Source organism: Denticeps clupeoides, chromosome 3 (genome assembly GCF_900700375.1).
Source record: "Denticeps clupeoides chromosome 3, fDenClu1.1, whole genome shotgun sequence".
NCBI classification, from domain to species: Eukaryota; Metazoa; Chordata; class Actinopteri; order Clupeiformes; family Denticipitidae; genus Denticeps; species Denticeps clupeoides.
This window is the reverse complement of record NC_041709.1, coordinates 8,847,542-9,135,899: the sequence shown is the minus strand read 5'-3', so window position 1 is coordinate 9,135,899 and position 288,358 is coordinate 8,847,542. Positions and strand designations below refer to the sequence as shown.

Below are 288,358 nucleotides of genomic sequence, written 5' to 3'. Positions count from 1 at the left end.
GATTTTTAAGAGACCAAATTTACACGTTTTTTTTTCACGAGGGCCTGAGTACCTTTAATTGTCATCACCTGTAGTTTGTTCTAAAGGTTCCTGAGTGTTTCTAGTCTGCGCTCCACCATTGTTTCGTCACCATGTGTTCTTGCCTTATTTTCGTGTCTTGTATATTAAACCTCTGTTTTTGTATCTGAGTCTTATGTGTCCAATCTGCCCAGCACTGGTCGTGACAGTAGGCTTGTATAAATATCTGTTTTGTTGATTGAAATACCCTATTTTTGTGTTTATTATAGTTTTGGTAACACGGTCATCTATCAGGAGTACTTTGAAACAAACCAGAATACTGGTCAATGCATAAACCTTATTGTGGCACTTCTGCAGCATGAAATGTAATCAGTAACTGGGACACTAATGATTACTTTGTATGATATGATATGAATAACCAGATAGGTTATACCCAAAATATGGCAAAATTGGGAAAAGCATCTTAAACAGGATACTGGACTTCTCACACATTTCTAACATTTATGTAAAAACAGATAAGTGTTGGTATTTAAATTTACGGCATTTATCAGGTGCCCTTTCAAGAGTGACTTAAATCAGTAGTTACAGGGACAGTCCCACTGGAGACACTCAGGGTTAAGTGTTTTGCTCAGGGACACAATGGTTGAAGTGTAGTTTGAACCCGGATCTTCTGGTTCATAGGCGAGTGTCTTACCCACTAGGCTATTGCCACCCTGCTTTGAGTGTGTTTGTGTGTGCGTATGTGTGTGTGCATCTGTGTAGGCTTAAAACTAACACACATGCAACTGAAGGTGACATGGATTGGGAGAACATACAAACCCTCCAAACACACACTATTTGCATATCATGGCCAACACCAGCATTTCTTGAAAGCCCCTGGGCCTCTGCAGAGGAAATCTTCATTCTCTGTAGCTTTCACACATCTGCAGTGAACAGAAATCTTGCAGTCCAGCAGTCAGAGTGGCTCTGGTCAGCACACCGCTCCTCAGAGAACCTGGAAAAAGACCAGCGGACAGCGGAGAGCTATCTGATTCTCTTATTCTACAGCAAAAAGTATGCATATGCATTTAACATCAATATGATAATACAGTAGCACCATTCTGACTGTCATTCTAATTCTTATAAGACGTGCCTATTTAACTAGTTTACACAGGAGGCAATTTATTTCTTAATTTTAATTATTTTATTTTTTTTGACTGTCATCCAAACAGTCAGCAAACACACAGCAAGAGGAGACCTTGAGATTGACTTTACTGCATTGAGGATATTCAGTACTTATAAACACACTGCACACACAGCAGCTGTGAAAATTAGTAATAATCTCCAGCCATTACATTTACATTTACCGCATTTAGAAGACAGGTGACCTAGCGAGTAAGGAAGCGGACCCATAATCTGAAGCAATTCAAATCCTGAAATGCCAAGATGCCACTGAGCAAAGCACCGTCCCCACACACTGGTCCCTGGGTGCCTCTCATGGCTGCCAACTGCTCACCAAGGGTGATGGTTAAAAGCAGAGGATGCAGTTCATTGTGTGCATCGTGTGCTGTGCTGCAGTGTTTCACATTACTTTCATTGTGGTACATCTACCACAGTTTCAGACCTAAGGCTCAGATTCTACAAAAAAAATGCCATAATGTCCATTAAAAAAGTTTTACAATTTTAAGGTTAAGGGAAAAACCCACATAATTACTTTTTGAAATAAACATTTTAATTCTGTGCAGCTTGCATTTGAATTATCTATTTGATTAAAAAAAAATTTTCTCCCAGGATATAATATGTTTCACCTCTACTCATCTTAATCCTGTGCTGTGTGTTAGTGATCACTTTGCTTTATGGCATTTAAGGTTGGTGCATTTATACATCATATCATATAAAACTGTATATAACATTGAGGAATTTCTGAATTCTTGCATCCAACTTGAATCCAACTCAATTGGACACTGACATGAAGTTGGTTGTGCAATGTCTTTTCATTTTAGACTTAAATATTATGAATATGTCTGAAAGAGATAAAAACTAAACATTTAATTGCTGACTTTTTACATATTTCAAGCTGTTATTCTCTAGGCAATACTAATTGTCGTATTTTTTTCTACAGACTTGTTTACCAACAGTGAGCAAATGCTTCCAGTAAATGGTGATGAAACTCTTGCAGGGACTTTGGAGTGGCCTAAAAGGCATGCTTCACTACAGATTCTACTCCCCTGCTGCTCCTCCTGTTAATGGTAAGGCTCCAGCTAACAAATAATGAATAATCAAATGGCTCTGTGAAACATTATCTTCTCAAGGTCCATAGAAGACTACAGGCTCCTCAACTGGTTAAAGATTACTTGGTTTCTTTTGTCTGCTCCTTGAAAACATAGAGGGACATAACCAAATGCATCCTCTTCCAGAAGCACGAACAGAGAAACACACAAAGCTGAATGTCCTGCTGTGCAATTCCAGCCCCGTAGCAAACATACACATTAACACCACAAATGGGACTATATATAGTTAAACCAGTACTTACAGGTCTAGATATAGCGCTGCTGCTATGGTCTTAAAATCTACATGGAGTTTAACATGTTGTTTTAACGTGTATTCTGTGAACACAAATAATTTGCACATGGTTGTTCTATCGATTATTTGTTTATTTATTTAAGAAAGACTGATTTCTAAAGCACATAATGTCTCAGTATGAAACACTAGCTTGTGACGAGAAGCTTTCTGCTGATTTTTAAGAACTGAGAAAAGCCATTTAATGATTGCTGCCACAGGAATAGGCATGAGTTTAGTTGTAGAAACACATTGGGGGTGGGGGGGGGGGGGGGGGGGGGGGGGTGTAGGATACGAGTACAGCACACTGGAAAGGGAGATAAGAAAGACAGTCAGAGGCTGGTGGAGGGAGTTGCAGTCAGCCCTAGTCTGTCCATATAAGGCTGGTCTGTTGGAGCGGGACTGAGTGTGGATGCCACGCTAGTTAAAGTGAGAGACTCAGAGAACAGAGAGGGACATGAGGGAACAGCTTGGCCCTGTTAAAGCACACCACACTCGCTGTACATGGTTCTGGGGTTCTGGCCATGGTGCCCGGGGTTGACAGATAACTTGAAATAAGGCATACTTGGTTAGGTGAAAATGCCCACGTGTGGAGTAGTGTATTAATTAAACATACCTACTCCCTAGCATGGCTAATTCAAGAGTTGATCTCCAGCTGCCTTAGGAGGTCATTGTGACTTGTGGATTGTTTAGCAGTTTTTGGAGGATAGTTCTAGGTTATGATTCCAGAGGAGCGCTAATGAATATCATGCAGATAACAATCCTTCTACATATGTTTACTAGTGAATTGGGCATGCACTATTGGGGCAGTGGTGGCCTAGCGGTTAAGGAAGCGGCCCCATAATCAGAAGGTTGCCGGTTTGAATCCCGATCCGCCAAGGTGCCACTGAGGTGCCACTGAGCAAAGCACCGTCCCCACACACTGCTCTGCCCATTACTCACTCAGGGTGATGGGTTAAATGCAGAGGACAAATTTCACTGTGTGCACCGTGTGCTGTGCTGCTCTGTATCACATGTGACAATCACTTCACTTTATTATTTATTTATTATTATATTAATCCTGAAATCTCATAAGACATGTTGGCTGGTCTAAACATCCATTTAGCAAGATATTTACATTAAGGACATATAGTCATTGAACAAAAAAACATATTCCTGTGGAGTTAAAGGGTTAATTTCAAAACCTTAATAGAATCATGTATGTAAAATGAAAATAAATGGTAGCCATAAAAGGTTGAACACAAAGCTCTACAAAGTCATAGCATGAAAGAAGAAGAGTGACACAAGGGCAGACATTTACATTTTCTCATACATCCGATCCAGATTGACCTACATTTATTAATTATATGTGTTGTACCCCTGGATCAACACAGGGCAGAGTGTCTTACACAGAGGCACAGGGGTAGTCTGTGGATTTAGTGGTTGATAACTGAGCTTGTTGCCCATTACGCTACTAAGACCACCTACACTGATCAGCTGTGACATGTCTAATATTGTGGAGATCACCTCCAAATCAGCTCTGGACTGCCAAAGCAAGGACCTCTGAAGGTCAAAAGGACTAAAGCAGCCTACTGCACATCCAAAACATGTTATTAGTAATATGTTCAACATGTCAACATGACCTCCAAATTAACCAGATCTCAACTGAGCTTCTGTGGCATGTGCTGGATAGATAAGATTATTTCAGCTTCATACAGGTTAGACAGTACATAGTGAAATGAAACAACATTTCTCCAGAACCAGATTCTACATATAACCTTTAGACAATGTTACAGAGTCATAAAGTGCTAGTGTGTGACAAACCAGGGACACAAGCACAGTTTTTGTTCAGAACAAAAACAGTGCAAGAAATTGCAGTGCAAATTTTACAATTATATTACAATGTAAACACAGAAGATGTAGTGTGTGTATTAGTATAGGTTTTGGTGTTCAGGTGATGGCCTGCGGAAATGTTTCGGTACCTTTTTCTGGATGGCAAGAGGGCAAAGAGTCCATGTGAGGGGTGTGTAAAGTCTTCACAATTCTGTTAATAAACTGCAAATGTCTTGCTGCCAGACCCCAGAGAAGACCTTGAGATGGTTTGTAGAGCCTATACCCTGTCAGACTGTTTTGGTGGCATTGGGTGGTTTTAATGTTGTGGCTGATTAGTGTCTGTGAAGGGTAAAAACCATCAATGTCAGAATTCCGATGCTCTCCACTGTTTTAGCATGGTGGTGTAGCTACAGCTGGCCAGACAGGTGTGGACTGGGCACCATGCACAGTGCTTGGCTGTGCCCAGCTGTTCTGAGCCCCCCGGAAACAAACAAATAAACAAAAGAGTGGGTCTTCTGCAGGCAGGCTGGAGGCTGAGGCTGTGTCTGGTAGCCTCTGGTACCTGGGAAAAGACATGAAGGACCTGTCTGTCTTCCTGGGAATGAGCATCGCTTCCCTCCAATTCTACTCCCCCTGCACAACCATTATGCAAATGTTCCTAACAGTCTCACACACACACACACACACCACACACACACACACACACACTCTCTCTCACACACACACGTTCCCTGCATCAGAAACATTTTTTAATTTGACGGATTTCAGTGCTGCAGCAGCGGCTGCCTCACACCTTGCCCAAGAGAAGAGGCAGGTCCTCACACACACTCTCTCTCACACACACACACACACACACAGACATGCATGCATACACTCACACACACACTGGCGTGGCCACTCACACGCTCTTACAACACATCACTCACACACACCGTCACTGTCGTACACAGGCTATAAGTTTTAAATCAACATTGGCTGAAAAAAAAAAAAAAAAAAGAGACTGTGCTTCCCCAAAAGCTGGGCCTCTTTTATTTCAAAATTAAAAACCATATCCGACTTGTTATAAAGACACCCCTCTTCCCGTTCCTTCAATAATGCCCTCCCTTCCCTTCCCCTCACCCCCCCCATCCCCACCCCTCCCTCTCTCTCTCCCCGACATCCTTCTTTCCGTTGCTCTCTCCCTTGCCTGCATTTGCATAATTTGCTGTGCCATATTCTGATGTATGCGTGTGAATAATGGAGCTGGTGGGCGCGGCGTGCCAGCCTGCCACTGTTCATTACCACAGCCTGCCACTAAAGCAGCCTCCGCGGGCTCCTCATTAGCTATTCTGCAGAGAAGAAAGCCTTCTCTCCCTCTCGCTCCCTCTCCCTCTATCTCTCTCTTTCTCCATCTCTGGTCAGATAGTAACCCAAGGGAGAAGCAGGAAAGACAGAGCAGCCAGTGAGTGTGTGTGTGTGTGTGTGTGTGTGTGTGTGCGTGCGAGTATGCATGCATGTGTTTTGGGGAGTCTTTTGGGGGTCTGAATTGGTGGGGGATGAGCTGTGTGATTTTGAGGTCACATCTATGGGTGGGACAGACAGAAGACGCATGTTTGTGATTCTCACTTTTTAGTGCAATTAATTTTATAAACATAAAATTATTTAATAATCTTTGTTTAACAATATTGTATATGAATTTAATCACCACATGTGTGCACTGTACGCATTGTTTTTTTAAATATCTGTTCACCAACCTTTAACATGAAGCCATGCATACCTTCCCAGAGCCCCACAACCAAAAATGCTTTCATTCCATCTCTCTTAATGAGCTTCTGGTGATGTTTCACCTGGCAGGTAAAAACCATTGAAGACCGGAATGATAAGACTGAACCCATGAGCTAATAATCAAACCCTCATTAACTGGAACTCTGCAGCCAGTCCAGTAGAATTCTGTAATGTTCAATTTGCTGGAACATTTGGTTCCTCACATTGCGGAGAAGGTGAAGATGATGCCAAGCTAGTAAATTTCATATTGTGGAAGAAGCACCATTCACAGTAACCTTGATTACTGCAAGTAAAATATTTAGGCTGCAAAGACTACTGACCCATCCCAAGCTATTTTCCACCTTGTAAACTTGCCTTACTGGCTACTGCTCTATCAAATATGTGCTCGATGTCATGTGATGAGATCTTTGTTTCCACCGCATCTTGTCTTATGATTGTTGAGATTTTAACAAAAATTTTATCATGACAGTGGGAGAAAGAAAACAAAACCTGAAACACAATGAATCATGGGAATACATCTCAACAGACTGCTGGCATTACTCAAAATGATATTTTCACCTTACATATTACCCCGAGTTAGGATGTGGTCTATGCAGTGTTTAATCTAAAATGCTTAGTTTGTTAAAGCAATTAAAAGCACTGCATCTTTCAGCTCAAGTTATTGTCCGCATTGTCATGCAATTATAATTATCTTGTCATTGCCTACAATATGTATACTACATGAAGCTCAGTTGTATAGCACCCGACTGTAATTTCCTAGCTTGATCAGTACCGTTTAGTCCTTCCAAATGCAGCAAAGAAAGGCCTATTTTATTCTAGATCACTTACGGCCCTTCTGAATCTCATTGGACATGAAGATCATCCATTTACCATACTTTTTTTTCCTCCAATCCTATCTTTTTTTTCTCAGGCTGGCAGGATGGCATGGCTGCTCTTTGCTGCTCTGAGGCTTGAACTGACCTCTCTGGGCTCCCCAGCCTCACCCCTGTCCCCTCGTGCAGCCTGCTTTACTCATTAACCAGTGTCCTTTTTAATTAACACATCGACTCAAAGCATTAACACAAGTAGTACAAGAGAATGGCAAGGGAACAGGGGAGATTGGAAAAGTGATATTATCATTTTCTTTTTTTTAAAAGGTGCCAATCCAAATCAATTATTTGATATTGAAAAAATGGACTGTCAAAATTGTACTTATGCTTTCAGTTGAAGGGGGTTACTGCTAACTGCAGTGTTAAGGTGTCTGTAAAAAAAAACTTTATTCAGACTCTGGGCAAATCACAAGAACCTAACAGATAATTGGATTAATGAGATCATATCATAGCTCTGAAAAAAATGTTTATAAAAAAGACATTTTACGAGCGTCTTTGTGTTTTTGAGAATATTTTATTCTCTGTACTTATCAAGTCTGTCCTTTTTTTTGGAGTAGGCTGAAGACATTATCCAGAGAACACTGGCCCAACTATTAGCATGATAGCCGCAACGCTGTGTTATGATGAGCTTTCCCGCCTCGGGGGCCGAGAAACTACAGAGGACAAAATGGACTGAGGCCAGTACTGAGTATGAGTTATATTTGGCATCGACGGCCAATTTAAAATCACAAACAACCATTAAGCGCATTAGACGCAGGTGTGCTTATCAACTGTATAAACTCACCACAATTCGTGGAAGAGCTGACCAGAGTCCCAGAGAGCATCTCCACATACAATCGATGTGGATTGTGATCTACAATCACAAAAACACAGTAACAAGTCCACTCTTCTTCTTGTTTTGGACGGTTGTTACTGCTTTGCTGTCCTTCTTGCCCTCCCGCACAGCTTCTGGTGACAGATGGCGTCAAAAGGAGTGCAGAGTCCATTGTCTTACAACACTTGCCGTTGCAGCACGGCGTCCAATGGGAGTAGCAGGGCAGTACAAAACCCGGTGTCCCCTGCCTCCAGACCAGAGCTGCTAACTTCGACCCTTGCCTGATGTGGGAGTCTGGAACAGATCTACAGTCTGTCCTACAACTAGTCTTGGAGGCAGAAAAATCATTGATATACTTTTGGAAGTCTAAAAAAGTAACTACAGACAGTATTGAGCGATTACATTTAGTAATTACACTTTACTAATGCTCTAGTTACATGGACTAAATGAACCGAACTCAACTTTGTCTTCCCCCTTAGTGTGGTTTGTTTTGTCTGGTGTGTCACACTCAAGTTCGCATCAGAACAACCGGTGGTATTGATTTGAATCAAATCGCGGACACTGGAGGGGTACGCTCGGTGAGAATGTGCACCGAACAAAAAAAACAGGACTAAATACGATCACATGTTTTGAGAAGAGTGAATAATGAGTAAACTTCAATGTCGTTTTCACAGTTATTTCAGTTAGTTAGTTCGGTACGATTAATGCACGCCACCTCCTGTGTTGTTTTGTTATGCACCTTCGGCAACAGCCAGCCACAGTCCACAATAGCAGATCCACTTCCTGTGTTTACTCTTGTTGTTCCCGTGGTGAAACATCTGACCAGTCAGCAGAGAGAAAGTTCTCGCTGGAATTGAAGCGACACTTTTTGGTTTGCTTTGATTTTTCAAGGGAACGAAACCAAGAGGAAAATGTCACAATGTTCAAAACTAACTTCTGATTCAGACCAAAGAAAACAAACTATGGTGTTTTCCACTAGGAATAAAATGTGCTAAATTCCATTGGTTTGAGAGGTTTGATTCAGCTATTGTACATATTATGGACAGTCGTATAACTGTCTTGCATAATGTATGTTATATAGTGATATTCTATCTTTACAAGTGGCTGAGCGATGATGAGCAGATGACTGAAACAGTCTAAAGTCATTACAGAAATTCAAATCTGGGCATTTGGGTGCATTGTGGGCCCTCAGTAATGTTTAATTGTCCATTATTAAGTCACTCCTACAGAGGCTGCCTCATGATGCATGCTGATTAAAAATTGAAGGCTTTGCCATGCAGCCTGTCTCTTCCTGTGTGTGTCTTTACAGCTATCTCTCTTTCGCTTGCCTTTTCCTTCTCTCCCTCTTTTATGTATCCATGTTGATTCCCCTCTTCCCTCTTCCCAGTTTTCCTCTTTCTCTCTCTCTCTCTTACATTCTCTCTCTCCACTGCTGTCAGCAAGTGCAGAGTGCTTGGAGACCGGTGGGAACATCACCATGGAAACGCCTGCCACTCAATCCCATCTCAGATGTAAATGACCTCGAATTTTATTAGCGCACAATTTCAAGATCCTCTCATTTCTTCTGCTTTCTCTCCAGCTCTCTCTCTCTCTCTCTCTCTCACTCAACCACACACTCACACACAACAATCTTTATAACACCCCCCACCATTACTATATTTCTAGATTTTACTTCTCAATTAATTGTAGAATCGTAAATATATATATTTTTTTGCACATTAGAACTTTCTGTCTTAATCAATAAAAAAAGAGTTCTGCAGATGTTAACAGTCATGTTAACATTATAATGAGTTTAATTGGAAGTGTTATTCAAAAAACATTGGACAGTATGTGCAAAATATTTAATTAAATTTATTTATTCATAGCTGAAATTATTGATTTGTAAATAGATATTATTAAGCATCAATTTTTGTAATTGTGAATTTTCCATATAATGAATGGCCACATAGTTTGTTTATCTAATATATAATGTTGTGCCAGTTTACCCTGAAAAAGAATGAATTCTCAGTTCAGTCCACAGACATGAAAATTAACTAGTTCATGTAATTCTTTTTTTAATAAATAGGCTGTTATTCTTCACTTGTTAAAATCAATTCAAATTCTCACACAAACTGGCTACATCAAGATGCATCAGCACTGGTAGCCATGCTGGGTGTCGGTGCATGAACCGTACACCAACGAATCAGTCATTCTGCCTCACTGGCTGATCTGTTCCAGATAATTTTTGTGTGTTCAAGCATGAGCAAGTGCTGGATCGGCAAAAGTTGCAGATCAGTATGGAGACATCATACAGGCTGTCATAAAACTCCTAAATGTTCATTATGTGTGAAATTATTTGTTCACTTTAGTGTCCTTGTTCACTTCAGCGGACCCATAACCAGAAGTTTGCAAGTTCAAATCCCACCAAGGTGCTACTGAGGTGCCACTGAGCAGAGTTCCGTCCACATACTTATGCTTCATATCACCAAGTACTTAAAACATATTCTACTTTTGATTCTAAACCAATGATAATTCATCATCTCTTTCTTTCTGTTTCTCCCAATTGATTTGGCAAAAGTTATATGCCTGATGCCCTTCCTGACGCAACCCTCCTCCTTTACTCAGGCTTGAGGCTGGCTTCAACACTTTCACCTGCGTCCACAGTGGCTGGGTTTCTTAACCAATGTTAATAATGTTACAAAACATTACTTTAGTCCTTTGATACATAATTTTACATGATTTTTTTTGTTCTTGTTTTGTTTGTTTGTTTGTTTTATTCAGTTATTTATTTATTATATCATTGCACCAAAATATACTGTTTTGTGCAAAGGTTTTAGTCAGGTGTGGAAAATGCTTTCAAAAATCTAAATAGTACTTATATATTTTTAACAATTTACAAAATGCAAAATGAACAAATGAAAACAAAAAAGAAAATCTAAATCAAATTATTATTTTGTGTTACTACCCTTTGGCTTCAAACCAGCATAATTTGTTATAGACACACTTTCACAAAGGCAGGGGTTTTGTATTTTGTAGGATATTGCTTAGTTATAACAGGAGCTAATGATCAACAATGTCACATATAAGTCTGTACAGCTATGTACAGGAACATGAACAACTATGTAGGAGACTCAAAACTCGGTGGGGAACGGCCAAACACTGAGGCTGAGGTTGTGGACACAGGTCATGGTAACACTGAACATAGCAATAAGACACAAGGTAGTTATATTTCATCAGCAAGGTCATTCCAGATAAAGATTTCAAAGCAGACTAGGTTTTGCTCTTCAAGCTCTTTTGAAGAAGCACAAAGAAACATAATGGACGGCCAAGGAAAAACAAATCAAGCTTATTTCCTTTCAGAAATGTAAGCTGTTCAACCGTGCCGTCAGCTTAGCACTGACAGAAACCAGTGCGACCCAGTTCACCCATTTATTTTCTGTCCAAAAGTGGAAGAGCTGCAACCAAAATGCTGTACCTCTGATATGGAACCAAGGCCAAGTGACTCAACTATGCATCAAAAACATAGGAACTGGGTGCAGAGAGCAAACCATGGCATCATGGTAGAAAGAACTCTGAATTGATGAGTCAGAATTTTAAATAATTGGCTGTAGCTGAAGACAGCTTTTTCACTGAAGGCATGTCTGTCTGCAGGCAACAGTGAAGCAGGGTGGAGGTTCCTTGCAAGTTTGGAACTGCATTTCTGCAGTTCAAGTTGAATTGGAGATCCAATCATTAATGGTGTCCTCAATGCTGAAAGATACAGGCAGATGCATATCCATCAGACAATAGCATAAGGTTGGTGGTGTGGAAGGAATTTGAGGAAAACGTCAGATATAGAAGATATGTGGTTAGTTCTCCAAGATGTTTGTAAAAATCTCAAACAACTGTGTGTACCAAGGACAATTGATTCTATTTTTAAATTCAAACAGTGGCCACACATAATACTGATTTGATTTTTATTCTGTTCATTCACTTCATTTTGATAATTGATAATTGAATAAAATAATTTACATTTTGAAAACGTTCTTAGTTTATAGCATTTTTTCAAGATGTATATACTTTTAGTTGTGTACATCATAGGTTTTGCATCAGCTTTGCAAGCCCCTTTGTCATTGCACAAAAGCATAAGATCACAAGTGTGAAACATTGCATGGTTTCCAAAGCCCCATGGACCCCATGACAACAGAAACTGCAGGAATGATAAAGAATTTACCTGAACTGCACCTTTTCACTCATGTCACTTGTGAGCTTATCTTAAAATTTAGGTTGATCAAAACAAAGAAGAAAAAGCTCCTCTTCAGGATAAACTGTACTGTATATGTGAAATTTACTACTGATTTTATTAGAGTAATATGCAGAGCATTGCTGCAGGGCAACTGTTCAACCCATGTTTTAAAGCTTGTAAACCCCTGAGCAGTGGGAGTGGGAGCATTCTGGAACATATATAGATGCACAAATGAAGCACATAAAATTTGAGTCAACCTGTGCAGAGACTGGGGATGATGTCTGTTTACCATCAGCATGCATGGTGTTCTAATTCACTTCATTTGCTTAGGTGTTTCCAAGTAGCATAATGTAACAGATAGAAAGATGGATAGCATATCTGTCTTGTCATAACCTGATGAGGTTCCTCCAATAGGACAACTAACACTCAAACACACTGACAGATAGATGTCCCAGAACTGGAGAGGATCTGCAATGAGGAATGGCAGAAGGTCCCCAAATACAGGCCTGAAAAACCTGCATCTGACACGTGAACCGGGACCAGAATGAGAGAGTCGTGTAGGAGGAGACAAGAGACCTCGGTGCGGTGGGACGCACGGAGGCAGGTAAGCTCCTCCGCGTTACTCTGCGAACGCTGGCGGCGCGAGCCGCAACACCACGCTGATGTTGTCGTTCGCGTCTAAAACACAAAGACAGGACAGGACAGAACAGGGCGACAGGACGGAGATCAGGTGTCGGGGTTACAGATAAACTGGAACGAGCTTACTTGGTTCGAGGAGTGTGGAGCCGGGTCTGACGACGGGGCAGGACAGGACAGAACAGGGCGACAGGACAGAGATCGGGTTTAAGGATTAATTACTAACTAGAACAAGCTTATTTGGCTTGAGGGGTGCGGAGCCGGTTCTGACAACTAGTGTCAATCAATGACCGAGCAGCCGGCAGCTGCTCTCTCGTCAATTTATAGGGCACACGTTACCTCGTTTCCGTGTTGCTCCTAGTCACATGATTGAATCATGTGACAGTACCCCCCCCCTCCAGGGCCGACCCCCGACGGCCCCGAAGTGGAGGCGGTACGCTGCCGGTACTCAGTCACCAGAGAGGGGTCCCGGACGAAATGACTAGGGATCCAGGAACGTTCCTCAGGTCCATAGCCGGTCCAATGTACCAGAAACTGGACCCCCCGACCCCTGCGCCAAGAGGCAATAATGCGTTCCACAGAGTATGCCGGTCCCCCGTCGACGATGCGTGGCGGTGGCGGATCCGGAGCCGGAGGATGAAGGGAGGATCGGACAAAGGGCTTAAGTTTATTGACATGGAAGACCGGATGGACACGGATGGCAGGAGGGAGTTGGAGACAGTACGTGAGGGGTTTGATCTGACTGAGGATCCGGAACGGTCCGATGTATCGAGGGGACAGTTTGTGTGATTCGGTCCTGAGACGTAGGTCTTTGGTGGACAGCCACACCCTCTGTCCCACTCGGAAGTGCAGTCGACGAGGGTGCCGGCGATCGTGCTGGGTGGACATCCTTCGGGAGGCATCCAGGAGGGCCGACCGCGCAGATCTCCAGGCCCTTCGGCAACCCCGAATTAGCTGACGGACCGAAGGAACCCCGCCTGCGGGCACCGGGTGAGAGAAGATGGTGGGTTGATATCCATGACAGATTTCAAAGGGTTTATGACCGGTGGCGGAGGAGACTTGCAGGTTGTTGGCCAGCTCCGCCCAAAGGAGAAAGCCGGGCCAGGTGCGTTGATGTTCCGATGCAAAACACCTCAGGTATCATCCCAGCTGTTGGTTGGCCCTCTCCACCTGGCCATTGGTCTGGGGATGGTAGCCAGAGGAGAGGCTGCAGGTTGATCCAATAAGGCGACAGAACGCCTTCCACACAGCTGAGACGAATTGGGGTCCCCGATCGGAGACAATGTCTTGGGGGAACCCATGAAGGCAGATCACATGTTGGAGCACGAGGTCAGCGGTTGTGGCAGAGGATGGTAGGCCGGGCAGGGCGACCAAGTCGACCACCTTGGAGAAGCGATCCACTATGGTCAGGATGGCGGTCATACCATTGGCTTCTGGGAGACCGGTGATGAAGTCCAAGGCGAGGTGGGTCCAGGGGCGACGAGGAATGGGAAGAGGACGTAGGGGCCCAGCAGTCGGAGTGTTGGGAGTCTTGGCCCGGGCACAGACGTCACAGGCATCCACGTAGGCCTGTACCTCCCGCCGTACTGAGGGCCACCAGAACGCCCGGCGAATAAAAGAGAGGGTTCGTTGGCGTCCTGGATGGCCGGAGAGCACGGAGGAATGGCCCCACTGCAGTACATCGGGCCGGCAGGTCTTTGGGACATACAGGCACCCGGGTGGGGTGTTGGTCGGGCCCGGGTCAGACGCCTGGGCGGCCCGGACCTTGGTCTCCAGTGACCACCGGAGAGGTCCCAGGATGCGGTGAGGAGGAAGGATGGGCTCGGGGTCAGATGGTTGGGAGGTTGCAGCTCGAAAATTAATGAGAGTGTGGTGAGGAGCGCCTCGCCGCTCCCCTCGGTCCCGTTCCAGCGCTCTGGGAGCGCCAAACTAGGTTCGGGAGCCGCGGGGGGGCGGCTTTCCCAAAAAAGACTCATGTCTCATGCTGAGCAAAGGGTCTGAATACTTAGGACCATGTAATATTTCAGTTTTTCGTTGTTAATAAACTGTCAACAATTGAACATTTGTATTTAGCAAATGGCTGCAATGTAACAAAGAGTGAAAAATTTAAAGGGGTCTGAATACTTTCTGTACCCACTCTATATGTCTCATCATATGATAGTCATGTTGGGTACCAACGACATAACTTTCCTAGATTACTTTTTCAAGCAGATAAAACTAGATGATCATTGTGTGAGTGAAGTCAGAGAGCATATGAATACACCTACTAATAATAGAACAATTCAACCTCTTAACACTATAAAGATACATTGGCAACCTTATATCTTCCATATAGTTGCTACACACTGATATGGTGCTGGAGTGTTAAGGAGTTAACTGTAGTTTTGAAGAAACATGTGTAGATGTTACATTGACTTGCTTATAGCAAACACAAACAATTATACAAATAATTTTAGAATTTTTGTGTATGTGTTCTTCAATAATTTTTAAGTAGGTGGTACCTGTTCAATCATTCCACAGAACTACATCTTGTAGAACATGACAGTGCCTCAGCTGACGTGATTTTGACTGCTCTACATCTCAAGAGCCCCATAGACAGTCATGTACTGTGTGTTGTGACACCTTTCTCTTGTGGTAATTTGAGAAGCTTTTTTATGGAATCAGACCAGAGGAAGCCTACCATTACTCCTCACGATCATTGATGTCTATATCCATAACTTGTTCACCAGTTAATTAGTTAGGATTATTGAATAATTAGTTAATTGTTGAGAGTATCTTTTGATTGATATTTACCATTGCATACCAAGAACACCACCTAACAAGACCTGCCATTTCAGAGATGTTCTGATCTATTCATATACAACTCCCCACCCCCCAAAACAATGTCTGGACAAAAATGTCAATAATTTTTGAATCACATTAATATTTTGTTCACAATAGAATAAATACAAATTGTAAGAAAAGAACAGAAAACATGGCCATTGTCACTATTGTGTTGCACCCCCTTTTCTTTTAATAAATACTGGGAACTGAGACCAGTAGCTCTAGTTCTGATGGGGGAATTCTATTCCTTTCTTGTTTTGAGTCATCTACTACAAAGTATTATTATTGGAATAGATTCAGGATGCAATTTAGAAATGTTTTGATAAATTCATCGTTAATTGTCTTTTCCAGATGTTCATGGGCACTAATACATGTTCATACCATCATAGATGCAAGCTTTTGAACTTGGACCTTCTCTTTTTTATTCTTCAGGATGCAGCATCCATGATTTCTAAAAATAATTTCAAACTTCAATTTTTCAGATTGACCACAGAACAGTTTCCACTTTGCCTCAGTTGATTTTGAATGAAGTTTGGCCCAGAAAAAGCTTTGTTGGATCGTGTTCACATAGGCCTTCTTTGCGTGGTAGACCTCATGCATGTTTTAAATTAAATGCCTGAGAGCCCAAAGATCATGGTATCCAGCGCTGTTTTTTTGACCTTGTCTCTAGCATACAGAAATTGATGATATAATGTACTGTCAATGATGTTGAAGATCTTCACAATTTTGTGTTGGATAATTATTTCATAATTGATGACCCTCTTCCCATGTTTACTTCACAGTCCATGGCATTTGACTGACCCATTGTCAGTTCACCTACAGTTGTTCCTCTAGCTGTTTCTTTTAGTACCACCAACTTTTTTTCAGTGTGTCGCTGCCATCAAATTCAAAATGAGCAAATACTTTTTAATAAAATGTTTTCATTATATGTGTACTATATTTTCTGTTATTAAAATTAAATATGTGTTCATTATGTTTCTTACACTGGACCCAACTCTTTATTTGCTGATTGATATATCCCAAGCCATTGTAATGAATGTTATTGACTTCACATTTCAGTGGTTAAATCTTGTGAATTATTGATATGAGCATTAGAAGAGCTAAAGACATGAGAGTTGAAGTCCTTATGTAGGCTGTGCTTGATCTACTGCAAGTATTCTGTGTTTATGATGGTTCATGGCACACATTTCTCTATGAATTACTGTCAAATTAAAGTCATGTCTGATGTAGGTGTTAAGCTAAGCTGGTATAACTGTTAAATTTGATTTATGAGAACCCAGGCACATCTCCAAATAAAAGATTTTAGAGACTAACAATGCACAACAAGTTAGAGTCATGCACATGCACAGTCATGGCAAAAGTATATTAGCAGTGTGCACTTCACAATGATGTGCTTCAAAGCATGGACCCCAGAACATGTTTTCTATTGCTTCTCATCAGTCTCCGATTAATCCCATCAGATGTCATGATCTAGAACTAGAGGAAAGCGTGGATAAATGTGGGACGAGTTTCTCATTGTTCTGCAAGATTTTGAATTTAGTGAATGACTCCTTCACGGTGCACGGTCGCCCTATTTGTCCATACTAAATCCAATGATGTCAACTGAATTTATAGAAAATGAGTTCTAAAGAGCTTTTTTCATAACTCTGATAAAGGCATGACTGGCTTGCGCCTCTCTGCCTCCAGTCAATGGATCCATAAATCACTGCAATATGAAAGATTTGGATACCGATGGATTTGTTTGATGCTCAAAAGGAGGTAGGGCCTGGTCCCCACTGGCTCTACAGCTTTCACTCTAAATTCTTTAAAGCCTCAAGGTTACAGCAGATTCACGTGTGTTCACATTTAACCATTTGAGTCAACACCAGATGGATCAACCCATACCAAGAACTTAATTTCAAACTGTATTTATATAATAAATATTTATTTATATCTTTCAGAATGTAATTTTTCTTCACAAAGATAATTTGAAACTTGATTTACGAAGTTAATGAACTCTGCTTACATGATTATGAATAATATTTTGTCTCTACAGTATTGCTGTAATAAAAGATAATAATTAAAAAATCTTATTAAAATATTGTTAATATACATTGTGTTAAATTATAAAGATATTTAATATTATTAAAATGTTTAAACTTGATGAAGAAAGAAAGAAAATAGTTGTTTTCAATCTTCACAGATCAGTGTGCTCATTGTAAATGTTATACTCAAAGCAGCCAAGGAGAAGCAATAGACTGCTCATGAAAAATTAATGTCTGAGATATTTACTTCTTTCCACCCTCCTCTCAAACTGAAAAGGAAAAGAGGCGAGTCCCAAATCATAAATTATTAATCTAACTTCACTCCTCACCTCCCTGTATTCATGACTGGAATCATCTTCTTCATTATCTGATGAGTTTGGTAACCAAAAGTAGGTCAATGATTGATTACAGAAAGGAACATCAAAACAACAACACAATGGCACTTACAAAAATTTCACTCTATCTCACTGGTGACTACAAATTGGAATAAATGTTGGTTGATGTGGCCTAAATTAATGCATATTTTTTATGACTTTCATTTACATTACATTTACAGAATTTATCAGGCGCCCTTATCCAGAGCGACTTACAATCAGTATTTACAGGGACAGTCCCCCCTGGAGCTACATGTCTTGCTCAGGGACACAATGGTAAGTGGGGTTTGAACCTGTGACTTTGTGGCTTCTGGTGTTACCTTTGCCACTGTTACATTCTCCTCTTTTGTAACATTTGTACATTCATCTACACTGGATTTCTCTGAAATCCACAATGTTCCTTTGAAATACTGCAATGTTCCATTGATGTTACAATTTAAAAAACAAGAAATCTGTAATTTCTGAAGAGTCCATGAGCTCAGGCCCATTACGTGACAAAATAGGCAAAATAGAATGATTTGTTCAAACATTTGTTCGCCTGCAACTGACCAGCCTCCACTGTGCCAAATATAAATGCAGACAATGAATATAAACTGAGTGCAGAACATCATAATCACAAACATAAATTACAACTATGGATACTATCACAGATGTTGACTTGAATGACATGTGGTGGCCTCTGAGAGAAGGTTACATCACTATCAGCCCGTTGCCAGTGACTTGCGGCCTGTGTACAAATTGGAAGAACATGTTATGTGAGGCAGAATGACAAAGACAGAGAAAATGAAGGACATCAAGGTAAAGTGGGATAATGCAGAGGGAAGAGAAATAAAAAAATATAAAATGGGGAGGAAAAAGTGAACTAAATCCTGTCGTGACTGAGCTGGACCATGGTCCAGATGGCTGTGAGATTTACCCAGTATATCAGATTAACCCAAGAGATGGACTAACTCCCTCAATCCTCATCCCTCCTCTCTTTCTGCATTTCTCTTTTCATTTCTTTATTTCTCATTTGTTTCTATCTATTTATCATCTTTGGGGAGTCAGACATGGATGACCTGCTCTGTTTTTTTTTATGACCATTTTATAGGTGATGACGGTCATAATTATTATTTTAATTTTGCAGCACAGTCATGGCGCAACATGACATTTTCTAAGGCCAAACCACTGATGATGTAGAGAGGAAATCATTAAACACTTCATATAAACTCATATTATCTGGGCATATTGTTCATTTAGGCATTATATCATTCACATGCGCTCTCTTGCAGGAGGAAATTGTAGGCAGAGACCGGTTGTAATTAAAAGGCAAAAGTCTTCAGATATGTTTTGCAAGGGGAAAGTAGAAAGTGGAATTAAACATAGCAAGGTAGAGTTAAAAAAAAATCTCTAAAGCTAGGCCAGTTCAGTAGTGACGAGGTGAATGTGCGGTGTGTGGGTGTGTGTGTGTGTATAAACTTATTAAAATGCTGTGTTTGTGTATGTGCACGCATACTCACTGTGCATGTGTAATTATCTGTGTGGTAAGTATATGCCTCCGACGTATATGAAATGTGTGTGTGTGTGTGTGTGTTTTTGCATATGTATTTCTGCACATGGGGAGTGTGTGCTTTTCTGCACCCTGTGCATGTACACTGTGCTCATTAAGTGTTTCGCTGCACAGGTTCCCTTGCTTACATGCACACTTCCCACTAATCCCAATTCGTACCAAAAGGTGGAGGGAAAGACTACAGAGAGAGAGAAAAATCCATCCATCCGTCCACCCTCCCTCTCCGCCTCTCCACTTCTCTCTCTCTGTGCCTCCCTCGTTCCCTCCCCTGTTTTTTTTCTTCTTTATAGCACCCGCTGATACTCTCCCAGGCCATTAGGGGTGTGCTATACTGACAGTTTATAGTCTATCTGATATAAATAGATTCCGCGGTGCACTCTCTGGAGTTTTCTTTTTCTTCTGCCATACGGATAGGTTGTCAAAGCGTATAGAAGTAGAAGCAATAGAGTGTTCAAGGACTCGTGCATTTTCATCCCAATTTGTATTTTTACCCCTCAAAGGCATCTTAGCAAGCACACTCGGACCAGAAGAGGTGTGGATCCGTCAAATCATTACACTCCCAGGCTTTTGCCTGTCAGGCTAGCGGAATTACTGCACTGGGCGTGAAACTCTGGTCATTATATTTCTATGGTCACAGGAATTCGGCTCGGCAAACGGTGCAAAAGGGGCAAGCTAGCAGCATCTAGTGAGAGAATGAGACAAAAGCAGACACTGCAAAATGCATTTCCCCACCTATCTTCCAACACACACACACACACACACACACACACCCTCCCCTTCCTCTCCTTCTCTCGTGTTCGCTTTCATTTCTCGCTAATGTTATTCTCTCTGACTAATGTGCAGAGCTACAGGAGAGGCTGCTAACTTTTCTGCCTTTGCCCTTCCACTCGCCCGACCGTTTCAGTGCGAGAAAAACACGAGAACGAAGCCTCGCAGAGAGCGCGATAAACAGCAGAGGGGAGAGAAAAGATGCGAAAACTTCTCGCACGGCTACGTCGAGGTCGTCTTCGGCTGCGTGAAGGAAATTGCAATCCGTTCGGTCATAATGACAAACTTTTGACTGGCTTTCATGAGGGCTGTTTAAAAGGTTGTTCTCATTAGGAGCCTGTATTCAGATTGAGCTCGGGCATGAAACAAAGATAAGAAAAGATGGTGTGAAGTATCGCATTAATTATTTTTTCCGATTTAAAAAGTTCCTTGTAACAATTTTATTCATTATAAGAGAAGCCTTGGCTGTGTCAACATGTTTTCTATCAACATGTTGAATTCGTTCTGTGAAGTTATCGACAGAACAGCAGATGTTCCCTCTCAGTACATTTACACAACAGGGGAATTCACCCATCTAGCATGGAAATGAAATGCCGATATTTGCAGCACTTTGACATATATCGTGCATAACTTTGCTAATATAACTGTGAACACAAATAGCTATAAAGCGGCAATGATGCAGACCAGTTTCTATATTCTGCACCGTTGCTCACTTTTAGTCACCCTTTACCATCGTGTTTTGGATGTACCGAAAAGGAAAAATATAAAATAATGAATACACCTAAAAGCAAAGACTGACTGTTATAATGCCACCTCACAAATAATTAAGTGTTTTCTTCAAATTAAGGGCCTGTAATAACAGGCCCTTGATATTAACTATTTGTTGATAGCTATAATTGATCATGAAATACAGTTCTGTGCATAATTTGATAATACATTTGAGATTATAGTGCGGAGGAGTCCAAGGTTTAGATGGTGTGCATCAAGACAACGATCCTTGAGAATTTTCTAAATCAAAATCAGGCATGGGAGTTTTACAGAGTACTCTGACCTTAGTAAATGTTAGAGAAACTGTGAAAATGTTGTCTGGTAACTAGCTCATAAATGTTGAAAAAAACTAGAATCTTTTTTTTCTAAACTTCAGGGTATGTCCAGTTTTAGCCTGGAATGTTTTGCCATTTTGCTAGCTCAACTTGTACCAAAAGAACATTTTAATACGATTTATCAGGGGCATAATATGTAATAACATGCTACATTCACTTATTATAAGTGTAAGTAACATGTAGTAATGTTAAAATCATGGATGGCCTATTTTGACTTCAACACAGACCTCCCTAGATCCTCTTTATTTCTGTTGATAGCTCATGGATTAATTAATTGAACCAATTCATGTGGGTGATAAGGGGCTAATTCAGGAAAATATACATGTGAGGTAATGGTTGCATATTATGAGCAAAGTATTGACAATAGCATAACATAACATACATGTTCTAGCTCCTTCTCCCAGGCTCTCTATTAAATCCAAGATTGATTTTAGAGCTAATCTCACTAACACACAAGGCTTTATATGAGCATGTCCCTATATACCTGGAGAAATGGCTCATTCCTGTCTAAACCAGACACTATGTTAAGCTTATTCTGCAATTCCAAGCATTGCGGCAAGGGCTAGCACAGTCTTTTCCTATGGTGCTGTGCAAATTATCTTTGGTGCACAATGGTGCAGAACTTAATACACATTCAGATGCTGAGGCCCACAAGTCCTGTGTCTGATTTCCTGAATAACATTAAGTCAAAGAGAATATCCTTTTGTGATATCCTAACTTGCTTCTGTGCTTCATGTTGTCATTTTGTCCTTTTTTTCCAGGCTTAATGTATTTGTATCATATTTGCTCCTTTTTGCACATTGTCTGGGAAGCTAAAATGTGCAGAGAACTCAAATTATTGTGACCAGGCACCTGGAAAATGAGTGAAGGGTGCAGGATGTCAGTTCTCATGGTCACTTAAATATTCATCTGTATTAGTAAAGAAGAATAGACTAGCAACATATTTTTGATGGAAAAATGTGGTCTAATAGACAAAAATCAATGTCTGTCTTTCTACTGTCACACTGATAAGAAAGCCAGATGCACCTTCCAGACATCCTCATCCTACTTTCACCCACCTGATGCTGTTCCACCAGCACCTTCTAGTCTGATCCACCCTAAGCACAGCAACAGATGCCTGTCTCCTGGGAGACACGGTCAGTCTGATCAATACCCTTTTTTTTATAAAAAAAAAAAAAACACAACAACAATAATAATAAAGCCCAATCACCAAGGAGACAGACACATGGTACAAAATGGCACAGCCCACCCTAAATGACTGGACCTGCTGATCAACACATCTTTCACTTTCTTTTTTTCCCCTGGCAACTTGCTGACAGCTTACTGATCACACATGACTGGTAGCATACTGCAATTAAGGAGGTCCCTTCCAAAGCACCAGTGGTTTGTTGAGTGTTCAGCTGTGCCTTGAATTTCAGTCATTCAACATAGATACTGAAATTCCATGACGAGTTGAGAAGGGAAAGGAGGAAACACTAGACATGGTGAGAAAAGGAGGGATTTTAATGAACAAAAAGAAAAGGCATAATTCCAGAAAGGAATATAACTCCAAATAAACATATTATGTCGGAAACAACATTGTCGTGAGCTTACTTTGTGTGGTACTCCGTCCCTGAGTTTGCCATTGACTGTGTGTGTTCCTGATTTCCAGATTGTGTCTATCTGTGTTGCTAAGTGAAAGTGAAGTGATTTGTGATACACAGCAGCACAGCACACAGTCCACACAGTGAAGTGTGTCCTCTGCTTTTAATCCTTTTAATGCTTTCCATCATCCTTAGTGAGTAGCGTGCAGCCATGAATGGTGCCCAGGGAGCATTGTGTGGGAATGATGCTTTGCTCAGTGGCACCATGGTGGTTCAGAATTCAAACCCACAACCTTCCAATTATGGATCTGCTTCCTTTCCCCCTAGGCCACCACTGCATAAATCTATCCTGGTTGTGTCTTGTCCCTGTTGGGTCATTGTACCCTGCCCAATGTGCTATGTGTTTTGTAGTGGAATTGTCACGGGTCCCGATTGTCCACCACAGAGACAGGGAGCATTGGGGTGGCCAGGGGAGCGACCAACAACCAACAACAACAGTTATTTCTTATATAGCCCAAAATCACATACAGTATGTCTCAATGGGCTCTGAAGAAGCCCAATGGCAGCCAACCATCCGGCTGTGCTGGTTCATTGTACGTACATTGTAATTGTACATTGCTACCTGCTGTTTTCGTTAAACTCTCTTTGGCCCTTGACTCACACTTCATGGATTACCCTTGCTGTCTGACTTGTCCTTGCTGTGATTGACCCTTACCTGTTCCATGCTCACGTTTCCTTCTCTGTGATTCTGTCTGACTGATCTCGTTGTTGCTGAACCCTTGCTGCCTCATTATGTCTCCCATTCCCACTGGGTAACATCTCTTGTGCCATGCCCCCAATCTCCACAGCTTCGATCCCCACGTCCGTTACCACCCTGGCTCCACCCCTTTCTGTTCAATGGTATTTCTCACACCTGCCGTGGTTTCCTGACCCAGTGTCAGCTGATCCTGTGCCTTCAGGCAAGTCAGTTCCCCAATGAGGAGGCAGGGGTGAAGTTTACCATCCCCACCTATTTGAACATGCTCTGGACTGCCTCTATTGAATAACCACAACCCTGTCTGGAGTTTGGTGGTGGATTTCATGTCCCTGATTCAAGAGGTGTTTTAGGTGCCCACACCGCCTCAATTCTTCTGCATGGGTTCAATATCTGGATGGACATCCTGGACATGTTTACTTTCAGACCATTCCGGTCCAACTGATGACCAACCATGACCATTTTGAGGAGATCGCTTCTCGCTTCATCACCCCATGACCCTGTGATCTTGGAGTACACCTGGCTGTGCACAACCCACACATCAATGGGAGGTGCAGGACCCTGGAAAGACCCATGCCAGGTACCATGGTAAAGGCCAAGCCTCCTACCAAACAACACTCATCACCAAGCACCATGACCCTTGACAAGACACACCCATCATCAAGCACCCTGCCAAGCCATGCCCATTGTCAAGTGCCACACCATCCCCCATACCAAGCCACGCCCATCATCAAGCACCTTGCCAAGCCACCTCCCTTGCCAAGTACCACACCCCTTGCCAAGCCACGCACGTTGCACGTTGCACGTTGCCAGGTGTCACCCCCTCTTGCCACACTCATGATCAAGTGCCACACCCCTTGGCAAACCTCGACAGTTGTCATAAGCATCACCCCTTATCAAGCCACGCCTACCACCATGGGCCACGCCCTAGTCAAGGACTGCAGAATCCTGCCTTGCTCCATGTGGCCTGCCCAGCAACTTTCATCACCCCATTCCTTGGTCTGAAGCAAGCTCCCCTTTGATTCCCATTCCAGCTGAGTACCAGGATCTGGCTGGGGGGTTGGACAAGGATCAAGCAACATCATTGCCCCCGCATCGGCCCTTCAACCTGGCCATCAACCTTCTGCCTGTAACCACGCCACACAGGAGCCATTTATACTCCCTGTCACAAGCTGAACATCAGGCCAAGTAGGTGCCACTGAGGTGCTACTGAGCAAAAGCACCATCCCCACACACTGCTCACCAAGGGTTATGGGGTAAAAGATAATGACACATTTTGTAGCGTGCTGTGCCGCAATGTTTCACAATGTCAGTCACTTCACTTTCAAAAACTGCTATCCTGCATGAATATGAGTTGCAAGCGCTTCTATGGTCTTAGAAAGAGTAAGCGCTTATATGTGGAGTTGCTTTGATCGATGGTGTTTGTCACAAGGAGTTAATTTTGTTGAAAGAGTTCATGAACTGTGTCCTTAGCTCTGTCACCACCTATTTCAGTGACCAAAATGTGACCACTCTAGCACAAGCTACTGTATATTGAGTGAGTTCTGATGGCTTAGGTTGAGATTGTGCTGATGGGTAAGGTTGATGGTTTAAATGCAGAGGACACATTTCTTTGTGTGCACCATGTGTGCTGCAGTGTTTCACAGTGACCATCACTTCACTTTCACTTATGCACAAGAATGTGTTTGTTTCACTTGTTACAGTGATCCATCTGCTCTGATTCACTCAAAGATCCACTCATGACCCAACATTGTCACCAAATTACACTCATGAGTGTTTTTACTGCCATGAGGTTGGTCACCTTAATGCTGTGTGTAAGGGTGAATTGGGGAAAAACAACAGCCAAAAAGAGTTGGTTTCGAGAACAGTAATGTGGATTCCGTTGTTGATTCAAGTTATAAACCATTCCTGTTTGACAGGACCAACTTCTCATTGTGGTTCGGATGTGCATGTGCAAGGCATTGATTTAAATCATTTAAAAAGTGCTGTTACACAGCGTAGACCTAGACTGTGGTTTAGTGTCAGGGGTGGTTCTGTGGGCTGCATGCGCAGATATGTTGCTGTAGTGGGTAGCGGGAGAGAGAGTTTAATTTTGTACCATGCAAGTGGTGCGAAGAGGGGATCTGGAGCAGTGGGGACCAGATGCAGTTTACAATGGGTGAAGGGTTATAGTTGTGCTAGTGTCAGAGCTGTGGGAAAAGTGCAGTTTAGAATTGCCAAGAGCTGGGCTGAGGTCAAGTTTGAGAAGATCCGTCAGACCGAAGGGGCATGCAGGAAGAGGAGTTGAGATGAATCCACTATTGAAAGGCTATCCACAGATTCAGGCCAGGTCACAATATACAAATAAACAATACAACCATCACCATGAGGATCAATGAATGAGCAATGCTCACATAGGCACAACTGTTTTTATTTCTCCTCTTCTTTTTTGCCTTCATGGTGATTTGTGGAGTGTGACAAATGTGACAGTTCACCCTACAAAGACCTCTCTCTTAATTGTGTGGTAACACAAGCTCAAGCACAGAATTACGGATATGTGATAGGTTTTTCTGATGTGTTTATGTCATTAGATCCCCACGTAGTTCCAGCACATACCACACTGAGTCACAAGGTGCTTTAGAGCGGTTTCACCCAATGCTTAAATCCATACCTATTGTCAAGATCCAGCAAAGGAGTGGGATGAAGGTCTCCCCCTTTTGCTGTTCACAGAATGTGAAATGACACAGGAATCTGTAGGTTTCTGTCCGGCTGTCTTAGTATTTGGACATTTGGTCCCTGAAGGTGCTGCATGACCAGTGGCATTCCGAAAATTTGGTTCCACTTCCTAACATCTTAGATTATGTGAGTTTGCTCATCTTCGATCCAAACGAAGATTAAACTTTTTTATGATTTTAAGTCTGTGGCTCACTCATTTCAGCAAGGGTAAAGTTAATTACGTATCATTGGGTCTACTCAAAAACTCTCAGGCTCTTAAGAAGAGGAAGACTAAACTGAATGATACTGGTTATATTATCCATATACCTGATAAGAGACGTAAAACTCATGCGAGTCGTATTGATATGTTGAAAACTTACGTGGTTAACAGTAAGGAGAGCTTGATTATTTCTGCTGTGCTGGTTGCCATGGTGGTGGCTGGTGGTAATCATTTTCCCCTGATAAAGATGATCTCCATCTACATGACGTCCCTATTTCAAGGACTAATTTTCTGAACTTTGAGATTCTGACCTAGACTGATGCTGACAGGTGAGTGGATCATCAGGAGGTACAAGAGTTAATTGCAGAATTGTCTGTGTTGTTTTCTGATATACCTACTTATACTAATGTGATCAGTCATGATATTGTTGCAGGAAATCATGCCCAATTAATCAGCATGCATATTGACCCCAAGCAGCAGTGATTGGAGCTCACCCCTGTATCCTGCTAGTGCATTTTTGTAGGGTCCTGATCACCCTAGATTAGTGAGCGGCACCGGTCAGTGGTCAGGACCCAATACTCGTGTAAATGGGTGTCACCTGGTTGAGCCCTAGGCATCACAGACACTGGACTTTAGAGAGCTGATATAATATAATCAGGCAGTCTTTTTGAAATGTAAAACTGATGCAAAATACAACATTAATTTTACCATTGACCACATCATCATTATAGTAAAGACAATTCTTTATGTATGCAGAAACAGTAGAATTGCTGGTACTCTCTAGTGGTTACAGGCATCAAATACCCCTGTAGCACCCTCTCAGTACTGTAGCCATTTAGTACTCAAATGAAGGCACACATAAACACAATGGGGGGAAATAATTATTTGATCCCCATCTGAATTCGTAGGTTTGCATTTTGCAATAAAATAATTTGCATTTTTATGAATCAAATAAGCATTTGATCCCTTTTACAAAATGTGTTTTAGCACTTGGTGGCAAAACCTTTGTTGGCAATTATAGAGGTCAGAGGTATCTTGTAGTTTGCCAGAAGGTTTGCAAATATCTCATGGGGGATTTAGTCCCACTCCTCTTCGCAGATCCTCTCCAAGCCTTTTTCTGTGCCCTAGTTCATCCATTTTATGCGGTGCAGTTGTCCTGTCAATTTTGCGGAAAAAAACCCACAAAGCATAATGTTTCCACCTCTATGTTTGATGGTGGAGATGGTGTTCTTGGAATTATAGGTAGCATTCCTCCTACTCCTCCAAATACAGCAAGCTGAGTTGATGCAAAAGAGCTTGATTGTGGTCTTATCCGACCCAAAGACTTTCACCCAGTCCTTCTCTGAATCATTTAGATGTTCAGTGGCAAAGCTGTACATGTGCATTCTTGAGCAGGGGGACCTGGTGGGCTGCAGGATTTCAGTCCTTCATAGCATAATGTGTTAACTGTTTACTTGGTGGTTATGGTCCAAGCTGCCTTGATATCATTCACGAGTTGCTCCTGAGTAGTTCTGGGCTGTTTCAACACAATCACTGAACTGAAACTGTGTTTTATGATTCTTCCATTTGCAAATAATTGCCTCAATACCTGGTTCAATACCAGAACCTGGAGCACTGATGTAGGTACACTTACATAGGGATGATGTCCCTTGCAATCAGTGCTCCACCATCGTCAGGTGTGCGTGGTCTAAATGGGATCCACTGTGACAGCCATAAATTATGCTAATTGATGGGAGATCAAATATATGTTTCATTCATGAAAATGCAAATGAATTTAAAAAATGTATGCAATGCTTTGTTTTTTTTTTGTTGTTCTGTCTCTCAATGTAAACCCACCATTGAACGACTGATGATTTATTTGTAAGAAGGCAAATAATTATAAACCTTTTGCAAATGATGTAATGATCAATACTTTAATAAAAATGAAGGGTAGGTCAAATACCTACAAGAATTACAGCCACTTTTATCCAGTCACAGTTGTCATTTCAGAATGTGTATCTTTAAATGCAAATGAGGATGAGAGAGGTGGAAAAAGGAGGAGAGTGGCCTATAGAAGAACATTTGGGGAAATTACATCATCTAGACTTCCAGTTTACAGCAAACAGGAAGTCGTGTTTGCGTCTTTTCAGAAAAAAAAATTATCCCACTGATTCTTCAGAGACAAAAACAATTGTGTTCATTTTTACATCCAATCACTGAGCAATTGCAATGGTTTGCACGTTTTCAAGCCAGCTCGGTGGAGTTCTTCTCAGTGAAGCACTCAATCCTGAAGAGGCTTAAAATTCGGGGCTCAGCATGGCAGTGGTTTGCTTCCTACCTTGATGAGCGATCTTACCAAGTGACTTGGAAAGGATCCACCTCTACCTCACGTAGACTCTCCACTGGTGTCCCTCAAGGCTCGGTGCATGGTCCTCTCCTTTTCTCCCTCTACACGAGATCACTTGGTGAGGTCATTTCCTCACATGGATTATCCTACCACTGCTATGCTTATGACACACAACACCTCTTCTCCTTTCCTCCCTCTGACCTACATGTAGCTTCCAAAATCTCTGCATGTCTAACAGACATCTCGTCTTGGATGGCAGCCCATCACCTCCAACTCAATCCCACCAAAACTGAACTAATATTCATTCCAGCAGATTCTTCACCACATCAGGATCTTGCTAATTACCTGGACAACTCGCAGCTCTCTCCTTCTGCAACAGCCCGCAACCTTGGCGTAACATTAGACAACCAACTCTCCTTCTCAACTCACATCAGCAATCTTTCCCGCTCGTGTAGATTCCTTCTCTACAATATCAGACGAATCTGCCCTTATCTGTCAACCCAGGCCACCCAACTACTGGTTCAGTCCATAGTAATCTCAAGACTGGACTACTGTAACTCCCTTCTAGCTGGTCTACCACTATGTACCATGGTAACTTAAGCATGTTGTAAGTCGCTCTGGATAAGGGCGTCTGCCAAATGCCGTAAATCTAAATGTAAATGTAAATGTAAATGTAGGGGAGGGGTAGGAAATTCTCTTGTTGGACAAAGCTTGAGAAAGGGGATGTAACCTTTCCACTTATGATGACATAAGGGGAGACGTTCCAGATCCGACTGTATGAGCTGCCGCTCTCTGAATGACAAAGCAGAATGGCCAAAGAACTCTTTACATCTGTCACCATTTCTAGCCACTGCAGGATGATAGACAGGATAGGGGAACTCATATTAATGTTAAATAATCTCACAAAGTGAAAATTTCAGAATTGGGGACCTTCAAGTGTCTTGCACAGGGACACAATGGCAGTAAGTGGGCTTTCTTCAGGTCCATAGGTGAGCATGTAACCCAAGTTATTATCACCCTAATACTAACACTGCATGGAAGTTCTGGTGATTTGCAATACAGCTGTAGTTCTAGGATATTATATGTCTGTGCCTCCTTTAATGGTTTTGTGGGTTGCTATATCATTGAGTATTGTATACTAATTGTATACAATACTCATAATTTCTATTACAATTAAAATACTCAAAATGTCTGAAAGTGAAGTGACTGTCATTGTTAAACACTGCAGCACAGAACATGGTGCACATAGCAAAATGTGTCCTCTGCATTTAATCAATCACCCTTTGCAAGCAGTGGGGAGCCATAAACCTCAGTGGCATTGTGGCGGTTCAGGATTCGATACTGCAACCTTCTGATTATTAATCTGCTTCATTACTCACTAGGCCACCACTGCCCCTGTTAAAGGCTACAACAATTCTCATCTGGTTGGCCAAAGGCAACACAAAGGAGATATACAATGCAAAGACAATGCAGTGATGGTGATGTTTCTCTCAAGACGTTTGCAGCATTTTCACATCCCAAATGGACTGAGCAGAATCTGCACATTCACAGACTCATGACTTAGCATTGAATACAAAGCTGGTTAAATGCCTGAAATGGCCCCTGTGTTCTGTCTGTTCAATAGCCCACAGGAATCCATCAGAGTATTGGGCACATTCAATGCAATAGAACCCAAACACTCATAAAGTCTCAAGGATTCATGAGTGACTGTAACATATTTACTTGCTGGATGTAGTAAATTTCCACTGCACAATAGGTGGTGAGACAAATTCTTTGGCCAAAGGCTTTGATGGTTTCAGCATGATAATAATTTTTATTAGTGTGTTTGAGTTGCTACTGGACATGACATTAAATGCTGAACATTAATTACAATATCTTATACAAATGGTGGCATAACAATGACAAAACCTGCCAGAATGAAACTTTTCTGGAGGAAAACCTATGGACCTGTTCTCACTTTAAAGACTATAAAATGTATTTTCTGTCTCCAAGTAAGAAGACCCTAAGAAATCATTCTTCTTGTATTGTAACACATTTTAAAAAGCTTTGTATTAAAGACAGATTACACATCGAGACTTCCTTGTCGTATATATAAGAAATGTCCATGTTTAAGCATTTGTCAGTCACGTGTTGTTTGTTGAAAAAATGATCTAATCCTCCTTTTTTTCATTAAAAATTCTTAGGAAAAAAGTCACCATTGTAATAAAACAATGGCAGACAATTCTCTAAAAATTGTGTTTTTTTCCTAAAATGCACTTTGTTTCACAAAAGTTATGCATCACCTGTCAAAGACTGATGCATCTAGTAGGAATATTCTGCACCCTGGATATAAAATAACATTGCATACCTGTCAAAGACTGATGCATCTAGTAGGAATATTCTGCACCCTGGACATAAAATAACATTGCATAGTGCATTGCATATCCTATGTACAGTATTAGTGACCCTAGTAATGTGGCACTATGGTCGTGCTGCATATTCCTTTGTTACTGAAACTGGAATGAGGCAGAAAAATACAGGTTTAAGGGAACTGCCTCAGCTAAAACCTTGACCTGATCCACAAGTATGAAGAAACCCAATAAAGAGTTCCATGATGTATACAACTACATATTGAAAAAAGCGGCCTTTAACATTCAAACTGAAACAGAACATTTCAATTCAAATTTACGCACCAGTTAACCTATCTATTTGCGAGCAATCCGATTTTGTCTTTCTTTAAACGCACATAGATTTTTCTCTCTTGCTCGCTCTCTCCCTGAAATATTTTGTTTAATCGTGTGAAATAATGCAAAGCTCCATTCTAGCATTACGCCTGCAGAATAGCTCGCTCAACAGCACATTTTTTGCCTAACATCAATGGTTCATTAATCATCACGTACATAAACAGAACTGAAAGCTCCTCTGCCGGCACAGCCAATCAACGAGCCGTTGCCAAGGAAACAACCTCTACCCTTGAGAGGCTTTTCATAGATTTTTTTTTTTTTCTTTTAGTTGATGTTCCCCTTCATTCCCGGAATAGTCTGGCTGTGGTTTGATAAAGGGAGAGATGCTGCGGCTGCGACAAACGGCGGCGAGTGCTTGTCTTTCAGATGCACACGCGTCGGTGTAAATAGTCTGACCAGAAGCGGGTGCTGCGGGTGCGACAGGGCTTCACGCAAACCAATCATGTGCTTCTGAACAGGGGGGAAAGGGTCTTTAATAAAGGGGTAGAGGAGCAGAGCTAATTTGCTAGCCTGTCTGCTTGGTTGGAGGTGGGGGTGAAGAGGGAAGATCGGAGGTTTGGTAAAGTTTGGCTTTTGACTGAAAAGTCCAGTTGACCAATTTTTTCCACATCTAATCTATAGGTTCCTGGGTTTTATTCTGGAATTTAGATGGATTGTGTGTTTTGTTGTGTCATATTTGTTGCTTACAAAAATCAAAGTCTTAATATTATGACTCAATGATTATGACTACTACATAGCAACACTAATACAAATAAATTCAAGCAAATTCCTGCCTAGGGTATTTATGGCTGGTGTAATTTGCTGTTCGGACACGCTAATTACTGGTCAGTGTTTCATCGCAACAAATTTTCAAATAAAGGCAGGCTGTCATGTCTTCAGGTGCTTGGGTGAAGGAGTTTTTTTATGAAACAGAAAGAAAAACAAGGCACTAGAGCCTTGTGACAGAACAAGAACAAACTGAAACCAACTTGTAGGCGTGTGTCTGGACGTCAGGAAAGAACACAAAAGTAACATTCAGTCCACATTAATGCTGCCGCAGCCACTGGGTGCTGAATTCCCTCTTTTAATGGGTCCTTATCACTCCTGTTTAATTAGCGTCAGCTGGGAGTGATCAGGACACATCCTCCTGAGTTCCAGACATGTCATAGCATGCACGGTGGGACCCTGCGTCATGCTCCCACAATTTAGCCTCGTTGCTGCTGACTTATTACTCCAGCTTGTCCTCTCGACCACTCACCCATGGTCTTGCCCACTTCCAGGTTTTGCAGTCTTCGTTGGGCCCACACACTCGCCATGGCTCGATTTGCCGCTGCATGACCCCCTCATATGGGTGGCACCACTCTCTCTGATTGTAGGGGTCGTCCCCTACCACAGCTCGCAACAGCATGACCCGCTCCCAAGGCCTGCACTCCTGGGCTCCTCACTGAAGTCAGCGCGACTCGGGGTCCTCTTCTGTGTTTTTCGCCGTCTTTGCTCAGAAGCTTCACATTTTTATTAAACACAAAGTAAAACAAAAACAAGAGGGCCAAAAAACAGAACAGAACATGAGCAAACTAATTGTTTTTAAATATGTGAAAAAACTAGTAGATTCTTTAAAAGTACTTTAAAAGTGTCAACGGCAGTCATGAAATTAAACATAAACGTAATCATAAAACATAAAAAAATTCTTACAATTACAAAGAAGATGTGTAGTCATTTACATTCTTCTTTTTAGAAAAAGACCCATTATGAATCAAATTCTTACTGATAAAATACTTGGCTATAAAAATGGTCATAGCAGGAACTGATAATTTTGGAAGAACCCTTGACTGGACACCCTGGCCTAATTATCCTCTTATGATCTTTATGAAAGTGATTGTTTTTTGTCATTGAGATACACAGCATAGCACAGCACAGGGTGCACACAACGGAAAGTATCCTCTGCATTTAACCCATGACCCTAAGTGAGCATTAGGCAGCTATGAAATGCCCCCAGGAAGAGGTGTGCCTCAATTGTACTTTGATGGTTCGGGATTTGAACCAAAACATTCAAATCAAAACTTTGATTACGAGGCCACCACTACCCTGTGATTTATGCGAAGTTTTGCTTTGCTTGGAAAATTATTTTAATGTGCAGCAAAGGTGCTGTGATAAAAAGTGCTTTATAAATAAATATGGTATGGTATGGTATATAGTTACTTGCTAATAGCTGTATAAAAAGTTTTGAAGTACTTCTGTATAATGTAAATAAGGTTGCAGAATGCCTGCCTCAAGATGCTGTACTGTATTTAAGACACGTTTAATATGCCACAATTTCAAAACAAGCAAAACAAACCAGTTTCTGTGCTATTGGTTTTACAGGTTATACTTAGAGGTTACACTGATTACGTGGCACATCACAAACTGGTTCATAGAATTGAATTTAAATTCATTATAATTGCATCACTACATTTTCCCTTTACTTTATGTGTATTTGGTATTGTTAATGTCTATCTAATCTATTCTGACATTCATTTATCTGTGATTTCATGTCGCAAATGTTTTTACACCACCAACACTTTATGCGGTGGGCTCCTCCATTTTAGCCCAGCAGTGTGGGCTGTGCTGAGCGCTGCAGTTAAACAGAGATGCTGGTCCAGAATGATCCAGAACAGAGTCATAAATGGCCACTGAGGCATGATTTTACAGAAATTGACAATGTGACCTTCCAGCAAAGCAGATGACAGAACATTTGTGATGTTTTGTCTAACAGTTTTTGGGCATGCTTAAATATATGTCCTCAGATAAATCTAATTTGAGAAAGATAATCACAACAATTCTTTTGCATAAATTTCAAGGTTAGCTTGTGTCGTAAAGGCATATGCCCTGGCAGAGTGCAGGGAGGGCATTTGCGAGGGTATCTTTGGATTTGGAAAGGACGGGTGAGAGGTACAGGGTGTGGTGGCAGCACACAAGCGATTTTCAGCTCCACCTAGCCGTGCCTATCAGGAGGCAGCCATGGCACATCCCCTGTGCCGTGATTTTAGCCACGGTGTGGGTGCATCAGATCTGGCAGAGGTTGGCTCTGGGAGCCAAAGCGCTGCAAACACAAACACTTTTTGCAGACACACACTCGCATGCACACACACACACACACACACACACACACCGACTGCTGGAAGCCAGACAATTAAGGGGATAGAAGACGGCGCATTTGCATACATATTAAAGTGAGACCGTTATAGAAGAGAAAGGGAGAGTGAGTGAAAGTAAGAGAGCGAGCAAGGGAGAGAAGGAGAGAGGGAGTGACTAGCTTGTATGAGCCCTTCTCATAGATCTCTTTCATCAAAACATACAGGGCCCCGCCTTTCCCTGTGCATAAATCTGCATCTCCTTACTGAAACACACACCCAGGGTGTGGGCACCAGAGGGAAACAAGAGGCCAGAGAATGGCACCTCAAAGAGAGCCGACGTGCCTTCACAGCACTGCGTTCAACAGCCGCAGTAACATTGCTTCGCTTATGGACTTTGGTACTAATGTAATATTATTTCAATAGTGACCACAGTGGTAGTGTTCAAGAGGCTTAAGCCCATCCTGCTACTTATAAATCATTGTACAGGTATTAGTTCATTAATGAGTAATATCCATTAAGTCATATAATTAGCTGGAAAAATCTGTTAATAATCCCTTTTTATAAAGATACATTATTAGTAGTAGTAGTAGCAGTAGCAGCATTACTATGGTTTAGTTTTCTTAATCAGGTAATTGAAAACAATAGTTTGAATAAATATTCTGCCTGACAGTGTTTACCAATGCCTTTACATTTTTGTGGCTTACAATCAGTAGTTACAGGGACAGTCCCCCCGGAGACACTCAGGGTTAAGTGTTTTGCTCAGGGACACAATGGTATTAAGTGACATTGTGATCTGGTTCTTAGACGAGTGTGTTACCCACTAGCTACTACCACCTTCTCCTATGTGTGTTTTCCGATACGAAATACAATTTAAACTTTCAGAAATGTACAAACACCCTGCACAAATTCCATAGTTCTAAATAAAACAATGCCACCGAATCATGAAGAAACAAATGTGTAGGTTAATTAGTTATAAATTGTAGTACTATAGTACAAAGGCCATAATGAGTGCAGAATCCTTGTGAATCATTGAGAGAGACAGAGGAAATTGTGTTACTTTTTGGTGGTGGGGGGTTAAATATATGATGGCAATAATTGTGAAACAACCTTACTACAACATGCTAGAAGAACACATTTTTTCTAAAATTAAATGAAGTAAGAGTGGAAGGTAAGGGCAGAAACGGTAAGAGTTGCAGCATGACAAGTCCCTCTGCAGTTTTGTCAGTGTTGGTGACGGCAGTGCTATGTACTGGCCTTGTCCGTCACAGCAACCGTTGCCGTGGAGGCTGCAATTGATGGCTGTAACAGCAGCTGTCGCTGCACAGCACTGAGCGTAAGAAAAAGAAGCAGACGAAGAAGAAGAATAGTTGCCCTGAAACGGAGAGGGAGGGAGCTTGAGACAGTGGGAGAGTGAGCAAATAAATAAATAAATATAAAACAGTGGAGGGAGAGCGAGTGAGTGAGCAAGGAAGAGAGTGTGGTCGAGGGAGGGTGCGAGGGAGCACAGGGGAAGGGAATGCAGAGGAAAGCTGGTTTTGATTGTAATAAGAGAGGCCCAGCTCTGTTCTGTCAGGCTCAACTTGCTCTGCAATTGCCGCCACCACGTCCATTCTCCCCGCTCACGCATTGCACACATTCCTGCCTAACCTCAGAGACAGAGAGGGGGAACACCAACAGAGAGAGAGAGAGAGTTAAACATATAAAAACCAAAATATGTACAGTGAAATGTGTATTAGTAGGTGAAATGTGCGTAGAGGCACACATACTGAAAAAGAGACGCCGTTAAGAGAGAGAGTTAAGATCTAGGCTAGACATTATTCAGGGCACACTTTAACCAGTGCAAAGGTAAACCAGACAAGAACGACACAATAGCACCAGCAGTCCTAAATATCAGAGCAGTTTGAAATGTTTTTTCTTTTTGTTTTTTCGCCCTTCAAGCAAACAGAGGAATGAAGCCGACTGACGTAAACATGAGTAACAATGCAAACATTGAAGAAATAGACTTACAGAGATCATGGACAAACAACCACACAGAGATATAAGTCAACAAATAAATACATGCAATTTTTGATATTTTACAATAATGGACAATTTTCATTCCTGCAATTCAATCTAATGGCACCTACAGACATAGAGAATAACTCTATAACACACACACACATACACAGACACACTTAAAGCAAGGAAGGGAGTCAGGGAGCATTTCCTGCCACAGGATTTGAAACTGGAGATCCTTCAGCTGTGGTCTCCCGTCTCCTCCCTGGATCTCCAACGCTGAATGTGTGTGCATATGTGTATTCATGCTTGCGTCTGCAAGTGTGTGTGTGTGTGATGGATAGGATACCATGTTCAAATGAAAAGGCTACTCTTCAAGTTGTCCACTGTGTGCAGCTTTTAGGGCCTTTAGGGCTGTATTTATATGATTTCATGAATGAAGGAGTCTCAAGGGGCTTGAGTGAAAACTCAAAATATTGATCCAGACTGAACCAGCTCTTATCCTTGAATCGAGAGTATGGGCACAGTCTGAAAAATACTGAGAAAATGTGAATCTATACTTGAATAATATGCAGGTACATGAATCACATGACCATTTTTGATGCTTTGACGACTTTAGCGAGCAACACTGTGTTACTGTGTTTGGTTCACTAGTGAGACTTCCAGTGGGTGGCAAATGTCCACCATTTAATTTGTCCTTTTGGATTGTGGAGCATTGAGGAAATCCAATGTGGTAAAATCCACCAAGCCGTTCCACCAGTTAGCCATTGAGGTCTCATCCCAGCAAAGCTCACATACCCCTTCCAGCAAGACAAGTTAGTATGGATGCCAAATAGCTGAGACATTACCAGGCCTTTTGTTCATTTTGTGCTAGAAATAACCAGCAGCATATGATGTCTGTGATTATTTCACATAAATCAATAACTTGTTTGATTTAGTTGTGTTCCTCCAGAGCCCAAAAATGTTCACTACTCCCTGAACAGTTAATATTTGCATGGCAGTGGTGTAGTGGGAACTTGCTGATTCACAACAAGTAGATCTGGGTTCAAATTTTAGCCTGACTGCTCTTTGTGTGGAGTTTGCTTGTTCCAACAGTTTCTTTCCACAGTCAAGTGAAATGCATGTTAGGCGAAATGCATGTTAGCAATGGTTACCTGGAACTAGAGTGTGTTTTAGTGTTCCTTCTCAGTTAGCAGAGGTCTTCAAGGCAAGGTGGAATGGGTGGTAGTAGCCTAGTGGGTAACACACTTGCCTATTAACCAGAAGACCCAGGTTCGAATCCCACTTACTACCATTGTGTCCCTGAGCAAGACACTTAACCCTAAGTTGCTCCAGGGAGACTGTCCCTGTAACTACTGATTGTAAGTCGCTCTGGATAAGGGCGTCTGATAAATGCTGTAAATGTAAATGGAATGGTGGTATGAATGGCTGATGCTGATGTGAGAAGTAAGAGATGTAAGAGAATAGATCCATAGACTCTGATGTGGTTCTTCTCTCAGCTCCTGTAGCCTGACATCTGGAGACACTCCAGTCTACTTTTTTCAACCCAACCAGTCTCCACCCTCCCCCAGTACCACTTCCCTCCGACACTTCCTAATCACATCCATCTCTCCTTCACTCTCCAGCTGTGGTGTTTCTGGAGTGTTAGTGCTACAGCAAGTTTACATTTTACATATATTGATAATAAACCTGACAAATATAAATCAATAGATATAATCTACTGTATATTAAAAAAGAAATTTGATCTGCATTGAAGCAGAAATTAGTCCATAAAAGTTTAGCAGAGTTGATAATATCAGTGTAATTCTTTTGTTGTGGATATTTGTGTCAGTCCTTATTACTTAGTCCTTATTGCATTTTAGGCAAAAATGACTCCACCACAAAATATGCATTTGTCCTGTCTTGCAACACCATAATCCATACACAACACTTAGCAGAGCCAGTTATATTTTGTTATATTTCCACTTTATTTGTTGCAAGCTTGTAACAAATATTTCAACTACTAATATCCCCCAAACCCAAACTGAGACCTCAAACTGACTTTATACTCTCAACAATTCTTCAAAGCATTTGGGAAACTGGACCCGGGTCACTACTAGTCTATATTATAAGATATAAGTTAATGTGGTTTCACAGTGTTTTCATTTAGTTTTATTCCAATAGTCTAGCAAACAATGACATTATTTAACATTACATTATGTAACAGCGCAGATGTTACCAATATTCAATCTTGTATTTCAATTTACTTATTTCTTATTTATTCCATTTTCAAAATTGTACTTTATTAATGTAACAATTCAGGAACCATTAACACATGGCAATGTGTATAACTGGCCCAGTCTACTCTGTTATTGTACCCTCATGTCAGACATACACACACAAACACACACACACACTCAAAAAATACTTTTAATATCAATGCAGTTCCAAATGCAGTTCCCTTGATCTTAGATCAAGGAATTACAAACATCAATGCAGTTTAATAGCACTGTTGACTGTACAATCTGCATCAATATGTAAGGATCAAGTTCACATTCATAAATCAAGGTAATTTGTTGTTTTTTAAACGAACTGTGTGTTTGTTTAAACACTGCCTGATCTGCACAAATAGAAATTGCTGTGAATATGTTGAATGAACGGTATTCATTTGAATGAACAACAAATAACATGCACAACTCTACTGAATGCATCTCTCTAACACTGTGCAATTCAATGATGCTACATTTCGGACCCCTACAGACCAAATTAATGTGTTTATCCATTGTTTTTGGTTGGATTTGGTTAGTTGGAGTCACATCACTTCCACGATGTGACTCTTTCAAACTGTGACTGGTTTCTGATAAATCTCTAGCAATCCCCCACCGGATAAGCAAAGGACACCCTTTTCAAGGAAAAAAATTCATATATAGCTTCCGTTTCTGCCTTTTTGGTGGGTTTCTTCTCATACTGGAGACAATGTAACCCACAAGGCCCAGGCCTCACACTGTCTTCTGCAGTGTTCCCATCCACTGAGTGAGACAGTTCCACAGGTGGCTGCTGTTTTAAGCATGCACTGTCCTCCGGTCTGTAGGCGCGAGATAAGAGGAGCAGCTAATGCACAGGGCAGGACTCAGCTGTAAATAGCACATCCACAGCATTTAAATATTCTTTCAGGGGGCCCAGAATTCTTAGCCTTGACCCTCACATACTACACAGACTGTTTTAGGGAAAACAGATTGTAAGTTTGTAAGTGTGTTTTCTCCACATTTTATGGCAAGAAATAAAGCAGAGAGAGAGAGAGAGAAAATCCAATCAGCCATAGACAATCATATGCCTCGCAGTCCTGGGAGACACAGTAGGGCTTTTGTGAGGCAGGCATTACTGTACGGCAAATGTCTTCAAAGGTCAGTGGTCACCTTCAGTTCAGCCATGTTCCAACTGTGGAGGAGAGATGTTCCTTGGGCATAAGACATGCCAAAATTAGATTAGACATGCTAAATATATAGTTGTCCTTGGGCAGCTATGCCTTGCTCTTGAACATTTTGATCTAGGATCATTCTCTTTTCTTCTAGAAGAACGAAAATGGTTTTGCTACGCCCACTATTGGTTTTGACTATCCCTGCTACTCTTCCATGTGTTCTAATGAGTTTCAAATGAGCATTATCTGGCAGATGAAACTAAGAATTAAGAATGGGGTTGTCCTTGACACCCTGGCTTCCCACCACAAACCTCAGCTAATAGCTCCAGTCAGACCAGACCTCAACCATGTGGGAGGCCTCTTCTATTTTTCCTGTTTGCGCCCAGAACAGGAAAGACCAGGGCCCCTCCACACCATCAGGAACCTTAATCCAGAACCACTTCCAGCAAAGAACAGGAAAAAGGCAGGAGATGGAAACAGCATGCGCCTCCAACCTAATGCTGACAGTGAAGCTGTTGAAATGAATGGCTCATTCTATGCAAGTCACAGGGTGGCACTGGAGAGGAGCCAATAGGAACCGATGGTACTTGGGGAGATTAGGAGACTTTAGGTACTGGACTGAAGGACAAGACACCATCACTTCTACATTTGTAGAATCAAATGTTCCAGTAGTTGTTATGTCCTTGAAATGGCTGAGTATGCTTTAGAGAGGGTGTAGCTCAAGTATCTTGGAGGCCATGGCAGTCCACCAGAGACAAATTCAGATCTCATTGTGTCTCCCTGCCAAAGCAGTCTTGACTTGTCTGAATTCTCCTCTACATGTGTGTCCCATTAAATGTATGAATTTTCTGTTTTCAGGATCTCCGTTACATACATCTGCAAAACACATGACAAGAGAAGGACCCACGTATGGCCAAACTGGGTCTCTCTGGCGACAAAAACAAGCATGCTACAAACGTGGCCCTTCGCTGACTGATTTAAGAATGTGAGGAATCACTCCTGCACGAAGGAGGTTTGTGAAATTACTCTTGAGTGTTAATCTGCTTAATTGAAATTAATGGATGTTTCGATTCATGAGCCCGTTGTAAGTGAAAATGAAGCTTTGGGCATTCTGTATTTGCAAATTCTGTATCTGCAGGGCTCTGTTGGACGCTGCTCTACACCACATTCAGGAGTGATGCCTTCACCACTGGGATTTTTGGGTTTGTTGTATGATGAAAGGGCCAGGTTTCAGGATGTGTTCTGCATGTGATGCACGTACACTCCCGTTGATTGAGTTTTTCTCATTTGCCGTAAGCCTGGATAAAGAGCCAATGTAGAACTCAATGGCTCTGCAAATCCATTTGAAGACAAAAAGTGTCTGTGCTGTCAAATAAAAACCAACCAACAAACAAATAAATGCTCTTCCTCTGTGTGTGTTTTTTTTTTTAAATCTTTAGGATAATATAAAAATATATTCAAACACAGAGCCAACATTTTACTTAAAATAGACTGGCACTTTCATTACAGTACATTTATATATAATAAGGAATGTGTAAAGATAAAAAATGCCTCAAATTTAGAGAACAAAAGGATGTTATTGACAGCTCTGACTGCGATCGGTATCATCATGAAACTTTTGATTAAATGTTGGCCAACAATTTGATGCTTCTTTGTCCTCCTCTTTTTTTATTCAGGATTCTTAATTCTGCCCTCCCGCTGTCTGTAATAAATCTGCATGTTGAGTGTTTAAAGATTAATACCCCCCCCCTCTGCATTTCCTTCCCGCTCACTCCCGTCCTCCCTCCCTCTCCCTTCTTCTTCCTTTTTTTTTCGGCACCCAGGCAGTGCTCTCACGTATGCATATGTAAATGCTTCCTCTGCTGAGCCCAGTGGAAGTAATTGTATGCATTTTTAACTGGCCAATCAACTGACAGGCATATTCTCTCTCTCTCTCTCTCTCTCTCTCACACTTTTTCTCTCTCTTCTTTACCCTGCTTCCCCCCACCTCTCTACTACAAACAGGCACACACACGCATGCACACATTCTCTCTTTTTTATTTTTAGCTCTGTGCTTCCCCCTCCAGATGCACAAGAATCATTATAAGGTGCTGGTCTGCTATGGGGTGATTAGAATGAAGAAATAACTCTACGAAGCAATACACCCTTCCTTCCCCTCCACACCCTTCTCTCCTTCTTTTTGGTGGTGTGTGTATTCTCTCTTACTTCTGTTTTTTTTTCAGATCTATTGCAGGAGATCTTGTGTTTCATTGCAGTTTATTCTTTTGCATTGAGCTGTCCCATTCTCAGCTGGAGAGGCTGTCTGAGGGGATCTGAAAGGGACATCGGCAGAATGGTCAGTGGATGTGAATGCTGCAGCACTATAGCGTCCCTCCAGTTAACAATTAAAAGAATTCATCAAACTAATTTATGTTGTGGGATATAGAATGATTATAAAACATTAGAGTATTGATTTAGTTTAACTGAGCGGTCAAAAATGACTAATAGTGAGGTCACCTTTATTCTGCTAGCCACATATAGTATTGTAGCACTTGAAAGTTAAAGTGAAGTGATTGTCATTGTGAAACACTGCAGTGCACTGCATTACAATGAAATGTGTCCTCTGCTTTTAACCAATCACCTGAGTGTGTGGAGACAGGGTCGAGATTCAAACCGGCAACCTTCCGACTATGGGTCCATTTCCTTTCCTGCTAGGCCAACTGCTGCCCAACCACTTCACTTAATGCAACTGGCCAACCTCTTGACTGGAGTTGTGGAAATGTAAAATTCTTCCAAAACAATCCAAGACTGAATAATCATCTGAAAAACTGCTCTACAGCACCTACTGTGGCACCGGATATGTTAACAGATAGCTGTATATATGTAGCTTTATTCTCTTGTTTGCATGTTCTGTTATTTTCTGTGTGTTTTATTATTTTATTACCAATTTATATTCAAATAAATTAGTTCAAAAGTTATTAGCATTGACTGAAAATCTATTCTTTTATATTAGAATCATCGCAGAACACCATTCAGAATTTCAAAAAGTATCCTAAGCATTACAAAAGATAATATTTTTTCTATACTTTCCAACTTGTACGGTTTAAACACTTTTTTTTTAAAACAAATTTAATATAATTTTATGTCATATCTGTTATGTTGGGTGTTCAGTTACTGGTTGTCCCTACTTTGGTTTTATTACTATATCACCCTTTAAACCTTTAAAATGTATGTATGGCTGTTCTAAAGACTTTAAGAAACCATACAGAGAACTTTTGCATTTTGTTTCTCCTCCTCAATCCTGTTGTTCCTAAGCAACATAATTCAGACAGCAGCTTGTCACAAGGCATTGCAATTTAATAATCTAATAAAGTATGAGTTAAGTTTAAGTATAACTGTCCCTCCCAGGGTTCCTTTCAACATCAAGTCAAAACTAACTATGGTATAATGCACCATATTAATCACATGATCTCAATGAAAATAAATCGTTATTGCATAGGACTACTTAGGCTCTGCAATGTTATTTAACAATGCAACTCTATCAGTGAAGTTCTTTTACACTAAAAAATTTGGTTATTGAGCTAAGTATTAAGTGTTTAAGGCTAAACATTTCAAATGTAGATGTTACACTGCAACAAAGTATATGCATGTATGTGTTACAGTTTGCATTATGTGGGCAGTTTGAATATTGTGTAATTCAAATGGTACAGTATCACTGCAATGAAGCTGTCCTTATTGGGCATTTGTTTTACTAGCAGCTATTTAAATACATACAGTAAAAAATGCAGATGCTGGAATGGCAATCATGGGACATGCTCCATACCTGAATCATCTAAACCATGCCACTGTATATCAAACATGTCTGTAATATAATCTGGAGATGTTTCGTGTTTAACATGTAGCTACGGTGTAATGCAGATGCCAAAAACATCTGTTCCCAGATGTGGAAGAGTCCCAGACTGCATACTGTGTTTTGGGCCTGCATATTCATGACCTCAACAGGCAATGTACTGTCACACCTGGTACTGCACACATACAAAATTGCAAATACACAATAACACAGTAGTTCACTATTCAATTACTTGGTTACAAGGCATAAAATAATGTTAAGAAAGAAATGTCAATGCATTCACGAATGCCTGCAAGACATTATTTTGTCGATATGAAAAGTATTAGAGCACAATCAGAACAATGGAGCAATGCAGAATTTAGCTACAATCTCAGCTATTTACATAGCCATGACAGCAGCCTTTTCCTTTTTAAATAACACAATTATTTTTTCTTATTCAGTTGACCTCATGGACCCATAAGTCTTTCCTAATGTATTTGCCAGTAAGTAGACCAACAACAAAAGTCCACAGAGTATCTCAAAATTGCATTGAAATTTGGAATTATTCATTCCGAAGATAAATCATTTTGTGTTTTTCTTTTAATCTCATGTCTTCAGGTGTAATAGTTTTATTAGGAATACATTTTATTGCATGATGTCACAATGTCATGATGATATAGTGTGATTTACACAAAACATTCTGAACTAAGGTACCAGACTTGTGACTGGAGGATCCCAGGTTTAACTCCACCAACTGCCAAGGTGCCACTGAAGTCCTCTTGAGCAAAATACCGTCCTCACACACTGCTCATGGCTGCCCACTGCTCCTTCAGGAGATGGGTGAAATGCACAGGGCACATTTTGTTATGAGCACTGTGTGCTGTGCACTCACTTTCATTTAATTTCTTCAGCTTTTGTATTATTTGAAGTATTTTTCAGAATTGAGGTGCAAAGTGTCTCAGAGATTTTGTGGTGAACTTTGTATTTCCATCCATGGCTAGTAAGTTTTAGAATTCACAAAAAAATTAAATAAAATAAAAATAACTTTTTAAAAATCAGTCCATACCACACTGCTTTGTTGTATTACTTTTAAGTTTATAACTGGTGTCTGACTACAGCAGTTAATAACCATAACATTACTGTCACTATGCCACTATCCAAGATTCTATGAATAACACCTTGAATTACATTAATAAAATAAAGTCATAGTGTGCTCAGTTTGGAACACTGACACATTTGAGCCATGGTACACATGGTTTCAGGTCTCAAACAACAAACCTGGAGAAATTATTGATTAAGCATGATAGAAAGACTAAAACTGCTCCCAAACTATGCCCAAAGCTGCAAAGTCCTAACTGAAAAAATCTTGCTACAGCACGTCTACAAATGGAAAGCATGAAATGAGACTCCCTTCTCTCCTGCAGTCTGTCCCTCTAATAGAATGTGGATGAAGGTATAAATTAAAGTAAATGAAATTTAGTAACTAAATGGCATTATGACATTTATATAAGAGTTTGCCTAAATAAACCTATAACTTTATTGCACAAGACAATCTACAAAACTAAGTAAAGAACAATTGCACATACATCAATGCAAATTTTTTGATGATTTCTAATTACGTTACATTCCTTTATTTTAAAAAGTTGTTATTAAAATAGTCATATCATGAGGGCTTTGAATTGCATTTAATGGCATTAATCAATTAAATCTCAATATTGACATGACGCATTTGATGTCCTTCACATAGTGTATGAAATGAAATTAGAAATTGCTGATGAAATGTTTTGTTGCTTCTAGGAATCGTCTGAACCACCCTCTGTCCCAGTTAAATTTCTGTGACCAGCCCAACACTTCCCTCACAGATATGTGGGCTGAATAGACAAGCCATTTGGTTACACATAAAAAAAAAGATTGTGTCTAAATATTTCCCGTGAATATGATGTGTTTTAGCCTGTGCAGTTTTGCATTTGCACTGTGACAGTTTTAGGGTTAAATGAACAGTGTAAAAAGTTCAAAAATCTGTCTCATTCTGAGCTTTTAATATTTGAACAGAGCCTATAAAAGGCTATAAACATTTCAGACTGATGGGGGACCGGAAGCGAGACTAAATGCACGCGTTCATCGGACGCAGATGCATTTCTCCTCCTTCTCCTCTGCACTGCTGTAGAAGTGCAGGAAAGGGGAGAGAGTATTTTCCTGCCTCTGTAATGTACAGACACCAGTGACACACAAGGTGTCATCACGACCACAAATCACTTCCCTGTGTGCCTCTCTCTCTTTCCCTCTCACACTCACCCCCAACCCCCTGTATCCCAATTCCCCCTCCCTCTCTTTCACTCCTCCCTCTCTCTCTCTTCCTTCCCCTTTCCTCGCTCTCTAGTGCGTCGTATAGGCCAGTGCTGGGTATACATCTCAATTAGAGCACATGTGAGCAGGGCATGCTGGCCTGCCTTCCTCCTCCTCCTCCTCCTCCCCTGGCGCTGCCGCCGCTCCTCCTGCTCCTGCGATCCATCCCTCTTAAAGCTGAAGGAGCAGGGAAGCATGCGGTGGCCCTGTCTGCAGCCTCGCCTGGCCTCCGCCTCGGGGCCCTTTATGCAAATGCCTGTCGGAGGGGCTGGGTGGGACATGTCTGGATCTGTTTGTCGTCTGTTAAGCCTTCCCCCTTTCATTCTTACTTCCCTTCATCATGCACCAGAGCATACGCACTGGCACGCACACGCACGTCCTCTCAGCAGCACACTCCTCCTGCGCGCTCCTCTTCCGTTTTCGGGCTATTCCTCTATTTTGCTCTCCCTCCGACAATGCGAAGGCTAGTCCGTCTTTCTCTTCTCTGCCGCTCTCTCTCTGTGGCCTATAACCTGCCCACACAGCCGCCCTTACGATGAGGATTTGTGGCACGGTTGTGGGATGATACATGGAGTGCTACCGGGCAGGCCTTGGAAAGTGGGTCGCAGGGAGAGCAGGAGATAGACAGGGGAGAGAGAGAGAGCGAGCACACGCCTGTGTGATTCCGTTAGCGCGTGTGTGTGTGTGTGTGTGTGTGTGTGAGTGTGTGTGTGGCAGACAAAAACAATAGACAGACAGTTGACACGTAAGAGTAACGTTTTTTTTTAAAAATCATGAAACCCATGTCATTTTTTGTGTGGTAATTCATGAACTGGTGGAGACAAACACATGACAATCGCTTTTGAAGAGGAATCTTTGATCAAATTGATACTTTTAGCGATGTAAAAATATCCGGTGCCTTTTGAAAATACCAAACTTCAGCTTGCGTACATAAATATTTACTTGGGGGACTTTTTTTGATGAGCACCGAGCAATGGCGGGGATGGGGTGCACTTTTACTTTGCCCTCCCATGGTTTCTTCCTTCATGATGGAAGAGAATCTTCTTTTGATGCAAGAACATTCTCATCTGAAACGGGATATGGTGTCGTATCTCCCACTGGAATACTTCCTGTAGTGAAAGTGTGGCACGGGCTGGATGGGGAGGGCTAGACTAATGAGGCGTGCGCCAGGGATGGTCGCTGGAAACACCGTTGACCAGCGTCCACAACACACCGGACAGGCAGCATTTGCCAAAAGTTCTCCGGTTCCGAGAGCTGTCAGTTCTCGTTGCGCCGAATAGCGGCCTCGATCTGCAAATCGGCGTTGTTTGGGATGGTCTAGGAAAATGACAGTCAACAAACTACAAGTGGGGGGGAAAGTGACGGCATCCATCACACCGTGACAGGAGGAAGAGTCGGGGACAGCGAGGCGGCGTGGAGTGTGAGACTGGCTCGTGCGAGACTGCCTGTGTGTTCAGTTCGTTCTGTGATGAAAGCAGCCACGCAGTAACCGAGAGATGCTGAAGTGCTGGTGGAGTTGGAGTCCATCCTGTCGCAACTCGACATGCGAAGAGCAGCACAGCAACACACAAATTCCCCCAAAGTCTACAAAACTTTTGCTTATAATGTCGGAAACTGAATGACTGGTGACAGGCAAGAGTAGCTACGGGGCGTCATTGACTTTCAGCATGTTTCTTCCTTGCGAACGCCTCACGTTTTTACAAAAAAAAAAATCACTGTGATCATCTTATAAAGTAAATATGTAAGTAAATAAAGTAAGTGATAACTTATTACTGCATGGTAACATCTCTACTTGACTTTAACATCTCTACTTGACTTTGACTTTTGACAGCTCAGAGCACAAGGTGTTGCTGTTGAGTTGCCATCACAGCAGGTAAACTTTACCTTGAGGCAGAAAAGGAGGCAGTGAGCCTGAGCCATTTGGTCGGGAAAGGGGGGACACAGGTTAAAAAACGTTTTGTCATCTATCCATGCACATCACACGGTGACACAGCGAAATGTGTCCTCTGCTTTTAACCATCACCCTTGGTGAGCAGTGGGCAGCCATGACAGGCGCCCGGGGAGCAGTGTGTGGGGACGGTACTTTGCTCAGTGGCACCTCAGTGGCAACCTTCTGAATATGTGGTCACTTCCTTAACTGCTAGGCCACCACTGCACCATGCTTGTGACGTCCCATGGTGGATGTTGTGTCTTCCGCTCTCTCTTTTATTTCTCTCTCTGTATATATGAAGTGAAGTGATTGTCACACGTGATACACAGCAGCACAGCACACAGTGCACACAGTGAAATTTGTCCTCTGCATTTAACCCATCACCCTGAGTGAGCTGTGGGCAGCCATGACAGGCGCCCGGGGAGCAGTGTGTGGGGACGGTGCTTTGCTCAGTGGCACCTCAGTGGTACCTTGGCAGATCGGGATTCGAACCAGCAACCTTCTGATTACGGGGCCGCTTCCTTAACCACTAGGCCACCACTGCCCCATATATTGTTGCAGGATGTCAACTCAGAAGCCCTCCTCCTTCTTGCTGTGATTGGTGGCCCGTAATAGGACAGAGGACACAACATGGTGGCTGTTTAGAACAGACGTGGGAGGCATACGTGAAAAGACAAGAACAAAGATCAGAAACCCAACCCAACAGACCAGAGCAACTGTGTGAGAGGAAAGGAGAAAGCAAGGAGAGTGTAGTGGCTGCTTGTCCCTTGATGTTAACAGCTTGACCTCTTTGGTGGTTTACCCTGTGTGTGTGTGTGTGTGTGTGTGTGTGTGTGTGTGTGTGTTTGTCTATTGTAATAAACTGTTAAACCTATACGCCTTTGTGTCGTTTTAGAGCCTGTACTCCCCTTTCTTATGTCCCTGACCCTAGACCGGGGCTGTAACAATGCAACACATATGACCGCAGAATCACAAGTCATCTACAAGTACACATACGAGAACAATGGAGAATACCACAGCTTTTCATATTAAAAATGTATTTCACATAGTATTTCACTTGCACTGTTTATAACATTTTAATCATTGTGTTGCTCATCCGTGTGCCTTTTTTGACCTTATTGGATCTGCAGGCCTTTCCTGCGTTAGTATGACAATGAATCTGTCTCATGGTGAATGGTGTTGCAGATTGTGTCTGACAGGCTTTGCATGAAATTTAATGAAATGAAACACCATCTTTTTTTTATTTTTAGATATTTACTTTTTGTAAGTAAGATGGCAGCAAATCACTTGAAATTTTCTTTGTAACAGTTATGGTGAAAACATTTCAGAAGTTTCAGGAGACACACCTTCATTAAATGAACTAATGAATTGTTTGATGTACTTGATATGTATGACTATATATGTGAGGAATGTAAGATCTTTTAGCAAAGTGAATGAAATGCTTTATAATGTGTCGATGTCAAATAAGAAGACAGGCGTGAGAACAGATCTGGATTCAGATATTCTGCCAACATGTTGTAACTAGAAATGCAGCAAGAAGACTTAGTGGGTGTATGAATGAGGATAACAGAGCAACCTGTAGAGGCCTGTCTTCAGGAAACACAGAGATGAACACACACACACAGACACACATTCCCAGTGTCTTACCATCAACATAAATACCTTCTTAATATACCATTGTATTGTCTACGTAATTATGGAGCGTTGGCTGGCATCCCAGCTTTTCAGTAAACGTTATATTTTCAGTAAGGCCTCATTTTAAAGAGACAAATTTAAGTTGATGTAGTTATTTTCAAGTCCTGATATTTGATATTTAAATGGAACAGTAGACAGTCTAAATTAATATATAGGCCCAGTGTCCAGAGACTATAGTGAGCACTGGGTAGTTGATATGTCATTTTCAGTGTGACGTGTCACACAACATATTGTGGACTATGACTAATATGACTTGAAATGTTTCATCACTCCTGACTGCTTTGAACTTAAAATTCGTTATAAGTGGAAGTTGTCACATGATTCCATCCATGTGACTGGGAGCAACACGGAAACGAGGCAACGTGACTCCTATAAATTGGCAAGATGGCCACTGCCAGCCACTCAGTCATTGATTGACACATCAATGAGACTCGCCTCCACTCCTTCATCTAAAAGCAGGACCGTTCCTGACCCTCATATCCTCTCACCTGAACTCCTTCCTCTCGTCCCTAAATTGTACTCTAACAACATCCGTGTGGTGTTGTGGCTTACGCCTGTTCACGTTCTCATATTAAGTGAACTCCTTGCGTCCCACCGCACAGAGGTTCCTCGTCTCCTCCTACACATGCTCACGTTCTGGTTCCGTGGGCCGTGACAGAGGTGGGTGCTGGCGCTGTCCTCTCAACGCAGTCCGGACCAGGAATTGCACCCGTGTTGCATCTTCTCATGGAGAAGCAATCCACTATGGTCAGTATGGTGGTCATTCCAATGACCTCAGGGAGACCGGTGATGAAGTCCAAGGCGAGGTGGGTCCAGGAATGGGAAGAAAAGGGCCCTGCCCAGCCTACCATCCTCTACCACAACTGCTGACCTCGTGCTTCAACATGTCGTCCGCTTCCATGGGTTGCCCTAGGACATCGTCTCCGATCGGGGACCCTAGTTTGTCTCAGCTGTGTGCCACCTCATTGGTTCCAGCTGCAGTTTCTCCTCCGACTCTGTTCAGTTCAGATCATCCGCCGACTCCGGATCCGACGCCGCCACGTATCGTCGACGGGGGACCGGCTTACACGGTCGAACACATCATCGACTCTCGCCGCAGGGGTCGGGGTGTCCAGTATTTGGTGCACTGAACCGGCTACGGACTGGAGGAGTGGTCCTGGATCCCGAGTCGTTTCATCCTGGACCCTTCCTTGGTGACTGAGTACCGGCAGCGTACCGCTTCCGCGGAGGGGGGGTACTGTCACATGATTCCATCCATCTGACTGGGAGCAACACGGAAACGAGGTAACGTGACTCCTATAAATTGGCAAGATGGCCAATACCAGCAGCTCAGTCATTGATTGACATACGTCAACGAGACTCGCCTCCACTCCTTCATCTAAAAGTTCCTGACCTTATCATATCCTCGCTCTTGAACTCATTTACATTTACAGCATTTATCAGACGCCTTTATCCAGAGCGACTTACAATCAGTAGTTACAGGGACAGTCTCCCTGGAGCAACTTAGGGTTAAGTGTCAATGGTAGTAAGTGGGATTTGAACCCGGGTCTTCTGGTTCATAGGCGAGTGTGTTACCCACTAGGCTACTACCACCCAAATCCTTCCTCTCGTCCTGTCCCGTCCTAAATTGTACTCTAACACGAACGACAACATACGTGTGTTGTTGCGGCTTACGCCGGTTCGCATTCGCATATTAAGTCGGAGGGAACTTACCTGCCTCCTTGCGTCCCACCGCACCGAGGTTCCTCGTCTCCTCCTACAAACGCTCATGTTCTGGTTCCGTGGACCGTGACAGAAGTGAAGTGAAGTGACAGAAGTGAAGCATACAGTGCACACAACAAAATGTGTCCTCTGCATTTAATTCAGCAGCAGTGTGTGGGGAATGTGCTTTTGCTGAGTTGCACCTTGGCAGTGATTTGTACTTGCAATCTTTCAATTATTATTACAAAGTGACAGGTTAGACACTGTACTTGAATCCTTACAATGTACACTAATCCCAGTGTGGCTACGGAGTGACTGTTCCTGTAAGCAACAGCTAAAGAAAACAAAAAGTCAACAACATTCTGGATTCAGTTTTCTTATTGCCTCTTGGCTATCAGATTGTTGTTATTAATGATTGTATTATCTCACATAAAGTACTACCGCAACAAGCATTGAGGCCCTGAGGTAATATTTTATCACAATTTAAATGGATGTGATGGCTCAAATATATTGAACACAATTAATTTATTTCATAATAATAAAAACAATAAATTAATATCTTAAGGAATTATGTTAAAAACATATTTTAGTATCGTAGCATATGACTCTCTCAGTTATACCTACAGGCCTTTAGAAAGCAGGAGGAAAATATTTATTTTGTAGAAATGTATCACGTTCACACATTCTTTATACTTAATGTTTTTTGGGCTCAAATTTAATGGGTTAATTTGTGTGTGTGTGTGTCTGTGTGACCTCACAAACATTGTAGCACATTTAATTTGAGAGAAATAGAAAATACCGATCCTCCAGCACTGCATGGCTGGTAGAGGAATGAACTTCCACTAGAAGTCTGAACAGCTGGATCACTAAAGATCTTCAAACGCAAACTGAGAACCTTCCTGTTTGGAAAATGTTTTGACTAAGTGCTCTTACAGACTCTTTCTATATTCAATATTTTAAAAAATGTGAATGTTGTGTTATGCAAATGGTATCTACAGATCGGGTCCTAGTGAACCAAACAAAGGTTCTCAATGATGGATATTTAAAGCACTTATGTAAGAGCATCTGCCAAATGCTGTAAATGTAAATGTAAAATACAGTTTGAAAAAGAATCAAACTTTACTGAATCTTACTACCATTGCCACAGATTTGAGAGTGAGGTATTATGGGATTTGTAGTCTTGAGAAATGAGAATGTGCAACATGACTTTTCCCATTATAATACTACACAGTATTTACACTGAAATAGATTTGACAAAAGGTAGAAACTGTGTTCTATAGCACTATAAATTAATATAGTGATCTGTTGAATGACTGTAGTTAACCATTAAATAAATAGAAAACTGAACATTGGGGCAGTGGTGGCCTAGTGGTTAAGAAGCAGCCCCGTAATCAGAGGGTTGCTGGATCAAATCCCGATCTGCCAAGGTACCACTGAGGTGCCACTGAGCAAAGCACCGTCCCCACACACTGCTGCCCGGGCGCCTGTCATGGCTGCCCACTGCTCACTCAGGGCGATGGGTTAAATGCAGAGGACAAATTTCACTGTGTACACTGTGTGCTGTGCTGCTGTGTAACACTTTCAATTCTATTATAGATATGATTGTCATTTCTTTAGTTCTGCTGAATTGTGAAGTTGTATTGTAAAAAAGTAGTACTTTTGACAGCAAAAAATGTATGTGTGGATTCTTCTTTCTCTCTCCCCCTCCCTCTGTTTCCTTGGATACTTAACTATTTAGTATCTGACTTGGCAAAATCATCCAGAATGTTCATGTGTCTACTTCACCGTCTGACTTGTTAGCTCCGGGCCCATCTCTGTGCCTTCCTGTCAGTTCTCCATGAGAGAATTTAAATGCAGGAATGGAAATGCTGTTGTGATGCTGCTCAACATCTCACTAACGCCCCCCAACACGCTCATATATACAAGAGCTACAGTCACCATGGAAACACAGGCCAATTGGAGCACACCGAGTGCACGATAGGGGCGGGAAAAGTGCCTCACAGATAGAAATACACGGAGCACAACACAAGAGGAGGATGCCCACAAGCCTCCCTCCGTACACTCTTCAGCGCACATACCGACACATGCAGCAATCCAGGCAGTGGTTGAAGTTACATCAGTTGGAAAGAAGAGTACATTTCAAGAAAGATGTGCTGTAACACTGTGAGTCACTCAGCAAATGATGTCTTGTGCTTCTTTCGGTAAATTCATGCTCATCTGTTGAGCCTGCTTTGCAGTTCCTTGCCAGACTCCTTCAGGTGTATGTGTGTGTGTGTGTGTGTGTGTGTGTATGTGTGTGCGCGCACACACTGTCTTTTGTACTATGCTACATGTGAATAGAATATATTTCCTCATGTTCCTTGATGCAGCCTGTGAAGGGCATACTAAGAGTTAATATTAGTTGTGAAAGACTAATGCTTGCCAGTTTCTCTCATATTTGTGCATATTAATCTTAATTTCCCTAGCAGATCTGGGACACGTCCTCTTACTATGGGAATCCTTGAGCCAGACTTTATCCTCTCAGAAACAGGATTGCTCTACAATAAAGTTATATAGTCAGTATGGTCAATAAGCAATTTTGTTTTGTGTGTGTGCAAAATAATCTTTATAGGTCTTCATCTGCCAATGCAATTTACCATACAAGCCACTATAAATGAACCAATATTTAATACTTTTTAATAAATGTTTTGTAATGCATTCATTATCTATTCAATAATATAATCAATTATTATAATTATAATGACAACTACTCATAACAAATGTAAATGTAAAAGTATTGTAAGTATTCCTGGTTGGCCTAGTGGGTAAGGAAACAGGTCCATAATTGGAAGGTTCAAATCCAATATATATATGGGATATATATATATATATACACACACACACACACACACACATGTATATATATATATATACACACACACACACACACACACACACTTTATTTAAACAACAAATGATCGTACTGACAATGAAAGGTACTTCTGTGTGAGATGGGATGTAATTATATGAACCTAGCATATAATTACATGCTTATAGTTAGATTAATGAAATGAACTGTTCACACAGTAATACTTCCTGAACTGTTTGATGCTTTATAATTTTCCTATTTTGGAAAAGAATTTGCTGAATTCCTGAAGTTGTCATGACAAAACAAGATTCAAACTAGTTATTATATTACAGCATTGTGCCCAATCAGCATATAGCATCTGGCACCAAAACGTTTAACTCATTTAAATCCAAAAACAATTTAAGAACTCTTCCTCAACATGGCTCAAGGAGGCATTGCATTAAGCAAATACAAAAGGAGGCCAATAATTTAACCTCTCTGTGGGTTAGGTTTGGAAGTTGAATTTGCTATACCACCAAAAATCCAGTTTTAGCTTGAAAGCACAGTTGCTTTATTTCTATATATATTACCCCAACCTAATTTATGAAGTAAACAAACTCATTATTCTACTGATGAATTTTTCAGTGATTTACTCTTGTGTGTTTTGTAGCCGTTCTATAATAGTAGTCCTAGTATCCTGGGGTCAGGATACAAGAAAAAGGAGAACAGGCAGAGATTCAAGAACAGAGTTGGAGTAGAAATCTCTGCTACAGGGTCTGCAGTTGTCCCAGTGTTCCTGGAGCACACAGCATGCCGAGCTCCATGCCTTGTAAACAGAATTGCAATTCTTCCTCCCAAGACTTTGTGCCGCACCAAATATAGCTGACTATTTCAAGCCTCCTAGTTTTAACGCGTATCCTCCGCCTCAGCTGTCTCGCAAAGCGGCATCTAATCTGCACATGGCTCTCCTCTCCTCGTTTTATTGTAAACCGATCCAAGAAAACGTTCAAGGAGACGGCGAAAATGAACAGTGAGAAGGAACGATAGAAAAGAGAGTGAGAGAGTAATGTGACCTAATTAAAGATGCCCACAGTGTGAGCCACGTCTCTTTGAAGCACATGAAAATTGCAATAAGACAGGAGACACCAGACTGGCTGGGTCTGTGAACTGCACACAGCAACAAACGTTCAACTTGCATGCAAGAGATGAATGGGCTTTCATTGTTTGTGATATGCATCTCATATTTTGACATACATGCTCAAGCAGTATTGGGAAAAAATGACAAAACATAATGCACTCTGATATTTACTTAGTTTTCTTATTAGAAAATATTGCAGGTTTGACACAAAGCCTGAGCTGAAATTGACAGTAGGATAAATGTGAATAAAGCCCACGTTGAACAGCCAGACAGAATGTTTGTATGTCTTCGAACGTAGATGCTGACATCCAATACATCCAATATTAAGAGAAATAATTAGAGAATGCACCATGATTTAAAAAAAAGCGAGAGCACACCAAATATACTTTCTGACACACACATACACACACGCACATATATATCAATATAGATAGATAGATAGATAGATAGATAGATAGATAGATAGATAGATAGATAGATAGATAGATAGATAGATAGATAGATAGATAGATAGATAGATAGATAGATAGATCTGTACACATTGTAAACTCTACTGTATTTGTTAATAGAATTCTAAATGTGCTATTAGCAGGAAATTGTAATGTATGTATTCATGTAAATATATACACTGAGCAATTTACAACAAATAGAAACAATGAGAACTGAAGAACTGAAGTTTAAAAAAAAAATTACTTGCATGTACATGATTTATTCTCAGCATGAATTTTATATTTCTGCAACACAGATATGCTCCAATGAGTTGACACACACGGATTATGGGGGCAAATACCCCGTGGACATCTTCACCAGTCCTAATCCCTAACCAGACAGGGATTCATGTGTGTTGGGATAAGAACATGTATGGCACTGGCTGCATCTGTAGAACAATTCCAACCAAAATAATTGCTGCAATTATGAAAGCGAGCTCCTAATTACCATGCATCCTGAGAAATATGTCCCTTGTGAGTAATACCACACACCTCACACATCCCCTTATATCACTATTTTGACTGTTATATAACATCAGCACCCATCTGCCATGTTTGTACTGTCCCTCCATGCAGGGGTGGTGTGAGGTCATATTGATCCGTGCCTCTCATCTGAGGCCTGGACAAGAGCCTGACTCACTATGTGATCACACTCTGCTCCAATTCATCATGAATATTATTCTAAATCCTTAGCCATGTACAGTTTTGAATAGACAGGGACTGGGGCTTAAAGAAGATAAACTGATAAACCACAACATTAAAACCACTGACAGGTGACACTGACAATGGCACATGTCTAGGGGTCGATATAGGAGGCAGCAAGTGAACAGTCAGTTCTTGAAGGTTGTGAGCAACAAGGACCTCAGACTAAACTGTCAATCTATGCATTTCCATGTCAGCAAGATGTTCCTGATAGGCAAAGGTTAGAACATTTAAATGAAGGTCAGGGAAGGACAACTGGTGACAAGGCAATGGGCAAAGAAGACCCACTGAAGTGAATAGTTACTTGCTGGAGTGCCTCAGGAGGCCAGTTCCCATAATTGGGAAAAAGAGTTTAGCTGTGCATGGTTGGTGCCTACAGGAGACCCCTGGCAATGTTCTGCTGGGAAACCTTGGGTGCTGCACTCAGGTGGATTTTACGTTACACCTATCAGCGGCCATTGTCATTGTGAAACACAGCACAGCACATGAAGCACACAACAAAATGTGTCGTCTGCTTTTGAAAGGCGCCCGGGGAGCAGTGTGTGAGGACGGTGCTTTGCTCAGTGGCACCTCAGTGGCACCTTGGCGGTTCGGAATTCAAACCAGCAACCTTCTGATTATGGGTCCTCTTCCTCACCCACTAGGACACCACTCTTACAGAAGGATGATGTCCCTATGATAGATAGTTTAAGGCATTGTCTTGACCCCCAAAGTTCATGCATCTGTGGTTTATGCTGGAAGCTCCACCTCAAAACATGTAGGATCTTTTGTGTTACATGCACACAATCAGGAACTCAGGAACAGAAGGCAAAACACAAAATTCTGGTCTGGAGTACTAGAATGGGGCACTTGTGGAGTCCATGTCTCCACTGGTTAGGTAGCCTGTGTTTTTGTAGTTTTGATGCTCTGGCTGATCCGCCTGTTAGTGATTGTAGGTCAGCTTCTAAAGAAAGCGGCAAAGATCCTGCTTTTATACTCCTGCTTTCCCTTCAAATGCCATTGTAAACTGGTACATTGTCATTTGAAAAACCAAACTATGATATATAGTTTCTCTATCGGCACAGCATATGTGCCGCTGATGCTGTACAGTGCTGGAAATAGCCAATAATCACTATACAAGCTTATGTAAGAGCCGGCAGCAACCAGCAGTAAAAAAAAACAGACATAGTAAAAAAAAAAAAAACTGACACTGAGCGTACCCGCTCTGCAACAGCAGTCTTATCGGTTTAGCGGCTCCCATCCCATTTCCCGCTCTTGTGGCTGATTCACACCCTGCTGGACGGGCGAGCTCTCCCTACAGCCAGAGAAGAGGAAGAGAGAGCGAGGCGCATCAACAAGGGACTGTGGAGAAAGAGGGTAAACAGGACGCTCTCCTGTCTACAACCCTCTTCGCAGCACAGAGGGTGACGAAAAAAACGGAACAAGCTTCCCTCCCAGTGCAGGTTTTTGTGCTGCTCTCATTAAAAAAAAAGTGCTTTTGCTTACATCAGGCATCAGCATCTTGCTTTAAATGTTTTTTTGTGTGTGAAAACATGATGGCTGCAGTGTTTGTGCGTGTGTGCCAATGACTGGAGGAATAGATGGGCAGAGAAAATGAATGCGGCAGATAGGGAGATGTGTGGAGTGTCACCTACACACATACACACACACACAAACAGAAACAACACTCTTACAGTATAATCTTGGCCACCAGCTACTCGCAGGCTACCTTCATTAGCAGTAGCGTCACGCTCGCTGTATTTACTGTGAGCATTAACGAAGGAGGGGCAGAAATGGCTGTGTCCATGCCGGTTCCCCCAAGAGGACCTGCAGCACCAGAGGGAAGAGAAGAACAAGGGAGATAAGAGCAAGTTTGGGGGAGAAGAGGCGCCGCTGGCTCCTCCAGCCCCTCGACCTCTCTACTGGATGGAGTCACACATCCTCACCCTCAGTTTGCTTATTTTGTTTTTTGCCTTGTGTGGATGTGCTCACCATTTGCTCTTTATGGACAAACATGGTCGGTGTGTCAGGGTTTGTGAAATGATTTCCAGCGGTGCTCAGGGCTGTCTCGGGCTGGTGGGATGTGGTTAGTTATGGGCAGCATCCATGATATTAAATGCATGGGAAGCTTTATGGCTAAGTCTGCTTCTGCTGATCCAATTGAAATGAGCGCAGCAGATGGAGATGGGGTTTGTTTAAAAATAAGACACGTTAAGACCGGGTCCCATCAAGAAGTGGTGCATTGCCTACTGTCCAAAATCAACTCTATGGATGCCCTCGCTTCCATAGTCTGAGTATTTCAGAGGTATGTGGACAGGATGGTGAGAAATCTACGATTGTGTCAATATGTCCCCTCCCCTTTTATCTCCAATAGGGTGTGATCTGTGTATAAAAGCACCAGTGCATTTCTGTGTGAAATGCGACTGTATATTTGATTTTGGGTGTGTGTATATGGATATGGTGACAGTGTCTGCATTAGTGTTAGTCAAAAATTATCACATACATGTAATCACATTATTTAGACATTTTACTTCAAAATATGCTTTTTGATTGCTTTTGCTTTTATTTGACTAATTTGGTGCTGTGTTTTCCCCTTGCCATACCAGCAGGAAAATTATAATTATTAATCAAATGAATGCAATAAACAACAAAGCAAGAATTTTTTTAATTAAAACCAATTTTTTTCCATAATTGTACATAATATGATGTCCATAACATCATAAAACATGAGGTCATGCCATGCTTTAAAAGCAATAAACAATTTTCTGTTACATGATTTTATGTAAGGTTGGGTTTCTGCATGCACACAGAGCACATTTAGAATCTTTTTTTTGTATTTAGTTTTGAGATTCTCCAGTGTTCATGTAGCCTTAAGTCCTTTTATATCTCAGCAGTTCGAATTGACAGCAGTTCGAATGACAGTCACGTTTGCTTTCCAGAGACATTTGCTCAAAATAAAATGATGATACCGAGACCAAACGAAAACTATAAATAGCACTTAGCTCTGTTACATGAAAGGTCATGAGTAATTTAAAATGTTAGTGAATTGGAAAATCTGTCACCAAATTTTCTTTTTTTAGCTAATTTCCAAACATGCTGAAAGCAGTGTATTTATTGCTGTTTTATCATAATGCTATTGTGTGGGAATGGGAGCAAAACGGTAAAGGTTGACCCATTAATCCTTCCCCTTCCAAACTACTACCATCCCTTTTAATCATTCTACAAGGCTGATTCATATGTCTTATCACATTATACATGGCACCCAGTACTTTACCAGTATGGAACCTTGACGGTTTCTACCTGGTACATTAACAGGGGCCAAGTGTCTAATCAAAGAACAAGCTGCAAGACTGGACGCTCATACTTCTCCAATGTTTCTCATCATATTATGAGGCCAGATGTATGTTTAAAAAGTTTAAATTGTGCAAAAAATACTTTTATTCAAAAAAATTAAAGATGTTGCCTCTGTGGGTAGACTTGTTCTTCGAGGTGGTTAATCTGCTCAAGATGTTACATAACAAAAGAAAATGTTCAAGGCCTGTTCTTCTTATAACTGCTGTGTGTGTGTGTGTGTGTGTGTGTGTGTGTGTGTGTGTGTGTGGCTGGAGAGATTTACCTGCACTGGGGAGGGTGAGCATATTTTATCATTTACTGAAGCACACTGGCCATAAATCTGCAACTTTGCAGCATCCTCCCTCATCTCTGTGCTGTAAAGCAAATTAATGAGCACTATCCCCTCTTCTGTGTGTGGTGTACAGACACACTGAGAGCATTTGCCTGGTGTTCCTCCACTTCTCTTATGCATGATGTAAGCCCCCTACAGGATATGTTATTACAGCAATCATTCTTACCATTCACACTGATCCGAGCTGTAAATGTTGTAGGAGCCCCCTGCATCAACCCACTAGTGCATTTCTCAAGGAATCTCAAATGTTGCTAAGGGAGAATAGCACACTGGAGAAAGCAGTGGCACCCTCAGCTTTGCTGGAGAGTCTGAGTCTGACTCACTGAGAGGGGGGAACGCAGTGCCAATGAAAGGTAATTTAGCCAAACAATCTATTTTCTCCATAAGAACATGCCATCACATACGCACCTGACAAAGGATGTCTCAAGGTTATCTGAAGGACACCGATGATGCTAGTATCAGAGTGAACAGACTTATTGTATAGTGCACTAGCAACACAGTGTGTGCTCACAGAAATGCAAGTGCAGAAATCACAGTTAAATAGATTTCATGCTGTTCTTTCAGTTTTTGTTCCATGAAAACATCAGAAATGTAGACAATTTAGAATTTAAAACAAATACCTGTCTGGTTTTAACATGTAATATTACAATAAAAACTCTTATTCATGAGTTTCATAAAATAACCCCCCATTGTCTTTATCACAGTAGCACAGATTCACCGCATCCTTTCCAACAATTTCTGGAAATAACTTGTGTCCAAACCCTCCCCGAACCTTTTTATGCATGTTAAGTGAATGTCAATGTAGTAAACACACACCAGATATGTTTTGTTCCACCACAATGCTTTGAGGCTGTCGGGCTAAATAAAGTGTTAATACAGATTATGAAACAGTCACTTGTGTTCTTCCTTTTAAAGGTGGGTGCAAACGTCCGGTCTGTAGTGTAGATTGATTACCTAGAAATTATTTCCTGTCATTTTCCGATTTTCAGAGAGTGTTTCAGGTTTAATTTGAAACTTTATGGAAGGTTAAGCAGGATGCAGCACTTTTGCTAATTGCACCACTCTTCTTGATGGCAAGAAATATATTTTTCACTTTCATGCACGTACCAACAAACACATAGATAAATCATATACACGCTCACTGTTCACACTTGTGCATTACACTTGTATGCTCTGTACAACAGCATGCACACAGAAAGACACAAATCTCAAAACATTTGGCCTAAATTTCTGCACACACACACTCATCCACACACGCAGAAACTCTCTTACTTTCCATAGCTCCCTCATTCCCTTACTCGGTTGCTTAGTGCAGATCCATTGGTAAATGTCAGCCTTATCATGAAGCTCCAAAAGCTGAATGATTTTTCCCTCCTGCATTTCTGCACCATGCACACTTACCAGGAAATTTCACACCATAGCCCCTGGGCTGAAGGAGAAAGAAACCCAATATCAACACTTCCTACATTATACATTCACAATATTTTCATTATTATTTTCATCTGCTGCAAACACAACATTTCATACCCATACAATGACACGGTTGTGAGGCACCCAGACGAGCACATACATAAACTCACGCTCTCAGTTTTAAAGGTCATTGACCTTATCCCTATGCCAAATGGGAACAAAAGGTTACCCCAGTTGGTGTTGACTCTCTTGTTTGCGCAGTTGCTAAAGCCATTCTCTTGGTGAGCAGAGACAAAGGGGGTTGGGGCTGTTTGTAGGTGTAGTGACCTCCTGACCTCTCTCCAACATTTACCATTTGCCGCTGTAAGACAGAACACCTATCAAAGTGAATTAGGCCAAGCTGTGGTAAAAGCATCTGATTTAGGTCCCTGCACATGTGTACTTTCAATGGTTTGTGACATTGCAGAAGGGAAGGCAAAAATAAAGCTTTTCAGTTCCCATTATAAATTCTTATTTACACATTGTCTACACATGGAAAACATTTAGATTTTAGCATAGGCGAACCAGGGAGACTAAAATAATGCTACGGTGTCTATACTTGGATTCTTTGGCCTAACTTTATTTCGGATGTTTCCAAACTTAGTGCCAGGCCTGCTGTCTGGCCGTGGCTGGCCTAATGAAGGGCTTCCCGACAGCTCGTCATGGCTGACTCACTGAGGGAGCCATGCTCAACACTCCCTGCAACACAACACTTGTACACAGGTGGTTAGGTCACCAGCTCAGACACTCACTGTCTCGTATTACTTTACCTGTGAACAACAGATGTCATAAACAGGGACGGTTTAAACTGGAATTAAAGTTTAACTGTTCACACAATTGCAATTAAGCATTTAACCGTTTTCTTAAACAGTCCAGCAGTGTTCAGTCTACTTTGCAATGAAGTATCGCCACTTCCTTTCAACCACAGTGTGTATGGGTGGTAAAACACTTGCCTATGAACCAGAAGACCCAGGTTCAAATCCCACCTACTACCATTGTCTCCTTGAGCAAGACCCTTAACCCTGAGTGTCTCCACAGGTACTGTCCCTGTAATTACGAGTTGGAAGTCACTCTGGATAAATGGTAAATGTTATCTGGAAAGACTTTTTAATGGTTACTTCTAAAATTCTTGCTTCTAAAAGGTCTATATAACTAGAACATGAATTACAAATAAAATGTTTTTTTTCCATATTTCTCTCTAACAAAGGGTGTCTCCTAGTCAGGTTGTAATCCCACGTGGGTGCAAAAGTGATGAGGTGCAAACACCTTATTAAATAAAGGTCTTAGGTAAAGGTTTTAATTAACAGAAAAGAAAAAGGGCACAATGGCCAAAACACAAAAGATCGTTCAAAAAGAAAACATGCATAAAAAGGATATTCTCAACCTACAACGCACAACTACTTTGACTGAGATCAGCAAAAGATGCTCCCAGTCTTGCTTATGAACAGTTCTAATCAGCCTTGCCAAACGAGCTGCTTGGCAGCTGAGGGTGATTAGAACCCATTAGAACCCGTTCACACCAGTGATTGGGTGCCAGGGGTACCTAAGCATCACATAGGTGTTGTTTTTTGCTCAAAGATGGTACAGGCTGTATACTTCATGTTGTTGAGACACATTTCCTATCTGTGGGCGCAGTCACTTTGGATTCAGATAGGAAGATATTTCAAAATGGCTGTGTCACATGACCATGGGTAATTAAGCTACTTTCTTGAAGTGTAGCATTGTGGCCTTCTGTCAATAAATCATATTCCTAAATATTACATAAAGCACATGACTCTAAAATGCAAACAGTGGAAGACAGGTCAACCTGACAAACCCCTTCCTGGTGCACACAGCATCAAAACAGATTTTTTTTTGGGACAGTGGTGGCCTAGTGGTTAAGGAAGTGGCCCCGTAATCAGAAGGTTGCTGGTTCGAATCCCGATCTGCCAAGGTACCACTGAGGTGCCACTGAGCAAACCACCGTCCCCACACACTGCTCCCCAGGCGCCTGTCATGGCTGCCCACTGCTCACTCAGGGTGATGGGATAAATGCAGAGGACAAATTTCACTGTGTGCACTGTGTGCTGTGCTGCTGTGTATCACGTGTGACAATCACTTCACTTTCTTTCCTTTCATTTCATGGAAATTAATCCTGTCCTATACCCTCTTCAACTTATGTCAACTATGTGCTAGTTCTGGGCATCCAGACCTTGCAAAACAAGGTTGTTATCCTCTAGAATTACCTCCTCCTTGTTTTCCCAGCAAAACAAGCAGACATTCATGTCTCCAAGCTTTGTACCTTATTCTTTAGACATGGACCTTGAAAAAAAATCAATAAATCAAGAAAACAAGGTATATTCTGAGTGCAAATTCTGAAAATATGAAATATACAAAATTACTGGTAAGTAATTGTTGGTCGCAGACACCCCCTTCCCCAAAACAGAAGGTACACAAATAAGTAGATTGTACAAAACAGATTTTTATTGTAGTGTTTTATACCAAGAACAGTACTTGCGATGTTAATGAATATTACCAGATTTATTTTGCCTTTTTTGTGCAAAATGATGTTGTTTACACATACATATAAAGGCCTGATCAGCCACTTTAAATAAAAATACAGTACACACACATTCTGTGTGTGTGTGTGTGTGTGTGTGTGTGTGTGTGTGTACCGAGAAGCTCTGTATATTGGCTGTTCTCTCTGCTGCTCTCTGATCTGCAGCCCTTGCTCGTTGTCTGCGAGCAGAGCGCAGTAAGGACAGTCAGAGATAGAGTCATAAATCTGCCACTGGAGGCACTAAAGCGGCTTCCTCCTCTGTGTAAATAAACGCCTGACAGCCTGCCTTCTACAGGCCATACAGATCAGTGAACCAGGCCTGAAGCTTAGGGTCCACAGTCTCCACCGCTGCATCACAGGCACTCGTCCTCAACTGCACCAACAGAGGCTTCAGGTAGAGGGATGTGATGTCCTCTACTATTACTTTCAGTTTGTATGAATACAAGTCAATATGTGTAATGGATTACAAAGTGGAACAGAATAGGCATCAGTGGGCACATAAGCTTGCTGAGATTCAGAGAAAACTGGCTGTAGAAAGCCTGTTTATGACACCGCCATCCACCCAGCAGAGAAACAAAGACAGGGGACAGCCAGAGGGAAAGGGAGCGACAGACAGACACAGAGGAAGGGAGGGGGCAGCTCTATCAGACAGACGGAAACAGCAGAATGCACTTAGCACTACAAAACCCCAGCAAGTCCCTCACACTCGGACCACTCCTCTATTTAATTCACAGTGTCCGATCGAGTCTGACTGTAGGGTAAGGAGTTCAGACACTCCCCTGGGGTCCCTTAGAGACGGACCAATCCTGTTTTTTAAAAGGATTTCTAAAAAGCATCACCCCACAGGCTGATAGACAGAGACACTCATAAACATATTCATACACATTTACCAAAACACAAAAGGTTCATGAAGACACAACTTCATGAGCTTCAAGACATACTGGGATCCTGCACAGGGAAAAACAAAACACAAAAAATGTTGCTTTATTAAATACACTTGAATTACTACACAAATCACCTTTTGATAATCACTGACCACTACAGTCAGGGTATTTATATAAGGAATTGGGTTGGTAGTAGCCTATTGTGTAACACACACCTATGAACCAGAAGACCACAAAGTCACAGGTTCAAACCCTGTCACTGTAACCACTGCACACACATAAGGACATGTATAAAATTATGAAATAAAACAGTTATCCAGTACATTTCAGTGATGTGCCCGCCTCCTGGGTCACCATATGAGAGCACCTTTCTCATGGAAAACCTCTGCTTTACCTGGAGAGGAGTGGCCTGTTTTGTTCTTGAAGACAATAGACCTTTAGCCAGTGAGGCACAGGGGCATTGTCTTCCTTTTCTGGGATGCTAACCTACAATCTTGGGCAAGGGTGTGGCACTTTTAATGCTTAATCGTTACCATGTTTCACTGTGAAGCAACTACTTAGTTGACAAAAAGTGGTCATCTGGTTGATCATCATTAAAAAAGTTATTTCATGGAAACTTGTAACAAGTGTAAATTGTAACAAGTAAAATGACTTTTAAGTATTTTACAGTTACATTCTCCTGCAGTTCTGGAGAAAGTCGTTATGCGCTCTGTGCAAATACTTGCATGTTATTAACGTACTACTAAAATATTTACCGTATGCTGGTCTGAGATTCTTCGTATATTTAAAGTCTGTTTCATCATACCCATGCCTCCTCGTGCCACTTCCTTTAGGCCAGTGGCGAATTTAGTAACAATGGCCCTTATCTTCTTTGTGATGCTTGATATGTTACTTCACCAGAAAGATGTAAGAACAAATGTCTATGTGTGTGGTTTCTGATAAGCTAATTTCAGCACTGATCCAATCCCATCTAACTGGTCTGAGCAACAGAAAGCAGACAGACCATGCTGACAGGCAGGCAGGCAGGCAAGTCAGCAGAGAGAGATAATCAAGAAAGAGTGCAAAGAGACAAGCTTGAGAGAGCCAGACAGGCCGGGCAGAGCAAACAGCGATGGAGAGCAGCAGATTGGGGAGCGGGGCAGGGCCTCAGACAGGCCCAGGAGAGCGTGTTAGCACAGAGACCTCCCCCGACCTGTCAGCATGTCCCAGAGGGGCCTGTCCGTACCCATCCCATCCTGGCCCACCCCCAGCCCGACTCTACACCTGGGGCACTTCTCCTTTGAGGTGGCTCTGAGGCACGACGTAGCATGCCAGTGTTTTGTGTATATGTCTGAGTGATAGCGAGAGGGAAGGAGACTGAGTGAGCGAGGAGGCGAGTGGCAGAGGAAATATTTCGAACAAGTGGGAGGTCTTCAGGTTACGTGGTAACCTACTTTAAGAAGGGAGTTTCCTCAGTATTTTGTTCTCTGTCTTGACAGACACTCACAGGAACACACAGGCATTACAGGGAAAGCACTCTGACACACACACACACACATGCACATACACACACAGTGAAGGCAACACAAGACAAGTGTTTCTTTCAGCAACACTTCAGTAAGTCCTGTTTATGTTTGCCTTTCTTCAGAAACTGCACATCAGTTTCTTGACATCAGCTGATGGTCATGGTCATACATTTTGCAGAATATCGTGCTTAAAACGAGGGTATCAAGCTGAACATTTGCAATGTACTGAAAAAAAGTAAATCATAGCTGTCATTTGTGTTGTGTGTGTGAATTGCTTCTAATGATATAATGCTAACCGATATGTGGTTTATTTGCTTTATTTACATTACGGCAATGTTTTTACGTTGAGCCTGTGTTTTTTGCTGTTAGATGAGTGAACTGAAAGTCAGATAGCCTATGTGGAAATTATTTAATAATAACCAGATCAGAGGAAAAAATAGGATGATTAATAATACCACAATTATATGTATTTTACCTTCATATTAATATTTTTTTTCTATTTAAGCATCATAATTGGCAAATATGATTCGAATTTGCATTTGGAATCAGTTTGTAAACTTAACTGAAAAGGTATCTATGTATATAACAGTAAAATATATAGCTGTAACAATAGTCCCCAAATATCGTTTGGGGACTAATGTTCTCTACTGTAAGGGTGAAGTAAGAGAGAAGAGCTAGTATTCAAGTGATGATTAAATAATAAATATAAACGCTGAAAGTTTGGTCTGCTCTCCTTCCTTTTCTTTTGCCTTCTCTCTCCCTCTCTTTCTGCCCCAGCCCTGAATTGTGGGAGGGGTAAACCCCCTGTGTCAAACTTCAAAGGCGGGTATGAGCTCCCCCTGCATTCATCTGAGTCTAACAGCTTAACCACAGAGTTCAAAAGGCACAGAGCACCCACGCCCATACTCACACACACACACACACACACACACACACACACACACACACACACACACACACACACACACACAAGTAGATACACGAAAGACACACATCCGCACACACACACGCACACACTCAATCACAATACAACAATGCACAATACAACAAAGCACAATTAGTAATTAAGCATGCAAACATGCAAAGATGCACATGCAGCTTAACACTCAAAAATACACAATAATACAATGAACACAGCATCATAAAGCATCATTAACAAAGCTAATATATGTATATCTTAGCTTATCACTCATCACCAAAAAACACTTAATAACACCAACTTGCAGTGCGATGATCTGGGTGCTTGAAATTTTTTATAAAAATATTGCATTTTAGATGGGTCCAATGTTTGATACATTTCCAAGGAAACACCAAGAAACATTCAAAAGAGATCCAAGACAAGGATCTTGACATATTCAAGTCAGGACAAGGATATAAGAACATTTCCAAAGCACTGAACATTCCTTGAAGTAATAAAGTCCATCATTTAAAGGCTGGAAAATCTGCCCAGAACGTATGGCTAAATGTTTAATGTACTGAATACCATAATGACTTTTGTAAAAGAGCTACCAGGATACATCCCTTATATGGATACAAACTTGTCGGTTCACTGCAGCACGGATTAAATAACTCAGATACCATTCAACAACCATTATGTAGAGCAAAACAATAAAACAATAATTTGAGAGTTCTTGAACTTAGATTTTGTTGTGATTTAGAACTGACTGGTTAGTCCGTAATCCAAAAAAAGAATCTGTTTGACGTTGCTCAAATTATTGTGTCTGGATATGCCATGCAGGTAATTAACACAGCCATCATGGCACTGTAAAACATTTAGCAGGATTGATACAGGACATATAGTAATAAATAGATACCGACAAGAAAGAACTGCTTGCTGGTTATCTATACCTTAAAACAGAGGGACTAGCTAACCCACCCACCCACCCACCTTTTTTGTTTAAGTGCAATTATTTCAGACACATAAAAAGATGTGCTTTAATTTTTGTTAGAATGGGAGGAACTATGGATGTTTGACAGCTCTCATGCACACCACTTCCTCTCTCTGGATGATTTAAATCCCCTGCTGTCAATATGTCATGCAGTGCAGGGTCCCATGTATGTTCCTCCCAAACAAGCAGACAGATTATCAACTCTTTCATTCAGGAAAATGACATTCATGTTCTATATGGCACCTCACAATTATCCCTATAGATCATTAAATGTGATGAGTGGCAAAATATATCATTAACATCCATCATGATGCCAGGTTTTATAATAAAATGTGAAACTATTTAATACTTTTTGTTGTGAGTGTAACTTGCTAACCTAAACTATCTAAAACAATGCATGAAAACTGACAGATGACAGAATCATAGTAAGCATGCAAATACTCATGCTAACAAATATACACATAAATGCATATACATATACTACAAAAAGACTTACTGCATCATTCTCTCTTTGATTTGTTTTAACTCATAAAGTTCCCAAAATCTTCAGTTGATCTGTTTGTCAGTTTATCATGTTTAATGTTAAAGAAATATTTTCAAACATTTATTCAACTGCGCTAAATTTCATTGTGAAAGTTTTTAAATCATGGAATGCACTGTAATAATCAGGAAACAGAGCATTAATTAACAACCACTATCATCAATCTGATGTGAGCATTAAGTAACACAGTCCGTGCACCCGTAATTTACATGGACACAAAATTATTTGTGTTGACTTCCTTTGTTAGTTATGGGTATGTGTGTTCCACAATGGTGAATTAAAATGGATTCACATTTTGAGGAACATGAACATTACACTAAAATTGGAGATAAATCTACCACGTCCTAAAGCCCATTCTGAATGGTGAAACTTGCAAACTCAGGGATATTTCTTTAAAGGAACACGGAAAATACCTCGCCTCCGCCCCTCTCCACCCCTCGTTCCCCTTTCGTGAGTGAGACCATGTGTGTTTCATTAACATTTGTCGGAGTATTTGTTTATGGAGAGCTCTCTATTGCTCAGGCTCCTCCTCTGGAATTGTGGGTGTTCCAGATTTCCCAAACATGGCTTCAAAAAGTCTATGACATGGTCCTTCAAATGTTCAACTCTGAACATCACACCGTTGTTAACATTTTTCCAATTTAAAAATGAAGTAGAATGTGAAATTTCTTTAAACTGTTGCTTTTAAAAGGATTTTAGCCACACCAGACTCTTGGAAACGTTTAAAACTTATATATTTTGAATGTGTTGCCATTAGCATGCCACAAGACAGAACCCTTGAATCCAAGAAAAATTCACCCTTGGTAACAAACGTGTACACCTCTCTCTACTGCGCCACCCCTGCGAATAAACAGTTCACTGGTCCCATCCCAACCACAGCAGATCATGTCAAACAATAAGCAGCCAGTTTGATGCTGCGTACAGAGGGCAGTGGTGAGCTTGTAACATTTGGATATGGAGGTTCAGCTCGAAAACACCAGCACGCTGATTTTCCGGTTAATTTGCTGCTCAGGGAATATGTTCCTTATTCTCCTGGGTAGCACTGCTTGGTAGGCAGGATGGCAGCATAATAATCAATCATTGCTTTATCATAGAACAGCTTCAAAATGTAAAAGTTGGAACAACATTGGGTACCAAGGTACATAGCTGGTAAATTGTGAGTGCGTTTCTGTGCAGTGTTGCACAAGGGTTACATCATAGTGTGTGTGTGTGTGTGTGTGCGCTTGTGTGCTGCTGTCAACAGTACCTTTCATGTTCCAAATTTCATTGGGTTATTGTTTTTAATAGATGTGGGACATTTTTTTTCACCCTTTATGTCTTTTTTGTCTGTTTTGTTAATCTGGGTTGAGCAGAGGCAGCAGCACATGATTTCTGGACATATGCAACTTCCTGAGTGTTACACAACATGCATTTTGTGTAAAACGTTTAATATAAAGTTATTTAGTTTGAAGTGGAACTGGCAAAGGCCACCAGAAATGCACACGCAATGTTTATTATTCCTAATATAAATTACTGATAATAAATTGATCAAAGAAACTGTGCTTCAATAGAATGTGACTGAACAGGTTTTCAATGAACTATGCATAAGAATGCACTACGAAAGAAGACATGGGAGCATTTAAAACTATTGTAATTAACTGTTTTTTTTTTTTAAATGCTTTGCTTCACTCATTTTCAGAATCTTCATTTAACTACATGATAACAGATATTTGGAATTAACACAGATTTTTAAATTAACAAGCAAAAAAAAAACTTTCAGTTGCTGTGGGACTGCATTTTTCATTGTTTTATACAAAAATGCATGTCAGGTTTCACATTCACATTCTTCCACACATCCCCGTAGAAAATGGTTCTGTGATTCGGATTTATTCCAGTCCCCCGCTTTGACCACTTGTGGGCACCTTTGGCACTCTCACGTCTCCCTCCACGGCTCACAGTTGTCTTTTACTGATGAAACGCCTTTGCACTTTGCTTGCACAAGGGCCCTCTATAGGGAAGCAACAGTATGCAAACATCCAGGAGCGCTAGGCGCGTACAGCGAACCGCGCACCGAAAAACGTACGGCGTGAGCAAAACACGCGGTTTTTAGCACATATTTTAAAACGCGTTTGTAAATGTTTTTTTTTTCGGTTTCGTCTCTCTCTCTCCTCGGCTCGGTCTCGCTGTGCGCTTCACCGTGAGCAGAGCCAGTGCGCCTTGTTGCCAGATCCCGATAGAAGAGGGTCTAGCAAGCAGGTCTCAGGTAAAAAAAAAGACCCGAAGAAGCTATATACTGCGCACCTCTTCCCCGAATCCACGCACTTATTTGGTTTAATCGATTTTAGATTTATTAACCGCGGATTTCCTTGTCGTATATGCGTGCATGATCACGAAAGGGTCAACATAATCAGTTCTTTATGGCGAGTTGATACTTGTCTGTTTTTTTTTTTGTTTTATTTTGCGGGGAAAAAAAACTCCCAAACCCATTACCTGGCTGGCATTATTTGCGTGGCTTTTTAAGACGCTTATAGTAAGCGGATTTGGCAACACAGCCCCATGCGCGCCGTCTCTCCAGCTCTGGGTAACGCATGTGGGCGAGCTTCTCACGTCCGGGGGAAAACACGCACGCATAGGGCTATATGGAATTCTTTTTTCGTGTTGTCTTCCGTGGTTGTGGCGTACAATGCGCACAATGCGTTTAATTAAGGGAGGCGTGAAGTCCGCACTTCGCCCTCTCTCTGATCGGCGTGTGCGCGCGTTTGCACGCGTGCGTGAGCGCGCACGCGCCAGTGTGGGTCATTTTCTCCACCGTCGGAAACAGAAAGTATCGACTGAGAGAGCTGGTTGAGATTCAGCCTGTTAATACTCGCCCCAGAACGACCATGTCCAAACTGGGAGCAGGCTACTGTGACGATGAGGGAATCGCACGCGTTATATACCCAGTATACGTAAAGCACGTAAACACCCACCAACCCGTGTTCTGCTGTGATGCAACAGGACAGGTGTCTCTTCTGCATTCAACGATCAGGGAAAACGCGAACTTGTGTGATGAAGGCCAGAGAGTGCAGGAGGAGGAATGACTAATGTAACGTGTCCTCTGCTGGAATGAGAGGCTGCGTGCGTGTTTGCGCATGCGCGCGCGTCTCTGTGTGTGTGTGTGTGTGTGTGTGTGTGTGCGCGCGCCCTGGGGGTAGGGGGTGTGGTGGTTTTGTGAGACAGCTCCCCCTCTCTTCCATGCCCCGAATCTCCGGCTCCTCTCCGCCGCGCCGCAGTGACACGGGTCTTCCTCCACGCTGCCGACGGTGTGGGCGGCCCTGCGATGAGCGCACCCTCCATTCGAGTCTGAACAGGTCGCAGGAAGTTAAAATACCAGTCGAGCTGGAAAGGAGCGCGGCTCTGAAATGCAGTCAAGCACGCAAGCACCTACATGCACCACATGGCCACGAAACGCTCTCTCTGTGCGCATATTCATACATGCCAAAATCAGAAAACAGTTCACTGAAATTATGGTTTATATATGATACTGAACCACGGTTGCGGTTAATAGCACTACATGCATCAGATTCACTACTTTAAGCAGAAACTGAACATTTCAATGTCAGTAAGTCTTTACAGTGCCAATGACCTACATTGTTTACCCGGCATTAAAAAAGAAATCACGGCGTGCGCTGCTTTCTATCTGCGTGAAAATCAGTTCTTTTTCTTTTCTTTCGTTTATTAAATCAACATTAAAACTCTTGCTGCTTTTTTTTTTTTTGCGCTGCCATTTTCCGACACACTCCGGCCAGCCCAAAACTACTTTCCGACCGTTCCCTCAGCACACTTTACGGGAACTGGAACATGCAGGGAGACACAATCATCGCCATGGCAACCAATCTCCTGCCCGAGGAGGATGGGGAGGTCAGGACAAGTGGTTTCCGTAGAAACCGCACACGTCGCTCTCTCTCTCTCTCTCTCTCCCTCCCTGGATGGCGCGGCGATGGGGGTCGGCGACTTTAATTGGCTGAAGCTCCGCCGCCGGGCGCGACGCCTCCCGACGCGGAGCGGGCACGCGCTTAAAGGGGAAAGCGACGCGCCCGTCCCGCGTTAGCGGCTACGAACCGCGTTAGCATTTGCGCGCTTTTGCTCACGGACCTCGACCGAGGCGCACGCAACACCATTAAAATAAAACCCCGCCCGACGCGTTAAAATACGGATTCGGCGACTTGTGTCGTAAAAGCAGCCCCCGATATCCGCCCGATTTAATGATATTCAGATATTGATCGCATCCTATAGCCTTCACGTGCGCCTTTCCCGTCCGGCCGGGGCTTTAAATCCATCCCCCGCGGCGGTGCTGCGGACTCGGTTGTTTGGCAGGAACGCACGTCGTGGTCAAGAGTGTGTCCGGCTGCGATGGAAAACCTTACCTTGCAAACCATCGCCAGTAACCCGGGCGCGAATTTATTTAGCCCGCCCGACCAGAAAGAAAACGATAGATCTGTCGCGCAATGAACTAGAGGCTAATCGCCCGCCCCGCCCCGCCAAAAAAAAAAAAAAAAAAAAAACACGTCGCCAAGAGCCGCGAGTTGACGCCACGTCGGTCGCGACAGCCCGTTCCCCGCGTTGGCGCCGCGGGTGCGCGCACGTCTCCGCCCGGCCGCGCCATTTACGTTTAAAGTTGATTACTTTGCCTTTAAGTTCACGGAGCGTCCGTCTGCCAAGCAGGGGAGGCTCCGCCCCGATATTTTACCTACAGGTCCTCCTGCCACCACAATGCCTGCGAGTGTCCCGGGCAACGCAAATCACACAACTTCAATTCCCACAATGCTCCCATGACGAGCTCCTTTGACATTCCCTGTGATGCGGAACTTGTAGTTTTTGGGAATCCTAATTACGGCTCCGCGCGTCTCTGTTTGATTAAAGTACTTTCAGACTGAATTACAGTTCGTAGTTACTTGTTCATGTGTGCCAGCTAATAAAACCATATTTATTCGGAGGTGTTATTTACTCTTAAAAAGTAATCCCGGGCGTCTTATTGCAAATTCGAACGTGAATAATAAAAAAAACCCCATTAAAACCAATGCCAATTAATGAATGTAAAAATAATTATTATTCAAATCCCGGTACTATTTGCTTTTCAAAAGAAGAAAGCTGGTTCTCCTAAAGTACCAGAACGCTATCTACTAAAATCTAATTGGACAGAACGGAATTGTGGAAAATGGGCATTTCTGCATATAGAAGTGGAATTGTGACTCGTCGTCTGTATGGAGTTCTATGACCTATCCAGTTTGGGTGTGTGCCTTGATTCCAGATCCAGCTATTGATTTCTTCCCCTCAATGCATGGCTAAGAGAGGGCTGTTCCGTTCCCAGGCATTGTTAAGATGCAGAGGTGGTACACATCTTCTCTGAAGCCTCGTAGATCTGAAGCAGCCCTGCTCCGTCGGATCTGCTGCATCTGCACGATTCACTTACCGCCGCTCGCTACGCAACTTTCCAAGGAATGGAGAGAAGGTGGAGGACTGTGGATGGGACTGGAATTTATAAATGCGTGACACCTACACACATGCACACGGACAAAACGCAAATGGTCAGACTATGCACAGAATTAGAACACAATGTTTGCCATGTCATCAATTAAAAAGTATTCCACTTTGCGTGCGTATTGTATACAGGCCTGTCATCTACAGATAGTACAAAAAGCATGAAAACACTGGAACCTTAAAACTGATACAAATTCTGCTATTACGTGTTTTGTTAGTCTCTACTGTTAATACGATTCCAGCGAATAAGCTCGGAACCAGGAAGGTCTCAGTTTTTAAACTGTAAAGAACACATTAAATGGGACCGAATTGGTTTGTGTATTTATTTGTACAGATTCTGGTGATGACCACTCCTAAACAACATAAGAAAATAAGAAAAGGTGCTAGCAAATGGCATTTGACAGTAAAAAAAAAAAACACCTTCCACTCTTTATAGAGTTTTCCGAACTAGCGAAAGCTCGTTCTGAGAAATAAAATATAGATTTTTTTAAAAAGTCACCGGGCTTCTTTTTTTTTTGGTCCACTTTACACCAAAAGCCCGCGTCTCGGTGTGTGACTTTCCCGTGTGCATCACAGACGTCGACTTACTTCCACACGTGTGCAGGAGCCTCGGCGGCGCGCCGTGTGCGCCCGATGAGAACATTCCAGTTAGGTAAAGTCAGTTTGGAATTTGAATAGCACAGAAGAACCGCCTCCCTCCGATTGGACGGACACGCGGCGTGTGGGCGGGGCCTCCGCGTCAGTCATTCGCGGGGTCGGCAGCCGATTGGCCCAGGGCGAGGTGGGCAGACACCCCGTCGAAATATATATACCATGGCGGCGCGTTACAAGCAAATGATTGCTCGCGCGCACTCACAGGATACGCATCAACCGTGTTCAATGTTTCTCCACAGAGCTGACTTAAGCCTTCGCCCCCGAACGAAATATCGTGTTTGCCACTGAGGAAAAGTCGGTTTGGTCCGTCGGAGAGGGGGGGAGACAACAAAACGACAGCGATGATCAACACCATGGAGTGTGCGGTGGATGCACAAAGTCTAATTTCGATTTCCTTACGGAAGATCCACAACTCCAGGACGCAAAGGGGAGGCATCAAGCTGCACAAGAACCTCCTGGTGTCCTACGTCCTGAGGAACGCCAGACAGGTCTACATGAACGAGAAGTACGCGGAGATCTACAGGATGCAGCAGTACGAAGAGGTGATGACCGTCTGCAACGAGATCCAGGAGCTAAACCCCCTGGACCTGGCCGAGGACTGCGAGGAGCCGAGCGCCGAGTGCTGCGGCGGCGAGCCGGCGAGCCTCTGCGGCGCGCTGCTGCCCGTCGGCCACCCGGCGGCGGCGGCGGCGGCGCAGTCCCCGCACATGCACGCGTCCGGCGCCTGCTCCGCTCCCCTGGCTCTCCACGGCGAGGAGGCGTGCAAGGAGCCCGACGCGCCGTTCTACCGCAGCTGCTGCGCGGAAGCCTACCCGGCGTCGACGTGCGACTTCTCCCCGGCGGCGGGCAGCATGCACTGCAACAAGACGACGGTGCTGGACCTGGACACGCACGTCGTCACCACGGTGGAGAACGGCTACTTGCACCAGGACTGCTGCGCGTCGCTCCAGCAGTGCTGCCAGGGCGCGCAGAGCCCGGCCAAGAAGCGCAAGGTTGACTTTGGCTACTACGTGTCAGAAATCGAGGAGGCGCCGGATTTTACGCCGTGCAAGAGAGCTAAGTTCGAGGACTGCTCGTACGCCAACTCGGAGCACTTGGACACATCGAACATCTCCAATCTGATCTCGATCTTCGGCTCGGGGTTTACGGGGCTGGTGAGCAGACAGACGGACTTTGAGCAAGCCTTAAACGGACAGTTCTGTAGCAAACAAGCCCTGGCGAGCCTCGGGGCATGGACTAGAGCTATTGTAGCTTTTTGACTCTGTGGTCGTTTAGAATTAAATACTTTATGAAATTGTACAAAGTCTAAAAGAAGTTGACTTTATTTTTGCAACAAAAAATGTTATTTAAGCATTGAGGTTTTCTTTTCTTTCTTTTTTTTGGTTTCTTTCTTTGAATGGGGAGTAATGTTGTACCACCATGTGACACATCCTTTTAATAAGAAAAATGTCTTACGTTCTACGAGCATTTTGAAATGGTTGTGAAATTATCTAACGAAGTTCAATTTCGTTGCCTTAAACCCAACACAGAAACTGCTAGCTATCACCACACATATTGAAAGTCGTTGAATGTCTCTGACCCCCCCCCCCCTCCCCATAATCAGTTTTAATACACACACACACACACACACACACGTCTTTTCAGTGGCACAACCGCGATTTTTATTTTTTTATTTTTTTGATAGCCTACGGTTAACAACGCATGCTCCGAACGTCGTCACGTATTCTAGCTTGGGCCACCAAAAGCCAATACAGCGGCACCAGAACTGGACTCGCGCAACTGGCGAGGTACTTTTTTTTCCCCCTCCCACTTCACGCACAGCGCCGGGTGGATGCGAGTCGGTTCGGAAACCGACTCGCAGCATCGTCCCGGTGTTTGTAGTGCGCTGGAGCCCGACGCCTCGTCGCAGTGCGCGGCGTCGCCGTTAATTAACACTACAACTCCCACAATGCACGCCGCGATCGAACCGAGCCAGGTGTGTTTGGCGTGGCCAGTTTCCCTCCCCGTTAAGTGTTAGTTGTTGATTAAGCCTTCACAATTAATTCATGATGCCAACATTGCTTGGTTTTGTGAGTTTTTGTTTTATTTTCTAAAACCTTTAGACCTTTTGTTCTAAAAAGGCAAGCTCATAATTTAGCCATATGTCCTCACATTATATAAGCACTATGTGTACTGAAATAAAGACGTTTCCAAACGTTCTCTCCATATTTTGTTGGTATTCTTGTATTTTTGTGTATATTAAAATTGTATATCACCGGGTAAAACTGTTTAAGAAAATATTTGTTTAAAGTTTATAATCTTAATAAAAAATGAAACTCACTCCACCGCTTTGTTTCCTCTTTACATTGGCAGTGTTAACCAGTGCAAGTTGCTGTAGCTTCGTGAAACCAGGCATTTCAGTTAGTTATTAACAGCCTATTAACACACTTCTGCTGTGCACCAAGACTCACAGAAAGTTCTCCCCTTTCCACATGTTCAGTGTTCCTTGTAGCAATGTGACAATAATAAGGGGGTGAAAATCAAGGTGCCTATAGGCCGATGATTAATTACAAGTGGTAGTGTCAGTGTCCTAACTAAATGCTGCCAGGGTTGTCTAAACAGAACACACTTTCTGGTTTCTGGTTGCAGCAATGCAGCAGTTGGTCCGTTCAGCTGAAAACGTTCCACCACGGAACCTCTTTTCTACGTGCAGCTTAAACATCCTGCTGCGTTCACTATCCATGCGTCTTCTGTTGAAATAAGGAGTCTCCTGGACCGGCACCGGCCTGTTCCCAGTCCTCTGCCACAGTGCTGTGCTCTAGATCTGTTGGGTTGTTAGTTCCCCCCCCCCCCCCCCCCCCCTAAACTCGCAGGCCGTGTTATCTCTGCTCTGTGCCACTTGGTGGTGTTCTTCAAAATCAATGAATGAAGGTATTAGAAAGCCTGTGTAGCGGCACCTCGGGCTGACCTCGGCTCCGCCGCTCGGCCCCCCCCCCCTCCCCATCCAATGAGTTCGCTTCCCTCCTCCTCTCCCGTCTCTGTCGTTCCCACCCGAAACCTCTTGACTCCCACAATTTGAGATACCGCAGCACGTCCGGCACATCGTCACCCTCCGTCACGCAGCGTCTTTCATGTCGCGCTATGAAACCGCTCGGGTGTCGGTCGCCGCTGGAAACTCGGGGCGCCTGCATTTATCTCGAACTAAAACGGGCACCGCGCGTCCTCCGGCTGGGCAAAAAAAAAAATGTAAGCTGCATCTTCACACGTTCGTGCTTTCAAAAATGTGCTTTTAATGGGCGCGTCATCGTGTGAGGTTTGCGCTTCGCGTTTTTTTTTTTTTTTTTTTTTTACATCGCCTGCGCGTAGCTTCTTATTTATATCTTTTAAATTGTAATTCTGTTCGGCGTTTCGAATTACGAATAGGTGATTTGACGAATTTGCCCCGATTGGAAAGACGGTGTAGGGCGAGCGCCTCCGCGCGGCGCCGGCGGGAACTACACGGCTGCAGAGATTTAATGACGATACGTCATTAAAAAAATTAAAATGCCAAATGTTCGTGAACACGAGTCGCTGTGAATGCCGAAAGCGACGTTCATTTATTTCATGTTGGTGGCTGGCTCACAAATTGGTTGAAATTTCAGTTCACCCGAACCCCCCTTTTTGATGGAGCCCCCGTTTTAAAAGAAGTTTTATCGCCGCGGCAGGACTCCGGGAGTGGTGGGCAACGTCGCCCTTTCGGCACCGCCCCGGCTGCGGGTTCATTTGAATAGTAAAAGCCTGGGCCTAGCAGGTCCGAGATAAGCGGCGTCAACAAGCAGGCGGGAACGGACCTTATCGTGACCCCTTTCAAAAAGCCACATGGACCGGTGTGGATTTCTCCTGAAACAAGCTCGCCACCTGCTTTACTGAACCGTTTTTATTTTTTTTTCAATAAATCATTTTTTAAAAAAACTTAACTAGGCCACAGGGATTGAATACAGGCCTTAAATGAAGTGATTGATTCGTAACTGTGACACACAGCACATTACAGCACACGGTGACACAATGAAATGTGTCCTCAGCTTCTAACCCATCGCCCTTGGTGAGCGGTGGGCAGCCATGACAGGCGCCCGGGGAGCAGCGTGTGGGGACGGTGATTTGCTCTAGGGGACCCTAGCGGCACCTTGACGGTTCACGTTTTGAACCCGCAACCCTTTGGGTCCACTTGCCTCACCCGCCAATTCCCAAGTGACCCTTTAAGACTTCTACTTGAGCAATAAAAAGTTGCGAGAGTTGTGTGCATTTATGGAAGGCGCTCCCTTCTATATGTACCTTCTATATCCCCCATCTCACCTGGTGCTGGCATCACTGTAACCAGTTGGAATTACTGGATGGATGAATGATTTATACTGGTTTGGCAAAGATTAATATATAACAGTTTTTTTGCAAATGCCTGAAAATATATAGGCAATTTGCACTTCATCTGAGCAAGCTAATTTCACAATTAGTAACGTTTTATAATACAACTACATACAGATTTACTCGTTTGGATGTTTTATATGTTTAGCCGGGACCTTCGCTATTAGGAATGCTGGGACAAGGCCAAAACACAACAACTATCACTTTTTATCCTAAAATAGGTGGCTTGTCAGCCTCTGAACAAATTCACACATTTCTGTTGTTTTTACTGCACACAAAAGTGTCAAACCTTTTTCTTGTGTTGCAAAATCTTGCCTTGCGGAACAAACGTAAATAAAATATTTTGTAGACAAAATAACTTCCTACTAAAATGATAATAGAAGACAGTCAATGCTGATATAAAGAGGAAACTCATTTAAAAAGAGGGTTAGGGTTTTACCTCATGAATAACATCCCCGACTGTGTCCTCAGAAAAACCTTTTGGTCATATTGTGAAATTCTTAAAAAAAAAAAAAAAAGCAAGGATTCTCAAATGATAAAAGAACATTTTATTCTATACATGTGGACAACTTTTCTGGGGGACACAGTGGGGAAACAGCTCAATCAGATTTATTTCAATCATTATGTGGAAAAATTCCTCTTTAACAGCATCTAGGCCTATCTCTGTTTAAATTAGAGCACCACAGTGGTCCACTACAAAAAGAAACACACTGGGACGCCGTTCTTATCTGACTAGCTAACAAATTAGAGACTTCTTGTTATCATATAATGAAAAAGTAACACTCCTTGTGATAATGTACGAATCTCTGTTTTTGAATGGTTCAGCTACTCTTAGCAGCCTTCTGTTCCAGCACTAATCACTTTCATTCTGCATAGAGCAGGTGTAACTGACCTGGATAATATTGATAGATCTGAACATATTAAATGTTTTGATCAGAACTGAACTGAATCTGTATGTTTAAAAGAAACCTATATGCTGTCTAGACATGCAAAATAAAAAGTATATTGCACTCCCAGTAATAGTTCAGCCTTTGTGTAACCCAACAAGGATTAATGAAAGCAGAGCAGACATTAGGTGTGGGCCAACTACAACTTAAAACAGTAAAATAAGGTCAAACTTGTATTGGTGCAGTCATATAAATAAACAGACAAAAAATGGTAAGATGTACACAAATTATTGCGCAACTGTCAGGCTTCTTCAGACACAGCACACACAAACATACAAATGAATGACTGCACAGCTCCAATTTCAAGCCTCAGGGAAAATAAATACAATATCCAGAAATGGGCCAGCGACTAGTGATGTTGAGGTTGGCGCAAAAATAAAAAATAAAAATAAAGGAGGTGGCTGAAGAGGCATAGCTATCGGGCTCGGGGTTCAGCTACTACGATTGATCGTGAGGATGGAATCAGAGTCTTCCTCACAGGGAGTTCTGAACAGGCTGTCTCCACTGACGTGGGCACCTGAAGCTGCTCAAGGCTTCACAGGCTGGATGGAGAGCAGGCTGCCAAACTTGAAGTGCTGAATGACGGGAAACTTCTCCAGACACTGTGGGAGGGAAGAAAGAGAGGAGTGGAGGAGTACAGAGTCAGCAGACTGCAAGGGACTTTAAACTAACAGCATAACGTAATTTCTCTGATTGACCCTAACATTTACATTTTCAGCATTTATCAGACACCCTTATCCAGAGTGACTTACAATCAGTAGTTACAGGGACAGTCCCCCTGGAGCAGCTTAGGGTTAAGCGTTTTGCTCAGGGACACAATGGTAGTAAGTGGTAGTTCATAGGTAGTTCTGGTTCATAGGCAAGTGTGTTAACCACTAGGCTACTACCACCCCTTCTTGTGTAGAACCTTTTGTAGAAGATTGCATTTGTTTGGATGTGTGGATCTAGTGCCATGCCATAGTGTTATAGGATGTGTGCATTGTGGAACAGTGGGTTTAATCTCTTTAACATGGTTTAAACAGAAAGGACTCTAGCTCCACACACTGTGGTGGCAGTAGAGAAAGAAACACAGAGACTGGATACATAAGAAGTGGGAATGTAGATTGTGAAAGACTGAGACAGACGAGGCCAGGAAGGGAAGTTGAGCCTCACACGCACCATGCAACCAGACTGGGCCAGGAGTGCTGAAGAAGTATGTGTGTGAACAACGAGGGCGAAAAAGAAGCAAAAGCGCTAGAGAGACAGAAGAGGGAAAGCCAAGAGCAGGGCTTGTGCGGGCAGATATTCCAGACTGTAGAAGAAGAGAGGAGGAGGGAGCAAAGGAAAGGAGGGGTGGAGGGAGGTGTGGGGGAGGGGGGCAGACAGGCTGGCCCCTCAGTGTTCCTCTCGGCTGAAGGAAGGGGGAAGGCTCACAAGCCTCTCTCAACAACACAGGATGTGGGCTGAGGAGAAGGGGGTGGGGCTCACTGCTCTTCCCCTCTCCCTTGCTCTGTCATTAACACACACACACACACACACACACACACACTCTCCTTCTGTTACACTTCCTTAACCCTTTCAAGCATTAAGCCTACCAAATCACAACATCTGCAAGTTGATCAACTTCTTAAAACCTACAATGAACATTTTTAAAAATAGTAAATACAATTCATACAAGTAGCTTGTGCTCTTTTTTGAGTAAATATTACTCAATAAATAAATAAATAAATAAACAAACAAATAAATACAATGCACGATAGCACAATAAATTAAATGTCTTAGTAAATATGGGGGGGCGGGCACTCAAAAAGCCATGCGCTTTGACAAGTGTTGATGTGGGGCAGTACAAACCTCAGCCTTGTACATTCGGATGAGGCCTTGGTTGACTTTGGACCAGGTGGGTACAGCACTAATGTTCCAGAGCTGGTTTGAATGTTCAGCAAAAGGACCAGTTTTCATCTGCAGGCAAAGAAATGACACAAAAGTCAGTCAAAAAAAAAAATAATAATAATAATAAAATAATTCTCAAGTAATTCTCAAATTCACTTTCATGCAACTTTCTCTTTTGATCTAATCAGGTACAGAGAATTTAAATGCAATAAAAAGAGGTCCTTCCAATGCCCGTTGCGCTTCATACTACTGAGCAACAGGTAGGGTGGCTGGTGGGGCTTAAAGACTACATGACCTTTCTGCCTCACCTGGTTTGTTGGGGCTCCAAAGCAACACTGTTGTGAAAAGACTCTCTCATGAAACAGTTTTAAAAAGCTAACAAAAACAGAGCTGGACCATGGTGAAGGTGGCCTGGTCTGGTAAAACGACATATTCCCCATATTACCTGGGGGAGAAATGGAAGTGGGATGCACTATATCAAGTTGATGGAGGCAGTGCCATGCCTTGGGTCCTGCATTTATGTGACTATCAATTGGGCACATGCTACATACACAGAGATCATGGCTGACCAAGTACACCCCTTCACACAAAACAGTTCACTCATGGAAGAAAGATAAGCCCTGACACACGATTGAGAATCTGTGGGATATTCTGGAAAAACATAGATCTATAGAGGTACCAGATCACAATGTGTAGGACTTCCAATACTTGCTACTACTATCTGTGTCTGATTCTACAGGAGTTCATGCCTCGACAGGTCACATCTGACTCTTCTGCTATGAATTTCTGAAGGATCGTACACTGCACTATGTGAAGTGGAATATTAGGTTTTAGTGAATGGAAGTTCTGTTTGGTGGTCCTCCACCTCACCCTGGTTCCCAGCCATGCTTCCCCAGAGGGCAGCCTCTGACCCGGATTGTAATGTTCAGAGGATGGCCCTCCTCCAGCCGGACTTTCCACAGGACGCCACGGGCCAGAGCGGGGAATGGGAGGGGAAGGAAGGCGCAAGCGAGCAGAGTGAGGGATGGGGGAGGGGGGTCCCTTGGGAAAGGAGTGATTCACAACAGCATGTGGGGAAGGAAATGACTCATGTGAGCAGAGCGTTCCACACATAACCTCCCAGCGAACAGAGAGCGAGCGAGAGACCATGTGTGTTCATGTGAGAGAGGCAGCAAAAGACCTATACTGTGCAAAGAAACTGTAGAGAGAAGAAGGCGTGAAGGCTAATGTCTGAAATGGATGAGAGTGGTAATAAAAGGAAGAACAGAGAGAAAGTAAACCCTGACCTTCAAAATAGGTAAGTGACAAACTCATACAAACACTCCAGCTAGACAGAGGAGTGTTTAGCAATAAACGGAAAGCCCTTTTCCACACACCTACAAATGAGAGCGAAATATCAGGAGAAAGGATGTTTGGTCCAACACTAGCCACTGCAACCTCTGCGTCTGCAGTCTACCCACAATTCCCCTCTTCCCGCTCAACAGTGAGTCGGGCAGAGACAGCGTGGACGCAGCTGCAGTATCCTCTACTGGCCCTTTGCTAGGGGTAGGGGCCGGACGGACGCCACAGCACCTCCTTCCCTCTTGCCTCCACCTCCCTTTCCTCTGATTCACCCACAAACCACGTACACATAGTCAGCGTCCTCATCACGCACTGCTCAGCTGACCGGATGTTGCAAATCTGTGGGTCTCAGCCCAGTCCTCATGGTTCATCAGCCAGTCAGTGTTTTTGTTTAATTCCAGATAGCAAGTCCGGAACTACAGAGCTGAAGCATGGGATTAGTTTAATATTTAATAAAACAGGCCTGTCATGAGTTGCATGGGTGACTATGAAAGTGCATAAGTGAGAGGATTCTGCAGAATCTGATGTTTATAACCGTAATAATAAATGTAAGGGAATAGATGGAAAGCATAGGTAACCTCAAGCACCTTTATGTTCTAGTGTTCTGTATTTTAGCTGCAACAAAACTACGATAGTAGTTTTTTTATTTAGAACAACAAGACTAGTGATATCAACATATCACTATATCTTAATATAGGTTAATATATTAGGAATAAATCACTACAGTAAATAAATGCTGCCATTGTATGTCAACCAAACATTTGATGGTCTACCCTAAATATCACTTAATAAGAAATTTTAAAAAATGCTTTATCTTCCATGTTATTCCACAGACTTACTTCATTAATAAACTTGATGCACTCTAGAAACATGTAGTCCTGGTGGTGTTCATTTACAGCCTTCTCATCCACAAAGTGCCTTGGTTCCAGCGTTGGGTGATCTAGAACAGAGAGCACAGCCTTGAATGACATATAAAATGAATGCACTAGATGTCACAATTTCACCATTCATGTGCAATCCTGGATTCTCCACAGACCAAAGTACTCCAGAGAACTAATAAGAATATTTAACCACCAATCAACCAAAATCATTGCTTACCTATGAGCTGAGAGCTTCCCCATATAAAGGGCAGAAACTGGAAGTCGTCCAGTCCCCAGACACCCTGACTGCCAGCTGGCTCCATCCTGTAGGTTTTCTGTAGTTTACGCATCACCCTAAGATACCTAGTCCACAAAAAGCCATTTATGTATTAAAGAGTCTAGAGGTTCAATAAAAGCCTTTGTGGCAAAACAAATTTTGGTCATTTGGGGCTCTGGCTCAGAAACAAACCGGTCAAACACTTTAAAAATAATGGCCAGCTGGTCTTCAACACGTAGTGCACCAATCTTACAGAGGCAGCAGAGGAAGGCTGCAAAGGCTGCTTCGTGGCCTGTGTAAAAAAAAAAAAAAAAAAAAAAAAAAACGTACAAAGTTCATAAGCATTTAGAAATATAATGAGCACGGCCATTAATAAGTTCATCAGTTCAAAAATTGAAACTGATGGTTCACTCCATAATACAAATTCAGTCACTGTCTAATCCAGTGCTTTCCAACCCTGGTCCTGAAGGAACATCTGCCAGGAAATTTTAATTCCAATATCTTCACAATCCGCCCCACTCATTATTAGGCCATTAATAGATGTTCCTCCAGGGCCAGGGTTAGGAAACAATCCCTCTAAACAACCCCTTGCTGCTATAAGTTGGTTTTACACAATCGGACAAAGAACTTCAGAAGCTCTTTGTCGTGTTGAGGGAATGATAATATCCATTTAAGACTATTTCAGTTCTAGGTCAGGACACACATAAAAGCAGATGAACATCATGTGATGCAACAGCGACCCCTAGTGACCAAAAAAAAAAACACTCATATTTGAGTGTGCAGGTACAGATGGCACAAGTTGTAAGCCTCACCTGTTCCATAGTCTATCCTGGTGGAGTTCCCCACAGACTCTTTCAGATATACGGCTATCTCTGGGACAGCTGCATGCTTGTCTGCAGGGATCACAGTGGATACCAGAGCCTCTGCTTCCTATATGGAGAAAAACCCAGTGCACATTTTATAAAAGGCAGCAATTATTAATTGGGAAGACATAAAATTGCAGATATACATAATTTCACTACTAAATATGCAAAACATCATATCTACAGTTGAAAGAAGCATACCTGCTCCAATTTGCCATACCAGGTCCTATAGGCCTTGTTGCCAAACCGAGATGGTTGGTCAACTGGTGGGGTCTCATCTATCCAACGATCCAACGTGCCCAGCAGAGATAGAAGGTTGTCGATAGTCTGTAATTTTATTTTTTTTTTGTGTGTCGAATGAAGATGAAAAATAATTGCTTTCTCCGTGAATAGCATAGGTATACCACAAAAAGACTTCGGATTGCTGCGTGACAGACCACTTCCACAGTCATGCACTCATTAGCTTATGAGGCGTTTCATACCTCTGAGACGTTGAATTCGCATGTAAGCTTCTTCCCTTTTACTGCTTCGTTCAGGGTTAGAACGAATCCCATGTAATCAGAATATGCCTTCCCATTAACACAAACAAAACGTGCTATTAGACAGTTTACTTTACATTTAGCTCTACAGCAGCAAATGTCTGTAACAGCAGAAAGCGTGATCACTGCGTTTTCCTACCTGAGACCGTTTCCATTTCCCCATATCAGGCACCATACTGATTTCCTTCTTTGGCACAACGAAGTTGAGGTTAAGTGGGATGGTGGGCCTGTCATCTTCAGGAGAGGAGCCTGAAAGTGACAGGTGATGCGATCACACATATCTAGCGCAGCCCCGAATGCAGCGTACATCAATGTAGCTCATACTACTACGCGTTAATTAAACATAATAGTAAAATCAACTGAGACCAAACATTTACATTTTCACTGAAAATTCCAGTTCGTACAATATAAAGACAAAGATTATACATAATGCAGAAATTAAAACAGATCTATTAGAGACTAATAGTAAAGACAAACGTAACTAACACGTGCCGTGACTGGCTTTTAAATAAATGCAGGCATAACGTCCCACTAACACACATGTAGATTCGATTTCACTGGACACTGTACTGACAATAAATGCTGTTGCTGAACATTATCGATCATTTTAAAGCCCGAGCAGCTGGTCGAGCCAGTCGGAATCTGATGACCTGGTTTTCATGGGCAAAGCGAACCAGCTCAAACTGTGAAACCCACATGCAGTTTTTTTTTTTTTTTTTAACATTACAGATATAGTTTCTTTTGATTTTAGTTTGCATCTGTGCTCATCTAACTAGGTACTGTTCAGACGTCTTCTCTGCAACTTCTTCAGGTACATGTTCGACGTTCTGGACAAATATATGCTCCTTGTCGAAAAAAAATCAGTAAATGGATAAAAGAAAACCAAATGGACCAGCAGCTGAGCTGAAAATGGAAGAATATTCAGTAACGTGCCGGAAACATCCATGCTAGACTAGATTCAGTCGCGTCCTGCGTGTGTGAGGCAGATATACCGCTGCTGCAGGCGAGGTTTTGCTACAGCTCCACGACATAATATCTGAGCAAACGCGGGAAAGTTCGCCTGCTAACACTCTCCGGTCGAAAGATTGAATGAAGTCGAGCGGCCCAAACAATAACTGCATTTCACCCCCCCCGTTTTTTTTACATGGGCATATAGCTACACGTCAAGCTACTGCGAGAAAGTTATAAACACGCGAACGCCAAAATTCGCTACAGAAGCGCGTAGACAGCTACCTGCCTGCTGCTCGCTCTCCGCCATGTTTATCGGGATACGAGGCGTTTTGGCAACATCACCTTTCACCCTTCACCTTTCACCCCCCCCTCGATGGTTTGGGGAAGAGAAAACAAGTTTGACCACCACGGCAGTTAACACACACCGTGCACGACAACGTTCGCACAAGTAAATTTCTATTTTAATTAAAACGCGGGTGCACTTGAGCGCTGGTACGCTCAATCCGGCTCAGTGCTGTTTGCGGTCATTTATAAAAAAAATAAAAACGCGTCCCTCCATGTAGCGTCCCGCTGGTGAGAGAGACTATATGCAGTGAAATGTATGCAGTGAATGTGCAGAGTTCAGACAGAAGAGTGTTTTTAATCAGACAAGCCCATACACTCTCCCTATTAAAGCTCTATGAGGTTCAGTTCTAACTGGCCGCTAGGGTTCAAAAAAATAGATAAAAAAAAGACTGAAACCATATTCTACAAAAACCTAAATTCACTCGTTACTATCCACGGACAAAGCCTTCCTTATACGTATAATAATACGTTAATTATTTTAATTTACGAGCGATAATGAACTATCCCTGCATGTACAGGCTTAAAATGAATGGCACTGTGCTTGTAAAAGGAGAATTACGTCGCCTCTAAACATAGATTTGAGTAACATTTAAAAAGAAAAGACTAGGCCAGTGTTCTACTGTTGTCAAGTTGTCATACAAACGCAGTATTTTACTTCTTATAATTCAAATTCTAAATTTTATATAACATTATTCTATTATTTATAAATTCTATATTAAAATCCACACTGGTTCAGGTTTGTTGGTTTCCAGCACGTGACCTGGTGCAGTGAGTCGTCGATCTTACAAAATACGCTCGAAATACACTCTTGACGCCACGGAACACGGGCATGGCGCCACAGCGCCCCTGGCGTCCGTCCCCGGCGTCGCCTTCATTATCGCCAGCGAAGCGGGCCGTGAAAAGGGGGGGTGTTCCTTCAGAAAGCAGCCTTCGTCCTCGGCTCCGTTCGGGTCGCTCGGTGGCAACGAATCGGCGAATGGGCGGCCGATTGATCTGATCACGTAACGGATTTAGGGGCGTTCGTGGGAAAACAGCTATGCTGGGTATTCTGGCCAGGACGATGGTGAGTAGGAACCCTCGCGAAGCCGCTCACTAGCCGCACAGCTAACGCTGGAACCAGCGGTCGCGCTCTTGTGACCTTTTCTCTCGCGTTTTGAACGGCCGGGTCAATGGACGACTGTAAATAACATTTAGAAATAACATTTATTATGAGTAATTGTTATTTGAAAACGTTTAGCGTTGTTGCTTTTTTTTATTATTTTTTTATTCAGCTTTAATTGCAAGTGTATGCTCGGTACATTTTCGCGTTTAAAATGTCACGTTTTCCCCACCGACGTGCCAGGTGAAGACCGGCGTGGTGAAGCCCTCCCGCCTGGTGAGGCCGGTGTCGGCGGCGCGCATCGCCGGCCGCTACCTGTCGCACCAGGGCGGCCTGCCCCCGCTGCCCGTGCCGCCTCTCCAGCAGACGTGCGAGCGCTACCTGTCCGCCCTGGAGCCCATCGTGGAGGAGACGGAGCTGGAGCACACGCGTCAGGTGGTGGCCGAGTTCGCCCGGCCCGGCGGGGTGGGGGAGAGGCTGCAGACGGGTCTGGAGAGGCGGGTTCGCAAGACGGAGAACTGGGTGAGTTGTGCGAGGCAGAGAAATCACCAGTTCGGCGGCACCTTTCATTAACCTTACTTCGCAAAAGGCATTGTTCTGTCTATAAAGTATAACAGAGCCAAGTGCAATGTTCGAGGCACCTGGGTCAAAGGTCAAAATATCAGGAAGGCAGAGAATGTCACTAATAATCTCCCTCAGTGGCAGTTTTGATGTGGATCTGTCACTGTCCAATTCATGCAAAAAAAAATGTGTGTGTCTATATATAAATTTGCATGAATTGGACAGTGACCGATATACCAGGATGGTAGCAGAGTGTATGGTTATTTTGTTATTTTTGAACCTTTTTATTCTTTTTTTTTTTTTACATTTTTTTTTCAACCTGATTTAAACCACTTTTAAAGTGCCCATGATGTGGTTTTCTTTGTCTCATTATTCAGTCGAAGGTCCATGCTGAACAGAAACAAACTGTGCGTTAATTTGTGTACTTCTCTCTCAGCTCTCGGACTGGTGGTTGCAGACTGCGTATCTGGACTACAGGATGCCCGTGGTTGTGCACTCGAGTCCTGGGGTTGTCCTGCCTCGCCTCGAGTTCAGTGATCGACAGGGCCAGATGAGGTATGGCCTGTGCAGGACCCAGAGCCGAATGTGGTTCGAATCTGAGAAGGAAACTGTTCGTGTGAAAGGAGGGGGAAAAAATATATATATATATATATATGTTTTTTTTTTTTTTTTTTTTTATAACGTTACATAAGCCGAGTCAGTCTTTGACCCGTTGACTTTTTCATGAAATTCACCATGACTGTCCCAGCAAGCTGTTTACCTTGACTCACCCAGTGTTCACCTTTGTACAGACTGCCCTGTCTGCTGAGGTACAGTTATGTAGTGAGCGTTCGCACAGAGCGCACTTCCTCTCGAGTCACGGGCCATGTGACATCTGATCACGTCACAGAGCTTCTTTGGCAGAAGCTCCAGTCAGATTGGCTGAAGTGTTGCTAAATCGGATGGGTGTATTTTGGTTTAATGTGATGCTTGCTGCTTTGAATTTGCTCACTATCAACCATGAAATTAGCCAAGACCTTCTGATCCTATGGGGTGAGATTTGAAAAGGACTTGATGTTATGCATCTGACTATGCAAATAAACCAAAAGTTTTCTATGGATATATATAAAAAAATACTGAAGTTAACCATGTACAATTTTTTTTTTTTGGTGTTTCTGTTTATTTGGACAATGTAGTGTAATATTAAGATTTTGCTTTTTTCAGATATGCTGCTAAACTGATTGCTGGAGTCCTGGATTTCAAGACCATGATTGACAAGTAAGTGACTTTAAGTACACTAAAATGTCTGCAGCAACTGAAATCACTGCAATGGCTCCATTTTATACATATTTGTTCAGCCAGATGTGACCCATGTGGTCTGTCACAGACTATCGATAAAAGACTTTCGGATGCACATGGTGGCCCATCACCAATATCTAACTGTACAATGTACACTACCATTCAAAAGTTTGGATGCACCTTCTCTGTGACTGGTATGGAGACTAAGATGGAGGCAAAGTGGAGCAATGCAAAAATCATTGTTTTGTAGCAGGAGAAAGCACAGTATGTTTTGAATCTGTTTTTTTTTTTTTTTTTTTTTTAATGAATCTGTTCCATCTTTTTGCCTTCATGACCGCTTTGTTCAGCTGGTTTAGAGAAGCCAAAATTGTGAATAGCTGCCATCACAGCGAAAGCTCACTGCTGTGGAGAGCTTCAAATGTTTAACCTCATGTCATAGTCATGTGTCGTCAGTTTTGTTCAATAATGTGGTTTATTAGTGTACAATCTGTGGCATCTAAAAGCATTAGAAGTCTTTAAGTCTGAGCTGAAATGAAATCTGATGTATTCACACAATTTAGTGATTCATTGGATTAATATCATGCTGTAGCATTACTGAAATTAGCCTGAATATAAATGGGTTTAATAAAATGTGTGCTTCTCTGTTACTTAAGACAGAGAAATACTGTTCAGAGACCACAAGAGGGCAGCATAAAATGACTGGGCTGTGAACATTCCCTGTTCCAGTGAGACGTTGCCTGTGGAGTACCTGGGGGGGCAGCCTCTGTGTATGAACCAGTACTATCAGATCCTTTCGTCCTGCCGCATCCCTGGAACCAAGCGAGACTCTGTGGTGAACTATGCTCTGGGAAAGAGGCCGCCCACGCACATCACCGTGGTCCACAACTACCAGGTCTATAATTGTACTACCAGTTACAGTCATTGTTTATGTGGCCTGATGTAGCCTTCATCACACTCAAGATCATTTGGTTAACAATTTCAGCTTTAATAACTGGCTGATGTTCAGTGTAACTGATGCTTCTCAATATCCTGTTTTATACTTTATAGTTTTTCATACTGGACGTGTACAATAGTGATGGCTCCCCATTGACCGTGGATCAGATCTATATTCAACTAGAGAAGATCTGGAGCTCCTCGCTTCAGACCAACAAAGAGCCTGTTGGAATTCTGACATCGCAGCATCGTAACACATGGGCGAAGGCCTACAACAACCTCATTAAAGGTGAGAAAAGCATCCTGCACCAGGTCTGGCATGTCAGTTTTTAGCTGGGATCGCATGTTGAGCAGATGAAATGAATGAACAGTGTGAACTGTTTAATAAAATACATTTTTAGTCAAATCTCTTTTGTTCACACTAATACATAATTGAAATCTATTTATAGCACTTGTGCCACATGACCAGGATTTGGATTTGTCCTTGAAAACAAACTCTCTGAGCAATTTCAACATGCTTTTTGTACAGATAAGACCAATAAGGAGTCTGTACGTGCCATACAGAAGAGCATCTTCACCGTCTGCCTAGACGCTCCCATGCCACGAGCCTCAGATGAGATGTACCGAAGCCGTGCTGCAGTGCAGATGCTCCATGGAGGGGGTAGTCGATGGAACAGTGGAAACCGCTGGTTTGACAAAACTCTGCAGGTGAGAACTAAGTACTGAAACACTGCACAGAACACTGTGCACACAACAAAATGTGTCCTAATTACCCATCACCCTTAGTGAACAGTGTGCAGCCATGATGGGCGCCCAGGGAGCAGTTTGTGGGGAAGGTTCTTTGGTCAGCACTTTCTATACTCTTAACTCCTGTTAACCCAGGGTTAACAGTAACACTGCAGTGATGCCCATTGCACACTTTTGCTAGCCTGGAAGGGGGAATTACTCCTTCACAAGGTTTCTTCCTTTTTTTGTACCTTGTGTCCAGGATGTCATCTGTAGCGGTTGATAAGCCCACTGAGACATTAAAAATAAATGATCTTCAGTCAAATATTATGTCAATCTTACTCTGACAATATAGTGCAATTGAGCAAATACACGTAGCTCCATCCACATTCTAATCACTAGAAACAATTTACAATAGACCTCTAATTAAAATGACTCTGACTGTTTTTGATGTATTTTTGTGAGCTGAACCAAAATGTTGGTTGGTCTTTTAGTAACAGAAGAAACAATGGCATTTGCAATGTCAAGTGGGTGATTTTTGTCTCACTTCACCTGCATGTTAACATTTACATTTTGTGATTTGATGTGATTATTTTTTTTTCCATAGTTTATAATTGGAGAAGATGGGTCCTGTGGTCTCATATATGAGCATGCGCCAGCTGAAGGCCCACCAATCGTGTCAATCATTGACCATGTAGTTGAATACACGTAAGAACACGTTTTAAAAAAAAAAATAAAATAAATAAATCAAAATGTTATGTTTATAATGTGCTTTTTTTTTTTATTATAAATAGGAAGAAGCCTGATGAAGTGCGTACACCCATGGTGCCCTTACCCATGCCTCAGAAACTGCGCTTCAATATTACACCTGAAGTAAAGAGTGACATTGAAGAAGCCAAGCAGAATATGAACATGTAAGCCAAATGTGCCAAATATATCGTTCATTTAAACTATAAATAAATACACATTGTTGCTGTTTCCAATGTTAACATCAGTGAGTGAATATTTCTGAAGTGTTTTGGTTCTGTGCCTCCAGATTTTTGCAAGACATTGCTTGAAGACAGTGTTTTTGTTTCAGTTAGTATCATGAAAAGATTATTTGATTTCTGATTATTGTTCTCTCAACAGAATGGTTCATGACCTTGATGTGAAGGTCAATGTTTTTTCACATTTTGGGAAAAATGTCCCAAAAGCTCACAAGATGAGTCCCGATGCCTTCATCCAGATAGCCCTTCAGCTGGCTTATTACAGGTTTGTGGTTTTGTAGCTTTATTTGGGTTTTTGTAGTTGTGGTGTGCTTGTTTTAGTATTATTATTATTCTAGACAAGGGTGGAGTGTAACTTTTATTCGTTCTCATTCTGCAGGACCTATCAGAAGTGCTGTGCCACATATGAGAGTGCCTCTCTACGAATGTTCAGGCTGGGCCGAACAGAAACCATACGCTCTGCCTCAATTGCCTCTGCTAAATTTGTGAAAGCCATGGATGATCCTAGCAAACAGGTACAACATTACTCCAGCATTTGCATCTCTTTACAGAAGAGTGGTGGCCACGCAGAATGTCAGCTTGTGCTTTTGCTTTTGGCAGAGCACTGAGAAAGTGGCTCTGATGGAGAAAGCAGTGAAGGCACACAGAGCATACACTGATATGGTGAGTGTGCTGCTCTTTTACATGCAATATGGGGCAGTGGATGCCTAGCGGTTAAGGAAGTGGACCCATAAACAGAAGATTGCCGGTTCGAATCCCAAACCGCCGAGGTGCCACTGAGAAAAGTACCGTCCCCACACACTGCTCCCCGGGCGCCTTTCATGGCTGCCCACTGCTCACCAAGGGTGATGGGTTAAAAGCAGAGGACACATTTCGTTATGTCACCGTGTGCTGTGCTCTGTATCACATTGACAATGAGAATTTCACTACAATACATCTTGTAATGTTTCAGTTTGGTTTCATGCCCTGTTTATTTGTGTTATAATTTGTGTTTAATAACAGCAATTAAAATGAAGAAAAAATTGGTGGCAAATAGGTACCATGTGGAGTGGTGACCTAGACTGCTTCTGACCAGTACATGCTGTATACTTTCCTTATCTTGCAAATTATATGCATGCTGATTCTTCTGTTACATCACAAAGAGGGAATTGTGGAGCATGCAAAGAGCACCTTGTCCAATTGAATGTATAATGCACATGCAGGAATAGATAAACGACCAGTTGCATTATCTGTACTAACTGAATTGTTTATTTACTCGACTGAGGTAGGCAATCCGAGGTCAGGCCATTGATCGACACCTGCTGGGTCTCAAGCTTCAGGCCATTGAGGACCTTGCCTCACTGCCCCAGATCTTCATGGACACGTCCTACGCTGTTGCACTGCACTACAACCTCTCCACTAGCCAGGTACTGGGTTTTAAGGGCCACACTTGATCTTTTTCCAGACAAAGACTTGCAGTTGCCTTGCTCTGGTATTCACTGAATCCTCTTTCAGGTCCCAGCGAAGACAGATTGTGTAATGTGCTTTGGACCTGTGGTACCAGATGGATACGGGGTCTGCTACAACCCTATGGAGGGACACATAAACTTTGCTGTATCTGCTTTCAACAGCTGTGAGGACACCAATGCTGGCAATATGGCCCAGAGCCTCGAAAAAGCACTTTTGGACATAAGGAGTCTGCTAGAGCACACACCAAAGGCCAAGCTGTGAGAGAGACTCCTTACTCGGGCCCAGAACCGAGCATGTCATGAAACGCTTTGCTTTTTGTAAATGTAGTTTTGTTTTTTTTGTTTTTTTGAACGACTAATGTTTAAACCTTCAGAATACCTCTCAAAATCAAACCATTTAAAATTTTCAGGTATACTCATTTGAATTTTTTTGGATTTTTGTAATGGGTTTGTTTTGCTGGGGAAAGGTTGTGAATGTTAAATACCAGTAGTGAGATTTATTTGGAATTTAAACATCATTGAATGTCAAATGTGCGACTTTTAACTTATTAACTGATTCATTGAAGCCAGTTTTTTTTTTGACTGAATTATTTAAAATATGACATGATCTTTTCTAGATCATACCCCTTGCTTAAATTACAACATTGAGATGAAATAAAATTCATAGTTAAATGCAAATCATACAGGTGAAAAAATCTAATCTGCTCCTCTTTATTTAACAAAGTTTTCTGTAATAAGCTACCACATTACATTTAGTTTTTTTTTTTTTTTTTACAAATAAAAATAATTTATTTTGTTTTAAATGAGATTAAGCTTGAACCATTTGAAGTTGAACAGTTTAAACTGCTTAGTAGTAAGGTATTTGCTACTACAAATCAGTTGAAAGTATCATATCAAAGTTTACATACAATGATATTTGCTAATAAAGATCATGTTTACTACATCGTGTTTCCTTAATGCCCTTTTTTCAGTCCAAACCAATTGGCATTAATGAACGTGGGATTAGTAGTAGTTGTATTATTCAGACGAGTTTGGCAAACACATAAAGGTTCATTCTCCTTCTCGACTCACATCAGCAATCTTTCCTGCTCATGTAATTTCTTTCTCTACAATATCAGACGAATCAGTCCTTTTCACCCAGATACTGGTTCAGTCCTTAGTAATCTCACAACTGGACTACTGTAACTCCCTTCTAGCTGGTCTACCTCTATGTACCATCCAACCTCTACAACTACTACAAAATGCAGCAGCATGACTGATCTTCAACTTTCACAAATTCTCCCACACCACCCCTCTGCTACGTTCCCTCCACTGGCTCCCAGTAGCTGCACGCATCAGGTTCGAAATACTGATGCTGGCCTACAAAGCCAAACATGGAGCAGCACCATCCTACCTCACAGCCCTTATTACACCTCGCACTGCACCTCGTTTACTCCGAGCCTCCAGTACTGCTCGCCTGGCCCCCCCATCTCCGAAGGTACGAGGAAGGCATTCATCTAGACTCTTCTCCATCTTGGCCCCTCGGTGGTGGAATGAACTTCCCCTCGAGGTCAGAACAGCTCAGTCACTGAACACTTTCAAACGGCAGCTCAAGACCTTCCTCTTTAGAGAATAGTTAGATTAACTTGTAACCTTCATATTGTCTGTCTTATGTATAGAAAGTACAACAGAGGGAATAAAAAGATTATATTCATAGTTGGGGGTCCTAGTGAACCAGATGTAAATTCTCTATTGGACCAGACCTTTTAGGATCCAGTCACCAACAAGCAACAACAATTCCACTGCTATTAATAAAAACCTATTTTTAATTTGTACAATTGTTCAAGCAACATCTGTACTATTACTACTTGTAACAACGTTATTTATGGTGTGATGACATTATTATGATGGGGGCGGGGTCTGCGTCGGTTACGTCGCGTGAACTGTGACGCTGCCGGGCAGAGTGTCTCTTTAAAAATGGCGTCCGGCAGCAGCGGCGTACTTGCTGGCGCCTTCGTGCTTGTGGCGTTGTACCTCGGCGGAGCCCGCAGTCGGCTCCATCACCTGGTTCTGAAGGTGACAGTCAGTCGGCGCCCGTGTCCGGAGACGTGGTCGTGTTCCTGTGCAATAGGGTGTCGTTTCGGCGCCGAGCGTCACGCCGACGAGTTTGAGATTCGTGATTAGCCGCGTTCTCTCCGTACTAACGGAACGCGAATAATTACACGATTATGCGTGCAAGATGGAATTTTAATATGGACTGACGTGTGTGTGTGTGTGTTATTTTAGGATGACATCAGACAGAAGGTCCACCTGAACACCTTCGGCTTTTACAAGAACGGTTACATGACCGTGAACATGAACAGTCTGATGGTGAACGAGGTTCCCATCAGCGACGTTGACGGCACCACGGTGATTAAACCACTTTTCTTCCCGCCTTCCTAATCTTCTGCATCTGCATGGTGTCCCTGTCTCGGTAATGGAGGGTTTGCGCTGCTCTGTTTCAGCTGGGATTTATTTTGGACAAAACAAACAGCAACGGCTTCGCATCATACCTGGTAAGTGTTGTCTTAACGCATTTCACTACATTTACGTCATTTATCAGACACTTACAGTCAGTAGTTACAGGGACAGTCCCCCTGGTGAAACTCAGGGTTAAGTGTCTTGGTCAGGGACACACTCAGGGCCGGATCGAGACAGGCGTAGTGGGTACGCGGTGGCAGTGGAGGTGTGAAATGGGTGGGGTGTAACTGGATCGCACGTTGTCAGGCCTCTACCCAATGACCTGAGGCACACCATCACCCCAGACCACAACAAGGCGGAAGTTCCTCAGAGGGTAAATAAAAATAAAACAGAAAATAACCCTCAAATATTCCTCATCAGATTATAACTAATAACATGATGTTTACCTTATTTGGATATATGAAATATATTCGAACCCAACGATAACGCTTCACACTATTGCCAATATACAAGTTCAAGTTGAGCTTTATTGTCATGTCAGCTACATACATGTAAGACGGAACAACGTTTCTCCGGAACCTGATGCTACGTGTAACACTTAAACAAAGTTACGTACTGACAAAGTACAAGTGTGCGACACAGAAACCGGGCAACATAAAGTGCAGACATGGGACACGGGCAGTGCAAGGACAACGAGAATAACAATCCAGGCAGCGCAAGTCATGAAGGTGCAGAATAACAATATGCAAATGCTGCTGTAACAGAGACGTGCGGCTAAGTGGTCACACATTAGAAAGTTGCATAAAAAATATTCGTTTGAATATTTTGAAAAAACAACTTTTTCCCCTGTGAGTTCCAGTCATGATAAGTAGGCGAGACCACATGAAAACGGTTTGCTTGTGTGATTCCGTGTGCTGCTCCGTGATGCGATTTGGCTGGTGTATTGCACAGTGTATGCCCAGCTGAGAAACTTGACACCGGCTTATTTGCATACCAACAGTGAACCGGTCATCTAATTTGTGCTGTTTCCAGTGGATTTTTCAGCTTTTTTTCAGAATTTGTGGGTAATTTAATATTTTCTTTCTCAACTTTTTATTTAAGGGGGCATTGCCCCCTCTTGCCTCAGTGTAGCGCCAGACACTGTGGTAGTAATTGGGGCTTGAACCTGTGACTTTTTGATAATCTGAGTGGAATTCAAGTGTAATTGGTCAAGCACCATTTTTTTTTTCTTCCCCCTTCTCTGTACAGGATGATGACTTGGGTTTCTGTGTTTTGAAGAAGACTCCCAACAGTGATGCTGTTGTGTTATTGCTGCTGGACTTTGACTCTAATGAGTAAGTGTCTTAAAATGTTTACAGAGGTTAATAATATTAATGATCCAAAACACCAATCATCTTTATCTGTGTGACAACAAGCACATGCTTTTCTGTCCAGAGTGACTGTAAGGACATCAGCAGAACCAGGTCTCTTCCCCAAAATTATCCCTGTTCTGAATGAGGAAGTGGAAGTGCAAGAGAAAAAAAATATTCAAGAGAACAGAGAAGAAAAGACTTTGCACAAAGGTACAGCCTTCTTATTCACTCACCTTAGGCATCGAATTCTTTCTCGTGATATTTCAGTATGTGAATACGCTGATCAGAGACTCATAAGCTCCTGGTGGCTCTAATGGCCAAAATGGTGCCATTAAGCTTTAAGCATTTTTTGTTTGTTTTGTATTGATTTTTATTGCAGAAATGTACAGATATGTAAATATATTGACATGTAAAATTTCCTATAAATGCACAAAACACATGGATCAGCAGTCTCGTTGGTCAGGTCCTTCCGATGCTGTTTCATGAAAATTATGAAGCACAGAAATGTTTTTAGGTTTTTGTTTTAGGATTTTAGTTTTCTATACTCCCAATAGCTATAATGTACAAATATAAAAATGTATTAAGATGTGTTCTTTTAAATGTTATAGTTTATGACTACTTTCCTCTATGACCAATATTATTGATTTGAAGTCTTGAGTACATTTTATTGTAAATTCCTTTATACTTACATATACTATACTTTTCTTCTGTATTCTGTATTTTGTGGGGGTGTAGATCATGCCAGACGGGATGCACCAGTGGTGAGCCTCTCCCTTACATGATGTTTGCATTTAAAAGAAATGAACAACGATTTTATGATTCTTCTGAATTCCAACAATGTAATTCTTCGTCCATAAGTCCCCAAACACAGCCTTCAAATATCCACTGGAGCAGCGAGGTGACAGCTACTCGTTCCAGGTGGGGAAATGCCTTGAACTGGAGCACCAAGTTTCATGATGATCTTTTAAAGTGTGTGTGTGATCTGTGCTCCATGGTTCCTTTTTTGTTTTCGCTTTGCTATAGTTTCACTTCAAAGTCACCACGGATGACCAGCAAGGCTTGTATAACTTCTACTTCTACAACTGCTACAGCAAGGATGTGCAGACCAACCTGCTCAAGTTCAGCATCGATGTGAGCATCTCCTTCTCATTTTTTTTACATTTACCACATTTATCAGACGCCCTCATGCAGAGCGACTTACAATCAGTAGTTACAGGGACAGTCCCCCCCCCTGGAGCAACTTAGGGTAAAGTGTCTTGCTCAGGGACACAATGGTAGTATGTGGAATTTGAACCTGGGCCTTCTGTTTTTTTAAAATGGACATTTTATTAGGTGGCACTCTAACTCATTGTCTTCTTTTCAGATTGTCATTGAAGAGAAAAATCCTGACAGCTTCTTGTCTGCTGGAGAAATTCCTCTGCCCAAACTTTACATTGTCATGTCCATGTTTTTTTTCCTCATTGGAATATTGTGGGTCCATGTTCTCCGATCTCGAAGGTAAGTTTTGGGAAAACAGAATCTTTTCTGAACAAACCAGAGACTGAAAAATGAATGGTCAGTTTAAGGGAACATTTTATGTTATTAGCATTATTTAGGCTTCCTGATAATGAATGTTTGATGAATATTTCCATTTTGAAAATAACATTTTGGTCTAAATTTCCACTAATTGTGATTCCTTTTTTCCACTGACACTGAATATCCTTTCTAAACCTGAATTATTGTCAAATGAATTGCATAGCTAATCATTTATATGGTTCATTTGAATGGATGGGTCAAAGCATCTTTGAATCTTCAGGTATTGTACAGTATATATAATATACATTTTTCTAGGCTGATTTGTTTTAATGTATGACAGATGGGAGAATAAAACCAAAGACTTAAATAGAAGACATAATTTTGGCTTCTTATAGTGGATGTGCTTACACACAACTACCAGAAGAGGGCATCGAAGGGCTTTTTTCCACTTGCACACATTTTTAATATATTAACTGCTCAGTCAAATGAATAGATCCCAAGACAATAATGTTATTGCACTTGTTCTTTCTTTCTTGAGTATCTGTATAATAAATGTTCTAATAAAAATATAATGTATGTATGTTACTTTACTTTCCTCCTCCTTTTAGTGCGGACGTGTATAAAATCCACTGGCTCATGGCAGCTCTGCCGTTCACCAAGTCGCTTTCACTGGTCTTCCATGCTGTAAGTTCACTCACTGTATGTGTTGTCACTATTGCTTGTAGGTCTAGGATTTTGAGCTTGTCTGGTCTATAACGGTCCATTAATAATCATTTTTTATGATTCTTTCAGATTGACTACTACTACATTTCAAATCAAGGGTTTCCTATTGAAGGCTGGGCTGTTGTCTATTACATAACACACTTGTGAGTAATATGTAGAAGGTCTGTAAAGTAACATTTATGCTGGAAGAACAGAAAGCTGTGTTAGTGGTAGTAGTCTGAAGGTAGTAAAACTGAAGACCCATGTTCAAACCCCATTTACTACCATCATGTTTCTGAGCAAGACTCACAACCCTGAGTGTCTCCAATGGGACTGTCCTTGTGAATGTGGTGCATGAGCACACTCCAATTTGTTTAGAAAAATTAAAATAAAACAATTTTTTCCATCTTTTTGTACAGTTGCAATATATATAATAATTGCATGCAGTCCCTGAGGTCTGTTTTGATCTTTAAATTACTTTGTCCATTTAGACTGAAGGGGGCACTCTTGTTCATCACCATAGCACTGATAGGGACAGGCTGGGCCTTTGTCAAGCACATCCTGTCAGACAAAGACAAGAAGATCTTCATGATAGTCATCCCTCTTCAGGTAATAGTATCATCACTCTCTGTTCATGTAGTCATTTCTACAGCCCACTGCACAGCAACAGACTGACATTGAGGAAACTTACTCCCACACATGGAATTGAAACCACATAAAAGCTGCATCTGAGATAATTCATTGGCCTCATGGTTTCCCGGTCTTATATGATAAATTTTACTTGACTTGTCTCTGGCAAGTGCACAGCAATGTAGTACATGTTCTCTATGGACTAGGTTCTGGCCAATGTGGCCTACATCATCATCGAGTCAACTGAGGAGGGCAGCTCAGAATACGGGCTTTGGATGGAGATCCTCTTCCTTGTGGACCTGTTGTGCTGTGGGGCCATCCTTTTCCCTGTTGTCTGGTATGTACTCCTCATATTCACTGTGGCCCTAACAGAACTCCAGGCAAGAGGCTGTCATCTTATATGTAGCCACCACACCAAGCAAATTGTGCTTTTCATTTCAGCCTGGTGTGGAGACTGGTATATTTTTTACTATATATCTACTTTTTTCTTCTGTATGCAGGTCTATCAGACATCTTCAAGAAGCCTCAGCAACAGATGGGAAAGGTATGTTGCTGCTGTCTCGAATAAACCATATCCGTATGTCTTTTATGTGCAAAATATAAGCAATTGTTCCTAGAACAAATATTCACAATTTCAATGCAGTTTGAATGAATGCAACTAACATATTTAATATATTTATGATTTGGCATTTTTGTTTGAAATATATGTACCAGAAGTTTAAAACCTTTCTGTCTTATACTGGCAACAAGTGAATAAATGCTTCAATGGATTTTAGCTTGCATGTGTACAGCATAGCTGTATGTCAACACAAAGCTGTTTGACACAATCAAAATTTACATCATATCTGAAAACAATGACACTGACCGAAAGCACAGTATGTATTAGACTAATAATTGATTCCAGATGTACACTAAACATTATATTACACCAGTTCCCAACCTTTTTTTCATGATGCCCCCCCCAATTCCTTCCTGCATACAAACATTAATAGAGTAAAAAGATTTATTACAAACTTTTATTTGCAAAAAATATTAGAGCTGTAATTGTATATTAGAGCTGTAATTGTCCCTAAAAAGTTTGTCCCAACCTGAGCCGATTGTTATATTGTGTGGTGCATTTAAATAAATAACATTCTCACATTCAGTGTATTTACATTTCTATACAGCCATAACCCTGTGAGCTCTTGCAATGTTCAGCTTTTAAAACCCTAGCCTTCTTTGCATGCTACGGGCACGAGACCAAGAGGGAAAGGACATGTGCGGGTTTAAAATATAATGACCGGTTGCTTGCCTCTGCATCTCTCTTGTGAGAATTAAAATGAATCACCTAACAACGGTGGCCAAGAATTGCAAATCAATTGAACATTGATTTGAACAACTTTACTTCGTGTGAAACACTTTCTCACCAATGTAAATGTTAGCGTGTGGAATAGCAGCAGCAGTGTCTATATTAAACAGACAGATTGCCTGCTCATAGCCTAAAACATCCTGCCCAAGAAGAATTGGTTGATTGCGTTAGACACAGATCTGCTGGGACCGTTTGGCATTCGGCAGAATGCTTTTGGACTGCTCAAAATCACAGCTAGGCATGTTCTCCCCTCGCATCTAACTAATCCAACAGATGTTAGGGCACCGTTGCATTTTTGCATACTTTAAACCAGCAGTGCCTCTGGTGCTCCCTCAAAATGACATGCTTAAAACAAGCCTCGGTGGAAGCTGATGCATTCATTCATCAGTTTCCCTTCAGGGCTGAAAGGAGGACGGCCCTGTTACATAACAATCCGGGGAGGTTTGGGTTAAAGCATGCTTCAGGTATACCCAGGGGAATTGACCTCCCTCCTGCAGATGAAGGCTGCAGGCTTCCTCTCAACTCACCCCACCCTGACTCATGTTCTGCTGCCTCTGCAGGCCCTTGCTCAGTGTGAGCTAAATGATTTCAGCGTGGAGCCCATTACTGCGGCTCCCCACCTCCACTTTGTCCTGTGGAGGGGGAGAAGGGAGGGCAGGCCATTTCAGAAGCCACTGATGTTCTGTGGGTTTTTCTTTGAGTAACATGTAATCATTTTATATTGGATTTTCTGTTTCCTCCTGTTGTCCCTGTCAAGTTCAAGGTCTAGTTAGTTAGGGATCATGTTATTAGCCTTAACAATAAAAAAAAAAACAAAACAACATAATACGTTATCATTTTCCCAAGTACTCTGCTGTAAAAGCAGCTCAATCACACATATTGAGTTCATCCATAGATTTTAGCATTAAAGTGCAGAACTAGAGAAACAGACAGAAACCTGTAATTTTGTATAAACATCTTACTATGTTTTACAGGAATACAAATTATTCAGATGACCAACAGGTTTGTGCTAACTAACCAGGTTTGCTTGGTCTTTATCTAGCTGCAATCAACCTTGCCCAGCTGAAGCTGTTCAGACACTACTATGTGATGGTAAGTATACTTTGTACACACACACACACACACCAAATTTAGATGTCAGATTTTTTTCTCTCCTGTTTTTTTTTCTGTATGACTGTAAACACTGACAGTCTATTTAAATTCAAATGCTTTTGACCAACTGTGTATGCAATCCTTTCTCCTGTGTAATATTATTCTTACTCAGCAGCATGCTGATGGCATTCCTTCAACTGAAATTGACCATTTTATGATTTATGTGACATTGTCTGGCTTTTAAATTTTTGTCTCTCTCATTCTGATTCGGCATCTCAATTTTGCAGCCCTTCTTTCATGCATGATTATACCTGGTTCCATAATATGTTGGATCAGCGGTGCAAAATGTGCATTTATTCCACTCAGTCCTCCCTCAGGCAGCTCTGACCCCCTACCTGCTCTTTTCTGTATTAAAGGGCTTGGTTAATGCCCCTCTCTGAGCTCCACTCAGAGCTGCAGAGCTCAGCCTTTAACAATTGGAGAACAATGGGGGGGCCTACAGCACAGCTGCATTTGTGCCACATTTTGTAATGGTCCTAGTCATTAGGTGCATAGTTTCTGCTAACATGTTTTCTTTTATATATTTCAGTAACCTGATTAGAATCTGATTAGAACTAGCCACATTGATGTAACATTAATGTAGCATATACAGTAGTCCTCTTCTTCCTACAATTGACACGGCAAAGGTTTTACACAGGATGCACCTCCTGGCGCAACCCTCTCTATTTACATGGGCTTGGGACCAGCACCAAGAAATACATTGTCACCTGCATCCCCTAGTGGCTGGGTTAGTGTAGCACATACAGTAAACATCATTTTAACTGTTTTCTGCCTGATCACAACAGGGTGCAGTTGTTATGATCATGACATTTCCCATGGAACATAATGGTGTAATGCTTACTCTCTCTGTTTCCTTCAGATTGTATGCTATATCTATTTTACCCGCATAATCGCCATTCTTATTAAAATCATAGTGCCGTTCCAGTGGAAATGGCTGTACCAGGTATGTTAAGAGGCTCCTAGTGCATTCCACAAAATGTTAATCATAATTTATGTAAATGTATCTATATATATGTGATATCTCAAAAATAAATAAAATTTTGCTATTAACAAAGAATGTGTGCGTGCCAAATAGATAATTTCTGTTTTGTTTCTTTTGGGGGGACTGGGGGGTTTTAGCTGCTGGATGAGTTGGCCACATTGACATTCTTCTTCCTTACGGGGCACAAGTTTCGTCCAGCTTCCTACAACCCATATCTGCTGCTTTCAGTGGAGGATGAAGAAGACCTTGAGATGGATGATGTGTAAGATTTCCATTTCTTTTTCTCCAAGTTAGCAGTTTGGTGCAGAGGGGCTTATTTAATCAATACATTACTTGTGTAGAGATGGACTTTATATCTCATGCTCTACATGAGATATAAAGTTTGTCATTTAAAATTTTCATGGCCTCACATAAGAGAGGCTGTTAGGTCAGTCTATGGAGAAAGTGTAGTTTCAAAATTCCCGAATAAATATCATAACATTCACAAATACTGTGTATTTCTTGATTCAGCAACAAATGTAACAAGATTCACAAATATAATTTATTTACTTGCATATGATTGTAACACCATTCACAAATAAATAAATCAAATTACATCAGTGCAGTTACACGCATTAACAAAACGATAAACCTGCATTTACGAATCACCGTATATATTTGTGCATACCTTTACATTTATTTGTGGATTTTTAAAACTTCCCTGACTGCGCTCGATTCACAAATGTTTCACAAATTCACACAATATTGTGCTACTTTTGCACATTTTCATAATTTCTTGGAAAAAGTGAATTGGGACAAAAGTTGTAAATACAACGCAAATCCTCACGTGTTTTGCTTTAAAGTTTAAAAGTGAAGTGATTGTCACATGTGATACACAGCAGCACAGCACACGATGCACACAGTGAAATTTGTCCTCTGCATTTAACCCATCACCCTGAGTGAGCAGTGGGCAGCCATGACAAGCGCCCGGGGAGCAGTGTGTGGGGACGGTGCTTTGCTCAGTGGCACCTCAGTGGCACCTTGGCGGATCGGGAATCGAACCTGCAACCCTCTGATTACAGAGCCGCTTCCTTAACCGCTAGGCCACCACTGCCCCTGCTGTGGTAGTAACTGTGTTTCGGCTGAATTTAAATGAAAGTTTCCCCACTCACTCATGTCAAGTGGTGTCAGTCAGTCACATGTCAACACAGATAGCCTGGTGTCTGGACAAACCCTGGATACAAGAATACAATTCGAAATTCTCTGAACAGGTTAAATGCAAAATCCTTACAACCCAATGAAAAGAGAAGTTCAAGTGCAGATGTCCACTATGAGTGTCCATCACCAGAGCATTTTATATCGCATGTATTCACATCTGTATGGGCAGGGTGACCTGACACAAGTTAACACAGGCATGTTCCAATAGACCATAACCAGCAGATAAATGTACAGCAGGAACACCATGCAGACTTGCTTTTTACTTTTCGGTGAGTGTGGCACAGCGTGATCAGTTGCAGCATTTTAGACCTTAACTATCTTCATACAGTCAGTGCAGCTCCATTACCAGCTGTGCCCTGGTTCCCTCCAACCCTTGTGTGGTGCCCAGAGGACCTTTACCCTGGCAGGAGAGCCCAGAATCTACCCCAATTACAGGAAGTGACACGCCCGTACACCTGCTCTGAGCTTTCGCCATTGCCAGAGAAGCGTTCCTGCTAATCCCCATCTTGCGCTGTTTTTTCCTGAGACACTTAATCACTGTCGATGCCGCATGTTTTACTCTGTACTTTTCCTTTTTTGGGCATCACAGTTGAGTGCATCTCTGCATGTTACCCCAATCCAGTTCCTACCTTGACACAACCCACCCACCTGCTCCTCTTGCCGCATGCCTCATCCCCTCAGGCGCTGCACTCATTTCTCCCCCCTTTTCTTGTGTCCGAGGTCTTCCAGAAATAGACTACTGGAACCTTGTGTCCTTGTTCCTTTTCCACCTTTTCTTCCTTCCCAGTTTCCCCCCAGTGTGTTTCTTCCACTTGTCCCCGGTAGGCAATTTATTCATCCTCCAAACTGAATGGGGCCAAATTTGTGCTATTTTCTTAACCTATTTTCTTTCCCATTTTGGCTGTGTGTGTGTAGCCAAGGCTGACTCAGGTGTCCCATTTGTGTCTGAGCATTAAAAATCAAAGTGAGTAGTTAAAGGTAGATGAAACAAGAACCGGAGCTGGAGTGGGCCTGGTTGACTGACCCTGGTACAGTTCTCCGGTCAGGCTGAGGATCGATTTTAATCAGACACTAGTGCCTCTGAAAGAACCTGTTAATTCTAAAAGAATCTGGGGTACCGAGTGCTACCCGATGCCACCTTCAGTGACTGAAGGTGTGCTTTGTCCTCACTTCATACTCAAGCACCATGTTGTAAGGGACATGGCAGCCAGCTGTTGCTATCAGGCTGTAGTAGGTGCTGCCCCCTCTGTTAGGCCTGAATAGCCAAGGAACCAGTCCAGCCTGCCTCGGGCTTCTCTCTGCAAGAGAATCTGCACAAGTGGGTCACCCGCCTGGAGAGCTGGCAACAGGTTTCAAGCCGTGGGAGTAGCAGTCGGACTCCCTGTGTAGTCTTGCTGATACATTTAGCAGTGCTAATACAGGTAGAAACAGTGCTAGATCTGTTTTTGTTTTTAAATGATTGCCAAGCCCCTTTTAGCTCACTGTTGTCCAAATAGGATGAAAGAGGCTTAGTACAGTGTGAAGGTAAACATGTACGACTTATCCAACTGATGAATTAAAAATAGTTACCTTTATTCAGATAATCTGGGTCCTGTTCTGCCTGGACAAGTGACCTCCGAAGAGGCCATATCACAGTTTTTACATCTCCAGACATTTTACATGTTTACGGTGTGGACATTTATGCCCACCTGCATAATACCATCTCAACCCGACTCTACTCGACTCACCAGCATAAGAAGTCCAACTTGCATAAGGTTTTCATTTTATCCAAATTACCTCAGCAGCATAAAGCATTCTTTATGGCACTACAATAGTATGTGATTCCTAAATATTTAAGTGCAAATTAGAGAGCAGCTCTTTTTGACTGTTAAATGATAAAAAAGTAACACATTTAAATGATTGTACCCTCCCAAAAGTTCAATGTGAATTGTGGCATTAGATCTGCAAATACTGTGTTACTTCCATTCTTTGCACCTCTCACCAGACCAAATGCTTTAACTTGCATTTGCACAAATATAAACTATTTTACCCAAACTATTTTGTTCTCTTAACTACACACTGTGAAAAGAAGTTCTTTTTCAGATCTGAATGGTTTCACAAAAGAACAGCATCTTCAGTACCATATTCATGCCAGTATGAGTCTTGACCAGAGCTGTTGAAGCATTAAGTACACATTTGTGTTTGTGGAATGACCTTAGGGATGTTCTTATATCAATATTTCATACTGCAATTTTTTGCCATTACCCACACAAAGAAAAACATGCTTTTCCTTAAAGATTATTCTAACATATGTTTCCAGGGTCACCACATCAACAGCAATGGGAGAAGGCGTGAAGAAGGTGAAGAAGATTTCAAATGGGCCCTCAGAGGAGCGAGAGAGTATGGCATGATGGGATATGCAGTCCCTTTTCTCTGGACTCGCATGGAAAAAGGAGTGTTGAACATCCATGCCCATCTCCTTGAACTGTTTTTTCTTTTTTTTCTGGATTTTTCAGAAACCTCCACAGATCACTGGTCACTGTAGTTATGAAGTACTTGCTTTGGTTCTGTGCTTTACACTTATTTTTTTTTTACCAGTTGTGTTTTGTTGTTTTTTTTATTTTTATTTTTTTATTATTAAGTTATTGGCAGTGTATGGTACATAGTCCAGCAGCCATGGCGATTTTACCAGGAACACATAAAAAGATGAGTTAATATAAAAGTTGTGTTGCTGGTTAACAGCCTGGAATACAGCCACCGTATAGCCATTAATAAATAACATGCTTGACTCAATCTCTTACAAGTAACAGGGACAAGCTGAATAAAACCAAATTTTGCACCGGATTCAAGAACACTTTTTGTTCAGGGCTATTTAGTCAGGCCTAATCTTACTGGACAGTGTGAAGTGAATTTAGAAGCTTGACCATGTTTTCTTTTCATATTCTGTTTTTTTTTTGTTGAATGTATAATGGCTAGTAATGGGAAAGTATAAGGTGGCTGAAAATACTGTAATATTTTGTGATTAATCTAGACTGTGAATTTTGGATGATCAAATGCTATATTTGAGAACACACCTTCAGGGAATCTTGTATAGGCTAAACATATTTACTACTGAAATAATTTTAAAAAAGCCTTCAAAACATATTGGCCAAGTGCAGTTCTGGATCCTGTCACACCCATTTTTTCAAAACCATGAAAAAAATTGGAGAACCTGCAACCCTCCAGAACTGAACTTAATCACTCCTGTCCTAGCATTGCATTGTTTTCCTATGGCTGTTTTGATTGGTATTTCAACGTTTGATGTAATTGTGGCCAAAGCATAATAATGGTGGCTTAAACTTTTATTTCTATGACTCAACAATGGTCCATGGAAGAATATTTTGCACGGTACTTGGTCAGATATACTTTATAAATTGATTGTGAGCAGTGGGGATTACGTTCTATACCACTTTTTGCGCTTTATTTAAACATTGTACAGTAAACAATGGTTTTCTTTTGTTTGTTTCATGATTTAAAGGGCATTGTAAAGAGGATCCTATACAAAAATTCTGGGAGGTTCACATAAAGATTAAGCTGCCGATTTATTATGCTGTCTATTAAACAACTGACTAATTTATTTACTTGGGCATTTGAACAGGAATTGAAATGCATAATTATTATAATGTATGTTTTGGTATTGAAGCCTATGGCCTGCACCACTTTAATGGCACCTTACTTCTATGAGTAGAACATGCTCACCCACATGGTACATGTATTGGCCCGAATGTTTATGATGGCTGAGTCTCATTTTATCTCACTGTTAAGGAGTTAAGGAGTTAAGGAGTAACTAGTTGCAGAAGTATGAAGTTAAGCATTGTTTTTTTTATACCTATTATGTCCTACAATTTCCCATTATTAACAACTAGATGCTGATCTTGTGTTTAAGTTAAAATAATCTGCTTTTAGTGTATTTTTTTAATTCAGAAATTATTGATTAAATCACTTGTTTCTGCACGTCACTGCTCTTATTTGTGGCCATTATGGGGCATTTGATGTTGTAGTGCTCTAGTCACACAAATGGATGGGTTAACTGATGGGTTAGCAAACCTGGGCATGACCAGCACATCTAAATAAGAAGACTCTATTTTATTCACTCTGTTGTAGATTCTGTTGTAGAGACTTAAGCACGCCTCTATTGTTTGACACATTAATTTAGCGGGTTCAGGACACCTTTCTTACACTTTGTGTAAGAACCTCGAATTCTGAACATTTGTAAAGAAATTAGCACCTAAGTCTACAAGCCAAGCGCTTAAGGTCATACCAAATTAGCTGTTTTCCGTCGAGATCTGGCAACGCCAGAATTGATCACTTCATCCATGGTAACATGGCAGCTCTGGACAAGGGCGCCTGCCACATGCCTTAAATGTAAATGTACCGCGTACAGCCGCAGGCCCCCGCTTTAGCCGGGAGACTGGTGTCGACGTCCGGATGCGTGCAGGTACTTTTCACTTCTGTGTGTCAACTTTATTTCAGCAACACGGACCCTCAATCGTGTTGACATTTCATGCATTATTTTCAATGTTTTGCTATAGTGGGTGACGGAAGTAAAAAACATATACATCATCATCCTTATATTAATGTACATTAATATATACATTAATGTATATATCCTTAATGTATCAATATATCATCCTTGTACATTATAGTATATAGTAATATAGTATGTACATTAATAATGTACATTAATACTGTTATTTGTGCAATCCGTATAGTCTATGTGGATATAGAGCTGGAGTCCAAAACAAGAAACACATTTAATATTTTTTTGTAGCAGGAGAAAGTGAAGTACGTTTGTTGAACAAGGTACCTTTCTCCCTTCATGGCTACTTTAACATGAGTGAAGGATAAGAAAGTGTTCAGCATAAACCTTCAGGACTGTTGGAGAACCATCCCGTTGTCTAACTTAAGGTGGTGGAGAGAAGCCAAGAGTGAGCAATGCTGCCATCACAGCAAAAAATTCCCTGATTTGGATCGAGACTCTACCGTTTTTTTGGTTTGTTACCTAACCTCATATGTGTTATTTCATAGTCCAGTGTCTTCAGTTTTGTTCCATAATGTGAAAAGGTGCAGTTTTCTATTTAAGTGCCCATAATCACCCCGCAGTCTGCATTAAGACTGGGTGAGCTGCATTAACGGATTAGCCTAAATTTCCCCCATCCCCCCTAAAACGTGCTCCCCTGTAAAATAGTTTTCTTTGTAAGGTGCTTATTCCAGCCTGCCCTGCCCCGAGGGGTTCAGCAGTGACCTGCGGCAAGGGCAGGATGGTGCTAGAGCTGCACACTGTATCAGTGGGTAACACTGAACACAGCTTCCGTTACAGGCTCTTTCCAGTCAATGATAATTGTCACCTTTATAGGGTAAGTTATAAGGTTCGGCAGTGGTGGCCTTGCCGTTAAGGAAGCGGCCCCGTAATCAGAAGGTTGCTGGTTCGAATCCCGATCTGCCAAGGTGCCACTGAGGTGACACTGAGCAAAGCACCTTCCCCACACACTGCTCCCCGGGCGCCTGTCACGGCTGCCCACTGTTCACTCAGGGTGATGGGTTAAATGCAGAGGACAAATTTCACTGTGTGCACCGTGTGCTGTACTGCCGTGTGTCACATGTGACAATCACTACACTTTAAACTTTAGGTTCAAAAGTTGAAGTTCATATAGAATTGTCCTTTTTTTCCGAAAAAAACTCTAAATGGGTTTTGAATAGAATAACAAATACCAATCGACAAAGTTTGACATAATGATGTAGCTTTTAACACACTTGGTTTTACAAACACAATTCAATTGGACGTTTTCACCCATTTGATGTCTTTTGAAATGCACCAAATAATTGTTTCCCATCCAAAAAAGACATTTCTAAATGATTTTTAATGTACAGTGGTGTAAAACTTCTTAAATCATCTCAATACACCTCAACTAGTTTGGAGTTTTATTTTCACTATATCACTGGTTTGGTTTGGTTTGGTTGCTCTGTTTTTCAGGAGGGTGGATTATCCAGCATGCTACAGAGACAGAGACAGATTGCACTGCAGACTCGGCGTATAGATACGGTTATTTTTGTGTCAGAGCATAATAAATATTTAAAGGCATTTCACTCTTGGGAAAGAATAGTGTACTTCTGAATACCATGTTATGCTGCTTTATTTGTGGTCCAGATATGTACTTACATTGCCACAGCCTGACTGAACACTCAATACTCAAAAAAGTCTACCTTTTAAAAAATGAAAAATTGGATAATGCAATCAGTTCAAAACCCCAAGCTGAGAGAGGTAAGCAATGTAAATGGTGCTTTAGTATGTTACATTTTAGTAGTGGGACCATAAAACAATAAAGAAATACGTATACCATTGATACAGTTGTATTTAGTATTTGTGAGAAATGCACAGGAAAAAAAGATGCTGTGAAGGCTGCTAGAATGGCTGATATTCTGATAGAATAATTCTTAATGGAACAAATTGATTCCCACCCTTATTAGATCCCTCATCAGAATCAATTAGAGAGTCTTTTCTCATGGAGTTTTAGACATGGACTGCCCTGGAGGCACGTTTATCGCTGGTTGCTGGTGCTTCCTAATGCGTGGTAATTCATGCAGAGTTGCTCCAAGCTTGTTGCCATATTTCATTTTTATCCAGAAAACATGTTTTATGAACATCAATAGTCCATATGGATGGACTGAGGAAAGGCAGTCTGCAGTGCAAATGAATGCAGTACAAACAGCTTGCACTGTTTTGTCTTAACAAATCTGTTGCCAGAGGGCTAAAACAACCTGTTTAAAACCTGTTTGAGGCAGGATTGTCCAGTGCAACGAAGACCTGAGATCCTTTCACTCCCTTTTTAGTTGCTAGGAGCCACCTCCACTCTTTAGTTTGTTCATGAAAAAAAATCCCATATAATAATGCAAGGGCCAATAAGCAGAAAGTGCAGCCTGAGGACCTCAGGCTGATTGAAAAATTGCAGCCGCAAACAAACGCAGCCCACACAGACCTCAGCGGGTTCACTGCACTGCGTCTAAAGGGCTGAGGAGGAACATGTACGCTTATCTCAGCAGTCGCTGCCTTCAGAAGATGGTTTACAGCTTGTTTGCGTTGTTGTTTTACATTTACATTTACAGCATTTATCAGACGCCCTTATCCAGAGCGACTTACAATCAGTAGTTACAGGGACAGTCCCCCCCTGGAGCAACTTAGGGTTAAGTGTCTTGCTCAGGGACACAATGGTAGTAAGTGGGATTTTAACCCGGGTCTTCTGGTTCATAGGCGAGTGTGTTATCCACTAGTCTACTACCATCCCATTCATCACATAGACATTTTGTGTGTTTTTTGTCGCTTTGTGAAGCATTTGTAATAATAAAGCAGTTAATAAAAAAAACACTTAAAGGAGGGGAAAAATGAAAACTATTTTGTAGTCTTGAGATGAGGGGGAGAGAGAGAGAGAGAGAACAGGAGGAGGAGTGGCTTCTGTCGCTAGGGGCAACGGTATCAACGCGTCGCATGGTCACAACACACACGCATGAACACACGCAGTGGGGCTCACAGTCTCGCTCATCCAGCAGCCCGCGCCTCTCAACTCCCAACCCCCAACTCCGCCTTCCCTCCGGGGTTTTACCCAGCCTGCACCCCTCCTCAGAGGATCTCCTTGCCGGGGTCTCGGCCGCTGACCAGATCTACTGTCCTCCCCCGCGGGCTGCGTGGCACCAGGGCTGAGGAGGAAGGGCTCGGCGGATTACAGCCTCCTCTTCAGTCCCTGCCTGCGGAGAGGGACCCGGCGCATCCCGTAATCACATTTCTCCGCTCCCGCTCCCCTCCCTGCCCGGAATACGAGGGCACTGCAGCCAGGCATTGGCGGGACTCTCTCTTTCCCTGACCCAGTCAATGGTCCTGAAGGTGGCAGAGCGAGGAGGGGTGTAGGGGGGGGGAATGCAACGTGGTCTTCACCACCAGAAGCCATGGGGAAGTCCAACAGCAAACTCAAGCCTGAGGTGGTGGAGGAGCTGACCAGAAAAACCTACTGTGAGTAACGGCGTCGCGCCCTTCCATGCCCCCTCGCCATCCTCCTGTCCTCTCCTTCGCTCTCATGCTTCTCCCAGCCTTTGTCTTCTTCCGCCACCTCCCACTCTATCGCTCTCTTTCTCACTCTCCTCCTCCTGCTTCTTTGTTTCCAGCTTTAACACCATGTGGTACTTTTGGTTTATTCCCCTGCCTGTTCAAAGCCCTGGAACAAATGATTAGAATCTGATCGGTCTGAATTTCTGATTATAAGGCTGTTGGTTGTCTGATGTCTGACGGTCACGTTTCTGTGTTGTTTTGGACTTTGTTGTCGACATGTTGTGCAGTTACTTTGTCAGGGTACAAAAATGATGGTGCTGAGTGTATAGGTTTCTTGTCTGGCTTTTCAATTCAGGGTCATGGGCTGTTAATTCAGATGCTCGGAAAGTACAGCAGCTTGGCAGCTGACAGGAGCCACCGGCAGTCAATAACTGGCAGGTAGCCGTGGCCTCGGTAATTGTTTCAAAACGAGGGGATCGTTTTACCCTGAAGCCCCATGGGGGACGCGATGCAGATGGTGTGTAGTGGGCCAGTGAAAAACACACGTACACACATGAAATCAGCGTAATGTCTAGGGCACTGAGGTGTGTGTGTGTGCTTTGGCTTATTTGGAGGATTGTAATCGATTAGACCCTCGTCTAGTCTCTGCATGGGTCAGTCCCAGGGCCTACCGTCCAACCAGCTGCTGCTTCACCGGCACCTCTCCACATGACCACACCTCCCTGTCCCAGGAAAACAACCGCCGTCAGCCATTCAGCCTCCCACGTGGCGATGATTCCTGTCAATGCGGAGCATGTGACTGATAATGGTGTTTTTAAGGGGAGCCGAGGGGGGTCTGTTGTATCAGCGGGAGATGCGTGCTGACATGAATGAACAAGCCTGCTGTTGGTGGCCGGCGCCCCTCTCAGCGTGTCTCAGGCGAGGCTTATTAAAATTCATCGGAGGCTGAGAAGGAAGATGGGGCTTATTTGGAGAGGCTCCTCTGGAGTGAGGGAGGGAGGGAAGGAGGGTGCGCTGCCAGTGACGGGAGCGAGGCTGTCACACGGGCGACTCGTTGACCATGTCTTAATTGTGAATGTGTGCATGTTATGCGTACAGACTACTTAAGAAACTAACCTCTGTTCAGATTTTAATAGGTCTGTGCCGAGAACTGACTTCATAAAGGGTTCTTTTTAATTCCTGCTTGAACCACAACATGCCAATATTTACATTTATTAATACATTTGCTTAGAATTTAGCATTGAATCCTACATTGGCGTAAACATAAAACATTGGAATTGGATTTCCCATTGTCACCCATAACAGTAATGTAACATGGCTCAAATATATTTAAAGCCATTTATTATAATTTTCATTTGTAATAATGGTCTACATAAGACCTCAAAGACACAGGTTCAAACCCACTACCATTGTGTCCATGAGCAAGACACTTAACCCTAAATTGCTCCAGGGGGACTGTCTGATAGTACTGATTGTAAGTCGCTCTGGATAAGGGTGTCTGATAAGTTATATGGTGATTATGTGAATAAACACCATAGTCAGATTCATACTTTTTCAGTATTCTCCATTGCAGAACTTACACAGATTGTTCTAATCAATGGGTGTGTGGGTTAACTAAGGAGTTAATCATGGAGCTCAAATATTATAATAATTAAAAAACAATTGAATGTCAATGTCAATGGTTCTCTTTGATTTTTATTCCATTAATAATAAATAAAATAATTAATATAGTCAATGATGAATGAAATAATTAATTAAGTTAACAATCTTTCTTTAGGCTTCAGTCTTTTTGGTCCAATTTTTCATGGTATAGCTCGCTGGTATAGCTCGCTTGTGTGTGTGTGTGAGCAGAGGGGACGTGTCTGATGTAACCCTGTGCATCTGGGCAGAACCCACTCCCTAGGGGCTTTGGTGCTGGGAGCTCTGAAATGACGGCACTTCCGAGGCGAGGGCTCTGGGAACAGCCGCTGTGTTGTCAGAAGCGTGGCTCTCAACCCATCAAAGAGCGTGTGCTGCTGTCACGCCTGTCTTCAGCCCAGCCTCGCATTTCTCCTCCTTCCTGTATAACTAATGTGCCGCTTATTCTTGTCACTGCAGGCGCAGGAAAGGGCAAAGCAGGGAATTAGCATCTGATTGGTGTAGGTCAGTGGACAGCCGAGCTGGCAGTCATCCACCACTCCCGTTCGCAACAAATTGCCATTAACCCCCCCCAATTAGTCTAATAATACAGATTTGTTAATGAACTAGGATTCTGTGCAGCTGTGGGTAGTACCCGAAAATGAAATCATATCTTTAAACACATGATCCTGCAAATGAGGGTGATTCTTGTAGCAGGGATGCAGATTGTGGCACAATATGCCTTTCCAGAGCATATGTAGGCTTTGTTATGCGTCTCCAATACAAGCATTAGAAAGTTTTACAGACAGATCTTAATCACACACTTTTGTTTTACAGCTTAATGAGGACCTGTTATAGTAAACATGTAACTTGTGTATAATACATCTAATAAATGTGTAACTAGCACTGTTTAATGCAATGTTCAATTCAATAAGCATTTTCATTGTCAGGGCCACCCACTGTACCCACTTTTTCCTCCATTTTCATGCTTTATAGAATTTTTAGAGAACACTTGGTCCCCACAAAGTACAGTGCATGAACACACACACTCACACACTCAGACATGCTGTTGCCAGCTGCTTGGTAGCCTTGTATTCTCTCTCTCTCTCTCTCCCTCTCCCTTTCTCTCTCAGCATCTCCCTCCTTCTCTGGTTGCTTCCCTCTTTGTTCTTCTGTTCTCCTCCTCCTCCTCCACCTCCTCATCCTGTCAGTTTGATTGCAGCTTGTCTGTTCCTTTTCCTCATTATCTCTCTGCCCCCTATCTGTTCTCCCTTTTAAGTGTCTCCCCTTTGCTTTGTTTTCCTATCCGCACAACCCTCCCTGCTGGGTGTCCGAACTTTGGGATCGATCCACTTATCTCATGGCAGGGCGACGGATGCCTATGCCAGGGGGGGAGGAAGGGGATGCCATTCTTGTTTTATATTCCATGTCTTATATTAACCATCTCTTTTTGTCTCTCCATTTTACACACACACACAACACACACACACACACACACACACGCACAGCTCTGATACCCCTCTATAGAGATAAATCACACAGACTCGATTGCTCTACAACTTGACACTCTATCAGTGTGCTGTATCCATGGAGATGAAATGTATCCATATTGCTATATTAGATTTGTGTTTTTGCAAAAAGAATTGCATTTTTTTGTTTGTCAGCTTTTGTTGAGAAATTAGGAAATTGAGAGGGGGAGCGAGAGAGAGAGAGAGAGAGAGAGAGGAGGTAGGATGACTCTGAAGTGTTTCCTGCTTCTTATCAAAGTTGGCTTTCCTCGCTCTTCATTATCTTCATGGTACAAAGCTTTGCTGTGAAGCAGGCAGTGATGTAAGACACTAGCATAATACTCTGCTTAAGAGAGGACGAGATGAGCCCATACAAGTCGGAATGCCTTTTGATCATTGGTCAATTGCTGGGCTGTTGGCGTGAGTGTGGTGTGTGGAGGTAGCTGAGGCAGATGAAAGCGGGCTGTAGTGAATCAGAGCTGAGGGTCTCCATCACAGGTGGGGACTCAGCACACCATGTACAGACAGCTGGGGGCAGGGATCTTCTCTCTCACTGTCATCACTTCTCTTGTCCCGGGCTGTGTGATCACTCTGACATGACATCCATCTAATTCAGCATTGTGAGGTGACATTTGCTTTGTGCTTTGGTTATTGTTCCTTAGTTTATTGTGTATGTGTCTGTGTGTGTCAGTTGGATGGAGAGGTGAATGCAGGTGCAAGTTTAATATAAAGAGTTAACGCTGCAACTCCAAAAGTATAGGGGACGTGGCCTCAGATACACAGAATACAGACCAACTGAACAAGGAAACAAGAAGGTTGTAATCACATAAAAAGGACGAGACGAAGTTAACACACAAGGGACTGGGAGCTATGTAAAGGGTGTGAGGGAGTGAGACAGAGGTGAGACAAGTTACAGAGAATCAACACAAAGGCTGTCCATGGTCCTGAGTCCTTTAGCAAACCAGTAGTTGGCAAATTCTGCCTGGGCCGGAACATGATAGAATGTTTAATGTGTGGCCAGTGTGTGCGGTATTTTTTCACTTGTTGGAGTGTATAGTGTCATGCAGTAAAATGACAAAGCTGCAGTGCTTTTAACACAATCTCTTCAGGGACTGTTATTAATAAATGCTTCTGAAATATTAATTTCTCAGCATACTCATATCCCATTTATTGTAGTTTATATACTGATGTCCTACAATATTATTATTGGTTATATAATGATATCATCTCCATTTCCTTTATTTCTTCTGCTCACCCGTCCCTGCCTCTGATGATGTGGATCAGTGATCTTTCCTCTCTTTATTCTCTCTGCCTCACTTGCCATATCGCTCTTACATCATTTCTCCTGTTGCCTCCGCTTTATCCGTCTCTCCCTGCTGCTCTCCCTCCCTCCGCATGTCCTCTCCACCTTCTCTCTGCCTGGATGCCCTCCGCTGGGTGTGGTAATGGCATAAAATTCTGTGACAAAAGCTGTGTGTGGGTGTGTGTGTGTGTGGGCATGTGAGTATGCAGGTGAACAGACCGGGAGTAGGAATGAGAGAGACAAACTTTCATCCAGCGCCACTGTCACAAGACACACACACACACACACACACTCAGGGAACCTACTCAACCCAGTTAAGGCATTGAGGCAGAGTGGGAATGAAGTTGGTCTGTCTGCCCCCCTGGGAGGCGGGTGTCAGGGGAGGGATGTCAGGCTCAGCTGGAGGTGTACTGTGACATTAACATGCCTGTCACAGGGAAGCCAGTGTGGTGTGTGTAGCAGCAGCAGGGTTTGATGGAGTTTGGCATGGACCTGAATGAGAGAGATGCAGCTTCTTGCTTTCACATGGTTATAGCTTCAAACATAAAACCAGGCAACTTGCAACATTCATAGATCAAATATTAACTGCGATACTGATTTGGTACAATTTACTCATTTTTGAACATCGAAAAGTATTCAAAACTAATATTTATTAGCATTTTATAACAAAAAAAGATTGATATGGGGTCAGTCTGACCTCCCTCACCGCAACGTCCATCTTTTCCGTGAAGTATGCATGCTGGTTTCCCTGTGCCACCATTGTAGAAGTATTGTATTCTGCTTTCTGCTAATGCCTTGTCCCTTTCTCTTTCTCTGCAGTCACAGAAAAAGAGGTGCAGCAGTGGTGAGTGCGCTACTCCATTTCTCTTTTTTCCTCAGTGCCTGTCTGTCAAGCACCTAGAATTTAAAGTGCTAAACAAGGGGTAGTTGTGTTATCTACAGTAAATGAGCTATGAACAGAAGGTATTATTTATTATATATGCTTTTTTTCCCTTGATGAGCTGATATTTCATGAATTGATGTTAACGTAATGCTTAAGAATCCTATAGGGCCCTGTTTTCCTAATATAAAACTAATCAGATACAAACAACAAAGGACTGCTTCCTATTTGTCTATTGTCTAAAATGGGACAATCACACATTCTAATTCGGGACAATTTAAACTGCTCGATGTTCTGTATCCCCGAGTTCACAGGACATGTCAGAGGACATCACCCATAGAGTCAGAGTCCAGCTGTTGTCCTTACATGCTGAAGGAGCTACAGGGGAAAAGCTTCATTATTTGTCTGTCTGACTCCACCATGTTTCGATGATGTGTGTTCTTTTGTCTGTCATATATAAACTCTTGCTGATGGCCTGATGTTAGCCAGGGCCTGAGCATTATCTGAGTGTATGATGGTTGTGAAGTGTCCTTGTACCAACCCCAGAAATGACCCTCCAGCTGACCCCCCTCCTGCCTCACTGACTGATGCTGCAGAGTCTTCCCGCAACGAATCCTTTTCCAGGGTCTGATAACCGCCATTTTATCTGGCCATTTTTTTCCCCCCTTAGTGAAGACGTGGTCAGGTGGGGCCGCTTCTCTGACCTCCTCCTGTGTGCTCTGGTTCTGTCCCATCCTCTTCGCTTGTCTACAAAATTCCCCGCTCTGGGCGCCAAGTGCGGTGTTCAGCTCTCCTGCAGCACTCCACAGATGGAGAGCTGTTGACACTGGGCAATGTGCCTGGGCAGAAGTGGGGCAGTGAAGGGAGGGGAGAGAAATAAAGAGGGAGGCCGAGACAGTGTAATTGAATGTTGCAGAGGACACAAATTATTGAGGGCGAACTGAAAGAAAATTGAAGCAGTCAAATTGTCGTGTGGTAATATTTGCTACAAAGCGAAATTATAAGATTTGCTCTGAGTAAGCAGTGAGAGTAAACACCTGAAGACTGTACAACTGGCTGTACTGCTTTTGTTTGCATCTGAAGATGTTTTTTTCTCAGCCTGTTTATACAGAGACTCTGGGAGCTTTCACTGTCTGACACGCGTCGCGAGGAGACATTTTCGAGAGAGTGTCTGTCACCTTCAGACAGTGCAGGCGACGCCCAAATACCAATTTCTGAAGCGAACTGCCTCGCTGAGCTGCTCTGAAGCACTTCTCATGCCTGTGAGCGTTGACACGATACTAGAGGGAAAATGCTTCCCTTGTAGTTGTGCCCCTCTCACCTGTTGTCTGAGTGGGGAGAGATGGCTACACACACGCACTGCTTCAGCTCCTACTCAAGATACACAAGGGATTTTTTTTTTTTGGTTGTTGTCTTTGTTGAAGACCAGAAGACCCATCATATGTACATATGTAGATACGTACAAGGCCGCATCACGCACACATACACACACAGTCTTTATACTGACAGCTGCCACTGCTGCATTATGCGGTGATGTGTTTGTGATGGCTTTGCAGCATATTTGTTTGTATGCTAGGTCAGTTTTGTTCTGTAGGAGCCTCCATTGGCTGGTCATTGATCAAATACAATGACTTTGTATTGTCACATCACTTTTCACTAATACACGTGAAACATTCAACAAGTCTACTTATATGCTGAATATACATGCATTTTAAGTTAAATTTGCCTAGTGCAAAGTGTGATGAGTGGGTAAGGGCCAACGTCTGTTAATCATCAGTATTCGTGCAGTCATCGGAAACACTGAAACGAAAATGCAATGGACTTTAAGCATAACTAGTACTTAATATTCTCAATCATTATGTAGTCACTGAGGGCTTTTATTGGAGGAACCTCTGGAGTCCTTTCAAAATCAAAAGCATTGCCCTCCTACAATGAAAACTGCACCCATTACAGACTTTCATTAGCATGCTGACAATGGCTCAGGGGCTGTGAAAAGTGTTTTTAATACCAGGATTTGAAAATATCAAATTGCTATCTTTAAAGACTGCTAGAATTTTGAAGTCAGACATTGTTTGGACCAGATGTGCATGTACTTGGATTATTGTCTATCAAGGAACTATTCTTTCTGTCATCTGGCAGCAGGTTTTCCTCCAGTGTTTTTGCTTTTCTGCTCCATGCAATTTTATTTGTAATAGATATTTCTTGTCCCTGTAGAGATATATGATAATGGTGCCAACAATTTTCTGCACAGTAGGAATGCTGTGTTTTCATTACCAAGTGCTTAGGCACTGAAGCCAAAAATATTATTGTAGTGTCTTTCTCAAAAATGATTGAGTGTGTTATTGAGGGCAAAATTTTTCCCCGCTCAGTATGAGCCACATTTAATGTGTGATTTATTTTTATTTTATAAGTGTCCAGTTTCTGTCATGTGTGACTGTAATTTGGTTCATTCATAACAAGGCAACATCTTTAGAGAACATCCACCTCTTGTTCCATATTTTGGAAATTGAAGCATGGTTAAAGAGCAGTTGAATGCATAGATCATGGTCTTGCATGATGATCACCTGCATGAAAACAGGGCTCATAGATTGATGGAGGACTGCATTTCAAATGACATTTCTTCTTTTATCACAGCTTTACCACCGCTTAGGTTGACAGTTGAGAAGTGGGGCAACATGTCTCACCTGATGCACCATCTACAGGCACATGAGCAGCACTAAATGCCTAGAAAATGGTTTAAATTATATTGTGCCCTTCTGTCACCCAACTAAACCTCTACAGAATCCCCTGCGTAGAATTGAATTGAATCAGATAAAACAAACCAAAACTGTAGTGACCAGACCCCACATCACAAAGTTCTAAAGCATCAAGTAGACTGACTGAACCCTATTAGTGTCCCTGTTGACCCGTGTGTTGTCTCTGTCTGCCCACACCTTCTGTGGCCCTGGACTCACTGATGGCTTATTTATTAATGTTTTGACTGGACAGGCTGCAGGCAATGATTTATTTTTCACCTTGGCCTTAAAGATAATTGCTGCCTGAGTGAGTAATTCACTCGAAGCATTTTCTAATTTTCACATTTAATGCCACACACTTCCACCACAAAGGTCACTCTGAAAGTGTGCCGGGTGGCTAATTAGCTCTCAACACCACATTTCTGTTTTTTTAGTGCCGTTTTTAAGGCTAATATAATTCATAATTGAAGACATTGTGGAATGACTCAGAGACATACACATTTTTTTTTTTTGTTACATTTCATTTGTTTTTTTAGTGCCAGATGCCACAAGTGTGAATAATGATCTTTTCCTGTTGAAAAGGCTGTATGAATTTGTTTGAACTGGATTTTAAGATCCACCTTAGGATCTTAAAATCCTGTGATTTTAAGATTCGAAACAAGCGTTCAGTACCGATGGTCAACCAGGGTCAAGGTTGCGTCTTCATTGTGTTTTCTTCTGTTTGGCTCTGATGATATTTCCCATCATCCACAGGTATAAGGGCTTCATTAAAGATTGCCCCAGTGGGCAGCTGGACGCTGCTGGCTTCCAGAAGATCTACAAGCAGTTCTTCCCATTTGGTGACCCAACAAAGTTTGCCACCTTTGTCTTCAATGTTTTTGACGAGAATAAGGTACCTAGAAGGGATTACCCTTGTGTGGTCACAAAATATTTGACCTTTCACCTACAAAAAAGATTTGAAGTTTTATGCAATGCCCACAATTTTCTAGCAAATTAATATTTCAGAGGAATTTTCTCTTCTACTCCCACTAGTCAAGGCTTTTTAATGTATACCTTTGCACTGCCATTCATGTCCAAAATCTATATTCGCCTCAGCATTTTACAAATATAAACCATTTATATTTACAGCAGTTGGTAGACATGCTTACTAAAATGTCATTCTAATCCCTTATTTGCTTCACCTAGCTGACTGTCTAAGAAGACCATTATTCTATGAGTCTGCTATTACATCAGGCAGTTCTTTTAAGAAAGACTGCATGGCAGAGGTGCATTAGCTTGTGAGCAGGGAAGGGTGTCTGCCAGAGCATGTGTTAAAAATGCCTTTCGTGGGTGTTATCAGTGTGTTTAATTGTGTGATTATGCAAATGTGATTAATGCAAAATAATTCAAATATCACTTGTGTGCATCAGTGCACGTGTGTACACTAGTATGTGTTTTTGTGAGTGTATTTTGCACCTTATAGAAGGTAGCGCGACAAGATCTTTCTGTAGTAGAGTGGCCACAAGCAATGTGGTCAAAACATCTATTTTCATCTGAGGTCACGCCACTTTGGTGAGGCCTGTTTAAAAACTGTGAAGGTCTCGGTGAGATGTTTGGATTATGACCTTTTTCTGCATTTAATATCAAAGGCTCTGCTACTTATACAGCCTTCTGGCTTTAAAAGAAGGTGCTCCCAGGTCTCTCTTCGTCCTTCTGAATCCATTTGTGAAATTACATTTTGAAGTATCTTTTCTCAGTCCCTGCAATGCCAGAGTCCCTGTCCTCTGCTCTTTTTGTGAGGCAGACATAAATTCTCTAGAGCCATTACTTTCCTGTGTGTGTGTGTGTGTGTGTGTGTGTGTGTGTGTGTGTGTGTGTGTCATTTTGCCTTGTCATCCATCTCTCTCTCTAATGTAAATAAATGTCCCCTTTCTCCTTATTGTTTTCAACCCAGGATGGCCGTATTGAGTTCTCCGAATTTATCCAGGCTTTGTCTGTCACCTCCAGAGGGACGCTAGATGAAAAGCTCAGATGTAAGGCTTTTGACCCACACAACGGCTCTAATAAGAAAAAACAGAACCAATATGTGCTCAAAACACACACACTCTGTAGCAAAGGTAGACAAACGGAAGAGCAAAGACAAGACACTTGGGAGAAGCTTATTTACATGTAAACACGTCAAAAGTTAATGAGACGGGAGGGTGTGGCATGTCACACTCATGCCGAAGTGCCCATCAGGCATGTCAAACTCATGCCTGATGGGCACTTCAGGCAAATGCCTGGGTAAACTAGCCACACCCTCCAGTGTCATGCTCTTATACATACACAATTTATACACACACACACACACACACACACACACACCAGCATAACTAGCTAACCATAAATATATTTATTCTTTTCATTCAAGTCCAGACTCACGTTTGTTTTTATTGCTGTTTTAGGGGCTTTTAAACTTTACGATCTCGACAATGATGGCTACATAACTCGGGACGAGATGCTGAACATTGTGGATGCCATTTACCAGATGGTGGTGAGTCATGGGCTTCCCGTCCCAACATGGATGGCTGCCGAACAATATGGCAGCGTAATGAGAGGCAGTGAGAGACTATGGGAGGCAGCATGCACTTGTCAGTTTTTTATTTTTGCTCGGAGACATTCCATCGTGTATAATTAAGGAATTTCACAGCTGACAATTTTCAGATATATGAAGGTGCCCGTCACTACTGTCAGTTTTCACCAGCCAGTGCACTCTGGTATGTCATCCTTTGTTCCTTTGGTTGTAGGGGAACACAGTGGAATTACCTGAGGAGGAAAACACACCCGAGAAAAGAGTGGATCGCATCTTTGCCATGATGGACAAGGTAGCCCAATAACCTTGTCAATGGAACTGTGATATTTGTGACTAAGCCCAACCCTTTCAAAATATATTTTAAAGATGTCCATATCCATCAAGCATAAATCCTGCAAGCTTGAACCAGAATTCACAGCATTCGTTAGTTTGAATTAATTCACCACATAATTCACCACATGAGCCAACATCATTCCAAGCTTCATAAGATGTTCCTCCATTCTACCATCTTTCCACCCACTGCCCTCAAGACACCCGAGTGAAGTAGAGTGATTATTCCTGACCTGACCTGACCCGAGCTCTGTCCTCAACTGTGCTCTTGGAGTAATTGTCCGCTGAACAGCCAGTTTGGGAGGGGCGTGGTCACAGCACTGCTGGAGGGTCATCTGAGTCTTTGAGTTCAGATGACTGAACGCAATTAATATGAGCCATCATGCCCAGTCATGCCTGGCACCTTATCAGGTACTGGCCAACTAGCTGTGGTGAATTTCATGGGAAAAGTATTATCTGCACACAAAGAATACAGCAGAGTTGAGAGGAATGCGTCCCTTGCTTCTGGGTATTTTTCCCCTTCTATGAATCCCATTAAATGATACAGGAAGCGTTGTCTGGAACAGATGTCGGACGTTTTTCAGCCATTGTGCCTTTGTTAACAGAATGCAGATGGGATGCTGACCCTGCAGGAGTTCCAGGAGGGCTCCAAAGCAGACCCCTCCATAGTCCAGGCTCTATCCTTATATGATGGCCTTGTTTAGAGCCCTATACCATGGTGAGTACTGCAACCCTGCAATCAATATTGTTTGTGATCATTGTAAGTTGAAAACTGAGATCCTTTCCCAGCTCATCAGTCATAATCAACAGAGAACGTCAGGCACTCAATACACCCCAGAGTCAGCTCTTCAAAAAAGGAGAAAATTCTTTTTACTTATATTTGACACCGCCAACCCTAAAATAAAATTGAAATGTACTGTTGTCAATGAAATTTGAATGGATAGCCTGCAATATATTTTGTAAAAGTTGAAATTTTATGTTTTGAGTGGCTCTTGCTATAAATGCATTAAAAGCACAAATGGCAAAATTTTCAGAAAATTTAGTCCAAATTATTCTTTTACATTTTACACATTAACTTGGGTTACATTGTCACTCCCCTGGAATTTATTGGCAATCCCCAAAAATGTTAGCGCATGTGTGCAAACATCCTGGGACCGAGCTTCTTGCTGTAATATATATCAATTTTCGAACCAGCGCGCCCTTCTCATATGGAGCTGGCATTAAGCTTGTTTATTTTCCTCCCCACCATCCACTCCACAGGTGGCCACTATAATCGATCCTCCGTCATCTTGCTTGTGCTCTGAGAGGGAGACGGGAGGCTGCCTTGGCTTTCATGGTCAGCAGGGAGTTTGGCTCCATTGCAGCAGCTGGAGAGGGTGTGGACCTCTGCTGTCAATAACTCGTCTCCACGGCTTGTAGAAATTACAGACTGATTACAGCATTTCTGCTTCCCTCTGTCTTTCTATCTGGAAGATATTGGCTATGGAACTGGGGACTTTTTAGCCTGAGTTGGCGTGCTTCTGAACATGACAGAGGCCCACAAAATCTCTCCTGGTAAAACTCATAATTTTTTCTTTTTCACTTCATTACCATCACCTACATTTTAGTATTTGGACAGTCCCAAAGGGAGCTGTTCTGAGTTGGGTAAGCTCTTTATATCAGGACAGAAAAAAAAAATTGTTGTGCAAGAACCCATCCTCATGAAGCACAACTGACAACACCAGTTCATCACAGGATCACAAGGAGCTTCTGAGCAACGTGACATGCAGTATTTACCAAGGAACTGACGCTACCCTTTTACTGGTTAATTACTGGAAATATACCGTATTCCGTCGTTATAGATAAATGCTGATGATATCTGGCCTCAGTGAAGATTCCTTTTTAATGTATTCACTTATTTATTTTACATAGCCATGGTTGCTCTAAAGTGAATCTATGAACTAGTTGAAAAAGCACTGCATTGCTGTAGCATCCTGCTTCACAGTGACACAATGATGTTTTTCTCATGTAAGTTATTTTTCTATCAAGACATTGTTCCAGCTGTAAAATGGCCCCGGTGTTCGTGTGTTGTTGTGAGCCTGTCATTTTAATGAGCGCTCTGTTAAATAGCGGCCTTTTGTGTACTCCAGATGATGCGCCTGTATTTGTGACCTTTTTTTATTTTTGGTCTTTGTGTGTTGCACATTTGCTTGTACCAATGAAGAAGTTGCACACATTCTGCCTTTGCCTCCTGAATGTATTAATTGACCTTTAAAAAATGGAAATGCTGGAGTGTTTCAATCTGATATACTTTGATGAATATAACTGGTAGGCCACCTCAACTCAAAAAACAAAATATATACGCAAACTATGAATTTACCATAAACCATATTCAAGATGAACCAATGGAAGGGAATGTCCTTCATATGTTTTACTTTTGCTCCAGAGTATGTCAGAACTCCACAATCTTAGAATGTTCCACAATCTTAAAAAATGTACAGTGTTTCTTATAATACCATATATCCAATATTTGAACCATATATATACCATATATCCAGTGCAGTAGCTCCCTCTGCAGGTTTACTTTGGGTCACACACTTCAGAATATTTAGCCTGTCTGATACTGGTCCTATGGTAACTGGCACCAAGATGTCACCAACAGGCGTCCACTTCCTATGGTCTGCATTTGTGGAGATGTATTTTTTTTATTAAAATGTATCAGCATCATTATTTCATTATTTGTATTTAAATTTGAGTCCCTTCTGTCATTTGTTTCAATACAATTTTACTAAAAACGTTCCCTAAGAATAACCACTGCTGGGCAGTGGACCTGTAATCAGAAGGTTGCCGGTTTGAATCCTGGCCTGCCAAGGTCCCACTGAGGTGCCACTGAGCAAAGCACTGTCCCCACACACTGCTCCCCGGGCACCTTTCATGGCTGCCCACCATTTTGTTGTGTGCACCGTGTGCTGTGCTGCAGTGCTTCACAATGACAATAACTTCACTTTCACTGAAGCTTGTTTCACGTGATCAGAAGACTGTAAAAGCGAGGACGATTAGTGAATTACATCATTGTAATGTAATGAATTCCTCATGTGTTCTTGGGTTTTGTTTGCTCACTTATTCTGGCAAGAAGCTCCCTTGAAGAAACACAGCATGAAAACATTTCAGTAAATGTTCGAAAAAAAGATTTTCACCTGAACATCCAATGTCAAAGGAACAGGGTGGTCTTTAATCAGTTTGAAATCTTGGTTAATTAAGTGGTTTAAAAGCATTCTAAAAAGCAGTCGTCTGTGTACAGGAACATCAGGCATCTAGTCAGTCATTTTGTTACATTTTACCAGCTGGTTTTACCAGCATATCTACATACAATGAGTGAAGAAATATGCTACAATATTTATGCAAATTGGCCAAAAAAGAAGCACATTTGGTTTAGAATGCATGGTTATTAGTTGCAACATACAGTTCTTTTTGTTTTCATTTCTATGTTTCTGAAAAAAATTCTTCAAAAACTGAAAAATTGAAGGTGGTACGTGTATTGTCTTGAGGTTGCACTACATTTCTAATTTGTCCCAGTTCATGACTTAGTAATTTAACAAAATAAGTCATCTTCTGCCCTTTTCCAGCTACGGCTAATGGATATCTGAATCACGGCAATGTGGGAGAGGCTGTCTGTGACATGATTACACCCCACTCTCCTGACTCTCCTTAAACTCAATTGATTTTTTCCCTAACACTCCATTTTCACCACATAAAGACCAGCACAATGGACACACAATGAAGTTGCATTCTGACCTTGGTGCATTAATGTCTACTGAAAACAGTGTTGTGCTCTGCAGGTTCTCTGCAAATAAAGAGTGTATACCAATGGGGTATTTTTTTACATCCAATGTCTGTTCTTTTCCCAGTTGCTGAGTTAAAACACTGAAATCTGCATAATGGAATTGATATAAATATAACAAATGCTATTAAAATGTTATTATCAGACCAAAACAGGTCTTACATAATAAAAAATACTGAAATGGATGTCAGCACACGATCTGTCATCTGGCTGTTAAGGGTGATTCGTCTGGCAAGGCTTTTAAGCAATGTACATTTTTTAGCAATGTACGATGCAAACGTCATAGGCACCAATACAAACCAGTAAAACAGAATTTTCATAAAATATTGGTATCGTATGTGTAGAGAAAGAGACTGTGTTATCCTATTGTTCTCTGAGCAGCAATACAATATTGTTTTCTATCTGGAGACTTTGTGCTTATAGATCTTTCATTGGTTGTGAGGGATCAACATGCAGTTCTTGTAGCAGATTTCTAAATAGTTTTTCTCAAATTAATTTATTGACACTTTGATGTTTTAATAATTATTATTTGTGTGTCTCACACTTTTAGATTGTCCCTTCCTGAACAATTGGTATAATTGTAGTAGCCTAGTGGATAAGAAACTTGCCTATGAATCAGAAGACAAAGTCACAGGTTCAAACCCCACTTACTACCATTGTGTCCCCGAGCAAGATAGCTGCTGACTGTCCCTGAGACTACTTTTTGGTCACTCTGGATAAGAGTGTCTGATAAATGTCATAAACGTAAATTTTGTTACTATTGGCGAGATAAAAACCCTTAATTAGTTTGAGTACTGCCTAAACTTTTGCACACTACTGTATTTATATTTAATAAAAGTATTGTGTTTTTATATAGAGATTAATGGTTCTCATTCTTTTTATTTGTGTCAACCATAAAGCATCTGTCAACCATAAAACATCTGTGGTGTTCTCCCTGAAAGTTGTTGGCGGCTGTGATGTTGTTCTGACGCTCACCTGACCTCAAACACACGCTCGGAGACCCTCATTCCTTGTCTAGTGGGTGGCTGATTAAACAACACATCTGTTTGACACACACTCTATATCTGCCTGGTCCTGTCTTGCTATCATTTTTAATGGTGTATATCTGTCAAGCAGCACAGAGCGGCCTCCAGATGACTCCCACTGTCACACGAAGCTGTCTGATCCTGGGCATCCCCATGTCCCCACAAGGAATCAACTTTTATTTTTAGAAGGGAAATATGCATGATTGTGATTCAGTTGAAGTGAGGAGTGAAGACAGGCTGTTAGCACTCTTTGTGTCACTCAACATGAACAACATGCTGGCAAGAAGGAAACTGTTGATGATTGAACATCAGAATTCAGCAAGAATTAGCAAGAAGTTCTTAAATACTGAGATTCAACAAAGCAAAAGACAAAACAAAAAGGAAGCATTCTGCACATCACCCCAGTAACACCAGCCTGAGACAAAAGCATGCTGGGGACTGTGCTGCTTATAAAGACTAAATGAACAAGGTGCCCCCCAACACACACACACACGCACACAAAAGAGAGGATATAACAGTTTAATTTTTATTGAGCATTTTTCAAAAATTTAGAACATCATATTTATTATTTTTAATCAGATAATGAAAATCATTTAGTGATGTATCTCATTATGCTGGTCTTTGATGGGCCATGGGCAAATCTGTGCATTGAATGAATAATTTCACATTATTTCATTTCACAATTCAAATGTACATTGCTTTATATTTCCGTAAAGTGAAAATATAAGAATTTGGTGTTTATTTCTATTGATTTCCCCCTGCATATATACACTGCTAAAAAAATAAAAAACAACATTTAAACAACACAATAAAACTCCAAGTGAATCACACTTCTGTGAAATCAAATTTATGAAGCAACACTGACAATCAATTTCATGTGCTGTTGTGCAAATGGAATAGAAAAATTACAGACTACAACCCACACAAGTGGCTCAGGTAGTGCAGCTCATCCAGGATGGAACTTCAATGCGAGCTATAGCAAGAAGGTTTGCTGTGTCTTTCAGCGTAGTGTCTAGAGCAAGGACGCGTTACCAGGAGACAGGTCAGCACATCAGGAGACATGGAGGAGGCCGTAGGAGGGCAACATCCGAGCAGCAGGACCACTACCTCCGCCTTTGTGTAAGGAGGAACACTGCCAGAGCATTGCAAAATGACCCCCAGCAGGCCACAAATGTGCATGTGTCTGTTAAAAAAAAAGTGTCTCTCAGAAACAGACTCCATGATGGTGCTATCATGGCCCAATGTCCACAGGCGGGGGTTGTGCTTACAGCCCTACACCATGCAGCAGGTTTGGCATTTGCCAGAGAACACCAAGGCTCCATGGCACCCTGTGCTCTTCACAGATGAAAGCAGGTTCAGATTGAGCACAGATGTGACAGAGTCTGGAGACGCCATGGAAAATGTTGTGCTGCCTGAAACGTCCTCCAGTATGACTGGTTTAGCAGTGGGTCAGTAATGGTGAATGGGTCGCACAGCCATCCATGTGCTCGCCAGAGGTAGCCTGACTGTCATTAGGTACCGAGATGAGATCCACAGATCCACAGAGATCGTATGCTGGTGCGGTTGGCCCTGGATTCCTCCTAATGCAAGACAATGCTAGACATCATGTTGCTGGAGTGTGTCAGCAGTTCCTGCAAGACGAAGGCATTGATGCTAAGGACTGTCCCGCCCATTCCCCAGACCTGAATCCAATTGAGCACTTCTGGGACGTCATGTCTCACTCCATCCACCAAAGTCACATTGCACCACTGACTGTCCAGGAGTTGGCGGATGCTTTAGTCCAGTTCTGGGAGGAGATCCCTCAGGAGACCATCCGACACCTCATCAGGAGCACGTCCATGCATTGTAGGGAGGTCATACAGGCATATGGAGGCCACACACCCTACTGAGCCTCATTTCGACTTGTTTTAAGGACATTACATCAAAGTTGGATCAGCCTGTAGTATGTTTTTTTTACTTTAATTTTGAGTGTGACTCCAACTCCAGACCTCCATGGGTTGATAAATTTGATTTTTCAATATTTTTGTTTGATTTTGTTGTCAGCACATTAAAGTATGTAAAAACAAAGTATTTGTAAGAATTTCATTCATTCAGACGTAAGATGTCTTGTTTTGTGTTCCCTTTATTTATTGATTGATTTATTTTAGCAGTCCATATAAATACATATATGAGAGACGAAAAAAGAGATGCATGTCTGGCAACACACACTACCACGCCCACACACCACATACAACTTCCTGTTCCGAACTTCCTGCCGCTGTAGTTCTAGAGGACTTGCGAGGGAAGCTCCGCCGAAGCTCTCAGGCTGCGTAGCGGCAGTGCGCCTGCAGGTTTACCCGGTTAACGTATGCGCCTACGTTAAAACGCGACATAATGGCCGCAGCGCGTCCCGGTATGAGTTTGTTAATGTAGGGCCGGGCTTCCAGTTCCCCACCACCGGCAGCGGCGGCAGGAGCAGCAGCAGCAGCAGCAGCACAGACAGCCGCTCGGGCTAACAGGTTCCCGGCGGGGAGGGTGTCCACTCCTGCTTCTGCTGCCCCGTTCTCCCTAAATGCACGGCGGTATGTCCACCGCCCGGTTTGGCGGCCTTACGCGCACTTAGACTTTTGCAGCGCATCGTTTTTCTTTCTTTTTTTGTTGTTGTTGCGCGACTGCGCTGCTCCGGTGTTCTGGTTAGTTAGCCAGCCGGGCTGTTAGCCGTCATCGTTTCTGTCACCGACACGGGTTCTGCTGGAAATGGTGAGTAGCCGAGTCCGGCCTTTCTAATTCTCCCGACCGCTCAGTCGTGTTGGGAGGCAGTTGTTCGTGTCGCTCGTTCTTTGTGTCATTTTTGTGTCTGCACGCATGAAACAACACGTAGCTTATGTTAGCCATGCTAACGAGAGTAAGCAGCTGTTTTGGCGGTCTGCTCTGGAATGTTCTGTTGTGACAGCTGACCCTTTACTGACGTGAAATAAAATGTTAAAAAAAAGTAAATGCTGCTTTACCTTGGTTGTTGCTGGTGAGTATAATTTACTTACACGCCGCCTAAACATCATGTCGCCAGTAGGGGTGCGACCGAAAAAAAAAGTAGCTTTGAGCTTTGCAGGTATCTAGTCTCGATGTGTTGGAGTTAAAGGAACCGTGTATATTGGGCCAGTCGTGGGCCGAGCGGGTGAGGAAGCGGCTCACCAGGGGTAAAAAGCAGGGGACTCACTTCACCGTGTGCACAGGGTGCTGCGCTGTGGTGTCACGCGTGACAGCTGATGTGACACTTTCACTGATGTAGCCATTTTTAAAGAGACAGTAGTAATATTTACACACTCACAGACTCTATATTGTTTCATGAATTGCAGTGATTTGCATTGTTTTTTTTTTCGGATACAGTTTTTCATGTCATGATTGTGTCCAAGTGAACTGTCCTCCAGTCTATCATAAAATTATATCATCGCTATTCTGGACAAAATGTCACATCCTGTTCCCACTCCTGCTTGCCAGCATGAAAAACAAAAACCTAATTATATTGCACTTTTGCTCTACTTTACTATTCCTCTGTCATCTTCTATCACTGTAAAAATACCTAATAGTCTTTAACAGGTTATGGTTTGTGTTCATGTAGAATGAGGTGTGCGATTATGTATTACGGTATGGTTATGAGCATTGGCGTAGAGTTGTATTACTTTGCAATATTTGTTTACAAATAAAAATAAAAACACCTGGCAACCCACATCTTACATTCAATTTCCTGATGCAATAGTTTTGTGACAAAATGACAAGCGAGATCCAATAAAAATTAATTTCATGTCAGTTGCGAATAGCTTGCTGTCATTTTAAATCTCCAGTTGAAAGTGAAGTGATTGTCATTGTGAAGCACAGCACAAAATGTGTCCTCTGCTTTTAACCATCACCCTTGGTGAGCAGTGGGCAGCCGTGACAGGCGCCCAGGGAGCAGTGTGGGGGGACGGTGCTTTGCTCAGTGGAACCTCAGTGGCACCTTGGCGGCTCGGGATCCTTAACCGCTAGGCCACCACTGGCCCTGATCTAGATTCATGTTTCCTGGTGATTTTATTGTTTGGGTCATCCTTTCACAGGTAGACGCTCTCATGTGCTCATGGAGAAGGTGGCCTTTGAGGGGTGGCTGGAATCAGTCTCTGCCTCCTTCCTCATGCTGAACGACCAGCAGAGGAATCAGTCGCTTGACCGCCTGATCTCCATAAGCGGCGCAGTCCAGCTGAGGCACCTGTCCAATGGCCTGGAGACTCTGCTGAAGCGAGACTTCCTGCGGCTGCTGCCTCTGGAGCTGGCCTTCTACCTGCTTCGCTGGCTGGACCCCGATACCTTGCTCACCTGCTGCCTGGTATGTAAGCAGTGGAACAAGGTGATCAGCGCTTGCACAGAGGTGTGGCAGGGCGTGTGCAAAGACCTGGGCTGGCGGATTGATGAGTCCATCCAGGATGCTGTGCACTGGAAGAACATGTACTTGAAGGCCAAGCTGCGAATGAAGCAGTTGAGGGAAGAGGATGCCTTTGAGACGTCCTCTTTGATAGGGCACAGTGCCCGGGTCTATGCCCTCTACTACAGGGATGGTCTTCTGTGCACAGGTAGGTCTTCCTAAGCCAGGTTCTTCTTATATTCAGTTATGTATTTATCAGAACTAGAAATGTAATATCCTGGCTGGAAATCTTGTAGTTCTGTACCATCAACAATGTTGGTTTTGCTCCTTGATAGTTTGGCAGAAAAATATCTTGATTGCATTTTCATTTTCCCTGAATGCACAGACACTATAAAAAGTGTCTGTGTTGTGTATTCAAACAAGATATTATATTTAAAATGACTACCTTGTGATGTGATTCCATAAAAAATTCCTTTCTATCTATTTGAGAGGATCTTGCATCTGTGAAGTGCAGCATCCATCTTTCTTAACATAACTGAATTGCATTTTACTCATTTTTTTGTAGTTCTTTGTCTGTGTGTGTCTAGTGTAGCAGAATAAATTCTTAATCTGTCTGAGGTTTGTGTTCTCACCTGAGGGCGGTACTTGTTCCACAGGCTCAGATGACCTCTCTGCCAAATTATGGGATGTTCGGACCGGGCAGTGTATTTATGGAATCCAGACACACACCTGTGCTACTGTCAAGTTTGATGAACAGAAGCTGGTGACCGGCTCCTTTGACAACACCATTGCATGCTGGGAGTGGAGCACAGGTGCCAAAATTCAGCAGTTTCGTGGACACACAGGAGCAGGTGGGTTTTCAACAAAAAAAAAAAAAAGGAGAGGTATCAGGTTCATCAGAGGCTCACTGATTTCAGTTCATTCAGCACAGCAGACCTTGTTTGTAGCTACAGCTGTGCAGGATGCTCAAACATTTAAAAAAAAAAAAAATATATATATATATATATATATATATATATGTGTGTGTGTGTATATATATATATATATATATATATTTTTTTTTTCCCCTGTCTGAAATGCATCTTGGTGTTTTTAGAATCGCAGGAATGTTTTTGTAATAGCATCATAAAGTAAATGTAGAGTGTTGTACCGATAATTGTCTGGAGAGATGAACCCATTCTGCAAACATGTTTTGAAATGTTTACCCCTCAAGACTAATAACTGCTTTTGTGTGATGTATTAAATGGTGTTCCTAGTGTTGCATGACTGTTGTGTTTGCATTTGCCTTGATCGTTTAATGTCTGCTTACATTTTTCTTCGTTTTTGCAGTGTTCAGCGTGGACTACAACGATGAGCTGGACACACTGGTGAGTGGCTCAGCAGACTTCACGGTGAAGGTATGGGCTCTGTCTGCGGGGAACTGCCTCAACACTCTAACTGGGCACACTGAATGGGTCACTAAGGTTGGTTTTCTCCTAAAAATTCGCTCTTTGTCTAATCCTTCATAGAGATACAGGGAAGCAGGTTAAATATGAAACAAAGGGGAATAATGTTTTTTGTCATTTGAAGGTTCTTCTCCAGAAGAGCCAGGTGGAATCCATGATGCACAGTCCTGGAGATTACATTCTCCTGAGTGCTGATAAATATGAAATCAAGGTAAGGTATTGAAAGCACATATGATTTACTAGTTTAATGTGTGTGTAGCAAATCAATATTTTCCAGCTGGCAATACACAAAATGTCCACAAGGGGTCCTTAATGCCGCACTTCACTGCTGAACCTGCGGCTTCAGCAGTGTTTACCATTCACTGAAAACGGCTGAACTCATTTCTGTTGTTTCAACAGGTCTGGCCTATCGGCAGGGAGATCAACTGTAAGTGCTTGAAGACGCTGACCGTGTCAGAAGACCGCAGCGTCTGCTTGCAGCCACGCCTACAGTTTGATGGACGCTACATTGTCTGTAGCTCAGACCTGGGCGTGTATCTGTGGGACTTTGCTAGCTTTGACATTCTCAGGTAACAGTAAATACTCTGTACAGCATCAAGCACAATGCATTCACTAATCCTTGACACTCTTGGTCTAAATGCAGTTTTACATCCACTGTACGTTTCTCCATTTTCCTTTTGTGTGAGGAGAACTTTACATCATTATGTTCAGCAGAATCTCTTATCCAGAGAAATCTAGGATCAGTCAAGTGTCTTGATCAATGGTAGTCACATGTGCCACAGTCTCGCTGATCATGTCAGGGTCTTTTCATTGAGTTTGACTGATTTATGAAAAATATTTTTTTATACCTTGTTACACTAAGTACCATCCCACACAAGATGTAATTCTCTCACAAATGTTATTAAAATGACATTTTATTTGACCTGTTTTCACTCATACTGCACCAGGATCCTGTTTATTCTGACCCACTTTGAGTTGAGTTGAGGTGAGGTTTACAATGCACATTATAACAGTGCTCAATGCCTCTAGTGAGCAGCCAAATACGAGAGTGGAGAGGAAGAAATCTTGAGAGAAACCAAGGCTGCAAGGGGAAGCCATCCTCCTCTGGTCAGCACAAAATCACCCGGGGATGACCCATGTCAGGTCACATATGTAGTGCAGTGTAAGCTGCATCCAGGGGAAGTCAAGGTAGCAGTGTCCAGTTTTAAAGTCCGTTAATGTAGTAAACAAGAGAGATCTTAACCGGTGTCAACATATGACTTGAGGAGACCATGCACATGCAAACAGAATGATTCTGTAAACTGTAAAATTTGTACATTGGTTTGGGTTTGTGGGTAAGAGCCGACATGCTTTAGAAGTGTTATTCTTACATGAAACCTGAATTGTATTTTCTTCTTCTCTCTTTCCTTTCATCTATCGGTCGTGGACCCATTTAGAGTGATCAAAACACAAGATCCCTCCAGCCTCTCCCTGCTGAGTTTCGGGGAGGTGTTCTCCCTGCTGTTTGACAACAGCTTCCTGTACGTTATGGACCTGAGGACTGAAACCATTACAGGCCGCTGGCCCCTGCCGGCCTATCGCAAGTCCAAGCGGGGCTCTAGCTTCCTCCCCGGCGTCACCACCTGGCTGAACGGACTGGACGGGAAGAATGACTCAGGCCTGGTGTTCGCCACCAGCATGCCTGACCATAGCATTCATTTAGTTCTCTGGAAGGAGAACGGATAGAGCTTATGGAACACAGACGGAGGTGGTAAATGGGTGCTTTCTTCTTGAAACCTGCAGCCAACCAACTTCGATATTGCATGGACCAAAGTGGGTTTTTTTTTCCCTCCCCCCTCTCCAATTCACTTGCTCTTGTATACACATACATCTTGCATCCTTTTCTTCTGGGTATTGTAAGTAGACATGCTGATGCAGCAGAGGCTTCGCTGAAGACCGGGTGGAGAGGCGCAGGATGCCAGCTACAGTGCTTTGGCTTACAAGCCCTGTGACTGCAGCCATCAAAGCTAAGTCTGTGACAGCAGTGGTTGCTCTGTGTCGTCACATTATGCTTCTGTCCCTCGGCTGATGTCAGCACTGCTTTTTTTTTTTTTTTTTTTTTTTTTAAACCTGGACTCAAGAGGGGAAATGTAGCCTTAAAGTACCTGTCTAACTTTTCTTCAATCTCTACCACAGAGGTCAATAGGTCATCCATGGTAATAGCTGTTGGATAAAGCTATTGATATCTTAAGATGCTAATTAACAAATTACCACATTGTTTGGAAAAATTAACATTTTGCATGTCTACATGCTTCCTTTCATATCCCTTTATTTCTCTAATGCTGAGAGAGCAATGGTGCACATTTTTACAGTTCAACAGCTTGTTTGAGTTAGGACGTTTTTCTTTTCTTTCTGGAAAAATGTATAATTAGTTTTGTGCCTTTTTATTTGAATATATTGTTACCTGCAATATAGGCAAATCCATACAATTCTAAAATGAAACCCATTTGCAATAAGACATATGAATAAGGGTATGTGTTTTAATCTAAATTTTAAAACAGTCATAGCCACTATAATCATTTTTTAGTAAAATAATCCAAAATCGATTTTTTTTTTTTCTTTTTTCTTTCCACTGGTATGTAATAGTATTACATGTCCTGGAATATAGGCTGATTGGCCAGTGTAAGCAACTTAGTCTTAACCTGTGTGTGGCTCTCATCTAGAAAAATCTCTGCTGTTCATGTCTTCCACAGGCCAGGAAACATCTGTGTCTGACGCATCAGTCTCTTTATTTTCAGTACATGAGATGCTCTCTGCATACAGTCCATGCCTCACAACACGGGAAAACCAGTATATATCCTTACTATAACACTCACTCATTTTGCCATAGCCAATGACACCATACATCTAGGCTTCAGGTTTGTTGGTTGTATAACATACTGACTTTCAAATAAATGAAAGTAGCTAACTGGTCTGGTTGAGTGTGTGGGAGGTTGTGGGCATGACTGAAAATGTTCACCAGGAACTGGACCAACAACCCTGGAATCTGTAACTTAGCGGTATTCCTTTGTCACAATGTTACACATTTACATTTTGGGTGTTTTTCTGTTGACTTGTGAAGCAAACTGAATGACTGGTTTGGGTTATTTTTAAAATAATCATAAGATTTCTACCTCACTGTGTGTAAAACAAAAAACAGCAGGATGAGAGAATGAGGTAGGCCACTCAAAATCTTAGTCCTGTAGGGTGCCAGAGATTATCAGTGAGATCAAATCAGGCTATAATCAGATTTCAGATTATTTTGATTTGATTTGAAAAGATTAACACAAAGCACCTTGTAGCCTAGTGACTTTTAATACACAATCCAGTGTCATCATTTTAAGCTGATAAAATACAGCAACGCACATCAATGCAGAGGTAAGAAATAATATTGGAAAATATTCACAGGGCATTACCATCAAGGTGTAACTTTTTCACAGTCACAAACCAGACACCAGAAAACCTAGAAACACAAAAATTACATGCAGTGTCAAGTTATTACATTGTCATGTATTTAATAAAATAAAAATACAAAAAAAAAAAACATAAATAAATGATTACGTGACACGTACGTTCATAAGTCAACAGCGTGAGCTGAAAGCAGCTCACATTTTTGTCAAAAATAAAAATATGTACAGAAGCACTTGTCATACCGGCCGTAAAAACAAATTCAAAATGACAATGATCAACTTAAAACTGTACAAAGGTAACAGCAATTTAATAATAATACTCTTCTTGGTGGGAAGATACAGACATTCACATGATAAAAGAAGTACTCACAGTACTAACAGACATCTGGAAGTGAACAGCGGACGGGCGAGTAAAGCTGCGGTTCACAGCCAGTCCTCCACACCCCCATGACTGCGAACCATGCAGAACCGCGCACCTTCCGCAGGCACCAATACGAACATCAGCAGTACAATAATGATTCTTCGCTTTATTTCACATCCTGAACACGACATCAGAACAGCCCTCAGCTTCATCGGAACCTTACTTCAGACGTAATGCTGCGGAGAACCATTTCTTTTAAGAAAAAAAAAAAGAAATGGTTTCACACGTACCTTTATTAAATGAAATGTTATCAGAAGGTAATCAGAGTCAGTGACTCTGCATGTGACGTGATTGTCAAATCATTTGTGATGGGCCCCATTTTATATATATATAAAACAAAATAATAAAAAATCACAACGGCAAAACTTTAACCTTCCAATCAGTCTTGCCATTAATTATTTCAGGGATGTACCTGTTTGGTCAGATTTAAGGTCCCCGCATTTTCAGACCATGCACTTTTAAAGCAAAACATAAAACCAAAAATAAAATTAAATAAAAACGTAGAGAAGTAAACAAATTTCCTTTTAAAATCTGATCATCTCTACCCACCAAATGCTCGCGTGTATTTACATGATCGTACTCCCAGCATCCTCACAGCTACATGCCAGTGATATGGACAAACATCTTGCTAATGCAGCTACAGATTATGTTACAAATAAGTACAAAAGTTCCAGGTTCACTTAACTTTGGAGTCCTTGTGAAGAGGTTTTTGAAAACACCATTCTGGTTTGATAAAATCCCAGCAATGTACGTGGGCTATTTTTATTCTTGTTCTTTTGCCCTCAGTGTTTCTGAGATATTTTGATCAAATCTGACCTCCTACCAAATTCAAACAAGCTGCTTTTCAGGTGAATCACTAAGTCCAGCTGGCATCTGGCTGAAGGTCATCCTGATGGCACGCAGCTCTTGTTTAATGATGTGACTTGGAATATTTGTGTCATGTGATGCCTGCTGTCATGCTCTGTCACTTGTCATGAACTGGGCACCATGTTCGGAGGCTAAATTTTCTGTTCTGAATGTTTGTTCTGGTGCACTTAATGAAACCGTTCTGAGCCAGACATCATCCAGAACCTCAGCGTCTGCTCAGAGATCCTGAGTCTCTGGACTGATGCAGCATTTCTTCTACATTAACAGTTTACCAGTGGTGGTGACTCACTTATTTCTAGAGTGTAAAGGATTGACAGTTTCCTGTTCACTAACACTTTACCTTTTTTTCACCTGTGTGTATCACTTTATATGCGATTCATTTTTAGAGAACCCAACATGGGCTGTAGGATGTGCTCACTCACATATTTACAGACACACATAGGCTTGCATGCACGCACACACACACACACACACACACACACACACACAAAAAGCTTCCACATAAGGCAGGGTGTGGAGGGGCTGCTCTTTCCTCCCCCTAAAGTCCTCTGTGATCCACTCAAAATTTTGAAATACATCTTCCTGGGGGATTTCCCAGCAGCACAGGTGCTGAAGTGAAGTGATGTAAAGAGAAGTGAAGTGAGTGACACGTCACGTCTGTTCATGTTCTTCACTCAGCCGCCTACACACATCTAAGCGTGTTCCTCTTCCATGTGAAAGGGCTTTGGCACTGGCGCACCGCATACAGCTGGAGTGTTTGGGCGTCCCTTTATTCAAATGACATGAGATTGGCTGGTATCTGGTGGGAAGATGAAGAGTAGGGGAACGTTAATGTTTAGCACTCTCCGGGTGGAGCTGATCGGTTGGTGTCAGACCCCACCTTAGGCCGGTTGCTCCTGCAGGCCTCCTCCAGGTGCTTGTGCCAGAGGATCGCTGAGAACCTGGAACCCGTCTGAAACTTGTAAACATTTCCTGAAACGAACAGAGACTTCACTGACTCCATATCGGGCGGACTCAACAGATTCTTTATAAATTTAACAAACACTGCACTGACTAATTTCAATACTCTGAACCTCACCCTTGTCTGGGTTGTTCAGCTGGAACATGTTGGGCCGCGCCGGGTCGTCCGGTAGAACCACCATCCAGCCCATCACCGAGACCTTCTTACACGGGGTGGATTTGTACTGCAGAGCAGAGTCAGCAAGTCAGGTTTTCATCACAGCAGAACAATAACAACACAGAAACATGTTTTTCTACTTTACACTGCAAAGTTATGCATTTATACAGATGTATACCAGTCAAAATTTCTGGCACCAAATTTATTCTTCCATTATCTGACTTTGACAGTGCAGAACATCACTATCACATAACACACGGGAGGCTATATAGTAAAACAAAATATTATAGTAAAAGAATGTATAGTCAACTAAATAAACTGTTTAATATTCCAGTCTCTTCAAAGTGGTGGACATTTGTTGTGGTGGCAGCATTACACACACTTGGTTTCTCTCATCTACCCTCATCATCTCTAATGAATCTCTAATGAATATTTCTCAGTCCTGAAAGAAAGAGAGTCTATGTTGAAGACTTGTCAGTGCTTTTCCAACACTCACGTTAAGAAGAGTCTCATGACAATAGCGCACAAACATTTGTCTGGTCAAGTAAAATCAAAAGCAGAGCATGTGCACTACTGCAGTGCCTGTGTGTAGCGGGATTATTAATCCTGGTGTTCCAGTAAAAGGACTGACAGCGGCGAACATGCTCACATGTTTCCTCTCGGAGCCCCTCAGCGCTTTGGCCCCGTAAAAGGTCAGGGTTGAGCCCGACAAAGAGATCCAGAACCGCGTCCATGACGAGAGCTGAACAAAAAGCACAGAACAAAAGGCGGTTACTCCACCAGAATCATTTTACCTGATAGGATCGCTCCTTTGAACAAGAGGAGCCAATCAGCACCGATCACACAGCAGTGAGAATAAATATTATTTCCCGGAGTTTGGAAAGGAGGTGAGAATGTCAGGATTTACCTTTGGTTTCCTGCCCTCCTTCAGCAAGGTCTTCCTCCGCAGAGGACCCTCAATAATGATGTTCCCTGCTTCAGAGCACCCATGTCCCTGCTCAGCTCCTGATGGACTGTGAAGGGATGAAGAGGCAAGGGAGAACGTAAAAATAGATTTTTTTCTACTACACTATTAAAGGCCAACCAGCAGTCACTATTACTTCCTGTTTTTTTTCCAACCAGTTTTCATGACATGACCGCGTGATTAAATGAACACAGGAGGTAAGAACAAGTGTCTAGTTGGCCTCTGACCCCCAGCTGACCCAGACAACCCATCCCAACATAGGTGAAGTGGGCTCATAATCCCTTTTCTGCACTGACAGTCAGAACGGCTGGTGGTCGGTAATCATCTAACAGAATAAAGACCAATGTGAGTGAAGAACTGGTGGGTTTAAAGAAAATAATAAGAAACGAACCAACAAACAAACAAACAAATAAATAACTAAAATCCACCGGTGCTGCACAACTACAAATCAAAGTGGTGCCAGACAGTAATCTTAGCAAGTAATGAGGTGAAAGTTCAGAGTTAAAATGAGTCCTGGGTGAATGTCTGCTTTTGGTGAAGTGCTGGTATAGGATCTGTGCCCCCCCCCTCCCCTCACTGAACATGGCTCAGATTCACACTCATATTTACAGTAATATCTCAATGTCAATCAGTTCCCTACACAGTGTGAGCTGCATGAGGCAGCTGAAGCACTTTTCCACAACACAAACACCACAGAGATCTAAAACCATCGGGGTCCGGAGGGAGAGGACCCCACCAAGAGGTGACTGTGAGAGAGACGGTCACTGGACCACTGGAGAAGGGTGGGGGGGGCGGAGGACGCCTCGAAGTCGGAGGTGGACAGAATGACAGAGACAGAAAGAAAGAAAAGCGAGACACCGCATGCAGAGGCATGAGACCCCCGGGGATGAATGACACATGGTGTGACCTTTGACCCTCCACCTTTAAGAGCACTGTACCTGTAGACATAGCTGCGGCTCCGGGGGGAACTGCGGAGGGGGACCCTCCAGTTGGGGCCCAGTGTGGCGTACATGCGCCCCCTGTTTGCACATTTGCCACAGTCAGTTAGACCCCCAAAATCAGCCTCCGCTCCATGATGGAGCACCAAGAGAGTTAATCAGCATTACCCTTATACTACTCCACCATGATCTGGTCTGTGCAAATAAATACAGGGTTGGGGGCAAGATGGAGATGCTGGGGTACACTACTTCAGTTCAGCACATTTCAACGTCAATACAGTCACAGCGCAGTTACTACAGTAAAACATGGACATGAAGCAACGCACACACTGACAGTAAGCTGTAGTCAGAAAAATCAATAAAGCACCGGCAGTCAACTCTCACCTTTCCACTCCGGGTGAGAGATCTTCACAGAACGAACTTTCACTGCTCCCTGTACACAGTAAAACCACTGGATATGTGAAGCACTGCACTAACTGGCTGGTGTGGTTTTCTCTACACATTTCAAGGCAAATGTATGAAATAATAATACAGACCTAGAGACAGACCATTGGAAACGGAAGAGTTGGGAACGTTGTTCCGGGCGGGGCTCTGAAACTCGAGGAAGCTGTCGTCCAGCAGATGCCGAGGTTTCTCAATGGGGAAAGTGGCACTTTTGCTTTCCACAACTCCAAACTGGCACATCATGCTACAAGAGAGGGACACCCGGAAAGCATGAACACCAATTAGAAATCTGAAAGCGACGCGAAACAGCAGGACTTAGTAGGTGCAAGACGTACTTATTGCCCAGGCTGTGACTCTTACGGTGTCGCGAGGGAGGAGGGGTGGGTATGTGAACCCCCACCGAGGCATCGGGGCAGGTGGGCCGGCGGTTAAACCTCACAGAGGTCGCCACTTCAGATGGACCTGGGACCGAAAGAGAGCAAGAGAGGGAGGTTATTCTTCCCACCTCTAGAGGGAGACAAATTCACTGACATCAGCCCAAAGCCAGAGAATGTGCTTCACACTTACAATTACATTTACAGTCACAGTTACATCAGTTCTGATTCGTGGATCTGGCAGATGTGACCAGACAAAATCTTTATTTACATTCACTGTGCAAAGTATAGTTTAAGCATAGTGTACGCCTTGTACATCGGAAGGTTGTAGGTTCAAATCCCGAATCCCCACTGAGCAAAGCACCGTCCCCACACACTGTTCCCCGGGCACCTGTCGTGGCTGCCCACTGCTCACTAAGGGTGTACATAATCTGCACTTTGTGTATTGTTTGAACTTATTTTTTTGCATAATCCATTTATCTAGGTAAAAAATAAAAAAAATCAATTTAATGAATTAATTCAATTAAATATTCATATAAATATAAATATTATGAGATCCTTGTTACCATTATGCTCATTAAGACAATGTGGTCAACAAAAGCTGTGGTCTCAAAAAAGTATTGGAAAATTGTTTTGTATTCATCCCAACACAAACACACAATTCATATTATCAGAATTCTTCTAGCTCCTTTTTTTGCATATTGTGTTCACTTTGCCCATCATGATGTCCACAATCACTCCACAAATCCACAATATAAACAGCTCATTCACACCAGGAAGTGTGGGAAGAGCCGGTGAATGTCCACTGTAGGCACAGCAACAGTTTTATAAGGCTGTTCTCATTAGCAACTGCAGTTTGTGGTAAGCCCTGTTAATTCTGCAATTTCATTTTTATGTGTGCTGCAGAAAAATAGGCTGCTTTCTTGCTTCCTGTGTCGGTGTTATGCAAACATGTGCTTCACCGTGGCTTGTTAAAAAGAGAGCCTCTTAATCTGCAATATGTTCATGCAGTCTGCATGAAGCTGCTCAGTACTACAAACACGTCCGTTGTTTCTTTAAACCACGTTGATATCTACCAGACAGGAGAAGAAAGTTCTGTTTCACTGTTTCAAAAGTCACTCCTCACTTGGGTGACATTCCTTATCTTACAAAAACAGCAATTTCATTCATTTAAAAAAGATACAGAACAGACCTCTGCACATTATTCATGTTGGTGTGTATTGACTGTCGTTCTGATCGCATGTTGGACGTATCAGTGTGTCAATGATTGGGCATGACTCAAGCGACGGCAGCAAGCCATTCACTGTTCCATTGCAGCTTCTGAGGAACATCCACACGATGTAAAAACCAGTTCATCATGGAATGGCATGGCTTTCCTCCCGAATTAAGGTTTGAATCTGAAGGGACACTTCAAATCGACTACTGCTAGCATTTGGGACCCAAAAACCATAACGCTCCCTCACTCACTGCTTTAAGTTTCTTTCATAAAGGCAAGAGCAACATTCAAAAACAGTGGGGTGTAAAAGTTGCTCAAAATGTTTATTACTGTAAATAGTGGTGCAGATGATGATCACCAAAATATATGATCACCAAATTTCCTTAATTTTTTTAAGAAAGATTACATTGCCCTTCTGCCCTAATTTATAGGTACAAAATACAAAATTTTGGGCAAAATGCTTCTGCAAGATTCTTAGGTCGTCTTGCATGTGCTGCTCTTTTGATATCGGACAAGCAGAGTTCAAACATTCACAGGGCAGACATCAAATCAGTCCAATATACACTGCACAATTACAGCAAGGAAATGTGTTTAGGGTTAATGGCAAGATTTATGGTCCTCTGGTAGCAGTTAGTTGATTGCTGTAATTCAGTGTTATGGTGTGCAGATGCTTTGGGTTTGGTAACGAACTCTACGCATTGGCAGGAAGCACATCCTGGTGTGGAAAGTTCCTGCTACTTGGGTACACAAAGAAAAGAGGTTGTTCTGTAGACATGACATGACCTGTAAATCACAACCTTTTGGCCTTCAAATCGGTCCTCTTTGTATGGATAGGAAGTGCCTGGATAAAAACAGATGCCACAGGAATAAATGAAAATCTGTACATTAAAAGACCTGAAGAGACTTGTATAAGATGCGGGAAAAGAAAGCATATCCTGATCTGTACAACACGTCTGGGTGTTGAAGTCAGCAGGCGCCGAACACATAAACGTTTCACCGAATCCCAGAGTCGCTGGATTTTTACAACGGCCAACCCAACACTAAACCGTACGTTGTAAAACAGAGAGGAAGATTTAGAGTGGGCCACGCTCACTCTCAAGGGAAGACATACTGCAGATCTTGCAGAAGTGCTGAAGTTCAGCAACCCACCACAGCAGACGGCCTGCAGCCAGGAGATGTTACTTGTTCTGGAAGAGTCAAGTCTTTGCTATGACCTGGTAATCCCACATGATCATCAGGGCTGGGATTTCTTGCACCGCTTTGTGTCCTTGCAACCAAACATTGACATGTGGTATTGTGGAAAGTCACTATAGCAGATTAAAGCATGATGGTTGCTTTGGTTTTGACGAATGTGAGGTTGAACTGCAAGACTGACCAAGACTGCAAGACTGATGTGTATTAGCAACAAAACACTTTCTGACAATTGACATTTTACTGGTTTCACTGGCGTCTTGTATTGAACTAATATTATTAAATGAAAACACCAGGACTCTAAGGAAGCTGCCACACAATCTTTATAAAGACGAGGGCCACCTCACCACTCTGGAAGGGCCCTGCGGTCCACGTCATTGGTTAGTTGCATGCAACTGGGCGGGCCAAGTTTTGCTTGTTTCTGGCCACCCCTTCTCTGGCATATTTCATCTCTGGAAAACACCACTGCCTGTTTGTCATTAGCAAACACACGTTGGTCTCTGAAAAATGGCCTTGTGTCAAACACGAGAGCCCAGCAGAGCCAACTCCTGATAGTTTCCCAGTGAGGTATTCGGAATAATGGAGCGTGTCTGCACGCCTGTGTCAAAAAGTCATAGGAACGCACCAACGTATGTTTTTGCGCTTGTTTTTACAAGATTTTTTTTTTACAGTCTGTGTTATGGATTCTTTTGCCAGAGGCTCAGTGTTTAATGCACGCTTGTGTTTGTTTTCTAACTTTAAGGACTTGTGTTCTGGGTTCCCTCATCTGTCATCCAGTGCTAGACCCAGTTGCATGGAGAGTCTGAGTAAAGCTAATCTCATCACTGTGACTCAGCCTCAAATCTGCCAGGTTTGGTTACAGTATCGTCCTGTACAGTCGAAACATGTTATATAACAGAGGAGGACCTCTGGGGTTTAGGAATATCCATGTGGTACCTGGTTAACTCTAACTGGGTGCTGGGCTCCATTATGGAGCTTGTGGTACGTACAGCAACACTTACCAACAAAGAATAAGTTCTTCTTAGCAGCGAAATTATGACGTTCAATAATGAACTGAGCCAGTATAAGGGGCTAATGTCTCTATCTCTTTTTTTTTTTACTTATAATCATTAGTCACAGGAAGAGTCTTCCTGGAGACACTCATGGATAAGTGTTTTACTCAAGGATACAATGGTAATAAGTGGGATTTGAACCTGTGACTTTGTGCTCGTCTGGTTCATAGGTGGGTGAGTATCCCACCAGGCTACTACCCCCCTCTATATAACATTATTATTATTAAATGTTCACAGTATGACATTTGAGCAGACCTGACAATGGCTGGTAGGAAAACTATTTTTGGGGAGGACATTACATTACGGTGCTTCTCAGTCCAGAACCCATAGGGCAATTACACAGAAAACAAGTTGTCTGAAACATTTCCTTTTGGCCCTGTAATGGGAATAAAATGTGCAGTAAAACGCAGTAGAAAGAGGCTGTGGTTGATGATAACCATGGCAACACTTGTTTCAAACAACACACACAACAGAGGCACTTTGAGAGATGGCTGGGGACTTGTTTTTTGGTTATTTTTGGACCACTATGAGCTTCTATTCTCAGGAGTACCATTCAGACTGATGGAGACATTAAGGCACATTAGACTAATGGTGATATCATTAATGAAAGTTAAGCTCAATCAGCACTTTGCGTGACTGCAACCTCTTTTGCCTAGTTGGATATGGTTTTACTAGAAACACGACCAAAATTAGTTGCACGATCCTTTCAAGTGCCGAGCAGCAGTGCCACCGTTGTAGCGCAAAGCCAAGGGTGAGTGAATGGAAAGTGTAAGTGATCTCTGTGCTTAACAGAGAGAAGGTTTCCTGTTTTAACTATGAGGCGAGGCCAGCTGATCCACAGTATAACCCTACTGCCATGCGTTAAGGGTGCAGGGCTCCAGGGTGCATATTACAATCAAAACGACCATTGGTTAAATATAATATTTTATTGGAGATAATTATAGATATTTATTTATTTATTTGGAATAAATAAAAAAATAAATGTTCACTGGCAAAGATCAATAACAAACCAATAAAAAGAAACAAAAACCCTGTCTGCAGGTAACTCAATCACTGAGCTTTGCCTGCTGACATCCACTCACACTCACAAATAGATCTGCGCTAATGGCTACTTAAGGTAATGAATTGCAGATGGGTCAAAGGTGGATAACGAATGGCTGTAATGGGCGTAGAGGAGAAGACGAGGCTATATGTGTTTTAAGACACGGTTAATCTAATCTACCTCCTACTAGCACTGATGTGAGGGTTTTTTCTTTTCAAGTTCACTCCAGAGCCAGAACACGTTTCTTCCCCTTACAAGTGTAATGATGCAAACAGAGCCTGTCTGTAATGGTCCTGTGGGACTGTCTTATTCCTGTCCAGCTGTCTGCTGGGATAGGTAGCTGGTGACTTCACATTGTTGTGGTGAAGCACTCAGAGTACGGGATCTACTGACCCTGTTGCCCCCAAAGGATGATGGGAGAGGAAGTTCTTTCAACTCAAGGGTCACCGGTGGGTAACAAATCCACCTTAAAGGACTCTGGGAAATATTCCACAGATTTAATGGGCTGCCTTGAGGGAACTTTTCTTTATGTAATGTTTTGTTCTCAATGGTCTGGTTTTGGACCACTCACATGTACAGAGGACCCAAAGGACCCAAAGTGGCTAAAGGAAAACAGAAGGTCAGAGTGTGGTTTAAAAAACAAAAACCAGAAAAAAAAACAAATATGAAATTTGAATAGACTATTAAAAAATGCACCCTACAACTGTGTACATTTATAAAAAAAAAAACAAAAAAAAAAAACACACAATATACCTGCCAGGTCTTCCTTAGAGGAAGCCATGCGTGGGGAGACATTCCCTGGCTCGATCTTCAGAGACAACCTGCAAAAAAAATACACCATTAGTAATCAAAGAAAGGATATTGCAAGTGATTGGTCTTTTATATTTACGGCATTTATCACACGCCCTTATCCAGAGAAACTTACAATCAGTAGTTAAAGGACAGTCCCCCCCTGGAGACACTCAGGGTTAAGTGTCTTGCTCAGGGATACAATGGTAGTAAGTGGAATTTGAACATGGGTCTTCTGGTTCATAGGCGAGTGTCTCATGCTACCACTAGAGTGAAAGCACTGCCAGCATTCAAGAGATTAGGAACTGAGAAGTGGTCTACAGAACCAAGCCTTTATTAGGGCAGTCTTGCTAATTGCCTACTTCTACATGTTGTCTATTCCATTTGAACAACAGCATGTGAAACTGATTGTCATTGTTGCTTCCTAAGTGGACAGTTTGATTTCACAGAAGTGTGATTGACTTGGAGCTACATTGAGTTGTTTAAGTGTTCCCTCTATTTTTGTTGAGCAGTGTATATTCATCAACCTTCTCCAACTTTGTCAATTGAAATGTCTCTTATCAAAGTACCTACTGGCCCTCGTTTGGAGATGTACAGAAAGTGAGGTGGCTTTGCTCTGAACACCCTCAAGACTATGGAGATGACAGTGAACTTCAGGAGACATCCCTCAACATTGCTCCCCCTCACCATACCAGACAGCCCGGTGTCTATTGTGGAGACCTTCAAGTTCCTGGGCACCACCATTTCCCAGGACCTGAAGTGGGAGACCAACATCTCATCCATCCTCAAAAAGACCCAGCAGAGGATTTACATCTTGGGGAAACTGGGGAAGTACAGTCTTCCACATGAGCTGCTGATCCAGTTCTACACTGCGGTCATTGAGTCTGTCCTGGCATTGAGTCTGTTCTGGTCCATCACCGCCTGGTATGGAGCGGCCACTAAAAGAGACTGCAGTGGACTGTACGGACAGCAGAAAGGATCACCGGTGCCCCCCTGCCCTCCATCCAGGACCTGTACCTCTCCAGATCCAGGAAAAGTGCAGGGAAAATCATCTCAGACCCTTCACACCCTGGTCACAGACTTTTTGACTTGCTGCCCTCTGGCAGACATTAAAGAAGCCTGCAGACCAGGACCAGCCATCACAGGAACAGCTTCTTCCCCCTCACCATCTCCCTCCTAAACAGCTGAAACTGCAAATCACCTTCAACATTGCACACTGTACTCTATGGTTTTTGCCTATTTATTCATAGACCTATGTATATTCGTACATATATTTATTTATACTCAGTAGATATAGTTATTTATAAACAGTACAAACAAATTCCACAACTTGTACACACACACACACACACACACATCCTTGCACATTGTTGTTGTTTTTTGCTGTTGTTTTTTCCTACACTGTACTTGAGAGACACCATCTACCGGAATCAAATTCCTTGTATGTGCTTGCACTTACTTGGCCAATAAATACGATTCTGATTCTGACTCTAGTTTGATGGAATGTGACATGGTTTAGTCACCAAGAGTCAGTTATTCCTGCAAAGTCCTTTTTAAAATGGCCAGAGGCAACAACTCCACTGAGAGCTGGAGCCTTCAATGCAAGTGTTTTAAAGTCAATGAAAAATTACTTTAATGGCATGTCAGTATGAATAAGACACCATACAACACACACACATACACACACACAGAGGACCTTTTATAGCCAATGGCTTAAACTATTGGCCATTGTAAAAAGTCATAAAAAAAAGCATTTCTCTAAAGAAAAAATAACAAAAATCTACATTTGATAACAGACTGGGCTCAGAGCTGGGACAACAATAAATGACATTTGGAAAATAAAAAGAAAAGAACCCAGCTGCAGTAAATCCAGACATTGTCTTCATGCATGCTCCTCTGAATTCATTACTGGTGCTGTTTTTCAGCCATGAGGCAGAACCAATTAATGAGATTATGTACCTGGCTAGGCCAGCAGTTTACTTACCGGAACACTAAATAAACCACAGAAAGCATTAAACATCCGTGGTGAACAGCTACTCAGTTCAACTGTGGAAAAACAGAGAGCTGACTGGATATTTTCCACTTTTGTACAAAAGATTATGATTCATGTCAAAGCAAGAATTTTACATTGAGGACGTTTGAGGTTATGAGGAGGAAGATTATGAGCATCTGTTTCTGGGGAGAAAGACAGACTGGTGGACACTGGATTTTTCATCTTGAGCAAAATAAATTATTGTGTCCCTCTTCATGCTAAAGGTTGAATTTAGAACAAAGGTAAAGACAATCATGGAGCCAGAGGTTAGAATCCCAGCCAGTGCCATCTTCATACAGACCAGTGGTTGAAGGGGTATAATAGCAGTGGGCTTCTAATAAAGCCCACCACTGAGGAGACTTCAGAACATCACAATGTGCAGGATCACCCGCGCTGCTCTGCCTACCCACGTCTCTCACACAATTTCTGTTGTGGCATGAGACAAAAGCTAAATGCCACTGCTTCAATTTGCACATCACTAAGAGTGACAAGAAATATTTTTTAAGGGTAGACTTGTGCGACTAACTCACTGTGGACACACGTGACAGCGTATTACTTGGTGCCATCAGGACCAGGTGAATTGTGTGGACAACCAGATCGGTTAATCCGCTGTGGCATCCCCAAATATGTGCAGCCAAATAAAGCTGATACTGGTGCATCTAAAATTAGAATACTGTGAAAAAGTTTGTTTTCAAAATTTCATTTAAAAAGGAAATGCTTAATCAATGCTACCAATGAAACACTTGTGTTTGAATATTGAAGGGTTTTAATGATATTGCATTAAAAACGACTGGATGGAGAAGATGCGAAAGGAAGTGCAAATGACAAAACAAGAAATACAAAAACTGTTGCTGCTTCAGCAAGTAGGAAAACATGTTTCACAGGATTAAAACCTCTCAGAGGCTGGAGTAAAATCCTCAAGAACATAATCGCATGAAGGCACAAGCAGGTTCTTCCTTCTAGCAGGGCAAATAATAAATTAAAGAATACTCAATTATTTCCACAAAACCGTGATGCCATTTGAGATTTATTAGTCCCCATAGAAAGCAATATTTCATTCTACCTCTATAGCTTATGGCAATTACCAAAGTTTACAGGCCAGCTTGGTGGTCATGCAGAGGCTGAAGTTGTTTAATATGGCAGAAGAATAGGGCTGTTCCCGTCATAGTATTTCTGTCACTGAACGAAATTTGGAGCTGAGAAAGTTGTGAGCATGTGCTTTTGATTTTCCCCACAAAACATCACACTTGACACACACATATAGAGCAGTGTGTTGGCCAACGCTAACAAATGCTGTCACTTGCAGGGGAGGAGATATTTTTATGGGCCATTACTTCTCCACCAACATATACATTGAGACTCGGCAATGTGGAGGGTTTTAATCACTGTCCTCTTCCATAAAACAGAAAACAAGACCATGTCTTTGATGTCTGAGAATTCTCCTGTTTAGTGATGACAACATTTGGTTACCACACACGGCTCACTTATACATCCACATCAAACCACTGTTGGAAGTTTAGACTGAAGCTGAATAGAGTTTAATAGCTTTTCACGTGGCACCAGAGAAGTGAACTACTGTTTGTATGTATTTAAGAAAAACGAAGAACCCGCTTTTAGAGAGTATTGAATAGGCTGGACAATAAAACTATGGTGAATCATTTACAGTATGCTGGTACTCACTATTGGTGTTTCAATGTTTCTGTTGAATGCTTAAAACTGTAAAGACCAAACAGAGGTTCCAAATTTGCACTATAAAAAAATGTATTAGATAGTTACAAAATATAATGAAGTGTGATTATTTTCTACAGTTAATATGATTACAATGTTGGAAAACAATGCTGCAATTTGTTATGTCCAATAGTACTGTGAGGAGTCTAAAAAAAAAAAAAAAAAAAGATTAAAGTGCCCATCATGCTCTTTCTACAGTCATGGTTACTCCCATTGGAAACCGTCTTTCTCAGACATACCACAGAGGCTCCAGGTGAAACATTTACTCAAACTTACTTGAAGTTGTCATCCTCTACAAACTTCTGAAGCTCTTCAATGTAGCGGACAGACATCAAGTACTTCTGCACGTGGGGGAGGGTTACAAGGTGATCTGTGATGGAGGAGGAGAAAAAAAAAGAGAGAGAAGGGAAAGTCTTAAAGAGTCCTTGGTCCCTGGTACCTCAAATGCACTTCCAGTCAACGGTGGGTTTTGTCTCAGTTTGAGGTGCACCTACAATTAAAGGCAATTAGCTGAGGATATGTCTGCGTAATCTCCATTCTTTCACTCCAGTTTTGGTCATTGTGGCCGTTGCATGTAGTGCCTCTTGGGTCTCTCGTGGTTTGGTTTGCTTGTGGGATTGTTCCACAGATGGGATAATGTGGTTTGTCTCCTGCATCCTGATGACTCCTCAACACAGCTTGACACTGGCATCGGCTAAGCCACAGCAAGGGATCGCTTCTTAAACAAATGGATGCAACGGTTGCGACACAAACAAGTGCTTAAGTTCATTACAGCAAGAAACCAATGTTTGCTTTCTGCTCCATTTTCTTTGGTTTTTGTAGTAATCTCTGGGTAGACATTAGAGGGGTAATGAACTTTCTGAACATTTTTGCAACACTTGAGGGTTTTGGGGATTTTTGCCTGCCTTTTGGCCATGCCGACTGAATGTTTTTTCACAGTGTGTGGAGCATAAGGAAACAGAACAGTGACTAGGAAGTGATTCAAACTCAGATATCATCAAATAACGTCCCAGAGAATAACATGATGAATGTTATTATATATTCCACAAAATGCAATGTCAATTCACAAAAAAAAAACACTTTGACTGCACACTCTTGTTACACTCTGATTTGCTTAAGAAGAGAAAAAGAAGGACTGACCATATTTGTAGGACATCTGGAGGTCAGAGATCACTCTCAAAAGATTGTTCATCTGATTGGTCCTCTGTTCAGTCTCTATGATGCTGTCAGAGGCAGGGTAGGCTGAGTCAATGTAGATCATATCCAGCAAGTAGATTCCTGTGTAGAAAGCAAAGGAAGACACTTTACTTGCATATTAAGAGAATAAGTCTATTGACATGAATCATTTTTTCCTATGGAGGAACTTTAAAATAATCAACATTATTTAAATGGACTTAAAAAAATGCAGGACAAATTTATATATTTTGAAAGAAAGGTATCAAGGTACACAAGTAAAACACACTGACAACCTCACAAGGGCCACAGGAAAATCATAAAAAAATGCTATCCATGAACCACCAATTGTTGTAATTGTTTAGTTTTAATTAATTATTTATTTTTTTAAAACAATCATATAAATCTCTAAATGTGTGTGAAGGGCTTCATGCAGAAATATGTATTCATTTTATTCAGGCTGACTAGGGTAGACGTTAACACTTTGACTCTTCAATCTAGTCCATAAAGATCTTTTAATTCACTTATATACATGGTAAACTAAAACAATGTTTGCCAATGAAACAATTAAACTCAGAAATCCTTGCACAGGAAGTCAGCTATGATCTATTGATATTAATTAATCCCAAAATACTCCCAAATACTTGAGCAATTTCTTGGACATTCGCATGCACTGGGTTGTAGACTTTATGCAGTCCACACCTTGGTATGACTAACTGTGAACAGGAAACAGCTGAACAGTAATGTGTAGAAGATAAAGATACCTAAAGGATCAACCCTTAAGGATCATAGCAATCAATGTTAGTTGTCAAAATGAATGCACACATGAAAGCAGAGCGCCAACAACTCCAAAGCACAATCTTCAGTGTATTATTGTGGTTCTAGAACAATTGACAACATACTTACTGTATATTCTACTAAATAATTGACTACATATATAACAATACCACTCATCAACCAATATATAGATGTACTTAATTTTGATCTTTATATTGAAAAATGTTTTTTCCTGCTGATCCTAAGCAACATTCCGTTTACATTGATTTAACCGTAAACAATTTCTTCCTCAACTAATAAATGCAAAATATCTCTCTCTCTCTGCTATATTTAAAGATGTGCAACAAGTATTTTGTTATGAAGAACTTATATGGAAAAAAAACACACACGCCTCAGTCAGACACACACTTCAACACTTAATTAAACTTTTATCAATTACTTCCCGGTCACCCTCCAAAGCCTCTGTTCTTCTGAAGGCAGTGTCTCTTCAAAAGTGGTAAAGATAGGACCTCTATAGGACATTTACATTTACAGCATTTATCAGACGCACTTATCCAGAGCGACTTACAATCAGTAGTTACAGGGACAGTCACCCTGGAGCAATTTAGGGTTAAGTGTCTTGCTCAGGGACACAATGGTAGTAAATGGGATTTGAACCTGGGTCTTCTGGTTCATAAGCGAGTGTCTAACCCACTAGGCCACTACCACCCTGTCCTAGGACAGATAGGACAGTAAAGAGCATGTGGGAGGGGTGATGTCTGGACATCAAGGTTTCCTGGATCATGCTGAAAAGCAGGGTCTGGCAGAAACGGTACGGCATTTGGACCTGTTTACTATAAAGGGACAAGCTGTCTAAACGGTTCCCTGGGCCTGCTACTTGCCAAAATGTCAGAGTGCTAAAACCAGCCTTGAGCCTGTATGAACTATTTTAGACTATTTTTGAATGTGTAGCACTAAGCACTAATCAAATCTGTCCTCAGGATTTACATTTCCGCCTTGATTATCTATTCATTTTATAAAGCCTTTGACCTTAGATACATAGATATGTGCTTAAAAAGTGCCCTCAGTTTGGTCTTTATGATACCAGCTTCTTCAGACAATCTTGGACTGAACAGCATCATTTAGCATTCCTTGACGTGTCAGGTCAGGTCAGATCAAGCTCTGGATTTGGATTTGCAGAGCCTTGATGTAGTTTAATATTTCCTGATATTATTAACATGCAGTACAGAACATATTATGAGTGTATGACATTGTGTGTGAGAATACAAAACGGTGTTCCATGATCCATCAGAGGGACTGATCAGTATGCATCATGATGGAAAACTGTACAATAAGACAAATTGGCTTGAGCATCAGCCAAACTGGATCTGGATGAGAGGAAGTCATTCCAGTTACACGCGTTCACTAGAATAATGATAAAAGACAGTGATATATAGCCCAGACTCAGCCTATGACGTCTTGTTCTCAAAGTTAAATGTGAAGATTACCTACTATATAGGTAATCAGGTCCTGATTACCTATATAGTATTGGCAAATGAAAGAGTGCCGTGCTATACATTGAGCTCTTTACAGCTCCATAAATGAGAGCCTTTCCCTGGACATTTTTATTTTACGTTGCATATGGAGCCAATTTCCATTGGAACAGAGCACGATGCCCTCAACCATATTCACCAACTCTAAGCTGAAACCTTATCCAGGTTCTGCAGCACACACACACACACACACACACACTGATCCTGAGGAAACTAACGTGGAGGGGAATGTGTCAAGATATCTGATGCAGTTCAAAGATAAAACGCATAAAGCAAAGATAAATGGAATTGTGCAGTTATGCGTAATTTAGTATCAAAGTGAGTTAGCATCCATCTTTTTGACACAGTCCGCACTGTGGTCTGCAGTGAGGCAGACGTTATTCACTCCTGCCACTCACTCACTCACTCACTCACTCACTCCAAAGCCTCATCCGAAGCAATCAGTCACCCGCTGTGACCATTTACCATGAACTACTGAGGGGAAATTTAACAGGACGTTAAAAGTAATGCTTTTCCTCATTAATGTATTAACCACATGACACACAGACACAAAGAAGATTCAGAGAATACATGGTGAGTGCAATGCCATGGCGTCCGGGAGAAAAGGCAGCCATGTCACTCAGGGTGAGCCATTAATAATCAGTACAGAGTAGTACTAATGACCAAAGATGAGTGTGAATCCCAGTTCTTATAGCAGCTTTCTGAAAAATCTTAATTTTTTCGACTGGTAGCTTTGAACTCCCAAATGTGTATTATTTACATAAGACATGACCCTAAATAAAAAAACTTGCTATTCATGTACCTGTATTCAATTTACACAACGCTACAATATTTCTATGCATCAGTATTTTATTACATTTCATACAGCTTGTAATCCAGAACAGGCCTAGGGCATCTGCCAACAACAATTCTGACCGAGCGCAGTGATCTCAGCTCCGAGTCCGAGCACACGCTTCCCTCCAAATGCTCAGGCCAGCTGAGCACAGAAACAGATGAGTTATTGCATCAGACGGTGGTCTAAAGTGTTTAATATTCGAACACCTCTGGCTGACCTGCATGACTCGCAAACACCCCACAGATGCATCAGTCATGGTGCCATTTGCACACATATCACTGCGATGGAAAATGACCAGTCATCTGCACAATCCCTGGGATTACCCCCTTATCTGATTGGTCAGGGTCCTGAGAATGAGACAAGCGCGTGAGCTCTTATGGGAAGATGAGAACTGGACACAGTCTGTCGTAGGCATGCTCTTTATCCTCCTTTATCAACAACACAATACATGGTCTTCTTTCAGCATAGAACAGTCAGTCCATAATAAACCATGGCAGCCGTTGAATTTCACCACCAACATGAGCTACTGATCAGTGCAATCAGTACAACAAAATCTCACCTAAGATTTGAGAAGCACTGTTCTGGATTTAACCCTCCTTTTTCATCCGGTTTTGAATGTTGAACAGGTCCTGGGCATTATTTTTTATGATATCATTTAATATTTTCCAGACCCCTACCCCCCCAGCATTTGTACATAGTATAACTTAAATTAACAAACTGAATCAAAGTTTAAGTAATTTAATTTTTTTTTTACTTAAGTGGTGACTCGAGGTCTCACAATAAATAATCACAATCAACAAATCTTTTTAATTGAATGTGCTATATTTAAACAGACACCGATTTTATGGCTTAATAAGTATATGGTCTAATGGCATGTTAATAATATGGTGAATAGTTTCACCCCCCTAGTGTGAGGAAAAATCTGCCACTCTGTGGGTCAGGACACAGTTAGAAAATGCCTAAGCACTTAAACACTGCAGGGAAAGCACGGAATACAGACCCTCAGCACGGACCATATGTCATCCACTGTTTACAGCCACGCATAAAGTCTGGAGTCGCTCAGCAGGTGGACCTGACCACAATTTGCTCCCCCAGAGTCCGCAACATAGCTGCAAGTTAAACATCTGGAAGCACAGCAGGGGGATTTACTGTGAAGAGGACTGGGCACTGACCAAAAGTTTTATTGCCTTTTACAGTTTACCTGCAAGGTATTTACCTTGAATGGAAAGACTATAAATAATACTAATATAGACTTACTATGCCAGTTTCAGGGTGAATTACATTTGTGAACATTGTGAATAACGTGGCGCACTGCTGAGGTGCTGCTGTTTTTGTGGAGGCATGGCTAACCATCCATTAAACACTTTGCCATAATGTGTGCATATTAATATTAAAGATGCCTTGCCTCCACATTTGCACATTTTTGGCACTTACACAATAATCCGAGACAAGAATGATGCTCAGAAATAACCGATCAATAATTCAACCATCATCACACAAACTCCTACATGCGGGAAGACGCCATGCGCAGACATGCCAGGTTGGCTGGAGACAGATAGTGAGTGAGAGACTGGAGCACTGATAACCCCCCTGGGGTGTTGGGGAGCCGGGCAGAATAGAGGCAGTGGCAGCGTGGTGGGGAGAACGGGACCAGGTGATTGGTGAATGCAGCCAAATGGGCAGTGCGCGGGCAGACGGCGCCCGCCTGGTGTACACGGGGAGAGTGAGTTCAGAAGGAATACGTCTGAGGTGGCGTCCAGCAGAGTAAAACAAACTTCGGTCCTCTTCATGGTACTTCGCGGCACATCGCCAGTCGCAAGGCCGCATGTGCCCCCACTGCGGGCAGGGCAAGAGCATCTGGCTGCAGCCAGAGTGACGTGTGGAGCTCCAGAGAAGGCCAGATACAGTTAATTACATTGCGTGTGATAAACATAGTACACATAGTATAGTGAATACAATATGCTACACATAGTACACATAGTATAGTGAATACTATATGCTACACATAGTACACATAGTATAGTGAATACTGAAAAATACTAAAATACTAAAATCATTCAGCCTAAGTCCCAGAGCAAGTCTGTCAAGTCTACATTGATCCTGAATCTGTAATTAGTCTGGTTAACAGCATAAGATAAATATTAAGAGGTCATTTCTGTCTTTTTGTATAGAGTGTTCCTTGTTCCCTCCCTAAACCTCCGGAGTTTCAAATTCCGGTCACTGACTGATGTAATGGCTTTATTAGGCAAGCGGATCCTTGAAAAGCTTCTAGCCCACATGCTCAAGGCTGGGTGGAACGGATCCCACAGTAGAAGGTACGAAGCACGACCCAGTGCGCAGTTCCAGCAGTGGCTCTGATGAACATGAAGGAAATGCAACTTCTTCGTAACTCCACAAGGAAGATGAGGATTAGGATAGGCTTTCGCTGATCCAACAGGGATGAGTGATGAGCGAGGAGAATGTCGGGAGCCAGATGAAAGCCTGTGGCAGACGCTCAGTGTTTTGGGGTAGAAGGATGTGATGTTGTGGTCCGAACAAGTTCTGTCGGTCCAACTTTAAGGTTTTGTTATAGCTGGCAGAGTCAAGACAGAGCAACTACTAGAGTAAAAACAACTAATGGAATTTATATAAATGGTTCCTCAAACCACTACAATGTATTTATATAAGGACAAAACTACAGAAAAGTGCAGACACACACAGACACACAAATAAAACAATTATATGATAAAGACCAACAATTAGCATTGTTGTGGTTTGAGGAAACCTTAATTTTAATAAAAGTGGGCATATAAAATATATGAAATATAAGATAAGATCAACCTTTATTAGTCCCACAAGTAGGAAAATGCATATGGGCATATAAAACACCCTAACAAATGCTGAGGTGCTTTTCCTGTCTTGTGGACATATTTCTTCTGAAGTGCTTATTTAAAAGCCACACCATAAATGTCTCACTACAATGTCCCTTTGTAATTTAGTATGGTGATGTTTTCTGTTCTTGCATGTCTTAAAATAAATCTCTGAGAATGTGAAAATGCAGTGTGTGAGTTTATATAGGTTTTTCCCCTTTGCTTGTTTTTTTTTTTTTGCCATATAGCAAGTGTTTATTTATATGTTGAATAAATTTATGGCCTTGCTCCTAGACAAAAGCAAATCAATTAATGCATCTAATTATGTAATAATAATAATTATACAATTTGGTTAGACTGTGTGATAAGATTAGCTGTCATCAGACTCCAGACTGCTTTTCCCTGTGACCAGTACCGAATGATCTGATTCGGTCCTGTGGTTTTTCGGATCTGTGCTGAGCCAGGAACATAGTTTTTAGCAAACTCGTCTCCCCTTAGTTGGGACATGCTTAACCTAGGGTAGCATTGGCATGATCAAAGAGTCAGAGGGAATGGAAACACACAGGGAATGAAAAGCAGGGAAAGCAGCCTTATGCTGGAGCTGACACAAGAGGACAAGCGGTACTGACTGAGTAGATTTTATAGCTAACATGAGATACGGCACCAGACACCCCTAACAGCCTCCCCAAAGCCCCTATACAACCCCCACTGTGCTCAGCACGAACATGAATTACGGATTTGCTTGTAATTTACTTACAGTGGATGATCCAAGAACTTGCTTTAAGGAATGCAAATGTACACAACTCGAGGATGGAAAAATAATGAATTAATACAGAGTAAGGGAAATAAAAGCTAATCCAAAGTTCTACAGAAATGGACAAATAGAAAGGAATCTGCCACTTAAACAGATGTGAAGCATACATATCCTTCTTAATTTCCTTCAGGAATTAACTTGTTTTGTGGATTCCGGTAACATCTGTGTCATGGTCATTCAGAGTGCTAAGAGCTATGAGTCAGTGTTCAGCTATTAACAAATCATCAGCAGTACTTCTGACTGAGACCTTATGGATATGAAAATGAGATTTCTCTCTCTCTCTCTTTGTTGATAGATGAAATATAACTACAAGAACATACTGCAGTGGCATAAATATATTCCAATATAAGATGAAAATATAAGATTTCTGGCAAACTGCTCACTATACACTAAGAAGATATTTAGCATTTAAGTAGAGCTATATATATATATATATATATGGTATCGTGATATATATTTAGGCCTTATCATATAGTCCTAGGTCTGACTTTGGAACGAGAAGATGCTCGTTAAGCCATCAGAGCTGACAGTGCAATATAAGTAAATGAGAGGAGATGCTGGATTTCACTCTCAGCAGATAATCAGGTAGACCATGACCATTCAGCATGCAAGCCTCCTATCTGGTTTCCTCGTCCTGTTGGTCAGGACAAAGTGGTGTAACAAGGAGGAAACATGCTTGTATCGGAGGAGAACATGATCAGGCCTCTGGTTGCCAAGATGCTGTAAATCCCCCCGCAATAAACACGTTCTTTCCAGGTTCTGACTGGTTTGCATGTTCGTGGTGACTGGACCCAAATTTGTCTGGAAGTCTAAGCAGACAATACCAGGTTCCCCAAAGGGCTGTTCAAGACCTTAGGTGACTCTAAATACCATTCCAGACTCCAGTCTAACTTCAGCTGTATTTCTAAGGACTGTAGCAAGCACAGGTTAAACCTCAAGGCAATTTAAAGGAGAACTATTAAGTCACAGTTTTTCAGTCAGCCAGTAATTGTGGTTTTCACATTGTGCTTGTCTGACAGGATGCAATTGCCATCCAGGCATCTGGTGAGCGGAGGAAACCAGCAGGAGTCACACATGAGCCTACATCCCAACAGTGGAAAGTGATGTCTACTGTCTGGTTTATAACAAGTTTTTTTCCCAGGCAAATGGATTAAATAAATACATAAGTTCACCACATACTACCAAACTAGACAGATCAGATTGGCAAATGTCCCTTACACGTTACAGGGCCAATAAGCACATACCTGACAATACTGTAAAGCTCACCTTTGACAGAGAGATGATTAAAATTAAGTGAAATGTGCAAGTTTGAAAACAACATGCAGCATTAGAGAGAGGAAAAAAATTTTGAACATTTGTAAAGAGACACTAGGATAAAAATTATTTGGCAGATTATTTTATTACAATCAGTCAGTCAGACATCCCTTACTCCTTACTCCATTGTGGCCAGAGGGTGGTAGTAGTCTAGTGGATAATACACTTGCCTATGAACCAGACGACCCAGGTTCAAATCCCACTTACTACCATTGTGTCCCTGAGTAAGACACTGAACCCTAAATTGCTCCAGGGGGACTGTCCAGTAACTACTGATTGTAAGTTGCTTTGGATAAGGGCGTCTGATAAATGCCGTAAATGTAAATGTAATCTCCCAAGCATTTCCGGGACCTTCCATACAGTTGGATGTGCCCAAAAGAAATGCAACAGCAACTTTATGACATGCCCACCTCACCTGACTCTCATAGTCATCCTGTGATGATGGTTGTTGCGATCCATCATCTGGTTCCTCACAGTTCATCATTATAGGTGAAGATAGGGACATTAATTGGCTGGTAGACAGACAGCCTTGATTTTACATTTAGCTCCCTCTTCACCACTAAAACCACTTCAGTGCACATCGAAGGTTATGGTCAATTGCAGCCATGAGGACAACATCCTCACCTGAGATGTCATCTCCAGGTGCCCAACCAGACTCCCTTCCATTTCGTGGCTTTTAGGATACATTAATGTGTGTCAGTCACTAAAGCAATATGCTGTCAGATGTTAAAAATGAGTAAGCACCATGTATATTTGACTGAAAATACCCAGTTATAATATTCAAATATGAAGTAATAAGAATGGCAAAAATGTAAACAAAAATGTGAACACTCATCCCCTCTCAGACAGTCTAGATTCAAGGTTTTGAATTTTTTCCACATAGATTTTGCAGTAGAACATGCAGTGAAATGCATCCATTGGAAATGCAACCATTTGTCAACATGTCAAGATGTACAGGTGGTCTTGTAAGCCTATCAGCACCATTTAGAACTACAGCTTCCTGAACATACCCAAGGAGACTCTAAATGAACACAGCTTTCGAGCATCGCACTGCGTCGGCCTCCCTGTGGCGCAATCCCAGCTGACAGCTGGGCTGGTTTATGACACAAAGCAGCGCAGCTCGGGGGAAGGTATCAAATCACACACAGACAGACACACAACACAATGGGATTTTAATTAGCGAGTCTGCTACTTGCATTGAGTGCAATAAAAATACTGAGACATGTAAAGAGGCAAAGCAAATTATATCGGGGTGGGAGTCACAACACAAAAAACCTGACTGACAGACAGACAACAAAGGTCAGAGCAGAGAACTGAGGGACACATTTGTTAATGTGTCTGGCGTCTGATTATGAATACTGGAATCCTTTCTACTCATATGCAAGAGTGCACAGTAAATCATATGAAAATCATACTCATTTCACATTTGCATTTTCATCCTGACGCTTAGACTGAATGAAGAACTATGATTTTTCTATTCTATTCAGCAGCATCTGTAACATTAAAATACACATTATTAATGGTTGGGTAAGATCGTCTGTGAAAATGACCCAAAAAAATATTTATTCGTTCTAAAAAGTAATTCGTTGAAGTCAAAAGACTCACAGCCAGAACATTACACACAGAGAACACCGTGGCAGTGGGGTCTGCACCAACAGTGATCAGGCAGAGCAGACAGGTGAGCTGAATGATGGGAAACATAGCAGCTTGGCTGTTAGCTGAGGAACACTGGGGTGCCATCACATCCAAATCCTATTAAGATAAGGACATCGGGACAGCCAATGCTGCCTTTCGTACCAGGAACCAGGAAGCTGCCAAAACTCATACAGGGATGGAAACTCAAGATGGAAATGGTCCAGAAGTGCAGAGTTGTTTAAGGTCAGCTCGCCCAATTGACTTTATGTGCATTAGAAAGATGCTGATAGGGTAATAGCAGGATTTGTGTACTGGTTTAAACCCAGTTGAAATTCCACAAGGGACATAATGGTGAGACTGTTTGGGCTCCAGCCTTGTAATGAGTTTACATCATGGATGGATTGTTTTCTCACCATTAAGGAAGGGTTGATTAGGGGATACCGGTGTTTCCACCAGCAGTTAGCAGAAAATAACCATGTTCATTTCAGAGCGAGACCCTCCCTGATTCTGTGCTGGATTACAGTGAACATTTTGCTGCTGTTTTCCAAGTAACACAATCCTTCTGTCCTCCCCACCTTTTCGATAGATTTTAATGGACAATTTTAACTCTACATGCCAAGCCTCAGGGCAAGGGAGCCTGGTGCTCCATAGGAAGGCTAATAAAACAATTCCATGATAAACAGACACAGTGCTTTCCAGACCCCACAGAGCTCTGAAAATGTGGCAGGTCAATGATGTCAGGGAGCCATGAAAGTGTGTGCAATTACCTCACAACCTTTGATTTTAAATAATAAAATAAATAAATAAGCAGGTGAGGGGAAAAAAAATCATAAAACATGTTTAAGTGTATGTACATCACATGTGTCTGGAAGAGTGGAAAAAAAAATCCCTTAAACTTGCATTTTCTGTCTTGCAATAAAGTGCAATAAAAGCTCCAGGCGCAGCAGAATTTTGTCTCGTCGTCTAGAGTACAAGCCAATGCAGGAAATATTCCGAACTACAATGCAACATGATGAGCAGTGAATGTGAAACAGGAACAGACACATTTTGCAAACTGAAGATGGTTATAAATAGAGAAAAAAACCATGAAGGACACATGTACACATCCTTGAAATTCCTCCCGATGAAGGCTGCATTTCTCGACTGTGTGTGAAGGAGTCTTGACACTGGGACAGCCTTGATGATGCTGCATCTGAGAAATGCAGCTTGCCCAGGCCCTGAGCTCTGCAGGATTCCTGAGTTATCCATTGCATGTAATACTTGGCCTTAGCAAAGGACATTTCAACATTTTGGTGCATTTCATTTGTGATTACTATTTGGATGGGGGGACAAACATTTATGAATAAAACAAACATTTATGTATAAGAAACCTTTTCTAAGGCAGTGATATAATTCCAGCATTGCAGAAAATAATTATTGCTTTCCTTTTAATAGTTAACCAAAACCTAAATGCATTATAATGTTAACCATGTGGCACGTCCTACATATTTTTCATTCCTCGCTACCATGTTAATTCCGTCAGAAACATAAAACAGAACGTGCAGCAAAAACTTTCTGCACAAGGTGCATGGCACTAATTCTGTACGAATGACGTCAATCCACTGCTTTTATCACTGAACATGGTCATACAGAGGACCAAAAAGGCGGGGCAGTCCAGTCGAACTCTGGAGAGATTACGAGACGTCAGGTGAACCCCCCCCAGCCCAGCTGCCTACAGCTGCACACCTGTAAATCGCCGTGGAGGCCTGCGGCTCTGGCAGGCTGCAAATCCAGGCTATCATGTTGTCAATAAAAGTCACAGACTGTGGGAAGACCATAGCATGACTACATGGAAACGGTCCAGACAACATTGTCTGCTGGGAAAATGCACCAAAACTGTGAATGAAGGGAGGAGCTTAAGGCCCAACTGGGGGAATTATGAGACCCTATACGATGGTGAGTCAGACTGGCCAGTTGAGACTACACAAGGCTCTCGTACCTCCACATACCACCCAGTGCTTTTAAAGGCCGTACAGATGACAGGCAACTGGCACACGACTGACTGTGTAAAAGGTGTCAACTGCAGTAAAACATGAGCAAATGACTGTCAGGAGGAGGTGCATTTTAAAGCAACTCCATCCTCTGAACAGATTTTGAGATTTTGGTGATGACACGGGATGCGCACGGGTCTTGTCCAACACTGCAGGTAGTTCCCTGTCACATTCAATCACTGTTCAGATTTAACAGGCCTGACATCATATACCAAAACAATCTACACTACCATAGTAACATAATGAATGAGCTGCCAGCTCAGCACTATAATAGCCAATTTCATGGTGATAACATTAAAAAACTAAGTTTTGAGAAGTGCCGGTTACCAAGCAACCAGTGTCTGCTTTAGTTGTAGCTTGCTTTATTTCAATCCAATGTTTGATTCAGTACATTTATGTTTCTTGGTGATATTCCCCTCACACACATAACAGGGTTACAGTTCCCCTGGTATGTTACAGATGTGTTAAATGTCAGGGATGTGTTCAATGTCCAGGCATTCTCAGGAGAGGGCCAGTCAGCTGAGTGGTACTGTTTTGGGGTTTTTAGGTATGTGGGAGGGAACCAAAACCGAGATGACATTTTGCAACCAAATGGCAATGAGCTCTGATTTTATTTTGTGAAAATGCTAGAGGCTGGGATTAGTTAAGTGAAGGCAATGTGCAGTTCTTTATCACCTACAAGTGAGATGTAGGGATGAAACGATTTTTTCGACACTATTTATAACTTTACCTCCCGCAGACCACCTTCGTGGTCTTGCGGTAAGATGACACAGTTGAATTAATTCGCTATAATCAACCTCTCCTCCAACCTCTCTTCTGGGGCAGTGGTGGCCTAGTGGTTAAGGAAGAGGCCCTGTAATCAGAAGGTTGCCGGTTCGAATCCTGATCCGCCAAGGCACCGTCCCCACACACTGCTCCCCGGGCGCCTGTCATGGCTGCCCACTGCTCACTCAGGGTGATGGATTAAATGCAGAGGACAAATTTCACTGTGTGCATCGTGTGCTGTGCTGCTGTGTATCACATGTGACAATCACTTCACTTTACCTTTATCTTGGTTTGTGAGCCTGGCTATGCTTTTGTTTAGTTTGAGGAGAAATTAGTTATATCAAGATGCTCTTTGTCTAGCACGGGCTGCATGAACAGGCAACACACACAGTGATAAACACATACACATGTTCTGCGCGCTTCTCTCCAGAGCGCGATGCACATGCTACGGTCTTGCCTGCATGCTCTTATTTGCAGGAGACTTGGGATGTCTGCAATACAGCACTCTTGTGAGACAGTTAGAAGAATGGCAGCCACAAATCAGGCATCATTGCATATTAAACACTCTTGGACCATGTCACCCCAGAAAAGGCAAAGAAGAAAAAAAACTTGTTTGCAACATTAAAATGGTGAGAAAAAAAAAGTTAAGATGTTCTTCACATCGCCAGCAATATCCATAAAGGGTCACCTGAGATATTAGAAGGAAAATGAAGGGTGTTTTCCACACTTCTGTCCAACATGGCATGGTCTTTTCTGTGCATTCCAGCAACATCTACACCATCAGAGCAAATAGTCTCTGCAGCAAGGAATACCTGCTCTCAGAATAGAGCAAGCCAGACCCAAGACCATATTGAAATGCTGACATTCCTTAGTATGAATAAACTGTGATTTCTGCTGCTAATCTGCCTGTCCTGGGCAAAAACAATTAAAATATGTGTTTGAATGAAGTCTTTCGTGAAGTCTTTAGAATTGAAAAAACCTTATGTACAAAGCCTTTTTTTTTAAATTGACAATTGGTGTAATATAATTGGATTATAATATACAATTTAAAATCCAATTGGTCAATTATTCATCGATTATAGGTGATATTCGACTACCAAAATAGTTATTAGTTGCAGCCCTAGCAAGGAGACAGACATTTGAAACAAGAGATATGTTTCTGTAAGGCGACATACAGCACAGTTCATCTCAACTTTTCATACTGTTCAAAGTTAAAAAGGTATGGCAGCACATTGCATTTAACTCATTTATCAGCACAACATTGGAAAAAAAAATAGGTTAGCTAACTGGAGGCAGAACTATAAAAAAAACAATGTCAAATAACTTTTAAAGGCAATTGTAATGTCAGAAAAATCAGATAAGAATTTGACCTTTTTTCAAATGTGACTCTTTCCAATAAACAGAAAATCTGTTGCTGGTAACTATAAGCCAAACCACTCCTAGCAAATGCAATTACACTAAAGCCCCATTTGCCTTCCAAAGAACAAATGGAATACTATTACTTGGGGCAATTTGTCTGATGTTTATGACTCTTCTGATTTGCACATCTAAACATTCTCAGAATTAAATAGTACATATTTACTTTTTTCCACATTACTCTCTGGAAAAAAGCATTATTCATCTCTGTTCAGGATTCATTTAGAGGAATCACAGCTGCCAGTGTTTAAAGAGCTGCTCAACTCAATCTTGAACTGAACACTTGATTGTGAACAATAGACCATCAATACGCCTTATGAGCACCATACAAGAGGTAATGTTTCATCCGCATATCTCATGTGTAGAGGGTTTCAGGGTTTACACATAGTTGGTTTAGTCAGGATTGCCCAGCAAGTGCTGTTGAGATTTGATGGCTGTCCACACATGGTAATTCCATTAAGTGCCTGCAGAGAGGGAGCAAGCTGGAAATGGGCCGAGATAGGGAATACCCTACACAGAATGGAACCCTTCCAGAACTGAGACCTTGTGGTCAAATGGTAAGAAAAGTTGTGGCAGCAACACCCATGATGCACCTGTTCAACCAGGATTTGAGATGAGTCAGGCTCATTCAGATCATATTTCATTCACATCCTGGCTGGGAACTGAAAGAGCCTGCTCTTTTTTATACTAGGTAAGGGCATAATGGGGTGAAATAATACCAGTATGCAGACAAATACAAAAAGTGAAAATAAATGACTGAACATTTCAAACTGCTCAAACTCAAAAATACATACAGCTATAGAGTTGTTGAACAACATAATATTGAATAATATAGATATTATTACTTTCATAAATGTACTTTTCCATCTATTAGGAGACTAAATTCTACCCTTTTTAGAAACTATATTGGTGTGGTGCTTTAAATCATGGGAAAGCTTTTTGTTCAACCTTCATGTGCACTACAAAATGCTAGTGGATTTTTACGCAGCAGGAAACTGAGATGATACAGGCTGTTGCTTTACAGGCCTCTCCGATCAAAGGCAGCTCTTAGAGGGTCCTATTGCTAAAATAAAGACTCAGGCACCCCGCAGTCTTAAAGACATTCTCGCCAACAGACGTCTTTCGTTCAGTACTTCTCTGTATTGAGAACGGCGGTGACAGGCCAGCCTCATAGTTTATTTAATGCTGCTGACCTCATAAACTACAGTTCAGGGGACAACGCTTATACACAGTGGCTAACTAAACATTCTGAAAGAGGTCCTTTTAAATCACTCCTGTCCATCACCTTATGGTTTCCATCATAGATGAAAAACATCTACATAGACCCATACACAATCGCTTCACACACAAATGAAAAAAATCTGCTGATTACTTCTAATACAATTCCCTGTAAATATTTGGTCAGTAGAATCTAAAACCATACAATTTGCTTGTCTGATGTGACCACTGTAAATAGTTCAAAGGGTTAATTTAGCATCTTATTATATAGAAAATAATAAGATTTTAAATGTACAGAAATACAAATGCACAAGAAACACAATTACACCAATAGCATTGTTATTATTGTTGTTAGAAAATACCATTGTTAGAATTAAGAGATTCCTACAGCATACATTATTTGATTGTTAACAACAATCTGTTTCTGATTGAGCAAAGGTTTGGACAAAAGCCTTTGGTTACCATTCCTGTCAAAATCCTCTGAGCAATTGCCGATCTAGAGCCAGCTCTTTTTTTTGCTAAAATACAAATTTCATTATTCTGGTGCTGTTCTGATGTTCTGATTCACTTTTGGACCACCTAAGACCAGCTCACTTAACAGCTAGAAGACGATTTCTCAGCCAACAATGCCTCAGAGATGTTATCACATCAAAGTCAAGGTTCAAAAATAGCTTTATTAGGGGGAAAAAGTGTGGCAACAGAAGAGGGCTGTTTTATTAACTGACCCACGTGTACCTCCTGATTTCAGCCAAAGCTTGGAAAGATAGCTGACAGGGCTTTTCTGGGGACACGTGGCTCCATCTGTCCATGTGTGTTACTTTGCCACACTCCAAGGTGGGAAGCATGAGTGTGGGGGCACCGGTCTGCTTATCAGGCTACACAACAGTACAATTCATACACGTACAGATATACTTTCTTTGTATTTTGACTCTTGGCTTTTATAATCATTCTCTATGACAGGCTTTGGGGAAAAAATATATAACAAAACATTTAAAATATTTTCTCTATTTATATCATAGCCATTAATCTGTGAAGGGTTCCATATAGAAGTATTTATTTATTACTGTTAAGCACCACAAACGGATGTTATCAGGTTAACATTTGCCTTCGATCTGAGGGCAACAGGTGAGCCAGGTGTGTGTCCTCAATCATTCTGTCGAACACCGCAGGGTGCCACTTTCCATTCAACCCTCATTCTGACCTCTGACCCTCAATTTGACCTCTGACCTCTCACTAAGCCACTTAAATGCCTCACCTCCCAGTGCTCTGCACCAGAATGCATAGTTGTGTGCTTAGCATGTGTGTGTGTACTGTGTTAATGTGCCTAAGTGGAATTGGGTGAAACAGCATTGTGTTACACCCCGCCGCAGCTCAGGGCTTTTTCCAGGCCGATGTGCCCGGGCTTAGCTGATTTCCACTCCACCATTTGCCTGCCAGTCACATGGGCCTCTCTCATGGCCAACACTGGGAAATAATCCAGGGCTGGGCAGTGATTCCCTGTGGAGGGATGCAAGAATGCAGGATTGCGAGAATAGCCTATGGATGCTGACCAGAAAGTTCGTCCGCAAGTCATGCAGGATGACTCTGCAATGTAGAAATGTAATCAGCGTAAAAAGTAGGATGTATGAATTTACCTGCATCTCTGCTTGTGAATGTCTGCATGCATCAGGGCAGCAGAGCGAGTGGATGGGGGAGTCACAGCGCTGTAGCGCGCTCAGACCTGCCCCGTCAGTACTCCTCCACCATCATCCATCTCATTAACGTAAAACCACTATCATGATACCAATATGGTGGAGGAAGGTTCAAGATCCTTCTCTACACTCTTTACGGCTCCAGAACAACACCAACAACTATTGCCACATTTAAGCGGGTAAGATGCTGCCCAGAATAATTTGGACCACCATTAGGAAGCAAGAAAAAAAAAACAACAAAAAAACAACTAGAAGCACATGTTGACCAATGTTATGCTGCCAGTGAGTCTAAAACAAAAGGTGGAAATATGCCAAATTATTATGACGTAGTGGGGAATTACGGGATGCGAGCCAGGGTCAATACACTACCTCGTAAACAGGATGGGGCTGAGGAGACTACACAGAAGAGCTCCGGCAGAAAGTGCAGCGCTGTACGGTGGCTACAGGACGGAGACAAGTTGCTCCTCAGGGCTCAGAAAACAACACTGTGTAACGAGAGAAGCGAACGTGAGGCCAACTGGAAACACTGGTATAAACAGTGGTATTAAAAGCGGGTTTTCGTACCTTAAAACTACTCAGAATGAATTAGAATTCACCCCCTGTACAACACTTTAGACAAAACTTCAGACATAAGGTCATTGTTTGGGTCAGTCTCGCTTATAATAATTATGGGTGCACCCTAGCAGCTATTTGTCCATTAGCCTACTAAAATACAGATGTATGAAAAGGTATGCCCTCGCTATAGGGATACATCATGTTTGACTGGTCAAAATTGATGATTGGGGAGCTTAATGCCATTTTAGGCTGCTACAGTGACAAAACTGCTGTTGTTTTGGGGAGTGGGGACAAAAGGTATCTCTGTAAAAGGTATGAGGTTTGTCTGTGGAGAATTCTGATGTCAGCAGCCTCGCACCTCACTCAACACCACACGTAACCCTTAACTTACATCAGTCGCCACAGAGAGAAAGAGAGAGAGAGGGACTGGCAAAGGAGGGGGCTTATGGGGTACAAGGGTTTGGGTGGGGGGAGCTGGAACCCTGCGCTGCCGCTGTGTTTGGGCTTCATTCCTGCTGTACCACAGGGAGGGGAAAGGGGAGGATCAGACTCACCCTGCAACTGCTGCCCCAGCAGAGCACCACACTGAGGGAGGGACAGCGGGAGAAAGTGGTAGTGAGAGAGAAGGCGGGGGGGAACTTTTGCTCTGGGAAGCAGAAGTGATGGATTGAGTCTGCACAAAGAGAGAGACAGAAGAGCAGATGGACTGGTCCTGACGAGACAACGGAGGAGGATACTTTCTGCCAACCTTGCAATAGTCTGAGGTTGTGCGTTTCAGTTGCTCCCCATATGGACAAGGACTGGGGAGAGATGACCACATCAAGTGTCTCTTGATGGACATCATCTGACCACCTCTGGGGCCACATTTACAACAGCAAGGTAACCAGACTGGAAAGGACTCAAGGAAGAGAGAAGGATCCCTGAAATTGTGATAAACTCACCTTCAGCAACAACTCAGGTCAACCTGCCGGAGAGGCAAGGAATTTAAAAGAAGTGAGGACAACCCATAAAGCTACCCGGTAAGGGAGATGAAACTTTTCAGATGGTTAATCATGCTGTTGTTAAAGAGAAATCTGCCCTCCTGGGTAAACGTTCCAGTAACAGCTTGCGTGTTTGGGCTGGGATCCAGCCGAGGTTGGGTTATGATTAGTCTTTTAGGGGATGGACTTTTAAACAAATCTCCAGTAGCACGGTCAAGAAATAAAGCTTGCCGATTTGCACTTTAAATCAAGCAACCCTTTAAACGGATTTTAAAAATCATCTGCGAATCAAAGTCGCTATTCAATTTGGCGCGTTTTTGTTGCATTCACTGTGGCAATGCAACTCATCAACAAACAGTGTGCTAAAGTGTCTTGTCTCTTAATAATCCAGAGTGTGCATAATGGCTGAAGGAGAGGTGGTTTAAGACCACTCCCGACTCTGGCCACAATTGTCCTTTTCGCAGTAAATTCTCTGGAGCCGGCACAGCCTGAAACAGTCAGACTGGGATTAGATAAGGAAGTAAAACTGAGCTGGCAGCAATTCATTCATTCAGGACACTTTATAGGCTTTAAAGGTAAAAAGGTTCAATAAAACAGAAAAAATGTAAAAAAAAGAGAGACAAATGAGGGACTGTAAACGAGACACAATGGAGAAGAACAATTACAGTTATTTAGGAATGACCTTTCAGATGGGGGGGGCAACCCTAAATGACCCGTCTAAAAACAGAACAGAAGAAACATCCGAGTCAGCATCGGGTGTCTGTCAGACAGGGAGGGGGTCTTTGCATGCTGGTTTTACGCTCTCGTTATTGTCGTAGTCTCCACATGTCCCAGTGATCCCTGCTCTGATAAGGAATCCGTTGTGATGGATCAGGAAAACGGCCACTTGTTCCCAAAGGGGACGCATTCAGATGAGGGATCTGGCGTCTAAGCTTCACCTCCGCTGCTGGTTGTTGTGTTTGGATAGAGGGTGCTGAGTGAGTTCCATCACGCAAGTGTGCGTTTAGTCACGAATAGATACACACACACACACACACACTGTTGGCTGATTGCGGGGGTTCACAGTAACAATGAACCCCACAGCGAAGCCCCGCATCGAAAACCACAGACACGGTGAACTCAGGAGGGGCATCGAGTTTCGCTGTCCAACAGAAACACATTACACATCTGAGCACAAACACCACGCACGCGATCGGATCTTACATCATCATGGCTTGTTTTTGAGGAAAACTCCCTGGAATAAATTCCATCGGCTTTCACTTGGCTCTCTTCTGGTACTTGTGGTGAAATTGTTGCGTACAGGGAACTTATCACAGGAGAGAAAATCCGTACAATGTTCTATCATATCTCAACTCAGTGAGGCAGCAGGGGTGATTTTAAATAAAATGTTATTTAATTACGTTATTTATATTTTTGAAATTCTGTATAGCAGCGTGGCTGGAATCTTTGCAAATTACCAAATTTCCATTTTATCCCATAAGAAAGCAACATAACCTTGACCTTTTTAAAAGAAGCAACCCAGCAACTGATTCTTGCCATGCCAAGGTAACATGACATAGAAAAGCAGATGCTGAACGGCTCCAGTCATTTAAGCAGCCTGTTGGTAAGGGATCTATTGCTGCCACTTATCTTAATAAGGCCCTTTGACATGTCAAATGCATTCGACACAATAACTGACACAAACCAAAGCATGAAGACATATAAAACGCAGAAGTGTTTGTCTCTTGTTAAAACACTCGAGACCAGGGGAGATAGATGATCTTATCGCAGAGCATCTGGCAACAACCCCCCCCACAGTCTGTTCCTTAATGCCAAACAGTCGGGAGCAGATGCCTGTTATCTGTGTGGATCTCCATCAGAAAGGAATTAGATTAATGACTCACCACCTACAACAATGGAAAAAGAGACAAAATTCCTTGACACCAGAGAAAATGCTGCTTGTGATCTGCACTTTAATTGGCAGAGCTGAACATTCCGATCATGGGCTGTCATTCCTTCCCCTGACCCATTGCATCATACTGTCTTCAGTCGCATGAAATCGCATTAGGTTGATTTTTTTAATCAGTGGAGGGAGCCGGGTTTGGAGATAAAACACCAAATTGAATATGTCTGTGCTATAGTCTTTGTGCATAGTTTATAAATTACTGCTTGTTACTTGTTAAAGTTCACAGGTAGAGGCAGGTACCTGAGATAATGGGAGCAGACATGCATTCTGGGGAAATGCCACCAAAACCACAAACCAAACACAAAAACACTACAGCGTTTAAAATCCCCCTTTTAAATTTTCCTTTAATTGTCTAATTAAGGACGATCTGATCCCAGAAGGTAGATAAGACCAACAAGACCAGAGTGAAGGCATTACAGACATTTTTCTGCAGACTTCTGTTTAGATGGAGCAGTCTGTATTAGGCTGCGCTGCATTAGGCACTGGCCTTTCTTAACAGAGAGACCAATGCAACCAGTCAGTGTTTCCAGGCCAATGTCTGCAACGGCGCTCAGCAAGGGACTCTTCATGATCATGAGTCTCAGAATTATTTACATAGGGATAAAAGAGAGCCACTCTTGGGTTGATTTATGGCTCTATGTGTGATTGTTTCGCTTCCACTTGTCTTTCCAAAATACAGAACGTTCTGGACAGAGGCCTGCGCTCACAGACAACCCTCGTAAGACTATGAAGCTCCCTCTTGTGGTTCTCCTGGCCATCTCCCTGGCAGCGATAACAGGTTCTGAAGTCACAAGGGGGGCACAGGAGTTTGAGAGCCGAGATGAGGTGCTGGAGAGAGAGTTCTTATATGCTGGGCGACAGAAGCGCTCAGTGGACACCTTGCAGCCCGACAAATGCTCCTACACCTTCATCGTCCCGCAGCAGAAGGCCACCGGCGCCATCTGTGTCAACTCCAAAGCGCCAGACTCGCTGCTGGAGAACCGGGTGAACAAGCAGGAGCTGGAGCTGCTGAACAGCGAGCTGCAGAAGCAGCGGCGGCAGATCGAGGCTCTGCAGCTGCTGGTGGAGGTGGACGGCGGCGTGGTGAACGAGGTGAAGCTGCTGCGCAAGGAGAGCCGCAACATGAACGCCCGCGTCACGCAGCTCTACATGCAGCTGCTGCACGAGATCATCCGCAAGCGAGACAACGCCCTGGAGGTCTCGCAGCTGGAGAACCGCGTGCTCAACCACACGTCGGAGATGCAGCAGCTGGCTGCGCGCTACCGCGACCTGGAGCACAAGTACCAGCACCTCTCCCTGCTCGCCAACAACCAGAGCGCCCTCATCGTCCAGCTGGAGGAGCAGTGTAGACGGGCGACTGGGTCTGGCCTTCCAGAGAGGACAGTGCGGCCGGCCCGCCCCCAGCCCCCAGTAATGCCCCAGCAGCCCCCACATCGTCCTCAGGTCCCTCAGGCACCGAAGCCTTACCACCCACCCACGTACACGCGCCACCACAACAGCAACAACCAGATCACCAACGAGATACAGAGCGACCAGAACTCCAAGGCAGTGCCACCGACACTACCCACAATGCCCTCTGACGTCGACAGCCCGTCCACCACCAACAAACCTTCTGGTGAGTGGCATTTTGCACATCCATTACAGATTTGAATCAGTCTGACATACCAACAACTAAATTCCTTAAATCAACAGCTAATTGTCTTTCAAAGTCACACACCTTCTGATCCTCAAAGAATTGATTCATACATCTTATAACATTGTGAATCATTTGCCAGGAAATTGTTTAAATCAGGCCACTTCAGACACAGTACCTGACACGCCACACTTAATCCCCCTACACTTTTCACCTGAAATCATTTCTACCAACACTTGCCTCAAATTCAGCTTCAGAGTCAGCCAACCCTGAACTGTATGCTGTTAATTACAGGATATAACGAAACAGAGAGAACACTAACCCCCACCCCCCAGCCATTCCTCTTTCAGGTGACTCAATTAAGATTATTCCTAGTCGAGAGCTAAATTACCTTCATTCAGTGTTACAGTGCAAAGCCTTCCACAATGTGAGAAAACCGCCAAATTCTCCAGATATAGAACAGAAATGGCATGTACAAACAGGAAAGTGAAAGTGAAGTGATTGTCATTGTGATACACAGCACAGCACACGGTGCACATAGTGAAATGTGTCCTCTGCATTTAACCAATCACCCTTGGTGATTGGTTAAATGCAGTGTCCTTTTCTCAGTGGCAGCTTGGTGGTTTGGAGTTCAAACCAGCAACCTTCTGATAACGGGTCCGTTTCCTTACCTGTTAGGCCCCCACTGCCCCAGGAGATGTCCACACAAGGACACTCTGAAAGTTGTCCCACATAACATTTTCATTTTCTGTAATGACGTGCAAAAAAGAAACCCCTACTAGGAGAATGTGTTTTTTAGCACTTGCACTATGTTGTAAAAATGAAAGTTGTTTTTTTTTCCAGTATGGAGTACTGACACTGCCAATCCCTGTTCTGATCGCCTGTAATCATTTATCATTCATGTTATCATTTAGCCTCATGCAAACACACACACACACACACACACAGTGCACAGCTTGAGGCACAATTTGATGTTGCATATCCATTTTCCTACACGGGTCTTAACCTTGGAAGAAGTCTGCCAAAAGATTAGTTTTCAGTGTTTTAAAATGATCCAGAAACCCCATGTACGTGTGGACAGGGCCTCAGCTGGTAACTAGCTGAGCGATAAGTCAGTTCATTAGAATGCACATGAAGGAATATAAGAATAGTTTTTCCAATGCCAGGTATAAACAAGGTATGTACAACAGACATGTACAACAGAAGGAAAATGTACAGAAATCTTGTAAAAGTTATTTTTCAATACATTCAGGCTGCTCAACAAAGTAAGTAAATTCAAAAGTAATTCAGTGTCATTATAGAAAATAAGACAATGTCAAAGCTATCACACGACTGCCACACATAACCCTTCACTTTCAATAGCCATTCAGCACAATCCTCAAGGTCACACCATGAAGGTGCAAACAGAAAAGTGCGAAGTGACATCCCATAAAAACAATAATCTGAAAAGAAGCCTCTAAAACCGCATTGCCTTCATTTGTTGAGACTTGCCTGTACACTGATAATAACGGCCATATAATTCATTAGTTGATAATGGTTCGATTCAAAGCAGTGTCATGAAATCAGACAAAAAGAATTGCAGATTAGCAGTCATAATCCAACGAGCAAGTAGTCACGAAAGCCACACTAAGCAGTCAAGGCATCCAATATGACTGCAATACATATTCATTATTAATATTCAGGGGATTACCTATGAGTCCCAGAGCCCACTAACACTAATCTTTGACATGTGATGCTGAGCATGGGTGTTGTGCCTGCCAGCCTCCAAAAAGTGCTGGAATTCTTGAAGGGAGCCAAAACAATTATAAAAGAGCCCAGACAGACTGGATGTGTACACTAGAATTTGTATTTCTAGAAATATCAGACAGTAAGGACACATTTCGTTGTGTACACATGTGCTGTGCTGCAGTGTTTCAACATGACAATCACTTCGTTTCATAACTTACAATTTCTCCCTATACAACTGATGCCGATTACAACAGCCATGTTTGAGTGGAGGCATGCTGTTAGCAGCATCGGTGAGAGAACATGAAGCCTGATTTGGGACTGACTGACAGACAAGGGCTGCAGGCCAGAATAAATAAATAAAATGAGAAAGAAATCACATGCGAATACCTGCTGATACATGCAAGGAGGATTCAAACCCTGTGGCCATGGAACCAACAATGCCTCCCATAACACATAAGTGCAAAAGAAAATAAATAAATAAATAAAAGTTCCACAAAGAGCATGTGGATTTTTCTGTATGCAATGATGCGACTCATTATTTGTAATGAATGATACTTGGAAGATGAATGAAGAGGCAAAGTCAATTAGTCCAAACCGATTCAGTCTTATCAGATAACAGCGAGGGCATGTGCCCACATGCACGCACTGGCAGCCATCACTCGATTTGCATAAACTGAAAAGTAATGACGCAAAAGGGAAAATGAGAAACAGAAGCTGGCTGATGAAACTTATCACAAAAGCACATATCTTTCAGGCGTGACAGGGAAGCAAAGCTGAAACAAATTCAACATGTCATTGGCAGTTCATGACCATGTACATCTGGAAAGAACTGGGAAAACCTCAGATTCTTTGTTTGCACTGGTTAAAGTTATTTCCTTAAATTTCTCCAAACTTCAACAGGGGAACAGGAAAAAAAAAGAGAAAAACATTCATTGAGGTAGACAGAATGTGTGGTCTGACTCACCCCTCCTCAATTCGGTCTGATAGGTCTGACACATAGGAGGATGTGAGTGGTGGGAAACCTGCGAAAATCCACAGCTATCATACCGTTCTATGTGTGAGCATCCATTTCATTTAGACTACACTCTTTCCACATTGAACTCTATGACCCCCAGAATGTCCAGTATGCTGTTGTACTCTATTACTAAAGGGCAAATTGTGTGGCAAAAAATACATTCTTCATACAGGATCTAGCCCATTTACATCAACAGACACAAACCATAACCAACCCAGGGAACCAGAGATAAAATAAGATTACCAGTCTCATGAGGACAGAGATATTTCATTCCAAAGGTCATCAGAACAAATACAGCATTACCACTGGGTATTCTCATATGGCAATGCTTTCCAGGGGTTATGGGGCCAACTTGAGCTTCATTAATCTGGGAAGTTAAATGTTCTCACAGTTTCGAGCAGTGTCAGAACCATTATTTGTCATTGTCATCACCGCAATCATCAGTAAGAGTTGTTCTCCAAGCCAAAGTAATGAAACAGAGGAAACAAGGCATAAAGGATTAATCCATTAAAACCCATCATTTTGCAGACTTGAGTACTTTGTAAACACCTCACATGGTGAAATGAAAAAGAACGTGTTGCTGTAATGACATCCACAGCTGCTGTAGCGCTGCAAGGCGTTTTACACTAAGTGCTAGCTATAGCCTGCAGCTACACAGCACTCTCTTCCCTCACCTCATGCCAGTGTTGTTCTTGGCCCCACAGCAGACCAGTGGCAATCCCCTCCTTTGCATGACGGCAGCCAAAGTCAATTCTGGGCTATAGAACTAAGCAAGTTCTCCAGGAGACGGGAAAAAAAAAGAAAAAGAAAAATAATAATAGGGAGTCCCTGCAATAGCGGAATCCAACACAGCACCCAACGGGAGGAAGGGAGAGCTGATTAGAAGGTTCCTTTTGGGTTTAGGGGTTTAGAGTGATTACTGCGAGATGCCGCTGTGGTCACCACACATAAGTCCTCCAGCTGTATAGGGGAGGAGTGTGAACAGGATTCATAATTCACTTCAGATCAAGGTCCCTTGTGCTTTTTAGATTATAATCACGTAATCTACATTTGCATTACATTTATGGAATTTATCAGATGCCCTTATCCAGAGTGACTTACAATCGGTTGTTATAGGGACAGTGCTCTTGATGACCATGTGTCTTTCTCAAGGACACAATGGTAGTAATGGGGTTTCAACCGGCCTTACACTTTAGGCTACCACAACCCACTTAATCGTCTTCCCATCATTAACACAAATGGTTTCATATTCCTCCATATTTCCTATTTGCAATCTAAAAAATATAACTGCCAAAATGCTTTATTTACCCCATAAATGCTTTATTTACCCGTGTATCCCTGTACACGGTTCAGGACCATTCAAGGACTGCCTCCAGGCCCTGGAGGACGGCCACAGCACCAGCGGCATGTATTTGGTGAAGCCTGAGAATGCCAACCGACTAATGCAGGTGTGGTGTGACCAGAGGCACGACCCTGGTGGCTGGACAGTAATCCAGAGAAGACAAGATGGCTCTGTGAACTTCTTCAGGAACTGGGAAACATACAAGGTGCCTTTAACACAATTTCAATGCTTTAGGACTTTCAATGATCCTAATGTGTGATGCTGGATAACCTGCATGTGCTCCATTTTAAAAACACACCATTTTATAGTGTGTGCGTTCACAAAAAAAACAGAGGGCTGGGATAAACTTTTGATTTAAGATAAGAGAGCTAGCATCGTTCACATAAAATTTTTTTTGTGTGTATTTATTATGCATATCTGGCATTAAGAAACCCCCTGGTGGGATATACTGCCATGACAATAATATAATGAACAATGTTTTGGACTAGGCAGAGACAATTCCATTTCCTTTTTCCTGGGAAAACGTTAGAAGAAAGACTAGACACCATCTAATAGTTTAATATCCTCTTCAAATTACAACCTCTCAGGTTATATCATACTATGTTAAGCCATGTTGTTTTTTATGAAAAGGCTTCTTTACTGTTAGATCTAACATCTACAGTTCCATCTTCCTGCTGCTACATGGAATCAAAAACCAAAACAAAGAATGAACTATTAGCAGGATTCAAGATTTACATGCTCGGCACTGGAGGAGGACAGGCAAATTACTATCATGCCTCCATTCCATAAATCTGTAGCTGAAGGCTCCACCCCTATAAGGAGAGGGATGATCCCCAATCCCAAGGGACAGGAAAATGACATGGTCTCAGTGATTACAAACAGACATCTCCCATGATTCAACCAATATGTGAGGTAAAAGAAATAAAGATGTGTCCTGCAAATAAGGACAAAATAGAAAGAACATTTAAAAACACATCCTGCTATCAATGCAGACAGCCATCTTCAGATGACGCTGTCATTTGTGGCACTACACTTGTGGACATGGCTCCCAAATGGCAAAAGTGAACTCCTTTAAACATCTACAGATGCGTGCATGAGAGCTTTGGGCAAGTGTATGCTTACAACAGTATACAGAGGTGACTGAAGACTGAAACATAAGACATATCAAGTCATGAAATCCTGGCTCACTGATTAACGAGTCAACAAGACTTTTATGAGGCTTTCAAAAAATATTAGCAGAGTTCACTTTCAGTTTTGCACAGTCAGACAGAAATATAATCTTAGAAGCACGGCTAGATTGGGTTGGAGCCATGACTATGTCTCCTTTTTCCTCTGAACACACTTATAGCAAGGCTTTGGAAACATCGATGGAGAATACTGGCTGGGACTGGAGAACATCTACTGGTTGACCAATCAGGCCAACTACAAACTGCTGGTGACCTTGGAAGACTGGTCTGGCAGGAAGACGTTTGCAGAGTATGCCAGCTTCCGTCTGGAGCCAGAGTCAGACTTCTATAAACTGAGGGTAGGCCGTTACCATGGCAATGCAGGGGACTCTCTAACCTGGCACAATGGCAAGCAGTTCACCACCCTGGACCGTGATCATGATGCATACACAGGTATGTTCCGGACAAAAATTCAGGGTAGAAATACCTGCTGACTTCTAGTGCATACTTCATTTAGTCTGGTTTGACCTTCTGTACCCTGGTTTTCACAATGAACATCTCAACACGTCAAAGCATTCAAACAAAGAGGGGTTCTGTTCATTAACGAATGACCAACTGGACCACAGCCTCCCACAATCCCAAACAAAGACAGCCTACACAGGTTCCCACAAGCTGCAGAGTCCATGTGGAGCAGGGTCAGGCACACTCTTCTCTAACAATGGATGCTGTGGAAGTTGCCATGGCACAACAAAAGCAATTAAGAGCTGCAGATAAAGAGGAGAAAATATTAAATGCCCACCAAGGAGGCCTTCTCACGGGAGAGCTGTGGCCTGGAGGCAGGCTTGTACAACTAGTTGTGACACACTGTACTGATTATGCACAAAACCACAGCCAGTTGGAGGTCCAATTGGAATCTGCTATGTGATAGAGTTGGCAAATGCCTTTGTGAGGAACATTTCTAGACATCTAACTTTCCTTAATCTTACTCAAAACTTGACACAGTTTTATAAAAGCACAATATAAAGGCCATCTCCCACATTCCTAACTGAATTTGTTGTTGTCCATATTGGTGATATAGGTGATGCCTCATAAAGTTTTGGTAAAATAATGAGTCTTTCCATGATGCCTCCTTTTTCTGATTCAGGTAACTGTGCACATTATCAGAAGGGAGGCTGGTGGTATAATGCCTGTGCCCACTCTAATCTCAACGGCGTGTGGTACCGAGGTGGACACTACCGCAGCCGCTACCAAGACGGCGTGTACTGGGCAGAATTCCGTGGTGGAGCTTACTCCCTGAAGAAGGTTACCATGATGATTCGACCCAACCCCAACACTTTCCACTAGAAGAGGAAGAATTCTCCAGAGGGGGAGGATCAGAAAATCTGTGATTTTGGGCTCTGTGAAGCCCAGATTACTCAAACGAGCGCAACTCATTATTTTAAGTATTTTCTTTTTTTTTTTTAGTTTACTGCTTTCACAAATATACACTCATGAATATTAAAATGGGGTAGCTTGACCCTGAATTGACAGTCCCTGATGGAGGTGGACTGCTCTGGCAAAGGGACACTTTACGTTCTCAGGACTTCATTTGATTTTACTTTATTTTATTCGAGAACTGCTTCAGCAAGAGTACACAACCTGCTCAGCAGCACTCACTTAGTGGTACCAAAGCTCAGAGGGGGACAAACTGTGTGACAAACGGCTTACAACTGGTTTACACTTTGTAAACATGTCTGCTCTCAATCTGAATTCAATCTCCAAGTTGCTTTCGGTGAGAGATATGTTTTAGATTTAAAAAAAATAAAAAAAGGTAAATAGTTAAATATTACAAGCAATATTTAAAATCAAGACTTTTAATATTCTGTATGAGAGAACAATGCAGGAATTCATATCCCTTTATACTTCATGTGGTTTTCTGCTAAGGATGAATGTACATAAGTGTAGTGCAGACAGATGAAGCCGATTTCTTGTGCGTCTCCCACTGGACATCAAACCACAATTCAACCAACAAAAGGAATCCAAACGACTTGCATTTATACGGCATGTATAATGAGCATAATTAGCTCTTGTCATGCAGCAAAAGCTGGAAGCAGAGAAGTAAGAGGCTATGAAATCATACCACAGTAAGCAGACACTTGAGAGCACACAGCCAAATTCACATCAAAACGAAAACCTTCATGCACACACACACACACACACACACACACAAAAGCCCTGAATTCTAACACTTCATTGTTCCTGTCACCAGGAAGCAATGGGTTTAGCTTTTTCAACATTACTGTGTATGGCATGATGTTTTCCTCTGTAAATATGTTTCTTCCTTTAAATATATTTTTTTGTAATTTAAGGTATAAATTCAATAAACAATGTACAGCCACTCTGTCATTCTGTCTGCTTCTGCTAGCTCGGAAGTAATGAAGAAATAAAGACTACATGAGCAGAGAGATTGACTGAGTGAGAAAAAAAAAGAACAGGATTAAATAACCAGTATGTGGGCGTCCGTCACCCTCAGGGCCAAAGGGCTGGAAGGATCCAAAGGGACCTGAGAAACTTTCCATTCAAAGAGGGTCAGACGAGATCCCACAGGTCAGCCCTGCTGTCACTCACAGCCCTCCAGTTAAACTTCTGACTTTTTTTTCCAGTCCAGTTCTCAGCTGTCACGAACAGCTATGTTTCCTAAACTCTTTCCATTGTAAATTCCTGGAAAAGTCATTAAAGGTGGGTGGGGGGTGGGGCTCAGGAAACCAGCTTGAGATAAAGGACAGGAGGAGCCAGATCGGCTCCAGGCAAATCCTAAAGCTTTATGCTCTGTAACACGTGCAATCGATTGCACTATACATAGTACGCCCCATAAGAGAAAGCGGTCACGCAAAACAAATCATCTTCTTCAACCACAGTGCTCTGTGAGGTCAACCAAAAGCAGTATCCATATTGACAGTGTTTACTGTAAACATTGGGTCATCTCCATCCAGTCTGATGAGGACAGACAGAGTCATGAAGATGAACTGGAGAGGAACAATAGTCAGATTGTTATACCAGCCTGGAGCTCTGTGAGGTGATGCACCGGCCATACTTTTTGTCCTGTGACTGTAGTTGCGAAACACAGACATCAGGTGATGAGTGAATGGACCCAAACAATCAGAAAATAAAGACATACACATACACGGGCTCAGACGTTCTGGCGCGTGCTCCTCATTACTCTGGTGTTGATACTGTCCCCTAGTGCTGTAATCTTCCTGTCAGCAGGCCGATTCGATGAAAGCTGACTGAACAAAGCAGTCCATAGAGCCCTTAATAAATACAAAAATACAGATGCTCTGCTTTCATTAAGAGGACAGTAGGTCTTCCGCTGTTCGACACATCTATAACTCTAGAGTGGTATTCATGAACACCACAGAATACTCCTGCAGTGATGAACAAGTGTTTTTTTTTCACTCAATAAAAATGTACTTTGGTGGTGATCAAAGAATCAACAATACTAATTTCCATTTAAATGTATACATCCCTGTTTATTTGCTAATAATCCAGCTCTATGGTCTGTCTCTAAAATTTTGGAGTCGCAGGACATGTGGCTGATTATATGGAAACCTACTGCATGTTGGAACCGCTCCCTGCCAACCTGTGCACCTAAACAGGACCATATTTCTAAGGACCAGACTCCCATATGCACCAGCTGCTGCTGCCCCTCTGTATGGAATACCGATCCAAACAGACCAACTGTAAATGGGTGGTAGGGGACTAGTGGGTAAGACACTCGCTTATGATCCAGAAGACCTCAAAAATCACAGCAATAACAAGCAATGACAACTCAAAGAATTATTGCTTTATCATGACACTTTTTTTCAAATGGAAGGGGAAAAGTGTCTGCTTTTGCAGCATTTCCTCACCAGACAACTCCCTGCAGAGATAACAGCTTGTGGGCAGGAGTACACTGACAGTGCAACAAATATTCTGAGCTCGATTCTCTGACAGAGACATCATTTTGTCATGTGCAATTTTTTTTTTGTAAAGCGCACCCTGCCAACTGAAAGGAACACCACAGTTATGAATAACATGTGCAGCTGCATTAAGCAGCCTATTAAAAACAAAAGGCCTTGTCAGTGTCTTGCATGTGAGTTTATTGCGATGGAGGGAACACATCAGAGAGTCAAATATGGATCTTAAACACAAGCTCAAAACACCGACTGCCTGTGATTCTGCTAATCACTGTCCTGACATCACAGCCACAACACAACGAAAATAAATGGACCATGAGGAAAACAGACACAGTGATGCTGGCAGGGGGTGAGCCATGATGTGATGAGATAGATATTTAGAGCAGATTTAAGTAATACCTTCTGTCAGTGGCGGTGACATAATTACAAAACTTGCATATCCACTAAATACGGTACTCACCCAGGTAAGGGATGCATGGCACCATCTTCAGGGACTGGATGTACTCCCTCAGGCGAGTGTAATTCTCCTCTTTGGATGTCAGGTAGTCCAACTTCTCAAATGTGGCCTTGTCTTTCCTGCTGATCAGCTGTTTGTGAGTGAGGAGAGAAGAGAGACGTCACTTGCAATAAAAAATAAATCCCCTGACAACATAAGGGGACAAATTCCAGATCCAGCCATCTGAGCTGCCACTCTCTGAAAGGCGAAGCAGAATGGGCAAAGCACTCTTTATACATATCACCATTTCTAGCCATTGCAGGACGAGATACAGCCTAGGGGAACCCTCATTCATGTTAAATAATCTCAAAAAATTAAATTTTCATTTCAGGAGACCTTTAAAGACTAAATATGGATAACAAAAGACAAAAACAGAAAGCTTTCAAAGAAATCAATATTTCCCCATGGTCTTCCCCCCCCCCCTCTTCCTCAGGTCTGCAGGGGAACTATGATCAACAGCACAGTTGTTTGATTGGTCAGCTATACTGGACCTATGTTGCACACTAAATACAGCAGCGAGGTGGCAGGACTGGTTACCAAAACCCACATTTAAACCCACTTGGCTCACAGCCAAGAACAGCTGGTTGACTCTGTGCACTATGGATGTTATCCAAACAGGATGGAGGAATGGTTGGATTTATTGTACGGTTCTGAAACTCCAGACTGTACAGAGGATTGGCCTTGAAAGAGTTTCCAACAAACACACTGGCACATGCTGTGGATTAGAGAAACCAGTGGGAGTTCCAGAACAGCTTGTGACCTGTGACTTTCTAGACCAGGAAACTCGCCCAAAACCTGGCCATGCTCCATGCCTGCTGGGCCCTGGGTAACACACACACACTATAATCAGTAGCCCTTTCACACACCACATGGTATACAGCAAGACATTCTGCCAAAAGAATCAACGTCTGGATCAGGAAATAAGATCTGAGTCGTGCAGGAAACACAGAATCTTACCACTGATCAACACAATAGTGATGATTGATTAGAACAGACTCAGATCCACTTTGTTAACCTGAATAACATGTAACAACCTTCAAAGCCCAAGGCAGCAAATCCACAAGGACTCAAGGTAGAACGTATTTGGTATTTTTAGATTTATCTTAAGTCCCCAAATTAAGCTAAATTCCAAACATAGACATTCTGTGACATTGATTGTTATGAGAATAATGGCACATGCATTACATCTGCGCCAGTTTTTTTGTGATGTTTGGATGAAATTTTTAATACTCAATTGTTATAGGTGCTAAAATGAAGCATATAAAAATAATTTCCTCAGGCATCTTAATGATATGTCCATTATGCATTGGAAGAATGTTTTCACTTGAGCCATGGACACTGTATCACACATGACCACAACTCATTACCATAAACTGAACAATGATTTACTGTCAAATACATCCAAGGTAGTGATTTTTAACCATCATTAACCAAGACATACTGACATACATACTCACTCAGCTCCTCATAATTGTGCATTTACTCCAAAAGCTGCTGCCACCACTGTACAATATTTGTATACCCATGAGCTCATGGGAATTCATGGGTCTATAGTGTCTTCAAATTTCCAGTGGCCAAGACTCAAGGCAACATTACGCATTATTATACAGAAATGAAGAAAAAAGAAAATAATTTTCTTTGACACAACAGTGTGATCATCAAGGCTGCAACATGCACAGTCATCGTCCACAGTAGTTCTCAGGGACTATGCCTTGTATACATCTGGAGAATAACTAATATGAATATACCACCCTCATATATTTAAATATGACATTTAATTACATTTGTGGAATTTGGCAGGCTCCCTTATCCAGAGCGATTTACAAAATAAAACGCACGGTCACATGCTGCCTCCTCCTCCTGGGTTGGATAAGAGTGTCTGGTAAATGCTATGAATGTAAAATGTAAATGTAACTACCGGTAGATGATGAATACTTGGTTCGCTGGACAACATGAGTTACCCCACCCTTTAGTTAGCATCTTCTGTGCTCAATCAATACATAAATTATGGAAAAATTACATGAGGCTATGGAGAAACCAGTAGACACATTGTATTTATATTACTGAAGTCAACAAGGATAGAGTCCAATAGACTAGGAGATCACAACTTTTCAGGCCCACAGGTCAGATATTTTCATCCAGCGATTGCTTAATCAGGATGAGGTGATCATGAACAACTTGATATGCACGTGGCAGTTTGGAAGCACCAAACTGGTTCAAATAAAAACTAGGCCTAAGAACAAGTCTAGAATTCCTTCTCTGGACAAACTAATGTGTGTCTGTATTTTTATTAAATCATTCTGTTATGGGACCTGGAAATGATATTTTACAATGGGTATAATGAGAGAGCAGCTGCAACATGTCACTCAACGCTGACACAGACGTTTCCAAAGACGTAATCGAGTGTATGTCCTTTAAAGATTCAAATGAAACTTTTACAGCAGTCTTTCAAACGAGGCGAAGAACAAACATCAGCAATGCTTGATCACATGCAAGTCAGACATCTTAATAATGGAAAGATGGAATAAGGCCGTCAACATCTTTATGTTGTTGCTGGCACAGCGGTGAACATTGCAGTGCAGGCAAATCCCTGGGCGGTGTCATTTTCAGAGCAATGGAAACTACGTCTGTACTATTGGCCCTGGATGCGTGTGATACGGTAGCCACTGTGCGCCGGTGTGTAATAGTAGGTGGAAGAGGCAGCAGTAGTAGGAAACACACACAATATTGCCAAGTCACGGGTCAGAGCTGACAGAGGCATTTACCCTGCTTACGAACAAAAGAAAGAGCAGAACAAATGACTTATCCAGACCAAACCGCAGCAAAGCATACATTTAACTTGTCATAGACAGGGAGTCAGGACTGTAGGGGGCTATTGTTTTACAGAGCATGTTTGTGGTTTTGTCACAAATACAAGTGCCATGTGCAGGATGATCATCTATAATAATCTGCTTCGTAATGTAAAAATAAATGCACCGTGCACCTGAACACTTATCTTATTCTCTAAGGCATCCAAATGTCCGGGAGCTGCCAAGATATTCTTGCTGTTATAACAGTTAGAGGCTTCAATATACCCTGGAACATTTGAGCATTTGAAATAGGGCTGAAAATTGCTGATGTTCATTTAATGGACCAAAAACATAATTTACACTGTTTAACAGTTCACCATCCTTCACTGCAATTTCACAAAATAATAATAACAGTACATTACCCACAAGAAGTCAGGAAATGGCTTCATCATTACCAAAAGACTCATCAGGACAGAAAATGAAAAAGAACTCTTGTTAGCTCTAGCTCTAGTGAAGTGATTGTCATTGTCATTGTGCAGCACAGCACACAGTGACAATGAAATGTGTCCTCTGCTTTTAACCTTCACCCTTAGTGTGTAGTGAGCAGCCATGACAGGCGCCCGGGGAGCAGTGTGTGGCGACGGTGCTTTGCTCAGTGGCACCTTGGCGGAATTGGATTAGAACCGGCAACCTTCTGATTACGGGGCCGCTTCCTTAACCGCAACCACCAATGCCCCCATAGGTGTATGGTGAGTCCTGGAAAAACAGAGGGTCTAATCCCACTGCCATAAACTTCCATGTTCTTTGTAGCCAGCCTGGGCTCATTCGCCTGGTGGGCCTTCTGGCAAAAAAAAAAAAAAAAAAACTGGCAGAGGGAGACAGTAACTACTGCAGTGGAATAAAACACTTGCTACTGTACTCTCAACGATCGTTAAGAACCACGTCACCTCATCCTGGAAAACATGATTAATAATTCTCTACTCTGTGACGACACAGCATGAAGTCTGAGGAGTGTTGACATGAGAATCATTTCCACCTCATCAAAACAGTCCTAACCAGCATCTCTTTAGTTCTAAAAGCTGCATTAAATTAATTTGGTTGTGATTCTATCAAACATGCTTTGTCCCTGGTATTTCTTACGATCTGGGCATTTTGACAGCCCTACATGGACACTGTGCTCCAAACAAATCTCCATAACTAATGTGCAGGATGAAAACAAGGTTCTGGGATAGGTTGTCCAGACAGTACAAAGACAATTCCTGGTGCTGAGGACAGGAGCAGAGATCTGCTCTTCCACATTTCAGTGACCTCAGTCAGGTCTGAAGACATTTTCATCAGCATTAATTAATAAAAGAAAAGCCTCACATTCTCAGGTAAAATATGAGGGAAAAAAAATAAACTGAAATCTTGATTTTCAAATAAGCTCAATAAAATACATCAAACAGAAATATAAAATTACAACATGCATCGATCTGTTCACCTTTACTGATCATGAAATAATCAAAATTTCACAAAAAAATAGAACACGACAAGGGTAGGTCAATGCTCTCAAAGGCTGACAGATCAGCAGACCCAAATTCACCAATCTTCATTCTCCTGGCGTCACAGTCCATTCAACTCGAATCACAGTCATAAGACTATCCTCTCTATACTGGCTTTTCAGATGCAGATCCACTCAGCATTTTCAAAGGCCTGTGAAGTGCCAGAAAACCTCTGGCAGGCACACAGGGTGTTTTTCAGTGCTTAGAAAGTGCTTCTGAAATTCCATTTAAATATGCCTTTAATGATGGCAGTGCTGTGCGACTATGTCATTAAGTGGTGTCCAGGGAACACATCCGAAAAAGTCTTTAGCGAACGAAACATGGCACAGAGACTAGCTACAAGATCTTGCTCATAGCAGCATTAAAACTGATATTCATCTGCTTTGCTTTATCTCATCACATCACAACCTTCTTGAACTCACTTGATTCACATATTAATACATCAATCTTTAATAATACTTATACCAGGGTGACTTATGTGTATTATGTGTGTCAAACAAGAATTGAATCACTGTAAATTATGTACAGCAGGGCTATTTTGGCCAAATTCTCTGAAATGTACTCTTAGAGGGTGCATGGTTATTGTGGTTGGAGGTTCGTTCAGACTGTACTTTATATATGACCGCTCAGGTTAAGTGAGAAACTGCATTTGGATGCATTCACTTTTCACAAAGATGGATACACAAGGCAAAATTATGAGAATTCAACTCGAAGAGTTGTGCTTCTTTGTAATCCTTGAAATTGGAAATGAAGACAGACAATTACCAGAATACAAAGGTCTGCTGAACAAAATGAATCTAAATGGGGCAGGGTGGCCCAGCGGTTAAGGAAGCGGCCCCATAAGGTTGCCGGTTCAGGGCTGCCCACTGCTCACTAAGGGTGATGGTTAAAAGCAGAAGACACATTACGTTGTGTGCACCGTGTGCTGTCTCATCACAATGACAATTACTTCATTTTCGAAATGCATTATTATATTACATCTTATTACATGTTAGCATATTCAAATGAAGTGCCTTACCGCCCACGTTTTGCTCAGTCTAAAGATTGGTGCACTCTGCAGCGCCGAGACCACAGACACCAGAGAATGGAGATTATTCAGCTCTAGTAGTTTCTGCAAATACAGATGAACAAAAAAAACACACACACACACACACACACACACACACACACACACACACACACACACACACACCACAAAAAGCTTTTTTAAGTCACAAATCAAGAGATGAGAACACTGGGCAATAAGATAACATTTGGTGTTTAGGGGGTGTTCATATCCTAAGAGAGTTCAATGATAATTTTTTTCCAGAATGAAGAACAGAGTTATGATAGCCTTCCCATACCAAGGGAGCAACAGTACATTTGTTGCTGGCATTAAATTAGACTGCTTCAATGATGCCTGTCCTCTTATCCAGCAAGTGCTACCAGACATTCTCTTAAAAACCACCCACATTTAAAATTTCAAATTTTTTCCATGGTTAAGTTCTCCAGCGAGACTAGAAGAGCTGGACTGTAATAACTTTTGAACATGACATTTTAGATTTTTTTCAGAAGTGTTCTCTTAAGATTTAAAGGTTCCCTGCTGTCTCCTTGGGAGGATGATGTCATGACTTTGCCTGAAGCCCACTGCACTGCCCATGCCATCAAGTCTGTCTCTGCACTCCGTTTGGTGTCCTGCCAAAAAGAGACCCTCCCCATCTGCTGGTGAACCTGCTTTCCTCATCACACACTGAGCTCCGAGGAAAGTGCTCCTGGGAGAGGTTGAGGATATAGGATGTCCAAATGGATTTGATTTTTTGATTGATTTACATGACTTCATAACAGAAAATAATCAGGATTAGCAAACAGATGTCAGATCATTTGAGGACAAATGTCAACAATATACGACTTGAGTACAAATGTAACTATTGTGTTCATCCGTTTAAAGCTCACCTTTGCAATTTTCACAAAATGGCTTAAGATTTCTGCCCGGATCTTCAGCGTTTGAGCAGTCAGGATCTCTCTCACGAGCCAGAAGCTCACCTATAAAAAACACACACACAAACATGAATAAACATAAAAAGCTGTATGAGTGCATGAAACAGTAAATTGACAATACAATTAAAGTATGGTGCTTGTGGAGAATGTCCTAATTTCAGAGGAACCACCAGAAATATGCAAGTTGTGCCTGATGGAACAAAAACTTCCAGAAACCACAAGAATCCACTGAGAGGAAAACCAGAATGCAACTGAATTATGTTCACACTGAAGTAGACATTTAAATTCTCCACTTCACTCCACAAAAACACCCGGCTCAACATTTAGCTTACAGAGTTCAATAGCAAAGATGTGCCATGTTACTGATTACAGCAAACAGAATCGCTTCCAAAGAGAAAGGATCAAGCAGTGAGTCAGTCACATCTGGGAAGGTTTATGGAAGCCATGCTAAATGTTAGCATTTTTGTTTTGTCACGTCTAACTGAGAAATTTGTCCATTTAACCTTCAACCTGACTCTGCTGGTTAAAACACTGATCCAAAGGACCAGAGTAAAATAAAAAAAAATAAAAAAATACAGAAAAAAATGCATAAAAAATAACAGCCAATCAAAGGCGAAATGTCTGCAAAAGAAGCATGTGTCTGTAGGGCGTGATATGACAGAAACACTGACAGAAACAAACAATTCTTGGTTATTTAAAAAGTTGTTGACATGGTGTGAACCTAATGTAAATCCTCTTATGGCCTACTTACAGCAGGTCGCAATATACAAACTACAGTAAACTAATGCAAGTACTGTATACAAAACCCTAACAACGCTGAAGGGCCCTTTTCCTGAACACATCCAGGAAATACATTCCAAATGCATTTTGCTTTTTTTTTTCCAAAGGATGTCTGAGGCCACCATTGCTTCAATAAATGACATCGCTGGCCGTCCTTGGGATGTTTATTCGTGTTATACTTTAAACAAGCTTGTGAGGAAAATGTTGGCCTGAGTGAACCTAATTATCTGAGCTCACAGGGCTTCTTGTACAGCAGTGGATAACTGATATTTTCTCTTTCAACTCATCTTCTCATTAAACAGCTCATAAATGTGGAGGAACAAGGGAGCAATTCTTCTCATTGTGTCCTCTCAAGGTGCTGCCTGGAAAGGGAAGGTGAACTCTTGCTGACTACATGAGTGTGAAAGTAACTCCTCTGCTAAGAAACCCTCGTCGAAAAGTTTAATTCTACCACGTACATGTGCAGATTTGCAAAGTGTCACTAAATGTACTGAGCCCAGCGGAGCAGTAAATGTGTCAGAGCTCAGAGAAATAATCAGCTATAATGTCGGGTAACTGATGTCTTTTCCATAAGGCTCCAGGAAATGAGTGCTGCTTAGGGCTCAGAGAGGTCATTGTATGATGGATTTAAACCTGGCTTTTAACCTTCATCCCTGTCCAGTCCTGTGCAGCGATGCAGAAATCGAGATTATCTGGAAAAGATTTCATTTCTTTTCAATGAGCCACAATTTTTTTATAAACAGATTATATGTGTACCTTTATTTTTTTTTAATAGAAATAATATACACTACACACTAGTTTTCAACAAATGTAAACAGTTTATATGGCAGGTTAAATCAGTTTACTACAGGACTGGGCAACTCTGGTCTTTCATTAATGATCTGCAAGTGACTACAAATTTAGACAATTGTCCCGAGTATTCAATGTTTTCAGTATATTATTTCTGGACTGTGAAAGCATCAAATAATGTAAGCTGCATGGCCCGGTCGTTTACAACAGCATTCTGAGACACAACAAACTGCGGCTAAATAAATCCTGTCACAGCTCATCAGTGGAGCCTGGATAAGATATCAAAAGCACAGAGAGTCCAATCTAGAGTCCGAGGGCTGCCGATCAAAAGATAAAAGAAGACCACACAGCCGCGTGTTCAGGGTGAAAACGCATGATATCACTCAATTGGGTCAGTTCCACAACCCCCATTTGACAAAAGGCTGACGCACTTCATATTACGCACCTCTCATGAGATAATGAGGGACAGGGACCTAGAGCACAGCAACGGAGGCAGGGGCTCATGAGCCCTACAATTCACCGCCCCCCCCCCCAAACTCAACACCAGATGATTCCCTAAAAATCCACACAGAGTCCGTGTAGGTGAGGGGGTGTAGACGTCATGGAGAGCATCTGGGGAACTGGTGGATAGGTGGTAGCGTGTCCAGGGAGACCAATGTAATTTGGAAGATATTCTACAAGTGCATCATATTTTCCTACAGACGAAGACCCTGAAGAGTTACTGTCGACCAAAAATCACGTAACAAATTCCAGCACATTACTCTTAGGTAATTTTGTAAATCCCCACAATAATGCAGTATTGAGCAAGCAATTGGGAGTTCATGCAAAATATCCAAAGCCATAACTATGAGTCTTAAACATCATATAGCAGGATCAATCAGGGCAAAGAGAAAGTGTTTAAACAGAGACTAGCCACATCTCTTTCTCATTATCACCTCAGTCACACATAATAAAGTGACAAGATGGAAACGAATACAGAGACACAGCAAAAATGACAATAAGTGAAATCCTTCCAAATTTAATCAAAATTGGCCCAGGGAGGGTATGAAATGCTCAAAATGATGTGTTAAGTAAAGCAGAAGCAGTCCACTGCATTCTTTGATGGGTCGCCTAATTTGGGGTCCAGCCCAAACCATCCCCTAAAAACCCAAGCCATCTTTCCAAACATTATGATGTCATAAAACCAAAACAGTCGTCTGTAAGTTGGGGAGTTCTGGGTTGAAGAGCTCAGGGCTGAACTTGGATAGCCAAATGCACTCAGTGGGGGGGGAGCAAAAAACTAGCATGCAGTGAATCAAAACGTACATTCAGTGGCTTTCCAGATATTCCTTGGCTGAAAACATGAACAAATCCTTCCATTAGAAATACATAATAAACTTAATTGCGTACCGTAAGCAATCCAGAAGTGAGATTTTTCTGCTGAACGTAGCAATAACAAGAATAACAGATAAAACTGGATTTAATCTGATTTTCAGTCATGAGATGCACATTTTTCATCTTAAGTGCAGAGTTTAGTCTAAATGCAAAATGTTGCTTATTCAAATTGAAAGTGAATGTCATGAGCATTCGACTCATATACAGTTAGATATATATTGATCTTGATATAAATACTGAATCAAAAAGGCTGATAAACCTGCACTTAGCCTGTTCTTGCATAATGTATCTAAACATGAAATGATTGATTGATATTGACTGTCATTGGGGCAGGGGCAAACACTGAATGGATGCTGTGAGAAAGAGCTGTTTGCGAATGTTTGCTGACACCAAGAAATATCTGTTGCCTTCTGCTGTAATGGCTCCTCACAGGGAACTCAGCAGAATCAACTGCATGTTCAGTCCCGTCATGCACAGCAGAGCAGAGCCTCTGTAAATCTCACCTTCACCCACACAGAGACACACGTTCAGGATTTATTGACATAGAACCTCCATACCGCCACTCCAGGTTCAGTGGCCCATACAGAAATCCTATTTGTATTGCTTTTCTAACAGTTTCACATCTTTAAGGTGCCACCTCCATGCATCTTTTATAAGCACACTGTACATAAATTACAAAAGTGAAATAAAAAGGCCAGAAGAATATATTAACAGTATGCACAGTCGGTGTTTCTTATTAGGGGGATGTGATGACTCAGGCTAATAACAGTTTTGTGCCACACAATCTGGCAGAGGGAACAGAACCAGCTGCAGAGCTAAAGCTAATAGACACAGGCAAGCGTGAGCCAAAAGCACACCACCGCAGTGATGCATGGCCACGCAAGCAAGGGTATCTGTTGGTGGGATTGCTTTGATGCCCTAGTCCCTGTTTCATGCCAGAAGAAGGATTTTTCAAATAATAAATCCAGGATATTAAAAAGATGCTTAACAAAACATGGCAAGCTTAAAAAGCCCAACAAAACATACCAAAAACCGAATGTATTTGAAACAAAGCAAAGAATGATTATTAGACCATCCTGTCAGTGTAAGAGAACGGTGGTTTACCTGGTTGAACCTGCGTGTGAAAGCCACCACGTTGGGTGCCAGGCTGTGCTTCTCCTTTTTGTTCCAGCCACAGCTGGCCAGTTCCTGCAACAAAAACACACACAGAGACAGAGAGCAAATTCATCACCTTATAATGCTCAGTCATTCACCACTAATCCTTCAGCACAAAGGGCTAAGAGAAAGCTACACCAGGACTGGACAGGGTGGTGAAAGAGAACTTTCTTACGCAGTATAACATTAATCTGCTCTGTGAATGCTCAAAAAGAACAAAATGAACGGAAAGCAACACATTTGTATAAAACCTGTTAAAATAAGTGTGTATATCGGACTGGAAAAAAGAATTTATGCACTCTGAGGACTTGACAGATCTGATGCTCATGTCCATGAAGAGTACAGGAACATTGAATTCCAGATTAAATAGACTTATTCATGGACCAATGAGCATCTTATATGGTCAAAAGAGATTCTCGGGTTTCAAAATTCTGAAGAAGCAATATAAAATCACATCATAAATCTCCAATCTCTAAAACAAGGTTAACAATCTGTATAAGCGTCTTGCCATTGTCAATGAGAGCTGGCGTCCTGAGCTTACCCGAAACCAGTATTTTTCAGATCCTCTCTCATATACTTAGTTGAGTTGATTACTACAATTGGCCCCAAATTAAACCGGCCATTCAGAAATAAGTGGAAAAAATGAATAACCGAGTACCTTGGTTTATTTATACAGAGAAAGCACCCAGATGACAAATGGATCATAATCAGGTTAAATCATGCATGGACACTAATGATTTGTACTGTTTTAATACTTTAGTGCAAACAGTCTTTCCCTTAAATTCAGGCCCTAAATACACACATTCTCAGACATCACAGACTATTCACTAGTTTCAATCTGTTAAGGAAAATGATCATTCATGCTTTTAGATGTATGAGGACTAGATGAAGTTTCCTTAATTTTTTAAATTTAACTCTAAACCAAATAAATAATGAAAGAAATAAGAAATATAACCAGTGTCATTACTTAAGCTATTTGTCATGATCCAGTCCAGCAGGGGTTACTCCTGAGTTAGTCCTGTTTTATTATGTTTCCTAATTGTTATCACACGTGTATAATTGTATAAAGCCATCCTGTTCGTGTCTGTTCGCGGTCGGGTCATTGTTTGGTGATGGTTCCCCTTGTTCCATCTACTATGTATTAAACCCCTGTCTCATGACACCATGCGTATGCGTCCTTCTTCTTTGCAACGTCCAGCCATTGTGACACTATTGTAAGCAGTACAGCGTAAAGTCTCCCCTGCTGAGGCAGTGATTGTTACAGAATAGAAAGGAGGCCCAAGCTCCATGTGCTTTGAAGAGTGTTCCATACACTTCTTGATTCTTCACTCTGGGCATCTCATGCATGGACATTAGCTGAATGCATCTGGCTTAATGAATCTGACAAAAAAAGGTATACATTTTAACCCTACATATGACAACTCTGGGATCTCAAGACATTGAGATGTTGAAGAAGCCCATAAACAATACAGGCTTTAAATTAAGCTGCTACTGCCTGTTTGATGAGGGCTGGACAACTCATAACCTCAAGAGCCTGTTCTCACCATGCTGGTCCATCTAATGTACTGGAGTCTTGAAAACAAAAACATGGGGATCACTCTGTTTTGCAATTTATAATAGATACCCATCTAGGAAGGAGTGTATGCTAAGGAAGAAGCCCAGTCTCAAGACACATATCAGGCTGTTGATGGGACCTAAACTATATTTACAATGATATTTCTTCTACATACAAAACTCTGCCTCCTTCTTACATGGAGGCCAGACCTGCTCTTACATTAAATCAGACAAACGCACACACTCGCACTCCTTCTCCTGGCAGAAAGAGTCTTGCTGAGTTCTCCCTCAACCATTACAGTTTTATGGGAATTTCCACTGAGCTTCCAATATACAACAAATCCCACTCCTTTTTACTACCTCCACTTCACCCAGTAGTGGGGGCACCATAACACGGCTGATTTGTTGACTCTCTGCATCCCTCCTAAAGAACAAGAGATAATGTAGATGTTCACCATTTTTATTCCACAGATAATAATCAAAGTTAACTTCAAATCAAATATTTGTTAAGACCCCTGAAGCTACTCCCAAGTCCCTGAGTGTGTCATAGTCATGGCTGGATTGCTATTACAGATGTTTCTGGGCTGCAGAAAGAAAAACTCAAAACTCTGTGGCAATGGTCGCCTCTATTCCCTGGTAACATCTTCACTTAAATGGCAATGGCTCCATTGCTGAATTGGTTCTGCTTCTTCTGGTCAGTCAGAAAAAGAAAAACTAGAGACTGCAAAATCACTACAAAATCAAAATCAAAAGGCATTCTATGAACTTTGTGGAACACTGTGGTTGTCTTGCACAATAGCAGAGTGGTTCAGTTTATAAAATGTCACCCAATTGGTCAATTTTCAATCAACATGTTTTCTTGTTCACATTGCTTGTTCACATCAAGGTCAAAGGTCAGCTGAGCTGCTGAAATAAATATTAGAAATCCCAAAGGGATGATGCACATGTCCCTTTGCCCTTTGTGATCTGACATGTTTATATTGACATGAATTAGTGAGGTGATGTCATGGGTGAAAACGTTGTTTACCGACCCTTGGTTTACACAGAGAGTGGAAAGTGTTCTTTGTATATCATGCAAAATCTGAAGGGTTTCAGAATTTTTTTGGTCTTTTTGACAGCTATTAAAATGCAAACAGGAACAGTGTGCTCTGGGTTGGCTGCATTAAGTGTCCCAGGATAGGCTCTGGCAGCTGCAGCCCTGCAGAAGAATAAGTGGGTGCTGAAAGACGGTGAGTGAACAATGTGCTGCATAATTTTACATTATATCAGTATGTGCTCTATATGTTGTGGACCACATACTACACACAAAAGGGGCAGTATTGGCCTAGCGGGTAAGGCAACCTGTAATTGGAAGGTTGCCGGTTCGAATCCTGAACCGCCAAGGTGCCACTGAGGTGCAATTTTGCAGTCCCCACTGCTCTCTTTCATGGCTGCCCACTGCTCAACAAGAGCGATGGTTAATAGCAGAGGAAAAATTTTCCTTGTGTCACAGTGTGCTGTGCTCGTCACTTTCCCGCACACAAAACCAGGTTCAGACGCTAATCTTATAGCTTGAACTTGTACACAACATGCCTTAGAGTTCTATTAAAAGCTGGTTTTATCATTTATAATTTAAATAATTCTGATATATATCATCTGAATATGACAATCTACACTGGGAGTGAACATATTTCAGAAGCTCTGTAAGACGATCAGCCATAAGAAAATCTAATGAAGATATTTCTCATGGGGGAAGAGCTACTCATTCAGATATTTGCTCCCATTAAAAACACGCAGTACTGCTCAGGAGGCATTGGAAACTGGCCACAGGAAAGGTGTTGGCCATTTCCTGTAGGGTACTCATCACAGAGGAGAAAAGGAACGTAAACAAAGCTGTTCCCAGACCACAGGAGCACCTGTGTGCTTTGACGAATAAACCTCCTGACAGATGGATGGATTTCCCAGGGAGAAAGCTGAGACAAAACCAGAATCCCATTAAGCCCTGGGCTGATGCGAGCTCCTGTGGGCTCCTGAGCGAGATCCTCAACTCCGACACTGAACCAGGAAAGCTCATTACACAGCCCCTGAAGCCCACCACAATCACAGGAGGGTCATTTTTTAGACACGTCAAAAGGAGCCAGGACATGTGACAAGTCACGGATCTGACCTTAAAGGAGGCATTTCTCACAGTTTTGTTTACAATAAAGATTAATGTGCTCCAATTGAATAATGACTATCTGTGATGCTACAATTGTGAGAAGTAGCTGGAGAAAAGGTCTTTCACTCATCAAGCTCCAACCTTGAGCACCAATAGACATTAGTTTAGAGGGAAATCAAGTTTTAATGGGGAAGTGAGTGTGTGTGTGTGTGTGTGTGTGTGTCTAGTCCTCCAGTATTTCTCCACCATCAATTAGACCACCAGCAACAGCATTACCACTTCACGACAGTGTCAAGGACCATCACATAGAATAGAATAGAACGCCTTTTACTGTCACTATGTACACGTACAATGATACTTTATTATAAGACATTTAACTCACCCTATGGTGGTTATGTCTTTTACATAGATTGTTGTTAAACGTTTGGCTCTGTGATGCTGGGCACATTCAACGGGGTGTTATCTGCCTGAAGGTATCTGTCCACGTTTTATGAGGATACATCTCTTCATTAACATGTGCTTAGAGCTAGATGTTTCACCAGTTACTTTACATTAATTAGCCACGTATACCTGGTGTGACAGTTTCGTACAAGATTTGTTCTTGATAATATGCACCACATATTTTTGGCTTCCTTCAGGATTAAATTGTCTCTCTTAAATGCTCACCAGAAATTGCTCACCAGTCTGAGCTTACTGAGGTGGAATTTCAGTCTCATTTTTAAAGCAGGCCTCGACACTTATTATTTACAGGTTTATATCACGTGGGACATCTTCTCTGGTGGATATCCAGCATCAGAAACCAACTGGCCAGACACTCTCCAAACAAAGCACAACAATTTATCCATCAATAATTAACGAAATGTCTCACATGGGAAAAAGATGCTGGTCTGCCATCAGCTGCTATTATATATTAGGTGATCTAAAAGTTTGATTGCTCTAAGGAATTTAAACATCAGATCACCAGCAGACAGAGAGACTGAAAGCTGAGAAAAAAAACACATAAGAAATGTTAAAAATGTGCTTATTTCACCAGTATTAAACAAAGGAAAAGGAAATGCAGCAAAACACATACTATAATTTTTCTGAAAGTCAAATAGTAAATTAAAATACTGATGAATTTCAATAAACATAAGCCTCAAGTACTGAAACACTTTATAGAGCTGTGGCTGCACTCCATCATTTCATGCTCAATGGACCAGGTCAGGAGGTTAACATGGACACTCTTTATCCATCTTATTAAACTGCTGGCTAAAAAGGTCCCCTCTGTAGTGAGATGCTGCAATAAAACTCCTGAATACAGAAGGGCTCAGTGATTTAAATAAACATACAGTCACTGCTGGGGCAATGGCCATGTTATAAACTTCACACAGAGAACATCATGCCTACACTTTGCACAGTCATCCCCTTATAAGACTGTTGAAAAACTAAATGTTGATGGGTCCACAATGACCTAATCCAGTAATTTAAATTGTGCTTCTGGGGACAAATTCATCTCTATTTCTGTTCTAACAGACAAGGGGGCAGTTTTACAGGTCTTTGGCTGACTGGGTACCATGTCTCACATGGTGAACTGGTTTGGTGATCATCATCCATATTGGACCGCTCTTGAAAGGGAATGAACCAGTCTCCCTCTTACGACAAGGTCATTCCATTTGGGATTGTAAGCACCAGAAACTAACAAGAAGAAATAGAAATAGAAAAACTGCTAATGGCCAGAAAGAGGTGAGGAATGCACAATAGATGTGTGTATGAATTTGTTTTAAATGATTTAGCTATTTATATATTTGTTTTAATAAAACATGTGAATAAGTTTAATGACAAAGTAAATTTTGCATTGTTACACAGAGGTAGTAACACATTTATAACACACATGCGGCATTTTCATTACCATCGGTGCTCACTCAGATGTAAAAATAATTGTCTGTGTATTTAGGCCTAAAAGCTAAAAAAAAATCCATGGAAGTATTGTTTCCAATAATGAAAACAAATTGACAAATTCTATTGCTATTCATATGTATCTGAATTCAGTCTGTACAGGGGTGTTCACTGATTAAGATGATTAGTGTCCGGTTTGATAATATGACACAAAACCACAGGAGGCAAACAGTCAGAATTAAAACATTAAAAAGCTGAGTTTATGTCCTGTTCACAAGTCAACAAGACTGATGATTTATGAAACTAAAACAAACCATTCAACAGCATAATTACAAAGTGTGGATACAGATTACTGGGATACCAACGCTAAAGCACAGCAAAAAAAAGCATTAGTTTACAGACTGATTATTTCGCCTAGTCTGTATGTAATGAGGACCATTTATAAACATCACCTACCAACTTTAACTATAACTTAAACTTCCCATTATGCGCTTGTCCTCTGTATCTTACAGATCACACTACCTGAGCCTTCCAAGGGACCTCAGAAGGTTCTAGTACTGGAGGGCAGAAAGGGGTTTATGGAGGTGGAAACTTCTGCATCTCTTCACGGAATATTTCAGCCTGTGTGTCGTGCTTTTGGAAAACAGGTTTCCTAAATCTAGTGACCCAGTATGGCTGCTGGACCATTTTTTGGAGGAGAAAGTTTTTTATTTTATTTTTGCAAACCAAGGAAAATTTAAGAGCTGAGTGTCTGAGTCTGTGATTGCAAATGATTCCATTGGGTTGTGCCTGAAAGCCTTCATGCACTCTTATAAAAGCCCATATGCATCAATGTGAGGGCGGTCAAGTGCAACAATCTTTAGAGCATGCAATCCACATCAAGAGCATACAACCTCAAAACAAAAATCACAGTGGAAACTAATACAAGCTAAGCTCATATGAAAACCCCTTCAGTGTAGAGTGGTAGAAACACAACCATTTTGGTGTATATTAGATCTTACCTCCGGCTGTATAGCCTTGAACACGGGAGCGTCCATTAGTGTGATCTGGCTCTAGACAGAAACATTAAAAGAAAGATGATGATGATGACATTTATTCTTTATTCCTTTTTTCTGGGTTATGTTGGTAAGTGTAGCGCATCAAAAAAAAAATTGTGATTTATGCCTGTTTATGCTTGGATGGGCAAGTAACCGTTTGTCTGTAACATCATTAGTTTCTTTTGAAACTCACAGCAAACTCCTCAGGAGTCACCTTCAGCACGTCAAACACAACAGCATCGTAGCTCTTTGCGTAGTCCACAGTCGGCCCATCCAGAGACTCCGAGCTGCTGCTACCCTGGAGACACAAACACGGGCTGATTGCCATGTGTGAAAGACACGATCTCACAGACAGTGACAGAAGGGATTATCAGGAAAACACAAAGAGAGACATGGGTACACAGATAACAGTGACTGAACGAGAACTTGACACAGAAAGATAAATAGCACCTGAACCATCAAGGTGCCACTAAGGTCACTCGGCTACTACCATACCATTTCGCTACTACCACAGGGGTAGTAGCCTAGTGGGTAACACACTCGCCTATGAACCAGAAGACCCAGGTTCAAATCCCACTTACTACCATTGTGTCCCTGAGCAAGACACTTAACCCTAAGTTGCTCCAGGGGGGGAACTGTCCCTGTAACTACTGATTGAAAGTCGCTCTGGATAAGGGCGTCTGATAAATGCTGTAATTGTAAAATCACAGCCAGGTTCATGGTTCACCACATTTCTCCTGTGCACATGGTCAGCAGGCCTGGCTGCTACCACACAGGCCAAGCAGCAGGAAGCGATAAAGCCTTGTTATGAGTCATGTAACAGGAGGTCAAGACAGGTCATGAGTGCAGGTCAGCAGGGGCCGACAGATGCCAGAGGCACTACCTCATCACCACTGTGCTAAACCAAGCTCATGCTCAGCCAAGCCTTTCATTAATCTTGAATTTCTCTCCAAACTCCACAGGCCCACGTGTGCGGGTTCTTGTGAGTGAAGTAATGTTAGGTGAACAGATGCCAAACGGCACCACCGCCCTGCTACCGCACAGAACCCCTGAGCCATTTATTTGGTTCGGGCTGCTCATTTGAAAAGCGATAACCATTGAGTGGCTGTGAACTGCATGCCCGCTGCTTCTCTAAATGACAACAGTCACTTCAGCTGCAGGGGAGACTCTTCTACAGAGCTCCTCCTGCCACTGCCTCTGGCCAGACAAGGTCCCGGCAGAGCAGAGGGGAAGAAAATCACGTTTGTAGAGAGATGATAAAAAGCATGCTGCTGTGCACGGCCCTAAAAATCCTCTGTATCGTGTGATTTAAAAGTGGAGAATACACCTCGTGCAAGGAGAACCATCGCTTTAGGTTTCCCGAGACTAACAACACTTTCAAGTCTCTTCTCTTGTAAAAACAGAAAATATAGAACAAGAAAGACACATCATTAGGATGTAGAGAAAGAGAAGAGAGGGATTTGTGGGATGGACCTCTGGCGTGAAAGGGGCAGAAGCAAACACAGGGTTACACAGTGTTGATTTTAAGGGCGAAGAGGTCAACAGCATTTATCTGACTCAGCTTAGTGACCTTGCTCTCAGGGTTTGGTGAGACACGGCTGGAAAAATGCCAGTTAATAGAGCAAATGGTACAATCCATGTTTCCAACAGAAGCAACAGGATAAACTAATCTTGGGAAGGCCAAGGATAGTCTCATAACTACAAACAGCAGACAATTACTGTAATAAAATATCAATATGTTGTAAAATAATATAAATAAATGTAAAATTACAATTACAACATTTAAAAAAACGGAATTTGATCATAAACAATTGCATTAGACAAAACAATTATTCTGCACAATTATTCTGCAATAACTAAAAATACTGCCCCCGATGACTGCAAGTGATGATGCAATATATGCCAAATACTGCAGTTACCGCAATACTGGTACCTATTGCCCAGCCTTTGAGATTGTGATCCAGGTCTCGTCTGAATTACCCACAAACCCAGGAAAGAAGTGGTAAATTAACATCTCCATTCGGACCCTGGACACTTGCGTGAATGAGAAATTTATTAATGACTACTGCACTGTACAGGTTGAACCTTCAATGGTCTCTCGATACAATTTGATTCCGATTATCATGTCAACAATTTGATTCAATATCTCGATGCACTGCAATGCACCATGGTGCATCTCATAAATATTTCTACGTTAATGAGATGATTATTACTCCTACCTGGAGCAGTGCTGTACTCATATCAGGCAGCCACAGTCATTTTGCCACCAAGCAACGTCATTATGATGTAATTGATAATGTTTGGAACTGCCTTGATTATGAGATGTAGTTATCACTTTGTGATACCTCTGAAGTGGCCGAGGTGATGCTGGCACCATCCGACAGGCCGTTCCTCCGGTACATGCTAGCGAGGGTGCCAGGGGGCTGTGAACGGTGGGGCGACAGAGGCCCTTAGCTGGGCCCCACACATAGCCAGTCATCCATGTCTGTAAAGAGAGGGCGGAAAACGGGAGACAGCGATGAGCCAGACAAGCCGGGAAAACAGTTAAAGTTCCAGACCTGCTGTAAAACGGCATGGAAGATTACAAAAAAGCACCATCACACGGAAAGGGATTTAAACCACATTGGGGGGGGGGGGGGGGGGGGCAGAAGGACCCAAATACATTTTCACAGGGGAAAAATAAGGGATTGCGTCATGTCATGAAATAGTGTGAACTGAATAAAAAAAATCTGCACCACCCAGGACATCAGTTTTCGTGCTGCTACCAGATACTGAGGCAACCAAACAAAACTATCAGAATTAATAACCATCTTCAAATGTTAGTTATCAGTTTCCACGCTGCTCTAACGTTCTGGAATTGTATTTGGGTTGTATTAAACCCAGGAAAACACAGGAATAGGTGGGGCATGAGTGAGATAAGTTATTAGTTGCCAAAGACATTGCTACCTATACCAAATCCACTTTAATGATGACTACTGAAAGCTTTCAGTAGTCATCATATCTCACAATGACCAGTTGCTAAATGTTTTAGTTATTTTCCTGACATCAAATAATAAGCATTACATTACTGGATACCTGCGGTGACAAAGCCTTGTATAGAAATATGAAAAATACAAGATGGAAATCTGTGGATCGCTCTTCCATTCACAGACATGCTGAGAAAGCGTCTGCATACCTGACTGACCAGTGGAGCACAACATCAGAAAAAAGTACGACACATAGGAAAATATTTTTCTTTTACAATGGAAATCCGCATGGTCAAAACACCAGTGCTTCACTGAACATCTGCATGCAAAATTGGGGGAAAGAGAAAGCTACAGCTAGAGAGACAGAGGGAAAGATACCATAAATGTGTGTTTTAAGAATATGTTTAAGAAGTAAAAACTATAGTGTGCATAGTGTGAAGTGACTAATTAAAGGATTAAAAAGGAATGTATACATGATACAAAACGATGTGCTATGCTCTTTCATATGAAATCCCAAATGTTCCTGTATTTTCACTGCCTAATTTTAAGATCTGCAGATGCCAGGAAAAAAGGGATTAAAAGTATGAATCATTTTATTAGCCTGACAATGAACATATTGTGCAGACCAAATCCGTAATTGTAATTAATTGTGCAAAAAAAAAAAAAAAAAACACGGAAATGATCCTGAAAGTCACATGCACTGAAAGTCACGTCTCTCCACAGCCTGAAGGCCCCATCAGGTAACTCAACCCGCTGAGGACACTTTAGCACTTCTTGATTGCAGATGTGACAAAGTGAGTACCACATTTGTAAAGCTCAGAAAGGAAGGGGAGGGGAGGAGGGGGGTATTCACCAGTTACAAATCTCATAGATTACCACCTCACAAGGGAATCTGGTTCAAGTCCAGATGTGTCACATCAGGTTTAAATCACATTCAAAAATCACATGCATTGCAAAAATCACCTAAGGTGCGATTTTATTTTCAGGCAGTCTATTTGAGATGGAAATTAGTAGTATGATGTCGCCCCCTAAAGTGACATAGCTGAACTGCAGAAATTAACCCAAGGCATCGACGCTGTATTCCCAACCGTGCTTGTCACATTGAATTAGATATACTATTTGGTACCTTTGACCTGGTTCTAAGCCTAAACAAACAATACATCTATGTAAATATATGATCTTGTTATCCTCGACTGCAAGGAGCATTAAGCATTCAAAGCTCACCAGTGGTACAAAAACTGGGGCATCTAGCAAACTAGCTCCATCCAGGCCAAAACTCAGGTATCCTGGACACAAGACAGCAGCACTAATCACTGCACCACTGTGCTGTTCTTAGTGCTTCACATGCAACTCAAATATTTTTTTAAAAGCCAAAAATCTCTCAGTTCAATCATAATTAGTGGTGGGCCGTTATCGGCGTTAACGTGCTGCGTTAATGTGAGACTCTTATCGGGCGATAAAAAAAATATCGCCGTTAATCTATTCACAAAGTTGTGTTGGGAGCTGGGTCTATACTATGCAAGCTATTGTGCCGGAGTTAAATGATTACACTAGATTTATAAGTATATTTCTTCTTTCTTGTGTATTTCATTTTCTTATTTTCTAAAGACTTTTATTTTGTTTTTGAGACCCGGTTCAGGTCTCTTGGACACATGGCGTGAGGTGTGAGAGGTGCGTGGGGTTTGTGTGCAAAAAGTTATTTCTTTCATTTTAATTTATGTACATATTAGGAATATTTTGCACGTGTGTTATTTTGTGAATATTTTGTATGTTCTTTTAATACTGTATATTGTAGAGAGAGGTGCAGAAAGCTACGATGTGTGACGCAATGTTCTGACGCGACCTTGCTTTTTGTACAGAATACACTTTGCACAGAAAATCTCTTGGCTGTCAGATCATCATTTGTGGTTCAAGAAACAAAATCAAAAAGTTACACAACGCAGAAGAAGAACCGCTACACTATGATGACTTTCACCTTGATATTTTAGCGCGGATGTATACCTAGCCGAATTGCACTGTAGTAGGCGAGAACGAGTCTTCGAACTTGAAATTATCACTTCAAACGTGACGTGGTAACATGGATGCAGCTATTTAACTGAATAAACAGTTGGTAAACACAAGTACATCTTATTGAACATAGTTTATTTTCATCACCAATTATCATAGTAGAACAGCTTTCTTAAGCAGTTTGTGATGCATTTTGGAAACAGGAGATGAGCCCCTGGTCTAATGCGCCACCTGGCTTGAGAAACCCGTTCTCAAAGACTTACTTTTAGTCATTATTTGGGTAGCACACATATTCTGAATGCCTTTGGCAGATTTCAAATGAGCCATTTTAATCTAGATTAATGTAGATTTATCTAGAATCTAGATTAATCTATATTAATTCCAAGATTACAGTGAGATTAATCTAGATTAATCTATGACCACCTCTAATTAGGGCTGCACGGTTTGGGGAAAAAAGACATATTGTGATTATTGAGATCAATATTGCGATATGCGATTGCGATATGATAAATGGCACATGCTTGTATATCAATGAAAATGAAAAGTCGCATACAAATTACTAATAGTGAAATGTTTAATTTCAAAGTGAAACATACAAACTACTTATAACAATTTGAAATGCCCAGTGCTTTCAAAATACAATATTCTACTAAGATTAAATAATCACAAAAAACTCTTAACATTACTGTCGAACGACAAACCCTGGTAAGGCTAAACAACTGTTTTGATAATATTTGGCCATTATAAAATCCTGTATTATAGTACTTACGTTTAACCAAAACGTTGTTTGGAGGCTGACTTGAACACAGGGATGCATAGCTTTGCTAGCTTAGCTAAGGTTAAGATTTGTAAACTGAGGTGAATTTCTTTAGGAAACCTTCAAAGTTTGAGAAAAGTTAACTAAACAGCCTATGCCTGTTTAGGCCTATGTTTAGCCAAACGTTGTTTGGAGGCTGACTTGAACACAGGAATGCATAGCTTCGCTAGCTTAGCCTAGCTTAGCTAAGGTTAAGACTTATAAAACGGGATTTTATAATGGCCAAATATATTCAAAACAATTGTCCAGCCTAACCTATGAAATGTAATCCCCCGGGATCAGGTTCGGAGCGTACAGCAGTTTGTACAGCCCTAAGCAGCACAAGAGTGAGGCATTTTTATGCACTACTCTCCATAGACATGTTTATGCTTCACGAAACAGCAGTGCCTATCGCAATATGGCGGCGACGTTGACGTACGATGCAGCGCGTCATGCAACGTCGACCCACGAGTCATGTGACCAAACACGTAACATCCGACTGAAGTGAGACTTCAGTCAGCTCGCAAACTTTGAGAGAATGAGAGAGATCCGATATGTTGCCGATCCAATCCATGTACTAATCATTTAAATCGCAGCTTTTTGCGTTCATGTAATCGCACAGACTGACATCGCGATTACGATTGCGATTCGATTAATCGTGCAGCACTACCTCTAATCATAATCCTCATTGTCCTTAATTGTCTTTAATGATTAAGTTCACAACAGAAAAGAAGAGTGGGATCACCTCACTGGTATAAAAGACCTTAAAAGCCTCTTTATTTAGTGCCCCATTCACAGCAATTCACTGGACAAAAGATCAATAACCTTTCCCTGAGAGAGAGCTATTAAATAAATAACCACGTTTCACTGATGATATTGATTTAGCATTTATGTAGTTGAAACGAAGTAGAAGCAAACAGCCTTAATTCAATTAGTGCAGCCAGTCAGGCCGACCAAGGTAAAGCTACTGCTCATCCTACTGTACATTATAAAGCAGGTAGAAAGCGGAGTAAAGGTGAAGCAAGCACAATAAACTATAAAAGTATTTTCAAAGATCTGGTGTGCTATATTTATTCCAATAAGACTGGTAATAAAAGCAAAATATCATTAGTGGCACTATAGTCACCCCTTTTCTATCCATATGAGAACAGGGAAAAATACGAACTGTTCAGTAACAGACTGTTTAACAGTGGGTGACAGAACAATGACAGAACAGTGTTCCATCAAGTACATGAAATTTGACATTTGGTTTTCTGATTATGACTCAAAATCACCCCTCAAAAAAAGTTCATGAGCTACAATATTTCAAAGAACAATGAAATAAAGGCTGTGAACAGCCTGGTATGAACAGCAACATGTTCCTACACACTAGGTGGCAGTAACAGGTCGAGCGCAGGGGACACTCCACACTGTCATCATTCGTTTTGCCCTACTTTCCATTGACTAGCGTCTTATCTCTTAACTTTGTAGCTCTGCTGCAGCGGCAGTACATCAGGCGGGAGGCTTCCTCCCCTCGCCGCACAGCCCAGATTCTCTCAATACAGCACAAAATAACAAATGACTAAGTTCATTCAAAGTCAAACGTTGCTGTGTTAATTCCAACTCGAATTAGTTCCCTTCTGATCAGCGCCGTGCATTTGAGTAACAGTAACGGGAGTTTCTGTTTTGTTCACTGTATGAGTGACATTGAACTTGTGCTTTAAAATGCTCCCGTAATTGTTTCATTTTCTGGTGAACACCCTTGCGTTGTTTATCTTCACCAGGGCCCGAGTGTAACCAAGTGGGTTTGGAGTCGGGGGTTTTGCACACTCGTGTTAATGAATGGATCTCATCTCGCTGCGGCCCTGGCGGGCATTTTGTTTGAGAGGTACAGTCTGACCATACCAGCTTCTGCTGTAATCAGTTTTGGAAACCATCTCGGGTGAGCATGAGTGTGAAAGCTATTACAGGTTTCTATGGTAACACTGTTTTCATCTCGGTTCTGTGGATTCAGGTTCGGTCTCCACTGACTAGAATACAGACGCTCCACTCATCTTCCTGTTTTCTTCATTTGTTTAATTAAAGATCCAGTTCTATTTCTAAACCAGGCAGTGAGAAGCAAAGCAAAAGTGTTCTTTTAGGCATGACACACATTACACACATATTACATATTATTTGATGCTGAAAGGAATGTTCCGGTATAATTAGTATACTGATAAAATATTAATTATAAAATATAATAATTCTCAAGCATATAGATAAATGTTATAACTGCAGTGAACCAATTGCCATTATACAAAAATACTGGAAATGTGAAATGAAATCAAGAGCGTGTGTGTGAGACGGCCCTCTGTGTTCCTAACTACGGTCACTGTGGTGGTAGAAAATGCTCTACATAAATAAAGCAGCATCCTGCCCAACTCATTTTCACAGTCACTGCTGCTTTGTACAATGTCACTGCAAACGTCTAAGGCAGATGTGAAACTAGTTAAAGGTTTTTTTTTTTTTTTTATCCTCCCAAACGGAACTGTGAAAGAGATCAACAGATGCCATTTTCTACCGCTACACTTTATATTGTTATTTGGCATACATTTTATTACAGTACATACTGTATAGTATTTATAGTATTTACTGTATTTATAGTGATGTTGAACTGTTTTCTTAGCTCTGTACAATAATAGTTTCGGTGTACCTTGCACTCTTTACTTATGAACATATGAACCTTTTCAAATGTATATTCAATTTATCCAAATATTAACATGATATAAGTGTCAGGTAAAGGCTTAAAAAAAAATTGTGTTGAGAAGAATTTTGTCTTCGTTCATAGCAGCAGTTTGAGCAAGTTACTGTATATTTTGGCACATTTTGTGCATTTTTGCAGTTTGAGAATGCGCGAACCATAAGATGTGGAAGACTGATGTACGTGCTCACCCATACACACACAAAATTTAAAAAAACATACATACATACATATACTACATACCTTAAATGTTTCATGACCTGATTTGAACAGAGTATTATACAGCAAGTTAATATGAACTGTCTTTCAGCCCCATTTCCACTCTCTGTGTCCTAGTAAAATCCTCTTTTAACATGGTACACGGTGGCACCTTGCAGATTAAAAATAACCTTCATTAAATAAATAAATAAATAAATCGGGCAGTTTTAACAGCGTGCACTTTATTTATTTATTTGCTGGGGACAATAGCACAACTCTCGCTCTCCATTTCTGTCCTCCTCCTCAGGCTGTCTCTTCCTCACTCTCCCTAAACAATAAGGGTGGTGCTGTGATGCACGGGGAGTGCTGTGTTTCATATCCATTAAGGCTGGAGCATGAGGCCATAATTACACACCTCTGACAGAACTGCAATTAGTGTCTCACCGGGAGCCCAGCTCAGAGGGTGGAGCAGACCGGAATAGACACGGAGAAGGATCAAGGGTAAAGTGATGCTGGGTACAAATAGGTGGGGTATTAGTGTGAATTATTAGACATATCAAATTATGTTGTAAAAGCAGAACAATGAATCGGTAACTGATCTGTGCATCTGCCATTGAATGTGATTTAATTAGGGCTGCAACCTAAATAAATGTATTTGACTGTATCTGACGTGTCTCCAATAACTTGGCAGGTTAAACATTGTAAATGCATTTGTTTGAATTTGGTCAAAGTAAAAAAAAAAAAAAAAGTTAAATGGCATCATCAGCAGCAGCCATTCATCATTCAACATGCAGCAGATGAACTGCTTGCAGTATGATTTGTCAATGCCGTCGTGTGGGATTTTAAATAGGCCCTCCACTGTAATACAAATGAACACTGACCCACTTATGAACATTGCCTACCTGACCAGGAGACCAATCCAGAGAGAGTAATATAGGCCATGCCAAATCCACACCCCAGCCTCAAGTACTCCACTCATGACTTGAAACAAGATACTGTACGGTTCTATGAATTGCCTTATAATTATGAAACTATTATCTATCCAGCCATTCACATAATGCTTTGTGAATAATGCAAAGTAAACTTTGGTTTCAGGATTTGTGAACATTTGACATTTTTACTCCTACTGTAGGGTAAATAATTATTTTATCACTTTTAAATGGTAGGTTTACCTGAAAAGAAAAAGGTTGCATTTTTAAAAAGATGCATTTTCATGAATGAAACAAGTATCCATCAGCAAGATTTCTATTTTATACAGGTGAGGAGTAGACATCAGGAGCTTCTCAACTGACATTGGAGCTACTCATCCTTTACAAGGATGAGTCCCCGCACTGCTCCCCAAGCGCCTGCTCACCAAGGGCGATGGGTTAAAAGCAGAGGACATATTTCGTTTCTCTGCTCAAGAAAGTACATGTACAGGTTTGCCACTGAACATCTAAATGATTCAGAGAAGGTCTGGGTGAAAGTGTTGGGGTGAGATGAGACCACAATCAAGCTCTTTGGCATCAACTCAACTCGCTGTGTTTGGAGGAGGAGGAATGCTCCCTACGACTCCAAGAACACCGTCTCAACCGTCAAACAAGGAGGTGTTTTTCTGCCAAGAGGACAGGACAACTGCACCATTATAAAATGGATCAAATACTTATTTCATTCATGAAAATGATAATTAATTTATAACTACTTTGAAATGCATTTATCGCTATTGTTCAGTCCCTCACTGTTCAAATAAACCTACCATTGAAATTGATCATTTCTTTGTAAGTGGGCAAACAAAAGCAGCAGGGGATCAAATATTTATTTCCCCATTGTATGTAAAGATTGTTTCAGACCAGGACCATCCTTTCAGCAGTACTTTTTCAAGACTTGGCCCCCACATTAGAACACTGCTCAGATGCCCATCCAATCCACAATCTGTGAGATCCAGAAAGATGGATGCCCTACGTCACACTTTTATACATTTTATGTGTATACAGTATATGACATCTAGCATGACTACATGGTTCATAAAAAAAATAATGAAACAAAAAGTTCTGACATTTAATATCTACCCAGCTGAGAACATTTCAGATTTCAGAATTCTATCAACATTCCCCAGGCTCTTGGCACAACTCCTCTATACTACAAGCAATAAGATTCAATTGTGGCATTTGGATGGAATTCTCCAGTAATAATCACATATCCCAAAAATGAAAGCTTTTTGATGTGTTTTAACCAAAATGTTCTACTGAATATGCCAAACATGCCTTCTGTTCATGTGCAGGTGTGTTTTTCTGCTGACATTGACAGTTCTGTGGTAACACTGTGGCTGCCACATGACACAATGCAGTATGCAAAATGCATAATTAACACACAAAAAAAAGAAGAAAAATACTAAAAGGGGCACTTCACAGTGCCACCGGAACCAGGAAGTAGAAGATGCCAGTGTCTGAAAGGTTCACGTGGCAGCAGCTTCTTCAAAATCTCCAGCTTCAGGAGCTTAATGACAGATTAGTGCAGATGGCTTCTTGAATGTGTGAATAGGGAAAAATCTGCCTGGGTCGTGGCTGAGAGCTCCTCTGACAGGCTGCTTTTGTTGTGGAAAGGTCCAACTCAGAAGGCTTTTCTAGGATGCAAGCGGCACGACGTCCCTGTGGGACACAGTGCATGAATATACTGCAGAGGTGAGGCAGGCTAATGAGGAGGCCACCCCAAACCAGAGCCTATGTCAGAGTGCGCCGAGGGCGTCAACCCTACAGGGATTCAGGGCACGTGTGGCAGAGGTGAGTGAGGGAGGAAATATGACAGGAAGGAGATAAAAATAAAAACCGTGAAACCGTGTTTCAAAGACGCATGAGGGGTGTCTCCACACACACACACAAAAAAAAAACATTAGTTTCACCTTCAAGATTCAAATGACATCATCACTTCTATCCAGCTACACAATACTTTTGTCTGAGCTGATGAGGTCACACAACGCCATGTCACACTGACTTATTTTCATTGGCAGAACAACCCAGCTGCCAAGTGACCAATCAAATAAAATGTCTCAATCAACACGCTGTACCTGTTATTAAACCCTGTTATTAATTATGTAACACTATGATAAAAAACATACTTTATGAATACATTAGCTGCTGTTCTAAATTGAATAATTTGATCTGCAGGACAGTTTGAACTCCCTGACCTGGTTAATTTCAGTCTTCTCTACAGTACAGCAGCGCCCTTCAATCCTGTCCCCAGCTTAATCCATCTTAATTAGGCTTGCTGACTATCTCATAATGCATGCGACATGTTGCAAGTGGTGTCGTGCGTGGTTCAAACAGTGATGTGCATTAGGTGCATCATACTAATTTTAAAAATTGTAGTAATTATGTAGACTGATGAATTTTATTATTGAAAATGATGATTTACCCAGAAAAATATTGGTTGACTTCCATAAACTCAATGATTAAACAGAACTGGTTCAAACAAGCTTAATAATGGATAAAGAGGAAAAGGAAATTAATAAAAAAATGCGTATGTAAAATAAAACCTATGCACCCATATTTACACAGCACATTAGAACGTTTCAGCATATGAAACGTTTGCTATACACTGCACATTATTTTCATTATGTCATTTATTTAATTACATAAATTTAATTGACATAAATCCTAAAGAGAGGCTTGGACTGAGGGTTTGATTGACTGTATTACGTGAGCCAAAGCTGCCTATTTTATTGACAACTAAAAGAAAACAGGACATCGATGGCCAGCAGCACTCTCCTTTTTTTTGTTACGAAAGTGCATGATTTCGCTGAGCCGTGTACAATAGATGAAGTCTGAGAAGGCATCTGAGGTTCACCACGGGTCTCTCCTCTCCTGCGGCTCGGCTGGACATCTGCCAAGGCCTTCAAACAACCCCATTCTCTCGCCAGCAGAGTGAAAGCGGAGACATGGGGGGGAGAACAGCCATAGCCTCACCGCCATGAGGTGGACGCACCAGACTAGCGTGAGTCCAGACTGTGATTGACAGAGAGATTTCGGAAGAAGCAATACAGAATAAGGAAAATGTGTAAATGCACACTAGCAGCTTTCTCCTGCGTCTGACAGCACCAACGCATTGCTGCTGTGCAACTTCCTGCCACAGGGTTTTTAAGTGTCACAACATATCCTGCAGTCAGCTGCATTTGCCTCTGATGTGCCGCAGCGGACTCGCGCTCTTCACCTGAATAAATCATACACTCTCGCTGGGACTTAAGCCGCTAAAGGTTGGTCCACGATCAATAATCCACCCCAACCTTCACCAAACAGGCTCACTCGCTCTTTGGTGGACACAAATAGAGCCATGAGTGTAGGGGGTGGGGGGGGGGTTGTCCTTTCCACCATGTTCACAGGCAGCCTGACTTTGCCTCTATCTGCCTTGGGGACACGCAACCCTGTAAACCGTCCCGTCAGTCCCATTCCCTTCAATACCAGTCACTTGAACATCAGGCCTTTCAGGCATGTCTGGCTGAAAAGATGGTGTTAAAAGGAACACTGAAATGAAAAAGGACCTTTTACATTACAGGTTTTTAATGTAAGCATTTAATGTAATTTACAATAAGTGTTCTAGAATACAAAAAAAAAACACAGACCATTTACCAGGTTACCTTGCTCACCTATTCGGTAGAATCAAGTGAAGTGAAAGAAAAAAAGTGAAAAGTGAAGTGATTGTCATTGTACTGGTAGTAGCCTAGTGGGTAACACACTCGCCTGTGAACCAGAAGACCCAGGTTCAAATCCCACTTACTACCATTCTGTCCTTGAGCAAGACACTTAACCCTAAGTTGCTCCAGGGGGGGACTGTTCCTGTAACTACTGATTGTAAGTCACTCTGGATAAGGGCGTCTGATAAATGCCGTAAATGTAAATGGAATTTACATGTGTCCTCTGCTTTTAACCCATCACCCTTGGTGAGCAGTGAGCAGCCATGACAGGGGTCCGGGGAGCATTGTGTGGGGACGGTGCTTCGCTCAGTGGCACCATGGAGGTTCAGGATTCAAACCGGCAACCTTCCGATTACAGGTCCTCTTCCTTACACACTAGGCCACCAGTGCCCCTCAGTGGTGCATCTTTGTATGACACCGAATCCAGATACCACCCTTCGCAACTTAAAGTTAGGGCATAAAAAAAAGGTGTTTATATTTATCTTGAATCCATGTAGACAGTCATGATTATTCATTTTAATTGTCATTAGATCATTATATTTAGGCAGTTTATTCAGTGACACACATAAACCGTTGAGACATTTTATGCTGATACTCATGTTGACTGTATTAGCCCCTGCAGCATTATGTGACACACAAAGGTGACACTGTACACACACACAAGCACGTGGAGTGAAACCAGGCAAATATGCAGCTATTCTGATTCTTTATTCTCTTGCCCGTTTACGCAGAGTGGGCAGATTGTGCTTGGTGATAACAGTAATGAGAACTGAAGGTGACCTTGTACCGTAAGTCTCACGACTCAGGACAGGAAAGGAGTTCCGGCCAGGAGAAACTCGGTTGGGGATTTTTTTAAATCATCAGCTTGATTATCTGTGTGTGTTGCTGACCAGACAGACTGCAGAATTAGCAGTCGGTTAAAGACAGCGGGCTGCAGACACTTCTCTACTCCCAAGTATTCCCACAATCCTCTGCTCTGAGAATGTTGTCATGGTAACAGCTCACTACATGGAAATTCAGGCTGCCTGGATGCTGTTGTGAATAACTGGGAGCCTTTGAGAACTGCTGTGGCAAAGAAAACGGCGAGATGGAGGTGATGGTACAGTTTGTGACCTACCTACATATCGGTATCAGCAGCAAAACCGGTCACTTCAAAGACCTCACTGCACCCGTTTCCTGTCTATTACACTGCCACAACTGAAAAAATATCAGATCTCTGGTACCAATTCAACTCACGATAGGCTGTGATTGATAGCATCAGAGGTCGGCAAAGATCAGACAGAAAAGTTTCCCATCAGCTTTAATCAGATGAGTGGAAAACACACAGCTTTCGGGTACACGTCTGTGAAAAGGCACCACGCCCGCAAAAAGTGTTTTGTTGTTAGAAAACACGGAAACCATGCTGCAGGCGTATGAAAAGCATACTGGATGAGCGCAAGTATTCTTAAATGTCGATGAATGACTACAGTGAGACAAGGAGAGACACGAGCACACACAGTCCAGAGGCGAGGCAGCTATGGAGACACTCTGCATATATATCTGGGTCACAGTCTAAAGTTTCACGCACTTTGATCCGAGACTTGATGACCGACGCCATTGATTTCACTATATGCTGTCTGCCCTAACAGGCTTTATCTAAGCCAGCTCACCTTTGCGCCGTGGATTGTGGACAAATGAACAGGCACGACTCAAGCCTCACCTGATCCTGCTGCACTGCTTTGTCAAAAATGGCCACATTCCTGCAAGCCTGTTTGATCCCAGTGGGGTCGAAGCTGGCTGCCACTTCGCCTTTGCCCTACACGAGTACCTACGGGAATAATCTCAGCCCTAATAGCGCATCCAGCAGGCGTAGAAAGCAGAACATTCATACGCACAAAACAAAACGATTTAAGAACACGGAAAAGAGATAAAACATGCTTCCAAAATGAAATGTTGTTGGAGGAGCACCTAAGTTCAGCCCTAAAAGTCAACAGACAAGTTAATGGCCTCTTGTTCATGACGAAGGTTGAGTAGCGCAAGGAGCGGAACTGGGAAACAGGTTTCAGTCCCCCCCACCTGACAATAAACAAAAGATGTGTCACCAGCCCCAAAAGGCCTCCACAGACAACCAGAATCTCGTATTTGAGGGTCTGAGCGCTGACAGGGTGACTGCAGATAACTGTGACTGTATATCACTGTAGATAAACGCTACAGAGAGCGAGAAGGCGTGTTGATAGAAGATAAACCAGACAAACAAAAGGTCAGGAGGTTCCATCCGAATAACGTTTACCAGTCGGTGGGCCAACAGGTGGGGCTCCCAAGCTGAGGTCCACGAAGAGTAAAACAAAGGGAAAAAGGGGAAAGACGCGGACATCCGAACATCCGTTTATACCGCACTCCAGCAAGGGTAGACAAGGGCTGGGAAACTGGCGGCCTATTAGACGCATCCACTGCAGAGTCGCAAACGGCAGACCTGAGGACTAACATCCTGCACGTCCAACACTGACACGAGGTCTTGTAATAACCATGACAAGTCGAGTCGAGCAAGCTGTAATAACAACATTCCTGCTGCCTTCCTATTATCTGATGAATTACAGCGTGCATCGCCTTTTCATTCAAAGTTTTTCTTTATTTTGATAACCATTTACGTTGGTAGATTCTCACTGAAGGCATCAAAACTATGAATGAACACATGTGGAGTTACGTACTTAACAAAAAGTGGAGACCTGACCTCCACAGTCACCGGACCTGAACCCAGTCGAGATGGTTTGGGGTGAGCTGGACCGCAGAGTGAAGGCAAAGGGGCCAACAAGTGCTAAACACCTCTGGGAACTCCTTCAAGACTGTTGGAAAACCATTTCAGGTGACGACCTCTTGAAGCTCATCGAGAGAATGCCAAGAGTGTGCAAAGCAGTAATCAGAGCAAAGAAACTAGAATATAAAACATGTTTTCAGTTATTTCACCTTTTTTTTTTCAGTACATAACTCCACGTGTTCATTCATAGTTTTGATGCCTTCGGTGAGAATCTACCAACGTAAAATAAAGAAAACACATTGAATGAGAAGGTGTGTCCAAACTTTCGGCCTGTACTTTATATCTCTGCAAACATCTATGTCTGATGTATTACGACGATGAATCGCATTTGTCCCTGGTGCTTCTTGATGTACACATCAAAGTAATTTAAAAACTCAACTTATACCTATGATTTGAAATCTAAAGTTGAAGAAAGTGTTCTAGAGTTCTGTCCAATTTTGTGCCAATACTTTAGCACTTCATTCAATGTAAGGCAGAAAATATACTGAGGCTAAAGGAGACTTTTATATAAATAATGACAAGCAAAGGGACAAAACACACATAAATGTTTATAGTGGTACGCGGTGATTTCTAAGTTAAAAATGTTTTTCCTTCTTCAATTATACACATATCGTATCTGTAATGATTGTGAAATCATGTCATTGCCACAGACAATATTTTGATGTGTTAGTGTGCCACTGGATTCTTATCCCTAATTCCAAAACGGCATGAACAAATCTCACAAGCCCTAATTTGTTCATAAATATAACAAATGCAAGAATAAATTAGCAAAATATAAGAATGAGCAAAGGTCATTAGTATGACTGAGACAATTTACTGCTGCCCCAGCTCCATATACAGAGATTCATCAGCTGGCGTCTCTCTGCTCAAATAACAGTGGTGTACCATAGCACCGGGTAAAAATACAGAGACAGACGACTTGAGTTACAGACAGAGGTCCTGTGCCACACATTCAAACAGCTGCTAGGGGTGAAGACAGCCTCAGATGACCCCATTAACTTCCAGCAAATGATGGGGTGCGCATAACCTAGACCTGTATCCATGGGGTCCACGATCACCACGATCCAAAATTCAACCCGCAAGGAATGACTAATGGACAAAAAGGGGGGAAAACACACACACACACACACACACACACACACACACACACACACACACACACACACACACACACACTCGCCACAGTTGACAGGCAGAGCCGAGGGATTGTGGCAGCAGAGGAAGCTGACTGAAACTGTGTGGTCAAGCAGAAACATACACGCACTCTTCTGAGGACGAGTGTCAACACCCGCCTCTCCAGAAAGAAGGACGCGGTCAGGCGCCCCTTTATGTTCGCCATCTCCCTCTTAACCAAGATGGTGAGTGCACGAAGGAAGGCTGTGTACCTCAGTGCAGAATTTTACTTGTACGACGCCAACCACTGCCCCTGCACTAGAGAAGGGAGACTGAAACCTCTCTGCAGCAGATGTACATGCAGGTACTTTCCGAGGGCAGCGCTCTCCAATTTCACTTTTTGTCTTGCTGAAGTTCAGCGAACGAGAACAAAAAAAAAAAAAAAAAAAAAGGCAACAAAACAAAGGCAGGTCACGTCAACAGTTTCACCCACAGCGAGAGGGGTCAGGTACCGCACTTCCATCGGCAGAGCCAGAACGGCAACAAATGATGGCAGGTTATTACGCCACTATTCCTACCAACATCCCAAGCTGTGGGGTGGGTGGGTGGTAGTAGCCTAGTGGTTAACACACTCGCCTATGAACCAGAAGACCCAGGTTCAAATCCCACTTACTACCGTTTTGTCCCTGAGCAAGACACTTAACCCTAAGTGTCTCCAGGGGGGGACTGTCCCTGTAACTACTGATTGTAATTCGCTCTGGATAAGGGCGTCTGATGAATGCTGTAAATGTAAATGTAAATGAGAAAAATGAACGTTTTACTTAGGAATAGTAGTGCTAGTGTTGCTGCTGAAGCAGGTGACGCAGGGAGGAAGCCGAGGTGCGATGAGTTCACATCTGAGCGTTTCGTTCGCCACACAAAGGGCCCGATCGTAAAGGCAAACAGCCCCACGCTGGAAGTGGTTACTATGACACGGCTTCAGCGGGGAGGAATGCTCTGGCCCGCCGCCACACGGGAAACTCGCCTCTGAGGGATTTAAGCAAGACCGAGGCATTCCTTACACGTTACTCAAGGTTTCGACTGAATCAATGGCATCGCTTGAATTATTCAGGTGGTGAATGGCGTAAGCGTCCGCTTCAGCCTCGTCCAGCGCTCCTCTTTACCTGTTCTCACGCTGCGCTTCCGAATACGAGCTCAATTCCCAGTCAAGAAAATTCCGGGGACGTTGCACTTGCACCGGTTCCTACCTAACTGGGAGGAGCAGTAAATATCCATTCATCACAGCGCAGATCCGACGCTGCGGCCAGCTCGTCGTAAAAACCGAACGCAGCCTGGCGAGGCAACTGCCGCAGACCCCAGGTTTCAAGGCGAGAGGGCCAGGGTTCAATTCCAATGTGGCTCAGCAATCTGTGAGACACTCAGCCTGGTCTAATCTCGTGAGGACGTGCAATAAACTGCTCGGCACGCACGACTCCTTCCAGAAGCCTGCGAGCTGAGTGACCTTGACTCCCACACACCCCTCTCATCACGGAACGGCTTGCCTTTGCTTCTGCGCGTTACCTCGGAGCATCCTCGGTGAATAATTTTTTTTTTTTTTTAAGGGACCACTTTGACTGCCAGCAAGGCAGCAGCATCAGCCGAAACAAAATTCATCCGTAAGTGCAGTTTACGAGTGGGGAGACGGTCTTGTCAATGATCCACCACAAAAAAAAAAAAAAAAACAAGGCGGGGAGCTCACAACCCGTGGTGTTACATGACTATTCTGATGTGACGAACAACCGCCTGGAGCAGTTCTCCAAATAGCTGAATAATGTAAATGCGTTGAAGAGGACGCGTATTGGATCTCTCAAATAGGAGGCTATTTAATGACAAATGACAAGACAAAATTAAGACAACAATTCCTTCTAATGTCAGGAACGTGTACACAGGTGGCACATTGCACCTTGTGTGTGTGTGCGTGTGTGTGTGTGTGTGTATGTGTGTATCCCCCACGCTTTGGCGGGATCACCTTTAACCCCTCCGTGTCAAAGCCCTTGTCAGATGACGCAAGCAGACATCTCCAGCCAACGCGCTTTATGGTCACTCGAGTAAACCCGCGCCATAAACACACTCACGCACACACACACACACGCCCGCAGCGTGGGGAGGAGAAAGGGCACAAGGCGCTGCGAAATGTGGACGAGGCAGCCCCGCTTACCGTCACAAACACGAGGGTCGGGTCCTCTCTCTCTCTCTCTGCTGCGTCTCTTATCGGTGCGAGGAGGCGCGACCCACTATTTATTCCGCCAAGAACACCCTCGCGTGTCGGTGTAAATCCCCGCAGCGCGGCTGCTCCGCTGGCGTGAGCGGTCCGTTGTAGTCTAATTACTCTTCGCCCATATCGACGTACACAAACATGGCACTGCAAAAACGTGATGTACAAAAAAAGAATCCGACAGCAGGAAGTGTCAGGTAGGGCCGTCTAATGTGACTGACAGGAACGCCGGCCAATCCATTGCCGTGCAACTCATAAGCCCCGCCTCTAAATATGGTTAGAGCCAATCGTCTACCTCGAACTTGGGTACTAGTCAAACTCGCGAGGAGACGCAGGTGCCTGGACTCAGATCAGCAATGCACACACGAGGGTTTATGAAACTTTTAGAAAGATTAATTACAATTCATCGAGTATCTTGTGTCTAATAGGATCATTAATTTTCAGCATAAAAGTAAAAACAGTTTTGAGTAGGTGTTTCCATTCACATTAAAATTTTAAAATACATTTTATAAATACATATATATATATATATATACACACACACACACATATATATGTGTGTGTGTGTATATATATATATATATATACACTCAAATATAAATCAAATACATACATACAAATACGTGTGTGTGTTGTTTTGTAATATGTAATTGAACGCCGATTAATTATTGATTAATTATGTACAAACCACAATATCGTATATATACGGGCAATATCGTGATGTTTATTAGTGTGAATGTATTAAAACGAAATAAAACCTGTCTGGTTCCCTCCACAGACCGCGAGCGCCACCTGCTGGAGGATTAACACGTGTGACCTCAACTTGGTTTCTTAATAAGTGTAATTTTTTTTATTAAATGCTGCTGTAAATATTCTTCTAGATGCATACAGCCTCATATTTAAATGTGTTTTATTATGCTGTTGTGCGCCTGACATCATTTTACAGACACTCAATAAGAGTGAAAACATTTATTGCTGAACACATCTGTACAAATCTTTAACATTTACATGTTCTTCTATAAGAAGAAAAATTTCACAGAAATTTCAACATAGAACGGGGTATTCTGGAAAAATCTCTTAAGCAACGCTTTAAACAAGGATAAAAGGGACGTCCTCTTGAGGTAGTTATCATTTGAGAAAACACGTCCCCAAACAGTCTCAGTGGAACTTCTTTTTCCACGGCACCCCTGCTTTCAACAGAAACCTTTGAAAAACCATGAAACTAGTCATAAAAGAACAATTATTCAAAACTGAACATTTCATTAATGATTAGGAGCAACTTCAATGTCATTTTGACAGTAAAACTAAACAGTAAATGGTCACCTGTTTCCGAATAGGACATGAAGATGCATCTGCAGAGCAGACAAGCAAAAACAGAACCTTTAACTGCACTTCAGTAATAAAAACCCCCATCATCTGCTTCAATTTTCATAGGACATATCAAATTCAACAATGATTAGTCTAATGTCACTAAACTATCTACAAACTACTCAATTGTAGATGATTGTCCTCCGGTTTCACTGACTGCACATACAAAAATACTGACCTGCTCCTACCATACTACGGTATTTACAGAGTTAGGCGATGGAATTATTCCAAGGGGCAGTATCAGGGTCACAGAATCCAGATTATAAAACAGCCAATAATAGGTACCATTTTATTTAGATTGCTCAGTGCCTGGAAAACTTAAAACTGTATTCCAAGTTGTTCTATGCACACAGGAGGCTTTGGTCTCTGGTTCCTCTGCACTGGTAATTAATTAAATGAATTCAAAGTAACTTGAAATGTCTTGGGGAAAATCTGTAGCAACAAGGACATGTAAATATAACGAGTTGGTTATAAATTAATCAATTAACAAAGAGTCCCAACTGTACAGAGAGATTTCAGTACAGATATTAACATATAAAACAGTCATCAGTATAATAACAAATTTATTAAAGATGACCAAATTAAACCTAAAAATTTCCCATCAAATAATGATCATGGTGATCATAGCGATTACATATCTTGTCATAAAACTAGTCAAACTAGGCTTAAATACTATAATTCTCTCTATATATACGTTTGAAACATTTACCTATACATAAAATCTATACAGTTTAAATCCCCCTAAAAGATAAAAGTGTGAGGTTTTCTGGTAATTGAGGTTTTCTGTTACATCTCCGAATGATCATCAAGCTTACTATGACACCTGGCTGTACATCATATTGATTGGCAAATATTGAAATGTAAGATGAGATACTTGAGCTAGAATATGCAAAAAAAAAAAAATCCACAAACGTACCTCCTTGTTGGTCTAGTTTGGTTTCAGGAAAGGAAAGACCATTTCTCTGTGCCACTCTGTGGGATTATATGAAATGTCCCCAATGTGTGGACATGTGGTCTGCCAAGCATACAGGAGGTTTACGCCGGAAAGACATATAAAACTAGTGACACAAAAATATTCACAAAATCTCGGAAATTTCAATACACCCTTACATTACATATTTCTCCTCATGTTCTTTTAAAGCATGAGTGTTGAATGATGCCTGAATCTGACCACATTTTGTAATTTCACAAGGGTCATCATATGCGATTGCGAAACAAGAGGGCATAAATTCTTCCAGGCTGAGAGAGCGATTGGCTGCACCCTGGTATTATTCACGTTTTATAAAGTAACCCGGAAATTTGCTTCACAAGACACCCCATTCATTTTTCACTGGATTTCACAAAATACAAGGAAAGTGAGTTGAACCCTCTCATTCTTTCAGTAGGAAATTAAATAAAATCATTCTATTAATATGATTATTTTCGGTTGCTTTTAAATGGTGTATAACTGCTTTTTCATTTTATGAACAGCCCTTAACACTCATGTACAAATGTATTTCCTTGAGAAGAATGTCTGTTTAAGTATCACTTGGGTGAGCCAACAATCCATTACTGGGAATAGGTGTGAGTGAAAGAGGAAATGCTTCCTCGGTGGAAACCCAGTTTTCATATGTGAGCTGCATGAAATACCATCCGAGTCATCAGACAAGCTTTGCAGTCGATGATGGCAAGGCTCCATCTTTTGACAGCAAGTTTTTTGCGCTTTTGCTTGAGGAAAAACCGAGGTTTTTGTGGGAGGAGGGGGGTATTTAAGCACACTTGTAAATGCAGACCTGACCTTGAAAAACCTTCAGATGACTTTGAGTATGAGGCTCTGTTGCTCAGTAGGACAGACGTAACAGCCGGACTGCACCTGAGCTGGGGAACAAACGCTCCCGAATCTGAGGAGTTAGCCCAGTGAACAGCAAACCAGTGACCCCAGTCCACAGATAAGCCAGTATGTTTTAAACATGCACTGGTGGCACCTATTTTACACCTCGGCCCCTGACCCAGGATCAGCAGATCTGCGTAGGCTGCTCGGCTGCAGCTCTCTTGGCCTGGTGGGCCTTGGTGCAGGAGGACGTGTGTCGGTTGAAGCTGTCCCTCCACATGAAGCGCTTGGAACAGAGGCTGCACTCATACGGCTTAATACCAGTGTGGATCTTCATGTGGCCTACGAGGTGGTGCTTCATCTTGAAGCTCTTGCCGCAGATGGAGCAGCTGTAAGGCCTCAGGCCCAGGTGCATGCTCATGTGCCGGTTGCGCTGGCTCTTGTGACTGAAGCTCTTTCCACATTGGCAGGTGTAGAGCTTGTAGACCACCGACGTGAAGCCGGAGTGGGAAGTCTCTTCCTGCAGGTCACTACCTGCCTCGGGCCCATCTTCACCTTCTCCCCCACCTCCTCCTGTTCCTGATGCCGCTGCTCCACCACTTGAAGCACCTCCAACGAGATCGTCTTTGGTCATCATGGGCGAGGCAGTTTTGTCGTTAGAGAACCCTTCCATTGAGGTGCCGTAGAAGTCAAACGGGTCTTCGTAGGTGCGGTCTCCATTCAGACTCTCATCCAGTTTGCTGACCAGTTTTTCTTCAGCCCTGTCTTCTACCGAGTGCGTAGAAGAGGTGCCTTGACTCTTAGAAAGACTGAGATGCTCGGAGTCCATGCTGGCGGTCTCAACACCAAACAGGCCGCTGCAGTCAGCCCGCGTCGGCCTCTCAGCCTTCACCTGCACCCACTTTCTGTGGCCCATGATGCTGGGCTGAACGTATGCCGGCTTGGTGTAATGAAACTCATGGTCCGTGTCTCCGTCCTCGCTACCGGACACCTCCCTCTCTATAGGAGGAGAGCAGCAAGCAGCTGTTTGGCCTCCCAGGTCTAATCCTGGTGGAGAGAAGCTCTCCTCCAGCAACTGTTCGATCTCTCCTGAGTCTCTGTGTCCTGGTGTCCTTACAAAAGCCCCATTGCCCTCAAGAGCATCCGAGCTAGTGTCTTCCCCTGCTCCCTCGCCGTGGTAACTGTCGTCATCAGGCGACATGTGCTGATCGGCAAGACCGGTCCCAGCAACGGAGGAGATTTTGTGAGTGAGGGCACCGCCGCACTGAACACCCCCCTCCTCCAGCAGCTCAGTGCACTTGTCCACAACGTGCCACATCTGCAAGAAGCTGGCAGCAGTCAGGAAGGCCACCACCTCGCCAGCGGGCAGCGTGAGGGCACCCGTATAGCAGGACTGGAGGAGGCGTTCGAACACGCACGGGTGCATGACATCAGGCAGCACCACGCGGGCACTGTTCTTCAACAGAACCTGGTCGCAGAAGTACGGCGAGCTGGCAGCCAGCACGGCTCGGTGGGCACGGTACTGGTGGCCGCCGATGGAGACGATGATGTCACACAGCTGCCCTCGCTGTCGCTGCTGATTGAGTTTCTGCAGGATGGAGCAGGAGAAGTCGGGAAACTCCACGCGGAACGCCTTCGACTCGGATTCCATTGCAGCCAAGTTCTAGTCCTTCTTCATAAAAAGGGGGAGGATACAACAGAGAACGAGTACGTCACTTTTTAAATCTCACTCACATCCTGTACATGCAATTAAATGCACACCAATTAAAAGAAATCATGCACAAATTATTATAAAAAAGGACTAACTGCAGGTAGTTAATGTGATTCTTAATTTTGGTGTGACATCGTGACTTTTAATTCAGATGTGAACGGAATCCTTGCGAACAGGTGTGATCAGCACAGGGGCGGATTAAAAAAAAAAGAAAAAAAAAAAGGACTAAATCAGAGCGGCACGAGAAGCGATCATGGCCGGTGCGGTGCAACCGCAGGCCAGCATCAGGCGGGGCAGAAAGCCGCCCGTTCCGCAGGCCGCCAAGAGACGCTGGGACACCGCTGATGGCTCCGCCGCGCCGGCTAACGAGATCGATCACGTCCGAGCGCGGGAGCCTTCACGCCGGCACCAAGTTAACAAGACGCTGGGGGGAAAGCGTTAGCCTGCAAGCTACCGGCTAACAAGGCGGGCCCTGTAAAGAGGAAGCCCGAAACCAGAGCCTGGTAAACGCTCCGTCTCAGGCTCCGTGCTCTCGGTGGTCGGCGTAGCTGCTGGCGGGGCGCGTCTGGGCAGGATGACGGCCATCTCACCTTTACGCGCATCGCTAGCGGCCAATTCGGAGGCTCCAACATCTGCTTCTCTTCCGAGTTCCACCGGATTTCGCCCTGCCTACGTCATCACGCACCGCTCTCGCATGGCGCAGGAGGCGAACTGTAAACAAACACACCCCCAGCGGCCGTGTTGCCAGATGTGGCGCACTTTCAGCGCAGAGACCATCGAATTGAATTTGGCCAATTTAAGAACATCGTGGGCTTAAATTCAACTTTCATTTATTCTCCCATGAACGAAAAATATGTAGATTGTAATGCTAAGTATTCATTTTGTTGGGAGTTGGAAAAATGATTCAAATATTTTATTCAAAAATTAATTCAAATATTAAAAACTCTGTTATTTTCGGTCGGGCAACGCAAAGTAAGTAAGAATGTAAATAATCTCAAATTCGATATTCAAGTGTTAACCTGGGACCTGCATATTTTTTCAAGCGTTTATAACATGTCAGAGAATTGTACTTTTAAAAAGTCATCAGCAAGCGGCGCTGCAGGATCAGGGGACAGGACTAGTCTACTGGGTTATCTTAAAGTATTAAATTATAGAAACTCTTTACCTAAGCTCTCACTAAACAATCGCGACTTCTAAGTTAAATTCTGCTTTGTGAAATACTAATGGGTTGATTATAAGTCGAATAAAATATTTTTGGTTATTGTGTCCAGCTAGCTGGACGGAATAACTCCTGTTAATTATTGGTGTTGTAATGAAATAGAGAATTCCTCAGTAGACAGGCATCACACGGGTTCTAGTCCATTAGTAAAACTGTTGAACTGAGCCTATTAACAATCAGCACACCAAATGCTGATTGAGACTTCTTAAAGTCAAGATAATATGACCCAAAGACAGTCAGCCCCTTTGAAGTTATGTGTTCTCATATTAACATATTTCATTAAAAAAAAGTCTGCAAAATAAAAAAAAGTCAAGTAAAGTAAAGTATATATTCATAATTTAAAACCCCTCATGAAGTGTTTTACTGATTTACTGATTTGAAAAATTATTGAAGAGAGTGTATGTCGTATGAAGATTTTGCAGGACTGTTCTGTCATTTGTTCATTTTGTATAGGAAGAAAACTGACTAGATGACAGTGACATACTTACCAAAACACACACAGTGAGACACACAATCACACACATATTATCACAAACACACGTACACAAACACGTACTTAGACGCAGGCCCTTCAAAAGAGTGATAGAATGGTTGTGAGGCCTCAAAGGGGGATCCAGATATCGATAATATTTCAAACAGCGCTCCAATCAAAGGGTCTCCTGTTGAGGTGGTAATCTGGTCTGAAGAGGGGCTTTGTCAGGGCTTCGGCTGTGTGCTTGACCAGACATTCCTTCCTGCTGAGCTGTGTGCTGCTTTTAAGGACAGGTGCATGGATCAGAGCAGCATGCTGGCCTCTTCCAGGTGGGCTGGGGTCTATTGCTCCCCCGTGCCTTTAGTTTCAGGTGAGCTGGTAATTTGTACCTAAAGTCAGGGTTTTTTTTCCCCCAAAACAACAAAAATGACTGACCTCAGGAGAGTTCCCAGGTCATAATCAAGCAGAAACAGTATAGCAACATTTTAGTATAATAGGTGTGACATTCTGTGGCTTTGTGCAGCAAATTGTAAGCATCCTGCTCATATGTAGTTAGAATGTCTTTTTAATTGTTTATTGTGTTATTGTTTATTCATTTTTATTGTTCATTATGCTTCATTATGTTAAAAATCTTATTAAAATTCTTAATGGGTTTTAGATAAAACATTTTTTACTGATGCATATACATGCTTCTTGCTGAGCTGTTGAGGTTAAACTACATTTATATTGACTGTGATGTGATGGTGATGAGATAATTATATCAAAAGAGTAATAAATCAGATTTAATTACTCAGATAATATACGTGTGGGGGGATTTTAAACAATAACGATAATTCTATTGATAATTAATTCTGTCAGCTTTTTAATATTTGTGCCAGAGCAAAAAAAGATCACAAGACCAAGATTACAAAGGTTAAAAATGGAATATCCAACTCACAAGCAGATTGAGAAGCATTAAATGCAGATTTTGCATTGAACACAGAAGATATTGTTCCCACTGTGGCAGCACGCTTTAGCACATTAACAGATTGCATTGCACATCAGACATCATTAAAACAAGCTGAATTGCAAATTGTGGATTACTCGAGATTTCCTGTACAAAACATGATTTGGGAAAAATTTGCACATAATATAACCCTGATATGCTGTTGGAACAACAGATGCAACAACTTCTACACAATCTTAGCAGAACGAACCGCTAAGGCAGCAGCATCAGTGTGTTCCTGCTGGAATATTGCCGCGGTCATATTTCCCTTAAGATGTGGCATCCCTATCCTCAAGGGCTACAAACCATATGCTCGCACTTTGAACCACTTTCAGCGACTGTTTTAATGTCACACCCACAGGATCCACTCTAACCATTAAATAAATTGATGGTTTAATTCAGCCATTGCCCAGCCACAGGCCGTGAAACAGGCCGACAGAGACTTTAGTTCTTTTACTGTCATTCACCTCACTCATCAAGGATAAATGTAGCGTGAAGGTAAATGTGCTAATGCTGAAGCCACGTTATGACAGACATGTTAAATAGGGCCAAACTAGTGGTGACAGGCCACACAAAACCGATTTAAGGCGTTGGGATCCTTGATGACAAGACCTGAGAGGGCACAATAGAGAGTGATTGCATCCATGTTGGCAACACCCTGCTGCAGGAAACTGGTGGTGAAGGGGCACAACCGTAACATCTCGTGCCCTGTTGCAGGCACGGCACACACACTGATGCGTGCACACTGAGTGCAGACCGCAAAGCCCTGCTCACGCTAGCTGAGGCTCTGTTCTCAGTTCAATTCAGGGCAAAATTGAATCAAATCAAGTGCAACGTTCGAAATATAACATACGTTTTCCTTCGATTCACAAAGAGATGTAATGCTTAACAAAATTTAATTGAGAAAATGTTCCCCATGCAAAGATTTAAGGTGCTGAATGTGTCAGCTTATGAAAATACCAGCTAAAGCTGCTGTCCTCAGCACTGCACAGATCAGAAGGGCAGACAAGTCAAGGAATCCACCAGCGTCCACCTGGGACTTGGTCATCAATAAGTCTGTCATCTCCACTAATATTAGACCTTGGAATGGCGGCGGGCGATTAGAGCCACTTCCATGGCTATTAACTGCATCTCTCGTCCGCCCCAACTTGGGCCAAACCACAGAGAACAAAGGTCCATTTCATGGGGCTTTGGGGTCTCATCTGACTGCCTGAAGGATCCACCATTGACCCTAAGAAGAATTTTGGCAAAATTGAGTCAAGCGAAGATTTGAGGTTAAAAGACCCTGTCCTGAGTCACTCAGGGCATTATTTTTTATTAGGTGCTAAGTGCACTATACACTTTTCACTAAGGCTTGTTTGCCTGTTAAAAATATGGCATCCACATAATTTACATAAACAGCTAAAACAAGAAAGTGCCCTCAATCAAAATTCATGCTTCTGTTTACTAAGAAAGTTGAGAATACAGACTTGAATACAGAACTGGACTGGTCTGATACTGGTCTTGAGGTCTCTGCTGCAGTATTGCTTCTGATTGATGTCAAGATCCCAGCAGTTTCCCCATTTATTGAATGATTGATTGATTGATTGCTTAAGTTGTTCGGGATTGGGGGCAGTGGTGGCCTAGCGGTTAAGGAATCGGCCCCGTAATCAGGAGGTTGCTGAATCCCGATCCACCAAGGTGCCACTGAGGTCCCCATTGTCCCCACACACTGCTCCCCGGGCGCCTGTCATGGCTGCCCACTGCTCACCAAGGGTGATGGTTAAAAGCAGAGCACACATTTTGTTGTGTGAACCTGTGTTCTGTGCTGTGTATCACAATGACAGTCACTTCATTTTCACTTACATTTACTCATTTTGTGGCTTGGTTAGTCTGTGATTTTGTTTGGGATTTTTGATTAACTAGATATTCATGTTAATATTTGTGTTAGTTTGCTCCAGATTTTCTATTCAGGAAATTACACAGAATTCGCAATGAACTGACCGTCCCATAAGATTTTTGTTCATGAGAGCTGGGTTTGGCTTGACCCTCGAGGGAACAAACACCTGCCAGACTGCTAAACCAGCACCATTCAACTGGTGCCAGCCTGATAACTTACAGATTTGCTGGTTTGAGTTGATTCTGACCAGATTTCATCTCAAATGCAAGATCACAGAAACAGCGCCCCTGTGCTACAAAGAACTTAAATGCAGGGATGTCTGAACCCGCTGTCCTTCCATTGCAAATCTGGCATGGGAGTTGGGATCAGGGTGCCTGGAGAGAGTTCAGACGAGGTTTGAACATCTGCGGGGATCTGTGGAGGCTCAGCATGAGCCGGGGGCTTAGGGTGACCCTCGGGCATTTTTGGCGGAGGGTGTCCGGCCAAGGGACCAAGCAGTGTTCAGTTAGCAGAAGGACATGTTGTGCTCTATAGCAAACAATATTTATTTACAGTGAGGAATACAGAAGTACAGACATAGAGAAGGGTTTTTAAATCCCAAACGTTGGAATTGTTGCCTCAGAAAGTGCTTGAATTTGAAGTTCAAGTAATATATGTATAGCTAGCACTAACCCAGTGGGAGCTTTACACACACATATATATATATATATATATATACTGACAAATCTACAAACTGGGCCTTACATTTTGCTGTGCGAAGAAAGTAAGGATATCGATATGATGACTTTTAATGAATCTGAAAGATAGATCAGGTGCCTGCAGATTATTTAGGACCAGAGAGGAGTTGCTTGTGGGAAGAACAGCGTCAGTAGCAGACATGGAGGAAAACAAAGCCAAACAAAAGCAATTATTTTTTTTATTAAACCTCTAAGCATCCATACCTGCCTCCACGCACTATGTCTTTCATCTAAATTCCAGCCTCCTCCTGCCTATTATTTCCGGACAAAGGGCAGCAGGAATCTCAGGCTTCCAAGCTCAAGCCCCAGCTCAGTCACCGGTGAAGACCAGGAGGGGTCCACGGAGGGGTTAGGGACAACAAGAGCACATTTCATTAAACATAAGACCAACGCAAGCAGAAGATCCTTCTTACTGATACCACCATAGCAATAACATAACTTCCCTCTGTTAGAAGATCCACAACAAAATCTCGGATTCTGTAGACTCAACCAACAGGAATAATGATTTATGAGCTTACTTCCTACAAAACGACCACAGTTCCGCAAGAAGCTAAAGTCGAAGAATAATATGCTCAGCCTGGCAGTAACCCAAAGCTCAGTCTGTTTATTAAAAACATTAATAGTAGAATTTCTCGACTTCACCACAGCCCTGTCAACAGCTCCCTCTGCAACCCCGAATCGCTGAAAGTCCTCCTGCAGCAGCCTGCCTGATCTCTTCCCTGTTTTATCACGCTCAGATTCTGCAACGCAACAGTCACAATTCACACAACGACACGGAGGAGAATAAAGCTGTTTTTTTTTAAAGATTTTTAGGATTTTTTTGGATTTAGCTGGAAAGGACTGCGTAAATATTTTGACAATCTGTCAGTCCAATTAAAAGAATAATTGAATTAGACTGTTGTTTTGTCCGAGACAGAGAGGGTCAAGAGTGCAGCGGTCAAATTCAGAATCAGGAGACACGAGGTAGGAAGTCGAGAGATCCCCTCCGCCCAGGGGCCAGCAGGCAGTCATCGGTCTGAACAAACTCCGCCGGGCCACGCGCTCTGCAGGTGGGGAACCGGCTCCGAGGAGATGTTTATTAAAGAAATGCATTACATAAGTCACCGTGCATCGCTCAACTCCGGACAGGTTGTCAGGACATCGTGTAACGTACGCACAAAGATACACGCTTACACACACACACACACACACACATTTGAAAAAAAAACAGCGATCGCGGTCGTGCCGCTCCTTCCCGCAGACATCCACCTCTAATCCTTGTGTATTTGGACAGATGGCACACTGTCCACTGTCTTGGCGGCTTTATTTTCATATCAAACGTAACAACTTCCCCCTCAGCAGCCCTCGAAAATGTCCAGCGGCAACATGTACTTAATGCTTTAATAAGAGGCCGGGTTGGACTCTCTGCCGGCCGCTCCGGCTCCCAGGCCGGGCCGGCTCTATCTCCCGGTAGATCTAAATCTGGATTTCCGCGCCGGCCTGGCCTGTCTGAGAAGCGTCTTGGTAGGATTTAGGGAAATGCAAACCATGTGCGTGCTGATGCCACAGCACCACGCAGCCTCTCGTCCTCCACTGTTTTGACAACCTCTCCTCCCTGGCGTTCTGGAGATAATGGTCAGCGCTGGGAAGAAGACATTTTTTATTTTACATTTACGGCATTCATCAGACGCCCTTATCCAGAGCGACTTACAATCAGTGGTTACAGGGACAGTCCCCCCCTGGAGCAATTTAGGGTTAAGTGTCTTGCTCAGGGACACAATGGTAGTAAGTTGGATTTGAACCTGGGTCTTCTGTTTCATAGACGAGTGTGTTACCCACTAGGCTACTACCCACCCTAGAAGGGCACGAAGGAGCAGGCCACTGCACTCCTGCAAAATCAAAAACACGACATAAACAGGCATTCTAATTGTAACAATGTCATAAGATATTGTAAGATTGTCGCAGGACCATGCTTTTGTCTTGCATAGCAGCTGTATACAAGAACATGTGTGAGGTTCCTGTGCCGGTGGTTGTGCGTGAAGATTCGGCACCTCTGTTTTACATGCCTTTTGTCTGACTGCAACGTGTCAGCCGTCAGGACCACCCACTCTCTTTGTCTTCCCCAAATGGGAGGCACCGGGGGCGTGACATCAGAAACAACAGGTTCTGATTGGTCAGTGACAACTTCCTGTAGGCCAGTGACAACTTCCTGTAGGCCAGGGGTATAAAAGTCTGCTCACATGTGGAAAAGAGAACTGAGCTTTCTTGCTCAGGGGTTTTCCATCAGTAGCCGGAAGGCTTCTGAGTCTTTCTCTCCCCCTCTCTTTCTCTTCTCCCTCTTTACTCTTTCTTCTCATTTTTATTTTCTCTGTAACTTTGGTACCTTTTTACATTCAATATTCACATGTAACTACAATAATTATTTATCGGTGTTAATAAATTAGAAACTGTTCATTTTTAACCTCTATTGTGCCATATTCTGCCAGGTAACATCAAGTTGTGGTTGAATACAGTGCCTTTGTGTGGAGGGAGAAAGAGTTTTTCTACACACTCTGTTCTCTCTCACACCACATGGTCTTTTTTACAATATGGAACAAACCCATCCAATACTATTCATACTGACTGTGTTAATATTAATGATCATAGATATTAGAAAAGTCTGACCTTTTAAATGTTGCCTTACATTGATTAGAGATTACAAATGTCATGCGGTGGAAACCGTTATTCTTGCCGCTAATTGTGACTAAATCCTTCTTTTATTGCACAGTGCTCTTTACACCATGAGCCTCTCACTGTCCTGTCTGCGGCGCTCTCCCCAGCTAATAACAAACCAATCAATACACGGAGCAAATTTAATGTCTTCATTTTCACGGGGCTGCCCCGTGAGCCGACCTTTTTGCGCGTGGACACGGGAGTGCCCTAAGTGAAAAATTACTTTGGTATGATGTCCTGACCTTGGTTGGGATTTGGGAAAGGTTTGCCAATTTCATAAGAAATCTTGACAGTTTGAGGGGGAAAATGTCATTTTGCACTTGATGAACCTTCCTCCGTGGACTGATCAATGACAGGATTTGATTTCGGCCTTCGGCAGCACTACCAAAGCAGTCAGAGTGGTCCAAGGAGGCGATACCTGAGCGTATTGTTTCAGTAAACTGTCCTCCAACATCATTCTTAACCATCTATGATACTTGTCTATTGATTCCTGATTAATTGAATGTCATAAAATCATATCAGATTTTAATTAGAGAAAGACAGAGCGTTTTTTTTTTTTTTTTTTTTACACCATCTCCAGGATTGCAAAGCAAGTTAAAAGTTTTTGAAGAAAAAGTTAGAACATTAACTCCAGTTAACATTCATTCAATGATTTCTGTTTCTTTTTTTTTTCTACTGTGGGTCTCATCACTTTTCCCAGCAGAGGAACCCACGGCCTGACCCCAGAGATATGGGAAAATAACTTTCCCCTGACCCCGCCATGACTCAAAACAGACTCCGTTGCTCCCTAATTCTCCAGACTAATAAAAAAAAAATGCTGTTACTTTTGGGGCGTCTGCATTTTTGGACACGCCCGTGGCAACAGCGCGGCCAGCATTCAGGCAGGAAAGCATCCGTCAGGAGGTGGCAGCAGAGCAGACACTGGTAGCTCGAGGGGGTCTGCCGAGCGGAGCCTCTGTACTGTCTCCGAACCTGCCCCCCTGCCACGAGGACAACCCAGAGACACTTGCTACACCTCCGTCCCGTCCCAGGGGCCGGGGCTTCCAGGGGAGGAGGGCGGAATGTGGGATGAAGACTCGACATGGCCTACAGCTGGGACGGGAATGCCTCCCCTCGGTTCGTCTGACTCCCTTTCATTGTCTGGATGGAGGGGCTCGAGTGTTTGCGCTGTGTTCATGATCCCCTAAATCAACCTTCCCCGTGGGAGGGGGGTCTGATCAGACGACATGGGTCATGAGAGAGACTAAGAGAAAGGGCAGGCACTTGAATGATTCTTCACCACATTCCTCCTCGGAATGTGTAAAGGAAGGCATGACTGCAATTCCTTATAGGTGTGGAGGGGGGAATGCCATTATGGGGTCACAGTGGGGTGTTGGATGTGCCATGTTTCATTTATTTTAAAGTGCAAACATTCAAAATATCCATAACTTAAAGAAATTCATTGTTCGTCTTTTTTTACAGGCAGGAAACTGTAGAATGATACAGTTTCAAGTTACAACTTCGGCGCAGAGGTGACAAGTGACAACTGGGGCGTCACGTAATAGCAGATCTCGTTCCTGCAGTCTTAACTGCTTAAAACCACCACGTTTCCCCTTCTTCTCTCTTTGTACATTTTTACTTGTGTACAGAACTTGTGATATTGGCTGTTTTCAGTTGAGTTGACCACAGCCACATGTCACAGATCAGGGCTAACTGACACTGACAAATGTCCAGGCTCCACCTGAACCCCAACCTGAGCTATAGCTCCACACACAAATCAGCTTTTGGGGAGACCGGTTCAGCTCATTAGTGAGAATCTGGAACACTGGGAACAAGATGGAAATTCATCTAGCATGACACCCTGAATGTTCGATTTTTTATTTTATTTTTTTTGCAGGAAAAATAAAAAAAATCTGCATTTGCCTTAAACAATACCAAATAGCAAACTGGCGAACTTACTCAACAGTCAGCAGCCTCAAAGACTATATATTTTTTTTAATATGATAACGAGGTAAAATGAATCCTTTTGACGATTCAATCAAGTGAAAACGATTGACCACGATGACGTGGGCAAATCTGGTGACAGCCTGGTTGGTCATAGATGGCGCTGTTGAACAGAGAGAAAGTCGCTTCATAGCGGGGGTCAGAATGAACTGGTCTGTAATTAACGCAGTAAAAAAGAAATAAATTCACCCGATTGAACAGAGTCTGGTTAGCTGTGAATCGACACATTGGGACGCAGCTTGTGGTTTTTAACGAATGGGAGAATGTGCTTTCTATATATAATTTCTATATAATCTGTTGTAAATGAGGTTCGCTCTTACTTTTTTCGATAGATGATGCATTTCGTTGGACACAACATCAATCCGTCAAATTCTTTATTAATATTATCAATTGTTTAACCTAGAATGTCAGATGATTTCTTATCGTGTATTTGTTTATTTATTTATATATATGTAGCCAGAATGAATATTTTATTCATATTTTGTAATTAATTTATTTCTTATTTCCATGCGTTGGCTAGATAAAACCATTGTGTGTAAGGGTTCATCTTGAACGGTGGGTAAATATTGTTAATGTCACAACTATTGTAATTACCTATTTATTTAATTTGCATGGACATGTTTCACGTTGTCTACAAGATCTTTATTGCCAATTCACATTTTGCACGTTTAAAAAAAAATGAATGCATGAATGCATTAGTAACAAACGATTAGTCTCTGGGTAAGATTAGAAATAAAACACAGAATTAGCAAACATTATATCACACGTTTATAATTATTTATACAGTAAATTTTTTAGAGTTGCATAGAGTTCTCATGTAAAAAAAATTTTTTTTAACGGGGTGTGACAGACTTCAGCTTGATGTTGCTTGGTAGCGGGATTTATCGTCTTCTTTACCACTTTCAAGCGCCTTAAAATCCCGCGTTGTATTTTGAATAAATTTAAATTAATCCAAATCTGCTGGGATTTCTAGATTGGTTTCATTTCTGGAGTATCTGCTGATGTTTTTTAACAGATTAACTGTCACACAGTGGATAATTGAAATTATTCCGATTTTTCTTTCTCTCGTCGTTTATTTCGTTTATTTTTTTTCATTCCTCCGTTTAAAAAGACAACGTGTCGCTGGCGCTTCTGCGCGGTCCGATCTTGCGGCTTTAGGCCACATTCTGGCCCTTCACCCGCACAGCTCACACATGTCAAATTAATAATATTAATATAAAAAAAACATTATTACATTATTCTGGGATCGAGATAAAAATCAAACAAACACGCGGTACAGAGTAAAATAAACGGAGTGTCCATATTTCAGAGTAAACCCATTTTGGTCTAGACAGAGCATGTATGAGGAGTTAAGAGTCAGTGTAAAGTCCTGCAAACACACAGTGGAGATTCGACTCTAGACAGTTTAAACTACCACCAGCATGACACGAAATTGAATGGAATAGTGAACACTGCCCATAGAGTAAATCTTACTCTAATTTTGAGTGGGACCAAATGTTATCTGAGTTAAAAACCGACTGAAGACTGCAGTTTGGTTCAGATTAACTGATGTAAACACACTAAAATATTGCAATGTAATAAAATGATGACTGAAATCATATAAGAAAGAAAACAGGATGACCAAGAGTAAACTAATAATACAGGCACAAGCATCCATTTTAGGTGTGTGTAGGTACATGTGTGTGTGTGTGTGTGTGTGTATAACAGGGAGAGGAAGAAGCAGGGTGGGGCTGGACGAGAGAGGGATGTGGGGGTTGCGAGGTGCAGGTGGTTCCCCCAACCCACACAGAGTCAGCGGCCCCAGGGCCTCTCATTACACACACCATTGTGCTGCGGCAGCAGAGACGTGGAGACGAGTGGGCCGGGACAATCATCTGTCATTTCTCGCTCTGAAGCATCCAGACACTCCACACACACACACACACACACACACACTGCCCACATGCTCGCACACAGGCACCGAGATGAGCTGGGACCTCGTGCCGAGGTAATGCGAGAGACGCAGATTCGCACTTGCGGGCGGGCGCCCAGCCAGACGGTAATGAAGATTTAGGCCCCTCCGAAATGTAATGGCTTGTAAACAGCTGGTGCTACATGTTCAGCAGCAGGAACGGGTGGAGGCCACCGACCATAGAGGTGTGGCTCTCTCTCCTGACACAGCCACTGAACCATGTCTTGCCTCTGACTCGTGACTTTAGGCTTGGACCACAAAATGACAGTAAAAATTTGCGTTAACACATTGTTGATTCGTATGAAACGTGCTAATTACCTCCTTTTTGCCCTGGCCATTTGAAGGGATAACTGCATTGAAATAGCACCTGATGGGGAGGTGACAGTTCCCTTCGGAATAACACAGGAAGGGGGATCGAGTTGCGAGTTTTGCTTTGGAGTTCAGGCGGTGCAGGTCTAATGAGAAGCAGGACTGTGGTTGTTGTGAGAGTTCGGACTGACCGTCAGGAAGAGGTCACTGGGGTTAACCATCAAAGATCTCCGCGGACTTATCCCCGCAGAAAACGTGCAGGTCAAACGTCTCTGAGCTCGGAGGGGGTCGCCTCTTTAAAAAAAAAAAAATGTAATAAAATAGCGACGGCTCCATTGCTTAAATGATTATATTGGTGTGCATTTTATTGGCCCAGAGCTTTCCAAATGAAGCTGAGCAGATTTTTCCACAGTAATAAAGAGACTGCGACGTGAGATAAACGTGACCTGTTGGTGGTAGTAGCCTAGTGGGTAACACACTCGCCTATGAACCAGAAGACCCGGGTTCGAATCCCACTTACTACCATCGTGTCCCTGAGCAAGACACTTAACCCTAAATTGCTCCAGGGAGACTGTCCCTGTAATACTGATTGTAAGTCGCTCTGGATAAGGGCGTCTGATAAATGCTGTAAATGTAAATGTGAATGCCTTCGCGTGGGTTCCTGGATGTGCACGATAACTAGTAAACACGACATCGATCAAGCTAATGCAAGAAACGAAACACCGCTGACGTGACACCGGGCGTCCGAGTCCCACGGAGGGTCACAGGGCACACTGACGTCATGCTTGGCGCCACGGGCCGAGCGGCGACAACAGAGAATGTAATCACAGCGAGATATTGCGGAGGCCGGAGCAGGAAAAGCGCCTGGCGCTGGGCAGGCCAGGTGCCCGCGCGCTTTCACCACAACATTTGTCACTGCGGCCCAGCGTGGGCCCGTGCGTGCATTTCCTATTTCAGCGACGCCTTCCCCTTGCCAGAAGTCTGACATCATTAACGCTTGCTGTTTCTCCGACCGACACATGACCCGCCACGCAAGCCTCGCAAGCAATCGTACCTTTTTATAAAAAATCTATGAGGATTTTGTATCTATGATACAAATTTAGTCTGTTTTAGTTTGATGAAAACGAACATATTTAACAGTAATGTACATCGCACCCGTTAGTGTGTCCATTGTGTGTGCGCTTCAACAAAGCAATGAAATCCTGTCTCTTTAAAACCCATAGTTATGTAGTTATAGAAAATGAACCCAATTAAACGACAGCTAGCTTGCTAACTCGCTAGCTAGCTGGATAATGCCTGTAGCACATTCTCTTTACTCTTTGATCTCTGAGCACCGCCTCCAGTGGCAACGGTCCCCAGGGTCAATGTGCACCTGTCCTGGGGCTGAGGGGAGTGTGCCGTCCCTAAACGCCACCGAAGGCTCTCAGAGCTTTAGGCAGGGACCCACCCAGTTCAGACCGTGAATGGGGGCCACGGGTGACCGTGACGTGGCGCTCCCCTCCCTGCCTTTTGTGGTGGTCGCGGGGGCGCCCCGAAAATCCCATGTGTCATCCCACAGCTGCCTCGTGTCTAAGGGTGGAGCCCCCATGAGTCCCCCCAGCCCCACCCTCCTCATCGATCATTCACTTGCACGTGCCCCTGTGTGAATTCTGCCACTCTCAGATCAGGAGGCAGAGGGCCATCACTACTAGTTATTTCACCATCTGACGTTTGATGGCACCATGTTGTATCAAATTCATGAACATTCTTGCAAACTTATACTTTGACGTGATTGAAGTAAAATGCATTACTGAATGACACACACTCGCCCACCAGGGCCAATCACCCAACCCACCTCAAACCTCCTGGTGGCAACAGAGCTCACCACTGGGCTAGCATGCTGTCTGACCCCCTTATGAATATTCAGAGTCAGTTTAGGCTGCAGGCCATGATAGCGCTAGAGAAGATGCTGGGGTCCCTCAGACAGCTCCAAATCCCTCCGTTGTTATCTGGGCGAGGCTTTTCCTGTGACCTGCTTGCACTGACACTGGCTGAAACTGAAGAACGCAGTCCGATTTTATCATGCAACAGCGTTGAAACAGAGCTCTGGCCCGAGCCCAGGACTTTAACACAGTCTTGCGGAGGAGATGGATGCATTCTGAGCAGGATGCCGGTTTAACGGGCATCCAAAAGATGAGGTTGGCGGGTTATCGATCAGGCTCCACCAATCATAGTGAGACAATCCATTACCTCCATTCCTCTTTCAGGTTCTAGATGATATGCTGCTTGCCTGCTGTTCTCACCTTGGTCGGTTTATTATTTCAGTGAGTTCAGCACCGCTTGCCTGCATCGGTTCTGTTGTAACCTTAGCTTCCACCGCCAGACGTTATTCATTAATTACATTGAGACAGTTATGACATCAGCGGTGCTAAGCAGCCACAAATGCCAAAGATTGCTGTCACCTGTCGGCAGGCGTACATTACGCATCATGCGGTGTTAGTGTTCCTTTTTTCATCGTCACGTTGTGACTGACAAGTGGCTGCTGTGTGGCTCGGATCCTGGGGGAGGTCTGGGAGAGGTTTGTCAGCAGAGCACTATGACATGCGGACCCATGGCGCTGGGTTCAAAAGCTCAGGCCGCTTGTTTTACTCCAAAAACTCAGAAGAGGTACAGATGACGTGTAACACGTGACTCAATTAATCCCAGGCTGTCATGCCACAACTAAACATGACCCCAGGGTCATTAAAGTAACCGGGGTTATTACGATCTTTTACATATTGTATTTTATACAGTACAGGCCAAAGGTTTGGACACACCTTCTCATTCAATGTGTTTTCTTTATTTTACGTTGGTAGATTCTCACTGAAGGCATCAAAACTATAAATAAACAAATGTGGAGTTATGTACTAAACAAAAAAAGGTGAAATAACTGAAAACTTGTTTTATATTCTAGTTTCTTCTTTGCTCTGATTACTGCTTTGCACACTCTTGGCATTCTCTCGATGAGCTTCAAGAGGTCGTCACCTGAAATGGTTTTCCAACAGTCTTGAAGGAATTCCCAGAGGTGTTTAGCACTTGTTGGCCCCTTTGCCTTCACTTTGCAGTCCACCTCACCCCAAAACATCTCGATTGGGTTCAGGTTCAGGACTGTGGAGGTCAGGTCTCCACTTTTTGTAAATGGTCATGAAAATAAAGAAAACACACAATACGCATATTTGCATTAATTGATCAATTTCATTAATGTTTATATCACTGTACAAAATGGCGTATGTATATACAAATAAGCACAAGCTGGTGGATTTTCATGAAATAAATCCATTGGGCTTTTTTCCATTCTCCGAGTACATACAGAATAACAGTCATGCATATTTTTCTGTCCTTATGTTTCATCACATAGCTAACATGGCTGTACTAAATTCAAATGTTCTGAATTTTACTGTTAGCTTACAATTACAGACTGAAATCAGAGCAGAGAATCACTGTGCTTTGTAGAAAGCGACTTCACAGCAGGAACAACAGAGCAAAATGAGGAGTCGTGTTATGGCACCGGCAGGATAACAACCTCATTATCCCCGAGGTGGTGTAATAATCATTACTTACACCACCCTTCACGCAGGACCTGACAATAATTAGAGTTTATGAACAGTGATCAGTTCTTTATGATGAGCGCTAGTCACTCACCACTCACCTTTTGAACCATGCTCTAGCTTGTGTATTGAATCACAGGAGTAACCCCATATCCTAGTGAAATACGTACAAAGCAATGGGCTAAAATCTAATTACTGAAAACTGATGACTGTCAGTGAGCGAATTGCCGTGAAAATGACAAAATCAATATTTTTAGAATGAGCAAACAAACAGCATTTACTCATTTCTGTATCCATTTTCATTTGTGCCATTTGGCAGATGTCCTTTTCCAGACTGATATAAGTGGTTAAGTTCCTGTTACTGGCTCAATACTTTGAGTCTATATAGACTCTCTCTCTCTCTCTCTCGCTCTCTCTGAGTATATACACACACACACACACACACACACACACACACACACACACACAATATATATACATACACACACACACACACTATATATATATATATATATATATATAAATATTGTGTGTGTGTATTATATATGTGTGTGTGTGTGTGTGTGTGTGTGTGTATGTCCAATCTTTGAAGTACTTTTTTCAAACACTTTAGAAAATATTTTCTTTGCTTTTTATTACCCGGCATATATATATATATATATATATATGTGTGTGTGTGTGTGTGTGTATGAGTACATATGTTCATGTATTACATGAACGCATTTAGCCAGAGTTGTTTTAGGTTGATCATTATGGGTGATCACTCATGAGAACCAGAAGTCCAGTCATATTTCAAAGATTGGATATATGATCAGTTAAAAGAGGATTCACAGAACACAGAACACTGTCCAGCTTCGAAAAAATGTGTACAGTCTTTACTTGGTTGATGCTGAACGAATCATTCAGAATTTTTTTTTTTTAAAAGAAATTCTACTTTTGGTCTCTTAGTGTAAAAACCCACCTCTGTGTCTCAGCCATAGCAGCCATGCCAGGCACAGACACCCAGACGGATGGCAAACTGGTCAGACCTCCACGCTGCCAAAAGACACATTGAAAAGCTTTACACAAGTGTTTATGAGTGAAAAGGGCAGCTTTGATGCAAACCACAGCTCCTGTTTGTCTCCCTTTCGGCCAGCACTTTTCTCGCTTCAGACCTCCCTCTGTTCCTTTCCCCCCCTTGATTATTTAGACACTGCACAGTATATAAAATCCGGGACTTAAATGATTCCGCTGGCTTTGGGATGGCTGGATAAATTCAAAATGGCTGTATTGAAACAGTGTCAAATTAATATTTGAGGCCAGTGAGAGGTTTAATTTGGCTCGATGCAGGTATGCAGACTGGCTGTAAATACAGACCAGCACGATGACTGACAATGGAGACTTCAGATGCAGGGGCATTTGCACATCAAATGCATTTGTGCGTGCGTGTTTTCGTTTAATTCATTCACCGATGACAGGCGACAGCGCCAAATTAAGGTGAACCCTCTAAGAACTTGTAATCATTTTCCCTGCCATGGTTCGGTTTATAATACCCAAAGTACCCACCCTTTAATGAGTGAGCAGGCTAATTATAGCATCCATCTTCTCTAAACAGGCTTGTCCACAAAGACTTGTTCTGTTAAACACCATGGTCAAGCGCATCCATCATACTAAACTATTTAAAAAGCACTACACTTCATTTTGCATCAATGACGTGAATAAAAAGATGTAAAATTGTACAAACTAAGTAGTTTGCCCAAACCAAGCAGCCTGTTGGGTTCAGTCTACTTAACTCAGAGGATAATGCAATTATCTACATACACCATTTTGTGGCAGAACATATATAATAAAAAATACTACATTAAACATAAACTACCCAAATCTGGCAGTTATCAAGATACAACTGTACAAGCAGAAGGACCAATTACATAAAGGAGGTTTAGAATACAAACTTTTAAGCAGTTAAGTTTAGAATATTCAACTTCATTGACAAAATTGTATTAATATATTTTACTATTTATATTAAATAGTTATTTATTCCTGGACTACTAGAACATTTTTCAGTATTAAGTTTTGTTTGAGCTTATTCTGCATATAAGGGGTATTGTCGCCGCTCTAATGCAGCCCAAAGAAACGGCGGCCTGTTTTCAGTGTGTAGCTGATGAAACCGCTTCCTGGAAGAAGCCTTTAATCTTGAGCTTATTCTACGGATTTGGTTGATTGTCAAATTAAAACCGCCAGATAAGACCTGCTGTAAAAATTAAGAACAGGTACATAGCCTCTGAAAGCAAACAGTGTTCAGGGAAACTCAGGGAAGCCGTGCTCTGTCTAAACTCTGATAATGGCTTTATGGTACCAGAGCATTTCCACCGAGCAAGTATTTCATAAGAAGAGAGCAAATAAACTGATTGATCTCCCACAACAGTGTGTAAATAGTGACGTCATAACAGTGTAAACCTATACCTGCACAAGCTGGGACATTGCTTGGTTTGAATAAGAATAAAAATGAGCATGATTCACAGAAATCAAAAGGGCATGACGTTATAATGAATCACAGTAGTGAAAGAAATGTATTTCAAAAGCACATAAAAAATGAATAATACGCAAACGCATGTCTGAATCACAGCAGGAAGTGATAATAAATGATTTAATACGACACACTGTTATTTCCAGACTAAAATGTAAGGTTTTTTTTATTTCTGTATAAACTGCAGGTCTGATTGATCCTGCAATGGTGCTTTGGGCTCTGGTTCGTTTCTCCGTCATCAAGGTTGGAATCCATCTTCTCACCAGGACCTTGAGAAATGCGTTTGTCACTGTGAGCAACGCGGAGGTGTGCATGCTGGTGGCTTGAGTTAACCCTTGGGGTCGTCGCCAAGGACCACGGCGCCTTAGGCCCCGACATTCAGGTCGGGCTTCAAACGCTCCTCGCGCATTCCAGTGCTGTGTACCAGTAGGCACTAATGATACAGAAAAATGAAAAGCAAAACAGATGACGTCCAATAACAGAAGAGGACTAGTGTCAGGGAGGACAGGCGAGTTCTGTGATGGGAAAAGTGATTAAAGAGGCAGAACTATGGAACCAAGCTTTCATGCTGAAGAATATTGTTCCGTAAAATCACTCCTTTTCAAACTATTCTGGGACATCATGGATCACTGGGTTTTCTGTGGTCTATACTGCTTTCATCACACAATGCTATGCACAGAACTGGAAAATAATCCCGATGCAAGCGTTATCACCAGTGGTCTGAGGCTCCAATAAATATATTGCATTACATGCTCCTGCATTCCTCGCCCTGGCCATGTTTATTTACATGTACTATGAATTAATCCTCCAAACAAATAGGTGTGCTTACTCACGTATGGCATTCGAATGGCATGTAGCGAAAAATCTCAGAGGGCGAAAGGTTCCGTGCCACAGAGATTACTTAAATTTGCCTGTAATCAAAGCAAAATATTGTGGCACAGATGATGCATCCTCTGGGTTTGGCAGTTGCCAAGAATTGTTTTAAGTAACGCCTTTCTTCACCGTGGCCATCTGCAAATCCCTTCATGCCTCTGCTGGTGTCTGTTTTTCAACCGTAACCCCTGGTAGTTATTGCTAAGTGGTTCTAATCTGTTCCTCCTTCGCTCCCTCTCTTCACTCCTAAAACCACTTAGCCATAACGGCAAAAGGTTAAGGTAGAAAACCAGGCACCAGAATGGAGTGGAGTGAGACAGAAATGCCCAGTAAGGTAATCACTAACACACCGAAGAGTTACGGTAGAGACCACACTCTAGGGTTGGTAAAAGCTTAGATGTGACTCAAGTTGCCTGTTATACTAATATGATTGTAGACCTCTCCAAATAATCAACATCCTCCTACCTTACAAAGAGTCTGCGGTCCCCATGTGGGTGGTGTAGCCCTCCACTGTGTCCATATTCTCATTCCGAACTTAATTAAAGCCCCCTCTAATCTTTAAAAATAAAGAAAGACCAGCAGCAGGTTTGCTTGATTTTTACACACAGGAGGTGTGCAGCTCCAGTTAATATTTCATCACTTAATTCCATGCGCATTAACTTGCATGCAGCAATTATGACTTTTCAAGTCAATAGTGTCGCTGAAATGATGGACACAGCGATGATGGACCTTCTGAATGGACATACCTGACACAAGAATAATGAAGTCAAATATCTGAAGAAAATTCCACCAATAAATCAATAAAATATGACCAATACTCATAAAGAGTCACAGGTTTATCACAATAAGTTGCCTCCTTTGGGAAAGCTGGAGCATTTGGTCCTGTGATTAAAACAGGGTGTGTTTGGTCCACAAACCATGAAAGGGTGTTTGGGGTCAGAGGGGTCAGCATGCTGCATATTAGCGTGTCATTAGCCTCGGGCCTCCCAGCACCTCGCCCATCTCCCAGACTTCAGCGGGCAAGCCCAGAGTAGCACGAAGCCTGTCAGGCAGCCTTCTCACATCTTCCCCATAGACATAAAAAATGTGCAACTGATCCATAAACAGTGTAATGACACAGCAATTAAGTTCTTGGATTTTTTCGCATTTCAAAATATCTTCATTATTGACAGGGTTCTAATATATTATAAAACTAATGTGAAATACATCACTTTTGAAATATCTGATTGATCCAATCAAAGAGAAAAGCATTATGGCCTATTTATAACCAGTACATTTAAATCTACATGATGTTTGGCTGCATGACCAAATAAATTAAACACATACCTGCAATCATCTTTAGCTTCTGCATCAGCATCCACTCAAGAATAAAACCAGCCATCTGACCCAAATAGTGCTCTGTCATTTGACCTTTGGGCTAATTTTGGACAACCACACACAATGCATCTCAAAGTGTTATCTTCAAGGGCTTTCAAGAGCCAAGAGCTTTTCAAGAGCCTTCACAACAGAGATGCATCGTACTAATCTTTCAAGTGTAAAACTAATTTTGTTTTCATATGTTTTGGACATATTAAAACAATGGCAGATGCAAAAGGCTAAGCACAGTAGTTATGGCCACGTTAAAGAGAATGTGTTTGAGAGAACCGCCTGCAGCGAACATTTCTTATCATCATGGTCAACCCAAAAAGTGAGAAAAGGTATGTAAGTCATTTGTCTAAAGCGGTGAAAAGGGTGGGAAAAGCTGAAATGCACATCAGGCATCGTCCGTTCCTGTGCGTACAGAGGACTGAAAGGCCTGCGTGAAGGCATGTCAGCCAGCGAGCCGGTAGCCTGAGGAGGTGATGTCAGTAAAGCTGCCCTGAGGGACGAAGTGTTCTCATGCCACAGAGACGTCTGCGTGATGGACGGCTGCACCTTCTCACACCTGTGATGTGAGATTACTGCTGCGATAAGGAGAAAAAAAATACTGCGTTGCCCTCTACACCCACTGCCCCAAATGATCCGACCACCCCAACATCATCAGCACTCACCCACTTGCTCCATCACGGCGCAGAGTTCGTTCTGCAAAGCTAAGTCAGTGATCGGCACCCTTACAACAGTTACCTGAAGTTGACCACCAGGCTCTTCTTCTACAATCTAGTGGGACTAAAATGCTGTATCTGTCTGTGAAACCAGCACAATGCTATCATTTTCAGTAAAAAAAAAAAAGTGTACTGTAAACACTCTCTGCAGGTGTAGGCGGATTCTGTCCTTTGAGTAACCTGGGAAGTGATGTACAAAACCAGCCATTGTTGAGTACCGAGCCCTGTCGTGCGGAAGAAAACTGACATCTGTCTGGTGCTGTAACTTCCACCCCAGTGAGCGCGAAGGATCAGGCGCCTTCTCCCTCTTTTGTTTGAGATGACGGGAGTGGTGGACGATTGAGCGTTTGCCTATGAGATCGCTGTTTGTCTTAAATGAACCGCGGTAAATTAGGTTATTCCACTCATGTTCACAATCGCTGATATAGGGGCGAGGGAAAGGACTTGTTGTGCAATGTACAAACACTGCATCTTAGCATCGGTTACATGAATCAACTATAGACTGCCTGCACTGTTATAGACTGCATGTCTGGTATTCATCAAACCGGACTTGCTTGGTTTGCTCAGTATTAGCCATGCGCCACTCGTATTCCTTCAGTTTTCTGGGACCTGGGAAATGGTGCAGCATCTAATTAATTGTTAGGAGAAATTCAGCTTCTTGAAATACTGCCAATCTTTGCAAGTACCCTTCCTCCTTAGTAGTGGTGTAGCAGTGTAGTAGTATGTATGTATTGAGAAGAATTGAATTTTAGTTGCAATTTAGTGGCAATTTATTTAAATTTAATTAGGAAAAATATATTTTAGGTTTTATAATCTTTTTATTTCATTTTAATTTCAATTTATTATAGAACACGGTGTTGTGCATGAATGCAGGGAAACGCTTCACCATTCCCCAGATCCATTTTTTGGGCATGCACATACTCGAGAAATATTTGAAAAAGACTTCCATCGAAGCAGAATGCCGGTACAGATCGTGCACCGACAGTCAACATGACTGGTGCTAGTGGTACAGCATCAACTGAGAATTTGAATAAGTTTTTGAACAAATGAGTCCAGATACACTCTAAAAGAATAGTACAGTTAAAATGGACTTCAACTAGATTGTGAAAATTATCTATGAACAATGAACAAACCCATGGGAGGTGGTGCTAAATATTGTTCTGCAGCAACCAGCAGGGGTTTCTGGTTTCCTACATTTTTAGAGACAGTGTGGTGTTTAATTGTTAATTTTTTTTTATTTTAAATCAGTGGTAATTTCTAACACAAAATACACTACATATGTATTTCATTAGATGCTCTTTAGAATAGAATAAAATAAAATGTAGGATTAAAACTTTAGAATAAAATACTCTAATATAATGTTCAACATTTAGCTTTTAACAGGACCAATAACACATGGGCAATTGCCAAAATAAAAAAAAGGGCGTTCACAGATTTCCATGTCAAACATTTCACCTCATGACATATATCATCATTCATAACATTAAAATGTTTTCAGCATGTACAAGTGTGGTAGTTTTACAACTCTCCTAGTCAATCAGGAAAGTATTTACCTATGACCTAAATTATTAAACCAATCAAAATAAGAAAGAAATTGCAATTTGCTTGCTGTGTTTTATTATACATTTACAGTAGCATACTTGGTACATTCGAGTCATCTCCATAAAAAAACAAAATTTCAGAAAGTAGTATGACAAAAGTAACTAAATTTAAAGTAAAAGGCAAGGCATGTGTATTGGTGCTATTGTAAGTGCTGTGGGAGTGCCTGTGCCACTGTCACAACGCCTTGGGGTGTTACTGTGGCCACAAGAGCCACAAGTGAGAGACAAACTGGAGGAGCTGTTGCATGTTCCGCGGGGCCATGCCAGGGGTGGGAGAGTGGGAGCACTGCCAGTGTGATGAAGGAGTGCTAACCGACACCTTGAAGTGTATTTGCCCTGCGGCTGGGCTGACACGAACACCAGCTAATTCCCAGATCTAAACGTCAGCCTCATTATTCTTGTCCTCCAAAACACTCCCTACGTCTTAGCTGACTCTCTGTGATATCTTTCTGCCACTTGCATGTTGCAGTTCTTCCCAAGTCTGGTGTATAGAAAGTTATGATCATTTGTTTCCCTGGTCTGTTCTGAACTGTAGCAGTCAGAAAGGCTGGAGGTCAATTAATCAGAAGGTTCTTCGCATCTTTGATAACCACTCCATATTTGGACAGCAGAGAATGACAGCTTCAATGTGATCTGAAAGGACTTGTCTGCAGCTTCAGGTTAGTGCACGTAGGTGAGACCACAACCAGCAACTATTTATAAACCTACAAGTCCTTTCTCAGGAGCAAAGATGGTGTATAGCATTTTATCGTCCTGCCATGGTGGACGGTTGAATTAGTAAAGTGGTTATAAATCCAAAAATCTGCAAAAGCATTCCTCACCCTTTGATCTGGAATCATGTGGGTGAGTGTCTTTTATTTAGTCATTGCATATAACAACTGGCAAACAAACCAAGAAGAACATTTTATAATAAAAGATGAGATTCTAAAGCAGGCACAACCTACTGACAGTTTAACAACTGACACTTTCTCAGATCAAATGTAGATGCCACATCCTTGACACTTGAAGGCACACATGGGGACTAGGGGGTCAGAGGTCACACTGACTGTTTATTAAACTCACTGATGACGGTCTCTTGAGAACTGTGAAGCAGACAAGGACTTGCAAACTCAGCAGACGTAGAGGACAGACATGGGGTTTCAGAGTTTTAAGACAGCATTTTGAGGGATGTGTTGAAGGTATGTTCAAAAATATAGGGTGAGTGAGAGTTGTCAGTCACCAGGCTCTTCTTATTTTAATTTTGTTAAAAAAAAAATAATAATTCAAGTTTGTCTTCTGAAATAGTTAGTGAGTTTTTAGCTATTTATTTTAGTAGATTTCAAAATTTAGCACCATGATAATTTCTTATAACACCATGATAATCTATTTTACAGATTATTGTGGACATTTCAAAACATTTAAAAACAGCATCAATTCAGCATATATGTTTTTTCACATGTAAGTCATTTGAACAAATGTAATTAGTTCATTAATTATAGGGGTTAATTTTTTTTTTTACTGAGTTTGCATTTTTTTACCAAGCTGAATGATTTTTAATTAAATCAATGTTTCCTCAATGTAGCTACCAGTACTGCCTATATTACTAGATATTTTGATGTGGCATAACAAAAGCTGAAATAAACTCTGTCTAAAAAGTGTTTTAATAAGCTGTACAACCACAAACAATTTAATCACATTTCACCAATAACAACAGAAGAAAATGAATTGATGTTTGTTGACATTTTTATTCATCATACCAACCAACTTTGGTAATTTAGCAAATCTGAGCAAAGTCTGAGTGCGCTTGTGACTAATAAATAGCACAGCGGAGACACAACTTATGTGAAACATCAACAAAAATACTACTTTCAGTTTTATAATTCAAAGACATATGTTATTATAACGTTTACCGTACCTACTACTTACATTGTTGTTTTTTTTGTTTTTTTTTTTTAAATAATGCTTCTTATTATCACAAGGCGCATGTTGCTCAATAAATAGATAACTGTCCACTTCAACATGCACAGCTGGATGGACTCTGATTTAGTTGTACACTACATATATACAGCTGGAAGGGGGGAAAAACACTGCCCAGTCTTCACAACAATCCCCTTTTTACGTTTGATTTAATTTCGTTTGAATGGGAATAAAACAGGCCATTACACTCACACACACACACACTATGATGTCCAAAGCAGCATGTATGCACTGCAACATCACATCCAAACATTTCTTTGCAGCAGGTTAAATGTTACAAAAAATATATATATATAAATAACACTGGTCAGCATCAGCAACGTGTTCATCTACCAATCCACACTTTCAGAATTGCATTTGTTGACCAGACGTGCAATTCCTTTTTTTATGAACTAAAAGGGCATAGACATAAATTGTTCCCTTTCCATACTCACAGCTAACAGACATCATGCCAAGTGTGGCTTTGAACCCTGTTAGAGGCAGGACCCCAGCGATTCGCACCAAGGGAAGTAACAGGTCCTGTTTCATCTTCAGTTTCGCCCTTTCCCTTCCCGCTTGGTGGGGAGCCAGCGTAGGTCATTTACTGCTTTGGGCTCTGAATTTATTGGTCAGTTTCATGAGGTTTTTGTTTATGGCTGTTTGGTAGTGCGCGAGGAGGGGGGGGGGGGGGGGGGGGTTTCCCCTGCTCGTCTTCGCTTTGTGTTTCAGGACGCAAAGTAGGAGCTCTGCATGGAGTAGAGACGGTCAATGGGGTTTCCCACTCGAGTCTGCAGGGATCCCATGTCTGACGCCGCCATGAAGCAGTCGCTGAGGCTGGTGAGGGATGTGTCACTGTCAATGTCGTGAAAAATCGAGTCGTTTCCTGTGCAAAGTGGAAAGCCAAGTTCAGGGTGATCTGGGAGCGATTTAACCAACCAAACAAACAAACAAACCAAAGCATTAAAGTTTACATGCAATACATTCCTCTACAGAGAACAGACAGATCCGTCAAGCCACAGTCATCTCTGCACACTGGGACAAAAACAGGGGCAAGAAGGTTTCACCTGGAAACCACCTACCGTTATCACGCAAATCAATATTTCGATGCTTCAGCAATGCAATAAGATGCCACAGTGATACAGAACAATGAGCGTAGACGTGGCACGGTGCCCTTTGCGCATGTGTGTGTGTGTGTGTGTGTGTGTCTGTGTGTATTTATTGGGTGGCGGTTGCAGGGAGAGCCGTAATCCTTCTGGACCAGTGGAGTATTTAATTGCCAGGTTGACGGGAGCTCTCTCTGGGGTGTCATGTTTGCTTTATTAGGTTCTGCTGATCTAAATGACACTGTTACATCAGGGGGGAGACAGCTTGATGGCACCTACATTTTTAATAAGCTGAGGGCTTTATTGGTTTTACTGCTGCATAGCCAAAGGTGGCAGAGGGGACAGTGGGCTTGCTCAACAGTCACACACCGGAGCAGAATCATTCATGGATCACATAATGAACGGTTTCTGGCAAAAACAAACCCCAGGCACAAAAAGATATAATGTTGTGTGTGTGTGTGTGTGTGTGTGTGTGTGTGTGTGTGTGTGTGTGTGTGTGTGTGTGTGTGTGTGTGTGTGTCGGCGTGTGTTTCAATTGAAGGTAATTTTCAGGCAGCTAATGGCTGCTTCAAGGCCATATGGAAACAACTAAATGTCTTTATATGTGTGCTTATGTGTGTATTCTCAGCACTCACCATATGGATTCATGTGATCTCCAGGCATTTGAGGGGGGGTGAGGCCTTGTTGGAAGGGGTCTGCGCTGTAGCCATTGGGTTCCATGCCAACAAGCTGCTGTTGTTGGGGGGGAGCTATCGGTGTGTAGGAACTCATCAAGCCGTCCATACGACCAGAGATCACCTCTGCAACAGAAAATGAGAGAAGACAAATCCTAATTCCAACTAACATAGTTAAAAAAAATAAACATTTAGGCACAAAAACAGCCTGCAGACCTCATTAGCATATATTAAAAAGAACGCCCTGGAGACTATCCCTGATGCCAGTGTTACCTTGGCCCAGCCTCTGGGAATTCTGCTGCTCTTGCTGCTGTTGCTGTCTCCGTGCTAACTTCTTCATCTGGAGTGGAAATTAATCACAGAGTTATCACAAGCAAAGGTGGCTCTCTGCAAATCAGGCATCCATGATTGTTAAAGTTCTGGACATGCTGAACAGACGTGGGCGTGCCTACCTTAGCTCTTTGGTTCTGGAACCACACCTGCACCACCCGGACGCTCAAACCTGTCTCAGCAGCCAGAGTCTCTCTGACCTGCAAAAAAAAAAAACTTTTAAGTCTAAACACAAAATGTGAAAATGTGTGTGTGTGTGTCAAATTTTTTCCTGTAACAATTCCAAGTTCTTACCTTTCGGCATGGTTTGGAGGAAACCTCAAACGAGGCTTTGAAGGCACGTCTCTGTTGTGTGGTGAGGATGGTCCGTGGTCTTTTGGGTCTCCGTGGATCTTTGCCGTCATCGCTGCCTTTGCCCTGGCTCCCAGTCCCTTTCTCTGGTTTTACATCTAAGTCCTCATCTTCACTTTTTTCTGTACAATCACACACACAAACACACAATATTTACCTTCCCAAAATCTCATCTCATTTTACAAATGGTATATGGCCACTTGTGCCACATAATTTATTATACACGCTTAAATACTACCTATCTAGAAAAACAGACTTTGGTGCGCTCACAGCGCTGTACATGAATGAAGGTTGCCATGTGCAAAATGCTTTGAAGGCAAGTGCATTAATCCCAGATTTTTTTATGACTTCTACCTCTGATGTAATCAGAAACAGTTAACCATTATGGTTTGGAGACAGGCCATATTATTTGTACGGTCCACCGAGGTACCAAAACTCTGCATTCCATGGCTGCATCTAGACCACCAATCACATCAATACCTCTTCATAATATCTTCCAGAGCCCTGAACTCCTTGATCAAATGCAAAAACGTGTGATTGTTAAGATTTGGGCTCTCATATGGAGCTCAAAGACCCCAACTGGAGGTTTCCTAATGGGCACGAATGCAGGGAGAAACGGAAAAGGATCATGATCATGAATTTTATAGATTACCACCTCTTCTGAGCAGAATATGTCATATAAATGTGATGAGATGTGTCAACCATGTTTCAGATCGAAAGCATGAGAGCAATTTTACATGGTCTCCTCCTGTGTGTCACCAGCCATCGGCGATGACCTTCGGGGAAGTGTACCTGAGTCTGAGTTCTCGGATCCCACAGAGTTCAGGAGGTCCTTCTCCCTCTCATAGTCACTTTTGCAGAGCAGCTGTCCGTCCTTCAGCACGAACTCATCTCCCTTGCAGAGCTGACGCTCGCACACACAGCAGCAGAAGCAGCCCAGGTGGTAGACACTCTCCAGGGCCCGCATGACGAACTCCGTGGGGGCTATCTTCTCCAAGCATCCACTGCACTTGGTAGCGAACAGCCTAGATGGAAAGGGAACAATGGTGATCAACAATTCATGTCATCCAACTTCATAGACGATATCTGCAGCAGTGGCGGCACCCCTGTAATATGTTCTAATAGTTCCAACAGTGGAGTAGCAAGGCGAGAAATTTAAATGTAGCCTCGGTCTGTAATCATATGCGGTTTGAGGAACACTGGAGAATTCGATTCTTATTATCGTCTGCTTCCAAAGCTACTGTTATGGTGTAGCTGTAGCGCCTCTTCAACTGATGAGCGTAATTCATGAATATTGAACCCCTAATAGGCCAGAGCTGCCACTTGGAGACTCCCCCCCTTCCCCCTGCGTGTATTACATGCACTTTGAGGTGTGCCTTGTGGCAGCTCGTTGTTATGGTAATGACTTTTGCAAAGGCTTTTTTAATAAACTCAGCATCTGTAATATGGCTGCCTGTATCATAGCACCTCCGGGCCTGCAAAAAAAACTCAAGGGGGCTCGGCTCACATGGCAACTCAAATGTGAGGAGCAAAAGACAACAATGGAGGAAAGACACATTCAGCTAGCAGTAGGCAAAGTGGAGACGAAGTAAAAAAAAAACAGAAAACAATGCAGGCATTTTGCAGCGATTGGATTATACAGCCGTGGCCAAAAGTTTTGAGAATGACACAAATACTGGTTTTCACAAAGTTTGCCGTTTTAGATCTTTTTGTCGGTTGTTTCTGTGGTGTACTGAAGTATAATTAGAAGCATTTTATATGTTTCAAAGATTTTATTGACAATCATTTATGCAAAGAGTTAATATTTGCAGTTTTTTAAGACCTCTGCAATTCACCCTGACATGCTGTCAATCCACTTCTGGGCCAAATCCTGACTGATAGCAACCCATTCCTTCATAATCAGTGCTTGGAATTTGTGAGTTTTTGTTTCTCCACCCACAAGTTCCCAATTGGATTTCCTGGCCACGGACCCAAAATTTTGATATTTTGTTCCCCGAGCCACTTAGTTATCACTTTGGCCTTATGGCACGGTGCTCCATCAGGCTGGAAAAGGTCTTGTTCTTCACCAAACTGCTCTTGGTTGGGAGAAGTTGCTGCCGGAGGATGTTTTGGTACCATTCACTCTCCTTTTAAAGCATCCGGTCTGCTATCAGCAAGACAGAATTATCTCCAGCCTTGTGCTTGTCGACACTCTCAACTGTGTTAAAGAGAGCATCACTGAAATGATCTCAGAAGGTCCTTTTGTGGCAGGGCTGAAATGCAGTGGAAATGTTCATGGCAAAGAGGGACTTTGCAATTCATCTGATCACTCTTCATAACATTCGGAAACAAAAACAAAACGAAAGCGGCAAACTTTGTGAAATCCAGTATTTGGGTCATTCTCCAAACCTTTGGCCACGACTGTATTTGTGACTAGATTAGACAGGATTAGATTGTATTAGACAGAAGGAGTTAAACAGTCTTTCTTAACACCACTCATGTGCACCAGCGTGTGATGCCACCTTTCTTCTCTTCCAAACAAGTAAAATTCCAATCCAGATGAAATCTGTCACATATTTGTATCTACTGTTTCTCTCTTTTTTTCCCCTTTCTTTGGACAAACTCGGCTAATCTTGTGAGACATCACGCCTCTACTTCCTCTCTCTGTCACCTTGCATTATTCCAAGGCCTGTAATTCCTGTTGGTCCCTTAAGGGATCTTCCTGTCTTCCATTGTCCATCGGCCTAATCCTGGCTTTTTCTCCATGGCCGGGCCCCTGCAGACTGTTCGCCATGGGAGCTGCACAGCGTCCATGTGTGAAGCCCCTGCCATGGCAACTGCCTACCCCTCCCTAACCTGATCTTTCCTTCTCCAGGGTCTCATCTCTGACAACTTTGCTGAGAATCATTTAAAACCCTTAAAAGAGGACCAGGGTTTGATTCTAGGTGGACCTTGTTCAGACTCAGGGTTCCATGACAGCGGCTGGAACGTTTTTGTCTGATTTGCATGGTAGTGTGGGTTGAGGGTTAATTCCCTCTTGTGTTCTGGCATGATGGAATCAATGAAGAACCAAAAAGCCATGGCATACTGAGCATGATGAAATGGTTTCTTGTTGATTTCCTTATTTGTCACTCCTGGAATCTTGTTAAAATTCTGATAAACCAACCAAACATTTGAGCAAAATTGTATTTCACAATTATCAAACCAACACGAATTTAAACACCCACACCCAAAGACTCCTCGTCTTGTGAGAACCTCACTGTGCCATTTGTGTGCTTTGTCTGTTTGTTTGCTCCCAAGTATTTATCCCTTGTTTGGAACCACCAAGGTTGTCTAATGGGGCAGCATCAATATTGACTCAGTATCTCTGTAACCCGGCAGCACCTTCTCCTTACTGGACCTCATTTAATACGAAAAAGGGGCCATAATCCCTAAAGATGTCCTTAAGAGACTCCCCACTGAGATTGTTGATTTCTTTGTAGCTTTTCTTCTCTCTCACTCCCTCCCCCTGTTCTTAATTAGAATTTTTGTATTTTTTTGTACTTATATTTTTTTACCAGTAAAATTTGTCTACATTAGGTTTACTACAATTTTTTTCATTTGTTTGTTATTTAATTGTTATTTACATCATGTCTTAACTCTATGCCTCACTTAAATGCCCCTTAAATTACGTGACAATGACAATAAAGACTTATCTAATTTGTTGTAGAACTTTTTTTGGGAGAAAGATCCTAAAGTTCTACATGTTGTTCCAACAAAACATCAATGGATGTCCAAAAAGACACACAGGAGGAGACCATGTAAAACTGCTTTCATGCTTTCAATCTGAAATGTCCAAGTTATTTTACTAATGGATGCTATTAATGGGGTGTAATGAACAGAGGTAAATAATTAAACAGATCTAATGTAAGACTGAAATCATGCAATTGTGACTGAAGCCTCCTGCTTCACTTGAGCATTATTACAAGCAAGAAAAATGCTAACCTTACACATTTGATAAACAGATGTGCTTGGGCAGATGGAGCAAGTGATTTGCTAGTAATTATATTGCACCTCTTTTTTTCCACACTTTTGGATCGTTCTTTGATGCTGTTGTGGACTGCCAGACCTGCTGTAGCACCAATCAATGGGGAGATTTTTCCAACCGCTCCCTCCACATCCACGTAAACGAGGGAGCATGTGCACTACAAAGGGGCCAGGGATGTCATTAAATGCCGCCGCTTCAAAACGGCTGCACTGCTGAGAGCGGTGATGCTGGACTGAGATTGTACGTATGGAAAATTCTCTGTGGTTCATATGGATGGGTTTGACACCCTCAAAGGCTCACAGATATACATACACACACATATTGCACACATTTCCACTGACACGTCAAACTGAAATCTGGTTTATCAAAGGGACGTGTACATAAGCCACATCCATCCTCTCCCAACGGCAAGTTTAATCGCTCCAGATTCAATGGCAGAAAGAACATTATAGATTGATAATACGTATGTTAGGGTTGGAGCAAAATCGCAGTATGGAGTGTTTATTTCACATGAGTACTGTATACTATATACTGTATCAAACTTACATTAGACAGGTCTTTTGTACCTGTTCTTGACAAAATTGTGGCAACACACATTAGTGCTATGGTGATATATATTTATTTGTGGATATAATTCACATTTAACTGTTCATTTTATCATAATGATTTATTGAAGGTTTATCAAATGTAATAAATCAATGTCCGTATACAGAAAAACACTTTTGCCAGGTCAAAATTACCAAAAATAAAAATCTGCCTATACAAACACAAATAAAAGAAAAAAAGAAGAATTTCCCTTCATCGGAGAATACAAATACAAGCACAAGTAATGGAATCTCGTTTTTCCAACATGGGAAGCCGTTTTAGCTTTAGGCCAGACTTGGCTATGAGAGCAGCACACTTGCTTCCCATACTGGTAAAGATGCAACGTACACTTTCGGTGGGGAAACAAGACGAAATGAAGCGAGTGTTAGAGCTAGTCCCTGGAGGAAAGAGATTAAATCACACCCATAGCATATTAGCATGCTAATGGGGCCCTTTTAAAGGCCGGCTTGTTGTTTTCTGATTAGGACCCAGCAGGTAAACACAAAGCTGGCTGAGGGAGGTACGGCTAAAAGCATGTGTCCTCTTTGTCATCTCCGTTGCCGCTGGTCGCGACTCCCAAAAAAAAAGCACACACACACACACACACACACACACACACACACACACACACACACACACACACACAGAAGCAGGATGAGACGAAGATGCGGAATAAAAGAGAGAAATGATGTGGATGTGGAGCAGGTACACAGGCGCCGTGTTTGAACAGCTGCTTTTCCTGAGCACGGCTTCTCCATTCAGGCTGCAGTTTGCTCAGGGCCGCGCTGACTGATAATGGAGCCGGGGGGAGAGACACAGCTGTAGACCCACTCAGACGCTACTTAGTCCGAGCTTAAAATCCACTCTGGGTAGATTTTTATTTTACTTTTATATGCTGGGTATGTAGTATTTCATTTTAATTGGTGGTCACTGTGATAAGTATTAATCCTTGTCTGGCTTATGGTGAAATGTGAAACTGGAATGCGAAACTTTGCTGGTTCAGTTTGGTGTACGGTGAGATTTTTTTTTTTATTAGGAATTAAAGCGCTCTGCTTTGTATCAACTTGCCCATATGCCTCCTCCCCCGGTTTCAGTTTCACCCCCCAAAAAAAAAAAAAAAAAAAAAAAAACACGCATGTCTCGTTTCTCAGATCTGCCTCCACCCTACGTACAGCGGCATCTTTCAGGCGCACGTTAAACTGCACTCTCTTGCTGGCAGCCATGTTCGCTCCCAGGGCTTGTTCGCCCGAGAAGCAGGTCTGCTCTGTAATAACGTTCTCCCCACCACTGGCCCTTCCAAGCTCATTTCGCTGAAGTCTAGCAGACTCCGCTGTTTCGGCGGGACGCAGCAGGGGACTCTTAGCTCATTGCTGAATGGGTAAATACAGAAGATGATGAGGGGCTGTGAGGGCGAGGGCGTAATGCCGGCGGTAACGGGTAAAATGCTACAGGCTAAAATTCACCTCCCTCGGAAGGTATGAGCTAGTGACTTTTTTTTTTAACTCACTCAGAGCTGCCATTTGAGAAGGACGGGAGAGCCATCTGACTGGGCGAACTTGCATGAAGCAGGCTACTAGCACAGTGGCAAGCTGGTCAGTATAATACATCCTGCAAGTCACAGCTCTGATGTGGTAAATCCACTCATTGTGGAAGGCTGGAAGATCACAAAGGGCAAAAATGTGCATATGGCAAGAAAAAGGCCGACGCAGGGGGAGAGTTAATGAAGCGCATGAGAGGAGAGAAGGGCTCTTGTATTAAACCGATGTTTACAATACACACACTGATCTAAACCCAGTTCCAAATACTAAACACTAAACCAACCCCAAGCAAAGGGCAAAGGGGTTGAGAGCCAAAGCAGCTGAGAGCAAGGCGCTCTGGGACAGGTTTATAATTACCTCTGACCTCTCCGCCACCGAGGACCTGCCCCAGAGAACCAAAACAAACAGCAATACGCAATACGGGCTGTTTTGAAGTGGGGGTCCTTGAGTTTATGAAAGGGTGGGTTGGGAGGGTTAGGGGAAGGAGTACGTGTGCGTGTGGGTGGGCGCTAGGACAGCACTCAATGCTACCCCTTTGCCTTTTTAATCTGGGCGCAACTTGTGAACCAGCTGTGGACGCTTACTTTCCGCCTGCGACCCCGCCGACCCCCTGCCCCGGACCCCTTAACGCCCGGCTCAGCCCACATCTGAGAGCGCGGGTGGATTAGCAGGCTAGAAACCACCTATGAGTGCGTATTTGTGTGTGTATTACCGCTGCAATGTTTGTCCTCCCGCCTTCAGAGCCCTTGGGAGCGAGGGGGAACGTTTGCCGAAGTTTTAATTAGTAGAAGTAATCCCCAGATTATTGCAAGGGGTCCTTAGGATGTGGGAAGGGGAGTAGAGGGGGATTGTCTCTGGAGGGCCACTCTTAGTGAAAGCTGCTAAAGTTGACGGGAAGGAGCTCACCGGATTGCTGCTTCACGCATGGAGGTTTGATAGTACTGGATGCTACTTTATTCTCAACACTTGAAACACCTAATACATATATATAATCCAAACTGTATGTAAATCTAGGTCACATATTTTCCATTATTGTCTCAATCTTGAATGTAGTATTAAGTTCCACATTGCGAAACAGCATACTCGTTTAATTGTATTTTAAACTAAACTTGTATTAATCTGCTTCATAGTCATTTTAACCAGGCCTGATTGTGCCACATCCACGTCCAGACATTAAGTGCAAATATAAGAGGACTGCACTTTGCATGACAGCACATACACAAACTCAACCCCACAGGGGCACATTTAAACAAAGGGATCCAGTGAGGGAGATTGCATTGTGAGAAAAGCCTGTTGCCATGGCAGCATTGGCAGGTTGCATGATATTGGAGCTTGGCTCCGACGCGGGACCTGGGGTGAGCAGAGAGAATCTCATATACCGAGCCGAGACATTCCTGTCCTTGGGACGTGCTCAAAACCGGCTCGCCGGAGCACCCGAAGGGGGAGAAAGATATACGCTTCCACGTCTTGGACGCTCCTGTTTCTGCCACAGAATTTCATGAGCTCTGCAGATCTATGAAAATTGATAACAGAGATGCTGACGACATCTGATAAGATCACAAAGATCTGATAAGATCACATATTTTAAGTGCAGGGTTTGTGTTGAGATAGGAAGGAACAGTACTTTTTTTGGTATGTAACCAGTATGTGAAAGAAGCTAAAGGAATAGAATAAAGCAAGCAGAGATGATCTGAGGAGGTGCCGATGAAAAAGTCAAGGAGCGGTACGGCTGGAGCAGCAGGTGCTGTGCCAAATAAGGAGGCCTTTCAGTGTGACAGAGTTGAACTTGCCGAGTAAATACAGCCCGGGGTGAGATCGGCTTAGCGAGAGTATGTGGATATTACCATAGAAACCAGGCAAAAGACCCAGGCCCAAGAAAGAGACACGAACAAAGCTGATGTGTGTGTTGTGTGTGGACAGGGGGACACACAGTAAAAAAAGCGGGCTTAGCATACAGTACAGAACTGTACTTTGTGGTCCCTGCAGCCTTGCAGTGACAGCGGCATTCCAGCTTCCTTAAGCTTTAAGTCACTGAAGTGTCTTGGCTTATGGAAGTGGTCCAACAGACTACAGAGGATTGGGCTCAACCTCAGACAAAAAAAAGTTAGAAATTTTTTTATTTTCAATAGCTATTTTTAGAAAGAATGTACATCCAAATTCTCCCAAGCATGCATTTATATTTATGGCATTTATTAGAGGCCCTTATCCAGAGCGACTAGTAGTTACAAGGACAGTCCCCCTAGAGACAGTGTCTTGCTCAGGGACACAATGGCAGTAAGTAGGGTTTCGATCTCTGACTTTATGGTCTTCTGGTTCATAGGTGAGTATCTAAACCACAATGCTGTGAAGTGAAGTGATTGTCACATGTGATACACAGCAGCACAGCACACGCTGCACACAGTGAAATTTGTCCTCTGCATTTAACCCATCACCCTAAAAACACACTTTGCTCAACAACAATAGTGGCTAAACAGACTGTAAAATATTGAAAAGCAGCATTTGTAATGTTTTCTTGTGATGACATTTTGAAAAAGCAGACTATGTTTTTGGGACGGGTGTAATGTGCTACACTAGGTCTATATTGTGGTACTAGGCCCAGTTCTGACAATGTAGGGCTGGAGTGAGTGTGATTTACAACACGCCCGTGTACCGTGAAACAACACACTCCATGCCCAGATGCTGGGTACTGGAGACTTTATGGGTTCAGGACTCAGCCATTGCCTCATTAACAGCAGTTCAAATAAAGATTTTTAATGGTGTGGTCACCAGTCTGCTTCCCTCTGAGGGTTTTCAGTGTGATCCTCTCCACTCCTGTGTGCTGCGTGAATGTTCAGTCTGACTATAGTGACCAAGAAGAAAAACGTAACAAAAGTTTTCTCAGGGGAAGAAAAATATGGTTACCATGACAGCCTACACAATGGGGAAAATAATATACAGAAAAAGGCACTGACTGCGTAAGAGAAAGAAAACCAATGTTTGGAAGAAGAAGAAATAAAAAAAAGGGAGCAAAGGAATGTCTAGACCTTACACTACAAAAGAAGCACCCGAAGAAAACAAGCCGCAGAAAAGAACAATTAAAGATTTGTTTGAAATGGTCCTTGCCTGCTGAAACATGCAACATGCGATGGCAGCGTTGTGTTTGTCTCACTGTGGGGATTTCTCATCTCTCTCTTATGTTACCTGCTCCAGAAATGCCTTCCAAAAACCTGCACCTCTGTGTGCCTCAGGAGATCTGGCAACCAGGCACACTGTGCTGTTGTCCTCGTTCTGCGCCCACGTTTGTTTTTTGTTTTTTTCTTTTCTCTGCATCAGGCACACACACCCACACACACACACACACACACACACACAGTCCTTTGATGCTTTGACTTCTCAGGATGGTGAGAGTGTCAAGAACAGGTTGAGCCCGAATTCCTTCTGTCTGCCTCTGTAGCAGCACTTGGCGAAGGGCCTACATTCGTTCTAGAGCCACATGTGTCATGCACACACACACATACACACACACACACACACACATACACAAACTCCCATAAAAAACATGAATAAGAAAATATGAAATATCATACAAAGTCATAGTAAAAAATGTGGCCTCCTGAATGTGTGTGCATGTATGGTCAGTGTAAAAATTGCACAACAATTAAGTCAACACCTGTCTTGCATGCAGCTTGTGTCTTGTGTACATCTCTTTTAATCTCTTTCACTCTTTCTCTATCGCTCTCTCTCTCTCTCTCTCTCTCTCTCTCACACAGACACACAGATTTGAGGGGGACTCGTGCTCAATCAATAGACAAGACTGTCGCCCCTTTTCATTGAAATTGGAAACAAAAGTACGAAGCGTCCGCATCAGGTCTGCTATTCACCGCTCCCTGAAAGGCAGCGCTTTCCCCTCAGTATGTGAGCGTTTGCGGGTGAGTGTGTGTGTGTGTGTGTGTGTGACAGGTCCCTCCTGCAGCGCTCAGACAGCAGCTGTTTATGTAGAGAGGTGGCAGTGCTGCTTTATGCTGTGGAATGACAAATGAGGGGAGTGGAGAGCCACTTTTCAGGGCCGCGGGTGGCAGTGGAAACACACACAGGCAGACCAAGGAGAATACATAAACACACACACGCACATGTGACACTGGTACAAATAACATTATGAAACATTGACATTGATGAAGCTTCATACAGGAAGCTTTGGCCCATGGGAATTCCCTCAATACTCACTCTGCTGACTTCCCTGTCTGTTCCCAGGAGGGACCAGCCCCAGGCCAGGCACTGCCTCCTCGCCTCCTCTCTACCGCCCCGAGGCCCAACCAGCCGCAGCCCCAGGTGCCCGCCATAAGCCGACTGGTGTGACTGGTGTCCTGCGAGGGCTGTCTGGCCTCCTGCGTCCCGTGCCCATCACCCCTCCGCCCTCAGGCCACAGCCTTTCACCTGCGCCCCCTCTGCTGTGTCATTGTGTGAGGCTGAATGGGCTCTGGCTGTGAGGTTAGTGCCTGCTGAAGGGCGGAGCACCCTGGCTGTGGCGCACTGAACCGTCTCCTGTTCCATTAGGCTGCGTTACTTCTGCCTAGTTTGAATGTTAAAAAGATTTTTCACTGTTCGTCTTCCAGCGAACATCAAGCAAAGAGAACAGAAGGCACAACCATCCACCTCTTTAAGATCCAGATATCAGTTTTTATTTCGAAACACCCGGATGACATCAATGCTAAGAGCAGTGAATGTTCCCCACCTGCTACATCTATTATAACCCACGAGAATTCAGTGCACAGTTGCTAATGCTATTAGCCCAGTTTGGACGGGTCTACACCAAATGGCACTGTATCAGCCATGGGGCTAAAGATCCAGATAAATCCCACATGCGATCACTCTGCCCCGCCTCATGCCGCCAGATTTACAGCCCCATTAGCGGCCACCCCTTCGGGCCACTGGCCCCCCTCAGAAAGGCCGGAGTCATCGCACGCTTGTTCCATCTTCATCACCCCGGTTCATTTGGCGATGCGTAAACCGATGGCCGCCTTTTGAGGGCGAGGGACAATGGGGGCGCTCTGGACGTCTGACACCCAGCTGCTGGCTGCGGGGCGATGACAAGCGTGTGTCTAATTCAATCAATGGTCACGGTCCCCATCAGTGCCGAGGAAAAGAAAACAAATTAAACCCTGAAATTTTCATTGCTGTTGGAGGGTTGGGATGTTGCCTCAGGGAGCATGGTGTCCAGGGGACGGCTGGCTACCAGGCTGCACCCAGAATCTCTGGTATTACAAGTGCAACAGAGCTCTATTATTTGAGGCCTTTTAGGTGCATGTGTAGGAAACTAAGGAAAAACTTGCAATAAAGGAACCTATAAATAGCATGTGAGCTGCCCGCTTGTTTACTGTGGCTGCATAAAGGAAGAGAGCTATCATGCAGTCCAGTCATACGTCACCTCAGAAAGACACACAAGCCCAGAAACGTGAGATGAAATACGGCGTGGCCGTCATCACCTGACAGAGGAAAGTGCTTATGTGCTTATGACACTATAATAACAGAGCCTGGCACTCACGGCCCATAAATGAGATAATTAGCTAGTGATTGAGGGAGGAGAAGCACTAATCTCATTTCGGTTAAAAAAAAAAAACCCATGCGTGTTTTCTGACCTCAGTTTTGCTTGTAATCGATGTGATCAAATTGCCTTTTCCCACATCTAATTAAAGCCTCAATTAATGTGGCTGTCAGAGCGTCTCTCCATTTTTGAACAGGCTGCAGGCTTCGAGGAGGAAGGAATAAAGCAATATTTATATATTTTGGGAAAAAAGTACCTATATACTAAACATAATGCTTTCCTCAGCCAGCGGTCATTAAGAATTCTCACAATGACTTTATTTTTTACTGATAAGACAAATGGATTTTGACCCGTGTGAACCGTTTTTGAAGTCGGCCCAATCAACATAATAAACTGGAGTGTGATGTTCACACTCCATCTGCAACCACATCATCAACAGCGGCACAATGCCCCTGACAGAGAGTTTCAGCTAGAAAAAAGTTCTGAAAGTTTTTTTCGTTGTTGTTGATTGTCACATTTTATGACACGAGGCTCATTGTAGCAGGTGCTTATGCTGAGACCTGGGGAGCTGCCATTAAAACCTAATTAGACCTGCTTAATGGGTGAAACGGTAAAGTGCACCCAGGGCACCAGCTTAGATCTGGTTGTGACAGAGGCAGATACAGATGTTATCAGAGAAATACCCTCACCTGCTGCTGAACATTTTATTATTACTAAGGAGAAAAAAAACCCTGTACAAACATGCAATGGTGGCATTAAATGTTCATTTAGTCTCAACCACACTTACTCATGTCTGCATTCAGCACCACCGCTCAGTTCCTGACTCTTCTTCGAACGCGCCCTGACCGAACCACAGCGGCTTAGTAAGTGCAACCGAGTATCCCTGTGATCTGATTGGCCAACCATGCAAAAGATGGGGAGAGAGAGAGAGAAAGAGGAGAAGGAAAAACAACAGCTTGGAACATGCCAGGCTTCACCAAACAAAGCCCTGCAGAAAAAAGCCACTCAGCTCGTAACAGTCGTACGCGCAGCCCAATATTTTCACAAGTCTCCCCACTTTTCTCCGCCTTCGCCGGGTTGTTTAGCTCAGGCCAGGTTGAACGCCTACACTTCTGTCAACAAGCCTGGCCTTGAGCCGGCGGTCTGCACCGGACCACCATTTTTAGCAACATTTCGCCTCACCCACTCCATCATACCGCAATTAGAACCCGGCCTGAAACGCAACACCCAGTATAATGATTTCAAAGGACAGAAAAACACAGCATCATGTTTGGCCTGAAACATACACACACACACACATTCACAGTGTTCTCAGTGTTCTCTTTTTCCATGCACCTCCCTCCCCTTCTCTGTGATTTACAAAAAAAAATTTGGAGAACACCGTCAAATAAAAATTCCACGAAACTATGTGCTGTGTTCAGTGGTTCAAATAGTGTTAAAGTGCAGGTTTTAGGAACATTTTTAAAGCAATTTATTATTCCTAATGACCACAACTATGCTATTTTGGCGTGCAGCACTGGGAGAAAGCACTTAGGGAAATTGCAAGAAAAATACAACCTTAGATGCAGTGAAAATAATGTGCAGCACAGTTGTGAACAGATAAAAAGCGCCCTCGCCACCGCGGGTTCGGTAAAAAGGGTGCGCTCTGCACACATGCTGGAAGGCCTGGCTGCTGATGGGGCTGTGTTGCTGCCTGCACTTGCCAGAGTAGCCATTCCGGGCTGTTCTAAAGTTGCCATGGGGAAACAACCACAGACTGTCTGCTGCCTGTTGGTGCTGCCGCTGGGGTTGTGGTTCACAAATATGAAGTCGTATCAGCAAGTTATGGGGAGAGATTGACATCAAATATGTGCAGAAAAGTCTGTCTGGTGAAAAAATGGCAGATAATTGAATATTTATGGTAACTTTTTTAAGAGTGTAAGAAAGTACAGTGTAGGTATGCACAAATGCTGTATGACACCATATATAGATATGGTGTCATGGGTAGATAAAAAAAATGTAAATACGTTCTCAGACGTACACAGTGTTACTCATTTATGTGAGTCACACATTTATTACCTCTAATATAGCACACCAGTCAGTCGGAGTCAGAAGGAGTCTTGACTCAATAGGAGGAGAGGAGACGTAACAATGCCACGTCTTTGCCTATAAAATGATGTGAAGTGTTCTCAAGCTTAAAAGTACTCCTTGTGCCTGATCTCATGACTCTAGGGTCCGTTCAGCCCACTGTGGTCTGGCTGATGGTCCACAGTTATCTGTCTCAGAGACCGACGCAGACCACAGGGTTCAGACTGCATCTGGAAATGCAAATTAAACTCTTATAGGTCTCTGTGGACAACTGTAGGTCAATATTAGTACATCTTTGTGCTCTTCCCTGAAGGATATAAAGCCTTTAATGAACAAATATTATACTTTCATATTTCTGCGTAATACTTATTTTAACGACACTGCCATTTTAGGCACCTGCCTACTTCAGAGCTACCCAGCAACTTCAAAGACTGAAATAAAATAAAAGTAGAAACTTTTTTTCGGTCAAAACAAGTTCTTGTGAAAGTTATATAAACAACTTGGGTCATTCTATGTCAAAATAAAAAGGTTTGAGCATCTTAACTTAAACAAGGCTATATGCACTTGTTATTAGAGGTAGGTAGTAACGAGTTACATTTACTCTGTTACATGATTACAATGCAGTACTTTTTACTTTTACTTGAGTACATTTGTGAATAAGAACCTTTACTCTTACTTCGCTACACTGGTCAACCCTCGACTCGTTACATGTGCTTTAATTTTGCCAGACAGATGCTGCCGGTAGATCTAACATGTTTCACCTTTCACACATAGCAACAATAATCACATGACACCTTTTTATCAATCAGACGTAGCCATGCAGTCACATGACCACACAAAAACTCGTCACACAGCACGGACACGGAATAGAAACTGGCAGAAGCGACAGTCTCCAGTGCTAAAACCAAAGGTAACAGAATACAGTCTTTCATTAAGGATCTTTTAGATAAGTAGACCTCTATACAATTTCAGGAAAGAATGATCATCATTTAGCTATTTAATTTAATATATCAATGCTAATACATTTAATTTGAATATAGATTGTATGCTCAGATTTAGTCCATTAATTACTTCAAATCGTACTTTAATAAGTTATTAATATTATTATCATAAAGAAAATACCAGAATTAGAACATTTATATTTTTTCTGTCTTTTAAAAATAAATAAAAAATTACAATCAAACAGTTACTCAGTACTTGAGTAGTTTTATACTTTTGTATTCTTTTTTGAGTAATATTTTGGATGACTACTATTTACTTAAGTATTACTATTTTGGAGTTACTTTTGGCTACTCTACCCACCTCTGCTTGGGGTTTAGATGATGCTGTATGCACAGCCTTCATCACACACACACATCACAATTTGCTGGAAAAAAAGCACCCTCCATGTGTCAACATTTTGAACAAAGATTGGAAGTGAATATAATTGGCCTGGGTGTCAGTGTGCCTGGCCATAATCCCCACGATGAAAAGCAGGGTGTGGAAACGCCAGTGGGGGTGAACAGGAGCTTGTGTCTGTGTCTGGGTCTCTGGGTGAAGTCCTGGAGCCGTAAACTGTGCCGGTTACCACAGGCCTCGTTCAATGCTCACCGCCCTAATAAAAAGTGACCGTGGCCCTGCCCTGCCTCCCTTGCCACAAAAACGTTTTTCTCTGATTTTTCTCTATTCAGGCCATCTCTGACAAGTCTCTGGACTCTTTATTCCATAAAATATTTTAATTCTATAAAAATATCAGCATGCAGTTTTCTGAATGTGTTACAACACTTGGGGCTGTATGACAATATTTCTGCTTCCTGGGACATGTGAATTTGGATGTCAAAGTGGCAGATCCAGGGACAGGTTGTGTGACCTGAACCCACACTGCCCCTTCTACAGTGCATGCACTTTAATAGGGACAATAATATACATAACATCATCAATGTATAAGGAATATGTAGATAATAAATTGGTCATGGGTTGTTGGTACAAGGTAGATGACTGCCTATCCAGCAAATGTTTGGTTTAATATGTTTCAGCAGCGACTTGGGAGATTCACTCTCAGGAGACAATAGACAATAGGCAACTTACTGCACAGGTTTTTTGAGTTTTGAGGCCAACTCAAATGCATAAGTTAAAAAAAAAAATATATATATATATATGTAGTTCCAACAACGAATGATCTTTTCTTCAAATAACACATCTTTGCAAAGAAGTGTTGTTTGAACAAAATATTTGAACAAACATTAATAATTCATAAAAGAGAGGCTGTTGCTCACATGAACAAAGGTCAAGAGGGCAAAAATGGTTCTTCTGCCTTTAATTCAGATTCTATACATTTTGCAGACACGCACACACACACACACACACACACACACGAACACTGTGAAAGTTTCTTTTTTTTTTTTTTATTAGATTACAGGGAATGAGCCACTCCGGTCTGCTGAATGGGCTGTCATTGTGAGTATGTATGGATTGTACATGGGGTAGTAGGGCCCTCAGCTCTTGAAGGGGGGCGCAGATTAAAAATGCCTGTGTCATGGCTTTAATGAACCCCGCTACCTGATGTCTGTGATGAAGAGAAGACTGTGGGGAAAACGAGACCCTAAGGAGCCTAATCTGCCTAGCTATGCCAAATATTTTGATAGCCGGCCTGCGGCGCAGTAAGCATTTTGGGTGTAAAATAGATAAAGGCAAAAAAGAGGCTGGTTTATCATGATTTTGTGTTCAAAGGTGAAACTTAAATTTACATTTACAGCATTTATCAGACGGCCTTATCCAGAGCGACTTACAATCAGTAGTTACAGGGACAGTCCCCCTTGAACAATATAGGGTTACGTGTTTTGCTCAGGGACACAATTGTTGTAAGTGGGATTTCAACCTGGGTCTTCTGGTTCATAGGCGAGTGTGTTACCCACTAGGCTACTACCCACCCTGCATGCAATTTTACAGGGACAATAATATAAACAACATCTGCTTTGGTTACATAATGACCATCAATGCATTAGGTAGTGGTTGTTTCTACACCTTTATAACGCATGTATAAGGAACCCGTAGCTAAAAAATTGTTCATGGGTTGTTGGTACAAGGTAGATGACTGCATATCCAGCAATGTTTGGTTTAATATGTTTCAGCAGCCACTTCATTCATTCTCAGTAGACAATAGACAATAGACAACTTACTGCAAGTAAGGTAACATTTACATGAAATCAAACATCAAATATTTGCAATTTTTTAAAACTTTTTTTTTGTTTAAATGTTCCTACTAGAGTTTATTACAGGGATTCAGATGGAAAAGCATGTGGAACACTAGAGCAGCGCTTGCGACACAAATCTCCGAACGCACACGGAATGTCGGGTCCATGTCAGATTTAAGGGGGAGATATACAGGGTTGCAGATACTGAAAGTCAAGCAGAGTGTCAGCATTTTAAATCACCTGTTTATTGAGGCTGACGTGAACCGGATGCCAGGACTTCCTCATAGTTCAACTTTTTACTAAAATCTACATGACCTGAGTTTGATACCAAGAGTTCAGAACTATTGAACATGTTAGACTGAACTGATATATATATATATATATATATATATATATATATATATATATATATATATACACACACACACACACACACACACACACACACACACACATATATACCTGGAAACCTCTAAGATAGAATTTCTTAGAAACTCATTTTTAATATATATTATATAGTTATGTATTAGATACTATTAAAAAAGATTTTTGTAAGAGATTCTATCATAGAGGACTGAGGATTAGGGTTGGCCGCTTTTGAAAAAAAAGGACCCTTGACTCATTTTCTGGGTGGCTGGGTTAGTGTTCCCCTCAGCACCGCTGGATTAGCCTGGCTTTGGTTTCAGCACCCCGTGCTGGTGACCACTTAAGACACTGACAAGCCTTTCAAGGAGGAAAGGTACCAGGGCCTCAGCACCATCTCCGGGGCTATGTAGCGGCTGTCAATCACAGCCATATCACCACAGGCTTACTGTTGGCTCAGATGCAAAAGAACTGATGGCAGAAATATGCATTTTTGTCATATTTGACAGTATACTGTCTATAGTTGAGAAACACATATGACCAAAAAATCATATTTCTGTAAATTCATATTTATGTGTATATAAATATATATATACACACACACACACACACACACACACACACACACACACACACACACATACATGCATACATACATACGCACACACATACACACATAGTACAAAGTTTACATATATATTCATCATGTTCATGTGTGCTTATGCAGTGTTTTGTGTGCTTATTCACTAGTTAGTACACAGTCAAATGTCTGATAAACATTTACTGTAAACAGCCGTTAAAATGGAAGGGAAGACAAGGTGTCTGAGATTTAATAGATTGCAAGGACTTGATGGACAGAGAAAAAGAGAGAGCGAGAGAGTGGGAGCAGCCCTGTGATGTATAATAGAAGTGCTGGAAGGGCTTTACGAGATTACAGGCATTTGTCTGGCACTGCACTGCGAGCTGCTATGCAGATGAGCCATGACAGTCTTATTGCAGAAGGAATATCAATGGAGTAATTACTGCTACACTGTGCACATTGGGTTCACACACACACAAAAACACACACACACACACACACACACACACACAAAAAAAAGACCTGGTGGCAGAGAGAGTGAGACAGAGGGAGGGGTGGAGTGGAGGGAAGGAAAGGGAAGAAAGCTAATAACATGTGTGTCTCGCAGCAGGCACAGTTTGGATGGCCCTCCGGGTCCTCAGCCATCTAAGGCTGCTAAACGCTGGCCCAGCCTCCCCAGAGAGGCCTGCAGCACAGATAAAATGATTAAAGAGAGAGAGAAAAGGGAAGAAAAACTGCCAGACTGGACTGGCAAGAGCTGCCTGTCACAGCAGGCTGTCCTCACACTGCGAAGCACTGTGCATTCTGTGTCTGTCCTAGTGAGGGAGTGTGTGTTAGGGAATGTTGCCGTGAACTTCCTGATCCCTTTCTCTTGTATCTCTTTCTCCGTTTTTTTACGTATTTGTGTGTGTGTGTGTGTGTGTGTGTGTGTGTGTGTGTGTGTGTGTTTGTCTGTGTCTTGATTCTTGATTCTACAAGACAATAACTTCACACAGAGAGGAACGCCAACACAGCAACACCTCACACTCGAACACCGCTCACACGAAGCACGGCCAACACTGAGTTTGCTGATGTTACCCCCGCCGAGGTGTCAAGGCCGACACGCACATCAACATGTAACACCAGACATTTTTTTCCAACAATATTATCTTTTCACAGAAAAAACGAGCCCCATTTTCACTTTCCCTCCAATAGTGCTTTGAGTGACATAATATCCTCTTTCATCATAAGACCTGACAGCTGACAGTTCAACACATGCATCCTGGTTTTCATCACTTGTCTGACTTATTCAGTAGGTAATAATGATGGCTGCTTATAACTGGCCATACTCTTGGTCTGTACTGCACAACACTATTCACAAGTTCACTTCACTATTATCTGTTGTGAACACCAATAAAAAAAAATCACTGAAATACTGTGAAAGAGAAGTAACCAAAAATTGTCTGCTTTGTAAATTTGACAACACCCACAGTGCCTCAGCTTGTTCATTTTAGTGTCAAAGTTGACGTTTAAGCTGTTTTGTGCAGCATATATATATCTATATCTGCCTAGTACAAAAAAGTCATGAACATTTGATAGATTTTAATCCAAACTACATTTTATAGTTTCTTTCTATTAGTATGTTGTTTTTATACATACATTATAGGTTATGTTAATCGAAAAATGTGGCCTTCTCTGGCCAAGTAAAGTTATTTAAAATTTCCCCATTTGTTCAAGTAAAATGGCACAAGTTTAATCATTTTGTAGATTGATGCCTGCTGTGAAAAGCTGAGTTTGCTCCTCCATGTTCTGTGTCCCCCACGTCCAAGAATGAATGAATGAATCCACAAAACAAAAGTAACAATAAATCCACTGCTTAATGTAAGGCAAGTGTTAAGTGAGATGGTGGATGTTCAGGGTCACCACAGTGAAGATAATAAATAAAACACGATGATTTTGTTAGATACTCCACGCGTAAATTGGAGTCTGTAGAGATGTACAGCGAATAATGTTGTACAGGACCGGCACCTCCTTTTATTGGGCTTCCTCTTGCAGGACACTGATGCAATTAATATGAAAGATTGCAATGTGTGAGTGAGTGAGACTGATATAATGACTTCCAAGATCGCTGGCCCTGGTTCAAGGGCCTGAAGTAAAAACAGCTCCTTTATTTTCCAAGAGCATGTCAGTGCTAAAATGACAATGGCAAAAACATGACAGGCGTTTACGTACAAGAGGTACATAAAACAACGCCCACGGGTGACGTGTGTGTGTTTTTCGTCTCCGCGTCTCCATGTGCGCTGTCAATGTTTTAGGGGCGGGTCTGTCTGTTTCTTATTTTCTCTCCGCTTCGTCTGCGACAATAAAAATAATTAATTCAACAAACTGGCTTCTCCACGACACGGTCTCCCACCCAGGGATGCAGCATAAATCCGCCAGTCATGACATAATGACTCTGCCTCATGCGTCTCTCCCTCGGCCGCCCCACGCCTCAGACTGCACTTTGATCCCAGAGGCCCTTATGAATCTACCACATAAATGCCTGCCTTCCAAGGACACTTTTAGTGCCATGCTGTTCACTGTCAGGCATCTGCACGGAAGTCCAGCCAGTTGGGGCGGGGGTGGTGGATGGGGTCCAAGCAGCAGCCACACACTCTGGACCTGAGCCGCAGACACCATTTATGGCCTATTCCTTTTCACCCAGGCTGAAAAAAGATGAAGAGGCCGAGCCCTTAAAGCTGCCCGTAACACTGTTCTGGGATCAGATCTTTGGAGCTCAGGGGCATAGGTTAGGTGAATTGGGATGTGTTATCCTGTGGTGAAGTGGTAACTGAATGACTGCTGTTGACTGCAGTTCCAGGTCATTTGAAAGATGATGTGGATCCTCTAAGTGTAAATTTGGGTCAGAAAATCGATCAGCTGAGGTTTGAGCTGCACTGCAAAATTCAGAAACATGGATTTCTGGTCACAAACAAATGGCTCTTTTCATGATAGACATACAGAGAAATTACAAAGCACTCCCGCTCAGCCACCAGGACTGAGACCCTCCTCTGTTCACAGCGCATTGGGGATTTATCATGGGCTGGGATCTGACTGGCTAATGCAAACCAGGTCCGGAGCCATCTGAATGTTTTAAAGAGGTGTTCAGAAGTGCGGCGTCCAGCGCCTTTGTCTTGGTCTGGTCACGCAGCATTGCCCCACCACCCCAGGCAACCAGCCCCTGACATACAGCCTCCGCAGGAGCTGTCTATCATCCCACGCTGTCTGAAAAAACTGCTCCATCATCATCTTTACAGAGCCGTGCTCTACATCTCCACACGACATAAGCGACACACTATGTGTTGTTACAGGGTTGGCATGTAACAGCAATATCTCTATTCAGTCCAGGTTAAAGTTTACACTCACACTCACTCACATTTACATTACAGTTACTTCCAAAATACGAGCATACTTTTATAACAAAAAAACTGCTTTGTAAATTCAGATGAAGATGTGAATGACAGGCAATGGTAATGATAATATTTTATCCATATTGACGCTAATGTAAAAAAAAGTTCAAATTCACCACCCAGATGTATTGAAAACTAAGAAGCTGTTTAAATATAATTAAAAATATATATTTTATTTGTGTTAAAAACATATTCTAAATATGCTTTTATGTAATAATCATCAGACATGAAGTCCTCAAATACGAATTTGGTTACAGGCTTCTTTTTTTATGGTAAGGATCTAGGTGAAAAGAATCCACCATCCAACCATAATGGAGTAACTCCCTAGACCAGAGTATAGTATACAATCTGTAAGCCTACATAAAATTTACAAATTTATTAAAAACAAATGTATTTGTCCAAGTTTCCAAGTAGTGGACCCTTTTTGTGGGTCCATGTTCATTAGTGGGTGAATTCTTGTGTTGGTAGCAGTTTTACTCAGCATGGTGTTCAGACTATGAATAAGAAGCAACAGAAACTAAATTTTGCATGTGCTGATGCAGGTCTTTATCAAAGGTTCTAGGTTCAGTGCTCTACAGTACACCGTGGCTGTTAGACAAGGTGACGTCATCGTGAGAAATGGGTATAAACTGGACTTTGAAAAAAGGACAATGGAGTCTGGAGGACAGACTTCATGGCCGAACCACCAGGAATACTGTGGTTTGCTTCAACTCACAGTTTTTATGTTCTCTCCCCTCTTTATGAATCACCATGAATCTCTGCCAGACCCTGTTTCCTCCCTTGCACACACACAAACACACACACACAGACACACACCTCCCACTTCATGTGAAAGAGTGTGTTTAGAGTCTGTGAGTTCTTACCCCAAACATGACACATCAAAGTTGCATCCCACAGAGCTGTGGCAGGTCAAGTCCCGGAGTTTCTCTCAGATCACTCACTCGTTTGTCTGCTATGTCCCACAGGGGCCAGAGGTGCCCCCCAAAACCGCAACGCAGTGTGTGTATGTGTGTGTGAGATTCATAAATGAGCTGTCGCGTATCTCGCTGTATACTGCGAGAGCAAACACACACGTGCACACGCAGCTAGTTAGTGAAGGGTGTCATGTGGTCACACTGACTCTCTAAAGCCCTGGGTCCAGCTCACAGCTCAGTGCTGACAGTGTGTGTGCCCTGACGCACACACACACAGGGAGATGTGAACACACCACCATCACTGGCAGGCCTGAAGAAACTGATCTAGCTCCCAATGAAACTGGTGGCCCCTGTAGATTCATCAGATTCAGATGGTTTAAATCACTTGTTTATTTTGACCTACTGGTTATGAATGGACACGCACCAGTGTGAATACATGATGTGTGGTGACAATCCAGGTCAGAAAGTCCGTAAGCGACAACCAAGTTGAAGGACAAGATTTGGAAACACACAACACAAGGAATCAATTGGACACCGGGTAAGCAAAAAAAAAACAATAACAAAAGGAAATTGAATTATCTGCATCCGGGGGTCAAAGTTCAACAACACTGTCAAGCTGTTGTTGTGCAGTGGGAACCAGATACATACTTGGCCAATTCCACTTACCTAAAAAATTTGGCGTATTGCTTTTCTGACTGTGGCCAATGCTGTCGCTAACAGGCCTATACGACCAGGACGGAATTTGCTGTGGGACGGAAGAAGACGGGGGCATTTCGCCGGTGACTGTTACTGTATCAGTGTCAGATCGAACCCCAGTGAGGACCCGGGGCCTGTTCTCTGTCTCCAGATCAGTCGGGCTCTGGCCCCACACACCCAGCATGTTAAGAGGCCATTGGCAGGCTGCTAGCGGCGGGGAGCGCGGAGGCGCCGAGCACAGCGGCAAGCCTGAACACACCTCCGCAGTCCCCCCACCGCCACCCCACCCCAACCCCAAAACCAAGGCTCCCCATCCGTCCCCCGTCAAAGAGGCAGTGCCACTCCTGCTGGGAGAAGAACATTAGAGCTGGGCTTGGGTTACACCAGCTGGCTCGATGGGGTTCTGGTATCGCTACCCTCCTCTGCCACTGCCAGCCCCGGCCGATGCCCCCACCCTCCCCACTCCTCCAGCAGCAAAAGCAAGCCAAGCCGTTCTGAAGCATCCATCCTCCAGTGGGGGTAGCTGAGGGGGCAAAAAGAGAGACAGACTTCTTCAAGTCCGACTCCGTCCACATGCTGAGGGGATCAACCCTTAAACAGCAGGGGGCGACGGGGAACACACTGGATAAAGACAAAGCTCAGGGAGGCGCAGGCTTCCAGCAGACACTGTGAGCTGGAGACGTCCAAGAGAACATCTACAACAATTGCACAAGGGAATTTTTTTTTTTATGGAATTAAATTAACCTTCTACATCAGGAAAATCCATAAAAACAACAGGAGCATCTTTTCAAGAATCAACTTAACTTAAAGGCATTTTAAGCACTTCTAATAACTACTAAATATTAAATTATTTATTATATTTCCCCTAAAACATATTATATAATACAAGGAATAGGTTTGATTTTCCATGAACGTCTATTTAAGGGTTAATAGCCCTACACAGTTAATATTGATGTTCATCGCCTGCAATATATTTACTGATTGTATAAACAAGCTGTATATAGACAGCAAGGCATTACAAAATCCATCAAATGCTTTTATTAAAATATTAAAATAGTACACACTATGTACACACTATATCTCACAGACAGGCTACCAAGCTGTAAGAAAATAATGTACTTTATTTCCCCCTAAAGCGGTGTTGAAGATTCTGGCAGGCTTCGACGCAGCCTAATCCAATGATCCTACGCAAACACCAGCACCCATCCACCTGCCGCGGCGCGTGGAGGAGAGGCTGATGACTCAGCCGTCTCGGCCCACATCAGTGCTCAGAATGCCAGGCATGTGTCTGAGACCTCCGGCCACTCGGCCAGCCCCCGCAGCCCCACGTCCCTCCCTGGTGGACCTGAGAGCGCGAAGGATGAAGCACTGGGAGAAAGTCACTTTCGGCCACACGCACCAGTTTCCACACGCAACCTCCAAATCTAACAGAGCACGCCGAAGAGACTATTTATGAACCTTGGGTTGGGAGATGTGCCTAACTGGTACCAGCCAATCCCATGACACGGTAACGGAAAAAAAAAGAACGTGAAGGTGCACTGAGGTTATTAGGAAGAGAAATAGGAGTCCGCCAAGGAAGCGTGGTATTTTATCTTAATCCTTAATCCTTCACAGATCTAACTCACCAATCGTAATTCACCAATCGCAAAGGGAGGTAGACGCCATGCCCATGACCCTTTGTAATTTATGGTTTAAAAGTGCAGAGAAGACAAAGAGCACACCTTGACCTCAAATCTGCAAAAAAAATGGTCAGGTTTACACTACTCTAGTCAACACACGTACTCATTTACGATTTTTCTTTTTCAAACTAAGTCAAATTGTAGATCAACCCCGAATACTCAAAAGCATAACATATCTCACATGATTTGCTCACACTGAAGAATTTGATTATCTGTGGCCTCCATAGAATTCGTGCGTAGAAAGTTGAACTGAAGTCGGTGTTTCTCAAATTGAACTTCTATCAGGTGTACGGGAAAGTAAAAGGTCATGCCAGGAAATTAGGAAACATTCCCTGTTTCAGTAAGGAATAGAGTCAATAGAATTGTACTGGTTGGCATGTTTTTTGGATGTAGGCGGGTCTGAGGGAGACGGGCGAACGCGGCCGAGCCGGCAGTGGTTAGAAGCCTGTCACCCAGTCTAACCGGCATCCCTCAGCTGTCATCACCCTAGTGCTGCCTAATCCTGCCACTATTCATACACACCTCAGGCCTCGCGCCGTGCCAACCCCCCCCCCCCCACCTCCTGCTAACGGCTGAAGCTCCTTTAGGTCAAGGAGCCTTGTGCACAAATCATCTTAAGCTCTAGCGGCATGGCTCGGCGAGGGAGGAGGGGGCGCGCTGGCGTCGGGGTCGGACTGGAAAGGCGCGGTGAAACTCTATCTGCAAAGTTTTTGCTCTGGGTTGTTTTCCCTCGCCAGCGGAGCGGCCGGCGATCAGCTGCAGTACCCAAACACAGAAGGGGTTTGAAGGAGCTCGTGCTGCTCGCCGTGTTGTTTTTTGTGGGTTTACTCTGCCCCCCCCCAGCCTCCTCCTCAGGCTCCGAGGGGACGGGGAATATTTAGAGTTCCCGATAGCCTGCTGTGCCGGGGTCCTGAATTTACTCCCGGATACACAGCCCACCGTCCCCCTTTGATGAATGGAGAGCGCTCTAGATCTTCCAGTGTCCGGCGCTAAACAGAGCCGTTCATTTTCTTGATGTGGGACGAGGGATGGGGGGCTGTCATCACTACACGGATTAACCCTCACAGGTCACCGTCTAATATCTACACCTCAGCTACAGCAACTGATCAGCTCCAACATCTCAAAAATAAAATGAATATTTTGGAAGAAGGTCATTTGATTTTGTCATTTATTTAAAACATTTAACCAGATGCACCCCAAATTTTTTTTGCTTTAATGTCAATGATTATGGCTAATGACTCATACAATGATCATACGTCTCCAACTATACAGTCAATATTTAGTTGGGCCTGAAAGACTGGACGTTTACTTTTCACAAAGAAATGATGAAAACATACAAAAGCGTACAAGTACCAAAAAGATTTAATTTATATGGAAAAATCAACATTGGCAAAAAATCGCACAAAAGAAATTACTTAATGTCTGTTTTTACGTAAAATCATAGTGTCTAAAATCATAGTTATGAAGCAGAACGCTGAACGCAGCAAGGTGAACAGGATAAATGCGGCAATGAAATTGGTCGCTGAAGGTATCGAAGGGGAGGTGGGCGTTCCACCGACCTCGTGCTACCTCGTCATTTACTTATCAGGGGGATGGGAAAAGAAGGGGTGGTTCCTACGGCCATAGTGGGATTTTCTTTAGCCCATCTGATCTTTCGCCCTAACAGACTTCCAGAACAGTCCGACAAGTAAATAAAACCCCACCAGTCCGCAAACCTCTTCCACCCAGAAACAGATTACAGAGGGGGAAGAGGGCAAAAGGAATTCTGTCTGCACATGGTGATAAAATGCGGGTCTAGGCACACACTCTCATCAGGAATTCTGGGAAACAACAGGTGACGTGGGAATTGCAGTTCTAATGGAATATTGATTCATCTGACTGCTCAGGTTATGGCTGTTTTTTTTTTTTCTTTTTCTTCAAAATCACGTTCTCCTTTATGTCATCCGATCATCAGTGACCCACAAAGCGGCCAGGACCAGCCTAGCATTTTTCTCCTTTGACTTCTTTTTAAGATCTGGCTCTTATCCACCACCCCAGACCCCGCTCCCTCCTCCCAAACTCAGCATGCAAGAGTGAGCATGTACATAAAGGGCAATAAAACATGAGGGCGAACAAGCAGGAGAACAAAAACGGAGTAAAGAGGGGGGAGAAAGAGAACGATTTGGAGGAAATCGCAAAGCGGCGCGAGCGAACACGTCCCCGCCACGCAGGACGTATTCAAGATCTGAGTGTTCTCTAGATGGAGGTTTGAGAAAAAGAGAAACTGGCAACTAAAATAAAACTAACGGCAGCCAGCAGCTAACCACCAGCTTGGCACTTCCTTAAAGCTGCGAATGTGAAAGGCCTCGACACCGGGCGATGAAAGGGCCCCTCTGAGGAAATCTGCCAAATCGATACTCTTGGCTCTCGTAGGTGATGCACTAAAAGATCTTGTGTGTGTCCGTGCATGTGTGTGTGTGTGTGTGTGTGTGTGTTTAGAGGACTTCTGCCAAATCAATGTTCTGGGCCGTGGCGGGTAAATGTTTTTAGTTTTGTTGTTCCTCAGGCCGGGTCAGGGGAGCAGGGCGGGTCTCATGCTCGCTGGGTCGAGGAGGAGAATTTGAGGGGAGGGGCCGAGGCGCCCCGTCCCACTGCGGATTGTTCCATTGCTTCTTTTTTCTCGACTCCTGCCACGAATAAGGGGATTATGTGAGAGGGTTTCCGTCGGCCCTCCATTGAGGACAAAGCGACGGGGGAGCTTAGTGTCACAGTCGGTGATAAAAGTGTGGATCTGTGTCAGCCGGCCGGTGCGGAAACATGGGGGTCTGCGCCCTAATCTCATTAGGAGATGAAGAGGCTGCGAAACGAAAATGGGGGAGGGGGGACTTCTTTTGGGTGCTGGAATGATGGTGGTGCACCTCAACTAAGTCCATCTTTATTTCCTGGGCCTCGGAGAGAACGGACACGGGAACAACATTACGCGGCAGGTGAAGCGCAGGTGGGGTGGCAGGGGGGTGTCGGCGCGGGTCCCGCGCCCGAGTCCACAGGCAGAGGCAGAATTTGGGGGCCGCGTGTGACAGCGGGGCCCCTGGTACGCAGCACCCGTATGGCAGCACTTCCCACCAGGGTGTCACCCTCCCCTCACGGGCGTGTGACAGCGAGAGGGGGGGGCGGCGTGTTTGGAAAGGCATTCCAGCCGAGGGAGGAGGACCGGCGGAGAAGGGCGCAGGAAGCAGGCAGAGATGGGGCAGGCTGGCACTCGCCGGGCCCCCGTTTCACACGCCAAGAGTCCAGTCCAGGGGGCGGGGGGGGGGAGCGCAGGGGTCTCACGAGGGCGCCAAACGCTTCAGCTTTATTTATTACTCAGGAGCGCGACTGGTGGAAATTCACACTCCGCCCTCTCCTCACCGAAGTTTCCAGCGCAGATATCAGTTCAGAGAGTCGTGCATTACATTCGGTTTCAAGGTTGAATTGCCCCTCTTCCCCTCAGAACAGACGAGGAGGCTGCACGGCTTTCTTACTGGCCGTGTGTGTGTGTGTGTGTGTGTGTGTGTGTGTGTGTGTCTTAAAGTCAGAAACGCTTAATTGAAAAATATGAAAATCATTTAAAAAAAAAGCAAGTAGTACAGCGAGGCTGTAAAGGTGTTTTAATGTATTAATTATGTAAAAAAATATATTTTATAATAGTTATCACTAAATATTTCTATTAATTTATGAATGGAAATGCAAACTGTTTCGGCAAAATATTACAATTGTATTAATTATACATTTCTTTTTTTTAACGGTTCGAAAAAAATAATTATTAGAGGTAGAGGTGAAATCCCCCCCCAAAAAAGTGACAAAAAAATCTGATCAAACCACCGGTTTCTGCATCATATGTGAGCCAGAGGAGCACAAGAATAACGTGAAATCAGATACTTCCTGACTGGGCCGATCCTCCGGACTGTTCCAGCAGCACCACCCAGCCCGACAGCCAGCACTAATCCCAGCGAAATATTCCATTTTACATCCATCAACGTTAACTGTTCACTTAACACTTCATCATGTGACAGGGCTCTTCACTTATATGCCAGATTATGTGTGTGTGTGTGTGTGTGTGTTTTGAAAAAAACATAATCAAACTAAAAAAATAGCACAATATTTGTGTTTTTACTAAAGTCACTTGACGCCAGACAGGAATCTTCACGTCAACACAGAGATAAACCCCAAAAATGCAAAGAAATAAAATAATTTGGCATTTTGATGGGTCTGACCAAATTCCAACTCTTTTCGGCAAACGTCCCGCACTCCGCACCCGCGTCTCACAAGGACGTAGTGAGGGGAAACCATGGCATCAGGCGGAGACCCTGTCAACCGGCGCGACCGCAGCGTGTCCACAGACGGCATGTCCACGCGTCCACGGGCCTGTTCCTCCTGGCCCGAGGAAACCGCTCGGCACCACTGCTTTGTTTCTGCTGCTGATGGAAACCCCTGGCATCGTTTTTTTTTGTAACACGCCTCAGGGACATATTCAAAAAGCCCCAGATACCTTCTGTCATTTAAAGACTAATTCTAATTAGCAAAATAGACTCCAGTGATCCAGGAAACGGGAGTAAACTGAAATCTGAATTTTTTATTTTTTTTTTTCTCTGTTTCATTTGCGATTCATTGAGACCCGGCAACTCATTGTGGGAAAGGTCAGGCGAGTTAGACAACGGCAAGGGAGGACCACACGCACTGCGGCCTTCAAAACATGCTGACGGCCCTCTGGAAAACTCCCATTATTAGCTTCTCCTAATTAAAAACAACACACAGCGAGGCATCGGCGGCCAGCGACCAGGGAACGAGACGCGCCGCTGTCATGCCTTCTCACCGTCACGACCCAAACGCTTCTGGAGTTTCCCATAACACTCCACCGGGCCGATAATTAACTCGTAACCCGGCTTTCATTTTTACCCTGGAAGGAGGCGAGTCCATCTGTTGTTTCTGTAAACGGAGAAATATTTTTCCGAGCTGCAGCAGTCCAAACACAGTCGAGGGCCTGGAATTCTACCTTCATCATCGTATTTTTTTTTTTTTTTTTTTGCCACTATCATACTACAGTTTGCACAAAGTCATCCGAGCCGAGCCACAACTGCAGTTACGGGAGCGAGGACATTTCCAGAGTGGCTTCCTCCAGACACTTGCAGGAGCAAAGTGGCCTCTCCACTCAGAAGAACCGAAGGACAACCTTTCAGACCCCACCACCACCACCACCAGGTACCTTAAAAAAAACTGCCTTTCATAGTGAAGGGAGATGCAGACACAGCGGTGAGCTCCACACGAATATCTACAGCCTGCCGGGGCCTCTGTCCCGGTCCGGGGAAAATCTGGGAGGCCTGTGACACTCTCCCCTCTTGTGTTTTAGACGGGGTTTCTATTCACGTGGGTCCAGCTCACAGTTCAGTATCGGTTCCAGGACTCGGTCCCAGCAGGGTGAGGGTGCCAGGCGGGTGACGGGGAGAGATTTACTACACCGGTAATTACAGGGAGGATCTGGGCCTCGGGCCTCCGCCGCTGATGTGCGCCAAATGAGAGTCATTAGCGTCAAAACGGCGTGAACGAGATCTGTAAGTATGAAGAGGGGAGGAGGAAGCGCGCAATTTCCACGAGCCACGGACGTCACGACAAAATACAAAGTACGAATCGCTGTCGTATTTAACGGGCGCCGCGCTTTATATCAGCGGGGGGAGAACACGCGTGAAATGAACTCGCGGCGGACGTGGAAGCCGGTGGTGTGACTGCAGCAGCGCGCTTCCACCGACCGCATAAAACCCCACTATTATTCATCTTATTATCATTATTATTAATCCTGTTATTATGATTACTGAGTCGTTTCAATTTTTATTTTAAGCCGTTTCAAATTTTTGATTAAATATTAGACTAAAAACTATGAATGGCGCTGCTTTTATGAAACGAAAAAAAAAAAGACACATAATAAACGAAATAATAATAATAATAGTTAACGTTATTATTCTTATTGTTGCTGCAAAAACAAACGCCCAGAATATGTTTACTGCAAGTCAGTCGAACGAAAAAACGATAACACACTTCTAGTGAAATCTTTCTATTTAATATAATTTTTAAATATATATTTTGTTAGCTATCTAATATGGTTTTATCGATAATATGTACATATGTAAACATTTTAAACGATCATTTAAATCCAACTGACACACTCCAACTGTATAAAAACTGTATAATATTCATTAGATAGATAGATTATAGGAAATCTATAATAGTTATGCTGGGAAGAAACTGGTATGGAGTATGAAGGTTGCAGGTATGGAGTATGAAGGTTGCAGGTATGGAGTATGAAATCGGCAGGTATGGAGTATGAAGGTGGTAGGTATGGAGTATGAAGGTTGCAGGTATGGAGTATGAAGTCGGAAGGTATGGAGTATGAAGTCGGTAGGTATGGAGTATGAAGTCGGTAGGTATGGAGTATGAAGGTTGCAGGTATGGAGTATGAAGGTTGCAGGTATGGAGTATGAAGGTGGCAGGTATGGAGTACGAAAGTTGCAGGTATGGAGTATGAAATTGGCAGGTATGGAGTATGAAGGTGGTAGGTATGGAGTATGAAGGTGGTAGGTATGGAGTATGAAGGTGGTAGGTATGGAGTATGAAGGTGGCAGGTATGGAGTATGAAGGTTGCAGGTATGGAGTACGAAGTCGGTAGGTATGGAGTATGAAGGTGGCAGGTATGGAGTACAAAGTCGGTAGGTATGGAGTATGAAGGTGGTAGGTATGGAGTATGAAGGTGGCAGGTATGGAGTATGAAGGTGGCAGGTATGGAGTACAAAGTCGGTAGGTATGGAGTATGAAGGTGGCAGGTATGGAGTATGAAGGTTGCAGGTATGGAGTATGAAGACGGCAGGTATGGAGTACGAAAGTTGCAGGTATGGAGTATGAAATTGGCAGGTATGGAGTACAAAGTCGGTAGGTATGGAGTATGAAGGTGGTAGGTATGGAGTATGAAGGTGGTAGGTATGGAGTATGAAGGTGGCAGGTATGGAGTATGAAGGTTGCAGGTATGGAGTACGAAGTCGGTAGGTATGGAGTATGAAGGTGGCAGGTATGGAGTACAAAGTCGGTAGGTATGGAGTATGAAGGTGGTAGGTATGGAGTATGAAGGTGGCAGGTATGGAGTATGAAGGTGGCAGGTATGGAGTACAAAGTCGGTAGGTATGGAGTATGAAGGTGGCAGGTATGGAGTATGAAGGTTGCAGGTATGGAGTATGAAGACGGCAGGTATGGAGTACAAAGTCGGTAGGTATGGAGTATGAAGGTTGCAGATATGGAGTATGAAGACGGCAGGTATGGAGTACAAAGTCGGTAGGTATGGAGTATGAAGGTGGTAGGTATGGAGTATGAAGGTGGCAGGTATGGAGTATGAAGACGGCAGGTATGGAGTATGAAGGTGGCAGGTATGGAGTATGAAGGTGGCAGGTATGGAGTATGAGGTCGGGTGTGTGTGAGTAGTGACGTTAGGAGATCTTACTGTTGGTAGTGGGCCTTGCAGTACAGTTTCCGGTCTCGGCAGTAGCAGCTGGTCGCCAGCGGCGCCTCACACACCGCACACTGCACGCACGCCTCGTGCCACGACGCGTCGTTGACCCGCAGTAGGAACCGGTCCGATATGGGCCTGTGGCAGCCCGCGCACGGCGACAACGGGCGGCATTCGGGCCCTGCATGGCGGGAGGAAGCAGAGAGTTGCTCCATGGTTGGCTGGTGCAGTTAACCAGAGGCAGGCTGTGTGTGTGTGTGTGTGTGTGTGAGTGGAATATGGAGTACATACATTCACACGTGAGAGTATACTATGGGAGTACATTGGGAGTAAAATGGTGTAAAGGGAGAAACTCACCCAGCAGAACCCCGAGACCCGCGGCTCCGGCCCGGACGTGCTCCTCGAGTTTAATCCCGTCCAGCATGTCTGCGTGTCGGCGCGTCTCCTGCTCTCCGCGCCTGTGTGTGTGTGTGTGTGTGTGTGTGTGTGTGTCAGCGTGTCGTTTTTACTCCAGACTCGCCGTGGCGGAATAAACGAAGCTTGTTCTCTCTCTTTTTTTTTGTAAGTTGTTAAAAGTTGCCGGCTGTCGCTCCGGTTCCGGTGTCGCGCCGCGCCGCGCAGCAGTAGAGTCCCGGACAGACGGCGACTTTACTCGGGCGAAGCGAAGCGGAGAGCAGCGCGCCGCCACCGACTGGCTGCCAGGGAGCGAGTCGCTCCGAGTAATAAGACGCGAGATGCGCGCGAGGAGGAGGAGGAGGAGGAGGAGGAGGAGGAGGAAGAGGAGGAGGAGGAGGAGGAGGAGGAGGAGGAGGAGGAGGAAGAGGAGGAGGAGGAGACAGCGGCGGATCTGCTCCCGCTTCGTCCCAGTGAGGCTCGGCGACGGTTTGCCCGCTTTCAGCGCACATCTGATCTTCCCAGAAATAATCTAAAAGTCGTTTTTAATGCTTTCTGTTCTGTTAGAGTTTAGCTAAAATACAAGATACACATAAAAAAAGTAGATGTAACGCCATACGAAGCTATTGAGTATCCTCCATCGGGCCAAGCTGTTAAAATATTGTAGTAAAATGACAGTAAATGTACAGTGCAGTACAGCGTTCTGTTTGCTTGTTTCTGTATTTACTTCACACGCTTTCGTGCTGGATTTGAAGATAAAAGTCTGGTTCCGATATGTGTGGAAAGTGATGGATTCTCCTCCACACAGCAGGTGTGTGTGTGTGTGTGTGTGTGTGTGTGTGTGTGTGTGTATATATATGAATTTTTCGATCCATTGATTTCATATGAACCCCACGGCCGTGGGAAGGGGGTGACACCTCTACATGATGAATAAAAGCCCGTCGGATTAGAGTGAAAATGAAAACCTGGCGCCGCTTTAATTTCCGAGATACGCATCGGCGGCGGCCGATATCCGACACGACACTTTTTTATTATTACTTTGCTCATTAATATTCATACTTTCCTGTAATGAAGTTAAGGCAGAGATGGGGCGACAGCCCGGTGGCTGCA

The 288,358-nt window shown here is 42.5% G+C and overlaps 10 protein-coding genes and 2 long non-coding RNA genes across 16 annotated transcripts; 8 read left to right on the top strand and 4 right to left on the bottom strand.

Annotated features, from left to right (window-relative positions):
• Window positions 1-42,092: 42,092 nt before the first annotated feature.
• On the top strand, window positions 42,093-43,037 carry LOC114786143 (uncharacterized). The gene is made up of 2 exons (XR_003749168.1): window positions 42,093-42,415; window positions 42,775-43,037. It is a non-coding gene; the product is annotated as an uncharacterized LOC114786143 (long non-coding RNA).
• Window positions 43,038-75,511: 32,474 nt separating this feature from the next.
• On the top strand, window positions 75,512-77,533 carry ier5l (immediate early response 5-like). The gene has a single exon (XM_028973000.1). It carries the CDS (start codon window positions 75,681-75,683, stop codon window positions 76,596-76,598), a length of 918 nt encoding a protein of 305 aa, XP_028828833.1. The 5' UTR covers window positions 75,512-75,680; the 3' UTR covers window positions 76,599-77,533.
• A 3,280-nt stretch (window positions 77,534-80,813) lies between these two features.
• Window positions 80,814-87,936, bottom strand: ptpa (protein phosphatase 2 phosphatase activator). The gene is made up of 10 exons (XM_028972989.1): window positions 87,646-87,936; window positions 86,552-86,661; window positions 86,356-86,442; window positions 86,075-86,200; window positions 85,823-85,940; window positions 85,203-85,302; window positions 84,972-85,096; window positions 84,713-84,813; window positions 82,494-82,601; window positions 80,814-81,265 (listed from the first exon to the last, which is right to left on the bottom strand). Exons 1-10 carry the CDS (start codon window positions 87,668-87,670, stop codon window positions 81,191-81,193), a joined length of 975 nt encoding a protein of 324 aa, XP_028828822.1. The 5' UTR covers window positions 87,671-87,936; the 3' UTR covers window positions 80,814-81,190.
• A 646-nt stretch (window positions 87,937-88,582) lies between these two features.
• On the top strand, window positions 88,583-95,682 carry crata (carnitine O-acetyltransferase a). The gene is made up of 14 exons (XM_028972965.1): window positions 88,583-88,771; window positions 89,051-89,329; window positions 89,805-89,923; window positions 90,572-90,625; window positions 91,373-91,538; window positions 91,694-91,868; window positions 92,109-92,287; window positions 92,913-93,013; window positions 93,100-93,219; window positions 93,434-93,556; window positions 93,671-93,806; window positions 93,892-93,954; window positions 94,560-94,697; window positions 94,786-95,682. The coding sequence occupies exons 1-14, from the start codon at window positions 88,745-88,747 to the stop codon at window positions 94,999-95,001; spliced, it is 1,896 nt and encodes a 631-aa protein (XP_028828798.1). The 5' UTR covers window positions 88,583-88,744; the 3' UTR covers window positions 95,002-95,682.
• Window positions 95,683-96,685: 1,003 nt separating this feature from the next.
• Window positions 96,686-110,028, top strand: gpr107 (G protein-coupled receptor 107). The gene is made up of 18 exons (XM_028972971.1): window positions 96,686-96,794; window positions 97,005-97,127; window positions 97,223-97,273; window positions 98,427-98,512; window positions 98,613-98,740; window positions 99,266-99,291; window positions 99,389-99,448; window positions 99,554-99,661; window positions 99,894-100,027; window positions 100,654-100,729; window positions 100,838-100,911; window positions 101,239-101,356; window positions 101,584-101,714; window positions 101,878-101,921; window positions 103,768-103,817; window positions 104,737-104,820; window positions 104,997-105,121; window positions 108,356-110,028. Exons 1-18 carry the CDS (start codon window positions 96,696-96,698, stop codon window positions 108,444-108,446), a joined length of 1,608 nt encoding a protein of 535 aa, XP_028828804.1. The 5' UTR covers window positions 96,686-96,695; the 3' UTR covers window positions 108,447-110,028.
• Window positions 110,029-113,556: 3,528 nt separating this feature from the next.
• Window positions 113,557-127,742, top strand: ncs1a (neuronal calcium sensor 1a). Its single transcript, XM_028973003.1, has 8 exons — window positions 113,557-114,076; window positions 119,360-119,384; window positions 122,909-123,047; window positions 124,089-124,167; window positions 124,579-124,667; window positions 124,921-124,998; window positions 125,642-125,754; window positions 126,297-127,742. The coding sequence occupies exons 1-7, from the start codon at window positions 114,013-114,015 to the stop codon at window positions 125,738-125,740; spliced, it is 573 nt and encodes a 190-aa protein (XP_028828836.1). The 5' UTR covers window positions 113,557-114,012; the 3' UTR covers window positions 125,741-125,754; window positions 126,297-127,742.
• Window positions 127,743-132,131: 4,389 nt separating this feature from the next.
• Window positions 132,132-137,770, top strand: fbxw2 (F-box and WD repeat domain containing 2). Of its 2 annotated transcripts, none has more exons than XM_028972983.1 (7): window positions 132,132-132,620; window positions 133,956-134,461; window positions 134,910-135,104; window positions 135,583-135,716; window positions 135,823-135,909; window positions 136,098-136,267; window positions 137,135-137,770. In XM_028972983.1, exons 2-7 carry the CDS (start codon window positions 133,972-133,974, stop codon window positions 137,421-137,423), a joined length of 1,365 nt encoding a protein of 454 aa, XP_028828816.1. In that variant the 5' UTR covers window positions 132,132-132,620; window positions 133,956-133,971; the 3' UTR covers window positions 137,424-137,770. The 2 variants fall into 2 exon arrangements, with proteins under 2 accessions (XP_028828816.1, XP_028828815.1); XM_028972982.1 differs by having other exon boundaries at window positions 133,952-134,461.
• Window positions 137,771-139,100: 1,330 nt separating this feature from the next.
• LOC114786117 (ras-specific guanine nucleotide-releasing factor RalGPS1) lies at window positions 139,101-222,863 on the bottom strand. 3 transcript variants are annotated; one of them, XM_028972967.1, is made up of 20 exons: window positions 222,610-222,863; window positions 205,499-205,638; window positions 203,347-203,451; window positions 203,118-203,168; window positions 196,500-196,583; window positions 192,408-192,497; window positions 191,494-191,586; window positions 186,110-186,236; window positions 154,442-154,579; window positions 153,578-153,671; window positions 149,506-149,573; window positions 144,213-144,339; window positions 143,970-144,121; window positions 143,818-143,866; window positions 143,434-143,514; window positions 142,439-142,544; window positions 142,181-142,273; window positions 141,493-141,598; window positions 141,295-141,386; window positions 139,101-141,213 (listed from the first exon to the last, which is right to left on the bottom strand). In XM_028972967.1, exons 2-20 carry the CDS (start codon window positions 205,553-205,555, stop codon window positions 141,184-141,186), a joined length of 1,743 nt encoding a protein of 580 aa, XP_028828800.1. In that variant the 5' UTR covers window positions 205,556-205,638; window positions 222,610-222,863; the 3' UTR covers window positions 139,101-141,183. The 3 variants fall into 3 exon arrangements, with proteins under 3 accessions (XP_028828800.1, XP_028828801.1, XP_028828802.1); XM_028972968.1 differs by lacking the exon at window positions 222,610-222,863 and adding an exon at window positions 221,660-221,920; XM_028972969.1 differs by lacking the exon at window positions 143,434-143,514 and having other exon boundaries at window positions 139,102-141,213.
• Window positions 172,505-184,091, top strand: angptl2a (angiopoietin-like 2a). The gene is made up of 5 exons (XM_028972974.1): window positions 172,505-172,924; window positions 175,510-176,445; window positions 180,560-180,753; window positions 181,897-182,167; window positions 182,859-184,091. The coding sequence occupies exons 2-5, from the start codon at window positions 175,557-175,559 to the stop codon at window positions 183,056-183,058; spliced, it is 1,554 nt and encodes a 517-aa protein (XP_028828807.1). The 5' UTR covers window positions 172,505-172,924; window positions 175,510-175,556; the 3' UTR covers window positions 183,059-184,091.
• A 757-nt stretch (window positions 222,864-223,620) lies between the features above and the next one.
• zbtb43 (zinc finger and BTB domain containing 43) lies at window positions 223,621-228,235 on the bottom strand. 2 transcript variants are annotated; one of them, XM_028972975.1, is made up of 2 exons: window positions 228,146-228,235; window positions 223,621-227,516 (listed from the first exon to the last, which is right to left on the bottom strand). In XM_028972975.1, the coding sequence occupies exon 2, from the start codon at window positions 227,493-227,495 to the stop codon at window positions 226,029-226,031; it is 1,467 nt and encodes a 488-aa protein (XP_028828808.1). In that variant the 5' UTR covers window positions 227,496-227,516; window positions 228,146-228,235; the 3' UTR covers window positions 223,621-226,028. The 2 variants fall into 2 exon arrangements, with proteins under 2 accessions (XP_028828808.1, XP_028828809.1); XM_028972976.1 differs by having other exon boundaries at window positions 223,621-227,513; window positions 228,146-228,234.
• Window positions 228,236-251,815: 23,580 nt separating this feature from the next.
• lmx1ba (LIM homeobox transcription factor 1, beta a) lies at window positions 251,816-287,570 on the bottom strand. The gene is made up of 8 exons (XM_028972988.1): window positions 287,213-287,570; window positions 286,850-287,036; window positions 255,594-255,826; window positions 254,745-254,923; window positions 254,573-254,650; window positions 254,394-254,460; window positions 254,082-254,246; window positions 251,816-253,226 (listed from the first exon to the last, which is right to left on the bottom strand). The coding sequence occupies exons 1-8, from the start codon at window positions 287,277-287,279 to the stop codon at window positions 253,069-253,071; spliced, it is 1,134 nt and encodes a 377-aa protein (XP_028828821.1). The 5' UTR covers window positions 287,280-287,570; the 3' UTR covers window positions 251,816-253,068.
• Window positions 261,479-265,340, top strand: LOC114786144 (uncharacterized). Its single transcript, XR_003749169.1, has 3 exons — window positions 261,479-261,619; window positions 264,680-264,777; window positions 265,161-265,340. It is a non-coding gene; the product is annotated as an uncharacterized LOC114786144 (long non-coding RNA).
• Window positions 287,571-288,358: the final 788 nt, after the last annotated feature.

Excerpts from the sequence above, each read along its gene's own strand:
- ier5l (XM_028973000.1), top strand. The coding sequence starts at position 75,681 with ATGATCAACACCATGGAGTGTGCGGTGGATGCACAAAGTCTAATTTCG.
- ptpa (XM_028972989.1), bottom strand. The coding sequence starts at position 87,670 with ATGGCGGAGAGCGAGCAGCAGGCAG. Across the intron at positions 85,941-86,074 it reads GGTATGGCAAATTGGAGCAG|GAAGCAGAGGCTCTGGTATC; the intron begins GTATGCTTCTTT and ends TTCTCCATATAG. Across the intron at positions 81,266-82,493 it reads TCCGAATGTACAAGGCTGAG|TGTCTGGAGAAGTTTCCCGT; the intron begins GTTTGTACTGCC and ends TCCCTCCCACAG.
- crata (XM_028972965.1), top strand. The coding sequence starts at position 88,745 with ATGCTGGGTATTCTGGCCAGGACGATG. Across the intron at positions 92,288-92,912 it reads GGTTTGACAAAACTCTGCAG|TTTATAATTGGAGAAGATGG; the intron begins GTGAGAACTAAG and ends TTTTTTCCATAG. Across the intron at positions 93,955-94,559 it reads ACAGAGCATACACTGATATG|GCAATCCGAGGTCAGGCCAT; the intron begins GTGAGTGTGCTG and ends CGACTGAGGTAG.
- gpr107 (XM_028972971.1), top strand. The coding sequence starts at position 96,696 with ATGGCGTCCGGCAGCAGCGGCGTACTTGCTGGCGCCTTCGTGCTTGTG. Across the intron at positions 99,449-99,553 it reads GTGACAGCTACTCGTTCCAG|TTTCACTTCAAAGTCACCAC; the intron begins GTGGGGAAATGC and ends GCTTTGCTATAG. Across the intron at positions 100,028-100,653 it reads CATGTTCTCCGATCTCGAAG|TGCGGACGTGTATAAAATCC; the intron begins GTAAGTTTTGGG and ends TCCTCCTTTTAG.
- ncs1a (XM_028973003.1), top strand. The coding sequence starts at position 114,013 with ATGGGGAAGTCCAACAGCAAACTCAAGCCTGAGGTGGTGGAGGAGCTG. Across the intron at positions 119,385-122,908 it reads GAAAAAGAGGTGCAGCAGTG|GTATAAGGGCTTCATTAAAG; the intron begins GTGAGTGCGCTA and ends CATCATCCACAG. Across the intron at positions 124,668-124,920 it reads ATGCCATTTACCAGATGGTG|GGGAACACAGTGGAATTACC; the intron begins GTGAGTCATGGG and ends CTTTGGTTGTAG.
- fbxw2 (XM_028972983.1), top strand. The coding sequence starts at position 133,972 with ATGGAGAAGGTGGCCTTTGAGGGGTGGCTGGAATCAGTCTCTGCCTCC. Across the intron at positions 135,105-135,582 it reads TCGTGGACACACAGGAGCAG|TGTTCAGCGTGGACTACAAC; the intron begins GTGGGTTTTCAA and ends TCGTTTTTGCAG. Across the intron at positions 135,717-135,822 it reads ACACTGAATGGGTCACTAAG|GTTCTTCTCCAGAAGAGCCA; the intron begins GTTGGTTTTCTC and ends TGTCATTTGAAG.
- angptl2a (XM_028972974.1), top strand. The coding sequence starts at position 175,557 with ATGAAGCTCCCTCTTGTGGTTCTCCTGGCCATCTCCCTGGCAGCGATA. Across the intron at positions 176,446-180,559 it reads CACCACCAACAAACCTTCTG|GACCATTCAAGGACTGCCTC; the intron begins GTGAGTGGCATT and ends TACACGGTTCAG. Across the intron at positions 180,754-181,896 it reads GGAACTGGGAAACATACAAG|CAAGGCTTTGGAAACATCGA; the intron begins GTGCCTTTAACA and ends ACACACTTATAG.
- LOC114786117 (XM_028972967.1), bottom strand. The coding sequence starts at position 205,555 with ATGTACCGGAGGAACGGCCTGTCGGATGGTGCCAGCATCACCTCGGCC. Across the intron at positions 203,452-205,498 it reads TCACCTCGGCCACTTCAGAG|GGTAGCAGCAGCTCGGAGTC; the intron begins GTATCACAAAGT and ends TTGTGTCTCCAG. Across the intron at positions 192,498-196,499 it reads TCACACGCAGGTTCAACCAG|GTGAGCTTCTGGCTCGTGAG; the intron begins GTAAACCACCGT and ends TGTTTTTTATAG.
- zbtb43 (XM_028972975.1), bottom strand. The coding sequence starts at position 227,495 with ATGGAATCCGAGTCGAAGGCGTTCCGCGTGGAGTTTCCCGACTTCTCC.
- lmx1ba (XM_028972988.1), bottom strand. The coding sequence starts at position 287,279 with ATGCTGGACGGGATTAAACTCGAGGAGCACGTCCGGGCCGGAGCCGCG. Across the intron at positions 254,924-255,593 it reads ATCCGAGAACTCAGACTCAG|AAAAAAGTGAAGATGAGGAC; the intron begins GTACACTTCCCC and ends GTGATTGTACAG. Across the intron at positions 254,247-254,393 it reads TTCCCAGAGGCTGGGCCAAG|AGGTGATCTCTGGTCGTATG; the intron begins GTAACACTGGCA and ends TTTCTGTTGCAG.